Here is a 288,358-nt window from a genome sequence, read left to right as displayed (position 1 = left end):
CTTTTTTTCTCTTTAATGCCATTTCTATTTCCCCTATAAGCACATCTGGGACCATGAGGTCTAAGTATGGTAGCTTTACTGTCCTTGATAATAAAAAATGGTTTGTTACAATATTCTTTGTAGATAATTTCCATTTTTCTTCTATTTTTTATCTTCCATTTTTATACTTAAGTGACTTTAAGATGATTTGCTTAGTTGGATCTTTTGCCAAGCTTGCTTTAAGTTAGTCCTGCCTTCTTCTGAGTTTCTTTGCTGTATGAATTTAAATTCCTGATCATCATCTTTCTTTATTAGACTTTATAAGCAAGTTTATATTCTAAATCCACATTATCTTTGGCCATCATCTCTGTCCACTTAGCAAGTAAGTCAATTGTATTCAGACTGAGGTGAATTTTTTGCTTCCTATTGTCACAATTGACTTACAACAGTTAAATTTCTGTATAAAACTATGGTAATCAATGTTGATGTAATTTCTTTTGTCCATTTCCCATTTTCATTATCAGTTCCTTACTTAAATAGGTCAAAATAGAGTAGCTTAATTACATCTGTTTATTTTTCATTCTTATCATTTTTAATTTTTTCCTAATTTAAGCTTTTTGCTTTGACAAATCAGTGATCTGCCTGTACACACACATACATATATACTTGCATACATGAGACTATATATATATATATATATATATACATACATACATACATACATAGTGCACATAGATATGTGGGCATATTTATACATATATACATCTATATTAAAACTGACCTCACCACTCTTCTTCCAGCATGTATTGTATTACAAAGCATTGAGACTTCCCATGTACCTCAGGCTTAGGGACTGCTGAAAGTGAGCCATGCATGACTGTTGACAAAAGCCACCTTTTCCATACCTTTCAGCTTCTGATACCAAGCACAATGCTTGGATCAGAAACAGCACCTCATACAGGGTACAATTCTACCTCAGCTGGAGAATATACCTGGTGATTTGTTTTTGGGGGAGGAGGAGGAAGAGCAGGGAAAGAAGAGTAGACATGGTCATAGAAGACGGAAGCCTAACATTGGCTCCTATTAATATAGCAGAAATACCATGCTATTTTTTAGCTTTTACTCAGAAATATTTATTTCAGAAAGTATGATCACAAATATATAAACTTACTCTCCAAACACATGGGAGGCATAGTTCTCTTCCCCACCCTGTACTACCTCAGTCTCTGGGGAGGGAAAAGAGACTAGGTTGATAACTTAACCAAGTTCTGCTTGGAGTACTGTTTCAGATCCAAGTCCAAAGTCCTACTTGGGCTTCAGTCTCAGGTACCTGGTTTTGCAAGGCTTCCATGCCAACCTGGTTGGCTATACCATCCTATCTGCAATCCTGGCTCTAAGGTCTCCATGACTCAAACTCCCAATACCCTGTTGATCATACCATGATGTTTTCTTTGCAGGGCAATGAAGGTTAAGTGACTTGCCCAGGATCACACAGGTAGTAAGTGTCAAGTGTCTGAGGCCGAATTTGAACTCAGATTCTCCTAAATCCAGGGCCGGTGCTTTATCTGCTATCCCACTTAGCTGCCCCCTACCATGACATTTCTAAGGAGATCTGATGCTTTTCCCAGTTCTCCATTTCTTAGTGTTCCTGATCATTCTCCCAATTACTATTTCTTTTTGTTTTCTTTTTTTTTTCATTTTACTTCTCTGAATCTCTGTTTTCCCCTAGTAGAAGGCAAGCTCCTTGAAGGTATCCCCAGTACCTAACACTGTGACTGACCTAGTAAGCACTTAAAGGCTATTCACATAGTCATATAATTAATATTAAGTACTTAATAAATGAGTATGGACTTTGAATTGACTCTTTCTAAAAGATCAAGCACCAGTTCAGTATTACTCATGATGGAAATATTAACTCCATCCTGGGAACTCTAGTTAGGTCATTATAATTTTTTTTTTTTGCAGGGCAATGGGGGTTAAGTGACTTTCCTAGGGTCACAAAGCTGGTAAGTGTCAAGTGTTTGAGGCCGGATTTGAATTCAGGTACTCCTGAATCCAGGGCCGGTGCTTTATCCACTGCGCCACCTAGCCGCCCCAGGTCATTATACTTTTAACAAAAGCACATTGCAGACCAGTAGAACCAGCACTCATGAAATTGCACTCCTTCTATATAATTCTACTTCTATTCCATCCCATTTCCATCCCTTAGCATCAATATGATTATTCCAACAGCTAGCTGTACTTCTCTGGGGGCACATTCAATAGATTTTTGATGGTAAAGCATATGAACAAAAAAGAATAACTCCAATATGCATCACTCCAAATAAAGGACTCCCTACAGGGCATGTGGCATGTGTTGCTTATGTGACTGGCCTCTGATCAAACACACAACACTTATCGAAAATTAAACCAATGTCTTCAGTAGCAAATGCTGCCATAGTACAAAAATATACATTGTATGAATATTTTAGTGACTAGGGTTACTAAGCTTCAGACAAAGTATGCCTCAGTTATGCATAAAAGAAAACACACCTGGACCCCAAAAGGGGTGCCTAGTTTTATAATCCAACAAACTTTAGAGATCATTTAATCCCATTCCCAGACTCTCAGAGGCTAGACTGCTTCTGTAATTTTAAATAGGTGATTATCTAGTCAGATCTCAGAAATCACCAGGAATAATAGATGTTATTTCACAATCTCCTTTGGGCAATCTGCCTCAGTATAAGTTCTCCTTTATATCAAATCATAATATTCCTTGATATTCTTTAAGTCCACAATATTTAATCTTGAGCCCAATGGGGACTGAAAAACAGGTGGTCAGCAGCTTTTCAAGTATAAAACTTCAAGTAAGGGGGGCATCTTGGTGGCACAGTGGATAAAGCACCGGCCCTAGATTCAGGAAGACCTGAGTTCAAGTCCGGCCTCAGATACTTGGCACTTACTAGCTGTATGACCCTGGACAAGTCACTTAACACTCATTGCCCTGCTAAATAAATAGATAAATGAATAAATAGATTTAGAAAAATGGTAGAAAACAATTTACAGATATAGGAAATTGATCGATTTTTAAAAATTCAAGTAGGGTCATACAATCTAGAGCTATAAAAGATGCAAGAGATCATCATGTGAAATTTTAGAAATGAGGAATTTGAGAGAGATTGAATGACTTGCCCAATGACATGTGGATAGAAGTTAGTGGACCCAATATTGTTCTGAATCAAAGTATGATATACAAACTAGAAATGTAGCAAGCATTTAATCGATATTTGTATATTTAACATATACATACATAATATGGGAATAAATGAAGTAAAAAAGATTTATGTGAGGTCTCAGCAAAGAAAGGGCATTAGTGACTAGGGACCAGGGAAAGGTCTGCTCAAAAGGTAGGTTTTGAGTTAGGCTTTAAAATGTAAACAGGATGTCAGCAAATTGGAGAGATAGGTATAGAGGTAGAAGGGCATTACAGGTAAGCAGAGAGTTGGGAAGATTGTGGGCAAAGGCATGTAAGTAGGGAAAAATAGGTTGTATATAGGAGATTTTAAATAGAATAGTTGGAAGATTTTAAAGAGTTAGAAGATTAACACAGTACAAAGAAGGAGAAATTATGAAGCTCCAGGCTGAAAAAGGTAGGAAACTTTCCATTAATGCCTCCTAAGATTGTACTTACAAAGGTAGATTGGTTTAGTAGATAGAGAAATGATCTTTGAGTCAAATCAAGTCAAATGAATGAGCATTTATTAAGTGCCTTCTAGGTGCCAAGCATTGTACTTGACACCCAGGTTAAAAAGAAAGGCAAAACATATGAAAAAATGCTCTAAACCACTATTGATTAGAGAGATGCAAATTAAAACAACTCTGAAGTACCACATGACAACTATCAGATTGGCTAATATGACAAAAAAGGAAAATAATAAATGTTGGAGAAGATGTGGAAAAATTGGAACACTAATGCATTGTTGGTAGAACTGTGAACTGATCCAACCATTCTGGAGAGCAATTTGGAACTATGCCCAAAGGGCTATAAAGCTGTGCATATCCTTTGACCCAGCAATACCACTTTTGGGTCTTTTTTCCCAAAGAGATCATAAAAAAGGGAAAAGAACCCACATGTACAAAAATATTTATAGCTTGCTCTTGGTGGCAAGGAATTGGAAATTGAGGGGATGCCCATCAATTGGGGAATAGCTGAACAAGTTGTGGTATATGAATGTAATGGAATACTATTGTGCTGTAAGAAACGATGAGCAGGCAGATTTCAGAGAAACCTGGAAGGACTTACATGAACTGATGCTGAGTGAGATGAGAAGAACCAGGAGAACATTGTATACAGCATGAACAACACTGTGTTTTGATCAACTGTAATAGATTTGACTCTTCTCAACAATACAATAATCCAAGATAGTTCCAAAGGACTCATGATGGAAAATGCCCTCCAAATCCAGAAAAAAAAAGAACTATGGAATCTGGATGTAGATTGTACCATATTGTTTCTACTTTTTTTTTCAGGTTTTTCCCTTTTGTTCTGATTCTTCTTTCACAGCATGACTAATGCAGAAATATGTTTAATGTGATTGTACATATATAACCTATATCAGATTGCTTGCTGTCTTGGGAGAGGAGGGAGAAAATTTTGAAACTAGAAATCTTATAAAATCTTATAAAAACAAATATTGAAAACAATGTCTACATGTAACTGAAAAATAATAAAATACTTTTATGGGAAAAAAGGCAAAAGCAAACCCTGCCTTGAGAGCTTATAATTTAATGTAAACCTACAAACAATGATGCATCAATAAGATAGGTCCAGGGTAAATTGTAGATCATCTCAGAGAGAAAGAACTAACATTAAGGAGGACCTGGAAATGCTTTTTTGTGGAAACTGGGATTTTAATTGGAACTTGAAAGAAGCCAGAGAACCAGGATATAAAAATTTCTAGGCATAAGGGACAGCCAGGGGAAATGGACAGTCTTCAAATGGAGCACCAAGTACAATGAACAGCAAGGAAGCTGGCATCACTGCAAAGAAAACGCAGAAAAGAGTTATGTATAGGAAGACTGGAGAGCTAGGAAGGGCCCTAGTGGTGAAGGGCTCTAAAAGTACAACAGAGGCTTTTATAATTGTTCCTGGAAGCAATAGGGAGCCAGAGGAGGTTATTGCTTTGGGTGAAAGCAGAGAAATGGTTAGACCTGTGCTTTTGGAATATCACTTTGATATCTGAGTGGAGGATGACCTGGAGTACAGAAGGACTAGAGGTAGGAAAATCAACCAGAAGACTATGACAATAGTATAGGCATGAGGGAGATGAGGGCCTGAACCAGGGTGGCAGCATTTTCAGAAGGGACTTTGTGGAGGAATATTCCTGAGGAAGTAGGTCACAGGGATGGTACATTGTGTCAAGGCAAAAATAAAAGCCAAAAAATCAAAAAATAAACCAAGTGCTAAGGAAAATGCCAGGATGAACCAGCAGTCAAGTGGGCATGTTTTTAAAGTCCAGAAAGTTAAAAATAGGCTCAAGGAGAAATGTGATAAGCATATATGTCATATATACCATCTTCTAAGTTAATGAGAAGAAATGTCAAAGAGCATAGATCAAGGTGAATCCTTTAGAGCTTACACTGAAATGGAGACAAGGTAAGTTCTAATGTACTCACAGCTAACAGGTTTTAAAAATAGGTGTGGGAAGAAGAGACTTAGGAGAGCTCCCACACCTTATGGGGAGGAGGATGGGCACACAGTCAGTGAAAACATTTACCAATCACTTGCTGTGGAAATGTACTCTAGTTGATTCAATGTGAACTTTGCAAAGGATACAGAAAGCCAACCTTCTGTTATATCCTTAGCCTCCTCTTTCCTCTTTAGGTTAGTTCTTCCTTAGCAACCCCACTTACTCCTCTGGCTTCCACTCCATCTCCACCCAGGTGATTCCTTCTTAATCCATAGCTCCAACCTCAGCCTCTTTTCTGAGCTCCAAGCCCTCACCTCTAGCTCTCTATAGGAGACCTCTACATGGTTGTCTAGCTAGGAGCTCATACCGACCATATCCAGAAATGAGCTCATTATTCCTTCCTCCAAACCTAATGCCTCTTCCACCTTGTTTTTTGCAGGGGCAGTGAGTGCTAAGTGCCTTGCCCAGAGTCACACAGCTAGGAAGTGTCAAGTGTCTGAGACTGGATTTGAACTCAAGTCCTCCTGAATCCAGGGTCAGTGCTTAATCCATTGCACCACCTAGCTGCTCCATCTTCCACGTTTGATATTTCTGATGGTGGCACCACCATTCATCAGCCTCTCCTATTTGGATTTATCTTGGGATTTTATTGAGGTTAACCTTGATTCTTCTTTCATTCACTTCTCATATGCAATCAGTTATCTGGTGATGCTGATTGCATCTCTACATGTTTTCTCCTCTCTCTCTCTCTCTCAACTGCCATCCCTCTATTATATGACCCCACCCCATTGCTACCCACCAGTGCGATTTCCATAGTCTTCTTTTTCCTTCTACTCTTTCCCCCTCTCCAATCCATCCTTCATACCACTGACAGGGTCATTTTTTAAATGGAAAGATCTAACTATTACACACACACACACACAAACACACCAAAACAAAACAAAACAAAAAACTAGTAGCTCCCTGTTACATCCTAAATAAACTTCAAACTCCTTTGCCTGACATTCAGGGCCCCCAAATCTGGTGTCTGGACAACGTTTCAGCTTTATTCCATATTAAACCTCTCTGTGCATTGTATGTGCCAGCCAAACTAGCCAAAGAACTTTCTCCAGTATATATTCTGGTTTTTCCTGCCTCTATTGTTCTCCTCTTCACCCTTTAATTTCTATCCTTCTCCATTAAACTTTTCCTTATGCCTTCCTATTGATAACAACCTGCCCCTTCACATATAGTCTTTTGTTTTGCAAAAAAACCAAACAGCTAGAGACCATACCCAGAGGGAGCCAAACAACTGGGTTGTGACCAACCTGACACCATACTTTTTCACCTCAGTCATTTTCTTCCCTGCTGCTATAAACATACCCTCAAGTCTCCTTCCACCTTTTTTGTTCTGAGAACTGTAATCTAGTCAAGTCCAATCAAATCAATAAGCATTTATTAAGTGCCCACTATGTGACAGGCAATGTGCTAAGTCACACAGATACAAAGAAAAAGTCTGCCTCTGTAAAAGGCATGTCAGTTGAATGCACTATTGTCTCCCTCATAATTGTTGACTTTCCAAAGCAAAATATTCATCCCAGTCCACCAAGCTCCTATATAAATATTTTTGCTTCCCTATTAAAATAAAAGCTCCCTGAGGGCAGGAACTTTCTTCTTATTGTATTTGCATCCCTAACACAATACACTGTTTGGCACCTAGTATGCCCTTAAATGCTTTTGCATTTATGCATTTTACAAAATTTTAATCTATGTAGTATATAATAATAAAGATATAAGGAAGATTTAATTACCTACAACTATTTGATAACATTAGGTGATACTTCTTGAATGAAAATTCTGGCTGGATGAGAGCATTTGCACCAAGCCTGGTAGGATGCTGCACAAGATTTCTCAAAAGAAAGAATATGGAAAGATTCAAGTGAAAGAAATGGGACAAGCTGTCCTTGGACTTCCACATTCTGTTTAAATCTTGATTATGATGGTGAGAAGCCACCTGTTTGATAGCTACTGTATTAAGAAGTCAAGCTCTCCAAGCTGCCACCATACCCAGAAGCTAATATTCCCTGGGCACCCTATGCTTCTGTTGCTGTTGCTGCTACTGATTAGAAATGTCAGTTTTCTTCCAAAATTCTTCTTGCTGTGCAGAAGTAAAGATAGAGAGATGACTACACAGAAATACTACTCAAAATGTTGATTTTTACTAGCTAGCAATTAATGGTTACATGCAATTCCTGCTACATGGTAGACAAATTCCTTTGGGAAAAGATAGACAAGGTTATTTTCTACTTTTTAAATTCTTTTTTCATTTTATTTTAAGGAAATTTATCTTACTATATTTTATCTTACTATAGTGTCTATGTACCTCTGTATAGTGAGGATTCAGTTGGAAAATGGGGGCTCATGAGCAATAGAATATAGAGCCAAACAAGTTCTAAATGATTGCAAGCATTTAGGAATACCACATATAATCTAGTTACCTATGGTTTTTGTCTAATTTCACCTATAAAACTTTAACTCTCATATAAGGTAGAGACTGTATCTTATCTAATCTCTTCCCTCACCCTGAACACAGTGTTGTAAATATAATAGGCACTTATATATTTGTCAAATTAATGTACCTTTGCCTCCTAGGAGCTTATTTCAACTTAATACTGTGAAAAACCCTTAAGAAATATAATAATACTAATTTTGTTCCATAAAGCTCAAAAGACTAATATCTTATTCTTGCATCATCTCTGGAAGCATAAAGGGCAGATACTGTCAATCATATTTAACAGGCAAAGGAACAGAAAAGCACATGTGTTGAATGGCCTGTCCAAAGTCACTTATGTGGTAGAAAATTCCAGGTCTTCTGACCAGTGTATTGCATCTGAATCATCAGGATCTTCTTGCCTCCAGACTTTCATTGAGGCCATGGAAATTAGAGACAGTAAAGTCTTAAGATGCTGGTTAGAACATCACCTTGCTATACAGGGTCTCTTCCCTCCAAGACATTTTCCGCTGCACTACAAATGCACATTATTACCCCTAATAAACTCACCACTACTTGCCAACTTTTATGAAGTGATAAAGCCTTTATCTGAAACACCTCCCTTGCTTTTTAGTTAGGAGCAAAAGAAAACATGCTTACTCTAGTAAACATATCTCCTATAACTTGGCAAGTGAAAAATTGTCCCTTTTTCCCTTCCCCCCACCCATTTTCCCATGCAGCTTTTAGAGAACTCTGTCCAAGAATATTACTATAAAAAAACACCATCATCTAAAAATTATTAAAATCTCTGTGGGAATTCATGATTAATTTTAAGGCCTGGCAGATTAAAATACATTATTATGTACACTCTAGTGCATCCTTTCAGATATTTTCAGAATCTGATTTTGCTCTCTTGATACACACCAATGATTCTACATGTATCTAGTAGATTGCAAGGAATAGATTAGCATTAAAGAGGCAGTATTGTGTTGTTAGGTTGTTATGTGTAACTTGTGCTCATACATTAAGAAAAATGTACCTGGCATTCCCTTGGACATGACCAGGCCCCTTCAAAGAAGAGAATTGTTAATACTTGATAATAATACAATTGTGGAAACATTTCTGAAATCCTGACCTTTAGTGTGTTTGCTGATGTTTTTATCCACTTGCCTGACAAACCCCAGCAGCCTGCTAGCAAATGGAATATAGGCATTTATTTCCAGAAGCTGTCAAACTTCCAACTTCCTAATCATGAAAGAATTGTCCTTTTAGCATTTTCCAGGGCGGCTACCACTGCAGCTCCAGAGAGATGTATGTAGTTACCTACATCTTCCATCTGTTAAGGGCAGGCAGTCAAATAAAATCAAATAAAGAAAGAAAAACATGCACCCATCAGGTTTTGCTCCTGGGCCATGCCAAATATACCAGGATTAAAATGTCATAGGGAGCCAGGGTGCTGACTTGTAGTTCACTAAGGACTGGCCTGTTCTTCTCTCAACGACCTTGGACAAGACACATGATGGTCTGTCTCAGCTCAAATCTCTGTTGAGCAAGGATCACATTGCTTATCTCTGCCATTCACAATAGTGGGATTTCAATAATTCATAAATAAACTATGTTAATACAATGAAATTTAAAATTTCCCCCTTCCCAGCCCATCCTTATTCCCAAAGGGCTCATTTTCAGATTCCTACACTGTGCCTTGCCTAGAATAAATGCTCAACAAATACTTGTTAAGTTTTTCCTTAATAGTATTGTGCTTTTAAAAGTAGCAATGAGAGATTGAGTAAGGAGGTCTGGGAAGGTGTGTGTGTATGGGGGTGGGCGGATATTGGGTGTGTTCCAGTAAAGGAGATTCTATTCCTACAGTAGCTAATGTAGAAGATTTAATTCAACACCATAGATTGTCCAAAAAAACCCCACAAAACAAACTCTAAAGATATTTTACTATTTAAAATGAGTCAGTTTCTCTTACAAAATGGTAGATGTTTGTCTTTAATAGAACATCCCAACTCCAACGCACATACATTCCCCGAGTCTTTATCATAACCTGCCTTTCCACTACTATTTTTTGAAGAGCAATATTTGATTCCTTTTCTATTCTCCTCTCTTTCTAACCCTATCTTTTTCTCTTGATGACTTCCCTCTGTCCTCCAATTCTTTCTCCTGAGATTGAGAAGAGGGAGGATACCTAGGAAAGAGAGAGGCAGCAGCAATATATATGGGAGAGTGGTTGATATGAGGTACAGTTGTTTTGGTTTTTATTCTACTTACATTGTAATACCCATTAAACCATCTAAATAAGCTTCTTCAGTGCTAGAGAAAAAAGAAAAGATATTCCACTTGTAAGGAATTACATCATTTTAGAAAAGTAAAGTCAGGTCTTCTTGATTCCAGGCCCATTGCTCTTTTCACTGCACTACCTGGAAAATAGAGCCTTTCTTTGTATTCCTGGTGTTTAGACAATGTCAGAAATATAGGAAGTGTTTAATAAATTATTGGTTTGAAGTACAGTTATTCTGTCAGAGATAAAACCTTATTTTTTCGTCTTTCTGAATATTCATTGTGTATGTCACAGTCAAGGAAGGACTAAAGAAACATGGCTACAATGTAAAGAGCCCTGGATTAAAAATCAAAAGACCTGGGTTTGAAAACCAGTTCTATTACCAAGTAGTTGACAGTGCTCAAATCCATTTAAGTTTCTGAGCCTCACTTTCCTCTATTGTAAAATGAAGGGGTTGAACTAGATAATTTCTTATATCCCTTTTAGGTCTAAAGGGCATGATTCTTCAAACTGGGAAAGAAACCTCATGAGCTGCTGATTCTCCAAGTGATTGCAATATATTCAATTATTAGCATTCTTTGTGGAGTTGGGGAAAAGGAAAGAAAGAAGGCTGGGTGAAGATGGAAAGTGGGGGGGTGAATGTAATAGCCACTTTACAAATCATAGGCTTGTTCAGGTGTTATACCTTTTCTTATCGTAATCTGGGTTTCTAGTCAAACCTGGAACATTTTTATGAAACTCTGTAACTGGTGGAAAGAATGCTGATGCAATGCTGCCTGACACTGTAACAGAGCGTGAGAGGTTTGAAGAAGAGCAACATTCTTCGAACCTTTGGGAGAGAAGACATTCATGATTCCAGACTCACTTTGAAATCAATACCAGGGAGTATAAAGAGAAAGCCTCTCTTGCAGACATGTGAGACAACTTCTCAACATATCCCTTAGTTTTAGTTTGCCTCACTAGGGACTTCAGGGAGTGTCGCATTAAGTCAGATCAGGGCTTGAATGAACATTGCTCTCTTAAATAGTTTATTCACTCATGTATTTTCTGGCATATTTTAATCTGTATAACATCTCCAATTCAATTTTAGCAAATTTAGCTTGGAAATATGGATCTCTCTGTTATTAACTATTGGTAATGGTCTTTTGTGTAACCAGCATTTGACTGGAAGAGCAAACTGAGTTGGTATTAGCTTAGCCTACCCTTGCCATTTAAGGGATAATGATCAAAAGAGCTAGCAGCTTTAAAATCTTGTCATTTTTAAGTGTAGACAAAGTTATTTTATCCCTCTTAGTTCATGTAAAATTCTATATACCTGAATGAAATAAGCATATATGAAGAAAGCTTGCAGGGGCAGCTAGGTGGCATAGTTGATAAAGCACCAGCCCTGGATTCAGAAGGACCCGAGTTCAAATCTGGTCTCAGACACTTGACACTTACTAGATGTGTGACCCTGGGCAAGTCACTTAACCCTCATTGGCCTCACCAAAATTAAAAAACAAAAAAGCTAGCAGCTTTCTGTTCCAAATTCATCATTCTCCTAGGTCAGCAATATTTCAGGGGGAATATTGAACCAGACATATATTTGTTTTTAAAGGTAAGAGAAGACCTGGCTTTTCAATGGAGAAAAACTTATAAAAGTAATCTTTAGCCACCAGGACTGAGAAGAAATTTAAAAAGATGGAAGAATAAGACACTGATCATGACCTAAGGGACTGAAGCAGCAAAGGCTTCTGTTGGAATGGAAGGCAACTGGAAAAGAAGAGAGAAAAAGATATAACTAGAACAAGGGAAACAAGACTTCCTTTACTCCATGTGTCAATGCCCTTTTTGTCATTTCCATTACAAGGATGATCTCCAGATAAATTATATGAAAATGGGTAGAATAAGGAATGAAAATTTTGCAAAGAGAAATTTCTCTGTCTTGGGCAGATGGACATCTGGGGACGATATGTTCAATTCTGTCAGGATGGCAGGTGCTAAAGTCATACAAAGTAGGGCACAGGGTGGGGATTTTCCCCTTTTTTGAGAGCAGGTGCATGAATTCAGTCATTTCCCCCAGTGTGTAATCGTACCCTTCTAAACACACAACCAAAGGGATCTGCAGAATGGAAGGGTGTCATCATATGCAGTTCTCTCGGTCCTCATCATAGTTCCTTTTTTATTAATTTTAGTTTTTTTCAATTAGCAAGTATTTATTCTCTCTCCCCCCGCCCCATCCTTTAAAAAGGGGAAAACCATTGTAGCAAATGTGTGGTCAACGAAAACAAAGCTCCACAGTGTCCATGTCCATGTTGTATATCTCATTCTACAAAATTTAGTCCATTGTCTCTATTTGGAATTATAGCCCCTCCAAAGTCATTAAACTGGTAATCCCCTTTGAGACAGAAATCTTGAGCCTATAATCCAGAGATCGAAGAAAGAAGAAAAGAACCACAATTGCTTATTAAATGAGAATTGTTGTAACTAATAATAGTTGAACCACAGAATAGACACCCATGCTTCTGAGATAAGAAAGGGTGATTTTCTTAGGTTACCACATGCTGTTTCCCCAACAAGCTTCACTTTGAACAAATGGCAGCATGATGCAGCACAATGATGGACTTAGAAGCACAGGACCTGCGTTCAAATCTGAACTCTGCCATTTTTTACTTGTGTGACCTTGAGCAAGTAACAACCTCTGTATCTCAGTTCCTCATCAAGTTTGGCTTACATGACATCTGTAATCTGAATCCATGATCATGTTATCCTAAGAAGTCCTTGTGCAGATAGTGCATTTACACATTTTGAAGGAGTTGATGTACTTTGTCTACAAAACACCTTGTCTACAAAAGGAAAACTGTCATGCTAGCATTCAAGTACTGATCAACTTCCCCTCTATCTACGATCACTAATACATGGTAAGAACAAGCTTTCAATCCATTTTTTTTTTAATAGAGGGAGTGTTCTTGTATCCACAGCTGTAACTCATGGTTTCATTAGACTTTTTGTTCTCCCTTCCACCCTCAGAATCTGAGAACTTTGTGGTTTGGTTTCTGCAGGTGCTCCTTTTATCCATGCCTGGGTGGATTTGTAGTCATGGGCAAAACTACCAATTCCTCTCATCTGTGTCCAGTAGCCATCCACCTCCATGCCCTGAAGAAAGGTGTTATATCACGTGAACTGATGACATTATGGAGAGACCTGACACCCAAACCTAGTCCATCTAGTACTAGAAGGTCCTTTGAATAAGTTCATGTTGCCTCAATACCACTCCCCCATCCTCATCTCTATACCTTGCTAGTTTCATTTCTTCTCTGATATTGTTGCTTCCTTCTTGACTCAGTTCCTTCTTTTCTTAGGAAGAAAAATTTATTATTTCTAGAAATTGAAGTAAATATCCAAAGAAAGATAACCCCTTGTCCAAACTCACCTCCTCAACTCTCTCATATTTGGTAAGGAGTACAGTAACTAGCATTTATAAAGTTCTTTAAGATTTGCAAAGCACTTTACAAAATATTATCTCATTTAATACTCACAACAAGTATGAGATGTAGGTGCTATTATTATCTTAGAGTTACAGATGAGGAAATTGAGACAGAAAGTTATTAGGTGTAAGTGTCTAAAGCTGGATTTGAATTCAGGTCTTCCTGACTCCACCACTCTGCTACCTAACAATTTGATTTTTCTGAGAACCACCTCTCAAAATAGGGCTGTCCCTGGAGTACATTTGGAAATGATTACAGCTGAAAGGGCGGACTAGAGTTGCACTTGGAAAGAGCCAGGTGTAATATCTGTGAGACAGCCTAGAATTAGTGTTTTCAGCATTTTTCCCATGAGACGTGTAGGACTCTAGAACTCACAATTTCCTTGCTTCCCCTTTGTGTAAATGGTCAGGTTTTTCCCCCTAAAAAGCACTGTTATTTTTCTTGTTTCTATTCTTTCCCAAGTTGTGCTTCTGACCTCTTATATTACTCTTAAGAGGATACTTTCCAGATGGATCTTACCATATAGAGAAAAAGATTCTAACTCCCCAACATTTAAGACTTAGATGTGGCTCCCAATTTGCAATACAGACATAAAGTGGGTTTGATTTTTTGCCCTGACATGGGGATTGGAGGGTTCTTCATGGCAAAGTATAGCACCCAGGATATGGACTACAAGCCCATTGCCCGATCTTGATGAAAGGCACCATAGCTTGTCCACTCTCAGAGGTGATAAACCCAAGGGCAAGAGAGAACAAGTAATAAGGTGTTCTTGTCATGCAGCTCAAGATTTTTAAAACACATTAACTGTAATTTTTAGATAGTCAGAATTTAGTGAACCATTAAAAGTGACCCAGTTCACTGAACCAAACTGAACTGAACAGATGGAATTCCACCCTCCCTATGCTTGAGTGAATCGATGAACAATACAGTCTTCTTTTTAAATTCCCTCCTCTGGGCTGCTTACCTCACTTATGCAAACATGTGGGAGATCTATGGTTACTCTTCTATAGAGCTATTCTGTTTTTGTAACTAGAAGCTTGGAGGCTTAAACCCAGACTTTGTGGCAATTCACACTTTGTCAGATGTGTGCAATTTGCCATTTATTTTTCTGTCATTTTAATTGGAACCAATTGTGTTATTGGGTTGGAGGCCAGTCCAATTCTTCTCCTACTTCAACTCCAGGCCAGACTACTATTCCCTGTATGGATCCCTTGCCTTCTCATCATTCTCTCTCTTTGTATAGTGATAAAAATATTTACTGTAGATGATTCTTCCCCCACCCCCATTCCTGGCACATTCAATTAGAGATATGTGGGCAAATATCACTTCTGCTCCCTATCCATTCTGGTTAAATGCTGAATGTTTCTAATAAATCAAATGAAAGGCTTCCTCCATATTAGGATACTGATAGTATAGAAATATGTTGGTGTGTCTTAGGTTTTTAGAAATCCTAAGTACTGCATGAAGACCAAGAAGAAACAATAGCAGAAATATGAAAATGCAGTGACTCTCCTCAGCCTCTAGGCATTGAGAATACAGAGAGAATATCTCACAGAAAGAGATGCATAAAAGGTTAAAAATGTGGCAAAATGAGAATAAAACCCAGAGACCAAAACAGAGCCATCTGTATCTACACAGACTTTAGAAAAATAGAGATTAGAGAGGTTTCATTATGCTGGCTGTCATGTGACTGGGGAAGCTGTAAAACAAACTGTGTTACGGTCTCCGGATGAGGTCTTAGAAGTGGAACCACAATGGGTGCATTTGTTTATTTTAATCTGTATCAGCTTTAAGTGTTAATTAACAGAGTGCACAGTATTATTGCTGTGTCTAGTGATCAGGGGAGGACCAAAAATATCATATCACCCCCCCATACATCCTATGGGGCACCACCCTGAATGGCACTCAGGACCCAGTACCAGGCCCAGAAATGCAAACTTTATTGTCTAACTGGGGCATGGTCCTGAATTTGGAATGACCAGTCAATTAACCTCTGTGAGTCTCAGCTCACTCATCTGCAGGATGGGAATGCTAATACTATTCATAATAACCCCAAGGTAGATCAGTGCTCAGCATATACTAGAAACTAGGTCACTAACAGCCCAAGTGAAAGTGTTCGTTCAAGCTTCCTTCTTATCTTCCCTATCTTTCTCCCCTCAGCCAATCCCAGGCTTCCAAACCTCTCTGAACTGCCTTAATACCCCCTCTATGTTAAAAGGTGGTCTAGCAACAGGACAAAGAAGTAGGCTGGTATATTCTCATTCTAACTTGTATCTGCCTTGGATTTTGACCCTACTGGAAGCAGAGTACTCCCTCATTGGATAAATCTCATTAACCCTCTGTATAGGAACAAAATGCCATTCTCCTATCAATAGATATACAGTTGGTAGTAACTTAGTCCCAGTGCAGGGAAGGGCAAAAAATATCCTCGTTAGTTATGTTTTTCAATATTCATTTTAATGATTCAATAAAAAGAAGAATTTTTTAAAACAACCACATCTCCAACAAGGCCTAGATTTGTTGTCTTTGCCCCTTACAAAAGTTTGGAAAGAAGATGTGTTTTTAGTACACATAGCATTCAATGTGTCAAGGCATAATTTGATAATATTCATGCTTAGAGAGCTGTTTTTTCTTTGTTTTGTTTTGGGTTTTTTTGGTATAATCCATTTATTTATTCTTCTCCCGCCCGCCCAAGTTGATAAACAAGCAGATAGAGTTAGGGGGATACTCAAGAAAAACATCATGAGAGACAGAGAGGGGAAAAAAGCAACACTAACCTCATTTTCATAATTTCTCTGGTCCTACCATTTTTAAATTATCATGATTGCAGCATCCCAAATATCATCTGGAATTTCTTCATCATTCTCTAGCTTCAAGATGAGAGCATGGAGCCATAGTGTGAATTCCTCTCCACCCGACTTGAAGATTTCAGCAGGGATTCCATCGACTCCAGATGCCTTGTTGTTTTTCATCTGCTTGATGGCTTTCCTCACCTCATAAAAGAGTTGGAGGGATTCTGAGCTTGCCTCTGCCTAAGAGTTTTAAGATGGAGTTGAAAATACTCTCACTGATAAAAGAGACACCACTGAAACTGAGGTCTTTGAAATGTTCTTGCCAGTGTAGGTGTTGGCATCTTCTCTCTGTGTTTCTATTCCTCTCTGTCATTCTCTCTTTGTGTCTCTGTCTCACTCAAGCAATGTCCTAAAAGCCTTAGCTGCTGGCGCCATTGAGGCAGCTTTGAGAAGGCTTTGATAGCCCTAAAACAATCTATGCAGATTATGGATGTTTAGGGTTGCTTTACCTGGACATTCTGCCATATGGACTGCAAATAGAAAGTCCTTGGTAAAAGCCCTTTTTCTGGCATACAGATGCTTCTCTTTCCATCACCTGGTTGATATCATTCCCCCAAATTCCAGAAGCTAAAGAGCACCAGAATATCTTGAAGGACATGGCCAAGGTTGCTGTCAAGTCCCTGCATTATGTCATTAGCAGGATGTAATAGAGTCAGTGCCCATGGGGTAATAAAAGAGTCTATAGTTTGCAGGGTAATTGGATGCTAAGAGTCATAAGGTATTTATTAATTTGAAGAGGAATTCACTGCTCTAGCTTAGGAGTTTGTTCTTTAAAGCAAAACTAGCTTCATGATGCCAATGTTCTAGTCTCCTTCTACTGTTCCAGAAGATGGTTCTGAAGAATGCATCCTTTTTGTTCTTTGGAATGCCCCAATCCAACCAGCAGGTTCATTTATAGCAATGACTGTGAATTCTTCATTCTTTCCACCATCATTTATTAAGGACCTACTATGTGCCAGGCACTAAAGTAGTCACTGGGATATAAAGACCAAAAAATGAAACCATTTCTGTTCTCAAGAAGCACATGTTCTATTGAGGGAAACAACACACACACATACATATATATATATATATATATATATATATATATATATATATATATATATATATATATATATATGTATGTATGTATATATGTATGTATGTATATATATGTATGTATATATATGTATATATATACACACACATATATATATACACACACACATATATATATACACATATATATACATACACATATGCATATGCATATAAAAATATATATACATACACATATGCATAGAAATACACATTCTCATACACATATACATATATATAGTACACAATAATTTCAGAGGAGAAAATGAAGGATACTTAACTAGGAGAATCTAGAAAGACTTCTTATAGAAGGTGGCAATTGAACTGAGCCTTGAAGGGAACTAGAGATTTTGAGAGTTAGAAGTGAGAAGGAAGAATATTTCAGGCTTGCATAAGGGCAAGGAGGCAAGATACCAGACTGGTGTGTAGGGGAAGAGCAAGAAATCCACTTTAACTAAAAGGTAGTGTGAGATAGAGGCTTAAGGAACAAGTCTGCAAGATCTGTTGGAGCCAGTATACAAAAGGAGCTAAATGCCAAATAAAAGGATTTGTATTTATTGAAGATACAATGGGGAATAAGGAGGCCCTGAAGCTTCTTGAGAAGAAGAGACAGGCTAAGACCTACACTTTAGGAATATCAGTTGGATATTTGGGTAAAGGATGAATTAAATACAAAGAGTCTTGAGATCAATTGGGTGGCTATGGCAATAGACCAGATGAAATGAGTGGAAGGCCTGAATGAGGCTGGTGACTAGTGAAGAAAAGGGAATGGATTATCAAGATGATGTCCTAAACAAATCTGGAAAGACCTGGCAATTGATTGGATATGAAGGAGGGAGGGAAAGAGGAGATTCAAGAAGAACTCAGTTTGAGAAATCTGAGTTTTTGGAAAGATATTGGTGGTGCCATCAACAGAAATAGAGAAGTGAAGAAGTAGTTTATGAATTTCTCATCACTAAAGCTCCCTCTACTTTTCTGATTCTGTTGCCATATAAGACTGGGGTCTTCTGCTGTTTGGGTTATCCATAAGGAATCCAATTTTCCAGAACTCAAAATTGATAGCTTATGTTGATTTTTAAGTTCCAGAGGAGATGCCATAGGCCACAATTATGCAGTTAAGAAAATATGAGATAAACTATACTTAATAAACATATTAAAATTAAAGAGAATTAGCATTTACATATCAAAGTTTGCAATGCACTTTACAAATACGACCTCTTTTATCCTCAAAATCACCCTGGGAGGTGGACTGTTGAATCTGGGAGTGAAAAGACCCAAGTCCAAATCCAGCCTCAGGCACTTAGTAGCTGGGTGGCTCTGGGCAAGTCATTTAACTCTGTTTGCCTCAGTTTCCTCATCTGTAAAACAGGAATAATGACAACATCTATCTTCCAAGGTTGTTGTATAAAATGAGAAGATAACTTAGAGTACTATAAAATGCTAGGTTGTGGTAGATCCCTATAACTTTCTAAACCAAAATGCCACTCTCTGGCCACATCATCTGGCCCTATGTTCAGTGTCTATCCCAATTAGAATGTAAATTCATTAAGAGCCTGCACTTGCCTTTGTTTTTGGTTTTTTATCTCTAGCACTTAGCACAGTGCTTGGCACATAGCCAACAAACACTTATGAAATGCTTCTTTATGCATGTTTTTTTCCTTCATTATTTAAAAGCAGGGAGAATGAAGGAAACCTACTGTAATAGTCATGGTAAAAGTGATAAGGACCAGAATGAAGGAGGTGACAGGGTGAATAAATATATGCAAGAGATGTAGTGAAGGTAGAATGGCTAGACCTTGGCAACTAATTAGATCTGAGGTTGGGAGAATGAATGAAAAGAAAAAGGCAAAATTGATTCCTATGTTTTGAGCCTGGGTAAATCGGAAGATGATGAAACTGAAACTGAGAAGTGAGAGCAGAAACAGAGCCAGAGGGAAAGATAATGAATTTAGTTTGGGATGTGTTGAATTTTATGTGCCCAAAGAATATCCAGGAGAGATGATGAGCAGACAGCTGTCTGTTTCTCAAGATCATTGAAGCTGTGGGAAAATCACTGAGAAAGAAGGTAGCAAGAAAAAGGGAGGACCTAGAATAGACCCTTGATGGACCGTCCATGTTAAGAGAGTGAACCAGCAAAGAAAATGAGGAGTAGTCAGACAAGAAAAGAGAACTAGGAATGAACAGTGCTATGGAAACCAACAAGGGACAGCATATCCAAAAGAAGATGATCAACAAAGCTTAGAGATATGGAAAGGTCAAAGAGGACAGAGGCTGATTGTCTGCTGATTATATGAAAAAGGAAAGCATAGGCTGTTGTTGAGTGCTTGATACAGGAAATGTTTCAAACAACTGTTATAAGGAGCATGATAAAGAATAAAAGATGAAAGTCAGAATTGCTATAGAGCAGCTCCCATTTAAGTAAGATAATATTAATTTGCAATAAACATAGTCACTATTATTTTATTACTTTTTAAAGTATTTAAGAACAGGAATGGGAGCAAAGAAGGCAGATGATAAGAGTGAACGTAAAGCTGATGATTAATATGGATCAAACAACAGAAGAACAAGGTAGCAAGGGATTCAAATATATAGGACAGTGACTTGTTGAATTAGTCAAATACAGTGTTAATACTCTGAGGGAAAGGAAAGTGAGTATAGATTTGAGGAGAATGATATACTGGAAAACTGAGATCTGTTTGCTGCCTTCCTGATTGGCAATTTCTGACCTGAGTTTGGGTCTGAGCAACACAATTGTGGGCTTGCCCTTGGCTAAAGATAGCAGACTGTTGCTGGATTCAACTGCCATCAGTTATCTGGAAGGTTTAGTAGGCTCAGAGCCACAGATTTATAGACTCTCCTTTGGCCTGAGCTCCCTGCCCTTACAATTCTGTCATGTGTTTTGCTCTGACTTAGGGAACAGGATCTGAGAGGTTGGTCCACTCTTTTTTTTTTTTGCAGGGCAATGGGGGTTAAGTGACTTGCCCAGCGTCACACAGCTAGTAAGTGTCAAGTGTCTGAAGTCACATTTGAACTCAGGTCTTCCTGAATCCAGGGCTGGTGCTTTATCCACTGCACCACCTAGCTGCCCCCTGGTTGCTCCACTCTGACATCAGAATTACACTTGTACTGCTCACTTCTTTTCTGACTGGTTGTCTGGTACAGTCTTCAAGTACAAAAACCCCTTGTGTTGGACAGTCATCCCTCTGTGAAGGTTCTTTCCTTGATCTATACATTGATCTAGCTCTGGGGTATGAGTGACAAAGCTATCATTTGGCATGTATTCCTGTTCCCAGTACACCAAGCCACTCTGTACTCACTCAGAGACCTCTTCTTGTCCTACTGTATAGCTAACATACTCAGTTCAGTCCCCACACAATGAAAAATTCTGCACAGTGTTCTCCTGCTAGACCTCCCCCCGACCCCAGTGTCTAAAGACCTCACACTCTGCCACTTTATGCTGGCCTTGGCTGGAAAAAAAATAAATTGCTGTTGGTTGTTGTTTATTGTTGTTGTTGAATAGATTTCCTGAAATGTAGCCAATCTGGTACATTTCCGGGATATGGTGAAGTAGTTATCTAGAGGAGCTGGGCAGTACTGCTCCCTCCTACCATGTCATCTTGGCTGGTCTGTGTCCCCATTTCATTTTTACAAGAATCAGTCTTATCAAAAACTTCAGACCTAGACCAAAGAGAGTTCTTGTGATTATACTTAAAATCTGGGATTAATAATACAGATGGAGGTGATCATGCTGATCAACTGTATAAATGTTGTTCCCCAGGTTGGCTTGACAACAGCACAACCAATTGAAGCATTTTGGCTATGTCTCTTGAGGATTCATAAGAGCCACAAAAATAAACTAATATTCTTTGGTCATGGCAGAAGTTGATGTGGAGATACCTAGCATTTTACCCTCTGTTACAACCCAATGATAGTCTCACAGAATGTTGCCCTCATGTGATGCATGCTTAGTAGTGGGTGTGTGTGTGTTTATGTATTTAATTACTTCAGAGTACCTGCTAGTGTTTTGATACTTTTTAGCTACCACATCTATATGCTACAGTGACTTCCAGAGCAGGGTTATGACAGAATATTTGTGCAACAATAAAATACCCTCATGCTAAGAGATTGCTTTTTACTTGTGTGTTTTGCTAATACTGGCCTAACATCTCCAGCATTGAATCATGGGCAGGACACACAATCTCTGCCCCTCTCTATTCCATTCCTTTAGATGGCAGACTAATCCTTCCTTTGCTTTAGCTTGCAAAATTGTTAAGTCCATACCACCAATAACAATAATAATATCTAACATTTCATATAGCAATTTATGTCTATTTCTTCATTTGATCCTTACAACAACTCTGTCAAGTGGGTGTTATAATCCCCATTTTACAGATGGGGACATTGAGGCAGAGAGCATTTAAGTGATTTGCCCAAGATTACACAGCTAGTGAGGGTCTAAGGCAGAACTTGAACCTTGACCTTCCCAACAACCCATCCAGCACTATGGCTCCTGATCTGTAACCTAGCACTCAAATCTTCATAGAAAGGGGGAACTGGAAAGAGAAGGAGAAGGTGCAATTTTAAAAAGTGAAGGGATTTAGAACTGAAGGTACCTTAGATACCATCTATTCCAACCCCTACATTCTGCAAATTAGGAAACTAAAGTGCAGAAATATTAAGTGGCTTGCCCAAAGTCGTAGAGTTAAGGTCGTAGAGTAAGGATTCAAACTAAAGTTCCCCAGATCACTTTCCACTACATTTTCCACCATCACCACTTCTTCAATCCCACTGCCCTGGGCTGGGAGAGAGAGAGCTGACAATGAGAGGAAGAGCATGTAAAAATTGGAGAAGTGTTGCTAGACCCATCAGGCAACAAGCATTTATTAAGAATCTACTATTCCTTTCTGATGAAAAAATCAAAGCTATCTATTGCCATATGAAAAAATGTTCTAAATCACTATTGATTAGAGAAATGCAAATTAAAACAACTCTGAGGTACCACCTGACACCTATAAGATTGACTAACATGACATAAAACGAAAATAATAAATGTTGGAGAAATTTGTGAAAAAAATTGGAATGCTAATACATTGTTGGTGGAGCTGTGAACTGATCCAACCATTCTGGAGAGCAATTTGGAACTCTGCCCAAAGGGAGAAAAAGCTGTGCATACCCTTTGACCCAGCAATACCACTATTAATTAGGTCTTTTCCCCAAAGATATCATAAAAAAGGGAAAAGGACCTACATGTACAAAAATATTTATAGCTGCTCTTTTTGTGGTAGCAAGGAGGGGATGCCCATGAATTGGGGAATGGCCGAACAAGTTGTGGCATATGAATGTAACAGAATACTATTGTGCTGTAAGAAACGATGAGCAAGCAGATTTCATAGAAACCTGGAAGGACTTGCATGAACTAATGCTGAGTGAGATGAGAAGAACCAGGTGAACATTGTACACAGTATCAACAATATTGTGTGTTGATCAACTGTAATAGACTTGACTCTTTTCAGCAGTGCAATGGTCCAAGATAGTTCCAAAGGACTCATGATGGAAAATGCTCTCCAAATCCAGAAAAAAAGAACTATGGAATCTAGATGCAGATTGAACTGTACTATTTCTATTTTTTTGTTTTTCTTTTTTGGGTGTTTTCCTTTTTACTCTTATTCTTCTATCACAGTATGACTAATGCAGAAATATGTTTAATGTGATTGTACATATATAACCCATATCAGATTGCTTGCTGTCTTGGGGAGGGGGGAGGGAGGGGAGGGAGGGGAGGGAAGGAGAAAAATTTGAAACTAGAAATCTGATAAAAACAAATGTTGAAAACTATCTCTACATGCAACTGGAAAATAAAATATCTTTATGGAAAAAATAATCTGTTATTCCTTTAGATGGCAGATATCCTTTAGATAGTATGTATCAGGCACTATGTTAAGTTCTGGGGATACAAAGAGAGGCAAAAAACAGTCTTTCCTCTAAAGAAACTTAGTCTAATAGGGGAGACAGCATGCAAACACTTATGTAGAAACAAGCTATATACAGGAAAATTGGAAATACTCAACAAAAAAAAGCACTAGAATTAAGGGGGATTGGGAAAGGATTTCTGTAGAAAGTGGGACTTTGGCTGGTATTTTAGAGTAGAGAGAAGGAAAGGGAGAGGAAAAAACATCAGATAGATGAGATGACCATATGAGCATATATAGATGCATATTTATCTTCTATATTGTTAGTTTCTTTGTACACATTGAAAACCAATCTGGTTTATTTGGCAAAAGTCTGTAAATCAGTTATTTGGAACTTGGAACACATTTTCACATAGAATTAATGTTCTGAGATTCCCAAACTGGTTCACAAAAATCTCTTTACCCCATAATACAGCTGATCTATAATATACCTATTTACCTGGGGTCACATAAAAATTTCTCTGGTGAAAAGAGAGGATGTGAGTGGAAAAAGCATGAGAAGCCCTGGTATAGAGGATGGCATGTATGGATGTGGGTGTTATAAGTTTTATGTCCCCCCAAAATATAGAAAAATATATATAGTTTTATGTCCCTTTTTGGGTAGGCCATGATAAATATACTAGACTGTAAGGTCCGTGAAGGCACAAATCATCTCTCGATTAAGTTTTCTCTTGTCATACAACATATCATAATACCTTGCACACATATGTCATAAGATCACGGAATCACAGGATTTGAGTTAGAAGGGCTCCTTGTAGTTCTCTTAATAAATGTTTCCTAAACTTAATTGAAGCTCAGCTAGAGTATTAGATTCAACAAGTATTTTTTAAGTATCTGCTATTCACTAGACATGGTGTCATTCACTAGGTATACAAAGAAAGAAAAACATGAAACCACCCCTGCCCTTAATGAGCTTAGGAAAATAATATTTACCTGGAACACTAAATAGAAAATAGATACAAAGTAAATGAGAAAGTATATACAAACATATATATATATTCACAAATATGTGTTGTGGTTAACAGAGGCTTGGGGCTGAGGTACAGGCAGAAAGACAAGAAGGGGTCAACAGAGATAAAGGATTAATGTAAGTAGAAAATCATAGGGGAATAGATTTCCAATCTAGAAGGGATAGTAGGGACCATCTAATCAAACCTCATCTCCCTCTTACTTTAGAGATAATAAAATGAGACCTGGAGAGGTTAAATAACTTACCCAAAGTCACACTGCTTATTTGGTTCAGGACTACAAATAAGATCTACTGATTCTTAGGACAATGCTCTTTCCCCTAGACCACAAGAAAGCCTCTTCAGTCTTCTTCTTTCTTCATCTCTAGAAGAAGGTATAGAAGGTGAAAGTAGCTTGCCCCTTGATAACAATGTTGTCAGAAGACATAAGAAGCAGGGCTCTTGATTCTCCAATCATTATTTTGACTCTAATATAGTGTTTTACTTGTCTGCCCTAATTTCTTATCCAATGACACCAGGTATCCCCCTTATATGACTGTTAATGCCAGTCCATCAAAGGCATTACAGCATGAAACTAGAAAAATAACAGTCTTAGCCCCTTATCCCCCAGAGGTGGCCTCTCCAAGCCAAAAGCAAAATAGATCAAAGGGCCAGAGTGGAAAACTATGCACCATAATGACTGTTCTGAGTAAATAGAAGACACCAGGGGCTGTCAGAAATACTTCTTTCACCTGAGCTAAATTGGGCTTTAACAATTGTTTTCTAAGTACACCTGATGGTCGGTCGTTAACTGGGAGACTGACATATGTATCTTCCAGAACAAATACTGTGTTGGTACAAGTGTAGGCTCATGGGATAAATCATGGTGGTAAAATGGATTGCTGTTGTTGACAAGAGCCAAAAATTTTTCCATGCCACAGCTTTCATCAAACAACAATCAGTAAACTACAACAGCCAGTCTCTGGGCCCATCACTGTCAGAAGATGTATAACCTGGATGTAGGAAATCTCCTTCTCTAGAGGAACCTTCACTGGAGACAGGGAGGAGGAAGGAGACCTTAATCATTGTTAAAAAAAAGCTAGACGGGCAAAAACATGAGGAATGACCTTGGTTTACTGTTCACATATTGAATCAAAGTAATTATTATTCCTTGAGCACCTATTCTCTTCAATATACTATGGGGAAGACAAAGTATAACCCAGCATGCTTCTGGGCCTTTGGGAGTTTAGCCTCTAGTTTGCGCAGAAAAGATATAAACACCTGATAGTAACACAAAATCTAAATAAAAATTCAAGACAAAAGGAACTAAGTAACTGCCAAATGAATAATAATGCCAGGAACTGTTGTTAAGGTTGAGGGAGGAGGCAACCTGGTCATTGTGATCTGGCGTGGCAGGAGGAATGTTTTGACAGCCAGGTGTAATGGACAGACCAGGAGACTTGAAGTCAGTAAGACCTGGGTTCAAGGGCCACCTCAGACACTGACTAGCTGGGTGACCTTGGGCAAATCCCTTGGTTGCTTAACCTCTCTGTGCTTCAGTCTCCTCACCTGTGAAATTATGGTGTTGGACTTAATGGCCTTCAAAGTCCCTTTCAGCTCTAAATCTATGATCCTAGAAGCCATTTGAACTAGGCAGGTCTAAGAGGTGGAAGATAGAAGAGGTGGGGAATTTCAGCTGAAATACAGGACCAAAAGAACATCATAGGCATTGGTTAATAGGCCTATTTTCTCCATTAGCTCTGTACCTTCTCAAAGAGCCTCAACATCCTCGTATTGACCCCACTCTTCTTCTCTTTCACCTCCATCCAAGGAGATGCCTCTGAAATTGCATTCCTGCCATTTTTACCCTCTTCCCCATCTTATCTTTGTTTGTGTGCCACGTTTCACCTTCCAGAGCTTCCAGAACAAGGCCTGAGCATCTTCTGGCCTCACCGAGGGCTCTAGATGTCAGAGCACTGCATTAGAGGCACTATCCCCTTCAGAGTTCCCCCACCCCTCTGGTGCATCTCCGACTGTGTCATGCTCATGTCTTTTGTCCCCTTGAACATTGCTTTAGCATAAAAGATTTCTGTCCCTTTGTGATGTCTCTGAGTTCCCAGTACACTCAGCAGCAGCCTGCTGCTTCCCTAAACGGTGATCCATCCCTTGAATTTGTAATCCCTCTGTATTTTATCACTGATTGTGAAGTGTTTTGTGATGCAAAAGACACCATTGAAAATGATTTGGGGATGAATTTGGCTTATGTGCTCACAGGAGGGTTTCCTTTGCTTCTCTACCTTATGCAGAAGAGAAACTGAGACCCTCCAAGAAGCACCTCTCCCTTTCAGGTCTATTTTCACGTGAACACGGGGCCCAGCAAAAAGGAAACACACCTCTGGGGTGTGACCAAAGACAGCAAACTACTTTCCCCAAGGTTTGGGGTGTGACAAAAACCCAAAGTAGGTTTTGCAAAGGCAAGCACTTTTCTCCTCGTCTTCCACAACCATGTGCACAGCAAGGGGATTTTGGTCCATTATGTTTCTGATTCATTTGCACTTAACTCATCAAGATGTTGTTTTGTATGAGCTGTTTGATGTCCGAAGCACCTTATGAGCCTTTTTATAACCCTTTTATCTCAGAAGCTGCGAATCCTGCTTAGCCAAGAATAAACAGAACTGGAAGGTTCGAGCTCAGTTCAAAGCTAGAGCCCCTCAGGTTGGAATTGGCCAAATGGGCTGTCTCTTCAGAGCTGGTGTTGCTTTTAATTGGGAAGAAAAGCAGAGAAAACAAACTCAGTGCATCTGAGGAAAGCAGGACAGAGGAAGGAGAAAAAAAAAGAAAAGAAGAAAAGAAAACCTATCCCTGATTCATTAAAGCTTTCATGTAGGGCCTGGTAAATGTTTTAATGAGATGACATTAATTAGTCCTGGAAAAAGACTGTCACCTTTTCTATCAAGCCTGTTTATGAAAGGTACAAGGGTAGCAGATTGGGGAGGGGGCGGGTGAGAGAGAGGGATGTAGGGTGTGGGGAGAGGAAGAAGCGACCTTCCCTTTTTGTTGTTTTACTGGGAGGGGGCTACTCCTCAGATGAATGAACTCATCTGTACTAGCTAACTTTGCTGGAGTTTAGGAGTTGTATTTAAAACAGATTTTATCCTACAGTGATATTAATTTGATAGGATCCCTGATCTGTAAACCATTGGTTATCTTGGTCTCTCCTGATAAGAAAAAAAAAAGTGGCGAGGATTTCCAGTTGGTGAGCACATTTGGGCAGAATCTTTCACACGTCACAAATTGCAGATGGGAGGCAGTGATCTCGAACATGCAGTCACATTGCGTGACCATCTGACACCTTCCATTTAGAAAAATAATACTTTCCTCCCAGCATACGCTCCCTGCTGCAACCAGCACCAAAAATTATGCCTGGGAGAGCTGTTCCTCCTAGACCAGGGTCTTAAATATTTCTTAGGCTGCTTTTAAAAGATTCATACTGCAGCAGCACCTAGCCTACCACCCGACTCTCCCACAGAAAATCCTGAAACCGCCGCCAAGCCTTCCTCCAAGATGCTGCTGATAACAAAAACAGCCACAAAGAACAAAAGGGACTGGGGCTGGGGCTGGGGGTGGGGGAGTGGGAAGGAGACAGGAAAATTAAACCCGGCACGTTGGCTAGGTGATTTATCCCCGCCTCAGTGCGATGAGAGAATAACCATGTTCAATGCAGTGGACTTCTTTGTGGGTGCGTGTCTAACCTGTATCCCAGGGGGCAGGGAATTTCGCAGTCCCCTGGAGGGGGAACTGGAGTCCTGCGGATTGTTCAGCGCTCTCACTCCTCTGCCCACGTCCTCTACGCAACTCCCCCCCTCCAATTTTACTCATTTTCGTTTGTGTGTGTGTGTGTGTGTGTGTGTGTGTGTGTGTGTGTGTGTGTGTGTGTGTGTGTGTGTGTGTTGGGGGGGGGGGGCGGTGAGAGTGCCTAGATTCCTTGGCTATCCATTTAACGACCCCTGGCAATAGGCATAACAGCAGCTTCTCATAGCCATGTGCAGACCGAGATTTTTAACCAGCATCTTTGAAGCTCTTTCCCAAAGGTTTCAATAAATCCCACCTCAAAATAACATCCCCTCCAACCTTCCCACCCACCCCCATTCCCCACAACATTCTCTAATACACACATAGGACTTTCTTCCCGGTTCCTGAGATGTGCCACAGCCAATAAAAGTGTTCTCTTTTGGAAGGAAACAAGCCGGGCTGCTTACACCAGTTGGAAGAGCACCAGGGCTGGAGTTGAGCAGCTGCTGCCCCATGGGAGCCGCCCGAAAACAGCTTTCTTAAAGGCCGAAGGAGGGGGCCGATTTCCTCAGCGAGAGCAGAACAAAGGTGTCCTGGGGGCCAGAGCAGTGAAGAGCCACCTGCTTGGCAACAAAAAGAAAAGAACTTAGAACTTCTTCCAGTTTCACACTACCCAAGGTTTGTGGGGATTTCCCCAGAGTAGCAGATGAGTGGCTGAAGGCTGTAAATATCAGGATCTCCTCAAAATGGAGCAAAGTTGCTATTCAATTCCAAATAGAAAGTCTATGGGGTCAATTCCTCTCCCCACCCCGGACTCCCACTGCATTGTGCCCTTGGGGTTAGTATCAAGGACTAGGAATAAAAAAAAAAAATATCGTTGAGGCCGCTAACATTCCTAACACTAGTCTTTCCGTGAGGTGGAGGATGGTCACTGCTCAGATGAGCAGGAGTGCTTGTCTCCAGTATGATCCTGGTGCCAGTTTCATGGTGACATGAATTGTTGTTTCCCTGGGCCCTTTAAGGAGATGCAGTTTTAGACTTTGAGGTTCTTTACAGGTCATATGGTTCATCGTCATTTTACAGGTGAGGAAAATGAGGTCTAGAAAGGTGAATTCACTTGTGAAGGCTAAGATAATACACGTGACCTGAACCTCAAGTATAAGCATCAGATACCTTCTTTAAAGTGAAAAGAACAAAAGAAGGAGGCATCTATCCTTCCTACAATGTTCCCACGGGAACATTCCTACTGTTCTGATAGTGAAATGTTTGTGAAATTGGCATTTTTCCTTCCTATAACCTTTGGGACATCTGAATACCAGCCCCTTTGCCTCATCATATACCTCTGCCTCTGTCTTTGTCCTCTATTTCTGTCTCACTCATTCTCCGGATCTCTCTAGGGCATATGCACACAAACACATCTGATTAAGTATCCTATATGATATTACCCATTATAAATCCCTCTTTAATAACACTGGTCAATATAGCTTATACCCACCATTTGATTGACAACAGTTTTAGCCCTTGGTGTTACCAATGAAACTAATCAATACCCAAATTGACACTGCATGCTATTTGTGCTAGCCTAAGTACAAGGCAAGGAATGAAGGAAGACAAGGAAGAAGAAATGAAAAAGGAATGGGAGGAGAGAAGGTAGAAGGAAAATTAAATGGAAAGAAAGGCGATATCTATATCTATACCTATATCTATCTATCTGTCTGTCTGGGCTATCTATCTATCATCTATTTATTATCTATCTATCTATCATCTATGTATCTGTCTGTGTCTATCTATCTATCATCTATCTGTCTGTGTCTATCTATCTATCATCTATCTGTCTATCTATCTATCTATCATCTATCTATCTATCTACATTTGGGAATTGTAGAGTGCTACCTGTATTTTCCTCAGGCACTATTCATATTGACCATTACTTTTCCATAGGAATTGTACTATCTATTCACAAGACAACCAAGTGCACATTGTTATCTAGATATCCACAGCAAAACATACACATCCAGATATAAATTCAGAAAGTAATCAACTTTGCTCTGATTGTTCAAAATAACTAAGGAAGCAGAGCTTAGAACTTCTATTTCTTAGCCACACTGTCCAAATGTGCCAGATATTTACCAGGCTTCCAATTAATGGCTTTGCACATGGTTCTATCATGCCTGGAATGCTCTCCCCACCCATCCCCACCTCTCCAAATCCCCCTTCAAAGCTCAGTTCATGTGTTAGCTTTCATGTGATGCCTTTCCTGACCCCTCCCTGCTAGCTGCTGGTTCTCTCTCACCCATTATCTTTTACTTATTGTATGCATACATATGTGTGTATATATATATGTATATATATATACACACATAGATATATATTACATAGATATATTCATGTTGTCTCCTCAATACACTGCAAGTTTCTTGAGAATAGGAAGTTTTTCATTTTTGTCTTTGAATAACCAATACCTGGCATATAGGAGGTAATCAATGTAACAAATACTTGCTGATTGGTTGACTGTTTATTGAGATCTAATTTAGGAGGCAGGATGAGTGCAATTACTATTTCTATGTGTTCTCTTCAACTAGGATTAGAATGGTACCCTTTCCATTGAAAACCATACAGAAAAAGATGAAACATTTTGTATTTGTTTGAACCTTAGTTCTATTTCTTCATACAACAGAAAATAAATAAGCGGGACAGTTTTCTGTTTTCATCTTTCATGGAATCAAACACCCTCAATTTACAAATGTGGAAGGAGAGGAAATGTTAGGTGCCTGGCACATTGCAGTCAAGAACTCATATGATAGCATAATCTGGGAAAGCCACAAATTGAATTCAGTTTCAACAAGCTCCTTCTATGTGCAAGGTATTCTGCTTGGTACTGGGCATACAAAGACAAAAACAAATGACCAATCCTCCACTTCAAAGGATAGGAAAGAAGAAAAAAGAACATCTAGGCTGAGAAGTATTTTGCTAGTGAAAAATTAATGTTGCATCTGGAGTCAAAAAACCTGAATTCATATCTTGGCTTCACTGTTTACTCCCAGGTACACTTGAACAAATCAATTATACTCTTTTGATTGGACTAGATGACCAGTAAGCACTCTTCTATCTCTTTTTTTCTCTGAAACTAGGGGGATCTTTTGATAGTGATGAGTTAGAGATGGGGCCTGATTCAAGCAGTCTGATACTTGCAGTTCAAGATGAAATAAGAACTGGACCTAGAATTTTATTGGTATAGGGAGCTTCCATGTAAGGAAAATTCCTTTACCAATGCCAGTAAACACCTTCTCTGTGATTGATAGATGGGTGGATAGATAGATAGATAGATTGATAGATAGGATAGATATTAATATAGATCTCTATATAAAATATATGGATATGTTTACATGCATTTCTATGTATAGATAACCTAATATCTAGACATATATCTAGAAAAATATATTCTATATTATATAAATATCAATAAAATAAATCACAAATGCAAGTAAAATCTATTTAAATATAGTAATACATTTTGTTATGCATAATAAATATGTTTATCTTCAAGACATAAATATATTAATATGATATAAAATATAATACAAAATAAAACAAGCTTATAACTTGTGAATACAGTAACAAAATCAATTTTCTTAAAGAATTTCTAGAGATATAAGATGGGTCACAAAACCAGGACACATCAGCTAATTGATGAGCTTCCTCCAATATAATAGTTATAAAAGGAGAATTGCTTAGCCATAGCATGGAAAGAGTATTTAGCAAGATTATTGTACTTTTCAATTAAACACAGACTTCCCCTCCTCTCCATATTGATGTGTTTCTGGTCATTAGGACGTTGGTAACTAACATGGCAGTGGGACAACTGCCAAAACTGAAGGGTACTGACTTCTTGTGGGATGGTCTTTTATGTCCTAGGGTAGCAATGCCAATGGATAATGCCTTATCTTCTTGAACTAATCAAGTCCCTGAGTCAGTTCCTCTACTTTTCAGAGAAAACTAACAAAACAACAACAACAACAACAAAACCAAGCATACTTACCCACATGGAAGACATTGCTCCTGCCACAGAATCAATAGGCATATTTGAAAGTGTTATATCTGAGAAAGATAGAAACAGAGAGACAGAGACAGACATAGACTTCGACAGAGACAGAAACAGAAACAAAGGCAGAGAGACAGGAAAGAAAGAGACAGAGAGAAAGATTGAGATTTTAAGTTCTATGCACCAAACATTGTGTTAAGCATTGACCAAACAAACACAACAGTCCTATCCTCTGAACTTACATTCTTTAAAAAAAAAATAGTAATTAATTTATGGAATAAAACAAGCATTTCTATAACATAGCATAATAAAAATATGATTAAACATGAAACTGCAAATATATTATGTACAACTTGCTATTCTATATATACACACATATAAAATACTTATTCAATATATATGCAATATATTGTTATATTAGTTACCTAGTTATATTATTACATACATGTAATATTTATATACTATATACACAACAACTTGTTATACTAGTTAGCTATACAATATATACTATATGTGTGGAGATATACATACATATACACACATATATATATCATACATTCTAATAAAGGCAGACATCATGTGTATGTGTGTATATGTGTGTATGTATATGCTTGTATATATATAAAATGTTATATATACTATATATATTAATAATACACATATACATATACACATGTAATATATGTGTATGCACCTGAAAGAAGGGAGAGGGGAAAGGTACCTGCTGGGAGCAATTCAACAAGTAAAGAGAAGAGTCTAGAAACAGTTGAGAGGAAAAGGAAATCATACATGTCTAGGATTTTTCCAAAACTGGTACTCCTAGGGAAAGACAGTTGCCAATGAGGAAAGTAAGTCTCTGGGGCAAAAGTTTTCAAGGAAGGCAATTCAGCCAATGAAAAGAAAGTAGAGTCCAGAGAGGGTTGAGATGAGTTGAAATATTGACAAATTTGCAGTATTTTCCAAAAGTAATTAAATTATGTCCAGACTAATCATTCATCAATTTTATTTATTTTAAAAAAGGGAAGTCTTTTTGTATGAGTTTTATTGTAATAAACTTCCAGAACCAGCCACTGTTTATGGTACCCAGCTCAGCATTATGAATTCAGTCCTTTCCTTCAACATCTTGAAAGTCAACACAAAATTATTCAGATAAATATTGAAGGAATGTGATGGTTCACTCTATCATAACCTGTCTTTCTCCCTTAGAAGTAGTGTAGAGGGGGGCAGCTAGGCAGTGCAGTGGATAGAGCATGGGCCCTGGAGTCAGGAGGACCTGAGTTCAAATCCAGCCTCAGACACTTGACACTAGCTGTGTGACCCTGGGCAAGTCACTTAACCCCCATTGCCCTGAAAAAAAAAAAGTAGTGTAGAAGAAAAAGCAAAGGAGCCCCTATCTTTGCAAGACTTTCATGATGACAAATAGATGTTTAAAATAGACAAATTGATCAACTTTCTTTCCCTTGCCCAACACCCCCAAAATTTGTTTCTGCCAGTGTTTGGTTATTAAAGGTTGTGAGACTCAAAAGCCAATCACTCAGTTCAACAACAACAAAAAATTATCATCATTTAATGTCACTATTTCCAACAACCCAGACAAAAGCAGGATTCTGTTTCCCCAATGCCCAGATACACCTAGTAAATATAGGTGTACTATAAAAAAGAATGTTTAATTACTACTATGAACAGTATTATCATATCTGCATGGTGAATGCCCCCCACACCCAATGTGGTACTTATAGGAGGATATGGATTTGAGTCACATGGGACAGGCAGGTATCCATGGATTACAATCTTCATTGTTGGAGGAAATATGCGTGTTCATGAAATCACAAATCCATTGCAGTATTGGAGTCATAAGATTATGATTTAGATCTGGAAGGAATCTTTGAGGCCATCTATTCCAACTCCCTTTATTTTAAATGTAAGAAAACTGAAATCTAGAGAGGGTAAGCAACTTGCCAAAGGTTATAGGGAGTGAACAGCAGAGCCCTTATTTGAAACCGGGCCCCCTAAGATCTCAGGCTGCTTCCCACAGCATGATTCTGTGGAGCTTTCCTGGGTGGGGAAACAAAGACAGAGAGTGAGAGAGATGCTTTTAGGTCTTATTTCCTTTATGTTGGATTGAATAGCAACTATGACTACAGAGATAACTAGTTAGGTAGAACTGCCCTCTAAATCCATGCATAGATGTGCCCTTAGCCTCTACCTTGCTGCTCCCCAATTAAAATTCACTTTATTCAATCTAGAGACATTTGTTTTTGAAGTAGGGATGGTAGGTAGTCTCTTGATGGTAGGGAACATGTATTTTTCCCAGCCTTGTTGTTTGCTCTTCATTTCCAAAGGACCATGATATTGGGGTGATGTCATGACTTGCAGTGAATTGGGTATAAGTTAGGGAGGGATGTATAAGGTCACCAACCTCACTGTCTACTACAGAGCCATCTGGGTCCAGTGGCAAGATAGATGTAGATGATAGATATAGATATAGATATAGATATGGATATAGATATAGATATAGATATAGATATAGATATAGATATAGATATAGATATAGATATAGATATAGATATAGATATAGATATAGATATAGATATAGATATATCAGGATGATGTTTAAGGCAATCAGGGTTAAGTGACTTGCCCAGAGTGACACAATTAGTACATGTCTGAGGTGAGATTTGAACTCAGATCCTCACAATTTCAGGGGCCAGTGCTCTATCTACTGTGCCACCTAGCTGCCCTATATAATTGTCCATATCCACATGGAAGCACTGTTTCAGATGCTTTGAAATCCACCTACACAATGACCAAAATTCTTTCTTGAGAAAGAAACAATCTTTGTGTGGGACTCATGTAGGCACTGGAAATACTGAAGTGACTAGTTTAACCTTGTCAAGCTCTAAGAAAGTTATGAAAACTAGGGGAACAGTCAAGTATTCATAGCATATCTTGCTCTCAATCTCTGTCTTGCTATCACTCACAAGAGTTCCATTTTCATGTCCCAAATTCCTTTATTTGACCATAATCTTTTATTTTTCCATATTTCTCAATTCTTGTAGGCCATTGCACTATTCTTCATTATTTCTGTGACACTCCCCCCCACCCAGTTCATCTCCTCTTCATCTGTTTCCTAGGCCTTTATCCCTGTAATGGCTAGACTCTTCTTTTTATATCTCGACCACATGATGAATCTTCTACTCTTTATCCCCTTGCCTGATTGCAACATATCTTGTCAAGCCACAATCTTGGATTACACCTACTGTCTATCTCCTTCACTCCTATTTACCTACTGCTGAATAGTGCTGGAGAAAATCATGATACTATGAGGATTAAGTATATTGCAAATATATGTTATTGTGAAGGTGGAGTCTGAATCACCCTATTATGTATTAACAAGGTCTAGACACACGGAGGTGCTCAAGGAGCTCAAATTCTAATGGAAAAGACAAGATGGATGTATACTCAACACACACACACACACACACACACACACACACACACACGCACGCATGCACATTTTACAATATAATGTAAATTGGAGGTCATCTCAGAAGGAAGGTACTAGCATTGAGGGAGACCAAGAAAGGCATCACTGTTGCAAGTTCATTATTCTATCCCTCCCTAATCGATCTGTTATCCCACTTTCTACAAGGGTTGTCCCAAAGTTCTTTGTCTTTCCTCAGGTCTTCTATACCATCTCCTCCTCTACCCCCTCAGCTGAGAACTTTGTCTCACTCATCACGGAAAAAATGGAGGCCATTATCCAACCAAATTCCCCTTCTCTGATCCTTCTCATCTCACACTACTCAGGACATCTTCCTCCCATCTCCTCCACATGAAGAGATTGCTCTTCTCCTTGCCAAGACCAATCCTACATTCATTCTTGATGCATGTATTCTTTCTATCTTCCCCAACAGATTGCACCAACTATCATACCCATTCTCCCCTTTATCTTCTGAAAAAAAAAAAGGTTTCAAACTCTTCTTTATTATCTAACATTCCTCTTTTTTCCTCTGTGGAAAAGTTCAGATTTGTGGGTTGGATACCCTGAGCTGCATCCTGACATCCATTACTCTTCAGAACACATTATCCCATTACTTCCTCCTTTTTCTAGTGATTGTAGAATAGTCTTACATTATTTGAATGCCCTTTCCTTTGTATTCAAAGGTCTTTATCCTGATATCTTGCAGAACTTGTGGTTTCTGAATTGAACTTTTAAATTTTACCACTATGTGTTTTGGAGTTTGTAGCCTTGGCTTTTTTCTGGAAGTAATCTATGAATTCTTCCAATAGGAATTTAATTTTCTATATTCAGAAGTTCTGGGCTATTATTTTCTATTATTTCCTTCATTATTATGTTAAGATTTTTTTGACCTGTAGTAGTCTTCTGGGAGACATATGATCCTTAGATTGTCTCTATACATCAGTATGCTTTGCATGCACAGGGAACACATTTTCTTTTGATGTTATTATTTTTTACTTCTCATCTTCTCATCCTTCACTTCTGTGTATTTGCATTTACAATCTATTGTTCTCTTCTTTATTTCTTTGGTGAACCTTGCAGATTCAAGTTTTTTTTTTATTCTGCCCATTATTTTTGCTCTACAGGCCATAAATCCTGCTCTCATGATTCTCAATCCTTTTTTAAACCACTCAGAAACATCACAAGATGGTTTTACTCATAGATACCTGAATTTGTTTACCAGATCTAGAGGTCATGATTCCTACTGTTACTATTTTTTTCCTATTGATTTATCCATTTATGTTTAAGGTCTCTGAGCTTTCTTCTTTCTGAAACGTTTTGTAATATCAGTCTTTTTTTCCCCTTTATTTTGCCTGTTACTTTCTGACTCCTACTCCTCAGATTGCAGTTTCCTTTGTAATAATTGGAATGACGCCACCTGCTGGAGATTTACTGTAGAAAAGTGCCACCATGAGGTGAAGACCTCTGAGGGCAAACCATGTGGTCAAGGTCCTGAGTGTCAGGAAGTGACGTTTGCTCGTGGGTACTGTCTATCAAGGCTACCAGCCAATCAACTTGAGGAGCCTCCCATTTCTAGAAGGAGGACACAAAGTAGGAAGCAGACACTGGCAGAGGGGTTCTATCTCTTTTGGTTCCTGACCTCACCATGTGATAGGGTCTCTTAGAAATAGTTAGATTTTGACCTTTCTCTCTGATCCTAATGCTCTTTAATAAATACTTAAACATTTAAATACTCTTGCTAAAGCTTATAATTTATTGGCAACCACTCATTAGATTTTAGATAGTTTAGCTAGAATTTTAGCCCTTACACCTTGGTGGTTGAATCTCAAAGCATCTTAACCTCAGCCCACACTGGACAAGTCTCTGCCTATGTCTCTGCCCGCAACTGACTTTTAGGTACTCAGAACTGTCCCCCACACCCCACTCTGTGCTCTTTCCTTCAGAATTGGAGGAACGCTGCCCGGCCTTCACATATATACAGTGTCATGTCCTGTCTATTAGTCCCAGTCCCTCTGTTCCTCAGTTTTCTAACCTTGCACCAACAGTTCAGAGGTTTGCAGTACTATTTTCAGAGCTTTTCAAGCTGTTTTTCCTGGCACTAGCAGTTCAGAACTTTACAGCACTGGTGTTTCAGGATTGTAGCCTCCATCAGACTTTTGTTCCTGAAGAGCTGTGGCCAAGCTCTCTAGGCCTGAACAAAGTTTGGAAGCCTAGAGCCAGGGTCTCCATGGCACTAGAAAGAGGGAGGGGGATCAAGTTGTAGGGGTGGGGTTTTGCTGTAAATTTGTGCTGTGCCCTTGGGTCTCCTAATGCAACCTCAATGCCAGTGTCATGTGAGGTGGAGGAGCAGTACTGAGTGAGTTGAGGGTCTTCTTGTTGTCGGTCAGTGTCCAACTCTTTGTGACCCCATTTGGGATTTTCTTGGCAAAGATACTGAAGCGTTTTACCATTTTCTTCTCCAGCTCATTTTACAGATGAGGAAACCAAGGTAGACAGGGTTAAGTGACTTGCCCAAGGTCACACAGCTAAATTTGTGGCCAAATTTGAACTCAGAAAGATGTCTCCCCGACTCCAGGTGAGCTCGGGGTTAGTAAACATTCGTAAGCATCCATGGTTTGTTTTGTTTTGTTTTACCTTCTTTTTTTGTATTGGTATGTAGAACTCGTGGGAGAGGAAACTACCTCCATCAATGCAGGCTGGTACCTTACAGTCTTAGAGCAAGCTCTGATGGGTTTACTTGCTCAGGGTCAGTCACAGCTAGTATGGCTAGCAGAGGCCAGTACTGGAACCCAGATCATCCTGACACAGATTGTTTCTCTATTCATTATACTAATACTACCACTGGGATAAAAAAAATTAGATGCATGGCAGTTTTTGAGGGGGAATGCCCTGAAAATTGGGGGGGGGGGAAGGGGGAAGGAAAAGACTTAATGGAGTCGATGTGTGACCTGAGTCTAGAATAAAGCTAGAGGTTCTAAGAGGCAGAGCTGAGGAGGGAGTGCATTTTTGGCCATGGGGGACAGTAAAGTACAAAGGCATGGACGTGGTTAGTGTTGGAGGTTAAGTGTTGTAGATGAAGTGCAGCAAGAAACCCAGTAGAGCTGGACTGTAACATGCATGAAAAGAAATAATGCTTAATAGGTCTACGTTTGGGCAGGGGGAAAGCTTTGAATGCCAAATAGAGGAGTTTATATTTGATCCTAGGAGTGATTTTCAAAACATTTCGGAACTGTTGTGTAGACACAGAGTTTCAATAAGAGTAGAGTGATAAGGGCTTTACTCCAGGGTATCCAATTTCAGAGGGGCTCACTTCCACCCTCAGCATTTCTCTGTCTGCTTGCCAGTTATATCCCCTCTCCCCCACATCTGTGGTATAAACACTGCCACACTCCTTTGCCCAGGATGGACTGAAGTTGATAACTCACCATCTTCCCCACTGGTAGACCTTCTTTCCATCCTTTCTCCCAATGAGGAATACAGGCAGCAGTCAGTTTTCTAGAGTCTCACCCCCAAACCTTCACATTTTTCAATCTATCTTCAGTTAAAAGAATAGGTAGAGGTTGAAAATATTCCTAATTAGAATTCTATATAGGTACAACTGGGTGGCACAGTGAATGGAATGCCAGGCCTGGAGTCAGGAAAAAAGACCTAAATTCAAATCTGACCTCAGACACTTACTAGCTGTGTGACCCTGGGCTATTCACTTCACCCTGTTTGCCTCAGTTTCCTTAACTGTAAAATGAGCTGGAGAAGGAAATAGCCAACCGCTCCTGTATCTTTGCCAAGAAAACCCCAAAATGGGGTCATGGAGAGCTGGACATGACTGAAAATGACTAAACACAAACAAAGAGCCTTTCATCTTGGTTTGTATATCATTAAGCACCAGGCCATACATGTGTACATGTTTATCAAATATAGTGTTATCCTGCTGCAGAAGATGACAGCATAGAGAAGAAAGATCACAGATGCAGCTGCCTGATTTGGCACAGTTTGGCATTCTGTTGCCCCCAACATGACTTTTCCTCACTGAAGCCAAAAGGATTCTAACGCTTCCTAGAGCAGCCTCCCCCTTACTTGCTCATCGACCTTTCTCAGACTGCAAGTACTTTTGGCTCATAGCTAATTCACAGGTACGTGTCTTGCTGCTGGGCATGTTATTTTATACCATTTTGCATTTTTATATCACTTTGTTTTTGTGATTCTCTCCATAATCATCGAGAGGTAGAATGTTTGCACTGTATTTTGTGTCAGCGTCTTCCCTAGAGCATTAGGGATCATGAACATCGGGCCTGGAAAAGACTCATTTCATTACGGTCATTCTGCTGCTAAATAAGATGATGGGCTCTGCTCTTAAGTGGCCTATAGCATGGATGGGGCAGCATTTATTTGTGGGTTGCATGTTAAATGAAAGCTGTGCTGTCAGAATAAGAGAAATTCTCCTTGCGTGTTATTTTCTTTCCCTGTTACTGCCTTGTTTTTTACAAATTATGGGGTTTTGTTGTTGTTGTTTAGCAAAAACAATCATTTCACACTACTAATTTTGAGAGTCATTTTCTCCTTTTGGCTTGCTAACTATCAGCAAGTCAAAGGAAGAAAGTAACTATTCCAATAAGTGTGCAGATATTAGCAGGAGTAAAGGTGTTCTATTCCTATTTAGTGAACACAGAGTAAGTTTTCGGCATTCCCAAATGGGTAGGCCAACTGATCTTTCAGTGTCAATACATAACAAAGAAAGATTTTTATGTTTGACTACAAACAATGTAAACCAGCCCCACTTTTTGTGTTTATTTCATGTTTTGTTTTCTTTTCAAACTTACAGACAAATGATACCTCACATTCTTACTTGAAGTTTCACAGTGATCTCTAGAAAGTCATTTGCTGCCTTGCATATACTAGGTGCTTAATAAATGTAGAGAAAAAATAGAGAGGAGAGGAGAGGAGGGGAGGAGAGGGGAGGGCAAAGGAAATTTAAGGGGAAGGAAAGGAAGAAAAAGGAAGGAAAGGAAATGGCATACAAAACGAGGAAAGGGGAAGAGAAAGAAAGGGAAGGGATTTCTCTCTGAAGGTCTATTTTCTCTCTCTCTCTTTTTTGGTGAGGCAATTGGGGTTAAGTGACTTGCCCAGGGTCACACAGCTAGTAAGTGTCAAGTATATGAGGTCAGATTTGAACTCAGGTCCTCCTGACTCCAGGACCAGTGCTCTATCCATTGAGCCACCTAGCTGCCCCTTGAAGGTCTAGTCTCATTGGGGTTTCTCCAGGTTAAAATGGCCTTAGTAAAATCTTCTATTACAATTTTCTCTAAAGTAAAGAGGATCATTTTTCTTTCTCTCTAGTTGAGCATACAACTTTATAACATTTCAATCCATCACGCCATCAGTTAAAAAAAAGGCATTTACCTTCAATATATGTACATATAATTATTTATAAATTATGTGTGCCATTAGTTTAAAAAGTTAAGCCCATATCTTCTACATATGAATATGTATTTATAAATGATATGCATACTATCATATTAAAATATGAACAATATAAAACATGAATTTTAAATCACAAGATAGATGAAATAAATATCAAAATATTTTCAAATAATATTTATTAATGATACAAATTTTTTTTTGTGCCTTAGCCAAGAGATTTAGAGGGTATGTTTTTCTGCTGTGATGAGAGCAGGAGGAAAGAGGACACAGGACAGGAAAGTAGTTAGGGAATGGGCCTGGCAGGAAGTGATTACTTTGATTGCCTGTGTGCCTGCTGCTGCCACATTGGGGTTAGGAAAAGGGAGGAGAGGGGTGGGAAATTACCAACCTTCCTGCCTGCCTCCTAACCTGTTTCCCCTGGGGAATAGCATGTACAACTGACTGTCCCATGCAGGGGGAAGAAAGCATCAGATTCAGGCAGTGGCTATAAGTATGTTTGCATGGTTCTGCTCTCTCTTTGTTTCTAGCATTTTCTTCACATACACAAATGGATCAAGTTGCACACTACCTGGTCTGAGTGCACTCCATGTTGGAGACCACTGCTTTACACATGATGAATCTCTAAGTGCTCTTAGAGAACATTACCATGGCATGCCCAGAATGGATAACACCATGAACAACTTGCCTCAATAAGTTTTAGCTACTAGGGTATTAGGAATTACGGTAATTCTAAGTCCCATTCAAAGATGGTTTCCAATGCCCTGTTAATCCCTGGATGTTGTTTCCATGTCCAATAGGTGACCACTGAATTAGAAGGAGTGGAGAGAAACCCATGGGACTAGGAAGTATGGAAGTAAAGGAAATTTTATATTTTAAGCCTTAGATTGTGTTAGGCATAAATAGGTCAGAGTAACTACTGACTTCATAATTATTCTAAGATTGAACACGATGTGAGGAAAATATGCAATATGCCAAAACATTTTTTTATAAAAACTGGCTTTTCAAGTATTTTCCATCCTGGCATTGGGATTTAGTTTGAATTGTTTGAAAAAATAACTCCCAAAATAACTCTATTAAGATAGTACTATCTACACTGTACCATGCTAGGTCATGGGAATTATTCCTTTCATTTAATTCCCTTGAGGGACATTGAAAAATATAACAAATTTCTGAAACCAAACTCTAGGTATTCAAGTACAGCACTCCTTGTCTAACACTCAACTTATACTTTCAAGTTTGCACGTTGAGTTCTCAAGAGAGTGACTATTCCTAGGTTTAGGGGTTGGGGATACTATCTGGATCCAAATCCCCCTCAGTGAGCTAACCTTTGATGGTCAACCATTAAACACAGTTAACTCAAAGTGGAACCAATTACTAAATTCCCAACTTCTCCTTTTAATCTGCTATAGACTGTCTTTTTTGTGGCCAGAGTTCATTGGCCTTTGAAGCTACTGGCTCCCCTGAATGCTTCCTCTCTCTGTCTGTTTCTTCTGAGAGAGTGTGTCCCTCTTCTGGATACTGGGCATATACCTCTGCCATAAGATGCCATAGCTCTTGGCAGTAAAGGGGAGAAGAGAGAAATCTCTCCACATTTTGGTAGAAGTTTTGGAGTCATACTCCACAAAATCACTCTTTTCTTCAAAGGATTCCAGGAATGGCAGGTTTAGCATATTAAATGCTGTCAAGGACATGGCCAGTCTTCAGCCAGATAATACCAATTTCTCCTTCCAATTCAATCAGAAAACATTTTTCACATTTCTAGTGGGTTAACAGGACATTGATATTTTCGAACTTCTTTAGCATATTAATACCTAATTAACTCTGTTATCTGCCTCAACTTTCAGCAATTATAAAAACTGAGCTAAAGAGGAAGGGGGAAACAAATCCCCCCCCACTATAGAAATTATTCCAGATTTGCTTTTAAGTATGCCTCTAGAAAGAGTGGATCTTTTCATTTGTCCTGGGAGCTTTGACCTTGTATCATCTATTAATGTGACAGGGAGCTGCTGAGTTACAACAAATTGCTGGTGCTGATATGGTTCTCTGATGTTCTGTGACCAGGATCTATTTCGGTCAGCTCACTTAATGGTTACATCTAAAATAAAGGGGGAGTAAAGAAAGTTGGGAATGTGGCATCGTGTCTTAATATTATTGTGAAACTTTTTTCTATACTTCCTTACATGAACCCCTCTGAATTTTTCAAAATTTAAGATACTTTCTTCCACTTTGTAGAAGGTATTCAGAAAATCTGACTTTCAAACTGAAGATATCATTGGAAAGGCTCACATAACAAAAATTCTCCTTTATACACCTAAAACTCTAACTTAGAAGTGGAGCCAAAGAAGCCTCCTTTCTTTCCTCACTTTCCAATTTTATTCTCTCTCTCTCCATATATGTATGCATGTATGTATATATGCACATATATACACATGTATATATGAATATATGAGCACATAATATTTATAAACTATACAGTAATATATTATCTTTTAATACATAATAAACATGTTTGTATATATGTACATACCCAGATATGTATATGAAGATGTGCATATATACATGCATATATATATATAAACTCCTACTCCAGAAATCTCCAATATAATTTCCTTTTAGAAAATTTTGTGGTACCTTAACCAGGAAAAACGTTAAGTCTTAATAACCACAAAGACTTATAGTATGCCAAGAGTAAAAAATATCAAGAATTCCTATCGAAAGGAATATTTTTAGAGGGGAGGGGGGGGAGAGGGTGGAATCAAGAAAGTGAATTAGCAGGAAACAGAACATCCAAGTTCCCTCTGCAAAACTCCTCAAGCAGACCTAGAAAATGCACCAGAGCAAATCTTAGGGAAATCCAGAAAAATCATTTTTATTTGTGTATCACATTTCAGCATAAGGAAACCAACAGAGAGGTCTATGGATACTGGGGGTGAAGTTAGGGCAGGAATACATCACACTCTAATGCTCAAGGTAAGGCTGTGCATCATGTCAAGAGAAGATCCTAGACCCAGATGGGGCACCTCCAGACCAATGTGCAATCTGACAGCTTTGTTGTCCACTATCCAGTTCCAAATCATAAATGTAGGGTGTACTGACAAGGGGACATGTGTGCCCAAGGCTGTGTTACCTCTTCCTCCCATTTGGCTGGGATGGGGTTCCCACTGCTATGGTGGTGGCTGTAGTTGGTTCTATGTTAATTTAGTTGTCTGGGTGGAGAGATGTAGGGAGATAGGGGATTGTGTGGACACTTTAATGTTATGAAGGAGGAGGATTAGGGCATGTTTTGAATTCCAGTCCTAACTACTTCAGCAATAAAGGACCCATTTGCTTTAAACAATAAACAAAACAAAAAACCAAATTTCAAAGGGCATGAGTAATGTCCCATTGTATCAAGAAAGATGGAAATTCAGAGGCAAGAAGCAGCAGTGTGGCTTACACTCTAGGAGCAGAGTAGGGTCTCAGTTCCATCATCTAGTACAGCCTGCAGGAGAATAACCAGAGTACAAAAGTGAAAGCAAAGAATAGCCTAGAATTCTATCATTCTGAATCAACAGAACTTTCAGACTGGCTGATGAAGCAAAGTCTAAGAACATTGTAGTCTTACACATACCCAAACCTAGGTCAGGAACTTGCAGAGATCAGACCAAGGGAACAACAATCAGAATTCACCCTAGATCAAACTACTTTGGGTTCACTGAAAGCTTAAAGGCCTGTCACTGAGATTCTGGAATAACACAACACTCAATATCCTGTTGCTTTCTAGCAGCAACAAGACCAGTCCAGATATCATCAGAGCATCCCTCCAGGCATGTGACAGAAGCCAGTACTGACATCAAGTCTGAAGTCAGGAAGTAGGCTGGAAGGATGAGTAAAAAAAGAAAGAATCCTACCATAAAATGCTATTATGGTGACAAGGATGCTGAAGACACAAACTCAGAAGAGAAGGACTCTAAAACATCTATAAGAAAAACATCAAAGAAAAACACAGCTTGGGAGCAAACACAATTAGAATTCCTGGAAGAGATGGAGCAAGATTATAAAAGGAGAATTTTAAAAATTATCACTAAAATGAGAACCCTCAAAGGAAAAATTGGAAGAGGGAGAACTATGCAAGATAGAATTAATAAAGGGAATTAACAACTTGACACAAAAGGTACAAATCTTGACCAAAGAATCTCCCTAAAAATTCTAATGTACCAATGACTCCAAGAAACAAAAAGAAATATTAAAACAAAGTCAAATGGCTAAAATCATAATATATGAGCTTATGAATCATATTTCAATAAATCATAAAATAAAACTAGCCAGATCTGTTAGAACCAAAATGCAAAAAATAGAAAAAAAACCTATTGATCATCTCTTGAAAGAACTCCCCAAATGAGAACTCCTAGGAAAATCATTGCCAAAATCCAGAACTTCCAGGTCAAAGAAAAAATACTTCTAGCAGATAGAAAGAAAGTATTCAAGTATCAAGAAGCCACAGTCAGGATCACACATGATTTAACAGCCGCTACTATGACATGTGTCACCCTGACTGTGGCTTCTTGATACTTGAATACTTTCTATCTGCTATAAGTATTGATTGGACATGGCCAATGTGGAAATTCATTTTATTTGACTATGCATCTGGTAAAAGGTTTTGTTTTCTCTAGCTCTCAACTGGGTGGGGAAAAGTGGGGGAAAGAGTTAGAAGGTGGATTTTTGATGACTGAAAAAATAAATGTATATACATATATATTTTTTTAAAAAGAGAAATAGTTATATCATGTCCATAGTTTAATGGTCTTTTGTTTTGTTTTGTTTTTGCGGGGCAATGGCGGTTAAGTGACTTGCCCAGGGTCACACAGCTGGTAAGTGTCAAGTGTCTGAGGCCGGATTTGAACTCAGGTACTCCTGAATCCAGGGCCGGTGTTTTATCCACTGCGCCACCTAGCCGCCCCCTTAATGGTCTTTTAATGTAAGCTTTTAATGAAAGATTATTTTATAGGTATGTTTGTGATACATGTGTGTTATATGTGTATATGTATATGTACATTTATTTATATTTGTACCAGACTTTGATTTCAAGAGTGGAAGGAGTTCTTAATGAGTATGTACCAATTGGTACCTTGTACCAATGCAGATCGGCACTGATTACAGTTTTAGAGAGTTGTCTGAGGACACTGAGGGACTAAGTAACTTATTTAGGGTCATGTAGTAAGTATATGTTAGAGGTGAGACTTGAACTTGGGTCTTCCTGACACAGAGTCCAGCTCTCCATCCATCTTTCCAAATTGCCTTTCAACCTTCTTTTCCAATGGATGGCTCGATTTTCAGCTAGTATATATATATATATATATATATATATATATATATATATATATATGTGTGTGTGTGTGTGTGTGTGTGTGTGTGTGTGTGTGTATGTATATATAATGTATATGTATGTATGTATGTGTATATATATATATATACGTGTATATATATTTTTTTTTTTTCAGCTAGTATATATATAAAGACACTGCCTCAAAATGAGTCTAGATATCCAGGTGCACAGACCCTGGTGGATCCTGCTCTGGACTCCACACTCCACATCTGAATTCAGGAGGTTTCATGTGGAAGTTTAATTGATCAGCTTTGTTCTAATGCCCAAGATTCCAATAACACTGAGAGAAGGTTTGGTCTGCTTCGTCCATGAGTTGGGGGGTAGGATAATGGTTCCCAGGCTATATATCATTGAATTGAATTCCTGAGATAATTTTTACCCTTGATTTCCATCAAACAACTCTGTGAGGTATGCCAGTCAGACCCAGAGCCTCTCCCCCACTGCCCATCTTTAGCACTGCATGGCTCTGCATTGCTTAAGGATAAACAGGCTGGAGATGCATATGGTTAACATTTCTTGTTTGAACTGGTGCAGGGAGAGGTTGTTTAGCATCTGCAGGTCTCACATGGTGTCCCGGGCAGTAAAGGAATAAGTGAGGTTGCTTCAGACAGCATGGAGTCAACAGTTCTTGGATTTGCCTAAGAAATCATGGATAATTAAATTAACATGGATTTAATGCAAAGCATTAGAAAAGAGACATTAAAATAGGACCCCCCCATCTCAACCCAGGATCACCAAATTTACCTTTCTTGTAGGAGGCAATAAAAGCCAGAGGAGGAAGAAAAATCATACTAAAAATAACTTATATTTACGTGCTTCTTTTCTACCAATAGGATACCAAAGCACCAAAGAGAATACTTATTGGAAAATCTGTTTGCAAAAGGAACTGACATGATCAGTCGGTGTATAATTTAAGATTATGGCGTAGCCCAAAAGATTCAAAATGAAGTGAATTGGGAAGGTGCTGAGGTGAGGGAAGATGGGATCCCACTTCAAGTTTTCTAGTTCTTCCTCCTTCTGTATTTTTATACCTGAAAATCAGAAAGACTGGCTTCAAACACACTCATTGTAATTTCCATGTAATCATAATGGAGTGAACTATTAAAAGGGAACTGACTTGTTGAACCGAATCGACTTGGCAGGGTGGAATTCAGTCCCCTGCATGCTTGAATAGCTTGGGCAATACACACCTTCTTTTCCCTCCCATCTCTGGAGCTGCCCAGTGCCCTGAGTGAATTAATTTTATTCAACATGCCACTATGTGCTCTCACTGGGTAGCTTTTCATACAAATGAGCTCAGATTCAAACTGTGGTTATGAGATTAAACTTGTTTTGTTTTAACTTTGAAGGATTTTGAGTGCACAGATGTTGACTCCAGCTGTTTTTGTCAGTAATCTACAGGCAAAAATGGTCCTAAGTAGGTGGTGTCCTTACTTGATGGCATCACAGTGTGTCCTACTAAGACACATGCACAGATAATCCTAAGTAAAAAATGGTTTATGAATAGGAATTCTCTTGGAGCAGGAGGGGAATGCTATTTTTAAAGATAGACAAACTGTCATAAAAATGCCACTATCACAATAAAATTTGAGCCACTAAAATGTTTAAATTTGTTATTATTGCCCATTTGCAATTTAGGCTTTTAAATAGTGTTAAAGAATTCCACGTCGATTTACCAAATTCTAGGGTAGACAACTAACTCTCTATCCCTTTGGGAAAGTTGCTGGGTTTCCTTAGAGGACTTCAATAAATGTTTTCCAAGTTCACTTTTGACCCTACCATTCTATGATACCATGATGCTTGCAGGTTCCTTATAATTTTTGGTTTATCTTATCTCATACAACTGTGCTGAATTCATTTATTGTCTTGCTGAGTCTGACTAGTATTAAGGGTTAAAGTGTGGGGCAGGGGAGGGACAGTGGATAAAGCATCGGCCCTAGATTCAGGAGGACCTGAGTTCAAATCTGGTCTCAGACACTTGACATTTACTAGCTGTGTGACCTTGGTAAAGTCACTTAACCCTCATTGCCCCACCAAAAAAAAAAAAGTTAAAACCTTGCCTATAATCACCCATTACATATGTCTGGGTTAAATAGGAAGGAAAAACAATTAAAATTTCAGTGCTCAGCATAAGGAAGAGAGGAGGCAGCATATGAAAATATGAGAATAGCACCCTGAATGTAAATAAGCTTTATACTGAAAGAATTCACAACTGTACTAAGGAGGCCTAATGCAGATTTATGTTACTTAATCTCTAATAGATCCTCACTATTACATGGCAATCCTTTTACTCTTTTTCAAACAGATTATCACATTTCCCACACTGGCTGTTTCAAACTTTCTCTCTCCTCTTCAAACTTTCTCCCTTTCAGCAGAAACTCTCATCTCTTACTTTACCAGGAAAAGAGAGGTCTTTTTCTGAGCTCCCTCTTCTCCAATATTTCATACCACAAAACCTCTAAACATCAACCTTTCAATCCTCTTCTTAGGCCCAGGCTCCAGTCCTGATAAATAGATAGGCAGTCTCCCTAAATCTATCCCGTCTTACATTTTGTGGAAACTTGTTCCCTTGATCACCACCACCACTCCCACACTTTTATATTCATATTATATTCTCTCATTATCTATTTGCCACCTCTCTACTATTCACATATATGCCTTTCCAAGTCCCCTCTAATCTTTAAAATTTTTTCCATTTAATCCTGTCATTTCCTCAAGCTATTGTCCTATATTACAAGTCCCTTTCACAGCCAAGTTCCTAGAAAAAAATCCTCTCTACTTCTTGCTTCACTTTCCTTCTTCTTACTCATTTCTTAACCCCTTGTAGTCTGGCTTCTGATCTTGCCAAGGTTAGTCTTCATCCTTCTAGATAAATCTTCAGCATTAGACACTGTTGATCACCTGATCTACCTGGAAACTTTCTTTTCTCCAGGTTTTCACCTGGCTCTCCCACTACTTGTCTAAGCCATGTCACGGCCCTTTGCTGATTGATGACCCATAGATATCCTCCAGGTCTTTGATTTATGCTCTCTTCTCTTTTCTGCATTATCTACCTTCTCACTTTGTGAACTCATCATATTAAAGATATTCAGAGCTAATATCCAGTGCTAATCTCTCCAGTCCATTATTATCAGTCTCATATCATAATAAGGCCCAATCCCATAGCATTAACTACCTTTTGAATATTATAAGCATATTCAATGGGGGTAGCTAGGTGGCGCAGTGGATAGAGCACCGGCCCTGGATTCAGGAGTACCTGAGTTCAAATCCATCCTCAGACACTTAACACTTACTAGCTGTGTGACCCTGGGCAAGTCACTTAACCCCAATTGCCTCACTAAAAAAAAAAAAAAAAGTGATAAGCATACTCAACTCAATATGTCCAAAAATAAATGATCTTTTCCCCTTCATATAAGGAACTTATAGGTGAGAGAAAAATCACTATTCCAATTCAGGCTGGCAACTTATTTGAAAATTATAGTCTTAGAGATCTGCCTAGAACACTGAGAAATTGAGAGACTTTCTCAGGGTGTGTATCTGAGTTGGGACTTAAATCTAGATCTTCCTGGATAGTTTTCAAGCCTCTAAGGTAGGTCTAATTTTTATCCCCTTTCTCCCCGCCCCCCCCATGCCTATCCATCCAAATTATCCTGAGGGAGAGTCAGGAAATAGCATTTGCCAGATGAGTCAAATTATTACTATCACCTTAATCATTACCTCCCCTTAAACACTTATGGAAATAGTTCTGAACTCTGAATTTAGGAATACTGGGAATAGCCATACCCCTCAGGACAAAAGTCCTGCTTTTCTACCCTGGTTCACAAAGCCATCAATGAGGGAGTGATCTCTTTGGAGAAGAGGCTCAACTTCCTAGCTATTACCAACACCAACCATTGACCAACTGCTACTGATAGGTAAGTAAGCCCAAGAGCCCTAGGAATGACAATGCCCCCCCCCCCCAGATCACTGGTCCTTCTTCCATCCCAGCTTTACTTCCTCCTAGGCTTCATCCGAAAAGATGAGACCTGGGAAAGGTTTCTAAAGGTACTTGCACCACTTCCTCTTCAACAACTACAACCATGGAACACCTAGAAAAGAAAGTCTACCACCCTGAAATCATTGGCAGTATCAAATGCTTCAACATCAGAATAGGTGTGATTGGTGGAAACAGCATTAAAGAAGATGAATAACTACCTGTTTTGCTCCTATACCTTAAGGATCATGGGGCCTTTCCATCTGATTTGTACCTAAAACTTCTATATATTTTCTTTTTCATTAAACTATGAGCTCTTTGAGAATAGGGACTGTCACAGGTTTGGAGTTTGTATTTTCAGTGTTTTGTACATGGTAAACACCTAATAAATGCATTTTTTCATTCGTTTGTTTATTATCCAGATTTTCCATCTCTGTTGAGGACACCACCATCCTTCGAGTTGTCAAGGTTTGCTAGCTCAGTTCACTCTTCCTTTGCCTTCCACATCTGATCAATTAAGTTTTCCCGATTCTACCTTCTCAACATATGTCCTATCTGTCCCCATCTTTTCATTTACACAGTTCCTACTCTAGTTCCAGTCCTTATCACCTTGGGTATCAGGAGCACCTGGCCCTCAAACCCTTAGACTAAAGAGCTTCTGAGGTCCTTTCCAACTATAAAACTAGGATGTATATCTATAACCTCTCACTTGGTCTATTCCAATGATCTCTAAATTGAGTTCCTGGTTAAAGACTTTATCCTCTCCAATCTATCCTCCGCATAGCAAGAAAAATCCCGACTAGGTCACATCCCTATTCAAGAGACTTCAGTGGCTCCCTATTGTCTTCAGGATAAAGTACAAATTCCTCATTTTATTATTTAAATCCTTTCAGCATCTAGTTTCAGCTTAAGTTTCCAACATTTTTCAAACTACTCTTGTTCACACACTCAATTCCATCCAAACTGGCCAACTTGCTGTACCCTGAACTAGAATTCTACTAGTGCCTCTGTGTTCTTACATAAGCTATCCCCCATGCCCGGATTATATTCCCTTTTCACCAATACTTCTTAAAACACCAAACTTCCCTTAATAGAAGGGTTTTCCTTATACTCCCTTCCCTTCAAGGACACCATTATGCTCCCACTCACCCAGGCTCAAAAATCTAGATATCATCCTTGACTATTCACTCCCTCTCACCACCCATATCCAATCAATTTCCAAGTCTTATTGACTCTGCCTTTATAACATCACATGCCCTTCTCTCTTCTGACACTGCTACCAGTCTGGTCCAGGCCCTCATTGCCTTATCCTGTACTATTGCATTATGTAGACAATATGAAAATAATTGTCTTCTGGTTGGTCTCTGTGCCTCAAGTCTCTCCCCTATTTAGTCCATCCGCCATTCAAATATCAAAATGATATTCCTCCAGTTCATATCTAACTATGTCACACATTCAATAAATTTCAGTAGCTCCCTAGTACCTCCAGGATCAAATACAAAATTCTTGGTTTGGCTTTTATAGCCCCTTCCTACCTTCTTCTTACATCTTACTCCCCTCCATGTTCTCTGCAATCCAGTGACACTGGTGTCCTTGCTGTTCCTTGCACATAATACTCTCTCTTCTGACTCTGACCAGTTTCCCTGGCTGACCCTGCATTTCTTGAATGCTATTCCACCTCATCTCTATCCCCTGGACTCTTTTAAGACCCCTCCAAAATCCCACATATTACAAGAAGTCTTTCCTTATCTTCTTCAATACAAGTGCCTTCCCTCTTTTAATTCTCTCTACTTTATACTGTATATATCTTGTTTGTACACAATTATTTGCATGTTGTCTACATTTAGATTGTGAACCCCTTGAGATCAGGGATTGATTTTTATCCTTTATTTGTATCCTCAGTGCTTAGCACAGTGTCTGACACATAATAGGTACTTCATAAATGGTTGCTGACTTGGCTTGACACTCAATTGTTAGTGTCCTACCCTTCAAACAACTGTGTATAGACTTACCTGTATACGTGGTCAAACAGTTATCAAGAATTGTCATTCTGGGGCAGCTAGGTGGTGCAGTGGATAGATAAAGCACCGGCCCTGGATTCAGGAGTACCTGAGTTCAAATCCAGCCTCAGACACTTAACACTTACTAGCTGTGTGACCCTGGGCAAGTCATTTAACCCCAATTGCCCCACCCCCAAAAGAATTGTCATTCTATCTCATCTGTCTCCTCTTTTTTCATATCACAAACACCCTAATTTAGATCCCCAACATTCTATGCCTGGAGTATCACAACAACCCCCAAATTAGTAACCACACATCCAATTCCTCCTCTACAAACCTGTCAAATTGATGTCCCTAAAGTATAGTGATGACCATATTTCTATCCTAATCAATAAACTCTACTGGCTCTCTTTTGCATCAAGGATAAAATATAAACTCCTCTGTGTAGCATTTAAAACCCTTCAGAATCTGGTCCCAGTTTCCCTTTCCAGGATCATTCTAGACTTCTCCATCTCTGTGTTCCCTATGTTCTCTGTGTTCCAGTCAAACTGGACATCCCATATATTTGGATTCCATCTAACATCACCATACCTTTGTAGAGTTTGAATTTTTCTCTCTCCTTGCCTCTGACTTATTGAAATCTCTGTTTCCTTCAAGGTTCATTTTAAGTACCAGCTCACACAAGACACCTTTCTTGGTTCCCTCAGTGATTATTGCTTCCTCCATGAAATTATGTATTACATACTTTGTATTCACTTGTCTGTCAGCATGTTGAGTACCAGCAGTAGCAGCAGCAGCAGCAGCACACCCAGCAGAATGTAAGCTCTTTGAGGACAGGGACAATTTCAGAATTGTCTTTGTATTCGGCGGTGTAAGTTAAGAGAATGGGATGGTAGCTTGATGTGGTAGAAAGTGAAAAAGAGAGACTTTTCTAGCAAAACCTGAGCATGTTTTAAGCAGATGGGAAAGAGCCAGTGGTGAGGGAGAGATTGATGATGCATGAGAGAAAGGTAATAACTTCTGGAGCAGGTAGGAGGGAATGAGATCAAGGGCACAGGTAGAGGAATTAACCTTAAATAGAAATAATGAGGACTCACATTTATATTGTACTTGAAGGTTTATAAAATGCTTTTTCATATTAAATCTATTTGATAGGTATCTCAAATATTACCCTTCACATATTATCCTTTTTCAGATGGGGAACCAGGTAAACAGAAAGGAAGGAAGCAAGCATTTATTAAGAAACTACTATGTGCTAGGTACTATGCTAAGCACTTTACGGATATTATTTCATTTGATACTCATAACCATTCTGTGAGGTAAGTGCTATTTTCATTCCCTTTTTACAATTGAAGAGACTGAGGCAGCAGAGGTTAAGTGACTTGCTTAGGATCATACAACTAGGAAGTCTCTGAGGGTAGATTTGAACTCGGGTCTTTCTGACTCCAGACCCAACACTTCATCTACTGTGCCACCTAGCTGCCTAAAAGGTTAAGTACCTTGGCTAAAGAAACAACTGACATGTTAAATGTAAGATTCAAACTCAGATCTCTCTTGATTCCCAGTCCAATGATTATCTCTTTGTACCATGCTACTTGTTTTCCCAGAACTCGGGCCAGTGCTTGACACATACTAGGTACTTTAAATAAATGTTTGTTGTTGACTTCTGTGACTATAGAGAAGGCAGAAGGAGAGAATGACACAAAGGTTTGAGGAATAGAAGGGGATGATGAAAGGAGTTCATGCTGGTGGTTCTAATTTTCTGGTTATAACAGGTTGAAGATTTCTCTAAGTCTGTAAGCATGAGGGGAATTGGCTCTGAGAGGAGAAAAGAAAAGGTTTGGAACAGTGACTGTGGAAAATAATATTAAAAGTCATTAAAGTCAGAGAAGGATTATCAAGTAGCCTTAAGAGCTAAGAAAGATTATGTACCATGGATTTATAGTGGGTGAAATCAGCTCTATTTCCTTATTCCTCCCAGCAGCAGCATCCCTGAAGATAGAATGGGAAAAAAGCATGCAGTGCTTACTCAGGGATAAGAATTTGCAAGTAGGGGACATCCAGAGCTGAAGAGGACAAGGAACAGGTAAAATGGGATATTCTAGAGTAGTTATTGAGACATTCATGTGACAAACTACCAGAGCAGGGCTAGGTATGGAGGAACAGAATAGGACAAATGGACTGGAACATTAGGGATAATTCAAAGATTAAAGGTCAAGAAAAGGATAAAGAGCAAGTTAGCTGTGAGGACCCCCAGGAAAAGACTGAGTTTGCTCAAATCACGTGCATCTTGGACCCCAATAGCTTTGGTATAGTGACATTTCAGACCTCCATCAATTTCATGTCCTATGAAACAGCTCACACAAGACACAGAAGACCAAGCCACAGTATCCTTCAAGATCCTGTCTGAGAACGTAAACTACCTCACCTTGGATGAAATACATGGGGAGCTCACATCTAACCCATAAGAATATTGCATTGATCCAACAGCCTCCTACCCTGTCCTAGATGCCATGTCTGGTAGATTGGATGACATGTCCTTCCCTACAGTCCTCTGGTGAAAGTGACTTTTAATCTACTCCCATGCCCTGCCCTATCCTGTCCTCTGCCACCACCATACACTATACCTTCTCTTCTGGAGCAGCTGAAAGGATAGGATGTTGTAGTCAGTAAAATTTCAAAGTTCTGGATTTGGTTTTCAGAGTTGGTATAATTCTGGGAGATGGCAAGGTCTGGAGAAAGACCACATCAGTATATGGATAGAGTGGGGGGTTGAAAAGGTCTCTATAGTTGAGGAATTTGAAGAATTGAAAAGTCAGATTTCTAGAATATTAATCAATATGAATATTGAGGTTCCAAAAGATGCCATTAGACCATCACTTAAATGCTAAACTCATTGAAAATGGGGACTGAAGAATGATAGCAAGAGGTCTTAACCTGTGTGTGTGTGTGTGTGTGTGTGTGCGCGTGTGAAACCCTTCTCAGAATAATGTTTTTAAATTTATAAGGTAAGCATTTCTATTAATATGGTTATAAAATACAGTTCCAAAAATACTTTTTAAAATAAGCTGATAAGGTTAAGAACCCTTGGATGAGAGCAAACAAAAAAAACCTAAAACTAAATAAATAGGTAGAAGGCTAAACAAATAGAATGAATGGGCCTTGAAAGAAGAAAAATCATAGAGGGGAGGTGGTAGAAAAATGTTCTAGCAGGAGGAATAGGAAATAAGGAGTGTGCCTACCACTCATCCTGGAACTATCAGTCCAGGCAAGTGGGGAAAATTATCCCCATTAGAGAGGGTTATAAGCAATATAGAGTCCCCAGGAAGAACTCAGTTTACCTTAAAGCAGAGGTAGAAGGAATGAATGCTGGCTTAAAATCCCAATGTTGTAATGGAGTTCAGGGACCATATCTGAACTAGGGGTTCCAAAAGACATGGTAGAATGGCATAAGGAATGGGTGAGCATTGACCATGTACCAGGCACTATGCTAATTCATTGGGATATTGTGAGGAATATGTTGAACTGGGTAAGGTTTCCAGAGGAAGTTGTATGACTATAATGCTTGCACCTTTAATAGAGACACTGAAAACTAGAATTGTGATAAGTGCGGAATGCTAAGGGCAGAACTAAAAAGATAGAAGATTGGTAGAGTTCATCCTCCCAAACAACTTCAGAGTTAAGAGGTAGATAGAACGAGATAGAATTTAAAACCTCGGAGTTTTGCAGAGTGTGTTTGCCTGAAGAATCTCCTTCTCAGGTAGCTCAGGGAGGGGAAAGGGCCAACAATAGCTGTAATCTAGCCTCCAGACTTCCAGGCTCAGAGCAGGGGAGAGGTGAAGACCTTCTCAAGGAATGTCAAGGCTCTAGTTGGCCTCCTCTTGGACCTGGAGTCAGGAAGACCTGAGTTGAAATCTAGCCTCAGACACTTGCTAGCTGTGTGACCCTGATCAAGTCACTTAACCCTGCTTGCCCCAGTTTTCTTATCTGTGAAATGAGCTGGAGAGGAAACGGCAAACCACTCTAATATCTTTGCAAAGAAAACCCCAAATGGGGTCATAAAGAGTCAGAGAAAACTAAAACAATTAAACCATAAAAAAGCCTCTTCTCAAGGTGTGTTTTGTCGAGTTGAGGGATCAGGGCCTCAGATCTCTGCCCTCTGGACTTTGAATCTTCAGGTTGGGCTAGAGAAGAAAACAGCTCAATGTTCAGCCTCCTCTAGGTTTCTCATCCATTCAGCATCATAGCCATGGAAATATTCCAGGCCTTTACAAGTGTACTCATACCCTTTACAAATAATATTCTATGTCATCAACCTTAAAAAATTAACATAATGAATTTTTGCCACTGTTATAACCTTAGGTGGAATGGAAAGGGTTATGTATAAAACATTATGGATTATGGCAGGGGCTAATATCTAGACAACCCTTTATTGTATATTGTTCCTATATCGTATTCTTTAATTGCTAGCTAACTAACTGCTTCACGGGTGAAACACCAGTCATGCCAACACACTTGTAAGGGCCTGATTTGTAGGAATGATCATTGTAACATTTGTTGTTGTTATTGTTGTTGTTGCTTCAGTTATCCAACTCTTCAAGTCCCCATTTGGGTTCGGGTGTTTTTTTGATTTTTGTTTTGGGGAAGATACCGGAGCGGTTTGCCATTTCCTTCTCCAGCTCATTTTACAGATGAGGAAACTGAGGTAAACAGGGATAAGTAATTTGTCCAGGGTCATACAGCTCATAAGTGTCTGAGGCCAGATTTGAACTCAGGTCTTCCTGACTCTGGGCCCAGCATTATATCCACTGTTCCACCTGACTGCCCTTTCATTTAAAATAGTATTTCTTTTATAATATTCAATAATTGTGTTATATTCTTCCATACAGTCTAGTGCAAGGCTGGACTTAATAAATGAATGAAATGAATTCAATGAAATCATCAGTGTGGGGATGGAGATGCCCTAATGTAACCCTAACCCCCTCTCTCCAGCAGCCCCTTACCTCCTTACTTCACTCCTCGCAAGTCAAGCCAATGTTTTTTACCCTTTTTGCTACATTAGAAATGTACACAATGAATTCTCTTTATCTCATTGTGCCAATTGAAATGTTCTATTTGTCAATCAGAGGGAGAAAAGAATGAGTGAATTAATTCAATTTTTAATAATGTAATTTATTCTAAAACGGTCCCATATGATTACCTAACAGACATTAGAGATTAATGAATAAAAGCATGGTAACAGAATTTAAAAACACATAATACTTTCATAGCTTTTTCTTTGGTGGTGATCTGTTACCTCTCAATACCAATATACATATAATTATCTATTTTATTGATAAACAGACAATTTATTTCCATGCTTTTAAGGAAAGCATTGGTCTTATTCCATCGATCTATATCCAAAATCAGACAAAACAAAGTTTATATATATATATACACACACACACACACACACACACACACACACATATATTGGTTATAATACTACTAGGAGGAGGAAGGAACACTTGCTGAGAATGTGTAGAAAAGGTTACATATAACTTATACTTCCAAACTTATATATCTTCTATCTTATTTTTGTGATATCATCATGTTGCTTTCTACTGGGAATTGTGCCACTCTGCTCCATCACATCACCTCTGCCAGATTTCTCCACTGGTTTCATGTGTGCTCAGTTTACTTAGCCTCTTCAGAGGCATCTGCTACTCTCTACTTCCATGAGTCAGAGCATAGCAGGTAAAAAGCTTCTTCCTGGAAGAGACACGTATGGTTCTTTCAGTTCCCAGCTTTAAAGTTATGAGCCACCACACTCATCCAGGCATCTAGGTAAAGGAGATTGTCTCAGACTAAGATCATCTATTCTTTTTTTTTTTTTTTTAGTGAGGCAATTGGGGTTAAGTGACTTGCCCAGGGTCACACAGCTAGTAAGTGTTAAGTGTCTGAGGCCAGATTTGAACTCAGGTACTCCTGACTCCAGGGCTGGTGCTCTATCCACTGCGCCACCTAGCTGCCCCTCATCTATTCTTTTGACTGTACTTTTTATGATATTTACTCAAAGTCTTTGGTTCCAAACATTTATATGACATGGGATTTTTTTAAATTCTTAAGTTTGTTAATCTTTATTACCCTAAACCCATTTTAGAGACCCTTCCTCCTCCACAGTCCCCCCAATTCCTTCCTCAAAGAAGCTGAATAGAAGTTAAGGCAACAAGTTTCCCAAAATCTCTGATTGGCATACATAAAACTCAGGGAAAACACAAAAATCTAGGTGACCCAGGCAGGGCCATTAGCTTCTACTCAGGTTTCATAGTTTTGCATTCTTGCTTTCATTATTCATATCTACTACCAGCAACAAAAATCACTGATCTTTTATGCAGCATTCTATCTAGCACAAACCTCCTTGATCTCCCTACATATATTTATTGAGCACATGCCATATATATCGTATTTGGTTATGGGCAATACAAAAGAAGCCCTTTAGAAAAGCATGGCCTAAAATGGAAGAAAAGATAAGAATATATGAAATTGCTAGAAAACTTAAGAAAATGTATGATAATGTTGTGGAAAATGTACATGTATTAGCTAAAAAAACAAAATGAGGAAGGAATGATGACAAGGTACATTGGGCCAGAGGAGCAATAAAATAAGTAGAAAATGCAAAGTCCACAAGTGAGTATAATTATATTTTATTTCAGAAGAAATGGGTTCTGAGAATGAGGCAGAAGGTTGGCTTCAAAGATTTTAACTATGAGGACGCCTATACACATAAGCCTGAATAAGAGAATAAAAAGGATTAGAATGAGAGTCAAGGAAATAAAATCATAAGTCTGAAGTTCGAATCAGCTACAGAAGAGGTGACATAAAGATAAGGGGAAACGTACATCATTACAAAATATCAGAGATGAAAAGGACATCAGGGAGCATCCCCTTGATCAAATATACCATCTACAAAATACCGAAGAAGTCAGTCAGTCAACTAACATTTATTAAGTGTCTACAATGTGGTAAATACTAAAGATACAAAGATAGGCAGAAAGAAAACCAGAAAGAAAGTCAGGCATTCAGGCATGCAGGCAGGCAGGAAGGCAGGCAGGAATAAGTTCTGCTCTCAAAAAGTCACAATCTAATGGGAGAGACATGCAAACAACTATGTGCAAATAATTTATATACAGGATAAATTGGTAATAATCTCAGAAGGAAGGCACTAAGATTAAAGGGGATCAGGAAAGACTTTTTTTTTTTCAGAAGACAGAACTTTAGCTAAGACTTGACAGAAGCCAGGAGGTAGAGATAAGGAGGGAAAGATTCCAGGCATGGGTTCATCCAGGCTCTGCTTGAAGACTTCTAATAAAGGTATTCAGACATTAGCTCCTGAGCCAGTTCATTCCATTATCGGGTAGCTCTAATTATTTAAACATTTCCCCATATGTACATCAAGCCTAAGAACTTCCACACCATAGTTTATAATCATTGCTCCTAGTTCTACTCTCTGAGAACAAGCATCTCAAGTCTAATCCCTTTCAGCTAAGACAGGGTCTCTAATACTTGACAAGCCTTATCATGGTACCCTTGTCCCCTTAACCCCACTAGGTCATTTCTTCTTTAGACGAAAAATCTCCAGTTTCTTTCAAGAGCCTTCATAAACATGCTTATTGCCCTCCTCTGGATACTCTTCACCTCATCCGTGTCCTTCTGAAAATGTGGCTCCCAGATCTGAAAATATTATTACACAGGTGATCTAACCAGCACAGAGAATGGCAGCCCAGGGGAGACTACCACTTACTTTGTTATGGATGCTTCACCTCTTAGCTTTGCCTAAAAAGTGAAGGAGCTTAGTGGATAGAGCACTGGCCCTGGATTCAGGAAGACCTGAGTTCAAATCCGGCCTCAGACACTTGACACTTACTAGCTGTGTGATCCTGGGCAAGTCACTTAACCCCAAACTTAACCAAAAAAAAAAAAGTGAAGAAGCCTGAGTCTATCCAATAATCTGTGGTTTTAAATATCAAGCTGACCTAAAATGTTACAAATTATCCCCCTCTCCTTAAAAAATACAATTTTGAGCACTTTCATTGAATGAATGTGAGAATGGCCAAATTACTCCTTCCAAAAGGCGAACACCTTAAAGAGGAGCCAATAGAACACTAGAAGCAGTTAATTGATCTCCAGCATGACTGGGATTTTCAGGCTGGTGTTAAGTTTAACAATCTTGAAAGGTGTTTTGGAGTTCAAATGCAAAATAAGTCCCTCCCTCAGAGGGAATTCTGTGAATTAGTCAGAGGCATAGGCATTTACAGCTCACAGGTTTCCTCATTTGCTGGAGGGTATCGTTATCTTTATGGTTAAGAAAAAGGCAAGTGGCCCAGGTCATGCCTCTTCCCATGAAGAACTAATCATGGATGGGGGTGGGGGTGGGGGTGGGGGTGTGGAGAAGGGTCATGGAAGCTAAACCAACTAGATAGGAATGTGACAACACACAAGCACATACAAATGTACACACACTCACACGCACGCGCGCACACACACACATTGCCCATTTAGAAAATTGGAGACCTTTCCCCTAACACTGAAGACTAATTGATGAGAGGGGGGAAAATGTTCCTTCTAATGACAATCCATCTGCACAAAGTATCCCTTGTAGGTCATTTCATTCTTCCTTCATGAAGAATAAAATATGAGAAAGAGAGAGAGAGAGAGATCTATAACCAGAGCCTTCAAGTCCATTGGTATGGAGAGATCAATGTCCTGTACCTGAATCAAGGGCAAGATGGAATGGGAGAAAGGAGAAATCTCTTGAGCATCTTCTGGCTTCCAGCTTCAAGAAAAAGAGATGGATGGTGTAAAACCCACTTTAGGTTGCTAAATGGAGAATAAGATTCTGAGAAGCCAACATGAGAGCTGGTAGTCTTCATGATGTTTTTGTCCCCACTAGAGACTTCAGGGAATTTCTCCTTTGGTGAAAATTTCTGGGACATTTTCTCTCTCTCTTGGTTAAGTTACCTTGCTACCATTGGAAGAGTTCCTTCATCCTGTATCATCTAGCATATATTTTCATATGTATATATACTTTCTCTCATTCATGTTGTGCTCTCAACTTGGATAAATGAGTTTCTTTGCTATTTGCTATATGCATTCATTGTGAAACTGGTATTTGGTAGGAAAACAGTTAGACTCTGAATATGAAATTTGAGGTCTTCCTTTCCCCATTAAGAAATAGCAATGAGGAGTTAAGCTTGAACCTGAAAACTCCATCTCCTAGACTAATAATATTTAAGGGTGTAGATAGACATAATTCTAGCCTGGTACCCCCTCTCTCTGAGAAGAACTTGGGCCCCAACCTCCTGCTTCTCTTCCTGGCAAGAACCAGTATCTCTTGGAGAAAGGTGAGAGGAAGAGATGCTGGAACTGTATCTATTTTACTTTCCTTTGAGCCAAATAGAGACAATCTCACCACATATCTGTATAGATATAGGTCTCCCTATATCTTTATCTACATACATAAATATAAATATATGCCTATATCTATACACACATATATGTATATGTATATGTGTGCGTATATATATATATATATATAATTACAAAAGAAAATCTACTATAATATTGCTTGCCTCCCATGAGGATTACTGGACTCAGTCAATGAGAATTAAATTAATTTTATTATTACTGCATTAAAATCATAATTTTAAACCTGAAAATTTAAAGTTGAAATAATAGCTATTCTAGCTTCCTTATTTGATAGATGGGGGTACCAAGTCCAAAGAGGTGAAAGTAATTCACCAAAAGTGCTTATTTAGTTAATGTCAGAACTAGAAGCCCAGTTCTCTGTCCTATAATCTATTGTTTTTACCATTCTCTCCCACTGCCTCTCATTAGTCAATAGTTTGCTGGCTTTAATATTCAGCTTTTCATTCCAAAAACCCAAATCACTTCATAATAATGATAGTCCTTGAGGAGATGATTTTTTTCATGACTTCAGCATTTCAGATTCTAATTTATGTCATGCCAGAAGAATCATAAAATCCCAGAATTTGAAAGGTAAGAGGACTCCCCAATGAGCATTCAGTCCACTCCATACCTCAAAGGAACCCCGACTAGAACATATCTGACAAGTGTTCACCTTGCCTCTACTTAAAAACCTCAATCTTACTTTTGGACAGCTCTGTTAGGAAGGTTTTCCTTAAAGAACCAAAATAAGTCTCATTGAAATTTCTACTTATTGTTTCCGGTTCTTTCCTCCAGCAACAAACAGAACAAGTCTAATATTTCCTTTTTGTTCAGTCAATAAGCATTTATTAAGTGCCTACTATATTCCAGGAAATGTGCTAAATGCAGAAGGTTTTTAACATTCATAAGAGAATAGGAGTCCTAGTTTTGATACCACATCTGAGCAACATTACTCTGAGTTTTAAGGTATTTAGGCTCTCCTATGAATGGAATTTTTGCTATGCAATAAGAATGCATTAAGTAATTATCTAAAACAAGGCCATCTAATTATAGCAAAGGGGTTCCAATAACAGCACAAACCATAAAAGTGGAACTTAAGTGCTTTATTATCAGAATCATAAAACAGATATATAGTCTTTTATTGTATTACTGAAAATTCTTTATTTTGATAATACAGATTAGAGTGTGCTTCTCAGATTGTCATTTTTATGCTTGAAGATATGCCTACTCCTTTGTCATATTGATATTAACATTATTACATGATGTCATGCCATTGTTTCTAATGGACATTTTCATAAAATCTCCTGTAATTTATACACAAAGGGCAATGATATGGTTCCTGTTGTAATATTAATTGACCCATGTTATACACCAAGAAGATAAATTTCATGTTTTACAAATATATATGGGGTTGTAGGAAAATATTTCATACACTGTGCCCGGTGATCACCTCATAAAATGTTTTCCCACCATTGAAGAGCACGGACGCACACATATGTGTAACTTTCAAATAGATTGCCAGCAGAATGCCTTTGAAAAAAATCCCACTGCAGCTGAAGTATCATCAATTGCTGCGTTTTTTTTCTACTGTATACTTTATGAATTGCCTCATCATAATTAACTCCAACCACTGGAATTAATTACTCCAGATGATTTGGAAATTGGTCTTCTCAATTCCTCTGGTATTGGTTGAGATCATCCCTCAGGGTGGGGGAAGTGGTTGGAATTCAGCAAAAACTATCACTGAAAAAACTCAACATTTTCAGTTTTTTTGGGTGGGGAGTGGGAGTGATGATGCCGAGAGATAATTCAGGCAAATTTTATCCCTTTTATAAATTATAGAATGTTAAAGCTGTAAGGGAAATTTGCAGGTCACAACCTCCTCATTTTTTCAGATGAGAAAACTGAAACTCAAAGAAGTTAAGAAATTTACCTAAGATTGATCAGAGAAATGCAAATTAAAACAACTCTGAGGTATCACCTCACATCTATCAGAGTGGCAATTATAACAAAAAAGGAACATATTGGATGTTGGATGGTATGTGGGAAAACTGGGGTGCTAATCCATTGTTGGTGGAGTTGTGAATGGATCCAATCATTCTGGAGAACAATTTGGAAACATGTCCAAAGGGCTATAAACTGTGCATAACCTTTGATCCAGAAATACCACTGCTAGTTTTATATCCCAAAGACATACCCAAAAAGAGAAAAAGACCTATTTGTACAAGAATATTTCTAGTAGCTCTTTTTGTGGTGGCTAAGAATTGGAAATCAAAGGAATACCCATCAATTTGGGAATGGCTAAACAAGCTGTGGTATATGATGGTGATGGAATATTATTGTGCTATAAGAAATGACAAACAGCATGATTTCAGAAAAGCCTGGAAAGATTTACATGAACTGATGGATAGTGAAGTGAGCAGAGCCAAGAGAATATTGTGCACGGTGACAGCAATATTGTTCGATGAAGAACTGTGAATGACTTAGCTATTTTCAGCAATAAAATGATCCAAGGCAATCCTATAGGACTAATGATGAAACATACTACCCACCTCCAAAGAAAGAACTGATATCGATTGAACACAGACTAAAGCATTCTATTTTTCAGTTTCTTTAATTTTTTTCTTTTATTCAAGTTTTGTTATACAAAATGACTAATATGATAATGTTTTATATAATTGCACATGGATGACCTATATCTCATTGCTTACTACCTCAGGGAGGGGGGAAGGGAGAGAGGGATAGAATTTGGAACTCTAAATTTTAAATAAAAATATTTATTATTTTAAAAAAAAAGAAATTTGCCTAAAGTCATGTGGTAGAAGAGGCTGACCTAGGACCCAGGTCTCCTATCTCTCAGCCCAATGATTTTTCCCCCACGCTAAACTGTACTGCTTCCTTGGAAAAGTTGCTCTTGGAAATTTTAAAAAGCAAAATCCTAGGGCAGGAGTTCAGCCATTGTTTGAGAAAGTCTGCAAATTTTCTAAACTCATTTCAACCTTATCCTAAATCTCTTCAGACTTAGCATTATGGTTCTTTCCCCCTAAAGCTACAAGTGACATGAAATTATTGGGTGTTCAACATAAGAACCCATAGAAAGTACATTGAATACTTACCCTTTCTGTATTAGGAGCCCAATATAGATAACCAGGTTGGCAGCAATAAAACCCAGAAAAGCATTGCTTTTCTTCCATTTTGAGGGAAGTATAGTGGCTGGGGAAAGAAAAGTAAAGTGTTCACCTCTAGGACATTTTAGAATGGGGGTTTTTAACCTCTTCTGTGATGTGGACCCCTTTGATAGTGTAGTGTAGCCTATGCATCCCTTTTCAGAATTATGAATTTAAATAATTGGAGGAAATGTTGAATTTTACTTAGTGGTTGGACAAAATAAAGATGTAATTTTTGTTCCCATTCAAGTTCAAACACCCACTAAAACATATTCATGTGTCTCTTTCCACATACCTTGGTTTAAGGATCACTGGGTTTTTTAGACTTAAAGATTTGGAACTTCCTCTCAAAAACTATCTTGTATTTTATTTCTTTTATCTACTTATAAATAGGCATGTCTCTAAGGATAAGCTTCTTGAGGGCAGGCACTGTTTTTCTCTTGTTTTTGTATCTCCGGAGCCTAGCACATAGTCTGGTGCAAAGTAAGTGTCTAATAAATGCTTCTTGATTTACTGATTACATTGTTGAAAGAAGAACCCTATTATTAATTTTTCTGAGAAGTTTTCTATCTTCCCAGAAAATAAATTTTCAAAAAGCCTATAGCCTGAGTGAAGTCAAGGGTGACCTAACCAGCATAATGTTTGAAAACCAGTACTGAGTGTCAGATCTAGGAAGGGCCCAAAGTATGTCACATGTTTACAAGAAGAAAAAAAACATGTAAAATGAGAATAAAAATAAAAATAAGACAAGAACTTTCTTTGTCTTTTTTTCTGTTGTTTCCTACTATGGGTCAACTGATGTGATGAAGAGTAGCTCAAGTACAGATTACTGCTTCACATCATTCTGTTGCATAAAATCTGGAAAATCCATATGAGTTACTATATCAGAATTATCTCTTTCATAACTGTATTGAACAGATTCTACTGTAACACAACTAATCTTGTTTACCCAGAGGCCTTTATAAAGCAATTTCTGACCATTGAGACTTTGATGGCATCCTAAAGGTCTCACCTCATCAAATCCAAAAATCACCTTTGTGATTCTTTAAGACTTTGAAGCCTCTCTAGATATATACCCTCCCTTTGAGAAAACCATGTAATCAAAACTTCCTTGTTTATATCATAGAGCTCAGCTAATTCTAAAGAATCTACTTCTTATTCTGGAAAATGTGTTTCCTCCCTTGAAGACATTAGAACATTTTCCATTAAAACATTTCCCTTAGAATATTTTTCCAGCCACATTCCTTCACATCAGTTTCCTTTCCTGTCCAAACAGCAAGTCCATTTTTGGCCCTGCTGATTTGCTTTAATCGAATTACTCAATGATAGAAAATACAAATTGAAGGAAGATGAGTTTTGCCCATTCCCTCTGGATATTTTCCAGACTACTTTTTGGTCTCTGGTGCCCTAGTCCCTCATGCCAGCTCTTGGTGACATAGCATTGATTGCTGATGATAACTCCATTCCCTTTGCAACAAAAGACTACTGGATTGAGCAAGAAACTAGTATTGCTCTCATGTTCCTGCCTCCTAAGTACAGTGTGACAGCTGGTCTTGATCAAGGCAACACTGATCAGCAAAACATACACTTTGCCTTATACTTAGAAAAAAATCCACCCCCCAATCAATGTTCTTTAATCTATGTAAGCTATATAACTCTCATAAGTGAATAAAATATCAAGTTATTCCTCAGATATATAGAGTTAAAATATGTGATAATCGCTCATTTTTATAGCACTTTATTCACAACCTTCCTTTGAGGTGAGTATGGCAGAAATATTACCCTCATTTTAAAGAAAGACAAACAGACCAAGTCCAGTGTTCTTTCCATTATGCCCTTCAATACAGAAATAAATATGAGTGGTTAAGACCTCTTAAGGCCTTGATAGTCTGTCATAAGTAGAATTCTTCAGAATTATTTAGAAATTGTTCAGCTATGTCCTCCTTTAACCTAAATTAAATAATTTTGTGATTTCATTTCAATCATGAGACACAAATATCCCATGTCAATGTAAATTGTCTGTACATGCAGATTGTAGGAAGTGCTTTTTAAGAGGTCACGATCAGAGATATTTGCTTTGTTATTTTATTGTTGTTTTTAGTTATGAACTAGAAACTCATCATGAACATGTATGCATAAAAGGAAAGGAAGGAAATGTATATGAAACTGTATACCTTTTATATACTCTTTGTTTTTAAACATATTTGAAATTTAACATGATGGTGCCCACATTGTCTCATTGATGTATTTTTTCTTTCTTTTCTTTTTTTTTTCCATAACTATCCCTTCTACTTTCCCTCAAACCCCATCCCTCCCAAACAAAGGCTTCCCTTATAACAAGTACAATAAACAAAATAAACATGCATTTTATTGGTCATATTACTTTCTGCACCTATTACCCATCACCTCCCAACCAAGAAGGAAAAGCATACACCATCATTTTTCTAAAGTTGTGATTAGACATTGCCTTGATAAGAGTTTTTAAATCTTTAAAAGTTGTTTTCCTTAAGAATATTGTGGTGGGGGTGGGGGCAGCTAGGTGGTGCAGTGGATAAAGCACTGGCCCTGGATTCAGGAATACCTGAGTTCAAATCCAACCTCAGACACTTGACACTTACTAGTTGTGTGACCCTGGGCAAGTCATTTAACCCCAATTGCCTCACCAAAAATAAAAAGAATATTGTGGTCACTGTATAAATAGTTCTTCTAAATATGTTTAATGTGATAGTACATATATAAGCTATATTAAATTTCTTTCTGTCTTCGGAAGGGCAGAGGGAAGGAAAGGAAGGAAAAAATTTGGAACTCAAAATCTCATGAAAACATGTTGAAAACTATCTTTACATGTAACTGAAAAAAATAAAATACTAACATTGAAAAAAAAAGTTCTGTTCTACTTACTTTTCTCTGTCAATCCAAACAAGTCTTCACAGTTTTCTCTGAATCTGCCCTGTTCACTATTTCTTTTTTTTCACTTTCTTTCATTTTTTTTCTTTCATTCAAGTTTTCTTGTACAAAATGACTAAAATGGTAATTTTTTATTTTTATTTTAAATTTATTTATTTGGAATTTCCCCCAAGTTACAAGTAAACAAAAATTTTTTTCACATTGATTTTTTTTAACTTTGTGTTCCAAATTTTCTTCCTCCCTCCCTCCTCACTCCTCCCTAAGAAATCAAGCAATTCAATATAAGTTACACATGTGCAGTCATGCAAAATATCTTCACATTAGTCAGGTTGTGAAAGAAAACAGACAAAATAACTTTAGAAGTAGGAACTAACAAAATTATACTTCAATCTGTATTCAGATACCATCAGTTCTTTCTCTGTTGCTGGTTTACATTTTTTATATGTCCTTCTTATAGTATCCTGCTCATCATTTCTTTCACAATTACTATTGCTAACTGTATTACTCTCGATCCTATTCCCTCCCCTCAATATTTACTCTATTTTCTATCTTCTTTCACTCCATCCCTCCTCAAAAGTATTTTGCTTTTATTGCCCCCACCCCCAATCTGCCCTCCCTTCCTTAGCCTCTCCCCCCTTCTCCCCTTCCCCTCCCACTTTCCCTCAGGGCAAATATATATTACTATACCCACTTGAGTGTGCATGTTATTCCTTCTTTGAGCCAATTTTGATAAGAATAAGGCTCACTCACTCCCCTGCTCCTTCCCCATCTTCCCCTCCACTCTATAAGCTTTTTCTTGTTACTTTTATGTGAGCTATTTTACCACATTCCACTTCTCCCTTTCCCTTTCTTCCAGTGCATTCCTCTTACCCCTTAATTTTATTTTAAAGATGTCATCATGGGTCAGCTAAGTGACACAGTGGACAAAGCACCAGCCCTGCACCCAGGAGGCCTCAAGCCCAAATCCAGTCCCAGACATAAGCCACCCCACCCTGACTGCCCCACAAAAAACAAGGATAAAACAAAAAATAAATGCTTTAAAGCTATCCCTTCATAATCAATTCACAACTGTGCCTCCTGTCTAAATATATTCCTGTCAGTTGCCCTGAAAAATCTTATGAATTAGAAGTATTATCTTCCCATGTAGGAATGTAAACAGTTTAACCTTTTAATATCCCTCATGATTTCTTTTTCCTGTTTACCTTTTTGTGCTTCTCTAGGGTATTATGTTTGAAAATAAAATTTTCCATTCAGTTTAGATCTTTTTAGCATGAATGCCTGAAAGTCCTCTTTTTCATTGAAGTCCCGTTTTTCCCCTGAAAGATTATAATCAGTTTTGCTGGGAAGGTGATTTTTGGTTGTAATTCCAGTTCCTTTGCCCTCTGGAATATCATATTCCATGCCCTCTGGGTCCTTTAATGTAGATGCTGCTAGATATTGTGTTATCCTGACTGAAGCTCCACAGTATTTGAATTTCTTTTTTCTATCTGCTTGCAATATTTTCTCCATGACCTTTTCCATTAGTCCAATTTGGCTTTTCAAGCTGCTGACTTTTTTTTCATGACCCTTCTGCATCACTCTAATTTCTCTCTTTTTTTTTCCTCTATCTCTCTTACTTTTTCTTCTACCTCTCTTACTTTATCTTCAAAGTTCTTTTGTGAGCACTTCCATGGTCTGAAACCGATTCATATTTTTCTTGGAAGCTTTATTATCTTCTTCTGAAGGTGTATTTTGATCTACCTTGCTGCCAAAGAAACTTTTGATGGTCTGCTGCTTTCTCTGCCTGCTCATCTTGCCTGCCTATTTCATGACTTTTAACTCATTCTTAAAGTGGAGCCCTGCTTCCAAGATACACTGTCCCAAACTACAGGGTGCCCCAGGTGGTACAATTTAGGCTCATTCTCTGACTACCTGGCCTATAGGTAACAACAGGCCTGCTTTCTCTTTAACTGGGAAGCAGAAATTGGATTGAAATCTGATTCTCTAGGGTTGAAAGCTTGGTGTGCCTGTGCCCCTCCTCCACTGGGCCTCTACCACTCTGCCTCTGCTTCTGCAGAGACTCCCACTATTTCCCCCAGGCAACTGCTGGACCCTCTCACCTGTCTATGAGCCGAGTTTCAGAAGAAGCTGCTGATGCTGAGGATTATGAGGCTCCACAGGAACGGCCTGCCTGGGGCTGGATCTGCATTGTGTGCTGAGCTACCTTCTCACCCCATACAGCAGATGATCCCTGTCACCTATTTAAGCCATCTGTGGCTGGAAAATAGTCTCACTCTGTTCTTTTGTGGGGTTTGCTGCTTCAGGAGTTGTCTTATGGCAATTTTTTAGAGGTATGTGGAAGGATTTGTCAGACGTTTGGCGAGTTACAGCCTTTCCTCCACCATCTTGGCTCTACCCCCCCCCCTTATTTCTAACAGTCTAATAATATTCCATTATATTCATGTACCATATTTTGTTCATGGAGCTATTCATTTAGTAAAAAGACAATTTTCTTTGTGTTTTTTCCCTGACCATACACTGAAGAGAGTTCTAGAAGTTTGGTAGTTTTATGAGACTTCACTGCTTCCTAGAATCAAGAGTCCCTCAGTATCTGAGGTCCCTATTAGTTCTCAAATTCTGTAATGTTGTGGGTGAGATTTACTTATTCAAAAATGAAGGGTTAGGGGGCAGCTAGGTGGCACAGTGGATAAAGCACTGGCCCTGGATTCAAGAGGACCTAAGTTCAAATTTGGCCTCAGACACTTGACACATACTAGCTGTGTGACCCTGGGCAAGTCACTTAACCCCCATTGCCTCACAAAAAACCCCCAAATGGTTAATTTTACACATTTTGTTCCCATATACTCGACTAGCAGTGCTCATCAGAACTGCAGGCTAGCCATGGACACACAGACCATCTGGACAAGGAGGTTTGGGATAGCTGAGATTACACACCTTCATCCCTCCTGAAGAGGAAGAGAATTCAGTATGCTTTATTTTACAGAAGCCAATGTACTGAAATCCTAAAACCCAAATTTCATGGGGCATACTAGATTCCCAAAATAACCTAATAAGAGGTGACTTTTACTGACATAGCACTTTATACACATTACTTCATTTGATGTTCACTCATACTAATGATATACTTTGTGATAGTAAGTCATTTTACCTGAATTTTGAAGAGGAATTGGGAGTTCAGAGTATAGTAGTTAAATGACTTGCCTAAGGTCCCCAGTATTTCTGATCCCATGTATAGGGTGTGCTTGTCCACTAAACCATTCACTCACTATGACTCTGGGACTCAGGCTGATAGTGAATGAAATGAGAATTAGCTTTCTTCATTTGGCTATCTTTTCTTTCTCATTTACTTAAAATTCCTTCCTCTTGCCCCATTTTTTTCTCTTCCTCTCAATATCTCTTCCTCTCTTCCCCTCTCCTCATTTTTCCTCTCTATCCTTATCCCTCCTCTCTCCTCCTTTCTCCTTCTCCTTTTTCTTCTCCTCTTTTTCCTCCTCTTCCACCTCTTTCTTTTCCTCCTCCTACTTTTCTTTCATTTCCTCCTTCTCTTCCTCCTCTCTCTCACATACACACAATTTTCTCTTTTCTGTTAAATGATACAGGCATACCTCTGCTATAATCCTTAATTGGTTCTGTGAAAATACAACATTAATCGAAATGTTACAAGGGAGGGTTAGTTCCATAGGAACAATATTTAGGCACACACAATATGTGGTATAATGACAGGAAGCAGACTGCCACTCAGGGGGTTAACATCACTAGGGTTCAATTACTAGCTCAAAACATTGTTAGCTATGTGATTTTTGTCTTATACTGAATGGGGTTTTTAAAGGTTTTTAATACATTATAGTCACATTGTGTGATCATTTTTAGCAGGGGTAGTAAAATTGTACACTCTTTGCATGTTCTTGCTCCCCAACTCTGAGTCCCATCTACCTGCCTTGCATGTCATGCACAGGAGGAAGTCCAGGGTAATTTGAATAACCTTAAATAGTTGGCCCCCATGGGAGCCACAGATCTTGTGTGAAGGTAAGGAAAAGGGGATAAATGAGTGAAACTATTTCTCAGGGAGAGAGAGAACCAAGGGGTCTCTATCATGTCTAGAGAACCCTTAGGAAATGTTGATATGATAATATGAAGTAGCATTAATATAGTACATTAAGGTTTACAAGTACTTTGCACATGTTATTTCATTGTTCCTCACAACAACACTTTTGAGGCAAGTGCCATCAATATCCTTCCTTTACAGAGGAAGAAACCAAGTCTGAATAGTTAAGTGACTTTCCCAGGATCACATAGCAAGTAAGTTTCTAAGGTAAGATTTGAACTCAGGTTTTCCTGTTTCCCAATCCATTACTCTATCTACTGTGCCTCAACAGACAATCCAAGTACTGGATAAGAGAGGATGGAGACTTATATAGACACCCCAACCCAACCTGGTTTAGAAAATGAAGATCCATTTGGAATTTGGAAGGGGAAACATGTTAATGACTACTCGGCATGCTTTACTAAGGCCAGTAGTTAGCAAAACTGTAACACAAGGAAGAAAGGTAGAGTAGCACTTCCCCCACCCTCTTGATTGACACTTCTTTCAAACTGGTGCAAAGAGGACAAATGTTCTTGGCTAGGACAAGGGGGTTTTGAAATGTCATTGCTATCTAGAGGACTGTCAGGGGAGGGTCAAACAGGTGATTTTGTTATTTTCTATGAGCTATGATGAACACTACTGATTTTCTGTGACACTAAATCATTCTTTGAGCCTTGTAAACTGAAGCCATTATGTTAGCACTTTATACAAAGAGATGACAAGAGAAGTTGGTGACAATACAATGAGAAATATTGTGGAATGAGGTTCCCATAATATCTGGGTGGGGCAGCTGTTGTTGCTGTTCATCCTTGTTCTAGAAGAGGACCAATGAGATCAGAAGGGTGATGTCTTGACTTGTAAATGCTTTAGATTTAAGTGAGGCAGAGCTGTGCAAAGTCATCAGCCTCACTCTCTTCTCCAGAAACATCTGAGTCTAGTGGCAAGATAGAGGTAGGAGGACTTGTGATGACCCCAGATACAACTATACACCAGAGAAGTGGGGCATCATTGTATTCTCATCACTGTATCCAGAACTTTTGTGTAATGTGATAGCCTCTGATAAAAGGATTGCAAATGTATTAACACATTTGTCATAAAACAACATGTTGTATGGTATGCCAATAATGAGAAATCATCAAGCTCTAGAAAGTTTAATAAAGGAGTGAGCTTCCATTTTTATTTAATATATATGGGAGAATTAGTTTCTTGACCTTAGCTTTGGCCTCATTGGGTATTCATCTTGACCCTAAATCTAGTCTGGTTTTTCTCAAATTGTATTTTGCAAAGTTCTAGGACTCTACAAAGCACTATAAAATGTCTCATCAACTCAATTCAATTGTACAAATATTCATCTGGCAGCTACTATGACAAGGCACTCTTCTGTAAGCCAGACATACAAAGAAAAAATAAAATAGCCCCTGACCTCAAGGTGCTTATATTCTACTGGGAAAGAAAACACTCCTATAACTCTGGGGTTACAGCAATTCCTACTAATAATGCAGATTATAGTACATGTGTAGCTGTCCAGCCTGGTGAGAGTTTTGTTCTCTCAAAAGTTCACCATGGGAGGATCAGGGAGAAGTCTTCCAATGTTCTAGGACACCTCCTTAATTTCTTCCAACATGGTGAGTATACCAGTGGAGCACCCTGGTATTCTTCTGTCTTTCCATGCAATAATCATATCTTCTACTCCTATCTTACAATTCTTGTTCTTTCAGTTATATGTTGTAACCTGCTCTTATCATCATGTGCCTTTCCATTGGTCTCTGTGTCATTTTTACTCGTATTCATATAAAAATGCTGAATGTCAAAGATTAGGAAAGATTAAATTCTAGGCAAAAAACATGGTGGTCAAGCATTCACAGCAAACCCATCTGCATTGCTCCCTGTGTCTGTGGTATACAATGGTATACAGTGGGTACATTCAGCCTATGCAGAAATCACCAAATTGGTCAAAATCAATTGTGCTAAAAAAAAAAGCTGCTCCTTATTGGACTTGAATTAATTATTAACTATACCCAATAATTTATGTCACATGATTCATTCCTAGTCTATTTCAAGGGAGTGCCTGTATAAATATCAGTTACTGTTATTTTCTTAAGGGCAGTTTATTTTGTTATCTTTTCTACAATTTTTGATACCAAAATGTATTATGTATTGGAAAAACATTGAGAAAATAAAATATAAATACATTTTTAAAAGACTAGAGATGAAATAAACATCCATGGACCCAATTTGAGTACCAAATTCTAAATATGGAAAAAATACAAATATAATAGTAACGATCTCCGATTTGTTTCCTTTTAATGATTTTACTAAATAATTTTAAAATAACTTCATGGTTCTGGAAAATTTTCCAAGGCATTTACAAATAACAAGTCTCCACAGGACTCTACTAGATACTTTTTGAACTGATATTGACACATTCATGACAATACTGCTTGCAAGCATGTTCATATCTAGCCCATTATGACAATTACATCCTTGGTTTAGGGTAAGCCACTTTTAAAAAAAATCTGTCCAGTGCTCACTTCAGCAGCACATATACTAAAAAAAATTGGAATGATAAAAAATCTGTCCACTTTTTAAAAAATGTGTTTACCTCAATGTCCTCATCTGTGAAATTCAGATAATAATATCACCTACCTCACAGAGTTATTTGGTTGGGTGCATAACAAAAGAGAAGAGGAAAATAACTAAGACCATATATTCAAGATTCTGGAATCTTGAAACAGCTGTCTCATCTGGAGGTCTGCTGCTTCTGGATCTATACTAGATGAACCTTTGAGGTCCCTAGAGGTTTCCACCATCCATTCCGGAGCAGGGACTTTCTTCAGATGATTCAGGTGTACACACCCACAAGTTTGGCAGCTGTGGGAGTAGTCAGAAGTACCTGGTAGGAGCCCTTAGAAACAATGATTGATTTCAAGTAGAGATGGTCCAGTTTCCTAGCCATGCAGGGGTAGGTTCAAACAACGCAATAAGGTTTTTCATAAATTCATAATCATAGTTATATTAACATCAGATTACAGATCAAACTATTTTGAGGGTTCACAATGGATTAGTTTTGAGAAGGGAAATTTACATATCAACAAGGTACCCAAGAAAACTTAAACATAAAACATCTTGAAACAATTCACCAAAGCAATACTGGTTCTTCAACCAGTTCCAACTCTATCTATTTGTACTTAATCTATATCTCTCCATGACATTCACTAACATAGCATAAAGACCACATAGACTCTCTGACTACTTCTCATCATTTCAGATACTAAATCATCATTCATATTTGCCCCTAAATGTGTCTGTTCCTCAGGGATATGTCGTGGACCCTCTTCTCTTTTTTTCCTTATATGCCTCTCTTGGAGATCTGACCAGCTTACACCAGTTTGATCAGTCAACCTCATGAAGATGAATCCCAGAACTAGATATTAAACTGTAATCATTCTCCCAACCTTTTGTCATGCACCATCAACTCCTCCTGCATATTCTATAAACATCTAAAATTCAACATGTCCAATGTAAAACTCATTATTTTCCTCCAAAACACATGCCCACCGCTTCTCCAAACTGCTCTGGTTTTTGAGGAGAGATCTATATACTTCCAGTCACTTGGGTTTGTAATTTCAGTCTTCCTTGTCTCTTCCCTATCCTCCTCTCTACTTGTGATCGTTTGCCAAGTCTTGCCAATTCTATCTCCACTTTTCCTATAATTTGCCCCTTCTTCTACACAGTCACATCCCTGGTTCAGGGCAAGTCACTTTTGTAATTAATTTTTTTTTTGGTGAGGCAATGGGGGTTAAGTGACTTTCCTAGGGTCACACAGCTAGGAAGTGTCAAGTGTCTGAGGTCAGATTTGAACTCAGGTCCTCCTGAATCCAGGGCCGGTGCTTTATCCACTGCGCCACCTAGCTGCCCCCAGCAAGTCACTTTTAAAAAATCTATTTGCCTCAGTGTCCTCATCTGTGAAACTGGCATAATGATATCACCTACCTCACAGAATGATCATAAGAATCAAGTGAAATAATGCTTATAAAGTACTTAGCACAGTGCCTAGCACATAGCAGGTGTTACATAAATGATAGTTATAGTTGTTATTAAGGAAGTAGAGGAAATAGGTTAGATGACTTTTCTAGGAGCTTGACTAAGAAAGGGGAGAGAGAGATAGGACAAGAGCTGGAAGGGTAAAGTAATTTTTTGTTTGTTTTGCTGTTTTTATAATGAATGGGCTAGATGTAGACATGCTTGTAAGCAGCAAAGAAGGAGCTAATAGAAAGAAAGAAATTGAAAAACTAGAGAAAAGGCATAATTTTGAGTCAAATCACTAGAAGAAATAAGAAAAGTCTCAAAGTGGCAAAGTTTCAAAGTCTTTGAAATGACAAAGCTGAGAAGTGAACCCAAGTCCTCTGATGCTGAATTCAGTGTTCTTCCTATACTATGCTGACTCTCTGGTGATGGACTGGAATGATCCTGAATACTGACACACGTGTGCACATACACACATACATGCAAACACGCAGAAAATGACAACTGTTGGGAAGCATCTTATAAGATGAGCTGTCATATGATTCCCAATATTGTTCCCAATTATCAAGTATTTGTAGTGAGTGAACAATCTTATCCTTTCATTAACAGCTATTCATAATAATGTTAGTTGCTGAATAAAATTGTTTTAAATATACAGCCTTATGCTATTTGTTTTTGTCGTCATCATCACTGTCGAGTTGTTTCAGTAGTGTCCAAGCCTGCATGATCCCATTTAGAGGTTTTTTGGCAAAGATACTGCAGTGGTTTGCCATTTGGTACCATTCAAAACTATATTTATGAAAGTTTATAGTGGAATGTAATTTAAAATATACTGGTTCCAGAGTCAGTAGCTCCCTATTGTCTCTATGATCAAATAGGAGTTACTCTTTTTTCTTCTTCATCATCTTCATGTTCACTCATATTGTGCTTTAACATTTGCAAAAAGATTTACTCACTTGATCCTCACAATAGTTAGGATGACTGCTAGGTTGGTATCAGTCAGCAGTATGACTAATGAATAAAAGTTTAGGCTGCAAAAAGAAGCACAATATCTAAGACCTAGAAGGTCAGAGATAGTCCCATTGTTCTCTGCCCTAGTAAGAGCACATATGATGTATTGTGTTCATTTCTGGCACCACATTTTAGGAATACCAAGAATGTGGGGAGTCTATCCAGTGGAAGGTAACCAGGCATGTGGAGAGCCCTGAGATAACTGAATTCAATTTTCTTTTTTAAAAAATGCATACGCCCATACTATGAACAAGGCATTGTGACATAATGGGTAGAGAATTGGCCTTAAATTCAAGAAGACTCAGGGCAAAGTCTCATCTATGACACATACTGGTTTTCTGACTCTAAGCAAGCCATCTTTCCAGTCTTCTTACACCATTTTGTTCTTGCTGATCAGTTATTCAGTCTTGTTCAACCATTCATGACCCCAGGAAGTATACTGTCCATTGAATTTTCTTGGCAAAGATACTGGAGTGGTTTGCCATTTCCTTCTTTAACAGCTCAAGGCAAACAGAGGTTACATGACTTCCCCAGGGTCACACAACTAATAAGTGTCTGAGGCTGAATTTGAACTCAGGTCTTCCTGATTCAAGGTCCAGCTATCTAGTAAGTCATCTAGCCACCCCTCTCATAACCTATGGCCTACCATGTATTCTGTGATCCAGGGACTCTGGCCTTTTTGCTGTTCTTCAAACAAGACATTGCATCTCCCAACTCTGGGCATTTTCACTATGTCCCATGCCTGGAATTCTCTTCCTTCTCTTCTCAGCTTCCTGGCCTCCCTGGCTTACTTCATGTCCAAATTAAAATGTTACCTTCTACACAAAGCCTCTATTAATCCTCCCCTTAATACAGTGTCTTCTCTCTTTCTTGATTATCTCTGATTATGCTGTATATACCTCAACTGTACACAACTGTCTGCTGGTTGGCTCTCACATTGGATTATGACTTCTTTGAGAACAGGGACTATCTTTTACCTTTCTTTGTATCCCCAGTGCTTAACTCAATGACCGGCACAAAAGAAGGTGTTCAATAGATGTTGTTAACTACCTGTAAACCTCCCAGTTCCTCAGCAAACTCTAAAAAAGAAAATGCAGATCAGTTGCCAATCTGCACTGATAAGAGAAGGCTTCCCTCTGAGGATTCTCCACACCTGTGGTTTCCAAACTTTTTGGTCTCAGGACCCTTTTACACACTTAATTATTGAGGATCACATCCAAAAAGATATTGTTTACATAGTTTGTATCTATTGATATTTACTGCACTAATAATTAAAATGTCTTTTATTTTAAAAGTGATTTTGATCCTGGGAATCCTGTGAAAGAGTTTCAGAGAATCCCAGAGATCTCTAGACCACACTTAGAGAACCATTACTATACACACCAGAAGTGTCAAACTTATGGCAGCATCAAATTAAAATGTAATTGGGAAATGTTTAACAAGATAAATAAAATACAATAAAATATAATAATGTTAATATGTAGATTTCTAGATCAATATGTAGCCTGTAGAGATCAGTTTCTATATCAATATGACACTACTGCTTTACACTAATGAAATTATAGGGTGGGGGGAGTGACACAATTTAGAAGTCAGGGATATAAAGACACAATTACAATAAAATAGTTCCTGCTTTCAAGAAGCTACATTCTGAGCAGCTAGGTGGCACAGTGGATAAAGCACCAGCCCTGGATTCAGGAGTACCTGAGTTCAAATTCGGCCTCAGACACTTGACACTTCCTAGCTGTGTGACCCTGGGCAAATCACTTAACCCTCATTGCCCCTCAAAAAAAAAAAGCTACATTCTGCTGCTGGGGCTGGAGAGGGGTAAGAATAGACTATGTAAGGATAATTGTGTCCTAAAAAGAGTAAGAAAAGTCTAAGATGAAGCAATGTTTGTAAATAATAGAAGAGGATTCCAGAGGGTCTTAATGGAAGGAGGAGCAGAAAAGTACACGGACTCAAGATGGGTAAGGGTGAGGTGAAAGAAAAGCAACATTGTCAAAGCTATATATTAGGAAGATCAATCTGGATGGATTGTAATAGGTCATAGATTGAACAAGAGGCCATTTAGGAGACTATTAAAATAGGTTGGATGTGAGAAAATAAATGCCAAACTATGGTGGTGATGGTAGAAATGGAGAGGAAGATACAGAAAAATGAAATGGACAAGATGTTGTTGCTAACTGGAAATTTGGGTGTTAATAGAGAGGCAGAACTTCAAGATGAGCGAGGTTTCAAGCTAAGTGACTAGAAGAGTAGTGATACCATTAAAAGAAATAGTAAGTCCAGAGGAGGAGGAAATAGTTTGGAGAAAGACAAGGCATCAGGTTTTAATATGTGGAGGTATCGGTCAGATAAGCCAGTGTAAATATCTAGCCAGCAGTTGGATAGAGTGCCAGGCTTGGAAACAGAAAGACTCATCTTTCTAAATTCAAATATGGTGTCAGACACTAGCTGTGTGACCTTGGGCAAATCATTTAGCCCTGTTTGTCTCAGTTTCCTCATCTGTAAAATTATCTGGAGAAGGAAATAGCAAACCACTCCAGTATCTTTGCAAAGAAAACCCCAAATGGGGTCAGGAAGAGTTAGCAGGATTGAAAAATGATCAAAGGACAACAAAGAGAGACTTGGGTAAGTGGGAAATAAAGATCTAAGACCCATCCACTTAGAGGTAACAGATAATAGGGATTAACAAGGTCACTATTGTAGGCAAAGAGGAGCAGCGACAAGAAACAGAGATAGAACCTTGGAGAGCACCTACATTTTAAGAATGGGTCTAAATTAATACCCACAAAAATTGATAATTCCTCAATTAACATCCACCCACACAGATGTTTTGAGGATAGAGAGGAAACAAAAATAATTTGAGGCAATACAGGAAAGGTTAGGGGGGGGGGATTCTGAGTGGGGAGTGTAGGGGAAAGGTTGGTGGCATTTCATTTTCCTCTAGAAGTGAAATGGACTTAGTGACATTTAGACACTAGTCTGTTTAACTTCATCATCAAGAACTCTAGAAAAAAATATGGAATTTGTCTTTTTTTTTCTCCTGAGCCTTCTGACATGCTTTGGGTAACTAGTTTATTTGATTTGACACCCACCACACAGGAAGGTTGCCCCTTCTGCTCTGCCTATCATGGCTGGTATCAGGAACAGAGAAAGAAAAATTGTGCAGCTGGTAGTACAGTGAACCCAAAAATATACAAAGATGTACCAGAGGGAATAGTCATCAACATAAAGTGAACAAGCACCCAGACTATTGATTACATGCTGCTCACAGAACACCAGGCATTTCTGCCAACTCCTTCCCTCCTCATACACTGAGCTGCAGACAGCATGTTGTACTTTGCATCATCAGTTTTGATGAATAATGCACTGATAAACACTGGAGCCAATATTCTGGAGGAGCTGAGAAGCCAGATGTCATCTGGACCTCCAATAGTTTTAACCCTGGGTCTGACAGGCACTGATGCAAACCCTAGGCATGTACTGGGATGGGCAATTGCTAAGCACAAGATCACTTTGAATAGGATTCCATTGTGAACAATGAATGGGAGAATCGGCTGTGTCACAAACAAATAAATACAGGGATGGTGGAATGTTGTGGTGGCATTTATTACTTCCTGGTAGCTGTCGCTAAGTTAACTTTAATGCTGGGAAGACTAGGGAATTCAAAAGCAAAGAGGCTTGGAAATGATGGAAAAATTGACAATAACCCAAATCCAGATGACTATAAATGGACTCCAGTGGTAGGCAGATGGAATGAGGTCTCTCCACACTGGAGTTTTGGGAGGGGGCTGGTTATGACGGATTTGAATGTTACCTACATGGGAGGGCACATGAGATCCCTGCACACTTGAAGCATTCCAGCAGGGGTGCTTCACAGATCATGTTTTAATTCTACCATTAAAGGTAAATGTTCAAAAGGATCAATTAGACACAAGGTTTCCTCCACTCGCTAACCACAGACCTACCCCACGTTGTTTTATGAGTGGAACCTGGAGTAGGAGCAACAATTGTCTTTGCTCTATTTAATTCTTCACCTAGACTCTAACAGATTTTTCTGACCCTAAATCCAACAATAGTTTCTGATTCTGTCCCCAAGCATAACCTCATTTCCCTCCAACCAATCTGATCCAGCTTCTTTCTCCTCTCAGTCTCCCCAGACCTAGCTCTCCCTAGTTTTAGCTTTTTCCTGTTCTCTTCAGTGGTATTCCCTAGCTACTCAAACCTACACTGTCAGGATCAATACCCCACATCTAGCAATAAAAAGCATCTTGGTTTCTAGCACCATCTTCCTAATTCTCTAATATCATTTGTAAAGACACTGAAAAATAAAGACCTGATAGAAAAACCAAATGAACAAATGAAGAAGTAGATTAATTGATATAGAGCCCAGTTGATTTAATGCAAATTGTTGTCTTTAGTTTGATGTTTGTTTATGCTTAAAGAAAATTTCAAAGAATCCTTCACCTTTGGGTATTTTTTTATTGTAATCCCATATACTCAGTAGGAAAAGCATTCTTCCCATTGAAATTATTTTTGTCCAAGTGAGAGACATCACCCTAACTTATAATGACTAGTAAGTACATTTCCCAAATCTTTATCTCTCATGTTGGTCCATGAAAATGATTGGATGTGGAAAAGGTAAATGGGCAAACTATGTCTCATTGTCTCTGCTGTGGTTAAACTAGTTTGTTGGCCTTTTCCTGTGTAAAGTATCTACTCAACCTCCCCCACCCCTTTCCCACCAATCTTTTTTACAAAGTGCAAATGAGCCTACTCAGTTTTATATTCTTCATAAGATTTAAAATGACCTACTCAATTGTGAAAGGGATTTACCCTTTACAAGGGGCAAAAGCAATCTGAGCAGAATATGCCCTTTCAATCTGCAAGGCAAAAAGTCATGATAAAACTTAGACCTTCTGATCCTAAGCTCTAGGGTTCTTTCCTTTTTGCACACACCCTCTATTAAAAATAAGAAGAGAACAGGGAGGCTTTCATAAATGATTTCTACAACAGATCACATCTTCACAGTCATACATCTGACTGAGATGTGTATAGACTATAAAAACCCCACAGTGTATATTGTTTATTGAATTTTTAAAAGCATTTGAAGTAACAGGGTAAAATGTAGCCTTCAAGCTTCCACACAAACAAGGTATTTCCCATGCATATGGCATAATTACATGAGACTCTCTGACATGTGCCTGTGGCAATAACTTTGTTCAATAATCTACTGAATACTGATAAAACAAGATATATATATATATATGTGTGTGTGTGTGTGTGTGTGTATGTGTGTATGCATATATAGTTATATATATTTTATGTATGTATACACATATATATATGTTATAGATATAGATATAAGACACATACTCAATGAAAGTATTCGCCAGCACCATGAAAAATGTCCTATTCCAAGTTTAAACAAAGAGATTCCCTATTACTGGAAGTTTCTTTAAATGATCATCATGTTATACTATTAGCATGAATCCCTAGAACACCAAAAAGCTCTCCCAATGAGATAGATCCAACAATATACTCTAGAAAAACAAACTGTATAAAAACAATAACTACTAGATTAGCAAACTATCAAGTGGACAGGTTCTAAGGAGGAATAATAAACCAAGAAAAGAGGTAAGTAAAAGGAAGAAACAGGACTATGTGACATTTTGAAAACTGTGGAATACTTTGAAACATCCCAGACTGCTTCCTGCCTCAAAAGTCACTAGTATTTTAAAGACCCCCACCTTTTCCCCCCCAAGTAATCTGTAAATTATGGAACACCAAAAACTCAAACAAGCAGATAATTCAAAAGATCAAGGAAAGACATGGATATGCTATGCATAAATAGGCTGCAGTATATGTTCCCAATCATACATGTACATGAAAAGTTGTACAAAAAATATTACCAAGGGAGTATGAATAGTAAAGAGGTAGTTTCTTTAAAAGACATCTCTGCTGCTTCTGCTGCTTTGTGGTGATGAAAGTGAAGAGGGCCTAGGGTCAAGCAAGTTAAAAAATATTCACATTTACACTTCTCACCTTTCTCTGGAGGACATTAGTGGGCTCACAACTATTCAATAGGAAATTTTGTCCAAGTATACAGAAACCTACTTATTTACCTTTACATTCCCCTCCCAGATGTACCTCTGACTTTCTGAACTTCAATACCATGTCTCTGCCACAGTATAACTCTAGGCATCAATAGGTAGAAAGCTGGATCTAGACCTGAGTTCATATCTGTCCTCAGACAAGTTACTTTACCTCTGTTTGCCTCATTTTCCTTAATTGTAAAATTGGGATAATAATAGCACCTATCTTGCAGAATTTTTATAAGAATCAAATGAGATAATATTTGTAAAACACTTAGCACAGTATGTGACACTTTGTAGGTACTATATAAATGCTTATTCCCTTCACTCACCCTTTACCCTGTAACTTCCTTCATATCCTGGGGCCTTCTCACCCTAGAACATTATTCCGCCATGCCAACCTTTTCTCTCATTGGTGAGTTCCTCATGGAGCTTTTATTTTGGAGTGGGGACCAGGCCAACCAATCTTCATTCTCCTTCTGTCTGTGTTTCTGAGTTTATGGAGCTCAGCATAATATCCTTGATGTTGAAAAGCACATGTCCCACCTCAAGGGACTAAAGCACATGACCAGTTCCATGGGAAGTGTCTAGTAGATAGAAGGTTCTTCTCATCACACCCATAACATATACATTACTGCAGGCAACAAGGTTGCTGATTTCTCTACAAAACAAAAATGCAAGGTATGACACAATAAATGTCTTATACAGAGTAAATGTTTAATAAATCCTTGATGACTGACTAAAAGAAAAGAAATATTCTTATGAGGAAAAGGTGAGAGTGAATTATTGGTCAAACATGAGAATGACCGATGCAAAGACAAAGAAACGGAAGACAGAGTATCATGAGTGAGAAAGAAAAATAAGTCTAGTTTGTCTGGATCACAGAGGGTAGAAAGAGGAGTAATGTTCAATGAAGCTTGGAAGGTAGGATGGGGATAGGCTGTGAAGGACTTTAAAAGTTAAACAGGGGCAGCTAGGTGGCGCAGTGTATAGAGCACTGGCCCTGGATTCAGGAGGACCTGAGTTCAAATCCAGCCTCAGACACTTTACACTTACTAGCTATGTGACGCTAGGCAAGTCACTTAACCCCAATTGCCTCACCAAAACAAAAATCAAAAAAACAAACAAACAAACAAAGTTAAACAGAGTAGTATCCATTTTATCCTATACTAGCTTCTTATGATTAGTGAATGGTTTATGAACAAGGTCTCATATTTGTTTTTAAAGTTCCTTTTGTTATTAAAAGCAATTTTACTTTTATAAATTTAGATTGATTTTATGTGGCAGAATGTCTTGGTCACCTTAATTCACTACCTGATTTTAGCATTGAATTTACATGCATCAGTGTTCATGCATAGCTAAAAAAGCTGGACATGTGTAGCTGGGAGAGTTGGGCAGAATCAGTTTTGGGCAGACTCCACATTGTGATGAAGCTTCTGGTCACACCAAGTAGATGTCCTTTTTTATTGCTGACACCAGTGCAATTTCACTCTGTGGGGAGGCTAGAGAGTTTTTCATTTACTCTGAAAGATGATATAGACAGAGATTCAATGTGAAGAAACAAGCAACTCTGTAACTCACAAGGAGGGCAAAAAAAAGGTAGTGGTGGGGTACTCTTTGAGACTATAGTAACTATTACTGGAATGGGGGGAAATATATAACTGCATTTGGGCATGTGAAAACAGGCAAAAGGGCAGAGATATAAACGTCTTCTTCACTAATCATTCTTTTAAAGTGACATTCTAGAATTTGCGACAATGAGAAATAATGTTAAGAATATTTTCAGAGGGGGCAGCTAGGTGGCACAGTGGATAAAGCACTGGCCCTGGATTCAGGAGTACGTGAGTTCAAATCCGGCCTCAGACACTTGACACTTACTAGCTGTGTGACCCTGGGCAAGTCACTTAATTCTCATTGCCCTGCAAAAAAAAGAGTATTATCAGAGAGATGGTTGACCAGAAAAAGAGGCAGGTCAATTGTAGTGAAACCAAGGGGAAATAGTAGAGAGTATGTATTTTCCATTGGTCTATTCACACAATGCCAAGAGATCTAAAGGCCAAGTCCCTAGTATTTTGAGTTAATTGACTGTCAAGAATGTAGAGGAAGGGGGGCAGCTAGGTGGCACAGTGGATAAAGCACCAGCCCTGGATTCAGGAGGACCTGAGTTCAAATCCGGCCTCAGACACTTAACACTTACTAGCTGTGTGACCTTGGGCAAGTCACTTAACCCTCATTGCCCTACCAAAAAAGAAAATATGATTTCAAGAATGTAGAGGAAGATATAGATAAAAGTTGCACAAGATCACAAGGCTTACATGGATGGATAAATGGATGGATGAATGGATGAATGAATGAATGAAGAATGAATGAATGAATGAAAAGACATGTATTAAGTGGTTGAATATAGCAGACACTGTTAAGCACTGATGATACAAATATAAAAGAAAAATAGTGCCCACCCTTAAGGTATTTATGGAGAGAAGACTTTGTATATCTATCTACCTACCTATCAATCACCTACCATCTACAAATACCTACAGATACAGATATGCAGGTAGATAATATAGGTAACTATAAAGATAAATGATATAAATTATAGCTATAGATAGACATGGGCATAGGTATGAATACAGATATATAGAGGTATCCTGGGAGAGGACATCTATGGGTTTAGATCTTGACTCAACAACTTTTAACTTGTGTGACAATAGGTAAGATGTTTAAACTCTCTGGGTCTCACTTTCTTCTGCTATAAAATGAATTTTGTGGGCCCTTCTCACTCTATAGTTATAATCCTATAAATCAACCTGCTATTCTCTATGGCATCCTGCATAATGTACATACACTAGTCTTTCTATAGTACTGCTTTTAGCCTGCCACATCCTTGTTCAATAGCCTTCAATGGTTCCATTATGCCTAATTCATTAACTAATTCCATATCACTTAGCCTAATGTTGAAGACCTTCAACAGACTAACCCCAACTTGTGTTTCCAGGTCAACCTCCTATTTATTACTCTATAGCACTCTACTCTCCAAAATTAGGTGCTTTGTTATTCCTGAATAAATATGAAGTCTCTCTTCCTTCCCTTCTTTCTTGCTGTCCCCTTTACCCAGAGTGTTCCCTCTTATCTCCTATCTCCATAGGTTTAAATTCTATTTACCTTTTATGGGCCAACTCAGATACTCAAATACCAACATTTCCATGAAGAATTCTCTGATTACCCCCCCCAATTAGAAGTGATCTCTTCTTTTTCTAAACTTTATTACTATTTTATTTGTACTGTTCTTATGTTTGTTATCATATATGCATTTAAATCAGTTATTGGACAGTATCATTTTCTTGTCTACTAGACTGTAAGCTCTCAGAAGTCAGGAACTGTGTCTTATTCACCTTTATATCCACTACAGTACCTTGTGTGTAGAATCTACTCAATAAATAAATGGATAAATGCATGAATAATGTGCAACAGCCTCAAGTTAAACATTAGAGTGAAGTGCTAGCTAATGTTCAATGCAAATGGAAATATAAGGAAATTCACCCTTTCCTTGAGGGCTGAATAATTTAATTTAATAAATCTATCTGGAAAGATAAACAAAGGTACAGACATACCTCAAGCATTTTCTTGGGGAATTTTTGTTTGCTTGCTTGTATTCAGCATTAAATAGTCCTCAAACTAACATTGGAGATTAGTCTATTGACCAACATTGGCTGTAATTAACCCTCTCAACCTAATTAGTCGTGTACAAAACATGATGTGTTAATCATGCACAAAAACAATTTAAATCAAATCGCCAAAAATTTTTGTTGAGAACATATGTTAGTTTGAAGACAACAGAAAAATTAAGGGACACTAGAAAAGAAAACTGACTCAATCTCGATTGGACTTCTTTTTTCCTATATAAAGAAGTGTGATGTTCAGATTAGGAAGGGTAGAATGATGACAACTGGCATTTAATTGAAATCATATATAAGGAAGTATAAGTAAGGAGATGATAAGAATGCATATAACTGACTCACATGAAGAAATGAAGTTGCGAAGCCCAGATAAAATATGTATCAGGTAGTGAAAAAGAAGACAGATAGGATTGTTAAATCATTGTTACTGATCTTTGAATGATAGTGAGAGAACTTCAAGACTGGAGAGAGACAAACACTATCACTCAATAGAAAGAAGAAAGTGAAGGACCAGAGAGACAATGTGACATACTACTTGACCACTGTAAACTGAAAGTCTCAAGGTGAGAGAGGAACAAGAATAAAATTGTGTCAAGTTCTCATTGCCAGGTCTCATTTGTTAAGTTTTCTCCCTTTGCTCTAAGAATAGCGAACTCACAGCAATACAATGATCCAAGACAATGATGAAGCATACTATCCACCTCCAAAGAAAGAACTGATATTGATTGAACACAGACTGAAGCATGCTATTTTCCACTTTCTTTGATTTTTTCTTTTATTCTTTTTTAAAATACAAAATTATTAATATGGCAATATTTTACATAATTGTACATGTATAACCTATATCTGATTGCTTACCACCTCAGGGAGGGGGAGGAGAAGGAAGAAAGAAAGGATAGAATTTGGAATTCAAAACTTTAAATAAAAATGTTTGCTATTATTTAAAAAAAAAAAAAAAAGAATAGTGAGATCAGAACTGAGTTGAGCTGCTGTCAAAGATTCCTACATCACCAGATGGAAAAGCACTGGATCCCAAACCCATGCCTTATACCATGAGGAGGAAGAACTAAATCATAGGTGTAGGGGTTTTGAGTCTTGAATGAATGGATGAGTGAATTAATAAAAAAGCATTTATTAAGTTCTCACTATGTCTTAAGCACAGGAAGGTTAAGGATAAATGCTTTTTTATTAATTCACTCATCCATTCATTCAATAAGGATAAACAGAAAGCAGCTAGGTGGTACAGTGGATAGAGCACTGGCCCTGAATTCAGGAGGACCTGAGTTCAAATCTGGCTTCAGACCCTTGACACTTACTAGCTGTGTGACCCTGGGCAAGTCACTTAACCCCAATTGCTTCACCAAAAAAAGAAAAAAAAAGGATAAATATAAGGTTGGGGTAGGAAGGGGGAGGACACTCCTACTTCACATCAGCTCCCATAAGCCCTAGAATAGGATTTAGGTCATTCTCCCAGTAGCCAGGTGGGCAAAGCACTCAGCTTTGCCAAAGGACAGTGTCTAAGTGGCCATCCTCCAGTGATGGAGACAGAAGTCAGATCCCACTTGACACCAATTCTAGCACAGGTGGAGTAAATCAAACATCAGCATATATACAAATGTATACCAGGATTAAATATCCTTATTTTCCTATTCATGCAGTTCCTAAATGCACTTTTCTAAGAATTGCAGTATTTCAATTAGCATGTGCCTTCCTGAGGAATTTCCTGGTTCTGAAAAAAAACAACATAAACAAACATACAGTTTTACAGCTATATAGTAGATGTTGAATTTTGTTGTTGTTTAGTCTGACTCTTTGTCATCCCTTTTAGGGTTTTCTTGGCAAAGATACTGGAGTTTTTGTCATTTCCTTCTTCAGGTCAATTTGCAAATGAGGAAATTGAAGCAAACAGGGTTAAGTGACTTGCTCAGGGTCATATTTGAACTTGGGAAGATGAGTCTTCTTGACTCCAGGGTGGCACTCTATCCATTGTGCTACCTAGCTGCCCAGATATTGTATTATATATTTTATCTATGACAAATACAATAATTGTATATACTTGAGCATGTTCTCTTTGTCCTGTGGAGAGTCACTCCATTATGTCCAAGTCATGTGACTAAACTTTGTGAAATATAGTATTCAGGAATGAAACAGAATTTCCAGGTCAAAGCTAATTCTGATTGGTTATGCCTCAAACTAACAAAATGGCAGGCATACTCAGAAAGAGCCAGAACTTGGAAATGGAAGGTTGCTCACCATCTGAATTTGATACTCCTCATAGGAGTCCACTTCCTTCATTCTATAGATGAAGAAACTAAAGGCAGCAGAGGCAAAAGTGCAAAGTTACAGAAGTGGTAAGTGTGGGAAAGCCAGATCCTTTTTTTTTTCTAAATGGGATCAGGTTCATGTAAAAAAGCTAATGTAATCTTATTTCAATTCTAGAATCTATGATTTTTCTGGCACTGAGTACACTTTCCATCCATATAGATTCCAATCCCTCTATGACCTAATGGATGGCCTTTGTTGCCAAGGCCAAAAATGTAACACCGTACATCTAACCTGTTAATATTCTTCTACATTTGGATAGGCTGGTAGTTAGTCACTTTGCCCATAACTAAAATCTCTCCAACTTGGCAAAAACTTCCAGAACTTGCAAATCCTTGGCCTGTCCTTCAAGAGCCCAGGGTCTCCTTCACCTTATGATTAGTGGAGGAATGGGATCTCAGGTTGCATTAGCAGAAACATCATGTCTAGACATGATGCTCTCTATCATGCCTGGAGAAGAGAAGCTTTAGTGGGGACATGATAATTTCCAAATATTTTAAGAGATGCCATTTGGAAAAAGGAAGAGACTTTTTTTCTGCTTAGTCTCATGGGGTAGAATGAAGAACAAGAAGTGGAAATAGGAGAATAATAGATTTCAGCTTAAAATAAAGAAAATTAATAATAATAATAATAATAATAATAATAATAAACACTTATGTAGCATCTGCTATGTGCCAAGCACTGTGCTAGGCAACTGTGCCTAGGAAACTAAAGTGCTTCCATTTGATTGTCTTAGGAAAATTCTGAAGATAACATGGCAGAATAAGATGCTAGACACTGAGGTCCTTTCTCAAGCCAAGCATTCTAACTCTACTGCAGAAAGCACAACTCCGATTGGCTGGCCCCATTGTTTGAATGCCAAAAGTACACTTGCCTAAAAGACTATTTTATGGAAAACTCACAGAAGGCAAATGCTCACATGTTGGTCAGAAAAAGAAATATAATGATACTCTCAAGGTCTCTCTTAAGAACTTTGGAATCGATTGCATGACATGGGAGACACTGGCACAGTATGGCCCAGCATGGCCTGCCCTCATTGGAGAAGGTGCTGTGCTCTATCAACAAAGCAGAATTGAAGTAGCTCAAAACAAATGTGAGATGCACAAATTTAGAGAATCCAACCCAAATGTTCACATGGACCATTTATGCCCGACCTGTGGTAGAGCATTCTAAGCTTATATTGTTCTGATCAGTCACAGACACATTGTAGCTTGACTCATAGTGATATCATTTTGGTCCTCTTTGAGAATGAAGGACAATAACCAATCTGAGATGGAATTTGAACTTGTCTTTCTGACTTTAGGCTCAATGCTCTATCCACTGCACCACCTAGCTGCCCCAAATTATTCATAACAATCAGAGATTTTCAATGGATTCCCTGTAAATGGAGGTCTTTAAGAAAGTAGGTAGTCACTTGTCAGAGATGTTGCAAATAGGATTTGTACTTGGGGCATGAGGTTGGTCTAGAACAAAGTTTCTTAAACTGTGGGTCATATGAGGTCTCATAACTCAGTGTGGGGGTTGTGAAAAATTTGGTAACAGTAAAAGGTTATGTATACTTATTTTATATATCTATATACTCAAGGCTGCATAAAAATTTCTTGGGCAAAAAGGAGTTATGAGTGGGCAAAGTTTGAGAAGCCCTTGTCTAGAACAAGAGTTCTCAACTAAAGAGTTATGAATATTTTAAAAAATATATTTTGAAAACTGTATTTCAATATAATTAGCTTACTCTGTATTCCTATGTGTTTTATCTTATGCATTAAAAAAACATTATCCTGAGAAGAGATCCACTGACTTTGCCATACATACACAAACACAAATACACACACTCACACAACACAACACAAAAAAGGTTAAAATCCCTTGATCTAGAGAGACTGTCCAACACTGAGAGTCTATGATTCTATGATTTAAATGTCTAAAAAAATGAAATCCAAATAAGAGGCTTAAATATCCATTCAAACCAAAGAATTTATTATTAAATTGTATATGATTATTTTCCAAAATAATTATATAGACAGTCATTGACATAGATGTTCAGAGGAGGGAGAGAGTGTGGTCTGACAAGGATGTATCAAGTAAGGCCTTATGGGAGAGGTGACATTTAAGCTGAATCTTGAAGGATAAATATGTTTTTAATAGTCAGAGATGAGGAGGAAGGGTATTCTAAGTGAGTGAGATAGCAAAAGTGCAGAGATAAGAAAGTACAAGATATGTACCAAATCCAGTAAGAAGTAAGCAAGTTTGGCTGAAATAGAACATTCAGGAATTCAGGAATTGTTTTACTTAAGGCTACAAAGACAAGTCAGAGGCTAGTAAAAGTGCCTTGAGCTTGGAATTTATTCTGTTGTCAGTAAGGAACCATTGACAGTTGAGAAGAGGAGTGATGTTATTTTAGGAAGACTACAAGGGGAAGGAGTGCAGTGAGGGAGTGGGGAGTGTGGAACATGGAGAAACAGAGGTCAGTAAAGAGAGTATTGCAGCAATTCCTGCTTGAGGTGATAAGGGCCTAAATTCTCTTGGTGACAAAGAAGGAAGACTTGGCTACTGATTCGATATGGGAATAAACAAGTAGAAGCCAAATGTGGCTCTAAAATTTCAACTCTGCGAGATGGGTAATTCTGATTACACAAATAGTATGTTAAAAATTTGTCAAGGCATTGTTTTCTTTTTTCTTTTTTTTAGGGACAATGAGGGTTAACTGACTTGCCCAGAGTCACACAGCTAGTAAGTGTCAAGAGTCTGAGGTCTGATTTGAACTCAGGTCCTCCTTAATCTAGGGCCAGTGCCTTATCCACTGCACCACCTAGCTGCCACCAAGGCATTGTTTTCTTTTCTTTTTTTTTAAAGGCTATTTTATTCTAATTGGATTGTTTACAAGAGTTGGAATTCTTTAGTAATATATCTTTTGGGGGGGGGTGAGGCAATTGGGGTTAAGTGACTTGCCTAGGGTCACACAGCTAGTAAGTGTTAAGTGTCTGAAGTCGGTCGGTCGGATTTAAAGTCAGGTCCTCCTGACTCCAGAGCCGGTGCTCTATCCACTGTGTAATGCATTGTTTTCTTAAATGAGTTAAATATCGCCATTCAAATTTTGTTATTCCCTTGCTTGATAAACCTTTTTTCTTTTCATAAAGAAAGTAAAAATGAAGATGAGCCTTGAATAACTGTTATATAATTCTGATTTAACAAAGTATTAATTCATACATTTTTCCTTTGACTTCAACTTGCCTACCAAAGTCCAAGCTATTTGATGCCCACATAGCACATTAAGGTTTCCAAAGTAATACACACACACACACACACACACACACACACACACACACACACACACACACAAAACCGCATTTGGTCTTCACAGCCTCGGGAGGTAAATGCTTCAGATATTATTAACCCCATTCTACCGGAGAAGAAACCGAAGCTCAAAAATCTTAAATTACTTGCCCATCACCATACAATTAATAAATGCCAGAGAAGGGACATAAACATAGGCATCTCCTGACTCCAAGTCTAACATGCTCCCCAGAATACAGGAGTATCTTTACAAAATGCAGACCATTTTCCTGAAAACGAATGCATCTTTAAAATATGTTTAATCCAAAATAGATGGCCAGAATAGACCCTGGAAGATAGACATTAGGCAAACAATGACTGCTGCATTTCAATCACCCTGACACCAGCTGATATAATGAATAGAATCTGAAGGATGTCTGCCTAGGAATGTAGGACTGGAATGTTTCTTCACACAGTTTGTGAAGCAATCAACAAGACCAGGGGCTATTCTGGACTTAGGCCAAGGAAAGAAGAGTAGGTAAAATGAATACAGTAACACAGAAACAAGGAAACCCCTAGGGGAAAGTTATCATAATATCACCAGATTGGAACACACTTCCGAGGATATTTGTGAATGGTAATGGAAGTATAAAAATACTGGGAATGTGGAATGAGTTGAAGAAAGTTTATTGGAATCAACCGTTGTGCTTTATATTAATAGGACATGGAGAGAGAGAGAGAGAGAGAGAGAGAGAGAGAGAGAGAGAGAGAGATGTAGTCTCCTGAAAACCAATTCTAATAACAAGTGAATGCAATCTCTTAAAAATTCAGAACTCTGAAAAAATTTCCTTGGATAAAAATATCACTAATTTTGATAAGATATTTAATTATAGAGATTAGAAGGAATGAGGGGAAAAGTTTAAAGCAACACTCAAAAATGCATTTAAAATTTAGCTATCTATGCCGGTTGTTAGCTAGATGTCACCTCCATTTCTCTTTTCCTAGCTTTAGTGACAATGCCATTATGGACCCAAGTCCACTGCTAGCCTTACTGTCTAATGCCTAGGTAGTGAAAAACATGGAGGCATGGAAGATGGAGGTTTGTACTCTTGGGAAACTTGGAGGATAGAGACAAGAAAGTGAATAATGTCGCTTTATAGTTAGCTAGAAAGCATGCATCCAAGCTTAGAGACACTGAGATAGAACAGGAATTAAGTATGTAATGTCCAAATGAGGGTTGGCTTCTTTGCTGGAAATGTTAGAGGGGAGATAGGATAGAATCCTTCCTCAAACTTTTCTAAATCAAACCACAATTGCCTCCTTTCCTCCTACATAGAAGGAAACAAACCAAGTGAAGGCACTCTTACAAATGTGTTGTTGGTTAGTGTTGCTATCAGCATAATGGACCAGAAATGACAAAGAATCCAGCAAAGTTACAAATAAAGGTAGACACCACCACCACATTTATCTACATTAAGATCTATACTAATTCCCAGACTTACAACAAATTTGAGAATTAGCCAAAGGAACTATAATTCCATTTTAAGGTAAGCCTTTTTTTAAAAAATTATCTGTGTTTTCATCTAAAAATAAAATGTGAAATTAGGAAGAGCATTACTGAATTTTCCCTGTAGCATGGTGGTATTATTGGTAAGAATAACCAAGTGACTTAGGTTTGATTTCCAGCCAAAGCACTTCTACAGTCTTTAACAATGGACATAGTATGGTTTGATAGAAAGAACACTGGCCTGAAGCTTGGAAGAGCTGGATCAATTCATCTCAAAATGTAGCCCTTTCAAGAGCCCTACCATATTGAGGCTTTCCACTGTACCCATATTGAGACTCTCCTCTCAATAAACCCATGTCATTGTCTTTCACATTTTCACTTTCCAAATGTCATCACCTCATTATATGAAATTTTCCCCATCTCACTTAACAGATTTGAACTAGGATGACTATTTATAGTTTAAATGACTTTTCTATAGCACTTCTAGGTTTACAGAAGACTTTCCTTATAACAGTGGTATGCAGTACAATTATTTTATCCCCACTTTAGAGAAGAAGAAACTAAGACACAGGAGGGGAGTGCTATATTCAGGTTGTTTTAGGATATTATACTCTTTTCTGGGATCCTTAGATAGGACATTGACAAGAAGAATAATGTCAGAAAAAGAACAACCAAGATGATGAGTACCCTGAAAACCATAACATATGAGGGCTGATTGAAGGAAACAGAAATATTTGGCATAAAGAAGTAAAAAAGTATTTAGGAACCAAGATGGCAGCAGAGTAGCAGCCTAGCTCTCTCCTACTACTTTTCCGCAAAGATCTAGAAAATGCACTGTTATGGATCCTATACTGTGTATTGAGTGAGTATGAGAAGCAAGGATCACCTATGTAACTCTGATCCCAGGATCAAAACAGAGCAAAGATCTCAATTCCAGACTTCTCTGCTACAAGCTTTAGACTGTAGCAGAAAAATTGAGGCAGAAAACTCAAACCAAAGAGAAGGCTGAAGTTCTGTTACTCTGAACCAATAGAGCTCTCTATCTGCATGATAATAGCTACATTCAGCCATAGTCAGCTGGAGTTCTAAACAAGATCAGGTCCATAAATGAACTACTCAGACCCAAACCCAGGTCAGGCCAGGAGAGTAGCAACCTGGCTTTGCCCCAGTTCAGGCTGTTTTGGGAGTACTGAAAGCTTACAGGTCTCCAACTCAAGCTGGCCCTGGCATCCTGAAATAATACAATACTCAAAACCTTATCCCAATGAAGCAGCAATAGGTCTGAAAAGAATACAAATTCAACTCAGACATTTCTTCCAGAAGTACACAGAACCTGACCCTAACATTAAGTCCAAAGTTAAGGAGTAGGTTGGAAGTATGAGCAAAAAAAAAAAAAAAAGAAACAACAAAAAAGAAAGAAACCCACTATAAAGAGCTATTTTGGCAACAGGGACACTCAAGACACAAATCTAGAAGAAAAGGTGGATTCCAACATATTTACAAGCAAAGCCTTAAAATAGATCTTGGGCGCAAATTCAACTAGATTTACTAGAATATATTAAGCATGATTTTTTAAAAACAAGTTCTTTTTACAAATAAAATGAAAGAGGTTGAAAAATGGAAAAGAGACAAGAATTATGGAAGAAAGATCAGAAATGGAATTAGCATCTAGGTATAAAATAAATAAAAAAAAAAACCTCACCCGAGCAACAAACTCTCTAAAGATTAGAATGTTTGAAATAGAAGTTAAGGAATTCAAGAGACAATAAGAAATGTTAAACAAAGTTAAAATACTGAAAATATAGGAGAAAATGTAAGATATCTCATATCAAAAACAACTAATCTAGAAAACAGAGATAACTTAAGAATCACTAACTTGAGCACCAAGACCAAGAAAAAAGAACCTATACATCGTATTTCAAGAAATCATAAAAGAAAGCTGACCAGATCTCTTAGAACTAGAGGGCAAAGTGAAAATAGAAAGAATGTACTGGAACACATCCTGATAAAAACAAAATGAAAACTCCCAGCAACATTATAGTCAAAATTCAGACCTTCTACCTTAGAGGAAAAAAATACTATAATCCACTAAAAAAAAAAAGTTCAAGTATTGATGAGCCATAGGCAAAAATCACGCAAGATTTAGCAGCCACCACAAAAAGAGAGAGCTTGGAATACAGTCTTCTAGAAGGCAAAAGATGTAGGCTTATGTCCAGGAAAAATTTACTCAGTAAACCTGAGTTTAATTCTATAGGGTGAGGGGAAAAAAATGGATGTTTAATAAAAAAGAGGATTTTCAAGCCATCCTAATAAAAAGGCCAGAGCCAAATAGAAAATTTGAAATATAAACACAGGAGTCAAGAAAAACATAAAAAGGTAAACATGAGTCAGCAATCATAAGGGACTAAATATGAATAAACTGTTTTCCTTCTAGTTTGGAGAGGTGGTACATGGGTCTCCTAGGAACCCTATCATCATCAGGGGTCACAGAGAGAATCTAATGAAACATAGGGCCTAAGAGTGGTTCTGTTATGTTTTGATGATCATAAAAATAAGACTGGAAAGGGAAGGGGGAAAGAACATACTAGCAGGAAAAAGGGAGAGGAAAGGTATTAGGAATAATCTTACATAATCTATATATGCAAGTGGAAGGCTATTCAAACAAAGAGGAAGGGGTTGTGGTAAGAGTTAATACTTGAATTTCACAATCATCTGAACTGGTCGAAGAAGGAAAGACCAAAAACACAGTTGGGTATAGAAATCCATTTCACTCAACAGGGAAACAAATGGGAAAGGGGGAAAGAGAAACCATTGAGAGGGTGGATTAAGTAATGGATCAATCCTAAATGAAACTAATTAAGGAGGATGGGTCTTGAAGAGAAGTTTAAAAGAAAAGAAAGGTTAAAAACTGACAATTGTGCTTTTGGGTGAGAAAAAAAAGGGGGTAGAACAGAAGTTTGCACCGAACATAGACCACTAGTACTGATGAATCTTTCACTATCTACCCTTTCTTTATTGACAGGGTAAAAGAGGCCATTCCCTCAGAATAATTGTTTTAAGAGCATAAAATAAAATATATGATTATTTTTAAAAGATAATTACATTAGGGGACAGCTAGGTGGTACAGTGGATAAAGCACCAGCCCTGGATTCAGGAGGACCTGAGTTCAAATCTGACCTCAGATACTTGACACTTATTAGCTGTGTGACTCTGGGCAAGTCACTTAACCCTCATTGTCCCCTAAAAAAATTTTTAAAGACAATTACATTGAAATGATAATATTTCCAAAAGTCTTGAAAATACAGTTATTCCTTCCACATTGCTATTTTCCCCATCATGGTTTTGATTTATCACTAGTCAGCATAAGAAATTAAATGGGAATTTGGGGCAGGGGTTTACAGAAGCTGCAAACAACATTCAAAGGACAGGAGACTAACACAGAAAAAGTTCAGAAACTCAGAAATGCATAAAATATATGTATAATATTAATCAATGACCAAATTGATCTATGACCAAATACTTGACCCAAATTTTACAATAAGGTACTGTAAACACCCTGTAAATGAAAAAGGGAAAGGAAAAGAAATTCAGATTTCTTCTCTGGTAAAAAGGGAGGACCTAACAATTTTACATGGATTTTCCAGATAGTGTGCCCCTAAACCTAGTGATGTGGAAGGGATATCTATAGTAGTGTCCTCCAGATCACTGAACCTGCTTCTAGCCCCTCAGCCATCAGTGAGGGGAGGTTATCATTGAGAAGGGGTCAGTCATTCTCCACAACTGCGAACCAACTGCAACTAACATGGTAAATGAGCCAGCCTGGCTGAAATAGCAAGGCACACCGAGGAATAGACAGGAGGCAGTATTTACTAGGAATGTCAAACTATCACCACCACATTGAACATCATCGCACCTCGGACCCTGATGGCCCAGGTCCCTGAACTAAAGAGCTCTTGGAATAGCAATGCTTATAGTCCAAGGTCTATAGCCATTTTCCTGGAAAGCAACCCCTGAAGAAATGAAGTCCCTCAACTGCCCCAGAAAGTGATGAAGTCACTTTTCTTGAAGACCCAGAAAAGAAATTTCTTGCCCCCAAAGTCCTTGACATTATCCAATGGCCCAACATCAGAAACCAATAAGATTTTATCAGTGGAAACAAAATAAAGGAAGGGGCATCATCATTTGCTTTGCCTCTGTATCCTAAGGACCACAAACCCTTCCATCCGACTTGTATCTTGTGAGGGGCTAAAATTCTAGCTATACTACCTAAAATCTAATGAGAGGTCGCCAATAAATTATAAGCTTTAGCAAGAGTATTTAAGTGTTTAAGTATTTATGAAAGAGCATTAGGATCAGAGAGAAAGGTAAAAATCTAACTATTTCTAAGAGACCCCCATCATCTGACCCACCATGGTGAGGTCAGGAACAAAAAGGATCCAACCCTTCCCCCCTTCCTCCCAGAAGCCTCCTGTGAAACTGGGAACATCCCACACACACAGATCCAAGGTAATTGACTGGTAGCCTTGATTGACAGTACCCATGAGCAAACGTCATTTCCTGACACCAAAGAAAGCTGCATGGCTTGCCCTCAGACGCCTTCTCCTCATGGCAGAGCTTTCCTAAAGTAGCTCTCCAGCAGTTGGTGTCGTTCCAGTCGTTACAATCTAAAACCTTCATATTTGTTATCTCCTTGCTACCATGACCATGTGAATTCCTTGAAAGTGGGGACTATCTTATTTATACCCCCAGAATTTAACTATAATGCTTTGCACATCATAAGTACTTAATAAATGTTTTATTCATTCATTCATAAAGGTGTAACATTTTTTCCTCTTCAACTCCACAGAGCCCCTGAAATCAAATGTCAAGTTAGGAAGCTCTTCTTTAAGGGAAGACTTAATCACTTACTGCAGATATTTAAGAGGAAATTTCTGGTCAGGTACAGGTTGAACCAGATGACCTCCTAGATGCCTTCCAACTCTGAGATTCTTTGATTTTATAACTTTCCCAAGGTCATACACCTACTTTGTGACAGAACCAGGATTCAGACCCAGGTTTTCTACTTCCAAATCCAATTCTACCACAGCACTTATTATTATTAAGTTATTATTAAGTAAATGTATACATAAAGCAGCACGTTCTGGTTATATAAGATATATGAGATGAGATTATTACCGGAAATCCTTGCCAAGGTCTTGTGTCATTGAAACCTGAAAGTTCACATAATGAGAAGTACTTCTTGGGAGAGCAACATGGGTCAGTAGGTTAAGCAATAGCCTGGAAAGGACTCTGGGCCTATGAATTTTAATTTGTGTCCTGCCACTAATTTTGTGACCTTGAACAAGTCATTTAATGTCTCTTTGTCTCAGTTTCCCCTCTGTAAAAAGGGACAGTATATTATGAAATGATAGATTAGGGATCTCTTTACTCCACATGATTTGACACTTTTTCCTCATACCTCAGAGAGATAGATTGATGTTACTATTCCTATTTTGTGAAACAGGGCACAGATGCAAAAAGGGAGACCCAAGAGATCCTCCTATACTTGTACACCAAATCTATAACCTTCCTAAGATTAAAATTGAGGGTCACCAACTCCTCAGCCTGCTACCTGGATCCATCAGATTCTTTGTGTACTTTGAAGCAATGAGGAAGTAACTGTAAAACATCAAGACAAGTAGTCAGTTCAATTCTTATCATCTATATAAAAATTTTAAAAAGACACTCTCCTCTCTTCTCCCCTAGATGATGCTGTTTAAAGAAAACTGCACCCAGATAATGCCTCAGCCTCCACTAGAAGTTCTATTCCCTGTCATGTAGACCAGATAGCTGCCAAATAAATGGGATCTTACTCATACAAAAGTTTTGATTAGGACAAATTTTGATTCAAGGCATAAGACTTCTCCCTGAAGACTCCTGAAGGAATGTGCTCATTAGCTTTTGTCCCATTCTTCCTCTTATCACAGCTCCTCCACGTTTTCATAGAGAAATTCTACCACGTTCACAGTGTGTGGTAGGGACATAATCCCCTCACCCCATTCCTCCAGTTTCAAGGCTATCTCTCTCCCTTCTGAGGGGGGGAGGATAGGGCAGAAAATGTTTTATTAGAGTGTTCATTTTGTACATTTTTATTATGGTTGTTTATTTTCCTGTTTTTTCTCACCTCCTAGAATATAAACTGTCTAAGGGCAGCAACAAGTTAACAAACATTTATTATGCGATTATGATAACCTGGGCACCATGCAGGTGCTGAGAATACAAAGAAATGAAAAATCATACTTTCTGCCTTATTCACTTTGTGTCCTCCTCCACCTTGCATAATACTCTGCACAGACTGAACACTTGACACAGGTCCTACAATTGGGGGGAAACAGAAAACCTCTAATTTAATAATATCCTGTCAGGGGAAGCTAGGTGGTGCAGTGGATAGAGCACTGACCCTGGAGTCAGGAGGACCTGAATTCAAATCTACCCTCAGACACTTGACACTTACTAGCTGTGTAACCCTGGGCAAGTCACTTAAACCCAATTGCCTCACCAAATAAACAAATGAATGAATGAATGAATGAATAATATCCTTTTACAAATGAGGTAAGTGAAGCCCAGAGAGGGCAGGTGATCAATTGAATTAATTAATTTAGAATTGCTGTTGTTAATAATTTTTTATTAAGTAATAAACTTATACCTTAAATAATTGCAGACAGATGAGAATTGAACCCATAAGAGTTTATGAGATCAACAAGAAAAAGAATAAAGAAGAGGGTTCAGGAAAGAGCCTCGGCTATACTTACTCAAAGGAGATAGGACATAATGATCTAGCAAAAGAGATTAAAGAGGAACAGTCAGACAAGTATGAGTTTCACGTAATAATAGTTTTAGCATTAGAAGGTAAGCCTTGCAGGCTCTCTAGTCCAGCCCTCTCATTTTCACAAATAAAGAAACTAAAGCCCAGAGAGTTTAATGGCTTCACCCAAGGTTATGTAAGTATCGAAGTCAGGTCTTCTGACTTCAAATCCACTGCACTTTTCATTGTATCACTCTGAGAAGAACCAGGGAGGAGAACTGAGAGTAAAATGGATCCAGGAGGAAGGGATGATCAGTAAACACTGCAGAGGGGTCAAGAAGCATGAGGTCTGAGAAAAGCTATTTAGTAATTTGGGGGTCTTGCAAACCTTAACATTTTCTATATGTCAGTTATTATTATTGATCTCCACATCACATCAAAACTTGCATTCTTTTTATTCTTTGTAGCAATGTAAAATTCTCCCTTCATCGCGAATCAGTATCAGAATTGATAGATGAGTCTCAAAGAAGGGAAATCACTTGCTCAAGGCTGCCCAAAGTGAGTAGCAGTTCTGGAACTGGAATAAATAATTATAGCCATCTCAAAGTAGATTGTGCTGTTTTGGAAAGTAGTGGGATCTCCAGACTAGAGGTCTTCAAACTAGAAGACCATTCATTAGCCATAGAGTAGAGGAGATCCTTTTTAAGGTAGGACTTGGACTAAATAGCTTTAGACAGGTCCCTTTTGGGCAGCTAAGTAAAGAATTATACATGTGAGGGGCAGCTAGGTGGCGCAGTGGATAAAGCACCGGCCCTGGAGTCAGGAGTACCTGAGTTCAAATTCGGCCTCAGACACTTGACACTTACTAGCTGTGTGACCCTGGGCAAGTCACTTAACCCCAATTGCCTCACTAAAAAGGTCCCTTTCAACTCTCAGGTTCTGTTTCAGGGAAGAAAAGCATTATTGCACAAAATTCTTAAATCCAAAGCCCAGGTTTGTTTTATGTTGTAGTGCAGACAGCTACTTTAGAACTCTATATACCAGGAGATTAAGACTTTTTGGTTTGAGCTTCTGGTCCCATGTTGTTTGGTGTTATTAGCAGTCACCCTTCTTGACTCTCTGTTGTTGTTGTTGTTGGTGATGATGATGAACTTTTTTTTTTCAGTTGCATCCAATTCATCTTGATGCCATTTGGTGTTTTCTTGGCAAAGATACTGGAGTGGTTTGCCATTTCCTTTTCCGGCTCATTTTACAGATAAGGAAACTGAGGCAAATAAAGACAAGTAACTTACCCAGAGTCAAACAGCTAGCAAGTATCTGAGGCCAGATTTGAATTCAGGAAGTTGAGTCATCTTAACTTCAGACCCAGCTCTTTATCCACTGGGCCATCTAGCTGCCCCTGACTCTCCCTGGGAATAGTATAATTATTCATGGGCTAGTTCCAAATCTTTTGAATGGGGGATAAAATAGTGGGTTTCTCCCCATGATATCGGTAGATGGAACAAAGCAGGATGGAACAAAGGGTCACATAACTGGGTTCAGGAGACATCTTCATGAATTAGAGGACAATACTACTCATGACCTTTGAGATCCAGTAACAAACCCTCAGAGGATGCTGAAGAGCACAGTCTCTACAGGTTTCAGTAAAAGGTAGTGAAACATGACCTTACTAAGAACAAGTCAGAAGGACAGAAATATTCCTAAGACTTCCACTCAGTCCTTCAGTTCCTGAACATTCCTTCTGGCAGTCAAGGCAGCAGCTGACAACAGCACTCATCCACTCTTCCTATCAGCTTTTTTATGTTTGCTCTTTGATAAGAGGAGAAGTAAACAGCAATATTTCTATCTTTGCTTTGTTTGTATTGGATCTGGAAGGCACATATGGACTCATGATGGCCTGATGTCAGAAGGAAAAAAACAATTCCATTCTATTTGCAGAAATTCTGTTTTGTCTAGGGTTAGCATTATAAATTCTAGTTTCAGTTTCTAGACACTACCAATGGTGGATTCACGTATTTGCACTGAACTAGAATTTTCCTTAAAATCCATATGCTTGTAGTTCCCTCACAATCTCTATCCCTCTCACTCCAGCAATTTTCTTATTTTGTTTATTCAGCAAACCCAGTGTCCTATTGTGCCTTAAAGATACTAAGAGTTACTAATAGAGAAGAGGTTGTCAGTTGTACCTCCCCCTCTCCCCAAATCCCATTCTATTGCAGTGTTGTTAACAACATCTTTTCTTCTGTAAGGGAATGGACATTTCTGCCCCACTTCAGTTAATGTAACCGCAGAAGATGTAGACATCAATGAAGGGAGTCACAGAATCAATAGATCAATCAGTGGACATTATTAAGTTTTAAATGTGAAAACAATATGGTTTATGTCCTGTGATACCTTTATGAGGTACAACCTCTTTGACTGGGTCAAGAAAAGAATCCATTGATTGACTAACCAAATAAGCTAATTATACCTATGGGAGCTTTGAAGTAAATTTAGCAGTTATTCAGTCAAATGGTAGTCTATTGGGAATAGATTCCAAGTTTGGAATTTGAGCATCCCAGAGTTAGAGCCAGATCCCTGAGTAAATATATCTTGTAGAAGTATATAGTGTTTCTCTTTCTCTCACTGAACAGGTAAATCAGAGAAACTGCATTGGTAGAATACAATGCATTCATCTGGGTGCTGAGAAAAGCATTCTAAGAACAAATACAGAAACACATAGATACGGAAAAATAACCACTCTAGAAAAAAACAGCTTCAAGAAATGTAACCCCTCACACAAGGGAAGCATACTGGCTATAAAAAGAACTACTCATAATGAGGAGTTCTGAATTACTCCTTTATCATACATGTTCCCAACTTATATACCTCTTTACAATTGTACTTTAAATTTGAGCCCACTTTTTCCATGAACTTGTATATTTTTGGAAAAGTATGTCCCATGCTTTTGGGAGGAGACTTGGTAACAATTACTCCTACTATACCACCTTAGTAAAATGCCTTTGCTAAAAGCTATTTGAGTCTACTAGCTGGTTGCTAGTTTAAAGCACACTGGTAGGGGCCTGTAAGCTATAGCACTAGATATCAAAGCCTTCAGGGTTACAGCTAGGTCTCTGTAAATAGTAGGCAACCACTGCTCAATGAAAACCCCAAACTATGAGTTTGAGCACAAGTTGGGAGAGTGACTTCAGAGGGAGTGTTTCAATTGCTGAAACTTTATTCCCCAAATTTCTAACAGATCATTGATCCTTACTGACTGATCTCCCTGTATCCTTACTAGGTCTACTTTTTTATGCCATACTTTCCCTCTCTGAACTTGGCCATTAGTCCATGTGAGTTTTTCTTCCTGCTGGTCAAATTCTTAGTCCTGCTCCTCACATATGGCCTACCCTGTCCTGTATTAATACAAATCCCAGGGTGCTCTATAATAGCAGGAGTTAATCTGATCTGAAACATAGCAATACTGGATTTGGCTTTTAGATGGTGTGTATCATGACAACAGCTAGGTGGTGCAATGGGTGGAGCACCAGGCCTAGAGTCAGGAAGACTCAGCTTCCTGAGTTCAAATCTGACCTCAGGCACTTACTAGCTGTGTGATCCTGGGCAAGTCACTTAACCCCATTTGCTTTAGTTTCCTCATCTGTAAAATGAGCTGGAGAAGGAAATGGCAAACCACTCCAGTATCTTTGCCAAGAAAACCCCAAATGGGGTCATGAAGAGTCAGACACAACTACTTAACAACAACAACAACACCATGACAACAAACATCCACAAAACAAGACAGGGTGTTGTTAATTCTTTCCAAGGAAGGTGCAGTTGGAGAAAGGAGCAGCATATGGGGGCAGGGAAGTTGTAGCAATCTAAAGATCAAAGAACCATTTGCATCAATTGGCTGTAAACAGCTCTTTGATCTCCAAATCTTTCCAGGACCCCAGTAGGCTGATAGGTAATTAGCAACCCTAACTCACTGTATCTACCTGTTCTGTCTGACCACTAGAAATCTAAAAGGCAGAGGAGTTTCAATGTTTGGTTTGCCTGGTTGCTGAAGGTTATCAAAAACTGAGTCTGAAGAAAAAAAAAATAACAAGTGAAAATAAATGGGCAAAGAGCAATGGGAACACAAAACCTTGGACCAATAGAGTCAGTGTGAATCAGCCTGTTTTGAAGAAAAGAGATGCTGGAAGAATCTGGTGAAAGTAAAAGTGAATTAGGTCACTGAATGAAGAAGGAAACATAACTTTCAACTTTCATTATGTTTTTGAGGATGAGAGGAGAAAGTGACTCTGGTACTTTGAAAATTATGAGGGTGGTACCCAGGATGTCAAAATGGACTGACCATTTTTATTTCTATAGACCCTAACACCCACGAACAAAGGACTGGGTAGCCACATGTGTGACTTGAGAGTCCCCTTCATGTGAGCATGAGGTAAGCAGCTCAGAGGAGGGGATTTCAAAGAAGACTTTGTATTGTTCACAGAGGCTGTCAAGCATAGGGAGGGTGGAATTCCATCTGTTCAGTGCAATTCGGTTCAGTGAACTGGTTCATTTTTAATGGTTCACTGAATTGTGACACCTAGTTGAAATTACAACAAATGTTTTAAAAAAACTTATATATGACCATTTAAGAAATTGCAAAACAAGATTACTCCTTCCCCCCACACACACACCCAAGGAAAAACCTTTAAACTATTATCTCCATGTGTCCCTGAACTCCATATTTGGGAGTTTTCTCCCCTTGATCATTAGACAATTAGTTCCAAGAATACCGTCAAGAATGAGGTATTTATTCAGTGTGTTCTGTTTTGCATACAGTCTTAATCTGTGCATGTTTGCAGACAGAGGGGTAGAAAGCATGCAATCAAGAGTTTACGGTCACCTTTGCCTTCACTAGCCTTGATATAGGGAATGTTATAAATGCCTAACAGCCTTTGAGGTAGCTTAACAGATACCCTACCTTCAGGACCAGGTAGAATTGCACTCTATTTGCTTGAATGGCTCTTTGAACAATACCAAGTTATTAAGTTTTTCAGTGATCCAGGGTAGGGGGGAGGGGGGAGGGAGCTCTATCTGATATCTGCTCAGTGGCGTCTTACAGAAAGTCAGTGTGCTTGCATGGACCTTCGCAGGAGGCCAAGTACTGAACAGCATAGATTATGATCTCAAGCAGATCTTCACTTTCATTTGCCTAGAGGTGAGGGGGGAAGAAGGGGGAGGGATGCAGAAGGGGTGGGGAGTATTGAGACGCCAGGACCATGTAGAGTTAGGGATGCTGGGGCAAATAGTAACATTAATCATGATGAAGATGATCTGAGGATGAAGTTCTCACAAGGCATTGAAAGAGTTTCTTGCCACAGTTTGAGCGTCTATCAAAAGGCCCATACTGGTTTCTCTCTCATCAGGTGATGCTCCAAAGGCAATATATTAGAAACCAAGTCTTTTTTATGGTGAGGATGCTTAATGAAGATTTCCATCATATGCATTCTGAGAGGACTGAGAGAAAGGGGAAAGAATCTTTAGGGTAGTCATTGAAGCTAGACAGAAGTTCATAGAAATTTGACCTCTGGGGACACCCCTAGAGCTGGTTAAACTCTCACCTGGATATGGTCACTACTACCTCAGATGGTTCCAGCCACTCTGAACGGTGATTCTGGGACTGACTCCAGACTTCATCTACTCAGGTAACAGAAGAGTGAGTACAAGTCACCTGCCATCCCTGTCTCAGCAGTAAATGGACTACCTCGGGAAAGGTCAGTTGAGTCGTGGCCGCTTCATTTGCAAGGAAAGGAAAAAAAGATTGGAGCTTGTTTATGTGTTGTTGCCTCTGACATTTGCCCTATACTAGGATTACAATATTTATCCTGAAGAGCTGTTCAGTTTTCCTGGGGTTCTACTCCTGATGCTGCTTTTAGACTTGTTCTCCTAACTTCCCTTAGTCATCCGTGAAGGGACATTACTGCCAGCCTCAAGCAGGTAGGGACAGATATATTCACTTGAAAAGCATGGAGGTACGACGTGCAATGAACATGCTGGGGTTTTTTAATTCTATATCTTTTTTGTTTCCTTAACTATTGTTTTTCTCAAATATTGCTAACTTTCACCTCTTCACTCTGAAACTGGTTTGTTCCTGTTCTCCCCTTTTCTTTACGACTAGTTCTGTTTGCTTTTGATGTTTCAGATGTCATCCTACTTGACTATCTTTGGCTTCTCTCAAAAATGGTCTGGGTAGCTAATTTTGAATGGGTGGAGAGACGGGTCAACTTTGTGATCTGTTAATATTTAGAGCATTTGATTTTTGTTCTGACTCCTTTTATCTGATTTTCTGCTTTTCTAACCCTTTTCCTTTGCCAAAGCTTCTCAGGGCAACGAGCTCTGTTGATCAAGTAAGTTTTTACTAGAGGAAATCCAGGTGACCTGAGAATATCTCAAAGCCAAACTCCACCCCCTCGTCCCCCCACCTTTGCATGGCCTGCTTCCATCTTTTTAAGAAAATATAAGAAAATCGATTGTGACATGTGATCCCAGTTATAAGAAAAAAACAAATCTCCTGTGTTCTCTGTGATTAGGCCTTACTACTAAATTAAAAATAAATAAATCAACAAACAAACCCAACTCATACTTAATCTTAAAAGGAAACTTTGCTCTCCAAGACTCCAAAAACCAGAGCAAGGAGAAAACCAATAAGAAAATCAGAGCAATCAGACAGCTGAGGACTATCTGAAAATCGTAGGCCCCCATCATTTCTGTGTCTGAAGGAAAAGGCTTTGTTTGAAACTGTTTCAGGAGCTAACCTGGGTGGCATTTAGAAAATCACAGTATGATTAAAGAGAGCTGGCAAACTTTGCAAAAAAAAAAGAAGGTCAGGCCTCACTAACTTCCTGGAATTTTTGGAAGATACAACTGACCGTGAAGACCAAGAGGATATAATGAACAAACTATTCTTTGAGTTAGTTTTTTTTTTTGGTTGTTTGTTTTTGTTTTTAAAGAAAGCTTATTAGGTATTATTGAAAGTTTTTGAGTAGGTTAAGTTATGAACAGGGCCTAAATGTAGGATGGGGAAGAGTAAGCATTTTTAGTTGAACCCTAAAAATTTAACAATCGATCCTTTCAGAAAGTCCATAAATATTACATTTGGAGTGATAGGACCTCTTCTTCTCCACCCAAGATGATGATTGCCTTCACTTTTGTACTTTTATACAGATTGCTAAATTCAGTGATATAATATACTATAAGCATTTGATAAATATGTCCCTTGCCTCGCCTCCCCTCCCTACTTCTCCCCTCTCCTTCCCCTCCTATCACCTTTCTCCCCTCTCTTCTCTTTTCTTCCCTTTTCTTCTCTTCTCTCCTCTCCCCCTCCCCTACCTTCCTCTCCCTTCTGCTCCTCTCTTCTCTCTTCCCCTCCTCTCCTCTCTCCCATATTTTTTTCTTCTTCATCACATTAATGAATCAAACTGAATTCAACATCCAGCAAGCTAGCTGGACAGTTTGGTACTTAATAAGACTAGGCAAAAGCTTGGGTGTGAGTTGGGTGGGGGGGTTAATTTCAGAATAAGCACGTAGGCCAAACCTATCTGACAAAGGAAAGAAAAAGGAGAGAAGTTGTACCCTCAGAATTCTTCCAGCTCACATAGTGAGCATGATTAGTTAATATTGAAAGTTTCTGATTCTAAATAAATATTTCTGAAATAACTGCTTGTTGATACTGGGCATGATTTCTGAACCGCTTAGGGTTTGTTCCCATGCTAAAAGTGCCTTGAGGGCATAACTAATGCTGCATAAAACTCCCTGTGTTTTTATCTGCCCAACTGTGGACGGTAGGCAGCAGGACAAGGTATATCCAAAGTTAGATTCGAAGAAGGAGGCTAGCTACAGCTTATATCGAAGCTCCTCTGATAGTGATTCTGAACCTATGTGGCCTTGGGACATTTGACCATTATTGATCATTATCAATATCATATTATTATTAGTTGGACTGAGCCGTACATAGACCCTCTTCATTTAAAAAATGTCAAGTACCGGGGGCAGCTATGTGGTGCAGTGGATAAAGCACTGGCCCTGGATTAAGAAGGACCTGAGTTCAACTCTGGTCTCAGACACTTGACACTTACTTTCTGTGTGACCCTGAGCAAGTCACTTAACCCTCACTGCCTCCGCCCCCCAAAAAAAATCAGGGGCAGCTAGGTGGTGCAGTGAATAAAGCACCAGCCCTGGATTCAGGAGGACCTGAGGTCAAATCCGGGCTCAGACACTTGACACTTACTAGCTGTGTGACCCTGGGCAAGTCACTTAACCCTCATTGCCCCACAAAACAAACAAAATAAAATGCCAAGTACCTTTTTATTTCTTTTTAAAATTAAAATTAATTAAAATTAATTTTGCTGGGGCAGCTAGGTGGCGCAGTGGATGGAGCACCGGCCCTGAATTCAGGAGGACCTGAGTTCAAATCTGACCTCAGACACTTAACACTAGCTGTGTGACCCTTGGCAAGTCACTTAACCCCAATTGCCCCACAAAAAAAAATAATAAAATTAATTTTGCTTAGAGAATTTTTAGAGCTCCCTTAAGATAATTTGAGTTTCGGGGCAGCTAGGTGGCGCAGTGGATAGAGCACCGGCCCTGGAGTCAGGAGGACCTGGGTTCAAATCCGACCTCAGACACTTAACACTTACTAGCTGTGTGACCCTGGGCAAGTCACTTAACCCCAATTGCCTCACTAAAAAATAATAATAATAATAATAATTTGAGTTACTCTGGGGTTTCATAAAACCGAGATGGGAAATCATTTGCCTTGTGTCCTTCAGATAAAAAGAAGGCTTCTGAGGGGCGTCCATATAGGTATTGTAGCTTTAAGCCATGTCTATTTACTTAGCTTCCTGCCTTCACAGCACAGTACCCTCAGGACTCCAGAAATATTTGGGTAGAAGGGAAACCCTCTGCTCTCTCTAGGATACCCACTTAAGTACGCGAGCTTGGTGACAGTATTCCTACCAGGGCACCCCTCCCCTCCAAATTGGGTTAGGAAAAAACAACAAAGCCAAGATTTAATTGTCCAGGGGGTAATGTAAGGCTCAAGCTGTGTCTCCCTTAATGCAGCTTCCTCATGGCCTCGGTGGTTTTCTGGTTAAGTAAGGACTTAAAAGGTACCATTTATTGGAATCAGGAAGACCCATATTCCTGAGTTCAAATCCACTTTCTAGCTATGTGACCCTGGGCAAGTCACTTCACCCTGTTTGCCTCAGTTTTCTCATCTGTCAAATGAGATGGAGAAGGAAATGGCAAACCACTCCAGTAGCTTTGCCAAGAAAACCCCATATGGGGTCATGAAGAGTCAGACATGACTGAATAATAACAAACATGAGGGTGGGGCTATCTGACTTGGTGGATGTTTGAAGACTATAAAAGTTATCACATTCTGCCCTGCTGATGAGATATATTTCCCTATCTATGGTATCAGGGAAGTGTATACTTTATTTTTTTTTGAGGGGCAATGAGGGTTAAGTGACTTGCCCAAGGTCACACAGCTAGTAAGTGTCAAGTGTCTGAGGCCGGATTTGAACTCAGGTCCTCCTGAATCCAGGGCTGGTGCTTTATCTACTGTGCCACCTAGCTGCCCCCAGAAGTGTATACATTAAAACAAACATTATACTTTTTAGTGGTCAAAAGATTCAACAACTCATTTCTAACTCAGGGAAGACAATTGCATAAACAAAAATGTGTTTGGGGATGGCGGGCAGTGTAGATGGCACTGTCATGTATCATAGTGCTTTTTACATATCCTTTTTGGTAGGGCTAAGTAAACCTCCTTTTGTTAACTGTTCAATTACTTAGGAGGGCTTCATTTCATCTCAACATCAAAACTACGTTAACAGGATACTATCCTCAGGTTCATGGCTAAAAGGTCTAGAGCCAGCAATCACCCTGGAAGTCATACTGTCCAACCCTTTCATTTAATAGATAAGGAAGTGGGGCCCAGGGAAGTTCAGTGACTTACCCAAGATATATGTCAGAGGTAGGATTTGAACCAGCATCCTTTGACTCCAGAGCCAGAGTCCCTTCCCCTGTAACATCATGCCTCCACTTCCTAACCTATATTTCCACAGTGTAGAGCCAGGTTCCTCAGAATTGTTAAGGATGCAACCTCACACTTAAAGACAGCCTCTTGTTGAGAGCCCATGAGTACAAGGCCTCATGAGCTAATCTAGCTCCAGAGATAAATAAGACAGCCACCTTTCCTACCCCATTTATAAGTAACTCTGTTCCTTGGTTTCTTCCAGTAGCCACTACAATATTTGAAGGGTGTATTATTTTTAGTAGCTCTGACCCTTTGCAGTGAGCCAGCCTCTTCTTCACTGCCTCACTCTGGGTTGGTCTGTCTGCTCAGCTATTTCAATATTAGACATCATCCTCTATGTGGTTTTTCTTCTGGTAATTCTCTTTAAACGACTACCAATTCAACTCTTTTCACAGCAGTAATATGAGCCATAGTTCTATTTTTTCTAATTAACTTTTTGGGGGACTTGTAGGGGAAGAATTTTGTAATCCTTCCTCCATAAATATCTTGTCTAGCAGAATCATATTGTTATGTATAAACCTTTAAGCTGCAAATTCACAGCCACCTACATCTTCACCTGGATGTCTCCCTAGCAGTTCTAACATCATGTTCAGAGCCAAGATTTTTCTTCCAAACCTGCTCTTCCTTCTGAGTTCACTACTCCTGTAGATGTTGCCACCATTCACCCAATCTCCCATGCTCAGAACTTTGCTATTATCTCTAACTCTTCCAGGCCTTCATCTCTCTCACTCCATCCAGTATTGGTTGATTTTACCTCTAAAGCATCTTTTTAAAAATGTCTTCCTTTCTTTCTCTGCCCTCTGCCTCCACCCCAGTACAGGTCTTGATTGCCACCTGCCTAGATTATTACAACAGTCTCCTAACAGGTCTTCCTACCTTTTCTTCTGCCCTTATCCAAACCACTGTTTGCAAACTACCAGACTAATCTTCTTTATGCACAAATCAGATCCTATCACTTCTCTACCTTCAAGAATTCCCTATAGAATACCAAACAAGGTTCAATCTCCATTGCCTGCCATTCAAAGCCATTCACAATTTGACATGCCCTTCCCCTCAAACCTTATCTTCTCCTTCTTTGCCTAGTTGGAGACAATGTAGTCATTGGTATTGTCCTTTTTGTCAGGAGGACTTGGGTTTGAATCTCAACTTTACTGTATACTGTTTGTGTGACCACAGGCAGAATGATTTTGCCTCTCTAAGCCTCATTTACCTCATCTATAAAATGGGGGTCAGAGTACCTGCCTCACAAGGATGTTGTGATGCTCAAATGAGATAATGAATATAAAGTACTTTATAGATTTTAAATTATTAAATAAATGGTAGCAAGTATTCTCTGTCCCAGCCAGCTTGAACTACTGGTTATCCCTTGTACATACATGATTCTTTCCTGCCTTCATGTCTTTGCTTAGAATGCCTTTCACCTGTCTGCTGAATTCCTAACCCTTATAGCCACACTTAAATGCCACCTGTTCCAGCAGACCTTCCCTGACCCTGGCAATATAAAATGACCTTTTCCTTCCAGACTTGACATAGTATTTTGCTTGTACCTGTCTTATGCACTCATTATTTATCATTTTGTGTGTGAACATTTCATCTTACTGTTAGATTGTGTGGCTAGGTTTCATTCCACCATTTTAGCTGTGTACTAGTAGTCCCTTATCAAACATTCATTGAAATTGAATTGTTGTTCAGTGCTAATGGATTGTATGTGTTATTGATGTTGAGACAATTCAATTCAATAAACATTTATTAAGCACTAAGTACCAGGGACAATGCTAAGTAATGACAATACAAATAAGAAAAACAGTCCCTTCACTCAAAGAGCTTACAATCTAATGGTGGAATACAACACAACCAAAGAAGTTGGAAGTTGTGGGGAGGGGGCACGGAGGCATGAGAGGATACCTGGTTCAGAGATGTCATGTTCCTTGATATTTGAACTAAATAGAGTTGCTGATAGAAAGCAGAAAGTGAGCTGCAAAGTCCAGATCCTGGCCATCTCTAAAGGAAAGCTTTTGGAGGGGAGAAGAGGCTGCTGAGGTGTTAAGTATCCAGAGCTGAAATAATCACCTTTTTGTGGTTGGGGCATCACAGTTCCGGAAGTCCAAAGCAAGCAGAGTTGTGGATGGAAAACATGGTTTCAGAGGGGTAGAATGCTGGACTTGGGGGTGAGAAGACCCTGAATTCAAATCTCAACTAAGATATTTATGTACATGTCCCTGGACAAGTCACTTAACCTCTTTCAACCTGTTTGTTCAATCATTTTTCAATCCTGTCATACTCTTCATGACCCCATTTGGGGTTTTCTTGGCAAAAATAATAAAGTAGTTTGACATTTCCTTCTCCACCTCATTTTGCAGATGAGGAACTGAGGCAAAAAGGGTTAAGTGACTTGTCCAGTGACACAGCTAGTGTCTGAGGCCAGATTTGAACTCATGAAGATGAGTCTTCCTGATTCCAGACCCAGCACTGAGCCACCACCTACCTGTCCCAATCATAGTTTAATCATCTGTAAAGTGAGGATTATATGAGTACATATTTGACAGGGTTGTTATGAGGATCCAGTGACATAACACATAAAGTCCTATGTGTGAGCCTTAAAAAACTCAATATAAATGCTATCTTGTTATTGTTTCTGTTGGTATCCTAATATTCACTGTTTAGCATCAATTTATCATCAACAAGCATTTATTAAGCACCAGTTACATCCCAGACATTATGCTTTTGTTGTTTTTCTTGTTATTGTTTAGTTGTTTCAGTTGTTTCTAACTCTTTGTGACTCCATTTGGGGGTTTTCTTGGCAAAGATATTGCAGTAGTTTGCCACTTCCTTTTCTAGCTCATTTTATAAATGAGAAACTGAGGTAAACAGGGTTAAGTGACTTGCCCATGGTCACCCGGCTAGTAACTGTCTGAGGTCAGATTTGAACTCAGGAAGATGAGTCTTTCTGACTCCAAGCCCAGCATTCTATCCATTGAGCAACCTAGCTGACAAATAAAAAGAGTGAAACATAAAAGGTATGGCAGATAGTCTAGACTAGACACTCATGAAGTGATTTTTTTTAACCTAAATTTGTACCTATTCCCCAGTATCTGGCACAGGGTCCTAAATAAAGTTGGGGCTTACTAAGCAGTTGTTGAATTCTTGTGGGGTGTTAACAATGACCCCAAAACCCTAGTGTGGCATCTATGATATGTTTGAGCCTCTAGAGGTACTCTTCATTTTGTCATCTTTAGTTTCCTTTTGAAACTCAATACCAAGGGGCAGCTAGGTGGCACAGTGGATAAAGCACTGGTTCGGGAGGACCTGATTTCAAATCTGACCTCAGACACTTGACAGTTAATAGCTGTGTAACCCTGAGCGAGTCACTTAACCCTCATTGCCCCACAAAAAAAAAAGAAGAGAAGAGAAGAGAAGAGAAGAGAAGAGAAGAGAAGAGAAGAGAAGAGAAGAGAAGAGAAGAGAAGAGAAGAGAAGAGAAGAGAAGAGAAGAGAAGAGAAGAGAAGAGAAGAGAAGAGAAGAGAAGAGAAGAGAAGAGAAGAGAAAAAGAAAGAAAGAAACTCAACACCATACTCATGTTATCTGGCTCCCTTAAGAATGGGTTGGCCTTTTTGGTTTGATCTGCTTTTTTATGTGTCTCAGCTAACAAATGGTTAGCCTCTGGACTTCATGTACATTTAACCCTCTAACTACTGATGATCATTTGAGACTATGTATCATATTCCTCTGCTACAGGTTGCTATAGGTCCTTAGTATTCTCCCCCCCCCCTCAGTTTTTCATGAGTCCACAATGTAGCACTGATTCTTTACAATGATCCAGTTCCTCCTCCATATATTTCTGTGTTGCTCTTTCAGGGCAGGAGGGGCACAGGGAGGCTGATACTCTCTGATGGCATTTTTTGAAAATCACTGCCCCTGTATCTTTCAATGAAGTTGACAGGATTCTTGGGGATAGATGTCTGGCAAGGGAACAGTCACATTTCTACTACAAAATTCAGAGAAATAGGAGGATTGTGAGGCATAGGGAATGTCAGTTACCCTTAGCACCCTGGGACAAAGCCCTGTCAGCCCTGACCTAGTTATAGCTGTGCATTTGATAGTCTCTCCTTCCTGAAACTAGACCCTCATTTTGCTTCCTCAACATTGTCCCCAACTTGGTTCTTCTTTTATGTCTCTGATTGTTCTTTCTTTGTCTCTTTTACTCATCTATCTCCTCCCTCTTATCTTTGTACTTTAACAACAGCACTTTTCAAATTTTGTTTTCTTCAAAAAAGTCAAGAATTCTTCTAATCCTTTTGCAATTTGTATAATAATAATAAATAATAATAATATTTTGATATGATTAGTTTTCCTCTGAGAATAAATTATACTGATGAAAAAAACATGTGACATTCATGTAAAAGGCCTTTATAGCCATGAACTTATGCTAGCTTACATAATATTACAGATCTATAAATGGATGACCTTATAGGTCATCAAATCAAAATCTGGAGCAGTAAGGGATTCTATTTTTTTTTATTTTTTTAGTGAGGCAATTGGGTTTAAGTGACTTGCCCAGGGTCACACAGCTAGTAAGTGTTAAGTGTCTGAGGTCGGATTTGAACTCAGGTACTCCTGACTCCAGGGCCGGTGCTCTATCCACTGCGCCACCTAGCTGCCCCCAGTAAGGGATTCTAAAAGCAATTTAATCCAATTTCTTCATTTTACCTATAGTATACAACCACCTTCTCTCTCCCTATTTGCCTCAAGTTAATTTCCAGATTCCCACTTGAATTGGTAGGCTAGGTCCCCTTTTAGCAATTAGTACTCATCCTCTCAGGATTCTATCATTGAGTAACCCCCAGGGGGAGTGGGGTTTTCTAGTAGTCATTCATGAGCTCTTACTGGTGTGTTTCCCTTTGATATTCAAGAAGACAGCTTTTAGAAAGGGTATTTATAAAGCAGATCCAGCAGAAACAGTTGGTATAAAAACAATTCCCCTGGAAGTTCAAGGTACACTCTCTCACAAATACATAACAGATCTGTGGGTAGAGTGGATACAAACTTAAAGTACAATGATGATGAGGCATATATGAAGATAACAAGTACGGCCAAAGGATAAACTCACAACTCTTGGTTACTGAAAGTCCTTTCTTGAGGATATAGCCAATATTTTTTTTTTCTGGTGCAAAGAAAACATGGTTCTTGAAGCTGCTTCCTTCCATTGGTGATCATCTTTCTGCATCTATATTTATCATCTTCGAGTCTCTCTCTGCCCTTCACTAGATACATTGTTTGTTATTGGTAGAGTCTCTGATCATACAGTTAATGATGATAGTTGCGGGGAAAGGGACAGGGAAACGAAACACTCCATCTGGGTTAATTATGCCCACCCTTGCTTCCTCCTCAAGATATTCTCAAGCCTGGAAGTTTCCAAAGCTTAACCATTTCACTTCTGGATGCAAGCTTCTGAATTTTCTTACTTTGATGTAGCTCCAGTCATAGGTGATTCTCTCTAACCAACCACAAAATATTTCCCTTGTATCATAATCTATTTTTATCTGTTGATCAAAGCACTTTACTCTTCCCCAACTGATTAACCATTTGTTCTCACTTAATTTACATCCTTGATCAATTGATTTAATTGAGGAATCTAGGCCTTTCATGTTTTTCCTTAATTGAAGAGTTGCTGTAGAAGCCTTTACCCTTTTACACAGATCAGGAAACTGAGACCCAGGACTATTCAGTGACTTGGCCAAGGTCACACAGGTTATATATACACATACATATACATATATATGTATGTGTGTATGTATATAAGTATGTATGTATATATATGTGTATGTGTATGTATGTATGTGTGTATATATAAGAGGCTGATCCTAAGACTCCAGAAACAACGTTCTTTTCACTGTACTATGAGGAAACTGAGGCCCAGAAAGGGGGAAGCAACATCTAAAGTCACACATGAAGAAGAGAAGGTAGTCTAACTCAGATCATGTGACCTCAAGTTCACTACCTTGACCAGTACACCAGGTTGATGAAGAGGTAGTAAATGATCTCTGGAATGAAAGGGGCTCATAGTAGTGAATTACTCACCCACCCTAACACCAAAAGAACAGCAGGCTATTTGATAATAAATGGAGTGGCAATGGTTGGCAGCTTGTTCCTGGTAGCTATGACAGAACATTTCAAGAGTACTGTATGAAATAGCCCCAACAGACATTATATTCCATTGGCATAGACCTGAGCCATCAGTAGTCAAGTGGAGGTCTCCAATTCCCATGCTACAGCAATATTGGGGTGTCATAGGTCCCTGTTTTCAATCAGGGTTGGGGGACAGGCATTTAGCTGACTGATAATTTTATCATACTAGCCTCAGTGGAAAAACTGGTTGTCACCCATACCACAGATTGAATATAGATGGGGTAAAGATAAGATGCCCCCTAAAGTTTCTTTTTAATAATATGAGAAATAGGTCAGGACAATCAGAGGGTAAATATTATTCATGCCCAAGAATATAGAGGGGAAATTCAGTAGCATACTGGCTCCAAGGGAAAGAAGATCATAGAGGCAAATACTTCAAAATATATGCAGGTAGCCTAGAAGAAATTAAGATGAGAGAGGTCACCAATGCAAACTTGGGACTACTTGTCAGTAATACATAGCTCCCAGGAAGAAAGGCAGTCCATAGGAACAAAGGCTAGAGAGTTGAAGATAAGTTATCTGAAGTAGGATTTGAACTCAGTTTTTTCCTGATTTCAATTCCAATATTCTACCCATTATGTCACCTAGCCATCTCCAGTAATAAAAGAGAATTGGAGGATGAAGGGAGAGGATTATGTAAACAAAACTGGAGCTGAGTCATGTTGTATGACTATGTTTATGGAGTCTGTGTTTTTTAAGGTCCCTTACAATTCTATAAACTTATGATTTTTCAATTTAGCTAATACTTATGTTATATGTATGAGTAAGTAAAAAAAGCCTCTATCACCTAACTATATTCACAATCACATTCAAGTTCAATAAACATTTATTAACCTCAAGGAGTTTACGTTCTATATTATGTTAGACACTGTGCTGGACTCAAAAGCAGCTAGAAAGATGAATAAAACAATCACATCAGTAAAGAATCAAATGATACATTATATTTGAAAGTGCTTTTACAATGATATAATATATCATTGTATCAATAATATATAAAATATATTCCATATAAATATATAATAATAAATTATATGATAATATAGTGTGTAATTATTAATATATAATACAAATATGAAAACATGTCAATATTTCAAAAGATCCATGATTAAATTCCAGTGGGTATTCTACCCAGTGACAGTTTTGGGAACTTCTCCACACCCTTAAGCTAGTCTTCAGACAATAAACATGGTCTGCTGCCAGACCCATACTTGGAGCATTTCCCATTTGAGAACACCTATCAGAACTTTCAGTCCACTGGCAAGAGCCTTTGAGTTCCCAGGGAGGTTTTATATGAGGTACCAGAGTACATCTTTAATAACATACGAAAACCCCTTTACAAAAACAAAACAGTACTTCCTCTATAACTTAAAGACTTAGAGGGTAGTCTGAGGCAATGAGAGGATCACACGGTCAGTATGTATCAGAGGAACAACTTGAACTCAGATCTTCTTGATTTTGAGGTCTGCTACACAGACTCAGGTAAGGGTAGGAAGGGGAGGGGGAGGGGAGATGTTACATCTATAATTAATAATCACCATTTGAACCTCCCATTTTCTGGCCAATCATCCAAGTACTTCTCTGCAAAGTAGGCAGCATAGTTGGATAAGGTCTAATTAAGTAGCCAAGAGTTAACAAATCATGTTGTCTGAAGTTTATATCATGTGGAAACCCTGGGACATATGGGCCCAGAAGATTCAAGGTGAGCTCTTTAGAAGAGAATACCAAATCAAGAATGTCAATGTCAGAGAGAGAAGCTCCAGAATAACTATTTCAACCCTAGCAGCAGAACCATGAGATTTAATAACAGTGTATTTGTGTAAGTGATATGGCAGTCATTTCATTAATTAATGTACCAGGAAAGGTAATCAAGTTAAAGGTTGTTACTGCATTTATAGAGGAACTGAAGAGAAAGGAGGGAGAGGGAAAAAGCATTGATTAATCACTCTAAACTGAATAAATGAGAGAGACAGACACAGAGAGAGACAGACAGAGGGGGCAAGGAGGGAGAAGAGTAGGGAGAAGAAAGGAGAGAGGGGGGAGAAACAGGGGAGAGAGAGAGAGAGAGAGAGAGAGAGAGAGAGAGAGAGAGAGAGAGAGAGAGAGAGAGAGAGAGAGAAAGAATCTTAAGGCATTCACTCTACTTTAATGTCAACTTGGCTTGAGCTTTGTGGCCTGAAGTTTTAAATATTCCTTAAGTATTAAGATGACTCAGTAGCATCTTGTTTCCTACCGGGGAAGAGCAAAACTATTAATGTAGGATAAGAAATAAAATACAGCTCATATATACTTTTCCATCCCAATAAGCAAGGGCCTTCTAAATTTTCCACAGAATTCTTTAGGACACTGTGACTCATGGAGCCCCGTACATGTGCATAAATGCCTTTATGTGGATCATCAACTATGTGAAGACCACCCCTGACATCTTGATTACTCATCAAGCATATATATTTTTTTTTCTTTTTATTTATTCTGCATATACTTATAGAGGGTATGTAAAAAGTCTTGCGTATTTTTAAGCTATTAAAGCTCGTTGTCTCCCTTGTTAGAATGTAAGTTTCTTGAGTTCGGGAAATGTCATTCATTGTATTTGCATTTCTAGTTTCTAGCACATAGTAAGTGTTTACTAAATACTTGATATTTCATTGATTGATTGATTTAACACTTACATGTACCAGGCACCTTGTATCCTCTGAGGATTCAAAGACCGAAATCACCCCAAGGAGCTCACATTCCATTTGATGTCATAAGATCAATAGGGAATAACAAAGGTTTTTTTTAACACTTCTGTGGTCAGACGTCCAAGTCCTTCCACTACCCCTCTACTGTAGATAGTGGATATTGATATGGTCTTTCCTCTGTGGTCAGCAGCCACAAATCCTTCTCCAAGTCTATCTGGGATGCAAATTGGAAAAGGGAAGAACGCTGCACCAGTCTTCTCCCTAATAATCATCGGTCGTTGTTCAGTTGTTTTCAGTCATGTCCAACTCTTCATGACCCTGTTGGGGATTTTCTTAGCAAAGTTATTGGAGTGGTTTGCTATTTCTTCTCTAGCTTATTTTACATATGAGGAAAATGAGGCAAACAGAGTTAAGTGTCTTCCCTTGGTGTTGTAAGCACCAATACTCTATGAGTTCGCTTCACTCCAAACAGCTATCATAAAGATTTGGGGATATATAAATAATTATTCTTCAGGAAAATGTCAATCATCCTTGGAGTATGAGGATACGTGAAGCAAGATTTTTATACAAAGCCAACTAAAAGTTTATATCTTTTATTTATTCAAGATCAATTCAACAAATATTTATTATGCTTCTACTATGTACAGAGCATTGTACTAAGCCTTGAGGAGAAACAAGGGTGAGACAGGACATGGGCTTTGCAATCATAGAATTTACAGTTTAGTAGGAAGCTAAGATACAAATGCAGAGGGAATTAGCAGGCAACAGGGCAAGCGAAAAGAAGATTGGTTCTGAAACCAAAGGACATGGATTCAAATCCTCCCTCTGAATGTAATTATAATACACAGAAGAGCACATGATAATTCCATTATAGAAATGGAAAGTGAAATGGTGTGTGTGGGATAAGAATATTATTACTTTTGAGGGCAGCTAGGTGGAGCAGTAGATAAAGCGCCAGCCCTGGATTCAGGAGGACCTGAGTTCAAATCCAGCCTCAGACACTTGACACTTACTAGCTGTGTGACCCTGAGCAAGTCCCTTAATCCTCACTGTCCCACAAAAAAGAAAATTATTATTATTATTATTATTATTATTATTATTATTATTATTATTATTATTATTATTATATGGAATGGGAGCAGTGAGGTAGGGGAAATCAGTAAAGGCTTCCTATATGGCATCCTAGTTCCTGAAATATTTTTGGTGTAGGATGGGGGTAGAAATGGGATATGCCTAGACATAAAACAGCTTCTTTGCCATTTGTCTACCCATAACCAAACTGGCTTTCTCTCTGTTCCTCATATATGATACGCCATCCTCTAGCTACGTGTATAATCACTACTTCCCATGCCTGAATTATACACTTTTTTCACCTCTGTCTCACAGGATTTTTCCATTCCTTCAAGATTCTTTATATTATTCTATATATAATTATGTATCCCTTGCCATCTCCCCTATTAGGATATACAAAAGCAGTCAACAAGCATTTATTAAGCACTTGCTATATGCCAGACTCTCTGCTAAGCACTGAGGATGCCAATACCAGCAGAAAAGAAAGAAGTCTTCAAGGAGATCATATTCTAATGGAGAAAGGCAACAGATGAAAAGGAGCTGAAAAGCTGGGGGAAAGGAGCAACATGATATGATAGAGAAATCCAGAGAGTCAGGAGCCCAGCCAGGAGGGAAATGAAACACAACTAGCCTTGACCTATCCCCAAAATGGAGGCACCAGAGAGAACACACCAAAGGGAAAAGGCACCACCACAGCAGAGCGGGTGAGAAGATCTCTGAGTCATGGCAACAGAGTCTGGAGGGCCAGAAACAGCTGGGAGGAGAACAAGCAAGCTCCTCATGAGTAGGGATTGCTTCCTTCATTGTAGTTGATGAATGCCCAGCACTGTGCCTAGCACATGGTAACCACCTAATGAAAACTTGTTCATTGATTGATATCATTAACAACATTATAAGTCTTATATTGAGAGCTAGAAGACCTTAGAGATCAAAGTTGGAATTGAGAGACAAATCCTTTGACTTCATAGATGAAGAAACCTGAAGCTAAGTGACTTGTCCATTATTTACATTTTGTAAATGATGGATTAAGTCACTTCATATCTTTGAATGCTACCATATTCTTCCAAAGTTCCTTCACTCTCCAGAAAGAATTATCATCATCAGAATGATGATACTTTCCAAATGTGGTTCTTAGAAATGCCTTAAATGATGGGGAGCCCAGAATTGTTAATTAGTTATGAAATGAAACCCTTAACTGAAAGGGCCACCAGTGGAATTCCAACCCTGGATTCACAATAGAGAACCAAGCACTTGCCTTCTTTCTGTTATTCTTCAAGTTCCAAGCAGGCTGGGCAAGCTCGGCAGTCAGTCTAATGAGTGATTAATAGCTGAGCTGAGTCTCTGGCACTTTATTTCCTATTCCCTGCTCTGCCTCCTCTTTAACACTCAGGTAACTGTCAAAAATGGACCTAGGGATTATAGCTGACAAGGGGTAAATGCCTTCCTGTTGTCCTCCAAAGGTTAAGGTTTACCAGCCTCAGTTGGAAGCCGTGATCTCCAATAACCATTAATCCACTAACCTCCGGTAGGAGTGAGCATATTTATGACAGCAGTCACTAAAGGGTGAAATAAAGATTAGTTTTTAGTTAGGAACGCAAAGCTTTCGAGATCAATACAAACCCACTGCTGAAATCAATCTAAAGTTTGGAATTTTTAAGTAAAGATTTACTAGGCTTCCTTGTACAGTTTGTTTTCTGAAGGGAGAGAGAGTGGGCTAAGGTATGTAACAGTAATCAGATTGAGCAAATGGGAGTCAGTTTGCAAACTGACCCCTGTATTGTGCATGACAAATGGGTTTAAAGCAATAAAAAACACCCATAATGTGGATTGTAAACTTGCCAATTAATAGGTAAAACTAAAACATACATAGAGACTTAACACAATAAAATATTAGTAGCTACGTTGGCCTATTTGAAAACATAAATAATCAATAGACATTAATAATGAAGCTGTTCGAGCGTTTCCCTATTACTGTGCATATTAAGTGTTTCAATTATTTCTACTTAGTTTGATAGATAAATGTATACCCACATTTTATACAAGCCTTCAAAAATAATATAGAATTGCTCTTGAAAACAAAAGCCACTGTTTAGATTTAAAAAAAAAAAGCAAGTGGGCTGGAAATGCATAGCTTGTTATACCCCTCTGCCGTTCAAGTTTGATGCATGTATACAATTTATTATGCAATTTCTTGAGATTTGACAAAGTAATTGTCTTGCAAACCATAGCTTTAATGATTTGTTTTTTCTCCTTCCTACAAAAAGTCCCTAGGTAAGATAGGAAAATGACTGAATAGATCAGTGTCTGTGACGTCCATTAATGTTCATTATGTATGCATGTTTTCCTATGTGCAAGTGGTGACCCAAGTATTATTCTGGGTTCTGAAATCCCATGTGTTAAATTCACTTTATTCAAAAGGGTAGATGTACAAAACCCCACAGTCAAAGCTATAACTTCAGAAACCACTGTAGTTACATGGTGCTTCAGAAAAGAGTCCCTTACTTGGAGACTGAGTGAGGTTCAATTTTTGCCTCTACTGCTTATTTTGATAGATAAATGCACACTCATATTTACGCAATGACCTTGAGGAAGTCATTTTACTTTTTTGGGAATTTGTTTCTTCATCCAAAGAATAAGATTAGTCACAGAAGGCCCTTTCTAGTTCTCAATCTATGATCCTACTGGTTACAGGTATTGACCATTTGGTGGCACCAGGAGACAATTAGATTGTCCTAATACAATTCCTTCCATTAGAATGTAAGAGACCTGAGGTACGGATTGTTCTGCTTCTCTTTGTATCCACAGTGCCTAAATAGTAAGCATTTAATAAATATTTTATCTATCTACATGTACCCCATAACTATTTCTTCAGTCCCTCTCACAGAAAATTCTTGTGATAGACCCTGCTATTGATTCCTCAAAGTGAACCTATATATACATATTGGTGTTCCCTTCTTACTCTCTGCAGAAGTACCCATAAAGGGTACTGACCCTGGATTCAGGAGGACTTGAGTTCAAATTCTACCTCAGACACTTGACACTTACTTGCTGTGTGATCCTGGGCAAGTCACTTAACTCTCATTGCCCTGCAAGAAATTTTAAAAAATAAAAAGAAAGAAAGAGAGTACCTATAAAGACCTTTCCAGGTATAGGAGTATGAGAGTCCTATCAGATCTAATGCCTAGATGAAGGGCTAGCTACATGAGAGAGCATTTATAGCTTCCTTTATGTTTTCAACAACTATAGAAAAGTTGCTTATTGTCTCCTGAGCAATGAGCAAGCAATATTTCAGTAGCTGGAGGAAAGGGAGTATTGGATCTGGGATCAGAAGACCTAGGTTCAAATCCCAGATCTGCTACTTATTAGGGTAGCTAGGTGGTGTAGTGGATAGAATGCTGGGCCTAGAGTCAGGAAGACATGAGTACCAAGGTAGCCTCAAACACTTACTGGCCATGTGACCCTGGGCAAGTCAATTAACTTTGTTTACCTCAGTTTTTCCATCTGTAAAATGAGCTGGAGAAGGAAATGGCAAAGTATTCCAGTATTTTTTTTTGGGGGGGGGGGGGGCAATGAGAGTTAAGTGACTTGCCCAGGGTCACATAGCTAGTGAGTGTCAAGTGTCTGAGGCCAGATTTGAATTCATTCAGGTCCTCCTGAATCCAAGGCCAGTGCTTTATCCACTGTGCTATCTAGCTGCCCCTTCCAGCATCTTTTTTTTTTTGGGGGGGGGGGTGAGGCAATTTGTGTTAAGTGCAGTGTCTTTTTACCAAGAAAATTCCAAATGGGATCACTAAGAGTTGGACATGATATGATCAACAAAACAACAACAATATGACATTGAGCAGGTAATTTCCCTTCTTTCTTTGGCCTCAGTTTTGTTCAAGTGTAAAAGAAAGGATTTGGGTTGGATATGCTCTAAGGTCTTTCCCATCTCTATATCTTGTGACTGTGAATTATCACGGCTATTCTGTGACTAACCATATCTTCAGCTTCCAACTCCCACGAAACCTCAACTTCTTTTCTGCACAATCTGCAGCCTGGCATTAGGAAGTGATCTGCTACACCCACAGGCAGGGCGAATCCCCAGGATTCGTCACTGTTAGGTAGTTTCCAGGAATTGATTCACTGTACATCAGTGATGTCCCATATGTAGTTATGATGACAAGAGGCAAACTTCCCCCTGGACAGTTTGCTTCTAGGAAAAGAGCAAAATGCTAAAATTATCACAGAGGCCACTGGGAAAATATATGAATACCTTCTTAGGTGGTCCAAAACACAAGTGACATTAGTACATCCATTTGCCCCTGAAAACAGGAGTAACTGTCTTCCCACCAGGTAAAGTCATTTAAAGATACGTTGGGGACAAGGGGAATGCTGCAACCAGTTTGGAGCCACTCACATACTGATTGCTTAAGTTTTCATTGTGAGCATTTACAACTCAGAAATTGGGAAATGCTACAAATTGTGCTTGATTTAAACACTCTGAATCTCATTTCTTCTTATGTAAGATGGAAGTAATAATACCTCTATGACTTATATCACATGGTTATTATCAGACTTAAATGAGACAGTGTACGGTGAAGTACTTTATAAGCTTTAAATGTCAATTATTACTAATGTAGGTACTTTTTAACATCTCTTTTCTTTGTACTTGTATCCTTAGTACCTAGCACACAAGAGGCACTTAATAAATATACACTGAAGGATATCCCTCAGAATACATACATAGCCAAAGGTTCATACATTTCCTTACTACTATGAAGATTCATGGTGGCTCAGTGGACACAGTGCTAGGCCTGGAGTCAGGAAGTCTCATCTTTCTGAATTCAAATCTGGCCTCAGACACTAGCTGTGTGACCATGGGCAAGTCACTTAACCCTGTTTGCCTCAGTTTCTTCATATGTAAAGTGAGCAGGAGAAAGAAATGGAAAACCACTTCAGTATCTTTGCCCTGAAAAACCTAAATGGGGTCACATAGTCAGATTAAACAACAAAATGCAAATTTAATGTGTCAGCAATTTCTACCCAGCTTTTCCTTAGTACATACCCTGTACAAGCATAAGATGCTTATTATATAGATTCCAAAAAATCTTCCAGTCTCCTCTCTGCCCTCTATTTTCATAGAAAGGATAATTATCTAATGAAAAGAAACATCAGCAACCTGAGGAGATTACATTACTGATGCTGCTGGTTACATTTGCTATTTTAATTTAAAAACTTCCTCACTGCTTGCCTTATTTCTTTTAGGCTAAGGCTCATGTTTATGAGGCCTTGTGGCTCTGAACTCATGCTAGCTTACACAGTTAGCTTTATATCTAGTGCTTGGAGGCAGTGGACTGGACTAAATGACCCCTGAGGTCTCTTCCAGCTCAGTAAATCTTTGAGTTTCTAATTAAGCAAATGCTAATTTCTGTGATGTCTATAGATGAATTAATATGTGTCTTTATAACATAGCTATATTCATAGTCATCTATGGTCTTCAATCAATTATGCTAACAGGATTTTCTCACATGCACCAAGGGCAGTATGTAGCCCTAAGCATCATAGCATTTATACTGAAATGGACTGTTTCCATTATTAACCTTGCTTTCAAGGTTTGTCCCTCAATAGTCACGACTAGAGGCACAATGTGTTTTTATTTCTTTTTTAAACCAGATTTCATTGTGCTCTCTTTTAAAGCCTAGAACTCAACAGAGGGAAATAGAAGCTTATTATTTGAAGTGATTAAGAGAACAACTTCTTTAATACATTAAAAGATCCTTGAGTCCATCCATATGAATACTACTTCCCCTGCCAGCTTGCAACCCATATGCAACTTTGTAGACTATTTCCGTGAGTCACTGTGGCCAAAAATGGTTCTTCACTAGGTGGGTCTTCACTAGGTGGCTGCACCCTCTGTGCAGCTCTCTATGAGCCTTAACCAGGTTAACCATAGACAGTAGAAATATATAGTCTACTATGTGTCCCATACTCAAAGTCTTTCCAGTTTCTTCCATGTAGACAGATGATAGACAGACAGACAAACAGATAGATAGATAGATAGATAGATAGATAGATAGATAGATAGATAGATAGATAGATAGATAGATAGATAGATAGATAGATAGATAGATAGATAGATAGATAGATAGATAGATAGATAGATAGATGGATGGATGGATAGATAGCCCTATATATACACATACATATGTGCATACATAAACATACATACATACATATTGCTCTACAGTTTCAGGATTTAACCTCCATGCCACTTTAATAAAGCTAGCAATTGCAACCTACTGGCATGAATAGTTAGCCTTTATATAGTGCTTAACAGTTTACACAGCATTTCACATATGTTGTCTCATTTGATCTGCATATTGACACTGTGAGGTAGTAGCTATTATTATACTCATTTTTCAGATGAGAAAACAGAGGCTGAGAGAGAGAAAGTGACTTGCCCAAGGTCACACAGCAGGCAAATGTCTGAGGCTGGATTTTAACTGCAAACTCCCTGTCTTCAAGTTCAGTAGTGTGTCTATTATGCCATCTAGTTGCCCTCTGTGAATCTCTCTGGCTCCATGCTTGGCAGCAACCTCAGAGTACCAGTTCTGCTGTGTTAAGAGAGCAATAGTGCTTCTAGGTTTTGGTGGAATTACAGAGGACTCTGTAGATTCACAGCAGAAGACCACAATGCCCATATCTTTCAGTTACTCTAGTTTCATTGCTATATACAAAGCTGCAACAAAGATGAGGGAAGAGAGACACTTGCCTTGGGAATGCAGAGCTGAGGCATGCAGAAACAGATTTAAAATATGCATCTGCTATCCCAAGCACAGAGCACACCATGCCAGTAGGACAGAGGGTACACAGTTTGATGTCTTTCCCTCAGGGGCAAAATGGTGCAGGTTCCATGTATAGATCTATTCTGAGGCAAAAACCTACGTGTCCAAAGAGTCATAGAAGCCTATGACTAAGGAGCGATCTCGGAGCCTATCCAGTCCCTCCTATATCCAAACAGAAGTCTCAGGGGCAGCTAGGTGGCACAGTGGGATAAAGCACCGGTCCTGGATTAAGGAAGACCTGAGTTCAAATTTGGCCTCAAATACTTTACACTTACTAGCTGTGTGACCCTGGGCAAGTCACTTAATCCTCACTGCCCCACCAAAAAACAACACAAACAAACAGAAGTTTTATCTACAATGTTCTCCAGAAACAACTAGTCAATATCCCCTTGATCTGGGATTCACTAGCACCAACCAAACTCATTGCATTTTTAGATGGTTCTATTTGTTAGGAGATTTTTCTTTCTATCAAGTCTAATTCTGCCTCTATGAAATTTCCACCCATTTGTTTTGTCCTCTGAGGTCAAATCTGGTTCACCTGAAATACCTTCAGATACAATGAGACCCATAGCATGTCCCCCTTCAGTCTTCTGTTTTCTAGGATAAATATCTCTAGTTCCTTAAATCATTGTTTCCAGTCTTTCTGACATCTTGTTCACCTGCCACTGAATCTGCTTCAGTTTATTTTGTCCTTACTGTAATGTGGTACCCACACATAAGCACGAAACTCCAGATGTGGTCTGACCATCTGGATACTCGGCTCTATTCATGTAGCTTGGGTTTGTATCAGGTTTTGGGGAGGGGGAGCTTCCATGTTACTCTGTTGACTCACATGGATTCATTTTTTTCAAAGATCTTTTTCATGCAACTGTTGTCTAGCTACAAGTGTGACAGTAAACTTTAATAACTACCATGACTTTCAGTTGAACTAATTTGTCATGGTCCATCCACATAGCAGTACGGCTAAAGCAACCTTTAGGTCTCAGACACTTACAAGACAAGCTGACTCTGCTCCTTCTACATAAGCACTAAGATTACAGAATGGCTTACAGAACTGTGATAGCTCTCTTATCTTACAGTTTAAACTTGGGGTCTATAGTTGGGATCATTCCCTTAGGCTAGGAATGGATCCAAGATGTGGGGCTCATATAACTTGGTGGCTACAATCCAAAGGATTGGGGAAGGGCCTCAAGCTCATCTCATAGGAGCATTGGTTAATAGAACTTAGAATGTTAGGTTGGAGAGGAGAAGATTTGGAGGAGATATAATTATTGTCTTCAAATACTAGAAGTATTGGCATGTAGAAGAGGTCTTGCACTTGTTCTTCTTCACCCCATAAAATAGAACAAAGAGGAATGGGTGGATGTTGCAAAGAGGTCAATTTAGGCTCAGTTAAACTTCCTAACAATTAGGGCTACCCCAAAGTGGCATGGGCTGTCTTAGAAGGTAGTGCCAACTCCTCCATCCACAACAACCCCTGGTACTGAAGATCTAGCAAAGACAACCACTTTGAGAGTTTGTTTCATTGGGTATTATTTTTCAGGATTGTGTTGGACTTCTAAGGTCCCTTCCAACACTCATATTCTGTCATTCACTCATCCCTTTGGTGTCCAATAACTTTGTTTTGATTTTTTGTTTTAATTTTCTTTGCATTGGTATCTTTCATTTTTATATTGACTCATTTTATGTCACCTTCATTTACAAATGTGTCCCTCTTCCCATCCCTACCCAGTAACCCATCCCTATAACAAAGATTAAAAAAGAGAAGCAGCAATTCAGCAAAACTAACCAACATCTCAGGTGTGTCTTACAGTACATGCAATGTTCCACACACAGAATCCCCCACCAATATGGAGATGTAATTAAGTTTCAGTTTCTTAGCTCTTCTTTGGGGCCAAACTTTGTCATTATATTTAAACAGTGTTCACTTTTACGTCTTTTTATTCTCTGTGTTTATTTATATCATTGAAGTCATTGTGCATAGTGTTTTCCTTGTTCTACATACTTCACTTTATCTTTTGTCTTCCAATGCTTCTCTGAGGTCCTCATACCAATAATTCAGAAGAAATGCTATTTGTGGATGAGGAAGGCCTATTTAATAATTTGATTATCATTCTGCATAATTCAGGTAGAATTGATTCATCTGAACCTTGTTTCCTCTCCTGCCCCTCACCAGTGACTAAAAATTAGGAAGATTATGAAATCAAAGGGACATGATAAAGTACCTTACCCTAATTGAGATGGACATAAGCACCATCATACACTGATACTGTACAATGTCTAGATATTAGAGTAAGCATCCTTAGATTTTTTTAGGAATTGAAATCCTGAAATCATAGGATCACAGATAAGCAAGAATGGTATTATTTAAATAACACCTGCTACATGGCAGAGACTATGCTTAGTGCTTTACAAAGATTATCATGGTTGATCCTCAGAATAACCCCTGCTGTTATTATGTTATTTTACAATTAAGAGAACTGAAGCAGGAACAGCTAGATGGTACAGTGGATAAAGGACCGGCCTTGGATTCAGGAGGACCTGAGTTCAAATCCAGCCTTGACACTTACTAGCTGTGTGACCCTAGGCAAGTCACTTAACCCTCATTGCCCCCACCAAAAAAAAAGAGAGAACTGAAGCAAACAGAGGTGAAGTGACGTGTCTGAGGTCACTCAGCTAATAAGTGTCTGAGGCTGCATTTGAACTTAGGTCTTCCTGACTCCAGCTCAGTGATCTCTCCACTGCACTACCTGGAAGCCTTTTCATAGTACTGCTTCCTTTGCATGCTTGCAAGATCAAACAAAATCCCAATAAGTGTTGTATAAGCTGACCAGAAATATTGTCATTATATACTTTAGTGAGAGGTAGCTATAGTGTAGTGAATAGTACTGGCTTTGGAGTTAGAAAGACCTGAGTTCAAATTCTGCCTCATGCCCTTTCTGTCACTGAACAAATTATTTAAGTTTGTCAGCCTCAGGGTTCTCATCTGTACATTGAAGATAATTGTAGCACTTACATCATAGGCTACTCCTGAAGTCCAAAGAACTGAACCTGTCTTCCAGCTGTGTGAACCTAGATGAGTGGATGAACTTTTCTGTGCCTCAACTTACTTATTATTTTTTTTGTTTTGTTTTTTGTGGGGCAATGGGGGTTGAGTGACTTGCCCAGGGTCACACAGCTAGTAAGTGTCAAGTGTCTGAGGCCGGATTTGAACTCAGGTACTCCTGAATTCAGGGCCAGTGCTTTATCCACTGTGCCACCTAGCTGCCCCATTCAGTTTACTTATCTATAAAATGGGAATAATAATGCTTCTACTACCTACCTCAAAGGGCTTTTGTGAAGAAAGAATTTTGTAAATTATAAAACTTAGTATGAATGTGAGTGACTATTATACTTTGAAGGTTTCTTCTAGAAGCAAGTTTTTATAAATTGTAGAGAAACTATGACATTTATATTCCACCAAACATCCTGAATTGGTTTGGCAAAAACACTGAAAACACTATTGCAGTCTAATTGATTCCATAGGAATAATGAAACACTAATATGGAATCCTGGGAAGGATGTTACAATGGGATGGGTTATGGAAACATACAAAGAAACCCAAAGTTTTAAAACCAGGTAACTCGAATCATCCAAGATACCTCTAAGGGGTCTAGATTGTAGATAGCAATGATGAATGAACCCATGATATCATCAGGATGGAAATTCACCAGGGAAAAAAGGAGAGAGACCAAATGACCTATAAATATGTGAGGAACTGACCAATATGAACAGATAATTTGAAGAAAATTAGTACTTCACTGACCTGGATTGAGGCAAACACTTTCAGATTGAGTGGAAGAATTTAAGAATCAATGATATACTAGAAGAGGATGGGGGAAAGGATAACTGTACCTTAAAAATACCCTAACCTTCTATTTTAGCTAAAGATGACGCCTCTCAGATGAGTCTAGATACTTTTGAAAGCTCTCATCCATATCTTGGCAAGGAATAATCCATCTCCCAGCATGATGGAGCAATGCAAAAGTGCTGAGCCCTAGTATCACTTATAGAAGGGAAGAGTGATTATAGATGGAGACAGAGATTATAGAGTTTAGAATTTCCAATTTTCTCTAAGAGAATGTGAGAGTAGGACTATGAGTGGGACAATGACTTTGACTTGGCTCACCTGAGGGTGCAGAAAGATACTTTAAACTATGCCTGGAGTTAAAGAAAAAGAATAAAGACCTGGTCTGGGTTCTGGGACTATGCTGGTGGGAACTGGCCCAACTACTTTCCAACAAGTTTCCAGACTGACGGGCTTTTTTTTGTATTTAGAGATTAGAGACTGAATCTCAGATTGCATGTGTGGGAACTCCTAATGATGAAATTCTTTAGGTCATCTCCTTCTCTGAATTTTAGAGAGTTGACTAGGACATGGAAAAATAAGGAATTTGTCTTTGAACATATAGCCAATATATATCATAGACAGGACTTTGAGCCAAGGTCTTCCTGACTCTGAGGCCAACTCCCAAGCCCATACTCCAGCCATGCTATTACATATTCAGCTTAATCATAACAATTTTATTCCACTTTAATTCTCACAGGCCACCCAGTGGCCAATGGATAGCAGTGACTACTAAAACAAGGTCAGATTAGACTAGCATACTTTGGCCTGCTTTTTTCCCTCTATTGTGAGTCTGATTAAGGTTTCTCACTGTGGTTTCAGGAGTTCATCAAAGGAACCCCTTTGGCTATATTAATATTAGTCTCTAAAATCCTCTTTCTCCTGGGCAGAACAGGGGAATGAGTGCATAGTTATAAAGAATTCACTGTAATCAAATGACAATATGAGGGCATGAAGTCCTTAGTTAAGACAACATCCTCTTGGTGAGCTACATGTGTACTGGGTACTGGTTCCCCAAGGAATCACCCAGAAATTGGGACATCCTATTTGTTGATTGGGTGCTAAGAAGATAATAGTTCACTATCACAGCTAATAGAACCCTATTTGCCAACAAGACAAAACTAAAGTTTAAGGGGAGCCCTCTTAAACAGCATTTCTGAAAATTGCTACTGAAGGCTGCATTTTATGCCTCTTTTGTATTGCTTGCTTCTGTCCTGTGAAAGAGGTCAGTGTGTTCCACAGCCTTTTGCAATTTATAGCCATATAAGTCATTATTGTGCACTTGTGTACTTTTCCTTATATTTTTCAAGAACGTACTCCTACCTCCAAATGCTTTTAAAAAAATTAAGTCAAGTACAATGTATGAGTTCTTAATCCATTCTATGAAATATTGCCTTTGGGCAATCATTAGAAATATAAACATTTCAAATTTGTTGCTTTCAAAATTAAATAATGCATATGTTAATTAAAACCATTATCATTTGATTTGATTTGATTATGAAAACTATAGGATCTATCCACTATTGGAATTTTGAAATGTACATATACCTATACATATAAATATATAATTTATGTGTATTTACATATATGCATAGAATTCATGTGTATATATACACAGTATGTGATTATATATAATGCATGTACATATTCATATGTAGATAGATAGATAGATTAGATTAGATTAGATTAGATTAGATTAGATTAGATTAGATTAGATTAGATTAGATTAGATTAGATTAGATTAGATTAGATTAGATTAGATAGATGATCCTTATAGAAATTTGCTCCCTCACAGATATATAATTAAACATCAATAGTACACATATAACAGGTCTGTAATGGCACTGATAACACTTCTAGGAGATTGGACCCTTTATGATCGTCACCATTAATGATCTGTGCATCATACAGTAGGAGTCTTTTATACACTTCCTTTGGGAGCTTTTGGATTCTTTTAACTACTGTTAGAAAGACAAGGAAATTAATACATATAAAACCGTGCCAAAGTATTCTTACAGGTGTGATTTAAGCCCCCCAAGGAAATGTAAGCTTAGAGATTCAATCAGGCTTTAACTTGACCCATGTGTCACTATATTGGTACAAAGATACTTTAAATCTTGCTGATCTCAATACGACATGTTCAGAAATCATAGAATTTTTAGAACCGGAAGTGACAACTCCAGAGATCATTTAGTTCACTCCCTACCTATAGCATGAATCCTCTTCAAGTATGACTCACAACTTCATTCAATCATTACTTGAAGACCACCAACTGATAGGGAAGTCACTTCCTCCTGGAGTTGATTGAATATGTAGCCAGCTTTAATTGTTAGGAGGTTGCCCTTATTGTTTTGGTTTGACCTTCCAGCCTTGTATTTTACAAATATTCAAGTTCTCTAACGCTTAAAATTCTTAGCTCAGATTTTCCCTATCTAGTATATCCTTATTTTCAACAATGGCTTTTAATTTTCAACAAAGACAGTACTTGGGTTTTCATTCTCACATTTATTTTTTAGTAAATACAACTCTGTGAGCAGCTCACTTTCAGAAAACAACAGGAACAATTCATATCTATGAACTCTTATGCACAAATTAGTTCTTTCTCTCTTTTCCCAGTTAAAGAATACCTAAGATTTCTCAAAATTCAGAAACTGTCCCTTTTGAGTAGTTATACTCCTCAAAATTAAAAAATATATAAAAATATCATAAAATATAAAATTATAAACTATTGTAATAACAGTAGCAGAAAAGGGAGACATAACAGGGAAGAAAGAGGAGGTAAGGAAAAAGGGGAAAGGAAAAGGAAATAAGTAGAACAGAAACATTGTTCAAGAGGACAGAGAGTGAGGAAATTATGATATGTACTTAACATCAATAAACCTGGGGGTAATAATAATAATAATAATAAAAGCAATCCACTATAGAAGTAAGGGTCAAGAAAGCAGGTAAAGAATGGGAAATTTTTCAAAAATTTTAGCCCTAATAGAGTAAAAGCTTTTGTATATGCTGGTGCCCTGGAGCTGAACAAACAGATATACAGACAATTTGATGATTAAGAAACTTAACTCAAGCATTCTAGTAACCATAAAAAAACCTGATACTATAAGAAAAAGCAGCATTTGTAATTTTGAGGTACAATATGATTTTTAAAAATCATGGACAACTAGTTTTACTGAAGAGAAAATATTGAAGGCAAGAAAAATTATCTTGCTCTTGAAAATTTGAAATATATAGGAAATACTCTTAGTGATAATTCAGGTTAGAAGACATAATTCTTATTGCAAAATTGATACCTACCCTTGGCCTCCAAATCTGAGAAATTTTGATGTATCTAAAAATAAGGCATATATCCACATTTGCCTCATTACATTTTTTAACCACAGCAACTCTTAAAACCCATCAACTGAACCACAGAAGAAAGTAGTGACTAGTGTCAGCTGAGACAATGCTTCCATGATGGAAACATGAATTCTCGAAGCATATATGGATATTCTGATGTACTATATTCCAAGGAACTCAAATCTCCAAATACTTTTACATTTATTGGCTTGCTTCTAGGACCTTCACAAGATAGGCTTTATTTTTATTTATTTATTTATTTTTGCAGGGCAGTGAGGGTTAAGTGACTTGCCCAGGGTCACACAGCTAGTAAGTGCCAAGTGTCTGGGGCCAGATTTGAACTCAGGTCCTCCTGAATCCAGGGCTGGTGCTTTATCCACTGAGCCACCTAGCTGCCCCCACAAGACAGGCTTTATAAACAGCTGTCATGTTCTTTCCCTTCTTTGCAAAAGCAGGGTACTATAGGTGTGGAACACTGATTACATGAGGAGACTTGGTTGACATAGTGGATCATTTAGCTGTACTGCTTTTCCTCCCTCCTCTTTATTCTGAGTAATAAGGGCTGGTTCTCTGCTTGGAGGTGGAAGAATATTGGGAAAACGGATTTTTTTTTCTTTCTCCATTCTCTAAAATTTAACCTTGGCACAACTACTTAGGAAATACACAAATGCTCTTTGGAGATGCCTTCTGCTTTCTAATCCTCACAATAACCCTAGTAGGAATTGCTATTTCCATTTCATTGATGATAAAAGTGAATCCCAGAGAATCTTAGTAACATATCCCAAGTCATCAAATATTCACAGTGCCTGATATATAATGTTTAATATTCTATCTATCTATCTATCTAAGACCAGAATTTGCGTGAGGATTTCCTCATCCTCAGCTCAAGAATTTAAAAATGGTTGCTTTGTATTTGTGGATCTGAAGGTCAATTTTCAAGATGCCATTGTTTTAAGTTAGAAAGGTATTTCTGGACAATTGGACCTAATGTTAAACTTTTTGCTATATGTTTATCTCATTTGAATACTCATAATCTTTGGTAATAAATCCAATAGAACTTCACAGGAGACATCATATTTCAAAAGCAATAAGTTTCTGCTCAGCCATTTTTTAATTCCTGGCATAAGGCCCAATGATATGGAACAGAGAAGATCTAAAGATGAAAGTCACTGATGTTGAATGGAATAGACTTATCTAGAAGCAAACCCACTAAACACCAACTTGTACTTTGGAAAGTGCGACCTATAGTTTAATAGCCACTGTAAAACTGAGGGTTAAGTCACTAAATTTAGAGAAAAGAAAAAGAAAGTCATAATCAGGGAAAACACAGTGGGAGAATCCTGCAGCTTCATTTCTGAAGAGTTTAATTATAGGTTCCAGGGGGAAGCTAGGTGGTTCATTGGATAAAGCACCAGTTCTGAATTCAGGAGGACCTGAGTTCAAATCTGATTTCAGACACTTGACACTTACTAGCTGTGTGACCCTGGACAAGTCACTTTAACCCTCATTGCTCCACAAAAAAAAAAAAAAAGTATAGGTTTGAAAACCTAACTTGCACCAACCATGAAAGTCCCAAGGACTCCAAAAAAGCCTGGATAGTACTTATATTGGTGCAATAAATTGTTATAATTTTCAAAAGTGTGAATGTTTCATTCACTTTTCCTCTTCATAAAATTAAAATTTGCTCTAGTACCTTTGTTTTTGTTAATCTTGCTGCCCAGAACAATGAATACTATTTGCCAACTAGCTATTTTTGAGTGCAATGCCAAAGCACTGCTCCTGTTTATGGAACAAACCTTTGATCAACACATTCATCTTCATGCTAGTATTACATACTAATAGTCATGCAATCAAAGATATTCATGCAGCATACCCCTGGAGGTATGAATGAGTACAATGGGAATGGAGGTACAATGGGAGGATGAAAAGAAGTATAAGATACTATTTGACTTGCCAGGAATTAACAATATATTTGGTAGTATAAAATATATTCATGTGAAAAGAATTATTTTATGTTGCTAATTATAGCAACATAAGACAGGAAATGTGAAGTATTAAATGAGTGGTATATATATATGTGTCTGTGTCTGTATGTATATATGTATAATAACATATATACACATGCATACACTCATGATATACTTTTAAGTTTGATCTACATTATTAACATTTTATAAATCTTTTCCTTCAGTTTAGAAAATTAACAAAACAGTAACTCTAGCCTTGATTTATATTGTTTGCTGAGTTCTGAGATGTAAATACTCACAGTGAAAATTTAACAATGGACTCTGCAACCAGTATGAGCTGGCTCCAGCACAACCCTAGAGGTGGAAAATATAAGTAGAGACATGAAAGAGGGAAAGTTTTGCTTATGAAAGTGAAGCCAGACAATAAAAGAACATGCAGGTTAAAGAATTTGGGCAAGGGGAATATAGACTCTTTGAGAACAGGGACTATTTCTTTTTTTTTTTTTTGGTCTTTGTGTCCTTTGTAACACGTGACATACATAGTAGGCACTCAATAAGTGTCTGTGGAATTGAATTGAGTCATCAATTTAATTTAAGCTGGAAAAGTGAAAGGGGGTGGGGGAAGATATCCGCTATTTTCAGGAATATAAAGGGCTATCAAAGGGGAAAAAACATGAATGTTTTTTTGACACCAGAGAATGAAAAGAGGAAAGATGAGTAAGAATTGAAAAGAGGTATTTAGGCTTGGTGAATAAAAAGCCTTACTAACAGGGGCAGCTAGGTGATGCAGTGGATAGAGTACTGGCCCTTGAGTCAGGAGTACCTGAGTTCAAATCTGGCCTCAGACATTTAACACTTGCTAGCAGTGTGACCCTGGGCAAGTCACTTAACCTCAATTGCCTCACTAAAAAAAAAAAAAAAGCCTTACTAACCATTAATGCCATCTGAAAGTGGAATGTATTGCCTTAAGGGGACAGTAGGTTCCCCATCACTTAAGGTCTTCTTTCAAGGGCTAGATGACAATTTAGAAGTTGTGTTATAGAGATGATTTTTTTTGAAGTAGAGGTTGGACTAGATTGCCACTAAGGGTTTTCCTAATACTGAAATTCAAGGATTCTGGGACCCTCTAGGCCAGTGGTCTACAAACCTTTTTCATCATGTATCACTCTACTTGGCATTTCTGGATATGAATGTGACTTACTGGATGGAAGTCACAGCCAATAATAACAGTTGGCTTTAATATATTGCTTTAAGCTTCACAAAGTACTTTGCATACATTATTTAATTGGCTTAGTGTGAATTTTGTTGCTTATTGGTTTTGAAGAAATCACTTAATCCTTATTTGCCTCAGTGTCTCAATATATAAATATGAACTAATTGCTACTTCTGTCTGTTGGAGAGAACATAGTATAGTGGAAAGAAAAATGAATGTGCATTTAAAGAAGATGGGTTTAGGGGGAAGCTAGGTGGTACAGTGGATTAAGCACCAGCCCTGGATTCAGGAGGACCTGGATTCAAATCCTGATCAGATACTTGACAGGATTTAGCTGTGTGACCCTGGGCAAGTCACTTAACCCTCATTGCCCTGGAAGACAAACAAACAAACAAACAAAACAAAACAAACAAAGAAGATGGGTTCAAATCTTACTTCTAATACACATTATTTGTGTGACTTTGGGTCACTTAACCTCTTTGGATTTTAATGTGTTCATCTTTCAAATGTTCTGTTCAGTTCTCAGTATGCCATACTATAATTCACCTCAAAATGGCAGCATTGTGAAGATTTATGCATTCTCCTAAATTGTTTCTTCTTAGGTGTGATGCTTTAATATTTCAAAATATCTGTGACTTCATTTTATACAAATGTGTATATAATATATACATATATATATATATTTTATATATACATATATATTCCTGTGTGTATGGAGAGAGAGAGAGATACTGGTTGCCAACCTTCTGATAATGAAGTCAGGTGAGAAGGAAGTGATGACTCATAGGATGGATTTCTCTGTCTCACATATATTCCCATGTCCTCACTCATACTTTTTACTGGATGAATCACTACCCATGCTTTAAAGTCCAGCTCAAATACTACCTATTTGAAGCTTTTCTTGATACTTTTGGGTCTAAAACACTATATACTATTTTGTGTCAGTTATCTATGTATGCATTGTCCCCACATAGTAGATCCTATGAGAGCAAGACTGTAAATTACCTAAATGTTGTAGTTCCTCTGATGTCTGTAACACTGATCTACATATAGTAGGTACTGAAAAAAAATGTTGTTTAATTTATTTTTTAATGTGAAAAATTATTTTTCCAATTTGGGGATAAATTCAAATTCCAGATTTTTAAGACACCAGTAAAAACTTTAAAGTTTCTCTGTGACTGTCAACCTGTTTGGCAGCAAGATCTTTTAAGAACTATTCTGAATATGATTTATAATACAACTGATCATCTATACTCCTTCCAATAAATTTGGGTCCTGGCTCTCTGCCAATCACACCACCATGTAATGTAGACTGATGGTGGTTGATCAGTGCAAGTGATAGTCATAGAGAGAACACCTTTGAGGTGAAGGAGATTGTAGATAGCCTTAATTAATTATCATTTTTAGAATTTTTCCATGGTAAGCATAGTGTGTGACTATAGTTAAATACCTAAAAACAAACAAACAAAAATTATTTTCTTTCTAGTCACATAATATGGGAAGTCCAACCTGCTAAGTGTACATTCCTACCTACTCACATCCTGCCATTTTACAAATGGTAGATAGAGGTACAAGCTGTTGATCTTGCTCAGCAGGGTACATCAAACACACAGATGCATTTTCTGTATGATGAATAATGAAACAGCATAAAATTCAAATACTTATGACAATCTTTGCAGCTGGAATATGGTTGCTACTATATTCTATGTTACTGTTACCATTTTACCTTGTTTATTATGGATGTTTAGAACAGGATCATAGATTTAAAGTTGGAAGGGAATTTAGAGGTCATATAGTCCAATTTCAATTTACAGATGAGGTAACTGAGGCTGGAAAGATTAATTGACTTATCTAACATCACAAATGTAGGAAACAGCACAGCCAGTACTTGAATCCAGTTACTCTGGCTCCAGATGTAGTCCATTACAATACAGGAATTGCATAAACAAGTTTGGTCACTTGTTAGTTCTGAAATAATTTATGTCATGTCAAATAAATGAGCCAAAAATGAAATTTAAGGTACTGAGCATATGTTATTTACATGACGCATATGCATAGTCCTCAAATTCAAATTCAAAGGTTTATTTTTAAATTTCCAACTTTATAGTAAGGCTAAATTTGATGTATTAGATAATGGTGATTATTTCTTCTCTAAGATTTCAAATTTAAGCAGGAAAAGTAATAGTAAATGAAGGCCACAGAAGTAATATAACTTACCTGATTATATTTTTCTCACCATTGTTCACCAGTAATTATAATGTGTAAATTATTTAGGAAAAACAAATTTCACATGTCACTCTTGATATTTGGAAGTTGTCAATTTCCCTGACTGTGATGCTATTTCCCACTGATGCAGAATGAACATTTCAAAGTAAATATGAGGCCTACCAAATATGCTATTCCTTCTTCATGAGAAAATATGAAGGTGGCACATACTAGTTTTAAATGAAAGGTATTCAAAATTGACCTTGGATTAGTTAAATGCTATACTGATAGTCTATAAAAGTTCAACATCCAAATTCACCTATAAATTTATTTTACCTTTTCCATAAACACTCTGTATGCTGGATAACATTAATTGTTAAGAGAGTTAAACTGAAATGGAGCTATCTTGTATCCTGCCTTTCTAATATTCTAAGGATGAGAACTGAGAATGAACCCCCCCCAAAAAAAAAAAACCCAGCAGGACAGGAAACTTTGTAACTGCTTTGATATTCATCCCTTTTCTATAAATAGGCCTCTTCCAGCTCTACGTCTAGGATCCTACATGTCCAATTATAGTTTGATCATATAAGTAGTAAAATGAGATGGCAGTGAATTGAGGATTTGGGAGACTGCTATCAAGATAAAAGATGTCTACTTGTTAGAGAAGGGGGAGTATTTGATAAACATGATGAGTTTTCTGTGAAGGATAAACATATCTTTATCCATTTACTTGAAAGTAAAGAACCAGAATAAGAACTGCTTTGTCTTTTTTAAGTTGGGAATTCCCAGTCTCTGAAACTTCAATGTATCATTGTTACTTCCTTCTTCAGGTCCCCCCCCCCCCACACACACACACACTTCTGCAAATTAAAAAGTAAGCTAAGAAGACAGGTTTTCAAAGACATACTCCTGGTATGGATTATAATGATGTATGTTATTCAGACCAGGCATAAGTTGGAATGAGCCATGTTCCCAAATTTATCAGGGACCAAAACTTTATTTAACTGCTGCCCAGTCTTTCATCTGTATTTCATTCAAGGGCATGCCTTCCTTTTCCTTTCTCTCCCTTGACAACAGAAGTACAGGGCTATAAATGCAAGGGTGCAATACATCATGAGATAAAGTCTGGAGAACATGCCCTCTACTAAAATGCACCTTAGTCCATGGCAGAACCAAAGTGACAGAAACCTCCAAGCTTCAGTTGTCAATGCTTGGAGTCATAATTGTTAGCTGGACATGGCTGCCTTTCCAATCAGATGTGCCCAGAAGTTGAAAGGTTATGCTTATGGAACAGCAGCTGCTTTTCCTGTGGTTTGATTCTCACTCCTACAAAGCAAAGAAAGGTTCCCTGACTGAAAGACAAATCTGACAATATGCTAATCTTCCAATAAAAAAAAAATGTGACTTCTGAACCCTTATCTGTTGAAGAGCTGACAGTGAAGTTCAGAGACGGTTGTCTAACCAGACAAAACGATAGAGAAAATATGCCTTCAAACAAGATCATAAATCTTGAATAGTGCAAGGGAGCAAATGTAAAAGGAAGGGCTTCTCACTTATGCCAGCCCTACTCTTACCCACCCCCATTTCACACACCAGCCACCCACCTCTAAAGCCAGGACTAGTGTGTTCCATACTAAAGCCAACCTCTAAATAGAAAGACAATATAAAGTAATATTATATCATATGTGGAAATCAGACATTGTTTCCATCTCATGGGGGGAAGGGAAAGAGCAGAAAGCAAATGGAGTGAAATCTGAAAACAACAGCATGTACAATATACACACACACAAAAAGTTTGCATATTGCACAGAAGATCATAAATCTATGCATGAGAAAGATGTAGTGGAAATTTTGGGGGGGATTAGAGTTTATTTTTGTCATCTCTGTGAGACAGCTACTCATTCATCCAGATCACAGCTAAGAAAAAAGCTGGTCACAGAAATTAGCAGTTTCAGCTCAGCAGCAAAGTCGCCAGCCTGTGAAGGCAGAGAGAAATTGACTAATTAGCAATGCGCACTAAAACTTGACGGTTCTTTATAGAGAGAGAGAAGAGAGAGGGAGAGAGAGGGAGAGGGAGGGGGGGGGCTCGCTTTTTCCCCTTCTTTCTTCCAAAGATGTTTGAAATCGCAGTCATTTACGCTCGACAATTTTTACAATAGCCTTGAGCCATAATTTTGCGAGTCTCTCCAGCATCCATCCCCCTGTATGGTCTCTCTCCACTGGCCATGCACGACCGTTTCTCTCCCCAACCGTGGATTTCCTATTACTCTCGTTACGACTCACTGAGCCCCAGGCCCAAGGATAATGATGTGTTGTTTCTTGGTAGCATAATTTGTCACACGTACATTTTTTCTTCTTCTTCTCTTGCAGAAAGCTCTGCTCCCTCTCTCTCTCCCTCTCTCTCCTTCTCTCTCTCTTCCTCTCTCCCCCTCTCTTTCTCTCTTTTCTCCCTCTCCTACATTTTCTTGCTGTTGCTAATTCATGGTGATCAAATGATGTACGACAAAATAAATTGTAAAGAGTGACTGCCTGGAGTTGGGAACCAGAAGGTGTTTTTCCCCCTCCCAAGGAGCGAGGAAACCTTTAAAAAGGAAGGACAATTGATTTTTGGGGGGGAGCTGAAGTGAGCCTTTACTTTAGCAGCTGATTGAGACCAGGTAAGTTTCTGGCCTTCTGTATACCATGTATGTGTTTTGTTTTGTCTTTCGGATTGTTTGCTGAGGGGGCAGTGAGGGAGTCTTTCAGAGGGGTCGTGGGGTACTTGTGTGACAAACGCCTTGAAAGAATAAACTCCCATTGCAAGAACTGGGCAGACCAGGGAGAGGCAGGGGAGGGAGAGAGAGAGAAGGAAGAAGGGGGGGGCAGGAAAAGGTGGGGAGGGGAGACAGGGGAGGCGGGGAGAGGGGGGGAGGAATTGACCGGGTCCACTTAAAGCGAGAGACTCTATGAGCTGTTCCAGGAAAGCCAGAGCGGGGGTGGGGGTGGGGAAGTGAAAAGGGGGAGAGAGTAAAAAGGAGGTTGGGGTTCACCTGGAACTGGGCATTAAAAGTGGCTTGGAGAATTACCAGTCTCTAGTCAAAGGAAGGAGCTGAAGAGCCGGTGCCAGGACAGAGTGATCTGCAATGGAAGGAGCAGGTCTCTGTGGGATCCCTCTGACGGGGAGCGGCAGTGGCGGCGGCGGCGGCAGCGGCGGCAGCAGCAGCAGCAGCAGCAGCAACAGCAGTAGCAGCAGCGCTCTTCGGAGCGGGATGTGGGCACAGAGGGTCTCTTTCTCCTCAGCCCTGGAAGGTGCAATTACAGGTTAAGAAAAAGGGCGTATCGGTTGTTCCTTGGTCCCCTTCTTCCCCACCCCCACCCCCTCCCTCATCTGACCCTCCACCTTTGTAGGGCCAAAGAACCGGACGCATCTGACTTTTTTTAAAAAAACAAAACACAGTAGTTGGAGGCAAGGGAAGGTGGGCTAGACCGCAGGGCGCCTGAGTGCTGGTTTGTATGGGGCTGTTGAGAAGGGAACCAGGTTGAAACTACCGGCTGCCAGTGAAAGATCAGATCGTAGGATAGGGCAGGAGGGCGCACCAGTTCCCCACCTGCTTACCCCCCACCCCCTCCCCAGCTAGCTAGCTTCCAACTTGAACTTCACGTAGTTACCGGAGTTAAAGCGACAGCGCCTTCTGCCCAGGAGAAAGAAACGCCAGGACAAGGGAGCCCTCCCCCCCGCCACCCCCAACCTAGAACAGCTCAGGTGCTAACTGTGTTCCAAGTGGAGAGCGCTAAACTTCAGGGCTTGGAAATTCAAGGGGGCGGGAGGTAACCTCCGCCAGGTTTCAGAGCATCTTTGCAAGATTAGCAAAACCGAGTGGCGGAAGGAGCAGCCAACAGTTTGAGAACCAGGAGAGCGGGCAGGGCCAGGGTGGGGGAAATGAGCTCGAATTGATAAGGACAGCTCCCCGCCTCTCGGGAGTGCACTGAGCTAGTCACCATCGCGCTCCACTGCACTTTTCCAGAAGAAGAAAAGCCTTTATTTCCTCCATCAGACTGCTATTAGCATAGCCGTTCCTAGGGACACCACGGATAATCGAAGATTCCCCCGATCTGATTTGATTTTTCAAAGGCCAAGAGTAGCCCACTTTACAGGCTGCTCCCGTCCCGACCTGCCAGAGCACAGCTTCTTTCCCCTTACCCCTCCAAACAAACAGAACTACGAGGAGCCCAGCGGAGGAGGGGACGCACAAGTTGGACTGGAACCTGCCACAGTCGCCTTTCTCCTAGAGCGCCCCCAGCTCGGTCCTTCCTGGGCTCTTCCTTTCCTCCGGTTTTGGGCATGGACAAGAGCCCACGAGTTTACTCGGCCTTAACAGCCCCATGCACCACTTTGCCGTCGCCGCCGCTGCTGTTGCTGCCTAGCGCAGTCAGGGTTGTTTTAGGAAAGTGAGGGGGTCGTGTGTGAGTGGGGGGTTGGGGAGGGGGAAGTCGCTGGGAGAAGAGCAGGGACCCAGATCTGTTTGGCTTCAAGAAATAAAGCCCGTTCTGGTACTGCTCACGAAGACCAGTACTCTCTGAATCATTCTCCATATATCAGTGGCAAGAGGGAGTGCTGGACCAGGGGGCAAACTGTGTATTTATTGTTGTTCTCCGCCCTCCCCCTCCCCTCCACACCCTTCCCCACCCCAACCACACCCCATCCCCTCCACCACCTTATTTCCCCCCCATTGCCCCCTCCCCATCCCCCACCCCTGTTTGCCAGGTTGGAGGAGGGTTTAAAGCCAGGTGCGCTGAGGCAGCTCGCCATGTCCAGATCCGGGGATAGGACCTCCACCTTCGACCCCAGCCACAGCGACAACTTGCTGCACGGCCTCAACCTGCTGTGGAGGAAGCAGCTGTTTTGCGACGTGACCCTCACGGCCCAGGGCCAGCAGTTTCACTGCCACAAGGCCGTTCTGGCCTCCTGCTCGCAGTACTTCCGATCCCTTTTTTCCAGTCACCCCCCTCTCGGGGGAGGGGTCGGCGGCCAGGACGGCCTGGGGGCCCCCAAGGACCCGCAGCAGCAGCAGCAGCAGCAACAGCAGCAACAGCAGCAGCAACAGCAGCAGCAGCAACAGCAGCAGCAGCAGCAGGAGGAGCCGGGAACTCCTTCCTCCTCCCCCGACGACAAGCTGCTGGCCAGCCCACGGGCCATCAACAATCTGGTGCTGCAGGGCTGTTCGTCCATCGGGCTACGCCTGGTGCTGGAGTACCTGTACACGGCCAATGTGACCCTCTCCCTGGACACGGTGGAGGAGGTGCTTTCAGTCAGCAAAATCCTGCACATTCCCCAGGTCACCAAGCTGTGCGTGCAATTCCTCAACGACCAAATCTCGGTCCAGAACTACAAACAGGTGTGCAAGATCGCCGCGCTGCACGGCCTGGAGGAGACCAAGAAGCTGGCCAACAAGTACCTGGTGGAGGACGTGCTGCTGCTCAACTTTGAGGAGATGCGCGCCCTGCTGGACTCGCTGCCGCCCCCCGTGGAGTCGGAGCTGGCGCTCTTCCAGATGTCCGTGCTTTGGCTGGAGCACGACCGGGAGACCCGCATGCAGTACGCGCCCGACCTCATGAAGCGCCTCCGCTTCGCCCTCATCCCAGCCCCAGAGCTGGTGGAGCGGGTCCAGTCAGTGGATTTCATGCGCACCGACCCGGTCTGCCAGAAGCTGCTTCTGGACGCCATGAACTACCACCTGATGCCCTTCAGGCAGCATTGCAGGCAGAGCCTGGCCAGCAGGTAAGAGACAACAAAGAGGATGGGAGATTGGCGGGGGGGTGGGGGGGCGTAGGAGGGAGACTGAGAGAACCCTGGAAAGAGGGGAGGGGTGCCTTTGAGGAGGGAAGGGGGTGGGGTGGGGGTGATTCTTGGATAGGCTTAAAATGCAAACAATTAAGACATTTCTTCTGAAAGTTAATTTCAGTATCCCCGAAGGGTCAATAGAGATTTGGATGACTTGAAGCCCAGTATAACCTAAATTCCCATTTCCTAATAAAATTAGGCATGGTGGGCTCATAGGCTGACTATGGCACAGGCAGATGTGGGGGGGTGCTGGGGATGGGGCAGTTAAAAATGATGCATGTGCAAAGCTCCTTGGTAGCCCCTATAGTTAGTACCCCCTCCAAGTCCAATTATAAGCTGCCTGCTTCCTCGAGGGAAGGGCTTCAGTAATGAGATGTCCCCCCCTTCCTCTTGCAGTCTTAGTTGGGTGATCAGAAGCGCTAGAGTGTTGCTGGAATTCAAGGAGAGCACCGCTGTTCTCTCTGTCAGACCCTCAAGTTTGGTTTTTGTTGTGATTTTTTTTTGGTAGTTGATGTTTGTTCCTTTTCAAGGTTATAATTACTGAGGTGCTTTGTCTGTTGGTGATGCTGCTGGAAACCCTGTCATTCATCTGCCCAGGAAAACTTTTCCATCTTATGGAAATCCTTTCTTTTCGCTTTCAAAGGTGGCGCACACCAAACAGATGTGTTAACCCGAAGGGGTTAATGGTTCCCTGTGACGGGCACTGTCCAGCTTATTTTGGGGGGGAGGGTGGATAAATGGGACAAAATTATGAGGCATAGACTATATTTGTTGGGCAAGAGTTTAATGTATGTTTGATCTGGAGTCACAAAGCTTTTGGCGAGTGGGTTGCTCTCGTTTATAAAGGTGTTGTATGTTGCCAACAGGATTACATTGAAAGGGCCAGGTAGGGAGAAATAATGCCTCTTAAGAACACAGTTGTGGATAAGGGATTCTAAGGATGGGCAGCCATCACTTGCTAGTTTCAATTTTTAAAACCTTATTATGAGCCTTGGCAGAAGGGTTTTGTTCTTGACTTTAAAGAAAAATAGTGCTTCGTATTTACATGCTAAGCCACTAATGATTTAAAACGCCAGACCAGGCTAGTATAGGTCCGCCAAAATGTTAAATTAACTGAAAGTATTTAAAATCCATCCTCACATTCTTTTACCAGGTTGAGCTCTAAAAAGGTGGCATCTACTTGGTACAGCCATGTGGGCTTACATGTTTGTGTTTTAACCATAGTGCCTTTATATACTCTTCATAACTAAGGTTTCTAACACGTCATTTTTTCAGTTTTCTGGACAGCTCTGATAGTAAGGTGAGAACTGTGGCATGGGCATACTTAGACTGGGAAGTATGTATAGTTACAAATCCTGGAAGACTGTAGGTAATGAATTAATGGATTGGGAGGTCAGAGTATGAAAAGTAAAATAAGAATCAAAGGAACAAGGCTGCATCTAGACCTATGATTGAATAATGAACGAGTAAAGTACAAATTCAAAGAGAACATGCTTGTTTTTATTTTGTAAATTTCTCTTTTGTCTAAAACCCAGAATGCTAAAGATTCACTGTGGTGGCCTAGCATTTCAATATCAAAAATTTTTGTGAGTTTTCAGTCCACATTTTAACTTTTATCACAACTAAAAGGGCATTGTACTTAAAATAAATACATAGAACCTGTTCATATTCAAAACTTGGACAACACTGCCCTTCAGTCTAAGTCACAAACCAAAACACCAACATATAATATAACCTTTACAAATTTAGTATGCACTCATATAACCAAATTGATACAGATAATCCCTTCTAGAATTTCACCTCTTCCTATGAGTGTCTTTGAATAATGTGCTTTCTTTTTTTAAAAATCATGTATAAAAAGAAATTTTGAGAACCTTGTGTGGACTTTAAATCACTAAATACTACCTAGAATTCAATATTCAGAACAGTTGACTTTCAAAATGCAAAGTCCACTACCTATTTTAGTTGAGATTCTGCACACCACCTGGGGCATGCTGGGGCTTGAGTCCTGGTGGATTGCTAAGATACCAGGCTGTCTGGTTCAGTGAAGATACCTTCCAGCTTCACTGGTCCGTATCATTTGAAGGATATGTAGTGGTGTTCTGACCACTGAATGCTTACAAGTGTCATGGATGCTGTAAGAATCTGATACTCTTGCCGTAGGAAGGAAACTGTATTTTCCTTTAAAGGAAGAAGATTCAGGGGGAAAAAAATCTTTCATGTCAACCCACACTGTTGATTCTATAACAATGTAATGTTGTTACTTCGTGGCAATTATTGAAAACTAATATTTTAATTTTTTCAGTGAACTAAATATTTAATAATATATTTTATTCACAATAATGAAAAGAGAATTAACAGTGAAGTTTTCAACATTAATATAGGCTGAGTTGCAGCTTTCGGTATTTTATCTTCCCTGTTTCTTCATCTGTAGCATATTAACTTACATTGTCAGGTTCTCTATTCAGATTTACAAGAAAAATGGTTTTTTATTATCATATTTGAAATGAAATTATTTTTATTTAAAGACATTCTTAAAAAAATTAAAAAGCACCTTAGTCATGATTTGAATATTTATGTGACATTCCAAATGTGGAATATGGAAGTTTCTGAAATCCAGAAATTGAAGTAGAAAATTAAATCTGACTGGTCTGTTGGGCTAAATGCACGATGTGAATAAATAATATCACTTAAAAAGTAAATTGACTTAAAAATTACATGCATTCTCTATATAAAGTATAATGTAATAATACCTTGCTAATACAGTAGTAAAGACATTCTAAGTATTCTTTTCAAGATATTTGTATTATATTTTTAATGAAAATACCTACAAAGAAAAAACAATTTATAAATATCGAGGCTCATTATTGCCTTACTTATATTGCTTTACTGAGTTTATGGCTCTTGGTTAGGTTAATAATGTCAAAAATTAATAAAGGACTATGCAAAATTTAGTATATTTACCAAATCAGAGTCAAATAAATAGACATTACTAAAGATATATGAATGGAAATCCACAAAAAATGTTTTAAAGTTTTCCATCAAAGGTCTATTTCCCTAGAAGAAACACTGAATTAAGAAAATGAAAACCTCTTGAAAAGTTTCTGAAAATATCAAGTACTGATGTTTAGACCTGTATGTGATATTTTTATTATTAGGCAAATGGTAAGGAAGTACTATGGAGAACCATATAGTACACGAAAATTAAAAAGTTTTTTATTCTAAATACACCTTGAACTTAACTGAAAAGTTCTTTACTAATAATTTGCTTTAGGGGAGGAAGGGAAGCCAGTATTTTCCCCCAATACTAACTTTAAAAATAATAGCACAAAATCATTTTTATGGGTTTGCAATAGTTAATGTTTTAACTTCAGCTAAAGGAAAGTATGTTAGAAAACATAATGCGCTATCCCCAAAGTAACATTTCATGTTGACTTGTTTTTATATATTATGGTACAACTTAGGTAAACCATCTAGGATTTTCTCTTCAAATTTTAAGGCATGAAGCAATAATAGTCATGTTTTTGAAGGCCACCTGTCACCATTACTATTTTCTAAGGAATGCAGGCTGTTTCCCTACAAAGATTTCCCTTCATACAGAGTATATTCTATGTGAATACATGCGAGAGGAAATATTGCCCAAGTTGCTGGGATAACCTCTGTATAAACATCAGGGGTGCTGATAATCTAGCTGCTAGAGTGATGCTTCAGTGGCTTAAGATGTCACCAGATAGTATCCTGAGATCCCTGCCTAGCTCAGTTCAGAGTTGCTGAGTTTGGTGTGTTTAAAGGACGATAGGCTTAAACAAGAAAAGGGCTCATTTAAAATTCAGGCACAGCATTTTCCATTGATCCTGGCCTTACCAACCCATTCTATATTTTAACAATGCAAACTAAATGTCCTGTTTATAGCTCCTCCAAACTGTTAATCCTCTACATTAGTTCTATCATCTCAGATATTAGATTAATAACTAGTGAGATATTTATATCCAAAGTGACTCAGCCATTCACATAAATATTCTATTACTTGAAATAACATTGATCACAAAATTGTATCACAGGTGTGGGATAGCAATATTTTAAATAGTCTTCCAAAGTGACTGAAATGAAAAGGACATCAGAACCAACAGTTATCATAATTTTATATTTGGAAAATGACTTGCAGGCAAAATTCAAGATTAGGATTAAGATTATATATATATATACATATATATATATATACTTTTCTTTTATGTTAAAATGATACTCACTCATGATCTCATAGTTCCATCACTAATCAAGCAATTTTCTACTTTTTTAAAAAAGCTAATACTATCTCATCTTCCTCAGCTCTCCTATCTCTCCAAAAAGAGGTTATAAGAATTAACTAGCTAAGCAACCAACTCACTACAGGAGGCTTTGTTTGATCATCTTGCAGCTGGAAGGATAACTGAAGCCATCTATAGTCAATCCAAGTGGTAGATAAAAATTGGTTTCACCCTTCAATGATAGAAGAGGAAAATAGGATTTAAAATTATTTTATTTGGAACAAATTGGGGGGATTAGTACTTGAGGTGTCTCATGTTTAAAAGAATCTCTACTAATATTCTCATTATTATTTTTTACAGAGAAGTTTTTTAAAAGCCTGAGATAATACCCTCAGTGTATTTTTCAAATGTAAAGTTATGGTTTCAAGGTAAAAGGTTGATAGCAAAAACTTCAGGTCAAGATTTAGCTAATTTTTGTTTTCATTATTATTGTCAAACTGAAATAGGTAAGAGGTCAATCACGTTTTCAAGTGTATGACTGTTCTATACCCCACATTTCCTGGATAAGCAGTTCACAGTGTTCCATTTGGGAAACCTGGCAAGTGTGCTGAAACAGTTGGAGATTTATGTCAAGGGAGGTGATATGTATTGTGGGGAGGAGGGCAATGGTGAGGAATCTGGTGATTTCTTAGTCATTGGTCTTGTATTTCATCGATCACTAAAGTTCCAATGCTTTTATTACCAATCAACTAAGTCAATCATCTAAATGAAAAGGTCAGAGATAGCCGTGAAGTCCCAGCCTGTATCCTCAACTTCTTGCTTACTTAAATTGTCAAGGATCCCTAATTCCTGATTCAATCCATTTGCTTGCATGAATGGGAACATTCATTCTTTTCCTGTCACCATGCAATATTAGGAACAAGTATGATTAGGATCAAAACTTATGATTCTATTCAGTTCATTGTAAAAACCATTCCAGAAAAGAAGAATTAGAAATGAGACAATGTTTCTACGTATTTTAACAGCTACATGGATATTGATGGTGGAGTTGGGGTTGTTTTTGGTTTTTGTGCATGTTGCTTTGTTTTGTTGTGGGTTTTTTTTTTTAAGTGAGGCAATTGGGGTTAAGTGACTTGCCCAGGGTCACACAGCTAATAAGTGTTAAGTGTCTGAGGCCGGATTTGAACTCAGGTACTCCTGACTCCAGGAGCTAGCTGCCCCTGTGCATTTTTTTTTTTGTGGGAAGAAATCCTAATATATTTTTATAATTGCCTTGGCTCTTTTACATTGGATGTATAGACAAAATATCTTTAAAAGACATAACAATATATTATTTTCTTGCCTGCCTCCAATTTTTATTTTATTATATTGACAATAGTAGTCAATAATCAATAAATATTTATTAAGCACTTTGTGCCAGGCACTGTGCTAAATGCTAGGGATAAAAAAGGAAATATAATACAACCTTTGCCTTCAAGAAGCTCACAATCTAATGGGGGGGGTGCTGCTAAGTGCTAGGGACAAAAAGGGAAATATAATACAGCCTTTGCCTTCAAGGAGCTCACAATCTAATGGGGTGGGGGGAGAGGACCAATACAGGTGGTTGGAGGCTACCCAAGTTCAGAGCATGATGAAGTCCTGCCTCATTGATGAGAAATGAATGACCTGAGGAAGGGAAAGTTTCAGAGTTGATTTCATCTTGAAGAACAATGAGTTTCTGGAGATTATGAAGTTCAGGAAAGCACATTTTGCAGATTTCAATAAGTCTAAAAACATTATCACCCAATTGGATATTGTATTAGGCCATAGAACCTCCTTCCTAACTTTTCTTCAGGCTATAAAGTGTTAAAAGCGCACTTAAGGAATGAATTTTCCAGGTACTTTCCACCATTCTCAACCATTCATTGCCACTGAGGACTCAGATAAGTGGATGCTAAGATTAGCCACATTTGTACTGGCTTTGTTGAAAACAAAATGAATCAATGTTTACAGGACTTAGAGAAATCAGTTGAATATTCAAAAAGCATTTATTCTGTACCTGCCAGGGAGCAGAACATTATGCTAAATGCTGGGGAGACAACAACAAAATGAAAAAATAAAATAACCTCTACCCTCAAGGAACTTACATTTTATGGGGAAAGTCTTTCTGATGATGAAGAAAAAAACAAAAACTTTTGGTTTGGGTCTATGAGGGAAACTTTCAAAGACTTGAAGCTTGAATTTTGACTAAGGATGCCAGTCATCTAGGTTCTTAAAGGATGGGGTGTTACAGTGGTATTAGTTGCATTTCTTGGAGAACAGTAAAAAGGAGACAACTAAATAGTTGGCTACCTGTTCATGCTTCTAATATGCCCTTACCTTCAGGAGATAAGTCCAACAGCTAGAAATAGTGATTATGAAAGTAGTCATAGGGACTGGATTGAGAAATAGAAATTAAAAGCTATAGGCTGAGCTTGCCTTAAATTCACTAGTTATATTATCAGAATTTTAAAATGACATTTCATTCAGATACCATTTTGCATATTCATAGGTTTTAATAGTATAAAGTAAGATTGTATCTAATTGAAAGGCATTCCATTTATAAGTCCATCTCCTAAGAAAATTATGTTAGCAATTACATGTTGTGTCAACTAAAAATAAGACATTTTCTGTATTCTGCCACTCTTGGGATTCTCAGAAAACAAGTAACTTGTCCCTGAAACTCCAATGTGCTGTTTAGAAAACTCACAATCCTTATGACATTGAGGATGGCTTTTTTTTAAAGACTGCATATTATACTTTTGCAGTGTTGACAAGGAAATCCTCCATGCTCTAAGATAATAAATAAAAATAATAATGAAAGCTAATATTTATATAGTGTGATAAAAATTATTTGTGGTAAAGATTAATATTGGAAGTTTTAGCTGAATCATTTGAGAGATTGCGCATGCTACTGAAGCAGCTTTTGAAGGACCTCCCCTTTTGGGGAGGAACATTCAAGAACACAAGAAACTTCTGGAACGCCAACTTAAAATCGAGGGTGGAATGGAAGTTCAAGTTCTCTGGCTGTTAAACTTAGCCATGGTGGTGCACTGGTGAGGGGAGTTCAGAAACATGTGGTTGGTGTTCGGCCTTGGGTGTGCTGGTTCACGGCCTGGTGGGGCAGTTTGGGATTCAGTGAGTTTTATAAAGGAAAATCTTAAATTTCTATAAACCAGCTTAATCTCTGGGATCAAAGAGATTAATCTTAGATCTACTTCCCTATTTCCTTATTTCCCTAATTGATTTCACCTTTTGTTGTGTAATTAATTCCCAAGCAATAAAAACTAATCCCTCTCTGATTAAATCTTAGAGGCTCCTTTTTCGTATTGATCTGGGAGATATATATATAAAGGAAAAGTTAAAGGAGATTAATGCTCTGTATATCCAATTTTAAATCTCACAATAGTCTTTACTATGTGCCCAGCACTATGCTAAGTGCTTTACAATTGTTATCTATTTTGATCCTCACAGCAATCCTGGAAGGTTGGGGCTTACTGTTATCTTCATTTTATAGATGAGGAAACTGAGGTCAATAGAAAAAATAATTTTTAAATCTTCTCTTTACCATTTCCCTTTCATACAAAAGACTTCTCAGTGAAAATAATGAAACAATGGTAACAACAGGAAGGTGAAATAATAAAGAACTAAGGAGAATCTGAAACAGCAGGAAAACAAAAGGTATTGTGAGAGTTCAAGAAAAAGACCATTATTAGTAAGTGAAAAAAATTGAGAAGAATGAGAAGCAGAGGAGACAGCAATCAATCAATCTCCAAACACTTATTAAGGCTTACTATGGACCAGTCACAGTGCTAGGTGCTAAGGATACAAAGAAAAAAATGCAAACTATCTTTGGTCTTGTGAGACTTATATTCTAAAAGAGGAGATAACATGTTCTTCTATAGGAGGCTTTGTGTAAGACTACTTTGGTAGAATTTATATCTTCTTTGTAGATCTTACATGTAAAATATATACAGAATGGATATAAGGTAATTGTAGAATGGAAGGCACCAGCACCTGGGGGCCAGGGCAGGTCTTAGGTTATGCTTAACCTAAGTCTTAAAGAACGCAAGAGACATAGGTGAAGAGGACAGAGCATTGCAGGCATGAGAAACTAGATAGATGATAGATGATTAGATAGATAGATAGATAGATAGATAGATAGATAGATAGATAGATAGAAGTATGGATGGATGGATGATAGATAAATGGGTGGATGGAAGATGGATTGATGGACAGATGAATAGATAGATAGATAGATATGGATCTGAGATGGAGCATCTTGTGTGATAAATAGCAAGTAGGACAGTAAGGATGGAATGTAAAGTATGTGAAGGGGAGTAGTGTGTAAGATTAGAAGTGTAGGAAGGGGCCAGATTGTGGAGTTATAAATGCTAGATAAAATAATCATAATTGATCCTGGAGATCATAGAGTCACTGGAATTTATTGATTAGGAGTTAAAATTGTCAGATTTGCACATCAGGAAAAGTCTTTGGCAGCTACATAGGGGGATAGGGGATAGTGAAAAAGACTTCAAGTAGAGAAAGCACCAATTGTCATGAGAGCCTGTGGTGAAGTGTTAGAGGGGAGAGACAGGCAGATGACAGACAGAAAGAAACAGAGTCACAGAGACAAAGAGCCAAAGGGAGAGAAAGAGAGAAAAAGAAAGAGAAAAGACAGAGATGAAAAAATTTGAAAATTGGTTGGAAATAGGTGGTGAGTGAAGAGCGAGGAGTTGAGAGAGAAACTAAAGGGTTAAGGGAATGCAAATCACAAAAAAGAAGAAAAATTAGAAACAAGGGAGGGTTAGATGAGGATATACATAGAAGTAATTTAATTCTATATATTTATCCATTATTTGACTAGTCTATTAGTCATAGATAAGAAGTAGTATTTATTTGGGGAAAACCTTTGTGTTAAAACCTTTGAAAACCTTTGGAGAAACACTCCCTGCAGGAAGAAAATTTCAACAGTGACCTCTAAGTCAATCAAAATATTTCACAAAAATCATAATGTAAGGAAGCAGTTTCAGAAGTGCCAGAGGTCAGAGTTAGAAGTGAGTAGAAAGCAAGGCTGCTTTTATGCCACCTCAATGTCTTATAAGGTTGATAAAAGAACTGAGAGTTGGAGGAAAGCTACAAAACCTTTCTTAACAATACACGTAATGCAGGGCCTTGCCTACAAGGGGAGCTTGTGATGATCATCATAGTGATGATCATAATATGCTCTATTATCCCAATTGACTGATTAGGAAATTGTAGTCTTGCAGAAATTATTGGGAAAAGAGAGGTTAAGATTGTCTTACAGTTTAATTCAGGGGCAACAAAATTGATGTGTGAAATCGGGTGTGCTGAGAGGAGGCAAGTTAGGAGGGACTTACTATACTGATACCTAGTAAAGAGTTGTTAAATCTGTTCTTTGCATATGTATATGAACAGTCATGGCTGTCCTAGTTCTTAAAGTGAGGTGGAGGATATCCTTAGAATGAAACCCAGAGTGCCAATGGAAAGTGGACAAAGGAAATGGAAGCTGTCCTTCTATTACACTCAGAGTTGACCCGAAGTTTCTTCCTCTAAAGACCAATTTTTAAGCAATACAACACAGGATAAGAAAATGATTAATTTATAAAGTTTTAAATACTTTATCCCCTATGTTTTTATTTTTTTATTTTTGATTTTTCAACTAATAAGCGTTTATTTTGTACCCTGTTACTTTTTCTTCCCCATTTAAAAAGGAAGAAAAACAAAACTTATTTAACACATGTTCATAGTCCAACAAAGCACACATCCATATTAGCCATGTCCAAAAACATGTCTTATTATACACCTTGAGTCCATCATCTCTTTCAGAAGGTGGGATAGCATTCATCATCATGAGTGCCCTGGAATCATGGTTATTGCAGTGATCGGCATTCTCAAGCCTTGTATTTTTTTTTCCAAAGGATTAGCAGGAAGGGTACTTCTTTACTCACTTAATCTCATAAACTCAACTTTGAGATTTTATTTACTGATACTTTCCAATTCTTGATTTTGGCACGTAGGTCCCCACTGTACCCAAAAGAGTGTTAGCAAATTGCACCTGCATGAGGACTCACTGAATTCAGTCAGAACTCAGCTGAACCACCACTGTATGGAGACTGACACACTGGAGGCTGCAGAGAAGTGAACGGAAGAATTTACAGTCATTTTCACTTCCTTGCTTCATTTGCCTTCAGGTGCCACCGAAGATAGGCTGGGATGAGACAAACAGAATGAAAGTGAGGAAAGAATAGTGTGAATATCAGAGTAGAAAGGAACATCTGAAAACATGAAGACATTCATGAAGGATATGTGGGGGGAGTATACACCTGTGCATGTGGTTTGTGATCCAAAATCTGAGGATTGGAGGAAACTGGATTTTTCATGGAATGCATTTGCAGTGCTTACTACATCTATCTATCATCTGTCTATCTATTATCTATCTACCCATCTATCTATCTAAATGCATATATATATATATGTGTGTGTGTGTGTGTAGTGACATATACATGTATATATCTACATAGCTGTACAATATACATATACACATAAATGTACACACTTTGCCCCCAACAAAGCTCTCTTTCTCTTTCTCCCTCCCCTGTGTGTTTGTGTGTGTGTGTGTGTGTGTGTGAGAGAGAGAGAGAGAGAGAGAGAGAGAGAGAGAGAGAGAGAGAGAGAGATGCTTGGTTGATAAGTAACTTGTAGTCTTCTACCCAATGAGAAATTATTGGGAAGAGAGAGAGAGAGAAAAGAAATTGTCTTGGAAAAGAAAATCAAATAGTCACATTAGTAAATCTTGCTTTGGAACTGAACAATTTTCTATGGTTTCCAGACAGTTTTATCTACTCCAAACTGACAAAGTAACATAACTGACCTCCACGGAGAATTCTGTGTACAAGAAAACAATTATGAGGTAGTCGGGGATAATGAAGGTGGTGGAACTTAGAAGGAGAGAAATTTTAGATGAACCTTGGAATTTTGACAATTGATACTTCAAATGCAGGATAAGTGGTCTGATAATAATATAATGAATCTTGGCCAGTACTGTTCCATTGTAGAAAACAGATTTTATATTGCTAGTAACACAGGGAAATTTAGTATCACTGGTTGCTTGGGCAACTGGACCATATATCTAAGTGACAACTTCTGCCATAATCCTAACTGGATAGAGCTATCCTAATTGGAAGGGTATCAGTTATTTAACCTAAGATAATATCATAACATCTGTGGATAGGAGAAGAAAAACACAAATTATATTGGTCAAGGAATAACCAACTCCCAGAAGTGAGTGAGTACAAGGGAGAAGGAGAGACAGAGACAAATACAGAAAGAAAGATGGATGGAAGGAAAGAAGGGAGGAAGGAAGGAAGGAAGGAAGGAAGGAAGGAAGGAAGGAAGGAAGGAAGGAAGGAAGGAAGGAAGGAAGGAAGGAAGGAAGGAAGGAAGGAAGGGAGGGAGGGAGGCAGGAAGGGAGAAAGGGAATAATTGTATTTGAAAGCAGAGGACCTAGATTAAAATATCAGATCTGCTACTTAATATATGTATGATCCTGAATGAGCCTCATTTCCTTCAACAGCAAAATTAAGTTCAACTAAATTGTCACTAAGGTCCCTTTCAGCTCTAAATTTATGATCCCATGGCCCACAGAATCTTTAGGTATTAATGCAGATATAATAAAAACTCTCAAAGACTTATTTCAATATACCTGTGATTTCATTAACTATACCGTCCTTTACCAGTTCAGATAGCAAGCTCTCTTAGTTGGGGCCTAGAAGTTTTTCACCTTAAAGTCAAGCACACTGCAGTAGGTACTTAGTAGTAAAAGCTTGTTGGATTGCGTTGAATTTGGCAATGGCCTCTCCAAACAAAGTTAGGCTGGTCTTTAACGTCAGATGTACAGTCCATCATGAGAAGCATACCCAGAGCCTTTCTAACCTGGTAAGACCCACCAGAGCTTCCATTTTACTAGCAGAGCCTTCAAGTACCCAGATGCACCCCCAACCCCATTGCAATGAGGTATCAGAGCAGGAGTTCTGTGAATAAACAATTGAACACAGTACAAAACAATTCATGAGTACTGTCCTAACAACATCCAGCTTTACCTTTCATCCAGACTGACTCAAGGACCTGTGGGCCTTCCTGATTTTCCAGAGTGTATCCATTTCAGTTAATATTTGTATAAGATTGATCCCTGGGAATGCTTTTTTTTAAAAGATGCTGATTCCACTTTTCAGATAATCATTCCTCACCTCCAGCTTTCAGTGAATCAGAGTCTGTCATTTAGTCCTGTCAAGGTATTCCATTCATTTTCTAATCAGTCTACATGTCCATTTATCCAAGGAAGTTAAGAGAGCCAGAGTTATTTCATAAGGTACTTTGGGCGTACATGATGCTACCTGGACAGACCACAACATCTACTCTCCTTTTTTTCTGGATTTCTTACTGATGTCCTTGAGTTTGTCTCACTTAAGAGTTTATCTATATATGTTATCTATATGAGTACGCAGAAACAAAGTACTGAGTATGAAGTAAGACCATACAGTTAGGACTTTTAAACATTAATGCGAGGGCACTAGTGAACCTTGCGCCTCTCTCTGGAAAATTTTTCTTTAGTCAGTCAATCAAGAAGCATTTATTAAGTATTTACTATATGCCAGGCACTTATCTAAGCAGTGAAAATACAGAGAGGAGGATACACAATCCATGTCCTTAAGAAGCTCACATTCTAATAGAAGAGATAACATACAAAGAACTGTGTACATTTAAGATATACGCAGAGTACATACAAGGCACTAGCAGAGACAGTAGGCAATGGCAAGGAGAAACAGCAGCAAAAGCCTCCTTCAGAAAGTGAGGTTTGAGCTAAGTTTTAAAGGAAGTCATGGAAACCAGGAGGGAGAAATGATGAGGGAACACACTCTAAGCTCAGGGAAAGGGCAGTTAAAATGGAAGAACAGTAAGAAGGCAAGTGCCACTGGATGATAGAGAAGATTAAAATTTAAGACTTGAGAGGTAGGAAGAGTCCAGGTTATGAAGAGCTTTAAAAACCCAAGAGACAATTTTATATTTGAGTATCAAATATAGGTAGCCATGGTGGGGGGGGGGGAGTGTTGGGTAATGAAGCGATATGGTGGAAGTGTGACACAATCAGACCTGCGATTTAGGAAAATCAAGTTAGCAGTTGAGTGGAGGACAGCTTGGAGTGGGGAGATACTTAAGACAGGGAGACTGACCAGGGTATTGTAAGAGTCCAAGCATGACATGATAAGAGCATGCACCACAGTGGTGGCTGTATAGATGAAGAGAAGGGGACATAAGAGAGATGGCATGAAGGCACAAATGGAAAGACTGATTGAATGTGTGGAGTGAGTGCACAAGAGAAATTGAAGAAGAGCCCGAGGTTAGAAACCTGGATAACTGTTAGCATAGTTGTACCCTCAGTAGTAATAGTGAAGCTTGTAAGAGAGAAGGATTTCAGAAGAAAGATAATGAATTCTGTTTGGGGCATGTTGGTTTTTTAATTTTTATTTTACTTTTTTGTGGGGCAATTGGGGTTAAGTGACTTGCCCAGGGTCACACAGCTAGTAAGTGTCAAGTGTCTGAGACTGGATTTGAACTCAGGTCCTCCTGAATCCAGGGCTGGTGCTCTATCCACTGTGCCACCTAGCTGCCTCTGGGGCATGTTGTTTTAGATACCTACAGGACAACCAGTTTGAGAAGTCCCCAAAGTTGGTGATTTGGGACTATAGAGAAGAGAGAAACTAGGGCTGGGTATACAGATGTGGTAATCATATGTATAGAGATGATAATTTGAGGGGATGATGAGATCTTTGGGAGATGATAAGATCCTTGGTAGCTACATGCCCCATATGGCAGTTTCTATTGACTTCTGGGAGTTAAGCTTTATTCAGAAGATGTGCTCAGATAGTGATTGAACTATTAATTACTTAGCTGAATAATTCTTTTAGTCATTTGGCTTTTTGTAGATATTTAAAATTACAAATATTCTTATTGTTTCGTTGTGTCAGACTCTTTAGAATCCATTTGGGGTTTTCTTGGCAGAGATACTGGAGTGGTTTGCCATTTCTTTCTTCAGCTCATTTTACTGAGGAGGAAACCAAGGCAAACAAGGTTAAGTGATTTATCCAAGGTCATATAGCTAGTAAATGTTTGAGGCCTGATTTAAACTCAGGCCTTCCTGATTCCAGGCACAGCCCTCTATTCAGTAAGCCAACTAGCTACCCCTAAAATTTATTAATCTCAGTGTTATCCACTGTAATCAAAATGTATCTAAAATAGGTATATAGTTATATGCATATATGTATATATATATATATATATGTATATATATATATATATTGAGGAAGGTAGAGTGGAATGGAATGGTTAAGAGATGAATATATCTTTAAGAACATCCCAGAAGAAGAATTGCATAGAAAACAAAACGAAAGTGAACAAGCATTCTTGGTGGATGGTTTGGCATAGCCAGTCCTCATGGGATCAGCAAGACTTACTGCCTTGCTGTTCAGGGTCTTCAGTCATGCTGAAGACTCAGCTGAGGGCCCTATTACATGTACCATCAGAGCAGCCCTTGCCAGGGAAGCTAAAACTAAAGCCATCCTTGATTGGAATCAGTTGTCCAGTCTCCTCATTTTGCTCCACAACCACTGCATGGTTTGCTTCAAGAAACATGGGATCAAAAGATGAGACCAATTCTTGTAGGGACAGTTGTTTTCTGGGTATGTGTACACAGGGATAACAATAACCATTATCTCAATTGATCGCTTGGATATGGAGACAAAAATGAAACAGTCTCTAGCATCAAGAAACATAAGTTCCACAGGGGAACGTAACATGAACACATATACGGATATGCAAAAGAAATGCAAGATCATTTAGGGGGAAGGCATTAGCTGTTGGGATGGGGAGAAACAGGAAAGTGCTGTTATGGGAAGTAGCATTTCAGCTTAGCTTTGAAAGAAAGTAGGTGGTGCTGAATCTGAAGTCAGGAAGACTCATTTTCCTGAGTTCAAATCTGGCCTCAGACACTTACTAGCTGTGTGACCTTAGGCAAGTCACTTTACCCTGTTTGCCTCCGTTCCTCAACTGTAAAATGAGCTGGAGAAGGAATTGGCAAACCACTCCAGTATCTTTGCCAAGAAAACCCCAAATGGGTTCATGAAGGATCAGACATGATTTGAATAACTGAAGAACAACAAAAGGAATTCTAAGAGATAGGGAGAAAAGAGGGGAGTGCATTCCAAGCTTGGGAGACAGACTGTGCAGAGGGAAGGAGTGTCTTGTTGAAGAAGAGCAAGAAGACCAATTTGGCTGAACCAGAGTAATGCATAATAAGCCTAAAAAGGTGGATTGGAGCCAAGTTGTGAAGGACTTTACATGCCCAACAAAGGAGTTTGTATTTAATTCTGGAGGTCATAGCAGGCCCCTTGATTATGCTGTATGGTGATATTTTTTGACCTGTATATTGTCAGACTTTATCCTCACAATAATCCCATTAGGTAGGCTAAGCAGGTATTAACATCAGACCCATTTTACAGATGAGGACGCTGAAATTCAAAGAATGAACTTGTTCCCAGTCACAGAGCTAGTTACTGACTGAGGAATAACTCAGATCTGCATCTATTACTGTCAAATCTAATATTATTTCTGTTACATTATGTTTCTTAGAAAAAACATGAAGGAATTCCCAGTGAGTGTGAGCCTGTTTCATTTGGGCTCTGTGTGAGTCTGGGACTTCTCAAAATCACGATCATCTACTTTTGCCAGATTTAGTCCACTTGCCTCAGTAAATAGTCCTGGGCAAGTAGAAAACAAATTCTACACCAGCATTGACTTACAGATTATTTTCAGAACCCTCAGATTCCTGATAAACTTCAAATGCAAGTTGGGAATTGTTAGAACTGAACTTTGATCAGAGATCCTCCACCCTGAATTACTTTGAATCTCGATCTTGAATTGAGATTAAGATTCAGAACAGATTGGTGGTCATAGACCTCTGGTTCTGCTCAGCTTCTCATCTACGTCCTCAACATAGAAAAACAGAGAAACTTTCTGAAGCATACCAGAAAGGAAAACGAACCCTGGAAAATGAACACTTGACAGTGATAGTACTTTTACACTTTTTGTTATGTCCTAAGCTGTAGTCAAAACTGCCCACTGAAGGTAGCAGTATTTTAAACCTCTTAAGAAAGATATTTTACTCAGGGATAGCAAGAAAAAAAACTCATGCCCTTCTTGTAGTTGAATGCTTTGTTTATCTTCCATTGACCAGGCTCATAAAACAAACTTCAGGCAGCCAATGTGAAATTACAAAAGAGAACTCTAGGCAGATCATAGATATTATAGACAGCCTGATAGAGTTGAATGAGTCCTGTACGTTAGGTAACCCAGGGCCAGAGGAACTTAGATATACCAGTAGAAAGCTCATTTTGTTCTTCCATTCTCAAACTTTATGGTCACAGGACCCCTTTACACCCTTAAAAATTTTGAGAACCCTAAAGACCTTTTGTTAACGTAGTTTATATCTATCAATATTTACTGCAATAGAAATTAAATCTGATAATTTTAAAATGTGTTTAATAATTCATTTTAAAAATCAATAATAAACTCATTATGACATGTTTATGTAAATGAAAAATTACCATATTTTAAAAAATTAATGAGAAGATTGTTATTGCTTTTACATATTTTTGCAAATCTCCTTAATGTCTAGTTGAATAGAATATAGATGAATTCCAATATCTGTTTCTGTATTCAATCTTTTATAATATGTTGTTTTAGTTGAAGTGTTATCAAGAATATCTGGTCCCCCACAGATACACAGTTGGGAAAAGGAAGAGTATTATTTTAATAGGCATACAACATCAAAATCATTATGAAAATAATTTTGGCATCATAGAATCAATGAAGGAGGCTCAGAGAAACTCATGGGTCCAACATGAAAACCATACTTTGAAAACTACTGATCTAGTCAAACCCTGTCATTTGATAAATGAGGAAACTGAGGCCCAGAGAGGCTTAGTGACCTAATGAGTGTCATTGTAGCAAGTGACAGAGGCAGCATTCAAATCTAGGTCCCCTGACTTCAAATTCGGCACTTTTCATCACTCTGTGCTCTTCCTTGAACTTTTAGTGTTAGCTATGCCACTGGCTAGTTGTAAGACCCTGTACAGGTCTCTCAATAGGAGACCTCATGGATTTCAGTTCTCTAATTTATGAAGTGAGGGAATTGGAAAGGATGCTCTCCCAAAGATGTCTTCCAGTTCTAGCATTAAATGATTCCATGTTCCTAGAGAAACCAAGAAAGTGAAATAAATACTATCCATCATCAATAAATCCCATGCCCAGGATTTCTCCAGTTCAGGGAGAAGTAAAGTACACTGGCAGTAATCCCAGAGAAACAGGCCATAATTTGGTTGTTGGTATTTTTGTTTGTTTGTTTGTTGTTGTTGTTGTTGTTTTCTTGGGGGGGGGGGGAATGAGGGTTAAGTGACTTCCCCAGGGTCACACAACTAGTAAGTGTCAAGTGTCTGAGGTCAAATTTGAACTCAGGTTTTCCTGAATCCAGGGCCAGTGTTTTATCCACTGCGCCACCTAGCTGCCCCCTCTTCTTTCTTTCTTGAAACAGACCATACTTTGTGAATGAAATGCTCCTTTAATATGGTTATTCAAACAGATATTTCAAGTTTCAGAAAACAGACTTTTGATGTGAGAGAAAGAAAACAACATACATTAGACTCAGGGATATTCTTAGGAAGATGTTTAGCTTCTTTATGACAAAGGGATGTTGTGGTCTTAGGTAAAGTAAAAAAGATTTCATGTATTAATGAGAGAAAGAAAAAATATAAGAGGTTCCTTAAAATCTCAGACAGAATAGCAATTTATATTTACAGAATGTATACAACATACTAGGCAGTGTGCAATAATAGTAACATGCCTTGCCATCTACCAAGCAATCATTAAACATTTATTAAGCACCGGTATAGTGCTAAGCCCTGGAGATACAAAAAAAGAAATACATACAAACAAGGTATATAGAGGATAAATAGGAAATAATTAACAGAGGGAGGGCATAGAATTAAGAGGCATTGGGGAAGACTTCCTGTAGAGAAAAGGATTTTAGTTGAGACTTGAAAGAAGCCAGAGAAGTCAGGAGGTTGGGATGAGTGGAGAGAACATTCCAGGCAGGAGGGACAGCCAGATAAAATGCCTGGAGCTGAGAGATGGAGTGTCTTGTTTGTGGAAAAGCCAAGAGGACAGTGTCACTGGATCGATGAATATGTGGAGGAAGTGGGGAAGAAGATGAGAGAAGACTGGAAAAGAAGAAGAGGCTATGAAGGGCTCTGAATATCAGACAAAGCATTTTGTGTTTGGATCTTGGAGGTGATAGGAAGCCACTGGAGTTTACTGAGTAGGGTTGATGTGATCATGACCCAATTCATGACTTGGCAAAGATACTAGAGTGGTTTGCCATTTCCTTCTCCAGCTCATTTCACAGATGAGGAAACTGAGGCAAAAAAGGGTTAAGTGATTTCCTTCGAGTCACACAGCTAGTGTCTGAGGCCAGATTTAAACTCAGGAAGATGAGTCTTCCTGACTCCAGGCCTAGGTGCCCCATTTGAACAAAATTGGTATTATCAGGGCAGCTAGGTGGCATAGTAGATAAAGCACCAGCCCTGGATTCAGGAGGACCTGAGTTCAAATCCAGCCCCAGACACTTAACACTTACTAGCTGTGTGACCCTGGGCAAGTCACTTAACCCTCATTGCCCTGGGGGGAAAAAGGTTTTGTCAAGAGTAAGAATGATTCAAGAAAAGCAGCTAAGACATGAAAACTGGGACTCATCCTCTCAAGAGGCAGAGCCAAGATTTCATACATTAGTGTAACTCCAGGGAGAGATTCTTTATGGGGATATTACAGAGTCTCCATCCAAAGGACTGGAGCCAAACTCCAACCAGTAACCACTTTCCAGTTGAAGAGACATTACCAGAGTGACTATGCAGGGAAGATAATGAGAAAAGTTAGTTAGTTGAATATGTTACTACATATTTCCCCTATCATTAGCCACTTGGCATCAGTCTTCAAATAATAGAACTAAGATTTTTTTTTGGTGAGGCAGTTGGGTTAAGTGACTTGCCCAGGGTCACACAGCTAGTAAGTGTTAAGTGTCTGGGGCTGGATTTGAACTCAGGTCCTCCTGAATCCAGGATTGGTGCTTTATGCACTGCGCCACCTAGCTGCCTCAGAACTAAGATTTTCAATCAATGCCTTTTGATAGCCCAAAGAATCAGATTTCCAGGCAATGATGTTCTATGAAATCATTTTGGTGTTAACATATGGGTACTATAATTCTAACTTTTGGTGGGATGAAATGGGAAATGACTATAAGATTTCTCCAAAGTCTGGTTAGTGCATGTAAAGGAATGAAAACTAAAGAAAAGTATAATGGAAGATAGCACTTAAGAGTTATACATATTATTCTGTATCTATTGTCTCATGTAATCTTCAGGCCAACCCCCAGTTTACAGATAGTTGTCACCCAGAGAAGGGGAGTCATGAGCCCAAGGTTAACTGTTAAGTGGCAGAGGCCACATTTAGGAACCCTAGCAGTGGTGGACCCAGAAACTGTCTCTGTGGGATTTAGGAGGCTCTCAAATATCTATAATGTCACCCTATTGGCAGGAGGGCATCTTTGTTTCATTAAGTCATTTGGTGCTTTCTCAAATGTAGTGGAAGCTCCAATTCATGATATTGTTTCTAAAATGGCAACACAAATTCATCTCTGGGTTTCATCAACTGTCTAAAAGCTTGGGTTCTAATCTTGAGCACTGAGTGTTGTGTACTCTCTTCCTGTCTCAAATTAGTCAGTGGTATTTACAGAGTTGGTTCCACAGATGAAGCTGATATAAAACCTTATTCATGAATTCTCTTCTGGCCCTGGCTACATAGCACCTCTTGTCTTACACAGGGAAAAATGATCCTCTCCCACCCCTAAAGAGCTGCCCATCCTACTAGCATGCATAGATGCTAGAAAGTCTGCATTCTGGCCTGCTTCCCATCATGCAAGCAGCAGGATTTAACTACTAAGTAAATCTTGACACCCAGTTTCCTCTGTGGGATATGGTGAGGATTAATGAGATGTCATTTCCATGGTACTTTATGCTCTTCAGAAGAAAGGAATTCATTCCCAATATTAGAATTAGGGATTATATAGGTAATCAAGCACAGAAGAGACTCAACTGTTTCCAGTTACTAGAGGCAACTTTAATTTTCTAGGGGCAGGAGAAAGCAGTGAGTATAAATCTGCCTGGAAACCACTGCTCATCACCATGTAAAGTGCTGATAATGAAGTGTGAAGTGTTGTACATAAAATAACAATAGACCCCCATCCAGTCCCTAAACTAAAAGTTCATAAGCCTAGTTGGACCTAGATTTAATGGATAAAATAGAGGATAATGAAGGCTGATAATATATTTATTCCTATGTCTGCCATTGCTGTGATTAGTTTGATGTTCACACATTCAGTTCCTGCAAGAAGATTACAGAGGCTCCAGCAAGACAAAAACCGCTTTCCCTTCCAACCTTCCCCTTCCCACCCCAATGGCCCTGAAACTTGACAAAGACCAAGGACCCTGGTCATCCAGGACATATATTGGGTAATGGGAGAATCAATGAGTATGCTAATTTTATATTTACTCTGGGCATAGTCTATGCCTCAGATAGATTGCCATCTCTATGAGGACAGGAGCTGTTCTTGTTCATCTTTCCATCCTAGGCAGAGTCAAGCATAGTGCCTCACACTCATTAGGAATGCAGCAATTGTTTATTGAATCATGCAGTGAGCATTGTATAGCACTGAAAAGGGCACCTACGCTTCTTTTCCTCTATTCATCTGTAAAATGGGGATAATGATACTTGGTATTTACCTACCTCGGAGAGGCATTATAAGGTCTATTTAAAGGGTTCTTCCAATGAAAACCGCTGTGTAATTAGCAAGAACAGCTATGATAAAGAAACCTAAATACAATAGCAAATCAGCTGGAATGCATGATAAAGGGAGTTTCCTCCTCAGGAAAATTTTAAGGGACAGCGACTTTCTGGGAAGGTTTGATTGCAGCTCTGCCATTATCAATCAGCTTGAAAAACCTCTCAAGGTCTGTTCTAGACCAGTTATACAGTGGGTCTACGTTTTTGCTTGTAGTATTTTCCCCAGAATTTAAGTAGAGGCTCAATCTAGAAGTCTCCATTCAAGTTTTTCCAGATCTTCATTTCATAAACTATTCTATCCTCAGCATGAAACCAAGTATCTACCTTTTTAAAAAGACACTAATGAAATGGGACTATTCTTTGGGCTCCTCTGCTACCATTTTGCTTAAGGACAGACAGTGGGGAAGGGAAATGCGGATGCAGATGCCCTTTGCATAATGGCAAACTGGTCCTTGTCTTCAAGCGTGATTAAAAATTATGCCATCTTTATTCTCCACAGTCATAAGGGGGCAAGGAAGGAGATAAGCATGCGCCAAGCACTGTGCTAAAAATAAATATTGCCTCATTTGATATTTACCACAACACTAAGAGGTATGTACTGTTATGCTCATTTTGCACTTGAGGAGACTAAGGCAAACAGAGGTCAAGTGACTTATGCTGTGTCACACAGCTGATGTATTTGAGGATGGATTTGAACACAGGTCTTTCTGACTCCAGCCCAATACTCTATCCTCTATGCCACCTAACTACCTCATAACCATAAGCACAACATTAAGTTAAATGTGTAGCTATCTAATTTATATCTTCTACCCTCGAGTTTTGTTTGTGTTTATCAGATGATGTATAGAATAAAATAGTTTATTTGGGGGTATTTGTCATCAATTCATTAATGTTCTAATGTTAACCAGAAGATGGTTCATGTTTTATAGAATGAGCTCATTGAAATTGGGGTATAAATAAGAAGCATGTTTTCAAATTATCCATCAGAGTCCATATAAGGTGATAAAAAAATCATCCAATGAACCTAGAGGAAAGCAGTCTCCAAGGAATGTGATTTCGTATCTTCCACCTTGCCTTTTAGTTCACTTTCTGTTGATTTCTTGGGACAGGGGCAGGTCAGTAATGCTTTGAGTTATATTAGCAGTAGAACTGTGTTTTGCCTCTTATTGATAAAAATAGGAATGCAAACAAATGGTGATAGCTAGAAGAGTGGGTAAGTACTTTTCATAAATGTGGATTGGACCAGTACGAATACTAGTGCTATAATTGTCTTTTAAACTCTCCTTAAGATTGGCTTTTGCAATGAAATACTTGGGTGTTATATCTCCTAGTTTCTGGAAGTCTTCAGAAAGTTGAGATTAGAATGGAGGAAAGAAAATTCAAGGATTCCAGAGACTGACTCCCAAACAGGTACTTAGTAAAGGCTCAGAGGGCTCAGTTAATTCCAGATTAGCTGCTACAGTTAGCTTTGCCATGTAGAGATTCAAAGCTAGCTAGGATCTTTGGGCTAATCTTGATGCCTTTGATAGTGTTCTATTCCCCCGAAGAAAAGAAAGCAATTGGGGAATAACAGAATTAGCTATCTCTAATTTGGACAAATTCAAGGGAAGGTTAGTTTCAATTAATGACTTATAGGAATATGATTCCAAGACTATTTTCATAGAAAGGAAGCTTTATTAGTTCTAAGAAATGAAACTTGAATAAAACATACAAAGCAAAATTAAAAACTTTTCAGATTTCATAAAGCTAAGTATATCTGATACTATTGTTAAAGAGTTAAAGTTTAAAATTATCTCAGATTATTAAAATGCTGGCACCAATAAGACTACATCTAATATAGATAAAGGTGAAGTTCTCCATCAAAAGTTAAAAACAATCAATTAAGGGGCAGATAGGTGGCACAGTTGATAAAGCACCAGCCCTGGATTCAGGAGGACCTGAGTTCAAATCCAACCTCAGACACTTCACACTTACTAGCTGTGTGACCCTGGGCAAGTCACTTAACCCTCATTGCCCTGCAAAAAAAAAAGAAAAGAAAAGAAAAAAATGATTATGCAAATATTAGATAGGGGGTGGGGACAGGGGAAGAGAGAGAACCTGATTGACATGAATTCTGGTGAAAAAGACCATGGAGTTTTAATTGATCGTAAACTTAATTATAAATCAAAGGCATGACAGTTACCAAAAGCACTCCCAAAATCTTTGGTTACCTCAATAGAAGTCTGGCATGCAGATCATAGGAAGAGATGATCCCACTGTGCTCTGTTGCTAGTAAGATCACATCAGGAGTATTGTATTCAGTTCTGAAATCATATTTTAAGTGGAATATTGATGTATCCAGAAGAGATCTACTATGGTGAAAAGATTTGATATCATGTTTTGTGAAGCACAGGTGAAAGAAATGGGCATGTTCAGCTTTGAGAAGATCAGGAGAGACATGATAGCTGGCTTAAATATGTGAAATATTGTCCTGTCCTATTTTCCTATAGTAGGCCAAACTAGGACAAATAAGAGACATAAATGGGGGAAGGGAAAGAGGGAATAAGTATTTATTAAGCACCTACCATGTTCTCACTTTGAGTCCCACAACAACCCTACAAGGTTAGGTGCTATTATTATTCTCAGATTACAGTTGAGGAAGATGAGGCAGAGGTTAAGTGACTTGCCCAAGGTCACACAGCAAGTATCTGAAGTCAGATTTTAACTAAGACCTTCATAACTCTAGGACCAATGTTTTATCCATTATGCCAGAAAGAGAGACAGAGAGAGAGAGAGAGAGAGAGAGAGAGAGAGAGAGAGAGAGAGAGAGAGAGAGAGAGAGAGAGAGAAGAGGACAGGGACAGGACATTTATCTATTTAAGATAAAAGTTACCCATCAGTGAGGTTTTAGCAAACAATGGATGAACATCTGACAGAAATGTTATAAAAATCATTTCTGCATTGGGTGCATTAAAGTTGTGAGCTCTGTATATGGCAAGATTAGTCAAAATAGCTATGGCAGGCATATCCAAATCAAGTAGACCTACACAGCATGGGTCAAATGATCTCAGCAGAATGCTAACTCCCTTAGGGTGAAGACTTTCTATCTTTTTCCTTTATATCTCCAGCACCTAGCATAGTGCTTAATAAGATGCTTAATAAATGTTTGTTGAATGGAATTAAACCTAATCAAAGCATGTTTTAGCAGCAAGCAACACAAGGAAATCCAGGCAGACAGACCTCAGGGAAGTTTATGATAGATAACAAATAGATGTTCCAACATGCACAAAGCATTGGACAAGGTAGGCAACATATAATAGACACACAGCCACAAGGACTAGGGTTTAGCAAGATTATATTCCCCAGGAAGACTGGAGGCAATGAAGCAGAACCCCAGTACTAGAGGTCCTTGAACACAATGAAATAGATCATGGAATAACTAACTGAAATATATGAGTTCTGTATTTTCCCCATATCTCAGGCCAGATGGATCCTAGAGCCAAACAAAAATTGTGATTCTTTTAATTGCTAGGCTAAATTGTTCCTGGGCCAACTGAAGGTAGAAATTGTGTCTCTAGTAATGGATACTAGAGTGAATTGAGAATCAGAGAGTAGGGCTGTCATTCATTCATTCAGCAAGCATTCATTAAGTCCCTTCAATGTGCTAGAAATTGTCCTGGGTGCCGGGAATACAAATACAAAAAAGAAAAAAAAGAAACAGTTGCTATCTTCAAGGAACTTGCATTCTATTAGGGGAGGAAGGAACACAGATAAACACCAAATATATATGAAGTAATAGTAATAAGGCAGTGTAGACTAATGACTGAAATAATTAGTTCTTCAATTATAGGTAGGAGTTTGAGTTTCTGAGTTTCTTTCCAACTCTAAGTCTGTGATTCTAACTACATAATATAATACTAGCTTTAATGAATATATAAAATAGTTATAATTTGTGAATTGGTTATTTATATGTAAATGGGTGCTACTGAAGTGCTTAAAACATTGCATTAAGAGGCTGGGTGGCTATATTCCTCTTGAAATATTTTTTCACACATTGTACTTCACATTGGCCCTTTCCCAATGATCACTTTCTGTACCAGTAAAATCTAAATCAATAAAATGTTTTTTTGTTGTACTTAAAAGGTAAACATGGTGAAGAATTTTTTCATGCTCAAAACTTTTGGTTTATCATTCTGTCTTTTATCCTCTGAACCAAAGCATACATAAAAGAGAATGTAACACATATTAAATGTGAAGATGTCACTAAGATTCAACAAGACACCTTTCAATTCTATCACCTTTATAAATAAAAGAAGTAAAGGCATTTAAATCAAAATTATCCAAATGGTGTAGTAGAAAGGGCATTAGATTTGGAATTAGTGGACCAGAGTTCAAATCCTGTTTCTACTACTTCAAAGGTTCTTAACCTGGAGTCTGCGGTCCATAGACAACCCCTCAGTGATCTATGGATAGACTTCAGGGGGGTCCATGAACTTGGAAAGAAAATGTGTATCTTCATTTTTCCCATCTCTGACTAAAATTGATTATTTTCTATAATTATTTTAAAAACATTATTCAGGGAAGGGATTTGTTCTTAGGCTTCATCAAACTGCACAAAGGGGTCCATCTCACACACACACACACACACACACACACAAAATTAAAACCCCCTAAACTACTTGCTATCCATATGCAAACTATTTTAACTACTTGATCTCAATTTCCATATTTGTAAACATGAGGGATATGACCTAGATGATTTCTAAGGACCCTTCTATGATCCCATTAACACTGACTATGACATAAGCCCCACATTGCTTAAGTTTTTTCAACCACTTGCCATCTCCTCTTCTTAGGCTGGGGAATTATGGGTTTAGTAGAACTGGAGTGGTGAGTCCCTCTACTACTATTCACTGGGGGCCAAATTCACCTCTTATGTAAATAGTTGGAATCTGCAACTCTTGAGAACTATTTGAGAAGGTGGAAACTCTATTAGGAGCCAAAACCCCTAAATCTTTTTAGCATTCAATACTAAAGGTGCAACTTCTACTTTAGCTCACAGTCTTAGCTCAGGCTGTAGGACCAACCTGGCTCAAGGTATTAGAGGAAATGCAGAGGTTAGAGGCTATAATTTATCTAAACCCAGAACCTATCATAGTACACAGTAGAATGTTGAATTGAATAAAATCCTGTAACACCATAGTAAAATTCTAATTTCACAGTTTCATTATATAGATATCACTCTTCCAAAGATTTTTTCATTCACAACTATGTCAAAATTTCTTTAGGATGTGTCAGTTATTGCCTGTTTTTACATAGCAAGTCAGTTGAGAGAGAGTTTTTGGACTGAACTCTACTTTTTAAATTTACATGTGACTCTTTTCATGGGCTTTCCGATATAAACGTATTCACCAAGTAAACAACATGACAATCAGGGATTCAGTATCGTATATACAATTATTATGATTTGTCATTAGTGCAATTATCATTATTGTAATTGCACATTATAAAACTAATGGGATCCTGTTTATAGGGTTTATTCACATATGACTTCTAAGGAATAACTGAATAATAAGGTATATGAGAAGCCTATTCATATTAAATTACAAAATATTCATATAACATTATATATTCATATTAAATTACAAAAAGTAATTTGTTTTTCTTAAGGTATTCCAAAAAAAAAAGGGACTGTTGAATATAATCCATTTGAGCCATATATTTATCGCAAAGATCAGAGAATCACTTACATTCCTTTCTAGTGAGCCCATGGGCTTAAATTTACTATCCAAATGTATATTTCTCCGTTAGAAGAAAGCTCTAAAGGCAAAGAGCTTTTGTGTTTGTTTTTCTTTAGAACTGACTAAAATAGTAAATACTTCAGATCTGATAATTCAATATATTGGATATAATTTCATATGTTAGAGATATCCTTTTAATTTAAGATATTTTATATATATATATATTTATATGTGAAAGTCTTTTAAAATTTTGGAAAGTACAGCAATCTCCTGTTTTTAACCTTGTCATCTTTTCTCAACATTATGGTGTAGAAATGAAAGCCAGGAAGCTTTTGGTAAACAGTAAGTTGTTAGAAATTGAGTTGTGTTAGATCAACAGTTCTTAATATTTTGGGTCATGTCCCCCTTCTGGTGAAGCCAAGATCTTTTCTCAGAATAATATTTTAAATCCATAAAATAAAATACATAGGATTACAAAGGAAACAAATCATATTGAAATCACTATAAAAATATTTTTTACAACCAAGTTCAAATTCAAAAGACTCCAAGTTAAGAAACCCTCTTAAGTCCAGCTTTGCATTTTTGCTTTTGGTTACTAAGTGATTTCAAGTATTTTTTTTTCCCACAAAGTTTTATTGTGAACTTAAAGTTAAATGTGCAAGTTGTTGATACTTGAGAAAAATTTCATATTCACCTTCTTAAAAAACTAACCCATGAGGAGCCGCTAGATGGCGCAGTGGATAGAGCATCGGCCCTGGAGTCAGGAGGACCTGAGTTCAAATCTGGCCTCAGACATTTAACACTTACTAGCTGTGTGACCCTGGGCAAGTCACTTAACCCCAATTGCCTCACTAAAAAAAATAAAAAATAAAAAACAAAAACAAAAACCTAACCCATGAGAGTAAAGTTAAATGTTCACCTGAGTAAGTGGTAAGACTGCAGTACAAAAGACTTGGAGTTAATAACATTTCCATTCCCTAAGGATAACCATATATAACAGACATATAGTTTCATTTTGCATGACCACTTGGTAGATATAATCCTCCTTAACAAGAAAAAACCATTATTGCTTTTACATACATGTTGTATAAGTTTTGTGTCCCCTTTCTTCATTACAGAGCTGACTGTAGAAACCAGAATGCTTCAGGGGATTGGTGATAGGAATATGAAGTCTTTCATTGCTATCTTAGCTGTTTGAATCCTGTCCTTGTTGGCAGTGACTGGGAGTTGGTACCATTTGCCAGATGTTCAGTGACTTATGTGAAATGAGTTGGTGGTCTCAGTCCAGTTCTTAGAGGACAGATGGCAATAATTGGCTGTTTCAGCAGAGAGGCCAAGGATCAAATGGACACAAAGACTAGATCCTTTCCCCTAATCCTTACAAATGATTTCAAAATTGCAAAATATTTAGAGCTGGATGGCCATCTAGGCCAAAGCAAAGTCTCAAGGAATAGCCACTCTAATACACCTGACAAGTGCTCATGTTTGCAGACCTCCAAGGAAGTGGAAACCACCTCTTCTTATGGCAGCTCATCTTACTCTTCAATAGTTAAAAATGTTCAGGAGTTTTTCTTTTTTTAAGCTTTTTTTTTTTTTGAGGGAGCAGGGCAATAAGGGTTAAGTGATTTGCCCTGGGTCAAGTGTCTGAGGCTGCATTTGAACTCAGGTCCTCCTGAATCCAGGGCTGGTGCTTTGTTCACTGCACCACCTAGCTGCCCCAGGAGCTTTTTCTAACATAATGACTAAATCTGTCTCTTTGCAGCTTCCATCCACTGCTCCTGGTTTTAACTTTTGAAATGAAACAAAACAAATCTAATCCTTCTTCCACGAGACAACTAAGCTAATATTTGAAGACAGTTATCGTGTCTCTTCTGATTATTTCTATTATTTAGCACCCTAAAAAGCACCAGGCCTTTTCATCTGTCTTATTATGTACCCACCTATACACGCTGTTTTTCACAAATAGAAAGTGAACTCCTCAAGAACAAAGACTATTTTGAGTTTTTATTTCTCTCCAGCATGTAACAAATGCTTTTTCATTCATTCATTCATTCATTCATGGACTCAGGGTCCTTCACCATTGTGGTTATCCTTATTTGGACATTGTCTAGCTTATCAATGTCCTTCTTAAATGATGCAACACAATATTTCAGATATATTCTGATCAGGGCATAGTACAGAGGTGTTGTCAATTCCTTATTCCTGGAAGCTAATCACTTCTTTCTGTAGGCCAAGACTCCACATTAGCTTTTTTAAAAATTTCCATCTCATATTGTTGATTAATACTGAACTTGTAAAATGCTAAACTACCAAAACTCTTTCAAAGGACTTTCTAACCATATCCCTATAATTTTTTATTTTTTAAATATATTTTTTCCTTTCATTTCTGATCTACTTTTACAGATGCTATCTCTTGATTGACTGGTTAATCTAATAACATCCCTATGAGGTAGACTTGGATAGGCATATTATCCCCATTATGCAGATGAGAAGACTGAAGCACAAAGATCTTAAGTGACTCACTGGAAGTAATAAAGTTAGGACAAAAATTGGACATATAACTCCAGTGACTTGACTGGTCTAATGGTCTTTCCATCAGACTATGCAATATCACTATTAAATAATACCTAAATACAGGGAAATACACAAAATCAGGAAAGTATCTAACATCATAACATACATAATAGTCACCTAATTATTCAATTGATTTTTTAACTTAAACGTAATACTTCACTTTTATTCCTGCTGAAGTCCATCTTATAGATTTAACCCAGTGTTCTAGCCTTCCATGTTCTTTTTGGTTTTAGATTCTGTCATCCAGTGTCCTAACTATTCCAGCATTATGTCAGCTTTAAATTCTTTGAGGTTATGGTTGATAAAAGTACTGGTTGTAGTATAGGGGAAGTGGGCCTTGCAACTGCTTTACTTACTTTTCCATATCTTAAAACCATGAATCTACCTTCCCCTGTTACCCATTTAGTGCCTTTCAAGAATATAATATATGGCCTATACTCATTTGTTTCCTAATGCTTCATTAGGGTATGGGAATAACCTTGGATTCTCTAGGCCAAATGAAAGAAGGAAATGCTCATATCAATAGAGTGATAGCTCCATTCGGGGGTTGGGTAGGAATCAGACCTGTGACTTCATCCATGTAGAAAATTCCTATTGTGGAAAGTCATTCTGCCAATGCAGATTGGCAACTCATTTATACTTTAGAGAGTTAGATCTTCCTGCTTCCCAGACTGACCTTCTATCTACTATACAATGCTAACTCTCAATGAAATCATGGTATAGTGGAAAGAGCACTGAATTTGTAATCATGTGACCTGAGTGGGTCCTTGGGTAAGTCACTCACTGTCTATAGGCCTTAGTTCTCTCATATGTAAAATGAGGGCATTGGATTAGATGATCTCAAAATCTTGGAAGTCTTTTCCAGCTCTGGTTTGATGACTGGATGAATATATGTGTGTATACATATAGGGATATAAACACATATGTATAATATGACAAACTATTAAGTCTATTATATATCATATATGTCACATTTATACATGTATCAATGACTAATACTGTTACTGCTTTGACCATTTTCATATGTATAACTTTCCTCAAAGTGTGATGAGTAGATATTGTCTTTATCCTCAACTCTGGCTATGTCTCTCTGAATGACACAAAACTATACTAAACTGTAATGTTCAGTTGAACTTATCTCTCTATATAATGATGCAGTTGAAAGCAATCCCAAAGAATTAGTTGATGTGATCACGGTCCTCTGTACACATAACTACCTAGCATGACCAAAAATATGCAGAATATTTGGTAATAAATCTGTTGCCATCCAGAAAATCCTTGTAGGCCAGGAGCCACTAATAAAAGTGTTGCAAATAAAAAGGTTATGATTCATTGATGCATTTCATAAGACCTCCCTAGACATCTTACTAGGGTATGAATCATCACACAAAATGCATCCTTCCTAAGTACCTATCTTCTATTGTCACGGCACTGTTGGGATATACAATATTTTAGAGCAAAGACCATTTTGTTGCTGTTATTGCCTCTGATCCCCAGTGCCAGGTGTGGTATCTTGCACGTAGTAGGCAATTTGTAAATGCATTTTTAGTTGGCCTCCATCTAACGACAGTTACAAATTCATTACTCAAATATTTATAAAGAATTCCTGGAAGATTCTTTTGCCCAATTTCACCAATTAGGTGTCAAAAACTAACCTCAGCACAGTCCATTGGAGAGCCAGTGTAGCCTTCTTGGGCATTAGCCTGTTTTAGAAAGAGGACAATGTCTGTACATGAATGGTAAAGCTACTTCTCTGGAGATGCATCACTATCCATATAGATTCTGCAGGGAGATTTTTTTTCCTGCTGAGGAGTACATGCTGCCTTCAATGACACTGAAGCCTCATTAAAGGAGTCTTGCTTCCTTCCTTCCCAGGGAATTTTCATTAACTGTGTTAAGTTGGCTTCCCAAATGTTAAGTTCTTAACCAACAAAGGGTGGCTATCTGGTAGGGGCATATTCCACCCAAATGTCCTTGAAATGGAAGAATGGGACTGAAAAATAGAAATGAAGATGCTGAGCTGAGTGTAGGATCACCATCAGACTTATGAGTGAATCTTTTTTTCATGGTTCTCTCCCCTTAGATTTGATCACTTTTAGGCTTTAGTGGAACTGAAAAGTTCAATTATATGTAAAGTGACTGTTAAATCAGCAGGACCCTTGTGGGGGTCTGAGCCTACCCTCCCTTCTTCAATTGCAAGTGTGCTAAATCCATTAATGTTACAAAGGAATGTACATCCATCAGGTAGAGTGGTGGAGGCCAGGGTGCATATTATAGCTTTTACTGCATATGAGACATTGCAGTCCTGTTCTTAGGAACTGCCAGGCAGATTGGGAATCACAGTCACGGTTAATAGCAGCGAATTGCCAGCTCTTGATGGGTGGGTAGTCACTCCTTTCAGTGGTTGCCCCCTGGGGGAGAAGGTAGAAAAACAGAGGGAGGGAATTAGAGTGACTTTGCACAGCTGAGCAGGTTCATGCCGCCGGATCCGTGGCAAGCATTGGCAGGGCTCCACTCTGGGGAGGCTCACAACAACATCACAGTCTCATTTTTACCAATTGGTGTTGCTATATAGCCAGTGGTGCACAGGGGGAGAGCAAGAAGAGAAGGGGGGTGGTGTGGGCTGGGGAGCAGGATGGAAAGTGGGGAGAGAGGAAGGAAGGCGGGAGTCTGGGCTAAATTAAACAAACAAACCAACTACATGTTAAAAGTGTTTCACCCAGAACCATTAGCATGGTGCTACTAATTGTTCTCAACTAGTATTTTAAGTTCAGTGTGTGATTAAAGAGTTGGCTCACAAACTCTCTGCATAACCTTAATTTTTTCAAGGTTCTTTGAGTGTAGAATGGCTTATAATAATGATTTTGACTAATACGATTTTTGACATGCGACTTTAATGCTTAACCTTAGTACAACTCCAGAGCATTTCATGTGTATTCAGCTGTAAAGAGTGATGATTTAAAGGGATAATATAAGAAAAAGGTCGTTCTAGAATGAACCTCTAACAAATTGCATAAAGGGAGCTTATTATTCCATGAGTAGAGGGATATGCAGCTTTCTTGATCATTTTTCTGCTTGGTTCAAAAAATTGTTGAGACATGATTGGGGAAAGAAACAGGAAAAAATGAAATAGAATTCTGCAAGCAAGGAACATTCTTTTGATGGTTATGATTTTGTTGCCACTAAAAATATTCTACGATAATGTGGTTATTCATCTCCTCTCTTGTTTTGGGTGAAGAATTCGCTCCAACAAGAAAATGCTGTTATTGGTTGGAGGACTGCCTCCTGGACCGGACCGGCTGCCCAGTAACTTGGTTCAGTACTATGACGATGAAAAGAAGACATGGAAAATACTGACAAGTGAGTGGTTTGGTTGATTCATTTACTTATCCATTTATTTATTTTGGGTTAGCTTTGTCTTGATGAATTTGAAAACACAGTTAATCAAATTAGACATTTTATTGATTTGTTATCCTTCAGAGATGTGTTTATGTATCACAGGGGACTTCTCAGTGAGAGAATAAATTAAGATTCCTGAAGTTGCCAATTTGATCATAGAATAGGCCTAAATTAAATCTGGCCAAAAATCACTGGCCTGAGTTTTTGTTCAAAGCAAACTTTCGAGGCATTTTACAATTCAGAAAGAATAAAATCATTTAATTATTTTAGGAAAGGATTTCTTTGTGAAATTTCTCCAATTAAAACAACCATCTAACCTATGGTCTCTGTAGGCTTCTGTCATTTTGTGTTTAACTTTGTTTTATCTCTTTGGGTCATAATCTGTAGAATCTATTCATCAGTGGTATTACCCTACAATTTAGGTAGACAAATGTATTCCAGGCACTTCCCAACTTCAATAAATTGTGCTTACAAACTTCACCCAAGATTTACACACACACACACACACACACACACACACACACACACACACACACACACACTCTTCTTTACTTCTTTTCTTAAAGGGTGACTGTGTTTTGCAGCAAGCCTTTTGCCTTGGGCATTGAGATTTGGAACTTATCGTTATATTGGTTACAATTCCCAATCTGTTTCAGTCATGGAATCAAAATCATCGTTTCTTGAGTGCAGTAGGCTGTGTGCACTAGTCCCCTTGTGGGTAAAGTGGCAGCACTGGTCAATAAAACTAAATTTTAACTGTCAAAATTGCCCAGAGCTACATAGATAAAATAATAAATGAGCAATTTTGATCCATAAATCAAAGCCATACTTTTAGAACCGGACAACTGGTAGAAGTTAGATTTTCTTATAATATGCATTTTTAATGAGTGAGATATCTTATAAGAAATATTGGTTTCCTTTTCATTTTCCAAAAGTATTTTAAGGAAACATAAATGGGAAAGGATTTTGTCCTCAGAACAGAAGTGGAGCAAAGACTATTGTGGTATGGTGCTCGAAATAATACATTTCTGAGCTGGTTTACTACCCCAGTGAAGCTGATAGTAGCATCGGCCAAGAACTGCAGTGAGAAGACTCCCTGGGTACCCATATGCTATGGAAGGAGTAGATGATGTGGTGTAACAGCAGCAAGATTAAGGACAAGAAACAAAGAACAATAATTTAGAGAAATCTTAGAATCATCTTCATTCTGGTTATAGTAGTGTTAATCACAGCTTGAACAACTAGATTCATGGCAAATCCATATTTTTAAAGAGTTTTCAGGCATATAAAGAAAATTAGCCTATTTTTCCTGATTCTTGATCAAAAGAGAGAAGTAAACAGACCTGGAGATAGCAAGCAAGAGAGACAAAGAAAGAGACCAGGAAAAATAGAAATGGAGGATCAGTGACCAAGATACAGGAATTCAATTCAACCCACCTCTGAGGTCTTATTAACCTAAGTCCAACTGTATACCCATCTGCACTAGGCAGGATCCTGTTTGCCCTTTTTTAGGAGCCTGCCATTTTAATTGTTCCCAGATTTAATAAGGATATATTTCCTTTGATTCCACTAAAACCCTCATCCAGTGCCCCATTTTGATTTAGATATGTTTCCTAACTTCTTGAAGATACACTAGCAGAGCTCAACCTTGGGCTGGCTCTACAAAGTGGGAAAGGTTTCAAGTATGAACTCGGCAATGGGCTTTACGCCTGTGATCCAAGGACCAGACTAGTTCAATTCAGAGATGCTAATTACCACCTTCACTTCATGGTGCTGACTTTTCTGCTGGCAGTAATCTTCAAAAGACTGTCTATGATGTCATTCAGGGAGAATCCACATAGATACAACCATTTGTATGTAAGAAGCATTTGTATGTAAGAAGCCATTCCTTTTCTCCTCTTAAACCCCTGGCTAGGCTACATTCCACATGTGTTGGAGAATCAAACACTTTGGGCAGCAAATACAATTTCTGTCCCTTATGGTTCTATAAACAGAACATCCTTTACCTAGGGTTGTACATATTTCTTCTGGCATTAGCCAAGAATCAAGAAGTTTTTTAAGAAGGGAAAAAAAAAGGAAAACCGCTTTTTTTTGGAATGAATTTGCTATAGTTGAAATGCCAGGAAAATAAATGTGTTAATGAATAAAATATGGAAAAGAACTTATGATAGTGAGATATTCAGAGATCTTTTTTTTTGCTTATCTAAAGCAGTGCCATAGCTTTGGAAGAAAGGAGAAATCTGCCTATACTGTTGAATTCTAGCCCCTCAGTCGTGTTTATGTAGTCCAAAGTGACAGGAGATTTCATAGTCATTCATTTTCCCCTTCGACAAACATTTACTAAGCACCTCCTATATGAAGAACATTCTCCTAGGTGTTAGGAAAAATAAAAATTTGAGATATGACAATGTCCCTGCCTTTATGGAGTTTCCAGTCAAATAAAAGCATATAATCCAGTCAAGGGGAAGGATGAGCAAGCACTATATAATCCACAATAATGCATTTTAAGTGCATCAGAGAGTTATAGACATAGTGGTATTTAAAGTCCAAAGGGGAAGGTCATTAGGGACCTTATTATATTTGCTTGATTAGAAAACCAATCTGGCTAATTCATACTGCAAATTGGAAGGGGCGTCACTTGTGGGGAAGGGGTATTGTGGAAATCAGTTTATCTGATCTGACTGTCTTTGCTAATTAACCAGGTAACTGCTAAATTTCTATTTCACTTTGGGCCATACAGAACTGAATGAAGAATGTGTAGCTCAATAGAGTTCTTTAAGTTGGATCCTAGATTCAGAGGGAGTATCAGTGATTGAAGAAATTGTACTCACTGGAACTGTACTGGAATGACAAACCCATGTGAGATTTACCCGAGTCTGAAAGTAGTCAGGGAGTTCTTTGAAAGGGCACTGAGGGTAGCTGTGAATACAGGGAGACAGACCTGTGGACTTGGCTCTGTTCAGGCATGTACTAGCTGAGCAATGAAACTGGGCCCCAGGCCAGCTGTGACCTTGGAGTTTGAGTAAGAAAATAATAACCTAGAGGGTATGAAGTAACCCTTAGTCTCTGCCACAGCTTCTGGTCATGTTTCCTTTCAAAGCTTGTCAAAACTTGGAAACCTAGGTGAATACTGTATATATAAGATATCTGATTCATCCGCATCCACATATATCCACACATATGTTTGTATACATACATACATGCATATATATATATATATATATATATATATATACAGAGAGACAGATAAAATGAGTGCTTTGAAAACTAAAGTATAATATGTCAGTTATTATCATTGTAATGATTACTGAAGTAGGGGAGATGCACCTAATGTTTTAATTGGGAGAATATTGGATGATTTTTTTGAGTATAGTGGTGACAAAGACTTCATACTTCTTATGCTCTAGAAGCATCATTATACCCAGGGAAGTATGATATCTTGGTAAGAATGTTAGACTTGGGATCAAGAAAGACCTACCTAGGTGTGAATCTTGCTTCGGATATTACTAATTTTGAGATCCTGGACAAATAAACCCCCTAGCTCTCTTGGATTACTCTTCTGAAAAAAGATAATAATGCCTTTAGTACCTATCTCACAGAGTGATGATGAAGATCAAATGTGATAATGTTCTTTTAAAAAGTTTGAGATCCTCAACGTACTATATACTTTAGCTATTGTCACTGTAGCAAAATTCATTAAAAGGTGCAATTACTGAGAAAAGACTTTTGGAACACAATGGCTGGATGAGCAAAACTTTAGTCAGTCATCTAGTTCTTTGGGGTCTACAAAATAACCAGCTAAGGTATCTCGCCCCATGCCTGGCCCCCAAATTGCCTGGCATATTTAGCAACATAGAGTCAAAGTTTTTTTTTTTTTTTTCTGGTCCTACTGCAACTTCACTATATGACCTTGGACAAAATCATTCAACCTGACAGTATAGAATAGAGATGCACAGTGCTAGTTTATCTTGCCAAAGTCTATCAGAATGGCAGTGATGAATAATAAGTAAAAAACACTACAAAATCTCTTTTGCAACTACAAAGTGCTCAGTATTAATAATAAACAAGGCATTGTGGTCTCCTTGCTGGGATAATAACCTATGAGAGAAGTTGCAGTGGTCTTTTACTCTGTCAAATAAACTGGGGGTTTTTTTGTTTGTTTTTGTTTCCTTTCTCACTCTTGCATGTACTTTCCCATGTTCACCCCCAAATTATTAGAAAGTAGAACAGGAGATATGAGTACTAATATGACCAGGATACAACATGATTTCTACTCATTCCAGCAAAATAGGCCACAGTGCAGTTATACCAAACCTTACACAGGTTACCCAGTAACTTGGGAATGAATCCTTGCAACGTGTTCATGCTACCCACATGGGAAATAGGCAGGTTGCACTTTGGCATGGCCTATAGTCAGAGATCATAGGACCATGCTAAGTATTGGATTCTTCTTTTTGCTCCATTCTTGCCCCCTTTGCCTTCCATGTACTTCATTAGAATGAGGAAATGTGTTGCCTCCTCTTTCTAGAGGGAAGGAAAAATATATTTCAAGTATAATTTTTCTTTCTTCTGTGGGTAGAATAGGAAATAAGAATATAAGATGTTTATTTGATAACATACACATTTTTCAAAATATTACATGTGTATTTTTGTCACCTCATGCTAATTTCTCAAGTTTATATTTCACATCGCTAAGAATTCCAATGGTGCTATTAATTCAATTTTATTCAGTAAATACTTATAGGTATCTACTATATAGAAGGCGCTGTATTAGGCATTGGGGAGGTAAAGACAAGAAAAAAACCCTAAAAACAATTCCTGCCCTTAAGAAGCCTATACTCCAAGCAAGATCTCATATTCAAAAGATATTTTCCCTCTGGGTCTCAATTTCCTTTTTAGCAGCAAAAGAGAGGATTGACCTAAAAGACAGGCAACATGGTATTATGGAAAGAGTAGGGGATTTTGAAGCACAGGACCTGGGTTTGAATTCTGGCTCGACTTACTCATTAGGCAAGTAAGTTAGTTGTTCTCACTTTCCTCATCCCAAAGGTGCCCTTGAGCTTGAATATTCTCTGATATTCTTAACACTCCTATGGGGGCAGCTAGATAATGCAGTGGATAAAGCACCAACCCTAGATTCAGGAGGACCTGAGTTCAAATCCAGCCTCAGACACTTGATACTTACTAGCTGTGTGACCCTGGGCAAGTCACTTAACCCTCATTGCCCTACAAAATAAAAATCATTAAAAACAATCCTAAATCTGGCTTTTTGAGAAATCAGAAAGAGTGTCACTTTTTCTTCCTCACTCCTGATTTTAAGTTTTCATTTCCCCTCTAGTTCAAGTGCCTAGTGCCTCTTTTTCCTTTTTCTTTTTTTAGTGTGGGTTGAGGAGGTAGCAAATGTACACACAAGAGATTCTCCACATCCCACGAGCTATCTGGAATCTTCTAACACTTTGCCTCTATCAGAGACTATAAGTCTTATTCTTGAGTTCTGTTCATTATTTTATCAAGAGACATAAAGAAGGCAATACTCACCAGACCTACTCTTGTGGGTATAGTATTGATTAATCAAATACTGTATGAAATATTAAGATATGACATCACAGAGGGATCATAAGTTATCATCACTATAAAGAGCGGCAATGTGACAGTGGATAAAGGACCAGTCTTGGAACTGGGAGAATATGGGTTCAAGCCCCATCTCTATACTTGTTGTATGACCTTGAGCAAGTCATTTAATCTTTTAATGCTCTAGGCCATTCTCTAAGGGTATAAAAAAGTGCTGACTTTGGTGAGTATTTCCAACAGAGTTTCCTCACCTGGCCGTTCTCTATAACAATGAAAATCAGAGGTCCAGTCCCTATCCCCATAACATAATGGAAAGGTGTCAGACATGGGGTAGCAGAACTCCCAAATGGAGCCAGAAAAAGACCAAACAGTAATTAGGGAATGTTTAACAAAGTAAATAAAAGTAAAATGTGACGCAGATAATATTAATTTGTGGTGTCAATATGTATAGACCCTGCAAGGAGGCATTTCTATTTCAGTTTGACACCATTGGTATGATAGGAAAGCTTGGCAACATGAAAATTTCAGCTTTAACATGGCATCGGAACTCAGTAAATGTTGAAGTTTCGTGTTTTGAAGATATGATGCTAAGAACTGCAGAAAAAAGAACTGCAGAAAATATCAGGATAAACAAGTCATGATGCTTGCCTTTGAGGAATTAATAGTCTAGCAGAGAATGTTAGATATTGGAAGAAAACATACTATAAACTATGTCCCAAGAAAGGTGCAGAAAAAGAACTTTAAAAATAGAACTCTTAGGGTTTCTTCTCATTACTGAATAAACCAAAAAGCAAAAGAAGAATATGGTGCAAAGAAGAATTAGAGTCATTATTCTTGACCTTGTACTATGACCTTTACCTCATAGGACTCACCAGTGTGCAGTGTGGTTGGGTCACATATGGTCATCATAAGTATTGATTATTCAGGGACTAATAATCCAGTTTCTAAATTATGCTGACTGATTTTCCTTTTTGATCCTTTGATTGCCCTTTTTGGTTATTTTCTTTATTAGTATTTCCAACAGAGCACAGGTCAGGAAAGGGTGAGCTGTTGAAACTCAAATTAGTCAACTGCTGTTACTTGTTAGCAGCTGTTGTGATAATTTGTTAATGGTTGGGACTGTAAACAAATGAATCTACATAGGATTGGAGGTTTTCTTTATCTGTAACATTTCCCTAAGATAAAATATTTTAATTGAATTTAACTGGATTCACAAGGATAGTAAAGAGTAGCCTATAGATATTATTATTCTTGACAGGCAACTCAGAAAGACACTTGAATCCACAAGAGTAAAACTTGATGTCCAAAGAGTAAAAAAGATGTCCAAAAAATAATCATATTTGTTCTCAGAATTGGGCAATGAGAGAAAAGATACCCTCTATTTTGAGTGTCTAGATGAAAATGCTATGCAAGGGATAAAAAGATTTAGTACAATAGCATCACATCAGGCCTCTTTGCTTAGGTTAAACTGTTGGTTTGACTTGCATAGTTATTGTTTTCTGGTCCATAGGCAAAGAAGAGACGAAGAAGAAGGAGGGAAGAGGAGACAGACAGACAAAGAGAAACAGAGAGAGAGAGAGAGAGAGAGAGAGAGAGAGAGAGAGAGAGAGAGAACATTGTATTTGGATTTCTTTTTAATATGCTCGTATCTAATTTTACCTTCAATGAGCTCAATTCTAATTTGAGATACATGGCTGCACAGTGCTATATATCTTGAAATACATGCTACTGCGCATTCATGCACCAGTGCATTAGTGGATTCTTCATAGATTTTTTTTCAAAATGTGTGTGGTGGTCTTTTAAAATACTGCATTTCAAGTAAGTAGGAAGTCTATAAAACATAACTAGGTTTATTTGACCAGCCCACTTTTATCTCTAGTCTATACCCTCTTTGAATTTATTGTTCTTTCTCAAAAGAGAACACTGGCCTCCCAGAAATGGTAATGGCTGTTTCATAATCCTTTGAGAACTAGATGGCAGGTGCATAGTCATTTCAGCTGCTGCAAACTTCATTTTCTACATAGAGTGAGACTCTGGACTCATTCTTCCAGAGCAAGGCCAGTAGCTTCTCTTCCTCAGGGCACTAGGGACACCCAAGAGGGTTGGGGTGTATTTTTCTCTAATGCCACCATTCTGGTGTTTTCTTTTCACTGTTAACCACCAGCAATTATTGACCTGGGTCCATTTGCCCTAACATCAATTAGCTTTTACAAAGGGATATTTACTGTAAATTGTAATTATTCCCCTACTCAAGACCTAGATGCAAATGTCATCTATGCTGCCTTGATCCCTGGAGAGAGTGGGCTCAAACTCTTCAAGGCCACTATTGAACATTTGTCCCACCTAAACCACCTCCTAATGCAATGTAAACCCTGGATGAGTCCCAATCTCGGCCACTATTGTACAGGGTCCCTCAAGTTGTCCTCCAGAGGCTTGCAATAGCTTGCTAGCTACAAAATCCAGCCTGGACTTCAATTCTGAGACCTCTGGCTCCTCACCTTTCTGCCCTTCAGAAGCTCACAAAGGCATAGCTATTGGCTCTACTCCTTCATTTAAAATCAGGAAGAATCTATATGATAGGAACAAAAACAGCAGCAGAGTTATTTGATCACAGTCTGTATGACAGTGGCCCTAGGGGAGAAAGATGAAGGCCTAAGACCTCTGTCTCCACTAAGAAGTTTATAGCAGTCCAAGTCTTGCTCACAACCAGGCAGGAAAGAGCCAAAGTGAGGAGACTCACTTTGGCTCATTACTGTCTTTTGAATGAACCCAAGTTCTAACTCCACAGCCAATCAACAATCTTTCTCTTCACCAAGTGGTTAGCAGACTGGAACTAATTACAGAATGTCTGTGCATATTCCAAATTGGGGAGCCAGGACTTTACATTATATGTCATCATGCCTTTCTGGAAGCAGATTCTTCAACCTCTGACATGATTTGCCTTAGCTGAAAATACTAGGCATGTGTATATATACCTGCCAGCCCTAGTTGCATACTGAGGATAGGAATTGCTATTTGTCATGTTTCTAATGATGTGTATGTCATGAAAGATGGTCATAGATTTATAAACTATTAGAGTTAGGAAGGACGCAGTCCAAAGGAGATAATCTAGACTGCTCATTTTATACATGAGGAAACTGAGGCCTAGAGAGATTAAATTTATTTGCCTGAAGTTAAGTAGCCAGGTAATAGTGGAGCCAGGATGCAAACCCATGTCCTTAATTGAAAGCCCTGGGCTTCTACTATGCCAACTTTTGACTATACTAACTGGTACTCCTTAGTTTTGCAGCATTCCATTGCAGCCTTCACTCTATCTATCTCGCCCAAGTGGTTCATTGGTCAAAAGCAGGAAAAGCAAGTTGGCATAAATGAATAAATGTAAATGCTTGAAAAATATCACTCAAAAGTGCATGCCCTGCTGAGAGTGTGCTAGTGATGTAATCTTTGTTTATGGATGGCATGGAGTCTGAATTATCCATAGGCAAATTATCTGATTTTCATTTTGATGGTGACCATCCATGTTTTTTAAGATTATTGGCATGACATAATCTGCCACTGGGAGAACTTTGTTGATGTTTCAATCCCCCCTATTTGATTTGAGTTTAGAAAAGCTCTTTGAAATCCAAGCAATTAACCATCTCTCTTGCTCAAGAAAAGTTTAAGAAGGGGAAGAATTTGAAGAATGAAAGAGAGGTCTGCTGCCAGCAGGCAGTGTGTTATAAGATGTATGGAGTAGAAAGGAAAAGACAGAATTGAGAAATTAGCCTCTAACCCCTACTGTGTCAGTATAGCTTTATTAGAGTAAATTCCCAGAACTTAAACTGCATCTCTATTCAAATTTAAGTATAAAAATAGATTCTATTTATTTGTTTTTGGTTTTTGTTTTTTGCACAGGGCAATGAGGGTTAAGTGACTTGCCCAGTGTCACACAGCTAGTAAATGTCAAGTGTCTGAGGTCGGATTTGAACTCAGGTCCTCCTGATCCAGAGCCAGTGCTTTATCTACTGTGCCACTTAGCTGCCCCCTTAAAAATAGATTCTAAAGACATTTATACTGGTCTACCATTCAGGGTCAACCATGCCTCAGCTTCCCATCTTTGGTGTAACTAATGAGTAGTTCATTATGTCTTTGACTACAATGGAACAAATTTGGGAGAATACATACACACATATACACATGTATATTTGTAAATACATGTACATATATACATTGATTTACTGCCTTTCTTCTGGAAAGCAGAAAGGACTTTTATATATATTATTCCATTTATTGCCATAAGGTAACATAGAAATTACATGTAATTATATTCATCATGTTAATAATAGATTATGACAAATTAGTAATTTGGGGAGTTCCAAAGTTTGCATAGCGGACCTAGGTTTAGAACCCATATTTTGTGACTCTGAGTTGAATCCAACGGCAGTTAGGTGACACAGTGACCAGGCATGGAGTCAGGAGGACCTGAGTTCAAATCCAGACTCAGACATTTACTAGTTATGTGACCCTGGGCAAGTCACTTAACCCTGTTTGCCTCAGTTTCCTAATCTGTAAAATAAGTTGGACAAGGAAATGAAAAATCACTCCAGTATCTCTGACAAGAAAACCCCAAGTAGGATCACAGAGCCAGACACCACTGAAATAACTGAACAACACATTGAACCCAATGTGCAGTAGGCCAAACATTATAGCTCGGGTTATGAAATATGCAAGAGCTTAACTACACTATCAAAGACCCAGGTGCAAGTGACCCAGGTACATGTTTAAATAGTTTTTCAACAGCATTTCTTAACCACCAGTCACCATTACTGGGAGTAAAGATATGCATAATGTATCCTGTAATTATTGCTAACCAATCTTTTGTCAATACTTTTTAATCACTAAGCACTGACATTTTGAAAAAAACTAATATTTAATTCTGAAATAAAAACAATGGTTAAAATGGAAAATTTAGTTATTCAGATAAAACTATTATTTTTACAAGTTTCAAAAACCAGAATCTTCAAATATTTTTATGTTGAGAACTGCATAGCACTTTCAAAAACCCTACTGCTAAGGAAATGATGTATCACTTTCACTTTCATTATATGTTTTTAATCAGAGCGTGACTTCACACTAGACAAAGCGATGCTTTATGCATGGTCTCACTTGTTTTTGCTAAAATCTTTTGACATGATTAATTTTACTTTAATGCTTTTGTCTTGTTGTAATGGTGAGGATGATGGGTATAAACCAGGGCAAAAATACATGCTTTTATATTATAATACCTCTGAGCATTAAAAAAAATATATTAAATGAAAGCAAAAAAAATCACAGGAGACTGGTCCGACTGGAATTAAATTTCTTGCTACCTGAACACAGAATACATGAGATTCAAAAAAATGATTCAGCCATTGTTTTTAGTTTTATTTTTGGTATTTCTTTTATAGCAGTTTATTCATCTGTATGATTGGAAGTGACGAGGAGGAGGAAGATTTTATCTTATAGCTTTCTGGATATGCAGTGAATCCCTAGTTCTATTGCAGGATTTTCCTTCACAACATCCAAACCAAACTCTTAATTAATCCTCTGAAGGCTTACAGGGCAGATCCCTAACTATATTTACATGATGACACCTTTGGTTAATCGTGAACTAATTGTAACTTGTGCCGGCCTCTTAAAACAGGCTCCTAACACACATATGAAAGCAAGCAGGGGAGAGAGATGAACAGCAGAGGAGGAAATGATGGGGATTCATCTACTGGAAGCAAAGCTCTCAGCTTGGTGTTGTACCAGTTTCCAGTAAAAAAGAATCTAATACAATGTCCTTTGTCCAAATGACAAAAAGCAGTTATGTAGGTGGCATATGAGAATGATGATAATGCTACGTTCAACAAGTGGGAGACACTATGAATAGTGGTAAAAAGCATTGATTCTGCAAAGGCAGACAGTGTTCCTTTTTCATTGTTATCTTTATAAATTCTAAAGTTTGATATTCTCTGTATGTTTCTGTTTCTCTTACATACCTGTTTGCTTACTATAATTGCTTTACTAGAGTAGATTCCATTAGAACAAATAGTATTACAACGAAAATCGCTATATAACAAAAAACATTTCCTGATCGCTGGCCAAATGGCCCATTTATTTCACATAATTATCAAAATAACAAAAGCCCACAGAGCCAATGGATTTGAATTCTCCTGTGGAATTTGGAGTAATAGGATTTGACTTTCAATATGCCCTTTGGTGAAAGGAAATTGAGATGTTTAGCCTAGATGAGAGATAATATAATAGTCTTCAACTCTCTGTCATGTGTATTTATTCTACTTGGCTCATGGTGGCATAAGGAGCAGCAGTTCACATGTATATAGTACTTTATAGTTACAAAGAAATGTATATGCATACATACCTGCACAACATGAATTCTTTAAAACTGAAGTAGAGCATATAATTAATATCCCTTTAAAGATGTGGAAACAGTTGTAAGAATCAGGATTTGAACTCAAGACTTCTGATTCACAGTCTATTATGTTCATTGTGCTGCCTCCTCAGGCCATTTTAGGGGAATGAATAGATTTCGGCTCTATTGGAAAAAATGTTTTTCAAATAAATAACATTCTTAGAGATTAGATTGGGCTGTCTTGGTAGCTACTGAGTTCCTTATCATCATAGGTATATAAAGAAAGGTTGTCTTGCTGTGATTATTGTTGTTTGAAGTCGTTTACAGATAGAATCCATTATTTCATTTGAGCTAGGACCAGATAACTTCTCTGGTGCCTCCTAGCTCTGAGATCATATTATTAAGAAGGCCCTCTTAAAGACAGACATATGTCACTTGAAGAATCATACCATCAGTGTAGCCACCAACACTCTTTATTTCATTTTAGAAATATTGATCCAAATAGTATCTTAATATAAAGCAACTTCACCTGTTCAAGTTATTATGAATTTAATCATCTTCAATACAGGCAGCTAGGTAGCACAGTAGATAGAGTGCCAGTCCTAGAGTCAGGAAGATCTGAGTTCAAATTTGGCCTCAGACACTTACTAGCTTGTATGGCCCTGGGCAAGTTACTTAATCCTGTTTGCCTCAGTTTCCTCAACTGTAAAATGGGCTGGAGAAGGAAATGGCAAATCACTCCAGTATCTTTGCCAAGAAAATCCCAAATGGGGTTGTGAAGAGTTGGACATGACTGAACAACAACAAGGTGTAGCAGTGAATGGAGTTCAATGAGTTCAAATCTATCCTCAGACACTCATTATCTATATGACCTTGGGAAAGCCACTTAACCCTTGCCTGCCTCGGTTTCCCCAATTGTAAAATTGGGGTAATAATAACACCTACATCCTTCCAGGGTTATCATAAGGATCAAATTGGAGATAATACTTGTAAAGTGCTTAGCATAGGGCTTAACACATCATTGGTGCTTAATAAATGCTTGTTTCTTTCCTTCCCTCAACAAAAACAAACATTTCATTATTATAAAGAATGAGGATTAAATAATAAATAATAATAGTATAAAATAAAAGAGGGTTGAATAAGAAACTGAAATTGTTATATGGTTTATTTTAAAGAAATGTGTGTCTGTCTACTCACCAACACAATTTAACAAGACAGTAACTGCTATATTTGCACAGTCATATCTTTGGAGCATTCAGTGATTTTAATGAGCTGGGCACATTTAGTTTTTGAGTGAGATAATACTAGGAAGATAGTGAAAAAGAGAAAGTCATTGTACAAATACATGATGGTTTCTGCTTTCTTATACCATCCAGTTAGGCCCTGGTAGTCATGAGGTTGCTTACTTTCTTCCTTCTGGGATCTTTCCTATTTCCTCACTTTTCAAATAATGTCTTCTATGAGCATCATCTATTCAGTTGATTCACCTCTTCTTCTTATGCTCCAGATTAGCCCTAATAGGAAAGTATGGCTTTCTTTGCCAGAATTAATAAGATTTAGAACCCAGAAACAAGTCTACTGGCTATCTCACACGTAAATTTCATTCAGCTACGTAATTCCATTTCCCTGTCCAGTTTACAGGATTCCGTCAAACATTAGTTCAGACCATTATTCCCTTGTTATTATATATCATGAAGCTCTATCCTCTTCCATTTTCTGTCAGCACATAAATACTCATTAAAATATTCCATCCATTCAATCTTCTATGTTAATTATTTTTTAACCTAATACACAATGTTCTAATTCCCTTGGCAATCCTCCTTGGCACGAAGGGGAAGTATCCCTTCATGCTCCTTCCATATTATCTAAAGTTTTCTGGCTTATTCCAGATAATGTCAATGAATGTCTGAGTCTTAGTTTTCAGACATGTTTCTACTTACTCAGTTCTTGGAAGAAAAAGAATCTTGACATGTTTTGAGTATGTGTAACTATACTTCCCAAAGGAAGGATCATGATATCACTGGTAAGCATATATACTATGAAAATATAGGGGCAAAGTTTGATGATTCTATCCCAATTTAACCTTCCCTGCCTTGGATCTATACTCTCGGGGGAATTAATGAATAAATGAAAAATTTATTCATTTATTCAGAATGTATTTTGTTAAATATACTAAGAACTAGGAATACAAATAGAAAGGTGGGATAGTCTTCTTTACTCTCAAGGAACTCAAAATTCTAATTAGAAAACACATATATGAGGGTTCAAGTGCCAGGTGGAAAAAAAAGGACCCAGTAGTCTTAAAGGTATAGGCCTAGGGACACATAGAGTATATGAGCAGGTCAGATATCAATGACTGAGGATCTGAAGGGTATAGATGCAGTGTAGATAGTAAAGGCTTTTTGGTCCTCCATCTTACAGAAAAGACTGTATTTGGTAACTTCCTGATTTGTGTGAGTAGTGTTCTGAGAGAGATGAAAGGAGGAGACTGGGGGAAGAGAGTAGTTCACCGCCACTAGAAAGGGTTGTGGACTTAAAGGATGGAGTAGGATGATATCTCTGAGTTTTCTCCCACAGGGGTTGGGAATGGAATTAAGCTTGTATCCAAGAGGAAATAAAAGAGAAAGGATGCACTGACAGCAAGTTTGGAGGGAGAGGAAAACATTGTCATGTTCCATGGTGCATGCTCTTGCTGAGCACTCTGGGTGGGATCTGGGGATGTAATCTAGATTGGGCAAGTAGTTAGGACTCCTCCTACATGCTAGTCAAGCCCCAACTTGATATGAGGAAAACAAGTGCCTATAGAGCTGTTTAGCCTATGCAGGAAGACAGTTATTTCTCCTTATTTGCAATGCATACGATGTACACTAAGAACAATCCTACCTATATTTGTTTACCCAATATATTTTCCCCTATTTGTCAGAGAGAACTGGGGTTAGGGGGCAGCTAGGTGGCACAGTGGATAAAAGCACCGGCCCTGGATTCAGGAGTACCTGAGTTCCCACAAAAAAAAAAAAAAAGAGAGAACTGGGGTTGGTTGGGATAGAGAGGGAAATTGACCAATAGAAGACATGTAACTTTATGGGTATCTTGGCCAAGGCTAAACCCTCCATACTTCATGCCATCCTTTCCCACCTCCTCCAGATGCTTACATCATGGATTATTACCATTGCTCTCTTTCTCCATAGGCTCTTTGCCCTTGACTTTGTAACTCTGTTCACTTTTTCCTATGCCTTCCCTCTCTACAGCTCTATTTCTCTTCTTTCTTTTGCCACCAAACTCCACAAAACAACAAACTACAACATTTCTTTTTCCTCACCACTCAGTCAATTTTAAACCTTTAGGACTTCCTTTTCCTTCCTAATATTCCACTAAAAGGACTTTCAGTCATCAGTGACTTCCTAATTCCAATGATCTTCTTGGCAGTCCTCACCCTTCTTGACTTGTGTTACATTTGATACTATTGATGACTCCCTCTGTTTTCAAACTCCTTCCTTAGCTTTTCTGACTCCAAACATTCTCTGTTCATCTCCTATCTCTGGCCCCTCCCTCTCTCTCATTTATTGACTCTTTTTCTTTTTCCTTTTTACCTCCCGAAAGCTGTTGTTTCTTCAATATGCATGCATTAAACTCCTATGGTGGGGCAAGGCACTGTGTTAGGCAATGGGAATGGAGAGACAAATACTAAACAGTACCTACTCTCAAGGAGTTTACATTTAACTGGAAAGATACAAAATAAACAAAATAGGCAAATACAAAAATAAATACAGTAAATAAAAAGGAATTGGGTTGGATGTTAAAAAATGTGGGTCAAGGGAAAAACACATGTGACTCATGAACTAAGTACTGAAGAGCAGAGGTAGGGAGGAATAGTATTCCAGACATAGTTTCCAGGCAGTGAAAAAACACAGAGATGGAAAATAGAATGGCTTGTGTGGAGAAGAGCAAATGGCTGATGCATCTGGAATGCATGAGTGGGAGTAAAGTGAAATATGTTGGGAAGGATAGACTTGAGGCATTCGGGAGCCAATGGAATTTCTTGAAGAGATAAGTAACATGGACAAGATTTAGGGATATTGATGTGTCAGCCATGTGGAGAAGAGTAAGATTGAAGAGAGGAGGAACTGGAAGCAGAGAGACTGAATAGGATCCTTCTGCAATAATCCAGGAGAGAAGTGAAGACAAGGACCTCCACTAGAGTAGTGTCCATGTGAGTAGAGATAAGGGATGGACATGAGAAATATTGTAGGTGGAGAATTGACTAGGTTTGGTAATTGTTTGATCAAGGGGGTAAGGGAGGAGGAAGAATTGAGGATGATTCCAATATTGTGAACCTGAATAATTGAAAGTATGGTAGTATCCTTGATGATGATAGGGAAAGTTAGGAAATAGGTTTAGCAATTTACCCAATGGGGGAAAATATATGCATGTTATATTTTCAGGTTTAATGTGCATTAGTAACATTTTCTCTATAATTTTCTTAGGTCTCAAAAATCAACAAAACAATAAATCAAGCCCTGATTTGTAGTATTTGCCAATTTCTAAGGTATAAATGCTCACACTAAAAATTTAGCAGTTGGTTTTGGGGCGTCAGCTGGAGATGTCTCCACCATACTCCCATCTGTAAAGTATTGTTTATACTTCTCTTATCCTTCTTTGACATGCTCTCTAGTATTATAAATAAGAGTTATCATGGGAAACATGCTTTATTTCCCTCATTAGACTGCAATTGTGATAAGGACAGGGACCACATTTTGTTTTTCTTTTTATTACCCACAGTGTGAGTAGTTGTGCCATTCCAGGCCATTCCTAAGCTCTCCAAACCCTGGATTGGGTTTGAGGCCTCTTCCCACAAGAATCCTAATATCCTGAACTCTAAGGTTACTTTGTCCCAATTCACTGAAGCAAAACTACAGTCCTCCACTACAACACAACTGGGTCCTGGGGCAGAGATGTGATTTCTTGATTAGTAAGAGTACGTCCCCCTTGGGGCAGCTAGGTGGCACAGTGGATAGAGCACCGGCCCTGGAGTCAGGAGTACCTGGGTTCGAATCCGGCCTCAGATACTTAACACTTACTAGCTGTGTGACCCTGGCAAGTCACTTAACCCCAATTGCCTCACTAAAAAAAAAAAAAAAAAGTAGGTTCCCCCAACCCTAGCCCTACTTAGGGAGATTTGGAGGCCCCTTCTCTACCATGGGAACCTCTTACCCTGGAATTTACTGTTACTCTTGTCCAAAGTACTGAATCAACATTAGAGCAAGAGGCAGTGTGGTATGGTGGAATAACTGCTGAATCTAGATTCAATGTGGGCTTCATATCAAATTCTGGCTCTGCCACTTACTCTCTGTGTGGTCTCAGACAGATCGCTTAACATCTCTGATACTGTTTTATAACATGAAAAATTTGGACTAGGTGACCTAGGAAGTCCTTTCAAATTCTAAATAAAGAACTCAAAACTTTCAATTCAAATGTTTATTATCCAAAAAAAATCTAAAATATATTTTACAAACCCTGAGCAACCATGAAGGTGGGGACCCCTGCTAATGCCAAGAATCTACCATGTCCCCAGTACCTGCTCTTATTTGGAATCTCCATCACTCAACCCAGGAATTTCAAGCTCCTGCCCTGTTCTTGCTCCCCAAAAAGGTTTGGTACCTTCTTTGCCCTTAAACTATTGCTTAGAACTTGCTGCCTTGGGGGCAGCTAGGTGGCACAGTGGATCAAGCACCGGTCCTGGATTCAGGAGGACCTGAGTTCAAATCCGGCCCTAGACATTTGACACTTACTAGCTGTGTGACCCTGGGCAAGTCATTTAACCTTCATTGCCCTGCAAAAAAAAAAAAAGAACTTGCTGCCTTGCATAAAGGCTGCTTCTACTCTGCCAGTTGTCACCAGAGTAATGCCAAGCTGTTCATTTGATAATCTCATATGAATGTCTGTGTAGTTCTAGATGCATGTGGCTTTTACAAGATAAGTGATGTCCTGGCCCAATCTGATCTCTCATTTCATTCATTAATTCAATCGAGTAGTTCAAGAAATATTTATTAAGTGCTTATTCTGTGAAAGGAACATACCAGATGATAGGATTACAAAGATAAAATGAAAGACAGTCCCTGCATTCAAGAAGTTTACAGAGATATATAGATATAATATATGTGTATATATACATGATAGAAATAGAGACAGAAAGACAGAGCACACACTGGACTACAAATCATATATATGTATGTATATAAATAGGATGTGTGTATGTGTATGTGTATGTATGGGTGTGTGTATAGCAAGTAAGTGGCACAGTGAATAAGGCTCCAGGTCTGGAATCAGGAAGAATCATCATCCTGAATTCAAATCTGGCTTCAGACACTTATTAGTTGTGTGACCCTGGGTAAGTCACTTAACCCTATTTGCCTTAGTTGCCCGTCTATAAAATGAGCTGGAGGAGGAAATGACAAACCACTCCAGTCTCTTTGCCAAGAAAACCCCAAATGGGGTCACAAGGAGTTGGGCATGACTGAAACAAACTGAATAACAACAGCTATATGTGTGTATACATGTCAGAAGATCTCATATCAAGCATTAAATCTTCCTTTACCAGCTGTATGACTATAGGAAAACTACTTCCCCTCTATCTGCTTCAACATCCTCACCTATGAAATGAGGTAATCACACTTCCACCATCTACTTCAAAAGATTATTGTGAGAAAAGGACTTTGTAAATTTTAAAGCAGTAAATAAATGACTGTTTCTATTATTATTACAAATATGCCTATGTACAATGCATGTGATACCTTTATTCATATAATATATAAGCTTAGTCTTTGGAGATAAAGGGTTCACACTGAAAGAAGAAGTAAAAACAACCCTAGATAAAAAAATTAATAGAGGAAAAGGAATTATGGGAGAAGCATAAGAGGGGAAGACATAGAGATTAGAAAGTTAAGTAGCCACTTGTGCAGACTCATTTGTTGAATTTATGATTTTCATCTATCTTATATCTAGTTGAAGATTCAAGAAAGGCCTTTATGCTAGGTTTAGAAATTGTTTTAGCTCGCAGAATACCTTTACTGCCAATAGACTTGTTATACACTCTGTCAGAGCCTCCTCTGTGCTTCTTCTCTCCTGAGCTTGATAATTGTGGTGGTCTGTGTGCCCATACATATTCATATACAGAGGGAGAGGCTTTGGATTAAAGTCCTCAGATTGTTTCATCTTGAGCTAGGGATGCCAAGGCATTCCTTGGCCTGTGGAATATTGGCAAGCCTTAGGTCTCTTGTTCCCTACCCATTCATCAGTTGGTGTAAAGTTCATCATTACAGTAATCATTCACTTTACCAAACATAATGCAAGTGGTCCCTTTTATGCCTGTATAAAAATTTCTTGAGATTAAATTAATTCTATTATTTTATAGCTTTAACTTTTTAAAAAGTGATAAAGCATCCCTCTGGTCTTTATTCTTGTCAAAACCAAAGGCATTTTCCCCACCTGAATGATAATCAGAAGATGTATGTGGAGATGAGTTGAAGGGAGATTTAATCTTTATTTCTTTCAATTTTATCATTAAATTTGTTGAGGTTTGACATCCTGTGTTGTTATTTGTCGCATATGTATGTAAATGTGTTCGTAGATTTAATTCAGGGAACAATTCATGGTGTGTCTCATAATTTATATGTATCTCTAATATCCAATTCATTGGATAATCTCAGCATCAGGGTTTCATCTTCCGTGCCCTCCTCAAGCTGGTTTCAGCACTGCATTGAAAAGCTTGAGCAAGCATAGGCACGATATTAAAGGGAAAACCACAGCACTCTCTACCAGCTACTGTTGATGGACTGAATAAACTTTTTGAATCTGTGGGGGAATGATTAACTTCCCCATGTGCCTTAAGAAAGATAGGTAAGAAAACAAATAAGCCTCTTCTCTTGTAAAGACTTGTTTTCTTTTGAAGGAGATTTTATTTAAATATTTCCATGAGAGCCAGTGTGGTATATTGAGTAGATAGAAAGAGTGGGCCTCTAAGTTAAGAAAACTTGGGTTCAAATTGGGTTCAAGCACTACCTCTGATAGATGCTGACTGTGTGACTCTGGCTAGTCACTTACCATAGGCAACTCTTTGAGGCTACGTCACAAGAGAAGATGCTAATTTTCATTGATAGAAGGAGTCTTCTTACAATTATTCTGACACTGAAAGAGTTTGTGATTGGTTCTATCTTCTTTAATGAACAAGGTACAATCACTTAGAAATCCAGAAGTCTCTACTTGCTAATTCAGGAGGTTAACAAGATGTCAGTGGGGCCAACAGTGGGAGTTTCAATGTCTCAACAAGCCATCTAGCTTCACAGAGAAGAAAATTTTGTTTCAAATTCAATTCAGTTCAACAAGTATTTGTTACACATCCACTTTGTACAAAAAAAGGTAGATACTGAGGATGCAAAGAAAGAAAGAAAGAGAAAAACAGCTCCTGCCCTCAGTGAGCTCAACATCTTACTTGGGTCTTTAAAGCTACATACTGCAGGCTGGCTAGATATCTTACAAAGGTATATTACTAGTAATAAGCGGATGAGAAAGAAATAAAACAGTGCAAGTCTTTGAAAGTTATCAAAAACATTTCAAAGCAATTATTCTGCCTATGGTCATTAGCATCAATCACCCTTATCCCGATATTCGCTGGCATTTATAGGATATTTTAGGCTTATAAAATGCTTTTTATATGATTTTTCCTTCTAGCCTCATAACAACACTGTGAGATAAATACTAAAGGTATTATAATCCCTATTTTATGGATGAGGAAACTGAGGGTCGGGGTATTTACATGAATTGCCTATGGTGACAGAGCTAGCAAGTCTTATAGCTGGGATTTAGGTCAAGATCTTCCTGAGTCCTAGCACTCTATCCATCAAACTACGCTCTCTCTCTTATTTGTGCTACTGTGTTGGAAATTTGGGATGGGGGGAGTAGGGAAGGGAAAAGAAGGAGCCATCAAATATAGCACATGGCTTTTCAAAGGCAGCCCTTCAATCTCATTTGTATATGGCAGACAGAATATTGCTTAGCAGAATACAAATGAATAAATATAGCTAAGTATTCCATACCTAAGCAGATCATTTCCATTCTCACCATTGACTCTGACAGAAGAAAACATAATTTAGTAGTGACAATAGAATACTGGGAAAGATCTGACTGGGGCAGTAGTTCTCACACTTTTCATAGTGCTGGAATCCTTCCCTTAAAAAATTATATTAATGATCTTTTGGGTTTTTTTTTTACCAGCCTACATTTCCCAACCCATTCCTTTCCTCTTCCCCACCCAGAAAACCTCTCCTTATTACAAACAATAAAAAGGTAGAAAGATAAACAATTCAGCATACCAATACATCAAAAAAGTCTCACCTGAGATTGTGTTCCATAACCACAATTCTTTATTTTGTGAATAGGGATGGTCTTGTTACTTGTATTCCTGTTCCCAGCACTTAGCACGGTACCTAGTACAGGTAGTAAGCAATTTGTTTGGGGTGCCTTCTCACATCTCTTCTTTGGCACCAAATTTGTCCATTATAACATCGGAACATTCAATTTCAAATGTTTAATTCTTTCCATTTATGTTGTAGTCATTGTGTATATTGTTTTCCTGGTTCTCCTTTTTACATTTTTTATTGATTCTATTTTCATCATACTCAAAATTTCTTACAGCACAATAATATCTCATTAATTCATGTAACACAACTTATTTAGTCATTCCCAAATCAATGGGTATCTCCAACTCTTATGCCACAAAAACTGCTGCTGCCTTTGTATAAACATGAAAAGAAAACTATTGATATATGTAGGGACTTTCTATCATTGACTTCCTTGGGTCATGTACCTATCGGTAAGACCTCTGAGTAAAAGGGTACAGACATTTTGTTTAATCTTCACATAATTCTAAATTGCTTCCAGAATGGTTGGACTCATTAATAACCATCAACACCAAAGTTATTAAGCCTTTATATAACCCTTCTGATGCTAATTATTCCTAGATTTTGTCAACTTTAACAAGTTATTGACTGTGAGATGAAATCTCAGAGTTGTTTGATTTCTGTTTCTTACCATCAGTGACTTGGGGCATTCTTTCATGTGGCTGTTAATACTTGGCAATTCTATTTTTAGGGGCATCTGGAACCCTTTCCTTTAAACAAACCTTTGGCAGAACATTTGTTGTAAATTTTTTTCCCTTTGTTTTAAATAAAAGTATTTTATTATTTTTCAGTTACATGTAGAGATAGTTTTCAACATTTGTTTATATAAGATTTCCAATTTCAAATTTTTCTTAAATGACTTTTTTAAAAGGTCAGATCCTAATGCTCCAATATAAGGTTCCTTTTATTTAATCTTGTGCATTCTGATTAATTCTATTCCACATTTAACAATGTTCCAAACAACCTATTCAGTGAGTAGGGCATGATTTTTTGTATCCGTAAGTGTTTTGTTGTTGTTAAATCATTTGTCAATTTTGTCTGACTCTCTGTGACCCCATTTGGGATTTTCTTGGCAAAGATACTGGAGTGGTTTGCTATTTCCTACTCTAGTTCATTTTACATATGAAGAAACTGAGGCAAACAGGGTTAAGTGACTTGCCTGGGCTCACATAGCTAGTAAGTGTTTGAGACCATATTTGAATCTATGGAGATAAGTCTTCCTTACTCCATGCCTGGCACTCTATCCACTATGCCACCCCAGATGTTTTGTAAGAAGAAACAACATTAAATATGGTCACTTGGTTTTTAAGTTGCTTGACTTTTCAGGGCCTGTTTTCCCATCTATTAGAAAGAGGTGCTGTGTGACCCTGGGCAAGTCACTTAACCCCCATTGCCCAGCAAAAAAAAAACAAAAACAAAAAACAAAGAAAGAGGTGATTGGATGGCACTGGTCATTCTAGACGCTACATAGTTGTTATTTTCCCTTTACCAGTATTTAGCCAGTATTTAGAGGAATTATTTCAAATCATCACATTTTCACATAGAAAATTAAAGAGTTTTGTTTTGAAATTTTCTTTGCTTTGTAAATGTCTTTGTAATTTTCCTGGAACATTAGAACTACTTTAAAATGTTGATAATAGGGGATGGCAAGGTGGTGCAGTGGATAAAGCACCAGCCCTGGATTCAAGAGTACCTGAGTTCGGGGGGCAGCTAGGTGGTGCAGTGGATAGAGCACCGGCCCTGGAGTCAGGAGTACCTAAGTTCAAATCCGGCCTCAGACACATAACACTTACTAGCTGTGTGACCCTGGGCAAGTCACTTAACCCCAATTGCCTCACTAAAAAAAAAAAAAAAAAAGAGTACCTGAGTTCAAATTCAGACTCAGACACTTGACACTAGCGGTGTGACCCTGGGCAAGTCACTTAACCCCCATTGTCCCGCCAAAAAAATGTTGATAATAAAGCATACAATGTGAATCAGGACTACTGAAAGTAAGTTGAGATAATATACAGTGCTTTGTAAACAGTGAAGTGCCAGATATGTGTTAGAGATTATTTTTATTGTCAGCATCTAGTATATTAGAAAAGGAAAAGGAGAGAGAACCCGCTTGTAAAACTAATGTATCCAAATGAGATGTAAGGAAGGATGTTCATTAGAGCCAACTAAATTCTAAATATGACTGGGGATGGGGGATGCTACACATCTCCAAATCATGTCAACAAACTGGGGGCAGACAACAGCCCTCCAATTTTTTTGAATCTATCCCCTTTTGCAAAGAAAAGGTTCCATCCCTTCCCTGAGTTAGCTTGTCTCCCTTTCCAGGGATTCTAAGACAGTGAATGGTAGGGAAGTAAGCTGTACTTTGTTGCCTTCACTCCCAGGATTGCACTTGAGGATTTTTTTGTGTTATAGGTTATAATTAGTTAAATGGGATAAGTGAGAAGGACTGGAATGTTCATTTACCCTAAGTTTTCATTCAAGGTCCTGTAACAAATATTATCTACAATCCCCCATGGTATGGGGCCATTTGTACCCAAGTGGACACACAGTCATAATTTTTGGAGACGAGGGGATTCAGTTACTTTAAGGATATAAGGTAAAAAACAAACAACTTGAAACCATTAAAACTATATGGATATGGGCAGCTAGATGGAGTAGTGGATAGAGCACCGGCCCTGGAGTCAGGAGTACCTGAGTTCAAATCTGGCCTCAGACGCTTAACACTTACTAGCTGTGTGACCCTGGGCAAGTCACTTAACCCCAATTGCCTCACTAAACAAAACAAAACAAAAAACTATATGGATATGCAGTATAATAAACAATTGCTACATATGAAATTATCCAATGGAGTTCTTTCTACCAGTGAATTGTTTGGCTGTCATCAAAATGACTTCAGAATGTCTTATTGTCAAATGAGAGGGCAAAGACCATTTGAATGAAATGTTTATAGCCTCTCCTTTAGATTCTCCGGATGAATTTTAGCCTAGAAAAACTTTTGATACACAAGGATTATAAAATTAGGGGAAAGGGCCTCAACTATCAATATAATTATATATATATATATATATATATATATATATACATACATACATATTTATGCACGTATACATTGTCTGGCAAACAAGATTAGTTAATTTACATTAATAAAAGAAGGATGGTATTTGCAAACAGCAAATAAAGGAAGGATGATGTTTGCAAATAGCAAAGGTATCCTTATAAATATTATAAGGAAGGGTTCAAATCCTGTCTCTGCCACTACCTCATCTGTAAAGTGCAGGGGAAGACAGAGAGAAGTTGGATTAGATGACCCCTAATTTCCTGACAGTCCTAATTGATTCAGAAATAGTAGGCTGTCCACAGCCAAATTCATATGTTTCTCTTACAAAGTTTTACACAGGCCTTTTCTTTTATCAGTTTATTTCCATATATGACAGTTCTTGTCCTCTTTCTGTTGTTGTTATTTATCCTTTGCTCTCAAAGATGACCAGTGACATCAAGAGAGTGGTGTCTTGACTTGCAAGTGGATTAGATTTAAATGAAGCAGAAGTGCAAAGTCATCAGCCTCACTCCCTCCTCCGGAGTCATCTGAGACCAGGGCAAGACAGAGGTCAAAACGACTGGAGATGGGCCTCTCTTGTCTGTTTGGCATTGCTATGCATCTCAAATAAAGGTGTTGATCTTCTCATTAGAAGGATTGGTACTATTATTACATACTGCTACTACATTCATCTATTATGAGAGCAGTAGTATAGGCATTCAAAGAGGTCTGCAAATAAGATCCCAAGGAGAATCTTTACATCTTTGCTGATGGAATCCACTTTTATTTCCTGTATGCTTGATACAGTATTATAGTTTTATCAATGATGACTTTTGTTTATGAAACATTATTAAAAGTTCTTAGATCAGCAGGTGATAACCTGAAAAGGATCTCTCTCTGATGAGATTTTTGTTCACTAAATTGTTCAGAAAAGCAAATGTATGTCAATATCCTTCAATTCACAACCTCTAGCCCTTTTAAACTGAAATGTACTCCTGCAAGGCATATGGTAGTAAGAGATTAGAAGAGATTATGGAATAGGAAATCTTTAAACTCTGGCCCATTTGACTCCAAAGTCTATAAATTTCCTCTAATTTGGAGTAAAAAAAATCTAGCAAATAGAAATAACCCAAACTAATTTTTTTTTACAAAACCTCCTTCAAGTTTGTCCAAATGATCTTTGAACCTGAGCTGCATAGTAGTTGTTGTTTTGGGTGGGTTTTTTTAAAAAAAATTTTATAGAAATCCAATGCCAAGAAGATTTTAATGACTTTGGGATCATATTACCAAATATATGATGTCTTATTATTCAATAGCAGTGAATCATATATGTACACAGGAAAATTAGACAGTATAGCACTTTTAAAGCTTGCAGATGCATTACAAATATCATTTAGCATCACAGTCATAAGCACTATTATTGTCCTGAGGTAGACAGAGGACAGATTTGAACATATCTTCCTGACAGAGACTCAGTATTCTATTCATTATACCACCTAACCGCCTCTAAAAAACATTTTATTGTGGGGGAAAAAAAAACAATAAAAAATTAGCCATAGCTCTTTCCATGACTGATGGTCAACAGTACTATTTCAAAACTGTGATACTTCAGCAGATCCTTGGTCTTCCTAGCATGGGTATGCCTGTTACCAGTACAGATTGCAACCCATCCACAGCTACCCTATGTGATTCTCACCAGTGTCTTTCCATAAATTTCTCACTTTGAACCCAATCAATGTGTAGAGGCCTTCCTCCAGACCTTAGACACCAGTGCAACACTCTTACCACCCATCTGTAATCCCCTGGTCTCACTACATGACTGTCCTATCACCATTTACAGACATATATAGTCTTGATTATTTTTATACCATTTCTTGACTGACATGGAATCTTTGGTAACATGTTCACCAAATGTAATTCCATTGCCCTTTGGATCACTCACCCTTTATATTCTTTGAGATAGTGGTATGTCATGATTCACAGTCAAAGAGCATCACAGAGTTGACAAGGCAGGCTTCCAAGGCAGCAAGAAGCTTAGGATCATTGATGACTACAACAAAAATTGTGGTTTTTTTTTTCTTTTTCCTTTGATTTTCTTTGCCAAAATATAAGGCAGTTTCCTCCATGGGAAAGTTTTTTTTTTTCCCAGATTCTAATGCTGAAAAAGTGAAAATTTGTATCTTGTCTCCACTTTACTAGAAACACAAGTGGTGTTTGTGGAGAGAGGCACACAGTTCTGATCCTTAACTACTGTTGTCTTCATCACTTTACATCCTCCCTGGACTCTGGAGGGTCTTTATTTGCAGATCATAGCTCTGTTCATTTCCTAGTTTCTGTTTCCCAGGTTCCTTTTGATTACATTTCTTTTTAATTTCTGTTTAGGTCTAGATGGAAACATTAACAAATGTGGACTTCATAGTTTGTTTCTAACAAAAACCAAGGAAAAACCCAGAAATCTGAAAAACAGCTTAAATGAGAGGTATTTTTACATGTGTTGAATGAGTAGGGGTCTCTTAATTTAGACTATATAACTGCATGTAGCACACAAAGCTCCATTTAGGAGAATTCTCATTACTTTTTTTTTTCAGATGCATGCTTTTGTAAATTCTGGGATGTGATGGAAAGCAGATGTCTTCAGTTTGATTGAAGGCAGTAAGAGAGTGCTTCTAAATATAAAGAAAATTCCATATGTCAAGAACAGTGATGTAGTGTCCAGAGAGTGAAATTTGGAGTCAAAAAACCTGGGTTCAAATCCCAGATCTAATACTTCTGTGTCACATAGGTGAAATAGTTCACTTCTTTGAGCCTTAGTTACTTCTCTAAAATAAGAAATTTATACCATGCCAAAGCACTTTCTGTCTCTAAATCCAATGACTCGTTTACTCGCTGTACATGGATAGGTATGGATAAGGATAAATATAGATGTAGTTACAAATATATCTATATGAATATGTGTTTGTACAAATTATAAAACAAAATTTAATTGAACAGCCCCAAATGCATGCCTCAATGGGTGTGGTATAAATAATAATCATGTTGTTAGAAAAGTGCCTTATAAAATCTAAATTGCTGTAGAAATGAACTATTATTACTTCAAGTAAGTTTGGTGTACATAAAAGATATAATATTACCCTTTGGGTTTACATATACTCAAAGTAGAATGACAAAATTCTCATGATACCAAATGAACAGGCAACATTTTCTAAGGGTAGTAGGCCTTGCTCTCTATCCCAGGATTTCTAAAGGTGTGACAAAGATTACCCTGAGATAACAAGGGTAAATGTTGAGCTGCCTTCTGGTAGATCAAGTAGGGGTTTTGCCATAATAATATAGTAAGCATAATGAGTATTAATGGTATAACCTTTGTGTTGGAGACTCTCTTATACCAAGATGCCAGATCTACCATGGGAGATTGTCTAACTCTCCTGTTTTATAGCCAGGGATGTGCTCTGGAGAAGGCTCATATTAACTAAATTGTTAGTGTGAACATTTACACCTCAGAAATCAGTAAATGCTACAATTCAAGGCTTAATTTATTGTTTTGTTGATTTTCTAGACCTAAGAAAATGATGGAGAAAATGTTAATTGTACATATTAAGCTTAAAAGTGTAAAGCTTATACTTTTGGGGATGGGAGCTAATTGTTAAATATTTACCAACACAACCCAATTTTTAGCACCCACCAAAAATGTGTGACAATGTATAGATAGTACCTCCCAGTATACTGAGGTCCAACCCATATTTACAGATGTATAATTCATAATATTACAAAATAAAATAATATTTAAGAAAACTGGTTAAAAATTATGGAATTTGCAGAACTATTTGTCCCAAAGATTTGTATAAATCCTAATAATTACTTAAAGTTCAATGAGTGAAGACTTCTTTTGTAAAGGCCTGTTTCCTTAAAGTCCTGGATGGGCTCCCTGTCACCTGAAATGGAGACGTATAATAGTGTTGATTGTTGTTTCTCCTTTTTCCTGATATTCCTGGTTCCACAGCCCATCCATGCATTTCTCAGGCCTGGATAGATAATCTTTTGTACCAGAAGACTCCAAAATTTTTTGCTGTGGCACCCAGTAGATTAAAAAAAATTAGCATGAAACCCTAACAAGTGTATGTTTTTTGTGGGTCTTACATACCTATACCACTATACTATTATATACATAATAAATTATAAACAAAATAGAAATTTAAAAGATGAGATGAAGAAATAAACAGAATTTTAAATAGGTTTTATTTTTATTAATGATACAAAAATAAGGTTGCTTTCAATAAAGGATTATTATATAATAGTTAACAATAATAAAACATCATTTAATTATAGGTCTGTTAATTTCACCTCTGCAATATCTCTCATATAACACCTCTTTTTCTCCTCTGACACTCTCATGATCCTGTTACATGCCTTCATCACCTTAGGCCAGGACTATTGCAATAGCCTGCTGGTGGGTCTACCTGCCTTAAGTCTCTCCTCACACTAGTTCTTCCATTTAACCATCAAAGTGATTTTCCTAAAGTGTAGGTCTGACCATATCACTCCCCTATTCAATGAGTGGCTTCTAATCTCCTCCAGGATCAAAAACAAAACACCCTTTTTGTCATCCAAAGCTTTTCATTACCTAGCCCTCTCCTATTTTTCCAGTCTTCTCATACCTTACTCCCTACCACCTACTCTTTGATCCAGTGACACTGGCCTCCTGGCTGATTCATGAACAATCACTCCACTCCCAGAATTTTCACTGGCTGTCCCCAATGCCCGGAATTCTCTCTCACCTCCACTTCCTAGCTTGCTTTCAGTCCCAGCTAGAATTCCATCCTTTATAGGAAAGCTTTCCCAGCTCCTCTCAATTCTTGTGCCTCCCCCTCTGTTGATTGTCTCCCATTTATCTGGTATACAACTTGTTTTCTATATATTTCTTTGCATCTTGTTTCCCCAATTGGACTGTGAGCTCCTGGGGGGCAGACACTATCTTTTGCCTCTGTTTGCATTCCTATAACTTAACACAGTGTCCGGCACATAATAGGTACTTAATGAAAGTAATGTTACTTAATGTGTGTTTTTTTTTTTTACTTTTGAAAACCTTAGTGTAAAACTATGTGATGTGAAGTTTCCATTATGTCAATATTTGGCTTTTATGACTGCTGTTTCTTTATTTAAAAAAAATACTTCACAAAGATATGCATATCAAATGAATGGATTATATGTTGACTGCATTATGAAATCATGCTGCTAATTTTTCAATCTCATTCACCAATAACACAAAATCTTTTCTTGAATATCGTTTAGAAAACTTCCATCTTCCTTGATGTCATTTAGTGTTTTGGGGGTTTTTTTTGCAAATTTAGTTGGAAGGTGTTATATATACTCTTAGCTTTAACAATTAGCTTCAAAATCCATGGAAACTCTTTGTAACATTTTAAACAGGTTAGAAAATTATTTCTAAATTCTTTAGATGAACCCATATGAAAGTCTGTATTTATAGATGATAAACTTTCATCTTTTTGTCAAAAAAGCTTAGTTTTTTAAATGTCATGTTAAATATAACCACTGTATGTTATTTATTAAAGCACAATATACACTTATTGTGAGTTTCATTGTTAACAATAAAGGATATAAATGCAGATTTCAAATAATCTCTTGACAATTTTTCATTTTATTTTGGCTAACTTCTTGTCAGATTTGATTAGATCATCCTTGTTTTTAACCTGGTAACATGGCCAACAAAGAACTTGTACAAGGAGCAAAAGAAATATCACTTCTGCCATTTTCTTGTCATTCAATTGTGCTCACTTTATTAGTGTTTTTCAACCTGTGATTTCTTTCCAAGATACTTTTTCCATTTTGTGAAGGTGTGTTTAGTTCAAACTTGAGAACATGAAACCCCTTAACTAGGCATAGGTAAACTGTGATACATCAAATAGTACCACAGCATGATGATTTACAACAGACCTTTCTAAATAAATAGGTAGCAATAATAAAACATGTTAGGTAACATAAATTTAGCATTCATACACATACATAATCAATATTTATTGACATATAATATATAGTATATAATCAATAGCTATTATGTCTATGTCAATATAATAAATATTATAATCATCATAATACACAACTGAATGTGGGCACTCTTTTCAATTTCTCTGTGTTGTGGAATTGCTATCCTTCTCACAGGATACCCTGCAAACTATATGTGACACATGGTCTTGTGACATGCAAACTGAGTGAAGATGTCAACATCAATCTGTATATTAAATATTAATAAAGCTGAATTTCTTTTTTAATCTAAAAGAGAAATTCTTACATTTTCTGACAGTGCCCTAGTATGTATATCATCTTGAGCATGCCTCTGTGTGTGTGTGTGTGTAAAACACTCTGTAGACCAGTGCTGTATATAGTTCTCCAGTGGGTTCCCTTCTTTTCTAAACTGTAAAACTAGCTTCCCACCATTCCCTTTCTTTTCCTCTTTCGTTTTTGCTCTTGTCAGACTCACTCATCATTCTTTTTTTTTTTTTTGATGAGGCAATTGGGGTTAAGTGACTTGCCTAGGGTCACACAGCTAGTAAGTGTTAAGTATCTGAGGCCAGATTTGAACTCAGGACCTCCTGACTCCAGGGCCAGTGCTCTATCCACTGCTCCACCTAGCTGCCCCCAGACTCACTCTTAACTGTACATATTTCTTATTTGCAGACACTTTATTTTTCTCAGTTAATCTAATGTAGCACAGTATCTGGGGTCATTCCCCAACCCAAACAGGGACTAGCAGATCAGATTATCAGAGGGTACCTACTACTTCTTCCCTTTGGGTTCTTGAATTAACTCTGAGGGATTATGGCTTTTATGGTACAAAAACCCACATCTGGTATGTTCTCAGGTTAACATCTCCCCATTATCAATTAATCAATTAACATCAATTAATACTTTACAAAAGAATATTTACTGGAAAGGTGAAGCAAGGACCGAAGCACATCTCCCCAAATAAAGAGGCACTCACTCATTCTTTGGAGAGAATAGAGTCCAATGAAAGTAGTTGATAAAAACACCACACACTCACACATATACACACACACACCCCTTGGAGAGGTGGAACTTTCTAGCTTTGGGAGTCCTTTTCTCTCTTGATGAATGTGACACAGACAATGAATAATAGATTAGTCACTTTCTGGCTCAGCTGGGCTGACTCTTTGTGAGCTGGATAAAGCTTCTCAGGTGTCGGGAAAATTTTTTAAGTCCGACGGAAGAACGAAAATAACAAAGTTTCCAGGCTGAAGCAAATAGGTTTATTGAGAGAGGGTTAGTCCCCCAACAAAACCAATAGGTTTATTGAGAGGGTTTTAGCCTCCCAATAAATCCAGTCATCCAGGCATTGGGCCTAAAAGACCCAGAGTTACAAAATTCATGGGTTTATATACCCTTCCAAAGTTACACTTGTACAGTATTATATCATTAGTTACACTTCTAAAATTAAAACATATTCTTAGGAAATATAAGGAACTACCTAAATGACTATAAATGACAGCATTATGATAACAATAGGGTGGGTCATTGTTAGGCCACTGGTCAGCAGCGTGAACTCTCTATAGGAAAGTATGTCACTCATGATTATTAAAATATAGCCTTGCTGACTACTAGATCTTGTGATATTACCTAATGCTTGACATTGGAAAATTAGGAAATATGAGAAAAGACTTAACCTTTTAACCTTATGCAATCTATATTAAATAGAATAAATCACGATTTTTTAGTTAATATATTGATTATTATCTTAATCAAATCACTTATAACTATGGTAAATCTCTTATAACTAAGGGATGAGGAAAATCTCACTCACATTATCCCTCCTTTGATCCAAAGACAAATACTAAAATTTGAACTTTGGATCATTAACAATCTAAAAGATGGATACAATTCAATGCATAGAGGGCAGTCCTCTATGGGTGACGCAAAATTCCAGAGGGGGCACTCCCCTACTGAGGCGCAAAATTTACAAACATAATAATGTGAATGAGTATAAGTTATGTTAATAAGGGAACATTGATTTAAGTTAATCTAAAGTTACAAGAAAATTAAAAATTCTAAAATTCATTCAGCATCAAAGAGAACAACAAGGAGAATTAATAGTTCCATAGAATGAAGGACTAAAACACTTTCTACATGGAGGACAATACTAACAGTATCAATCCAGTTAGAAGTATAGAAGTCCAAAGATATTTAGAAAAATATACAGAGTACCTTGAGTCCTGATTTAACAGGGTAACAAGATCTTTAAAAGTAACAGCATCAGTGAAATTTGTAGCCATTTTCAGGAGGAGAAAGGAGCAGGCTTAACATGAGAGCAATGAATCCACGAGTCCTTCTGATCAACCTTGATTACAGTAGGAGTAGTTAGAAGAACTTGAAAAGGTCCTTCCCAAGGTGGTTGAAGTCTACTAGAACGGGTAAAAATCTTAATATATACATAATCACCAGGTTGAAAAGCATGTATAGAGAAATCAATAGGACCAGATTGAATCACAGCTCCAACTGATTGCAACTCCTTAAGCCTACTCTGTAATTCTCTTATATAGTTAACTATTGATAAATCCCCTCCCAACATAGAGATATACAGGCACAAATGGTCTTGCCTTCAAGAGGGGATGTCCAAACAACATCTCATAAGGAGAAATATGACAATCTCCTCTAGGCCTACTCTTCAAATGAAACAAAGCTAGAGGAAGTACATCAGGCCATTTCAAATGAGTTTCTTGGCATAATTTTCCAATTAAGAGCTTTTTTAAAAATAGATGTTTTTGTTACTAATCTCACCTCATTCTCAGCTTTATCACTCCAGACATTATTTTTACAGAACTATGCTTTGATATTCATTTCCCATTACCTGCTCTTGATTTCATCTTCTGCACATGTTATTTTTCAAACCTAAGTTGATCAACATGTATCCAAATCAACCTCTTTAGACACTTTATTTTTTCTTCTCATTAGAATTCTCTTTGTGTTAATTTGTTTTTGGTTTTGATGAGGCAATTGGGGTTAAGTGACTTGCCCAGGGTCACACAGCCAGTAAGTGTTAAGTATCTGAGGCTCTATCCATTGTGCCTCCTAGCTACCCCTCTTTGTGTTAATTAATCCACAAACATTTATCAAGTTCCTACTTTGTGCCAAGCATTGTGCTAGCTGAGGATCTTCGGAATTTCATTTTTTAAAGTTTCTCATCTCTCCTAATATGACTGTACATGCTCTCCCGACATCTCGGGTCTATGTCAGAGTATCAAATGTCTTCATTTCTATTACATTCTAAGATGGAAGTCACTTTCTTCCATTGTTGTTTTTTGTTTGTTCTTTTTTGGGGGTTTCTAGGGCAATGGGGGTTAAGTGACTTGCCCAGGGTCACACAGCTAGTAAGTATCAAATGTCTGAGGCTGGATTTGAACTCAGGTCCTCCTGAATCCAGGGCCGGTGCTTTATCTACTGTGCCACCTAGCTGCCCTTCTTCCATTGTTTTTACTCAAGAAATCAGATCTTTTGGTGATAATCAGGCCCAGAACATATATCCTTCTTCAGTGTCTCTACCTATAAAGGCATGAAATTATCATTAGGCCAAAGGAAAAAATATATGTATGTATATAAATATAAATTTAAAACATTATGTAAATGTTAGCTATTATTATCTTTCTACTGCACTATACTGAAACAATAATAATTAATAATACGAGTAGTGTTAACTAACTTTATATAGCACTTACTATGTACAAGGTAGTATGCTAAGCACTTTATAATTATTATCTCATTTCATCCTCATAAACCCTGGAAGTTAGATGGCATCATTAGCCCCATTTTACGGATGGAGAAACTGAGGCAATCGGGGATTAAGTGACTTGCCCAAGGTCACACAGGTAGTAAGTGTCTAAAATCAAATCTGAACTCAGGTCTTCTGACTCAAGGCCCAGTGCCGTCTTTACTGTGCCACTAAGCTGTACATCTCAAGGAATAATTCTGTCTCTTGGGTAGCTCTATTATTGATAAAGAATAATGTTGATGTTGAATGCTTGAAAAAGGTAGAGTACATTGTTCTGTAATGGATTCAGATTCAAAGCATTTTCATGTTTCTTACACTTCTAGTAGCAAAACACACTTATATAAAGCTCACAAGAAACCACATTGTTTATAACTTATTACTGACAATTTGATGAGTGTCCATCAAGAAAGTCAAACCTTGCTTTTGACTAATGGGCTTACACTGAAAACACAAATATATTTCTTTTTATTTCAAGCTGTGAAATTACATGCAGGTCCTTTCAGGAATTTACATATTTTCAAAATGTATTTTATATGGACTATGTAATGCATTTCAGTGAAAGCTTATCACATTCTTTTGTTAAGTCTAGATGAACATAAAATGTTTTCCTTTTATAAAACATAGCAATCCCAAAGGTACGTATATGTAGATATAGAGGACACAAAAATTGAATGGTAGTATAGAACTTATAACACAGGCTTCAGCACAATGGAATTGCTTAAAAACAAGGTTATTCATATAACCCCCCCCCCAAAAAAAAGCCCAAAGGATATTCAAAATCCATTTCTCTATGTAAAGCCAACCTCCAAATAAAAATAATGGCCCCAATTGTTTGTAAAAACTCAAATTCTAAATTCCTCTTACTCAGTAAAATGTTGCTATCATTTTGAACAACAAAGGTGGGGCAGCTAGATGGCGCAGTGGATAGAGCACAGGCCCTGGAGTCAGGAGTACCTGAGTTCAAATCTGGCCTCAGACATTTAACACTTACTAGCTGTGTGACCCTGGGCAAGTCACTTAACCCCAATTGCCTCACTAAAAAAACAAAAAAAACAAAAACAAAACAAAAACAGAACAACAAAGGTATTAACTCCAATCAACCTTCACCCTGAAATGGTCAGAAACTATCACTCCTACATTCACCCTCTGAGAATCTCACTTGGTGGCGTTGGTCCCTTAGCTAATTCAACAATCATGTATCAGCTTCAAAAATAGCACTTAAATTGCTGCTGAGTTGTTGGGGATTTTGTTATGCTATAGATATGACTTTTGGGGGGGGGTGAGGCAATTGGGGTTAAATAACTTGCCCAGGGTCACACAGCTAGTAAGTGTTAAGTGTCTGAGGTCGGATTTGAACTCAGGTCCTCCTGAATCCAGGACCGGTGCTCTATCCACTGCGCCACCTAGCTGCCCCTAAATATGACTTTTTAAAGAAGACAGTATAGAGAGGAGAGCCCACTCCTAGAGCCCTCCTGGGCATACTTGGTGACTTCAAGTTTAGAATTCTAGTTAATGAAACATTTATCAATGTGTCTGCCTGGTAGATGCTATTTAATTCAGCAAACATTTATTTATATTTATCTCTATTATTATATTATATATTATTAATATTATATTATAATGTATATTTATATTATTATATTACTTATATACTAGGTGCTGGTGATTCTTGGCTTCAGTATGGGTACTTCTCGTTTGGAAATATAGTGTCTCTCAGAAGTAGCAGTTTATGTCAGATTTAATGGTGTAGATTATGTATGTAGCATACATACATGTAGCACTTAAGATCTACTTAATGCAAATAATTTGAAACAAACCAATAGCACAGAAACACTGAGATTAGTTGGATACATTCCGTATTACCAAAGGTACTTATATTGGGTCAGAAATGTTTTTTCCAACTTCATCTAGAGTATCTGTCCTAATTGTCACAGGATAATTAATAATCCAGTATCTGATCCCTAGCAGATGCAGCAACATGGGCAGTGGGATCAAAATATCAGGCAATCCAGGAAGGATTTCTTCACCTTATGATTAGGAGAGGCCACTGGCCTCTCTGGTGTCAAAGGGAAAAAGGGATGAAAGTATTTGCTTCATTCTACCATGAAAATAAAGGAGTAACAGGTTTTTGATCCCTTGAGACAACTCAGAGGAAGACCAAAGGTCAATAATTCATTCATTTTTATATACACATATATGCATCTCCATACATATCTCTATCTTGGACAGGATGAAAATAGTCTATGCTTTTGCTGTGCAATGCCTATGAAACCATGAAGAATAGCAGATGTTTGTAAACTTTGATCTGAATGTTCACTCACCATTAAGAAGATCCTGGAAAAATCAGATATACTAAATGTTTTACTCCCAATACCATCCCTACATTGACCTAGCCAGGTTGACGGGCAAGGGCAGCCAACTCCAATTAGGATTACTAGTGATAAGAAAATATATCCCGTATATTATATACGTTTATTTCTAAGGAAACTACTATTTAAAGGGAAAACAAAACAAAATTTTAATGCTTCTTTGAGGATAATGTGAGAGACTTCATAATTGTCCATTAATATAAGAACATAGATTTAGAGCTAGAACAGATTTCAGAGACAATTTAGTCCAACCTCTTCATTTACAGATGAGGAGACTGAGGCTCAGGGAGAGTAAGTGACTTTCTTAAGGTCACACAGGGAGTAAAAATCAGTCAGGATTTAAATCCAAGTCTATTGATAACTGCAACCCAAAGAAAATTCTCAAAACTCAATGTATCTAATAGTTAACAACCCCCATCAATAAATCAATAAATATTTGTTTAGCAACTACTATATGCTAGGTTCTGTGTCAGAATTGCTATAAAAACAAAACAAAAGAGAAGGAAAGAGAAAAGAAAAGAAAAAGATTTATTCCCGTTGGTTATTCTCATCTACCCTCTAAACTACCAAAGACTGATAGTGGGAGGGTACAGGTGAAACAAGAGACCTGAAATCATACCCAAATTAAATAATTAGCTTTCAAATCATTGTTGATATATGTGTGTGCATACATACATGTATACATATATGTTTATGTAATATACATATATATTAATTGCATCAAGTTAATTTTTGTTAATTATTTTGCTCAAAATCACTTCTCAAGTATCAAAGACTGAAATTTTAAAAGTGAAGATAAAGTAAGAATATCTAATCATTGCTTCTATTTCCCACCTTCCCATAACTACCATTTCTAAAATAGGATTTTCTATTTAAAGGAATATGTAGAAATATTTTTACATTATTATTTTATAATGGAAATGAACTTCTAGTACCAGCAAAACAGCTAAAAGGATTGAATTCAGCTATATTATATTTATCCAGTGAAAAGGGGATCATACTGATTTGCTGCAGTCATTCCTAGAAATTAAGGATTCAGAGAGTTGAGTGCTGCTTGAGTTGAGAGGCTGTAATTAATTCATAAAGTAAAGTGTGTGTTAGGGTGGCAAGAATGAAGAGTAGAGGCGATCATGTGAAAGCTCCCTAATAGAAAAAAAAAATCGGTGATCATGAAATCCCCGTGATTTGTGAAAATCTGAGCATAGCTACTCCTTTGAGACCAAAGATAGTGAAGTGGCTGCAAAGTAGCTGACAATTTCATCAACTTCTCTAAAACATTTGCTTATTAAAATTTAAGCATTTTATTATGAAAGCAAACAACTAAATAAAGAGTTGATTTGGGGATAAAATCTGAATGAAGTCAGGATAACCACAGTGTCTTCCAAACCAAAATGCTTAAACCATGCCATATTTTGAAAACTCAAAAGCAAGTTAATGGTCTTTACACAGGACAAAGGCCTTCTTAAATGAGAACATAGCAGTGAATTCTGGTTGTCTATGGATTTCCTCCATATAATACCACAGAGCTTGTTTTATAAATCCTTAAAAATAGAGAAGAAATCTCTACTGCATTTTGTATCTTTTGACCTATTAGCTTAGAGTATTCTCAAGATGGCCTAGTAAAAACAAAATGCTTACTGCTTTAAGTATGTCTCTAGGAGTGAAGGAGATTTTACGGAGTAGCTGGGGAATCTTTCTTTTATGGATCCCACTATAGCTCTGGTCTTGGGAAGGAAAAACAGGCAAGGAAGGAATCATTGATATTTGACCTCATATCAGTCAAAAGCCTGTACTGGTGTTCCATTACTAAGGAGAAACTTGAGTAAGAGAAGGAGCCAAGGCCTAGGGTAACCAGTCCAAATCAAATTGTTTTTCTACTGTAGTTCTTCCCTTTTTTGTTTTTGTTGACTAGATCCCCATGTCTTAAGTATTGTCGTTTCTAAATGATTTTCCAGGGTAAAGAGCCAAGAACAAAGTGCACCATCTAGTGGCCCCACTTGAAATAACAGGGTTTTTAGGAAAGCTAGTTTGAAAAGAATGCGACACCAGGCTACTGCAGCCAAGGCAATTAACTCAGCTGACTTAGTTCTTCCTTCAGCATTTATTTATTCAGGTGTCTGAGAAATGTCGAAATGGTTGCAATGAATTCCAGGATGGGGGGAAAACTCACAGAGCATGTAAGAGAGTTCAATCTGGGAAACTCATTCAAATAGACCACACTTAAAAACCTGTTTTATTCCATCTATGCATCTATAATTATTATGTTTTTGTGGGAAGCTTTTACTTGCCTGTTTAGTACGGAAGTGAACATTTTTACTGCAACACCTTGTTATTCATGAAGTGGCAGCTTGGTTGTAAGAGTCAATAGGTTCCATATATTAGCATAAGCTAAAGGAGTTGCTACTTTAAATCACATTCATCATCTATTCATTCATTCATTCAACATTCAACAAATAAGCACCTGCCATATTCTAGGCACTCTTTAACTATTTAAAGAATGCATTTAGATGCACATGTTGGTGCTTTACTAGTTGCTTCACAGCCTGAATTAAGAAAACACAGCCCATGGGGCAGCTAAGTGGCGCAATGGATAGAGCACCGGCCCTGGAGTCAGGAGGACCTGAGTTCAAATCCAGCCTCAGACACTTAACACTTACTAGCTGTGTGACCCTGGGCAAGTCACTTAACCCCAATTGCCTCACTCAGAAGGAAGAAAGAAAGAAAGAAAGAAAGAAAGAAAGAAAGAAAGAAAGAAAGAAAGAAAGAAAGAAAGAAAGAAAGAAAGAAAGAAAGAAAGAAAGAAAGAAAGAAAGAAAGAAAGAAAGAAAGAAAGAAAGAAAACACGACCCTTGCCCTCTAGGGTAAACTCTAAAAGAGACAGACAAATGAGAAAACATTACAAGAGGAGATAAATTGAATAAGTGCTTATATCCAACCATAGGTAAGTTGTACACGTGGGCTACTTCCTAAACGAACAAGATTTTTGGTAACAATTCGCACAACGCATTTTTGGAAATCGATCCAGTCACAATGCTATTGTCTAGAGAATCAGGTATCTTCGACAAAATGACCATTATATTAATTATTTTTTGTTTACCTGAAGACAAGTAGACAAGTTAAACAATGACACATGCCTTGGGATTGAGATGAACAATAAGAAAAATAAGTTTCAGTTAGTAAATTGAAGGACTTTCTTCTCTGTAAACATTAATAATTTTTTTGAATTGATGAGATACTTATGTTGAATGGCTTTGCAAACTTTAAAGCTCTATATAAATGTAAATTACTATTAATATCTCAAAATGAGGGCAGGAAAGGGGAAGATGAGGCAAAGGCAATGTTTAAATAAGTCTTTGTCCCAGAAGAAATTTTACTCAGAAAGATTTGTCTATTGGGTGTGGGGGGGCAGCATGAAAGGTTATTGAGTAAATGAAGTAGAACTATGATAGAGAGACAGTCACACATCAAGACAGGGAAAGAGACAGACAAACAGAGGAGAAGGCAAAAAGAGAGACAAAAAGAAAGAGAAAGACAGGGATACGGATAGATGGAGGATCAGAGAGGCAGAGAGAGGAGTGTTTAACAGCTAAATTCATATTAAGTGGCTGTTTTGGTGCTTATAGTGAGTTGTTTTTCTCCTTCATTCTTGAAGAGGACCTTGACACCAGGGTGATATTATGACTTGCAGTGAATTGGATTTACCTGAGGGAGGGCTGTGCAAGGTCACCAACCTCACTCTCTTCTTCAGAACCATATGGGTCCAGTGGAGAGATATATAACAAGATGATTGGAGATGGCCCCAGGTTTTTTAAGGCAATTGCAGTTAAGTTACTTGCCCAGGGTCACACAGCTACTAAGTGTCTAAGGTGAAATTTGAACTCCTTGTCCTCCCAGCTTCAGGGCCAGTGCTCTAGCCACTGCACCACCTAAGGAAGGGCATTGAGTATGAATCCTCAAAGCAGATCTAGGGGCCAGGTAGAAGTACTGCCTGGACCCCAGCCCTGATCCTCGCACACTGTTATTTGGGGGAAGATTGAGGGAAGCTATGGTGACCAAACCCGGGTTAATCAAATATCTACATATTTGTTTGGTACACTGTAAGACCTCAAAAGGTTCCCCACGAAGATAAAATAACACTTGGGGAAAAACAAACTTGCCTAAAGTAGGAAATTGATGAAGTACTTGTGAATGTATGTTTGGGTCCACATCAGTTTTATCCCCCTTCTGCTTTAAGACAGAAGCATTTCTTCTGCTCTAGCATAGTCGGCCCATCCTGAAGTCAAATGCATCAATATAGAGAAAGTAAATTTTGATAAGCTTAATTTAAAGCAGCTAAATATAAAATTTGTGAATAATTTTTTCTCTGTCAGATAAAATGAGAAAATATGAAACACCCTTAGGGATAGAAATTAAGTTTTTGACTGAAATAAGGAAGGAAAATAACTTTTTAAATTTAAGTGAGGAGCGGCTAGGTGGCACAGTAGATAGAGGACTGGCCCTGGAGTCAAGAGGACATGAGTTCAAATCTGGCCTCAGACACTTAACACTTACTAGCTGTGTGACCCTGGGAAAGTCACTTAACCCCAATTGCCTCACTAAAAAAAATTAAGTGAAAACATTATGTATTTGGGGGTATATTTCAGAGTATTTGTGATTTCATCACAATCAAAGACTCCCCACAGTGGTACCACCAAACACCAATCTTCTATACCTTCTCAGCCTCCATGCTTCTTATCAACATCCTTGTATAATTATTTTATTGGGGTTCCCTAGTATGCAGGGGCTTTCCTAATAGGCTTCATAACATCAATTATACAATTACTGGTACAGGGTGCAAACTGTCTACTGGTTATCCCATCACTCTCCCTACCTGACTGACTCACATCCTGTGGTCACACATCTCTATGATGATACATTCCCTGCCACTTTGATTCATAATGTGCTCTAGCCAATTTATAGCTTCTTTATTTTTTCTCAATTGCCCTTTGAATGACCCACAATTTGATCTTTTGCAATCCGTGATTTGCAGCCATATAGTATCACCAGAAGAATACTGGTATTAAAAAGATAATATTTTCTTTCAGGGAGATTCTGAGGGTCATTGAAAGAACTGTTCATTTTCTCACATGCAATCTAGCCCTCTCTCTTCCTTGAATTCAGCTGTGGGCCCAGTTCATTGTCCATCTGTACTATCTTTGCAAGAGACTTGGAGTTACGGACCTTAGCCATGGGGTGTTCATCTAACTACATTTCACAATCTGGATAACAAATAATCTTTATCTACATAGTTTTTCTTATGTGGGTAGTTGGGCCTAATTCTTCTGAGTGATCATGGATCTTATTTAGGGGACTGCAATGGTTAGGGGGCAATCAATGACTTAATACAGTCAGCACAGTGGAGTCTGTAAGCATCTGAAGGACCTCACCATCTCTATGGAATCCTTTTTCTATTTGGATTCTGCACTAGACAGTCTCCTTGACAGCACCAAACTCTTTTGGCTAACATGCATTGTTTGTTAAATGTCTTATTCGATAATAACAACGAGATGACCATCAAATTAAGTTATCTCTGCTATTACATCCATCAGGGAATCTTTTATCATCATAATGTTTACATGAGAATTATTTTAAGGGAGCATCTTACTCTAGCAGAACAAAGTTTTTTTCTTACATAGTCAACAAACAATAAACATATAGTAGGATCTTGTATTTTAGATTACTTTCAATCAAAAGGAAAAGTATAAAGGTGCAGAATATTGTCTATAAAAATCTCCTTGTCTCCTGCTCATATTTCCATCCAAAGTATCCTAAACACAAGTCTAAAAATTCTCATACAGATTTTGTAAACATGAGAGAATAGGTATACCTGAGCTGGAAGCTGTTGGTATCTCCTTGATTTCCTTTTGAAAATAGTAGTAGTGTTGATATTTTTTCCAAACATTTGGGATCTTCCTTCTTTTATCTCTGGGCAGATTTCCTTTGGTCTTTTATTGTCTTTGTTTTCTTTAGTGCCATTTCCTGTTCCTTATAAAACACTTCATGAATTGTGATGATGAGCCTAAAGGTTGTCATTGACAGAATGTCATTTGTTGTAGAAATCTTGATAGACCTCTTCTACTTTTCTGAAAATTATTTGACTAAATTGGGTCTCATGCCAATCTCTCCCTACACTTGCTACTTTCTCATCACTTTCTTTTGTATTATGAAGCAATACTGCTCATGTCTTCCATCATCATCTGTATAATATTGTAAAAAGGGAAATAAATTGTTTATTCTAGGGGTTTTTTTTAATTTCATAATGATTGCTTTGGACTGGAGAAAATTTTGTAGGAAATTATGATAGTCCATGTCAATATCTATTCTTTTTATCCATTTCCATTTTAAGTATGGTTGAAGCTATTTTGATGGCATAACATTTTTTTATTTGTTCTTCTACTTATTTTGTGTTCTATTATGTGTTGTTTCTGATTTCTGTTCTAACAAGTCAATAGTCTAACTGTTCACAGAGGTGATTCAAATATAACTCTGACAATGGAAACCAACCTCTTCCTCTTTTAGAATATGGTCAATATGTACAGAAATATCTATAGCAACTCTTCATAGTAACCAAAAACTGGAAACCAAGGAAATGCCCACCTTTTGAGAAATACCTAAACAAATCATAGTATATGAATATGATGAAATATTATTGTGCCATAAGAAATCATGAAATAGTTTAAGAGGAAACTGGGAAGATTTCTATGCTCAGGTGCAGAACAAAGTAAACAAGACTAGGAAAACAGTCTATATGATTACGACATTATAGAGAAGAGTAACTTTGAAAGGCTTTAAGAACTCTGATTGATACAATGATAAACTGTGTCAAGAGGACTGAAGAAGAATCATGTGATCCAACTCTGCTGAGAGACTTAACAGATTTAAAACCCTGGTTTAGATATAACTATTTGGACATGGCCAATGTGGGAATTTGTTTTGCTTATAAAAAGAAATATGAATGAATTTTAAAAGAATATGGTCTACTAGCTGTGTGACCCTGGGCAAGTCACTTAACCCCATTGCCCCGTTAAATTAAAAAATTAAAAAAAAAATAATATGGTCAATTTCATTTGTTGTTTGCCTATATCATCTACATCTACATTCATTTTCTCTTTTTATAATTTTGTTTAATTATGAACTTAACAGACATCAAATATAATAAGCATTTCCATATATTCAGTAAAACATGAAACTTCAGATTTCTATTATATGTAGCTTTATTTTCCTTTAAAATACATAATAATTCAATATATAACTTTCAAAAATGTCCTGCTTGTCTGTGTACACTCAGCCTTCCTTCTGTTCTCTTTTGTATCTTTTAAAGTGCTTCAATGACTTGTCTTTTTTCTTTTTTTTCTTTTGACAAACCTATCCCTATCCCCTCCTGCCTTCCCCCTCCCCTTATTCAAAAAGAAGAAAAACAAAACCTGTGTAACAAATATACAAGTAAAACAAATTCTCCCACTGTCTGTGTTCCAAAATGCAATTATTTCATTCTGCATTGAGTCCATCATTTTCTCTGTCATGAGGTGGGTAGTATGTTTCATTATTGGTCCTCTGAAAGTATCATTGGTCACTGATTTGATCAGTTTTTAAGTCTTTCAAAAGTTGTTTGTCTTGTGATGTTGCTATGGTATAAATTGTATTCCTGCCTCAGAACTCCTCATCAACTGAGGTATTTATAAAGCTCTTAGCACAGTATCTGGCACATGGTAGGCACTATATAAATGTTTATTCCCTTCTCTCTGCATCCCAGTCTTTCCTGGTTTGGCTTACTTTCTTCTTCAACAGTTCATGCAATCTTCTCAGGTATCCCTGAAACAATCCCTTTTGTCATTTATTATGGTGCAATAATATCACATTACATTTATATGCCATGATTTATTTTTCCTTTCTCCAATTATGGCCACCTCCTTAGTTTTTAGGTTTTTGACCGAACAAAAAATGAAGGTATAAACATGTTGGTACATATAGGTCCTTTCCCTCTTCCTTTGTTCTCTTGGGGTATTGACCAAATGTTATTGCTCTTTAGTGACTTTGTAGGCATAGTTTCAAATTGCTTTCTAGAATGGCTAGACCAATTCACAGCTCAACCAAGAGCTGTTATTGTGCCTGTTTTCCCACAGCCTATTCAATATCTGTTATATTCCATTGTTTTGGGCCCTATTTTCCAATCCAATAAATGTGAATTCGGAGTTGTATGAATTTGCATTTCTCTAATTATTATTGATTTGGAGATTTTTATATGTCTTTTAACAGTTTTGATTTTTTCCTTTGAGAACTGCCTATTTTGTTTTTTGGCAGGGCAATGGGGGTTAAGTGAATTGCCCAGGGTCACACAGCTAGTAAGTGTCAAGTGTCTGAGGCCGGATTTGAACTCAGGTACTCCTGATTCCAGGGCCGGTGCTTTGACCACTGCGCCATCTAGCTGCCCCTTCTGTTTCACTTCTAATGTGATGTAAGAAGGGACAAGTTCAGGCAATAAGCCTGAAATTATACATCTATATAGAATTCCTCAAGGGCATATTCTTCACATAGTATAAGACTTAACATGTTCTCAGAACAGGTATCCTTGCAATGACAAAAATGGTAAATGGATTTGAAACTGTCTCTTGTGGGGATTAATTGAAGGGACTGGGTATGTTATCACAGAGCAGGAAGCTACGTAGTCCCATGGTACTCTGTCCTGAGCAGACTACATGTGAAGTGCTTTATTCAGTTCTAGGTGCTACCTTTTAAAAAAAGGAAGGATATCGGGGCAGCTAGGTAGCACAGTGGATAAAGCACTGGCCTTGGATTCAGGAGGACCTGAGTTCAAATCCAGCCTCAGACACTTGACACTTACTAGCTGTGTGACCCTGGGCAATTCACTTAACCCTCATTGCCCTGCAAAAAATTTTTTTAAAAAAGGAAGGATATCAATTATCTAGTGAGTGTGCAAAGGAAGGAGGATGATCAAGATGACTCTGAGTCTCAGGATCATGCAATATTGGAATGACATTGAAACTTTTTGGGATATAATCTTGAGAAGATACAGTTTGGCAGGGAATATGATAGATAGCTTCATGTTTCCAAAGTACTGTTAAGAGGAAAGAGGTATAACCTGTTGTGCTTGGCCATAACGATCAGAGAATCATCAATTCAGAGCTGTAAGGGACCTTAGAGGCCATTTGATCTAATAGCCTCATTTTGTAGATAAGGAAATAAGGGCCTTGAGAAATGAAATTACCCAGGATCACAGAGCTAACAACTGACAGGGGTGGCTTCTGAACCCAGGACTTCTAACTCCAGATCTAGCTTTCTTGTCCACTCTGCCACACTGCCTCAAGTACAAAAAAATGGATGACAATTATAAAGAGGCAAATTTAGACTGGTTGTGATGAAAAAAAATTCCCAACCATTAGAGGTGCCTTTAAGTGGGATGATTTCCCTAATAGGTGGTAGATTCCCTCTCCTTGGATGTTTTTGTGCACAGGATGGATGACAACTTTTCAAGAATTTTATAGTGGGGAATACTATGTTGTGTTGGTTGAACTAGATGGCTGCTGAAATTTCTAAATCAAATTCTTTGAGTTTCCTTTTTCAGTATTTCCTTCTTATTGACTACAAACATGTTGATATTAGGGAAAAAATTCCTAAAAATTAAAGCTGGTGGGGCAGCTAGGTGGCGCAGTGGATAGAGCACCGGCCCTGGATTCAGGAGTAACTGAGTTCAAATCCAGCCTCAGACACTTGACACTTACTAGCTGTGTGACCCTGGGCAAGTCACTTAACCCCCATTGCCTAGCAAAAAAAAAAAAAATTAAAGCTGCCGCAAAATGCAGAGTACTCCTTCAGGAGATAGTGTATTCACCCTAATTGGAGGTCTTTGGGTAAAGGCTGAATGACCCCATATCTGACAAGTTATATAGAAAATTCTTCTTCATACATGGCTTGGGTTACATGCTTTTCAAGAACCCTTCCAGATCTAGGATACTCCAATCCTGAAGAAGAAAATATTTACATGGGGGAATAATAACTGTCTTAAAATACCTGAAGGTTGGTCAGAAGATTTAGCATTTAAAGAAATAGAACCATTGGAGAGAAGTGATAGGAAAGCAGATATTGGCACAATGTTATAAAAAATATGAATAACTGTGGATATCTGAAAATGTAAAATAGAATGGCTGGTTTATTACATAGTAAGGTCATAATCATGTAGGACCTACATTGTACATTTATAATAAGGTTGTGGATGATCACTTGTTTGGATATTGTAAAAGTACTTAATATTTCATGTTGGAATTGAACCAAATGATTTCAGATGTCCCTTAAAGTAGAAGTGTCAAAATCCAGGCCCTAGTGCAGCCAGAACAAGATAAAAATATAATAGGAAAATGTTTAATAAAAGAAATAAAAATACAATGCAGCATATGTAATGTTAATTTGTGGTTTTCCGGGTCAATATACAGGCAACAGAGATTGGTTTCTATTTGCATTTGACACCACTATCTACTGTAGTTCTGTGAATGAAGGGACAGAGGAGATAGCCCAAACAGTCTAGTATAGTCTATTACATATTTCTGTGGAGAGAATAATTACAAGCATATGTATATTTCAATTCTAAACTGTTTTCAGATGGTTTCTCCTTGTGGAACTAGAGACTAACCTAATATTCAGGCATGTGTTTGGGTTCAAAGCCTCTTACATCTGGAAATTGAGCTTATAGGATTATAAGGATCAGAACGTACTCTTAAGAGATCCTAAGAGAGGTCTTGTACTGAACAACCTTAAAAGACAAACTCCTGCAAGGTTTCCTGTCTTTAATTCAATCACCAGAGTTGGAGCCTTAGTTAATGACCATATGATCTTGGCTGAATCACTGTGATGGTATGATAGAGCAGGTAGTATTAGAAAGTAGTTGGGGACTGTGTTGCTTATGTTTTCTGGAGGGCACCCAGTATACTGTGTATTTAAATGAACTGAGCAACAAGATCCCTTCTTCCTCTCCCTTCTTTTTATTTTACATCACTCAGACATCTTCACTCACTATCTCCTTCTTCACTCCAATTGGACAAAGAGATCTTCCTTCCTTGCCAAAACAAACCCCAGTATATGTGCCCTTAATCTCTTTTCCTGTCTTCTCCAGCAAATTGCCTTCATTATCATCTTCACTCTCACTTTGTCTATAATCTCTCCCTATCTATAATCTTATTTTATCTCTAATCTCCCTACTGGCTCCTCCTGCTTTCAACAAATGTGTCCATATTAGTTCAATCCTTTAAAAACCCACACTTGATCTAACTACCCCTGCTTGCTATGATTCAATGTCTCTCTGCCCCTACTCTGCTAAACTCCTTGAGAATAGCATCTATATTGTGTGTCTCTACTTCCTGTCCTTTCCACTTGCTTCAAAACCTTCTGCAATTGGAAGTCAAGATGGAGGACTAGAGACAGTGTAGCTGAACCCTTTCCATATGTCCTTCCAAATAACTTAAAATAACACCCCAGGACAAGTTTTGGAGTAGCAGAGCCAACAAAAGGTCAGGGTCAGACATTTTTCTGGCCTAAGGAAATGAAGGAGGTTGGATAGAAAAGTTTATGACACTGGGGTGGAAGCCTATCTGGAGCCCCTAGTGGCAGCAACAGCTACTGCAGCAGCAGCTGCAGGAACTCTCAGCCCAGAGACAATAAAGGGGTATGACAACAGGTCAGAAAGATTACCGGGAATTCTTTGCTGGCACTGAATACAGCTGGCACAGAGTGGCAACTCTATTGCCCATATGCAATTCTAGGTCACAGTTCCAGAATGGAGAAGAGTGCTGGGGGTAGGTCACGAGGGAACAGGGACGCTGGTCACATTTCCAAGGCAAAGAAAGCCCTAGCACTTTTGGCTCCAGGGGAGCAGGAGCCGTTCCTGGGTAAAGACAGAACAGGAGAGCAATAACAAACTTCTAGAATCATACCACCTTAAAATCACCAAGAACTTGCAGAACCCCAGCACTAGCTCTAAAAACAGCCACACACACACAAAAAAAATCTGCAGCTTGGGACAGTGCCTCTTTAACCCCATGTGCGCAAAGGTCAACTTTAACATAAAATTCAAAGTCACTATAGGTTGGAAAATGAGCAAACAACAACAAAGAATTTGACCATAAAAAACTACTACGATAATAGAGAAGACCGAGACATAAACTCAGAAGAATATAGCCACAAACAAAGTCTCAAAGGAAAATTCTAACCTGGAAGACTTAAAGAAAGAGATAAGGATGGCAGAAGAAAAGTTAATGAAATAAATGAGAGTGATGGAAGAAAAAATATGAAAATAGAGTTAACAACTTGGTAAAAGAGGCACACAAAATACTGGAAAAATAACACCTTTAAAAAAAGAATTGGCCTAATGAGGAAAAAAGGCACAAAAATTCACTAAAGAAAAGAACTCCTTAAAAAATAGAATTGGACAAACTGAAAAAAGGTACAAAATCTCACTAAAAAAAATAATTCCCTAAAAATTAAAATTGAGTAAGTGGAAGCTAATGGCTCTATGAGATATCAAGAAACAATAAAACAAAGTCAAAAGACTGAAAAAAAATTTTTTTTTAATGTGAAATATCTCATCAGAAAAACTGACCTGAAAAATAGATCAAGGAGAGAGAATTTAAGAATTATTGGACTACCTAAAAACCATGATCAAAGAAAGAGTCTAGGCATCATATTTGAAGAAATTATCAAGGAAAACTGCCTCAATATTTTAGATGCAGAGGATAAAATAGAAATTAAAAGAATCTACCGGTCACCTCCTAAAAAAGAGATCACAAAATGAAAACTCCCAGGAATATTATAGCCAAATTTCAGACCTCCCAGGTCAAAGAGAAAAAAATATTTCCAGTATCCAGAAAGAAGCCATTCGAATATTTTGGAACTACAGTCAGAATCATACGAAATTTAGAGGCTTCCAAGTTAAAAGAGTAGAGGGCTTAGAATATGATATTTCAGAGGGCAAAGCAGTTTGTATTCCAGCCAATAATAGCCTGCCAAGCAAAACTTCATGGGAACAGGGTGGGGGGAGGGAAGAATAATCATAAGGGTCTCAATAAAGTAAAACTTAACATAATTATGTGGGAAGATGATACATGTAACTCCTAAAAACTTTATCATTATTAGGGCAGTTAGAAGGATTCTACATAGAAAGAGGGTGTGGATGTGAGTCAATCATGTTGGAATGATCTTCCCAAAAATGAAGGGGTGAGAAAGAGGGGTGCACAGGAAAAGGGAGAAGGCAGAGGTAGAATGGGAAAATTTTTTCACATGAAAGAGATGTGCAGGAACTTTTATAGGAGACACAAAAATGGGGGAATGGTAGGCAATGTTTGAACCTCACTCATCAGAATTGGTTCAAAGAGGAAAGAATACTCATTCAGTTGTAAATAGAAATGTAACTTACCCAATAGAGAAATAAGAGGGGAAGGGGATAAGAGAAAGGTGGTAGTATGATAAAAAGGAGGAAAGATTAAGGGAAGCAGTGGCAGTGGTTAGAAGGAAAATAGGCATTTGAGGAGAGACAGGATAAAAAGGAGAGAAGAAACAGAAGAAAATGGAATGGAAGGGAATAATACATCATTAGTAATCATAACCATGAAGTGAATGGGATGAGCTCAGCTGTAAAACAGAAGTGGATCACAGATGGATTAGAAACCAGAATCCAACAGTGTTGTTTATGAAAAACACACTTGAAATAGAAAGAAACACACAGAGTTAAAATAAAGGGCTGGAGCAAAATCTAATATGCTTCAGCTGAACTAAAAAAAAAAAGCAGAGGTAAGTAATCATGAACTCATATAAAACAAAACCAAAATTGTATCTAATTAAAATGGATAATCAGGGAAACTACATTTTGCTTCAAAAAAAATACCATAGACAATGAAATTATATCAAAAATATTTACAGCAAGTTTCTCTGATAAAGACCACATTTGTCAAATATATATTGAGTATAAAACTGAGTCAAATTTATAAAAATAAGAGTCATTCCCCAACTGATAAATAGTCAAAGAATATAAACAGGCAGTTTTCAGAAGAAGAAATCAAAGCTATGAAAAAATTCTCTAAATCACTATATTGATTAAAGAAAGTCAAATTAAAATAATTCTGAGGTACCAGGGACTGAGGGGGAAAACAGGTACACTAATGAACTGCTGGTGGCATAGTGAATTAGTCCAACCATAAAACTGTACATACCCTTTCATCCAGAAATACTACCACACACTCTGTATCACAAAGAGATAAAAGGAGAGGACCTGTATGTACAAAAACATTTACAGCAGTTCTTTTTGTGGTGACAAAGAATTGGAAATTGAGGGGGGAGTGCTCATCACTTAGGGAATAGCTGAAAAAGTTGTGGCATATGATTATGATGAAGTACAATTGTGCTATGAGAAATCAGGAGCAGGATGGCTTCAGAAAAAAACATGGCAAGACCGAGAGGAACTGATGCCAAGTGAAGTGAGAAGAATTGGGAGATCATTGTGCATAGTAACAGTGATATTGTAATGATGATCAACTGTGAAAGACTTGGCTACTCTGATCAATACAATGATCCAAGACAATTCCAAAGGACCCATGATCAAAAAATGCCATCTACTTCCAGAGAAAGAACTGGTGAACTCTTAAGTGCAAATTAAAGTCTAATTTTCTCACTGTCTTTATTTTTCTTGCTTTTTTTGAAATATGGCTAATATGAAAATGTTTTGGATTATTTCACATGTATAATTGATACTATATTACTTGTTTTTTCAGTGAGTGGGGTGGGGATGGAGGGAGGAGATAATTTGGAACTCAAAATTTAAAAAGAATGTTAAAAATAAATAAAACTAATGTTTAAAACCCTAAAAATACCTTTTTTAAATAAAAAAAACCCTCTTTAATTGAGACAGCTGGTAGTATAGTGGGTTGAGCACTGGGCTTAGAGTCAGGAAGACCTGAGTTAAAATCCAGCCTTACACACGTGGCCCTGGGTAAGTCACTTCATCTCTGTCTTCCTCAGTTTCCTCAGTTGTAAAATGGGAATTATAGTAGCACCTACCAAATGAGTTAATGTTTGAAAAAATAAAGAGCTTAACAGTGGCAAGCACATAATAGATACTTTATAAATCATTATTCCTTCCCTTCTCCTAGTCTAGCTTCTGACATCTTTCAACTGAAACTGTCCTCTCCAATGTTACAATCTATTTTTTTTATCTTTTTGTTTTATTTTGTTTTGTTTTTTGGCAGGGCAATGGGGGTTAAGTGACTTGCCCAGGGTCACACAGCTAGTAAGTGTCAAGTGTCTGAGGCTGGCTTTGAACTCCTGAATCCAGGGCCAGTGCTTTATCCACTGCGCCACCTAGCTGCCCCCTTACAGACAATCTATTTTTAAAAGTACTTTATTGTTTCCACAAACATTAGAAATTTCACTGATGGACCATAGAAAAATATTATTTTCATACATCTTTTTTTCATAATCTTGCTTAGCTTGGGAATCTTGGTTCTTATAGACCCATCAACCTATTTCCCTCCCATATGAACAATCATTCCTCCAGTGATTGAAAGATTAATCAGTCTTAACCTCTAATTTCTAGGCTTGGCCTTTACTTAGGAAACTGTTCGTTATTTTTAATTCTGAAAAAAATTGCTTTGTCTAAGGCAGATGCAGGAGTAACCAAATATTATATTTCTCCACAAGGTATGCTCATCACAATATATACTCATCAGGATAGAAAATACCTAATTGACTCCCAGGGTGGTCTTTAAATGTCCATTTTCAGCACACAAATTAATGAAGGTGGTTGTGGTAGAGAAAACCTCTCTTTTGCTATAATTTAAGATTTTAATCTCAAAAATATGTTTTATATTTGGGATTCAGAATAGAAGCAACAATTTTGGGTTCTTTCAAAAGTCTTGCTACCCTGTTGAATTCCTTTTCTACCAATTCCAGTTTATTCTGCTTAGATACTGAATAACAAAGGGCAGTGGAATGGCTACTTCCATACCAGTGGTGTCAAACAAACAGAAACAGGGTCACTAATCCATATATAAGGATCCCTGTGGGTTGCATATTGACTTAGTTTTAAAATGTTATGTTATGGGGCAGCTAGGTGGCACAGTGGATAGAGCACCGGCCCTGGATTCAGGAGTACCTGAGTTCAAATCTGGCCTCAGACACTTGACACTTACTAGCTGTATGACCCTGGGCAAGTCATTTAACCCCTATTGCCCTGCCCCCCCCCGCAAATGTAATGTTATCTGTGTTTTGTTTCCCTTTTATTGTTTTGTGAAATATTTCCCAATTACAATTTGATCTGGTTCAGATCACACTTGGGAATATTGCTATGAGACTGAGTGTGTGACCCCTGTGTTCCATTCCATACACTTGAATTGGAGTCCTGGTAAATTTGGCAAATGGTCTGACAGTGGAAGTGGTGAAGCTATGCACCAGTTATGTGACTCTGGGCAAATAATGTAACCTAACTAGGTCTGTGCTCTCATCTGAAAAATGAGAAGAATGGACTTAGTGATCTCAAAAGTTTCTTCTAATTTATGATTCTATTACTATTGGGCCATCCTGGAAATTTGCCAACTGCTATCATCTCCTAAGACTGTTCTAAGTTGCCAAAGATTTCTGACTTGCCAGATTGAATGGCCTTTTTGAAAATACTCATCCTTTCCATTATAAGCCTTTTGGGGGCAGGGTCTGTTTGTTTTATTTCTTCATGTTTGTACCCTGAACACAGCCCAGTGCCTGGCATGTAGTAGACACTTAATATTTATTGACTGGCTGACTTTTTGAATTCTCTTCAATATTTGAAACTGTTGACTGTTTTTTCCTGGATCCTCTTTTCTCTCTGGATTTTCTGACACTACTCTCTCCTGACTCTCCTCCTATCTGACTACTTCTCTGTCTCCTTTGCTGCTGGTTCATTTATGTCATGTTTAATAACCATGGGTGACCTCTTAAACCCTGTAGTCTCTCCTGACTATGGTCCTTTATCAACTAAAATTTGTACATCTTAAATTGGATTTTCTCTAGTAATCTTAAACTCAGTATGACCGAACAGAATTTATTCTCTTGCCCACCTAAAACCATTCCATCTTCTAAATTTCTTTATTGCTGAAGATAATTCTCCTAGTCAAGCAAGTTCATAATCCTTATTAATAAGTGTCTGATGCAGGATTCAAACCTATGTCTTCCTTACTACAAGTCTAGCACTCTATCCATTATACCTTGGCTTCTTAAACTGCGGGTCACAACCCCATATGGGGTCATGTACCTGAATGTAGAGGTTGTGAAAAATTTGACAAGAATAGAAGGTAATATATACTTATTTTATATACCTATATAAAGAGTTGCATAAAAATTTCTCAGGCAAAAAGGGGTCATGAGTGGAAAAAGTTTAAGAAACCCTGCATTATACCACCTAGTTGCCTTATCTAGTGCCATAATTTGCACATGGTTATACATGGCAATTAATAAAAACGGTTTGAGTATCATAATTATCATCATCCTTATCTTTATTAAGTTGGGATCTGTGATTGGGATCTCATGTGTCTAGAGCATTTCCTGGTTTAGAAACTTCTACCAATACAGATCTTCTACAATTTATCATCTCAGAGATTTAGATCAATTTGTTTTTTAAAATTTGCTACTTCCTGAATGCAAGCACATGGTGGAATCATCCTGGTCATTCATTTCCCATTGAGCTAGAAGCATTACTTTTCATTCTACTCCTCAAATGAATAATTATTAAACTAAAATAAAGCATTTTAATGAATTCAGTGGAGTGTAACAACTAGGATGATTAAAAGTATGAAAAATAAGACCTATGAGGAAAAGTTAAGGGAATTGGTATTATTTAGCCTGGGGAAGGGAAATCTACAGGGTGACAATAATGCTCTTTCAGGATCAAAGGGATGTTTCATGGAAGATGGATTCTGGCTATTTTCTAATTTCACTAAATATAAAACTTAGTTCAATGTGTATAGGCAGCAAAATATGAGATTGTGGTAAGATCTACCACTCAACTGCCAAAATGATTTATCTAAATTTATAGGCCTGCTAATGTCACCCCTGTTCAATAAACTCCTGTTATTAATCCTTTTCCCTTACATTGCAATTACAAAACAGACCCAGAGAAATTAAATGATTTGTCCAAGGTTACACAGATAGTATGGGCAGAGCTAGGATTTGATCTGAGGTCCACTATGACTCCAGGTGCAACATGTATTCCACTAAACCACACTGCCTCTTGCTACATTATTAATTCAGCAGTTTGGGCAAGAGTAGCAGAAGATTTCAAGGAAGTAGGTTTCTGTGGTAGGGAAGGGGCCTCTCAGCTCAGGCCCTGAGTGGGAGTAGGGTCAGGGGACTTACTTTTACCAATCCAGAAATTTCATCTCTGCCTCAGGTGAGTCACTCAGGCAGTCAGTAAATATTTATTAAACACCTACTATGTGCCAGGTACTGCGCTAAATGCTGTGGATTTTTTTAAAAAAGGTAAAAGACAGTTTCTGGCCTCAAGGAGCTTAAGAAGAAAACTAGAATTGTGTCTTGATTTCTCATAAAGTCATTAGCTTCTATTTTCACCGTCCTAATTTTTAAGCAATGATTTTCTTCAGAGAGCTTTTGTACCTCCTTTTCCATTTGGCCAATTTGGCTTTTCAAGCTGTTGACTTTTTTTTCATGACCCTCCGTCATCAATTTCATTTATCTTTCTATTTTTTCCTCTACCTCTCTTACTTTATCTTCAAAGTCTTTTTTGAGTGCCTGTATGGCCTGAGACCAATTCATATTTTTCTTGGAAGCTTTGGATGTAGGAGCCCTAACATTGCTATCTTCTTCTGAGGATGCACCTCGATCTTCCTTGTCATTAAACAAACTTTCTATGGTCCTCACCTTTCTCTGTCTGCTCATCTTGCCTGTCTTTTACTTGACTTTTAACTCTTTAAAGTGGGGCACTGTTTCCAGGCTGCACTGTCCCAAGCTTCAGGGGGTTCCCGTTGGTATGATTTAAGGAGGGGCAAGTTCTTCACTTGCCTGGCCTGTTCCCTGGTATGTAGATAACCCCAGACCAACTTGCTAATTAATCAGAGAACAAAACTTTCTGTGCTGTGGTTCTTAGCTTCAAGGAGCCTTTTCCCCTCCCCGACCTGGGCCACTGCCACTCAAGCCTACCTCAGGGGTGAAAAACCCAAGTTCTGCCTCAGCACCAGCATCGATCCCTGCCCAGGGCTCAGCCCTCTCACCAGACTGTGAGCTTAGTTCCAGACAATACTGATGCTGCAGCTGATTCAGAGGTCCTGAGGGTCTCTTTCCCTGGCTTGGCCTGCCTGGGCCTGGAAAAGGCAACTAGAAGTATTAGGAGAGACTTTCTGTAGAAGGTGAGATTGTCTGTGACTTGAAGAAACCAGAAATCAGAGATGAAGAGGAAGATCATTCTATGCAAAAGAGTTAGAAAGTTAAAAGGTCCAGTTAGGAGATGGAGTATCTTGTTCAAGGAACAGTAAGAAGATCAGTGTCACTGGAACAAAGAGTATTTGGGAAATCGTAACATTTAATACTGAAAAGATGATGGGGAAGGTGGAGGCAGGTTATGAAAGCCTTTCAATGTTAAACAGGATTTTATATTTTATCCTGGAGGTGATAGGGAACAATTAGAGTTTACTGAATGGGGGAGAGAGGGTTGATATGGTCAGATCTGTGCTTTATGATGGTTACTTTAATGGACTGAATAAAGGATGAACTGAAGTGGGAAGAGACTTGAGGCAGGCAAACCAACCACCAGCCTATGGAGATAATCCATGTATGAGGTGATGAGGATCTGGATTAAATTAATAGAAGTGTCACATAAGAGAAGAGAGAATATGAAAGAGATGTTGCAGAAGTGAAATTGTCAGGCCTTGCCCCTCTGCATCTCTAGCTGAGAAATGTGATCACACTCCCTAATACATCTAAATTGGAAGGTAATAAGATAGAAGAGGTCCAAACAATAATACTAAAGATAGATGGATGTCACTTCTAGCTAGGGGTATAAAGGATCAGGGAAGTTTTTATATTTGTATCTAAAATATCTATATATTATCTATACATGCATGGATATTTCTATATATATGCCTGTGGATATTGACATTTAGATATCTATATACAGATATGCAAATAAAGTCATATATTAATTTTTACATATATATGTACAGATATAGATAGATATATCTTCTCTTTCATAAACACATCCATTAAAATACCTGGAAGAAATCAACACAGTTTCATGAACAGGAAGATTAATTTTATATTGAAATTGATTTCCACTTCTCCTTCCTAAGGATTCCTTAGTTTCCAGAAGTGAAAATAATTTGATTTTAAAGTGCTAACTAATACCACTAGGGAATTCCCATCACTACAAGATGAAAGTTAAATGCCCCTTAAAGGGTTGAGATTGTAGTGACTGAATTATAATCCAGGAAAAAAAAAACATAAAATGAAAATTTTCTAATAAAAATGAATATAAGACTATGATTTATTAAATTTATAATGAGAAATGAGCTACTAGTTTAATGAGCTACTAGAAACCCCATTTTAGGATAGCACTATACATTTGGATATCAACCTGTATTGAAGAAAATTACCTAGGGATTAAACAATAAATCAGCAAGTATTATCGAGTACTTAGCAAGCACTGTGCATTTGGGGGAGATGCAAGAAAAATCATAAAACAGGGTTCCAGCCCTGGAGAAGCTAAAGCTTGTCTTAAATCTTATCTCTTGCTCAGGATTAATAGCTTGGTGGGTTACAATGGTACTGTATACCATAGAGTACTGGAGCTAGAAGGGCCCTTTGAAAGATCATTTTGCACATCACTCTATTTCCCATTTCTTCACTTACTGATCATAATTTTTGAAAAATAATAAAAATTTTTATTTAAAGTTTTGAGTTCCAAAGTCTATCCCTCCTTCCCTTTCTCCCTTCCCCCCTCCCTGAGGCAGTAAGCAATCAGATATAGGTAATACATGTGCAATTATGTAAAACATTACCATATTAGTCATTTCGCATAAGAAAACAAATTTTTAAAATGAAAGAAAGTGAAAAGTATCATGCTTCAATCTGTGTTCAATCAATATGACTTCTTTCTTTGGAGGTGGATAATATGCTTCATCATTAGTTCTTTGGGATTGTCTTGGTTGATCATAATTTTTAAAAGGATCCACAGGCCATACCAACACTTTACTTAGCAATCTTTATCCTATAAAATTTTCATTATTGAGGAATAAAATAGCCAAAAATTTTTAGTAGTCATTAGGTTGAATTGTGAAGAGTAGCTGCTCACTTGATTCTGTCATAGCCTCAGACACACAGGACACATTAACCTCTTTCAAGACTGAAGTGCTTTATATATTTAATTATGTGAGTTTTCTTCAGTTTTCTAGGATAAGACTGAGTTGGGCCAATGTTATGAAAAGTGAAGGGGGATGTTGGCGATTGGCAGGTTACTTTCATCTGCAAGACAGTATAAATAAGGCCAAAGAAATCAACTTACAGCCTACATTTTTCATCACATTTTTAAAAAAATATTGATTGAATTTTTACCAGAAAAACTTTTTAAATTTCCCCTTTGGAGTTTTGTAGGAAGAGATTAAATATACATCTGAACAAAAGATGTTTTCATCTACCTTGTTTTTGCTTGCTTTTTCTTTTCTATTTCTTTTTTGGTTTATGTTTGGAGGGGGGTTATAAACACTATGGAACAGGAAAATGTTATTAAATGAAGAATCTTACAGCTTTTGAAATCTTTTTTGTTTTTGTTTTTTGAACTCTTTACAGTTTGTATTGGGGGTGGGGGGGAAGAGGACTGACCAATAGGGAATTTTGAAATTCAAAAGAAGTGAACAGATGGAAGAGAATACTTAACGTATTTTAAGGAATAGAAGTGATCTGCCCTGGATGAGCTATATCACAAGGTACTGAAAAAATTCCTGATGGATGATTATTTATTTTTTAATTTTATTTTATTTTTTGGTGAGGCAATTGGGGTTAAGTGACTTGCCCAGGGTCACACAGCTAGTAAGTGTCAAGTGTCCGAGGCCAGATTTGAACTCAGGTCCTCCTGAATCCGGGGCCAGTGCTCTATCCACTGCGCCACCTAGCTGCCCCTGGATGATTGTTTAGCAGTGATCCTGAAAAATATTTTTTAAAAACTGAATATCCATAGGACTGAAGGTGAAATGCTGTTCTTATTTCTAAAAATAAAAGCAAAAAATAGTGGAATTCTCAAACTACATGTCAATACCTGACAAAGTTTTGGTAAGCATTTAGAAAGGGAATCAGTAATCACCAACAGCCATCAAGAACAGATTGTAACCAATTCACTCCACTTCCTCTTTTCACAAGGTGGCAAGGTCAACTGATCAGGAGAATGCTTTAGACAAAGAATACATCATTTTTCGGCAATGCATGTGATAGTATTTTGTGATATGCTGTGGGCAAGTTGGAGAGGTATAGATTAGATGATACTACAGACAAATGGATTTACAATTGGTCAAATGATCAGGCCCAAAGAGTAATCACTAATAGATTGATGTCAGTCATAAGGGAGGTCTCTAGAATATATACCTCCAGGAATCCATGACCTGGTGCTACTCAGCATTCTTTTTGTCAGTGACTTGGACAAAGGCACAGAAGGAAAGTCTATTAGGTTTCCCTATGATTGAAAAAGTGGAAGAGATTACTAACACATTGGATAGCAAAATGAAGATTTTTAAAGTTCTTTACAAGTTAGAATGATGGACTGAGTCTAATGTAATTAGATTTAATTGGGATGAACTGCACACAGCTTCAAAAATTCACTACATAAATATGAAATGGAATGCACATGACTAAACGTGGAAAATATCTGGGGATTTTAGTGCACTACCAATTCAATGTGAATCAATAGTATAAAAGGTAACTGTGATGGCCAGGATGATTTTAGGCTGCATCAAGAAAGAGGCAAGTGATTGATTGCTCCATTGTACTCTCTGCTCTGCTAATATCAAAACTGGAATATTTTATTGAATTCTGGGTGCCATATTTTAGAAGGATAGAGGAGACCCACCATCCTGTACAATGAGGAACAGTAAAGGGAAGGGCATCATAGACGTGCAAAAAGCACAAGCCAGCCATATGCTAGGCATACCAGTGCATATTTATATATATATATGTGTGTGTGTGTGTGTGTGTAAATATACATATACATACATGTATACATACATACATATGTATGTGCATGTGTGTGTATGTGTGTAGCCTGAAAAGGATAAAACTTAGGGAGACATGGTAACTATTTTAAGACATTTGAGTGTCTCATGTGGAAGAATATCTAAACTCTTCTGCTTGTTTCTAGAAACAACACTAGTCAAAATGGGTGGAAGTTGAGAGATTTTTTTTAATTATAAAGAAATTCTTACTAGCAATTACAACAAAAGTGGAATGGTATGTTACAGCCTTTCATGTTGAAGCTGAGTGATCATTTATTGGAGATAGTGGAGAGGTAATTCATATTTGGGTGTGGGATTGAACTCAGTGAGCTCTGAGGTCTGATCCAACTTAAAAATTCCATAAGTCTGCTTTACAGAATTAGAGAAGTCATAGTCTGGTTAACTAGGATACTGTCAGGATCATTTTGTTCCAGTCTCAGCCATGCTACTGAATTGGAAGTCTATTCATCCTGTACCTCAGTTTTTCTAATGGATATGGCCCCGAGACTCAAGCTTTGGTTTTCATGGAGCCAATCCATTATTATGAACTACTCCCACACAATCTCTATTGTCCTTCCCTGAGAATCCTCTAAGTAATCTCAAATTATAGATTTGTGACTGGGTCTCCAGAGAAGTAAGTAAAAAGATCTTGAGTTCCCATTCAAGTACTCAAGGTAACTATGCATATCAAGTACAGGACAGCCATTATTTTACCCCACAAAAAATTTAAAATAACACAGACTGAGGGGGCAGTTAGGTGGCTTAGTGGATAGAGCACTGACCCTGGATTCAGGAGGACCTGAGTCCAAATCCAGCCTCAGACACTTGACACTTACTAACTGTGTGACCCTGGGCAAGTCACTTAACCCTCATTGCCCCGCAAAAACAAACAAACAAACCACAGACTATTAGCAGCACATAAGTAAGTGATTTTCTTTGCCTGAGACCTTCCACAGGTTCTTCTATAAGTCTCCAGGCAAACAATACTATCCTAGGGTTCTAGACTCCCCTTGGAAGGGAAACTCACTTGGGGTTGCTAGAGAAAGCTCCTACTTGACATACTGATAAGTCCCACTTTTACCCAAAGGACTCATGAAAGCCTTCAACCTTATTATAGATTTTTTTTTAAATGGTTCCCCCCCCCAATAAAATGAACTAAATGTTGCTGGAAAATCAACTCCCTTCCCATCAGACCTGAATCATTCAAATAATTCATAGTAATTACAAAGGACAAATTCTGGGTTTTCTTATTGTGGTTCATTCTCTTGCTGTGTCCTCCAGTTCCAGGGCCTCATATTAAGTAATGAGTCGAAGAAGCTTTGAGATTCTTCGATAACATTAGAGCTTTGGGGACTTTCAATACTCCTTCAAAAGCCTAGGGTTCAGTAATCACTAGGACTTAGCTATGAGTCACCTCTCCATAGCTGCAGTCTCAGGCTTTTGAGGTGACATTGCTGCCTCTTCAGGACTAAAGAAAGGAATATAGGGTCTGAGGGTTCTCTTAACTGTCAATCAGTCAGCAATGCTTTGCCATTGTTGTTCAGTCATTCAGTCGTGTCCAACTTGTTCATGACCCTGTAGTTTCCAGGATGCTAATAGTGTTTATGGTGTTTTCTTGTCAGAGATACTTGAGTGCTTTGCCATTTCCTTCTCTAGTAAATTATGGCAAACAGAGGTTAAGTGACTTGCCCAGGTTCCTACAGCTAGTAAGTGTATGAAGCTGGATTTGAACTCAGGTCTTCCTGACTCCAGAGCCAACACTCTATCCACTGAGCACCTAGCTGCCCCCAACCACACCTACTGTGTGTTAAATGTTGATAATGTTATAGAAGGCCAAAAAAAAAATCAGTTCATGCCCTCAAGGAACTCACATGCTAATGGAGAAGGAAGGGTGGGGAAGTAACAAAGAACATATGGAAATACCTAGGTATACAGCATATATACAGAGTAGATGAAAGGCTATCTTTAGGAAAGAAGCCTACAGCAGCTGGGGGCATGAGGGTATGTGTTGTAAGAGCATGTGTGACTGCAACATGTCCCTGCTCCAGGACAGCCATTAGTGGTTCTTGGGTAGGTAGATGGAGGCTATGGGTGTGATGCTACTCTCTGATCTGGGCTCAACTCTTTCATAATCTCTCCAAAGGTCTGTTAAGTTCCCTTTCCTAGGCTCAGCACAAAGGGATGACACCAACCCACAATGGCTGATATCACCCCATAATGAGACTCAAATCATTGCATGGACTAGCCAGGACTGGTGGGCATGTCTATACCCTTTATAGGGAGTGCCAACCAACCAAAAATGGCTCTGTGCTTTGTAAACTCATGAAGTTGAAGATCAAGAACGGTGATATCACCTGTTACAGAAAATGTAAAAACATATAAATTAAATATAAATAAAAACCATATAAAAAACCCCAGATGCTATTTTTTTAATTATGGGGGGGGGGTGCAGGTAGGTGGCACAGCGGATAAAGCACTAGCCCTGGATTCAGGAGGACCTGAGTTCAAATCCAGCCTCAGTCACTTGACACTTACTAGCTGTGTGACCACGGGCAAGTCACTTAACCCTCACTGCCCCACAAAAAAAAAATGGGGAGAAAAAGCTACTTTTTTACAGTATGTTTATACTAGCACTCTAATAGTATAATTTTATTCAATTCAAGATATGTAGTAATAATAATAATAATAGCTAGCATTTCTATGTTGCCTAACGTCACTTTGCAAAGCACTTCACAAATATTATGTCATAAAATCCTCACATCAGCTGTGGGAAGTAGGTACTGTTATCCCCAGTTTACATAGGAGGAAACTAAGGTCAAATGACTTGCCTAAGGTCACACAGCAAGTAAGTATCTGAGGCAAGATTTGAATTCAAGTGTTCTAGACTCCAAGGTAAGCTCTCTATCCAGGGTACCACTTAATAATTAAATTTTTAGGCCTTATATAAACATAGCAGTGTTATCCCCAATAATCCAGTTTGCCAAAGTGTAGACATAGCCTCTAATAAAAAATCCTATAAAACAAGAAATCACACTGACCCACAAGCCTCAAATCAGAGAATAAGATCTCTCTGTGAATTGTTCATTTGTATTTATCTGAGGATATATGGCTTAATAAGTCATGTTCTTATCTATTCTCTCTATCCTGGGCTTTCATGATGGTGTGTAGTTTTTTGTTTTGTTTTGATTTTGTTTTGGATTTTTAATTTTTTTTGGGGGGGGGTTGTTGTTTTTTATAAATTCCATATCCTTTTCAAGTGGAACTGTGTGTGTTAGGCATGTAGTATCTGATCACTAGTAGCAATAAATGGTGTATATGCAGGTCCAGGATGTAATCAACACAAGTTTAGGTCCCTGGTTTATTGAGAATTTCCCCTTTTTGAGGAATAGTTGTAACCCCCTCACAATTTGGATTAAATAGGATACTCAAGGCTAGTACAAGGTATACATGTGTTGGGGCAAGTAAGCATGTATACCTAGACAGCTTAAGGGTATCATAGTCCTGGGCAAGTGATTTCACCTCAAAGATCTGTTTCCTCTTCTATAAAATTAGGGGATTATATTAGGATTTCTTAGACTTTTTTGTGTCATGGACCCTTTTGGGAAACCTAAGGACCCCTTCTCAAAATAATGTTTTTAAAGGCATAAAATAAAATAGACAGGATTGCAAAGGAAACCAATTGTATTGGACTCTAGTTATCAATTTTTTTTTAAATTCATGGACTCCAGATTTATTACCCCCAAATTAGATAGCTATTTCCAATTCAAAATCCTATGTTGATTTCTACATTCTTTTACTGTATAATCATAGGAGATTGAATTCCAAGCAAAAATGTCTAGTAAGAAAAAAAATGTGAACCACTGAAAAATGGAACCGATAGACTAATGAAAGGAACTGTGCACTCACAGATATTTTGAATTCATCTATAAGGTTGGATTAGGTCCTAATCTCGGATAGACTGCCGCATTTAGTAATGTGACAGCTATATCCCAACTCTTTTCTTTTTCAAGTGTATCTCAATTTAAACAAACCCAAAACATGAACATTGCATTTATAGAGCAAATCAATTGTGCTGGATTTTATTTCTTTCATACGAAGCTCCTCTAAGCATGTTTAAAAAGTGATTAGGTTTATAGCCATTTCAATAGACAATTTTTATCAATGCCTGGCAAAGCTGAAAACCTATAGGTGCTCAATAATTGCACACTGAAGAATTAACCCCACCTATTGTGTAAAGTCAGGTTTACCTGTACTCTCATTTGACTTTCACTTTCTGTTTACATATAGAGGATAATTTTGTTTGAAAGACCATTTCCTCATAATAACATATTTATCTGAGTCTTTGTGGTTACAAGGCATTTTACAGATATCTCATTTAATGTTCCTAATCACCCTATGAGGTGGGTCTTACATGTATTATTATGAAGAAACTGAGCCACCAGTGAGGTTTGGACTTGCCAGAATTCACACAGCTATAAACAGAGCCAGGTTTTCTGACCCCTTTTGTCCTGTCTACCACACCACATCTCTGTGGGTTATACTGCACATAATCCAGAAAGAAGCAGAAGATAAACCAGTACAATTTTTGCAGCTTCAAAGCTATAGAAAAGCAATTAACAACTGGAGAAGTTAATTGTGACAGAGCTACCTCTTGTAACAATTGCTAACGCCCCTTGAGTGGGTGATGATTAATGTTATTCTGCGGGGTAAATACTGTGAATTAATATCCTCCCCTGTTGCGTGTGTATGTGTGTGTATGTATGTGTGTGTGTTTTAACAGTATTGCTTACTATTCAGTTTTTTGTTTTTTAATTTAAATATTGAATAGAGAGATTTTGACTAATTTTTGAAGACCATGATGAGAGTTCCCAGTGCTTGTAGCAGCAAAGATGTTAGGTACAAATCATGTTGAATTTTAGAACTAAATGAACATGTCAACTCAGATGACCAAAGCCCTTCCTCTTTTGGGGAGTTAATGGCTTTTTCCTCTTCCTTTTAGCTCAATGAGTTTGTTTAATAAAGTTGAGAATTCGTGCACAGAGCCTTATAAACATGTGTTATTAGATTTTAAATCTGTTTTGAAAGTGCCTCTCTCCTACTCCCTCCTAGTAAAGTGACCTTTTTAAATGGAGGGAAGTGGGTTTAGATGACAGTCGTGATAAATGCGGTCATGTTCACTCAATAAAATAAGGCCCAGTGCATTTGAGGATAAATCAGTGAAATGTACAGCCCCACCTGTCTGTCTCCATCATTCATTTCCACTGTCACTTTCCCAGTGGCTGATGGATCACAGTTGCTGTAAAATTAGACAGCCTTTAATCTCATTTCATCCTGATTAGCTTCTCTTTACCCTTTCCCTCTAACTCACTGACTGACACGCTAAAAACTCACACTGGGCTGTATTTGAGCGTGGAGTACAAACTTCTCCTCAAATACCTTTCTCAGAAGGGTGAGACAGGTGTTCACCTTTTTGGAAAGCTGCAGAGGTCCACGAGTAAAGTCAGTGTCATTTAAAGAGCAATCAATAAGCACAGGAACCAGGGCTAGATTAATCAGAGTGGTAGTTTTGGGGGTCATCCAACATATTTGAAACATTTTCCTATAGCTTTGAATCATAAGTAATGTAATTTGTTTTCATAAGACTAAAAATCAGAATCCCACATAAAATAATTTTTCAACAAATTTGAGAATTGTTTTTCCCTTTCCAAACGATTTCTAAGAACTATCAAGTCATCCTACATATACAGAAATATATATACAGAATCATACATATACAGAAATAAAATTTGAATATTCTCATTAGAAAATGTAAGTTTCACAATTTTAAAACAATAGTATTAATTTGTCTGTACACGAAGGTGACAGCAAATAACCTTGAGACTTGTTCCCCTTTCCCTTACTTTGAAGGGTTCAGGAGTCCTTGTCTGTGTAGGTGGTCTCATTTGGTTGCGTGAAGCTTAACAATAGGTATATTTGAATGAGAATAAAAATAAATTTTTTTATTATTTGCCTCAGTAAAATTCTGTATACCCAAATAGGAAAAAATAAAAACCACATGCTGAAGAAAAGGAGCAGTTATAGTTTTGTAGGGCACCGTGCTTTTTGATAAACTTCCCCTGAGGTTAAAAGAAGGGCAAAATGATTTTTTTCTTATGTAGAGGATTTCCTGTATTTAGTTAGCTAAAAGTTTTAAATAACATACATGTAGTGATGGGAATAAACTGAAGTGGTGATAGTTGATGGAATGTGGAAGATTTTCCTGAAATCTGATTATGTGGACATGCTCCATCTCTTAAGGGTAGACCCTGAGAGTACCTTCAGATTTTCTAGGCTGCTCCCCAAATATGATGAAAAGGAAAGAGAAAGGGAAGACAATGTGTACTGCACAGTTAAAACATGAATGAGACATTCAAGTTCTGATTCACCGTCCATCCACTTCTAGAGCTAAGAATTATGGGTAGACCAATGTTGAGCTAATATTAAAAGATACAAAATGGATCTAGCTCTGCAATTCTCAAATAATGATCCAATCCATTACATTTGTGTACAATTTCCAAAATACTTTCACAACCATTTTCCTTTCCTGAGCCACAGTGTCCACAGGGGAAGCAGTGTGGTTCCCTGGATCCCAAGGATCATTCTTGGAGTCAAGAATACCCAGAAACAAGTCCTATCTCTGAGATTAACTGGCTTTGTGCCGTCGGAAAAGTCACTTAACCTTGCCATGCCCCAGACAATTCTCTAAGAAGACATAGAAGAGTCCCCAGTCTACACCAGGGAAGCCAGAAAAAAAAAACAACAGTTTGATGAGGTAGAAAGGGAAGATATCACTATCCCTATTTTATAGAGAAGAAAGTGTTAGTAAAGGGACTTGTCCAAAGTAACAAAACACTAAAATCAGGATTCATATCCACGTGTCATAGTGCAAAGAGCACTGGTTCTGTAATCAGAGGTTTTTTGCTGTTTAGTTGTGTTTGACTCTTCATGACCTCATTTGGGGTTTTCTTAGCAAAGGTACTGGAGTGATTTGCCATTTCCTTCTCCAGTCCTTTTTACAGATGAGGAAACTGAAGCAAAGAGGGTTAAGTGACTTGCCCAGGGTCACACAGACAATGTCTGAGACCAGATTTGAACTCAGGTCTTCCCGACTTCAGGCTTCCTGCTCTATCCACTGAGAGACCTAATTGCCTCTGTAGTCAAAGAACTTGCATTCAAATGATGCCTCTGATACATATTGATGGAATATGATCTTGAGCAAATCACTTACTTTCTCCTGGCCTCAGTTTCCTCATGGGTAAAATGAAGAAGTTATAGTAGATGACCTCTGAAGCTTCTTTAAAATCCAAATCTTCCCCACATCCAGATCAATTCTCTATATACATCTGTTCTATGTTCTGATAACATTTTCCATATTTTCCTCATCATGGCCTTTGTGGAAATGTATTTCTGCCTCACACAAATGTTAAAGTGAGATCAGAGTGTTTATAGCCATTTTACAGATAAACTGAGGTTCAAAGGACTTGATCAAGTTGTCCCCTGAATACTGTGCCAGAATTACTTACTAAATAGATGTCACCATAACTCATAATTATCTGCTATAAGCTTAATCAGTACCTTCTCACAAAATCAAATGTACTTTACCCATCTAAGACCACAAACTGAAAATTTCGGTTAACTAAAAACATTCCTTGCTTGTTCATTGTTGCCAGGGGGACAAGGAGCCACAAAACCTATGGAAAGAAGCTTAACTAAACACATGGACCTACTCGATCCTTAGGATGCTGCAACCTTAGGAGCAAAGCAGATGCCTCTCCTTATTTTTATTTGCATTTTTATCCTGTATAACTGCATTTTGAGAAAAACTAAAAGATAATAAAGCAAAATGAAATGAGAGCTCTATAACAGAATAATCCAAGTGTGAGAAAGACTGCCTTTCTGTCTTTTTTTTTCTTTTCCTTCCCCCTCCCCTTTTTTCTTTTTTTTTTTCTTTTTGGCATTGGCAAAAGAGCACAAAGTAAGAGCTGGCCCTGAGTCATATTGATTTCCCACTGCACTGGTTTCCTAAGTGCTCTGTTGATCCGTGACAAACAATAAGTTCCCTGCCTGTACATCCACATCACCTCCCCATTTGTCCTCACCTAGATTTAAGGTGCCCATATGATGAGCTGAACAAGGACATCATTTTTCTACTGGTGTCACTGGGCCAAAGCCTCTGCATAGAGCATGACAACTAATGCTGAGCAAGTATACCTCGACCATAGGATACGATGGTAACAGAATAACAGAGTAACAACCATAGACATCACGACAGGGGCAAGTCTGTGTGTTGTTATCCCTGCATGGGAAAAAGCAGATGAAAATTAAATTTGGAAGAACTGGGTTTTGAGCAGTATCTTGAAGAGCCCATTCTTTCCCCAGCGAAAACCATCAGATTTTTTTAAAGAGGAGAAAACAGTGTATCTCTGTGACTTTGCTGCCACAGTTTTGATCTTTGTTACAGAAGAGTTCCTAAGTAGATAGATAGAAAATGTGTGATTGTGCTGCTAATGGCATTGTACAGGAAATTAAGCGTATACATTTGGAGAAGGCATTAAATCAGCAGGACCTTAATTTAAAAACTTCAAACTGTATGGAAATGCAGCTTGTTCATTGCTGTGGAATAGAAGCTACAAAGCACCCTGAGTCTGCTTATGGAAAGCGTGCCAGCAAAAAGCAGGCTAGGCTGAGTGTCTTAAGAGTTTTTAGTGTATATTCAAGGTTACAGGAACATAGCATTTCCCAGGAAATGCCACCCCTCTCTGACCATTGTGAGGCACCTGTCATCCTTCCCCCACACACACAAAATAGCACCTATGTATCAGGTAGTTAGGGGGTGTGAGTTAAATGAGCAAGTGACTAAATGAGTTCTTGAAAAAGTACAGTAGCAGAAGCTGGCTCTTCTGCAGCAATTTGTGGAATAACATTATGTAAAATTAATCAAAAGGGGCTGGATCTGAAACTGCTGTCAACACACCACTGATCCCCTGTGTACATAGCTCGGGATTGGCACGTACCCCGCTTTATTGCCTCCTGCTTCTTTCCGCTGTTTGTAGTCTCAGATTTTGCACGCCTTGATTAAGGCAAATGACGGGTGTGCCAAGCTATCGAGTTCTAAGATGGAAAATGATATACATCTTGGTGGTGGTTTATTTTTTCATCTTTTTCCCCCCACAGTTATGCCCTATAACAGCGCCCATCACTGTGTGGTAGAAGTGGAAAACTTCTTGTTCGTGTTGGGAGGAGAAGACCAATGGAATCCGAACGGTAACTATCCAACCCTTTAACACGCAACTATCCCCTTCCTTGCTCTGCTCTGCAAATGCGCCTCGGTGGAGCCCGGAGGAAGAGAGGAGTCAGATTTTGTGCTGGTACCTTGAGGGTCAATCACTGAGCTAGCTGAGGACACATCTACCATGGCGTTGATACTCTATCTGGGAATTTCACTTCTGCACGATGTTCCCGACCCCATTTTCTTTCCCTTTCCCTTGAGGAATGATGCTACCACCATCAGCAGCACATATTCTCTTGAGTAAAAGTATCAAACAGCAGCTGTTAAGAATTTGAACTATCTTTCCACCTCCCTCACATTCTTATTATAATAAAGCGGTGACAGGACGTGAACATTTTTTTTTATTTCCCTGCCTTGTTCCAAAGGGCTTCTTTCCAACATTAATCATAAGCTCATAGCTCTAGAGCTATCCGGGCCATCTAGCCTAATACTCTTACTTTACAGATGGAGAAACCGAGGCTCGGGAAGTCTAAATGACTCGCCCAAAGTCACCTAGAGAGTACCCATTGGAGATGGGATTTGAACCCAGAATTCTTGTCGTTTTCTGAACTGGTAGTCCTCATGCCTCTTATTTCCAGTCCTTGGCTTTTTGATATGTTTACTTCATAGATTAACTACCAAGAGAAATTCAGTAATTTTACATGCTTCTGAGCTAAACACATGGAGAACACTGTGCCTTGCAAAATACACAAAATTATCAAGATATTGTTTAAAAGCTCGCACATGAAGAAGAAGCTGCCTTTGTAGCAGCCTGTGTAACAGAGACAATTATGACTAAGAAACCATAAAACAGCTTGCAGGTACACATTTTTGCTTTAAAACCCCAGAACATCCAGATGAAATTACATATACTGCATATATTTTATTGTGAATGCGCCATTTCAGCATCTGCACCAAACCAAATTATAGAAAATTGTTACATCTGTTCACTTCCCAAAATCTTAAAGAAAACCAATCCCCGTTACCCTTTAGACCATTTCTTTTGAGAGAAAGGGAGAAAATGGGACAGCCTTTGGAGAAAAACCCTTCAGCCTTATTGTCAAATCTCTTCTGATGCTGGCAGGAGGTCGGGCTTGTACCCTCTGACTATCAGATACATTTCATGTGGGGCAGGTTGGATCTGAAGTAGGAGCATTTCGGATATTGATAGCCTCTCTGCTGAGTTATCCCATTAATGATGGATTTGATACATTACCAGCAAACTGACAGGATTGCCATCCACTATAAGCTCTCCACTTACTTACTGCACAAGTTATCCTGCCTTTGAACTGAATGGGGTATTTCATGACTGCACATATACACTCCAAGTCAGGGGTGTCTTCAAGTGAATCACGCTGGCTTTGCAGCCTGTTCTTTTTGTCACCTGGATTAAAAAAAATAAAGCATGATAACGAAACAGCATGGCCCATTAATGGGGACTTTTAAAAATCATATTTTAAAAGATAACTAATAAACCTGAATCCCACCAGTCATATCAGGACACATTTTTCAGGGAGAAAACTAAAACGTGGTCAATTTTACTTTAGTTTTCTTCTTCATAAAGGAGTACTTAGAACTCAAGAATATTCTTCCTCCCCACAGGATGGAACTTACTATTTTAACTGAGAGAAATGTTATAAATTTAAACAGTCCTAGGGGAGCAGCTAGGTGGTGCAGTGGATAAAGCACCAGTCCTGGATTCAGGAGGACCTGAGTTCAAATCCAGCCTCAATCACTTGACACTAGCTGTGTGACCCTGACCAAGTCACTTAACCCTCATTGCCCTGCCAAAAAAAAAATTAATAGTTCTGCTATGACCCCCTACCTACTTTACCCCAGGGGCTATAGCTAAGCTTAGAGGTCATCTGTATTATAAAGGGATAAGTATGAAGTCTGGTGTCAGAAGAGCTAGGTTTAAATCTCTGGCTCTGCAATTTAGTATTTCTGTGACCTTGGAAAATTCACTTCACCTTTTCTGGGACTTGATTTCCTCATCTGTTAAATTGGAAATGGCAAGGAGTGAGGGGAAAGGGACTATATCTTCTAAGCTCTAACCAACTTACCAACTGTATCAATTCATTATCCTATGAAAAATAACTAGCTTAACTTTCTAAGTATCCATATTCCCTAGCTCTCCCATGAAAGCCAACAGGGTGTGATGTCCAGGTCATTGGATTTGGAGTCTGGAACAACTGGATTCAACTCCCACCTCAGATACATAGGCAGCTAGGGAGTGCACAGAATAGAATGTTGGACTGAGAAAATCCTGAGTTAAAATACATCCTCAAATACTTACTAGCTATGTGACAGCAAAAGCATTTGACCACTCTGTGCCTTAGTTTCCTCATCTGTAAAATGGGGTTAATAATAACACCTGCCTCCCAAGATCATTGTGAAGATAAAATGAGATCATGTTTATAAAGTGCTATGTAAATGCTAGACATTATTAGAGATCATGACCCCGAGAAAGTCACTGAACTTTTCTATGCCTCATTTTTTTTTCATGCATAAAATGAGGTCATTGGAGCCGATGGCCATCTTCAGGTTCTTTCGAGATCTAAGTGTATCCTTCTCCGAGGGAGGCTGACCAGTCTAAGTCTATTTAGGGTAGCTGTGCTATTTCTTTGAGAAGTAAGATATTATAGCTGAGAAGTTTGAAAAAATATATCTGTAACCCTTATGTGAATTTGTCAGACTTCTAGCCCATCTACTCACTTTTACTTTGCCAATGTCTTACTCCCCTAATCAAGACAGAACTGGGGAGGGAAGCAGTGAACAAAACCAAAACTGCCAGGATTGTGAACATCTCTTAGTGAATATTAAATCAGTCCTGAATTATTGAATCTGGATGGAAGCCGTTTCCCTTCCTCTGACTGAGGACTTCTGATAGTCCTGGTGTCACTGATATAACTCCTCATTTAAATGGCTATTGGAGGGGCCAGTCATCTCCAAAAAGCGTCAGTCTGATTTTGAAATTTTATCTTTTGAGCCAATTCACAGTCTCTGTGTGACAAGTGGTGCGCACCTTCATACAGAACTGAGCTGAGCTAAATAGGGAGTGAGCTCTTTTAAACTTGAGTTATTTGAATAAATTGGAACTGTCTTTCAGAATCCCCAGGAAGGAGGCCCATCCGGAGCTCCAAATTCCACAATTTCATCTGATGCAATGAGAAACCGTAATTTTCAAAATAAAGCTTCCCCTGTGTTCCTTAGATGAGTATGGCAGTATCTCTGTTCTTGGAGTCAGTTAGTCAGTCAGCAAACATATAGTAAGCTCTTACTGTCCAACAGATAGTCTGGTAAGTACTGAGGATATAAAGATGGACTGGCAAAAGATCCTGTAATGGCAAACTATCAACAAAAGAGGGCTGAAGATGCTCCCATGACCATCAAGGCTTGTTGAAGGGTTCTGAAAAGACATTCAAGAAAAAAGACTTGAGAAAGCCTTGTTTTCTGATGTGAATTAAGACAGATCTACTTCTGTCCCTCTCTCATACTCACATGCACACACAAATACATATAAATACCTATTCAGACATAAATATGTGTGAATATGAAAAGCAACATGGCTTAGTAGACTGTGAGTAGTCTTTAGAATCGGGAAGACCTAGTTCCAAGGCCTGCTTCTGACATGCTCTCTGTATTGCTGTGGACAAGTCACTTAACCTCTCAGCATTCCCAGGCAACTCTGTTACAGGTCAGTTGGGTATCTGCATCCATAGTTGGGAATTCCTCATACTAATGAAAGAGGTCCAACCAAATACAAATGTATACTATACACACGTGTGTTTGTGACACACAAAAGGCAGCATGGCCTAATGGAGAGAAGACCTGAATTTAAGTTTTTCCTCCAACACGCACTGGCTGGGTGACTGTAGGCAAATGACTGAACTTCTCTGTATGACTTTTCCATCTTACTGTTTAAGACTATCAGTTGCAGAAAGGGTGTTGGTTTATACTGGAGGAGGAAATCCCTCAATGGCAATTATAAATCTTAGATCTGGTGAGAGAGAGAGAGGGAGAGGGAGAGGATAGATATATAGGTTTAACTATCAATAAACATTTATGAAGTGCCTACTGTGTTCCAGGAACTATGCTAAGTGCTTATCTATTTCATTTGATCCTCACAATACCCTTATGAGGTAGGTGTTATTGTCCCCATTTTATAATCTGAGATAAACAGAGGTAAAATCACTTTGCCCAGGCATATAGCTAATAAGTGTCTGAGGTCAAATTTGAACTCAGGTCTTCTTGACTTTGGGTATAGTGCTCTATCCACTGTGCCACCTAGCTGCCACTATTTACACATGCATACACCTAAACATATCTATATATTTTAGTCAGAATTCCTGATGCATGTGTTATAGGTGAAACCTTATCAACCTTTTATAAATACACATTTTATACATACAGTAAAAAATGCTGAAAATTGTGGACACATGATTATAAAAAATAACCACTTTTGCTACATGGTCTTATGCAAACCACACAAACAGAGTGTTTTATTATATCTAATAGCAGTATACTTGGTAGGTGTAATAGTCAAGCCCATATTTTGAAAATTTGGGATTTCTCATTGTACACCATAAAATAGCTAAATGCATGACTCCCTGAGGTCATGGTTTATATCTGTATGCCTATGTGTATAATACTGCTTTAAAACAAAACCTCAGGTGTTGTCATCTAAAATTTGTATACAAATGGACAATAAAAGGGTGGCAGTAAAAGTCCTTATTATTTCATTTAAATTTGGCATTTCCCACCCACCACTATGCCCTTATTACAGATCAGATGAGGCTGACATTTGTCATCAACAAATTTGGTCTCTTGAGAGCTTGCCCAAGATAGAGGAATGAGACCCCCTGTTTGTGGATACCTATTGGCCAAGGCTGAGTTCTATGAGGGCCATACCTTAGGAAACATGACTCTAGAACTAGAAGGGACCTCATAGGCAATCTAGTCCAACCCCTTCATTTTACAGATTAACAAACTGAGGCTCAGTGAGACTAAATGACTCATTAATTTGTTGAGTGACTGATTTCCAAGTTCACACAAGGAATAAGAGTTAGATGTGGGTTAACCCACATCCTCTAATACCCAAGCCAATGTTCTTTTCACTATATCAAAATCTAGTCTAACCCCATTATTAGCTCAATGCAGCCACCTAGAGACTAGATTTCCAAAAGCAGAATTGATCTTTGCTGTTCAGTTGTGTCCAACTCTTTATAGTTTCATTTGGGGTTTTCTTAGCAAAGAGACTAGAGTGGTTTGTCATTTCCTTCTCCAGCTCATTTTACAGATGAGAAAACTGAGTCAAACAGGGTGAAGTGACTTGCCCAGGGTCATACAGCCAGTAAGTGTCTGAGGCTGGTTTTAAACTCAGATCTTCCTGATTTCAGGTCCAACACTCTATTCCTTGTCACTAGCTGTAAAGAAGCTACCAAGACATGTAAGGAAGAGAAAACTGACCTTGGTAAGAAAAAATGAGCAGGTTAAAGCTTCTGCACTGATCAGTATTGGGTTTGGGCCCATAAGTAGGAATTGTACTTCCAGTCTGGGTGAGATAGGAAATCCCAGTCTCTCCCCTTTTTTTTTCTCCTTCAAAAAAGTAAGGGATTAGTAGAAGAAAAAATGTATCAAGCTTCCAAATCAACCAGGAAGAACTGAAGCAGGAATCCCTGGGCACATTACCAGAGACAGAGAATAGAGCACTACAGGCATTAGTAAAGTTCATCCTTGATGTGTTTTCCTGAATCCAGAGTCACATCCATTTAGGACAGTGATGTGGGAGCCTTAGGAAGCTATGATGTCCAGAGTGAAGTAGGAAAATAGAAGATACTTCTCCAGGGGAAAACCGCTACTGAATGAATGTGTAGTTATAGAGGAGAGATGACCTCTGGTAAGGGAAGTTAGTGTGATAAAAGACAGATCTATTAACTTCATAAGGGAGGAGCCCTTTAGGCAAGGTTTGTATGGGGTTTGTGTTCTTGTTGCAGTAGGTGAGGCTGCAAATCTCCTCCTAAATTGAAGCTTAGGCTGATGTCTCCTCCTGATGCACAGGTTTCCTAGGTAACCCAGATAACCAAGGTAGCTCTTGATTGCCCCAACCAGCTACCCACCAAGATTCTACCCTGGCAGAAATAACTTCACTCCGGTGTTATCAAAGCAAATCACGCCACCAAATAGTGAGAGGTGCAAGGCATCTCACCTAAAATGCAGCCAATCAGTTCCCCAAACTGCGTGACTACCAGATCAAACTTTTTCCAGGAAGCTCTTCCCCTAAGGTTAGATAGAATTGAAAGTCTAGGTTGTTGTGGGCACACATAAAAGACAGTTCCTAAAAGGTATTTTTGGTAGACTTTATGATCATAGACTAAGATGTCACCTTTTGCATAAATTATTATGTACTAAATGAGACTGGCGTCTATGAGTACTTCCTACTGTCTTTAATTTCAGACATTCTGGGATAAATCCAAGGAGAGAGATGTCTACTAAACTGGGCTTGTTTAGAGTTCATAGAATCATAATATTTCAGAGTTAGAAGGAACTTTGATGGCTATCTGGTTCAACTAATATAAAAAATAATAATAATCCAGCCTTTGTCTGAAGAGTTCCAATGACGAGAACTGATTCTCCAATGGATCTCATTGTCACACAACCTAGATCATTCCACATTTGAACAGCTCTGATTGTTGGGAATCTTCTTCCTGACCCAAAGCCTAAAGTAGCCTCTTTGAAACTTCCATTCACTGTTCCCAGTTCTGTCCCCCTTGGTCAAGTACAAGTTGAATCCTTCTTCCATGTGACAGTTCTTTAAAAATTAGGGTTGATCAATGTACCATTGTCATACCAGAAATTAATTAATTGAAGACTGGAAGAATTCCTGGATTGGTCCATTGCTCCAGAACTAGATGACATCCTTATCCTATTCCATTATAAGCAAGATGGCATTAAATACCTGTGAGGTCTTGCTTTGGCCCCTTTATCACATGAGATAATTATATCATCAGATCTCATTCGAATTTGAAGGCTTTTCGTGGGCTGTGATGGTTCCAAAGGGATTCACTTTAGTTCAAGGTGATTGAGATGTGGATCCTCCCACCTTGAGCAGAGGCATTGCACTGGTCTAGAGGCAGAGCCAACTAATATTGACCATTCATCCCCATGTAGTCAGAGCTAGTCAACCTTCATGACTGAAGAAAGAGGTCATCTTCCAATGAAGTATGAAATAGGAAGATTTCCAGGCACAGAAAGAGACATTAGTGGTAGCAACATCCTGATCCTGCATTAACCCTTTTTTGTAAAAAAAAAAAAATAGATAGATAGATAGATAGATAGATAGATAGATAGATAAAATGCCTTCAGGGTTACCATGAGCTAGAGCAGTCTTTTTTTCTTTTTTTTGCGGGGCAATGGGGGTTAAGTGCCTTTCCCAGAGTCACACAGCTAATAAGTGTCAAGTGTCTGAGGTCGGATTTGAACTCAGGTACTCCTGAGTCCAGGGCCAGTGCTTTACCACTGCACCACCTAGCTGCTCTCTAGAGCAGTCTTAACATAGAATTTATGCTAAAGAAGAAAGAACTATTCCAGGAGACTGTTTGTCTACCGGTAGCATACTCTTCTCGTCAACTAACAGCGGGAACTATACTGTGATGAACAAGGAATTGGAAAGTTAGGTTGGGGGCAGATTTTAAAGGACTTCAAAATCAACAGAGGAATTTTTATTTTATCTTAGAAGCAAAAAGTAGCATCTAGGTGGTTCAGTGAATAGAGCACCAAGCTTGGCATCAAGAAAATTCATTTAAATGAGTTCAAATCTGGTTTCAGACACTTACTAGCCATGAGATCTTGGGCAAGTCACTTAACCCTATTTGCCTCAGTTTCCTCATCTGTAAAATGAGTTGGAGAAGGAAATGGCAAACCACTCCAGTATCTTTGCCAAGAAAGCCCCAAACAGCGTCACAAAGAGTAGGATACAACTAAAAAAACAACAGAAGAGGCAATAGGGAGCCATTGAAATTTATTGAGTAGGGGATGTGACATGGTCACATCAAGGAGAATCACTTTGGCATCCAGTATAGCGACTAGATTGGAGTAGGGAAAAATTAGAGGCAAGGAGACCAGATGGAAGGAAATCCCAGAGAGTTATAAAAACTTTCTCTCAAGGACAGAGAAAGATGGAATCCAAGACTACTATTAATGTGGGAGCTCACCTGGATCTGTGACCGTGTCCCTGTTTACTGAACCATAAACCCACTGCTGTGGTATAAAATAATCACTCTGGCTTCCCTGGAACTCCGTGGTCTAGTATAATGAACATCAGGCCCTTTCTTTGACCCTGCCTTAAATATCTCTGCTCCTAATGAGTGAGACAGAGGAATGATCAGGAGCAGCTGCTCCCAGTGACTGGCCAGCTGCTGCCGCACCTGCATTTTGGCATCCTGCCTCTCCATGTGTTTTCAATTCCATGGAGATGGTGTATCCTTGATTCCTACATTGGCCCACATCGCGGAACTTTAGTCTTTACATTATGCTTTTCAAAGTCTGTTCCTTATGTACTAACCCACCCTCATCCTCTACCCTCTTCACTGTTGGCTCCTGCCGTCATAGGCCCTGTCCTTTACACCACTACTTGGCAGCTCCTTCCCCTTCTCTTTTTGAAAATGTTCCTTCCATTCCTCCCATCATGGTGAACATCCTGCTCTTGTCGCCAAGTTAAAAATGGAAGCCCTAGGCTGCTGCCCGCTAGAGCTTCCTTCCCACAATTGCTGATGGAGCATTCCTTTTAGCTGAACACATGAGGAGCCAAAGTCCAGGGAATCTTGTACTTCAAATTAAAGAGAATGCAACAATATTGCCTAATGGAACGTAAGCTCCTTCAGGTCAGGAATCAGTTGTTTTATTTTTGTCTTTGTATCTTTAGTACCTAGTGTAATGCCTGGTCCTTAGACTAGAAAGGATATGGTCTCATGTAGTGTTCTCCAAACTCTTTTGTTCACAATCCTCTATCAATTAGGAGCTCTTAAGCACACATTTCCAATACCTGTTTGCTTATTTATAAATTATATATATGCAAATGTATAATATGCTACTTTACTGATAATGTTACTACAATTATGCGTTGGGACAGCTAGGTGGCACAAGTAGCTAAAGTGCTGGACCTAGAGTCAAGAAGACTCATCTTCCTGAGTTCAAATCTGGCCTCAAACTGTGTGACCTTGGGCAAGTCATTTAACCCTGTTTTCCTCAGTTTCTTCATCTGTAAATTGAGCTGGAAAAGGAAATGGCAGACCATTCCAGTATCTTTGCCAAGAAAACCCCACATGGAGTCATGAAGAATTGGACACGACTGAAATGACTGACTGAACAACAACAAACAACAAATAATAATGCATCATAAAATTTGGGCAAAAATAGAAATCTTAAAAGGATAAGATAAAGATGAAATAGCATTTAATCCCAAAGTAAATAGGGAGTTGTTGTATTTGACTGATTCGAGTGACATGGTCAGAGCTGCATAAATATCGCTTTGCTAGCTAGCTGCGTGGAGGATGAATTACAGTGGGGAAACATTTGACTCAGGGAGACCAATTAGCAGGCTATTACAATAGTCCAGGTGATGGGTAATGAGGACCTGAAGTAATATAGTGGCTATGCCAATAGAGAGAATAGGATGGTATGGGAAATGTTAGAGCCAGAACCTGGAGTCAGAAGAACCTTGTATACACATCCTACCTCAGACACTTACTAGCCCTGCCTTTGATAGTAACAGAAGAGGGAGGGGTTTGAAGTGAAAGATAATATAATGAGATCTTCTGTGCAACTTACAGTCTGTCCATGCCTGTCATCCTGGGCAATTCGATGTCCCACCCAAAATGAAAAAGGTGAGGAAGGCTCTTATAAGACACTGCCCTGGCGCAAAGAGCCAGCAAAGAGCCCCAAGCTGCAGCCAAGAAGTGATCTGGGGGAGCAGGATAGATGTATTCTGGAGACTAGAGGGGATTTCCTGAATGGCACTGGCGAGACAGGTACCCTGGTAGAGGTTAGGTTCTCATCACCCTGAGGGGCCCTTGTCAAGGCAGAAAGTTAGCATAGATAAGGGAAGGAGAGGGAGGAAATGTGATTGTTTTGGAAGATGAGCCATTAAGGTGATGCCAAAGACCCTGCAGGGAGCTGGAACCCACTTTGAAGCCCACTGGCTAAGGGGACCTGGCATAAGAATGGATAGCAAATATCTTAGCCCTGGTGCTGATCTGCCCTTTCATCAGAATCCCTCAGAGATCTGCCCTGCGACCTGTACTGAGAATGAAGAGGAGAAGAGCCCTAAGGGAGGATGTTGTCATGAGATGGGAAGAGAACTGACCCCAGGAGCTGGAGCAAAGGGCAGATAGATGCACAGCAGCTGCTTTAGACAGTGCACCTGCCTTCCTGTGCTTGGGGAGAAGGGGAGAAGGAGATGGGAGAAGCGTGATTAACTGGCCTGTTGAAGGTGGAAAGGAGTAGAGTAGTCTAGTCCTGCCTTTCCAGAAATGCAGATAAAATGATTAAGAGAAGTAACGAGGATCAGAGATCTAGAGTGGAGAGCAACCTGAGGCCATCACTTCCAACTGCCTCATTTTACACTTGAAGATCCTAAGGGCTGGGAAAGTTAAGCAGCTTTCCCAAGGTCACATGGGAATTAAGTGTGAGAGGGAGGACTTGAACTTAAGTCCTCTGACTCCGCCAGGGATTGTTCCACAGTACCATGCTATCTCCATCCTGGAGCCAAAATGATCCCAGTGGTTCAGGATTCCATGCCGGCTTTTATTTGCATCTCTATCCTCTCGTCTGGCTGGGCTGCCTCTCCTCTGGGGAAGGGGTCTTGGAAGGTGGCCTCGTGTGTGTTCCCGTTCAGATCTTATCTGTATTTGCTGGGGCTTGGTGAGCCGCTCAGGGCTTTGGGCAGGCGTACGGCCAAGATAGAATTGGGACAAAGATGAGCTCAGTGCCGATGGGCACAGCCTCCTGGCACTATACTGCCCCCGAAGGTAAATTCTTGTCCTTGCAGAGTGTGTCCAGAGTAGGGAGCAGAGCTTCAGACACCACTACCAGAGAAAGCCACTGCCCCACCCTGCCCCGGTACCAGTGTTGTGGACAGCTGTGTACATCACTTCTCTTCAGACCCTCAGCCCCCTTCTTACTCTCTAACATCCATCTTGTTTTTCTCACCCATCCAACCTCCCTCTCAGTTCCTCACCACCCTCTCTCCCACCCCATCCCAATCCATTTGAAGCCCTCCCAGACCCTGTCCCAGGACCCAGGAGATGTCCAAAGGGATTCTCCAATGCCTTCAGGAGTATGTAGATGAGAGGAAGACATTGCAACAGGGGGATCGGGAGACCTCAGCATTCCAAGTTGGAATTTTGTCCTCAAAATTTTGTCCTGGGGGCAGCTAGATGGCGCAGTGGATCAAGCACCAGCCCTGGATTCAGGAGGACCTGAGTTCAAATCCAGCCTCAGACACTTGACACGTACTAGCTGTGTGACCCTGGGCAAGTCACTTAACCCTTATTGTTCTGCAAAAAACCAAAACAAAACAAAATTTTTTTTTTAATTGTCCCCATTTTCTCCCTCAAATACTACTGTCATGAAACCCAGAGAAACACACAACCAATTTGTATGTTAGGGGCTGTGTCTGCCTATCTATAAACTGAGTAGAATTTGGAGTCCCTGTTACTGAATTTAGTTACCAATACATTAACAGAGATTTTGTCATATCAAGAGCACTTGGGGTTGAATTCTTCTTAGTTGCTTCATGGAAATCACTGCACGCTATCTTGCTTCAGTCTTCCTGATTTGCTGTCAATCTGTATGTAAACTAAGGTGCATTTTAATATCAAGGAAGCATTAATATGCTTCTGGGGCTTGACAGAAGGGATAAGCTAGTTAACCGGCTTAGGTCGTTCATGTTTCCCATTCTGACAAACACACTCAGAATATGACACAGGAGAAGATTCTTTCTCAATGCACACCTATAATTCCCCCTAACCTGCATGACAAGGCTCTCTCTCTCTTTCTCTTTTTTTTTTTTTAACAGTTCTCTCTTAGCTCCTATCACTCATTATAGTAGCTCTCTTCATCATTTTTACCAAAACAAAAAAGGTTTTTCTTCTCATTTCTGTTGTGAAAAGGCAGGTTAGACCATTCGGGTTCAGTTGGTGGAGACATGGGAAAGACAGCCCAGCAGAAAGAGGGCTGGATTTGGGGTCAGTGGCCTGAGTTTAGATCCCAGATCTGTCACAGTGAGTAATTTGCTAAACCTTTCAGGGCCTCAATTTCCTCATATGTAAAATGAAGGAGTCAAAATAATAATTAATAATATAATAATAATTCTAGCATTTATATAGCACTTTAAGGTTTGCAAAGCTTTTCTCATTTTAGCCTTGTGACAACCCAGGGAAGCATTATTGATTGTTTTTTTTTTAATTTTTTTTTTTGAGGACAATGAGGGTTAAGTGACTTGCCCAGGGTCACACAGCTAGTTAAGTGTCAAGTGTCTGAGGCTGGATTTGAACTCAGGTCCTCCTGAATCCAAGGCCAGTGCTTTATCCACTGCGCCACCTAGCTGCCCCCATTATTGATTGTTATCATCCCATTTTACAATTGAGGAACATGAAATACATTAGGTTAAGTGACTTGACCAAGGTCACAAAGGTATAAGTATCTGAGACTGGATTTGAACTCAGGTCTTCCTGCGAACTGACCCAATGCTCCCCACAGTATCACCTGGTTCCAAAGTCCCTTTTACTTCTAAGTCTATGACCTTAATAAAATTTTATAGGCAAAGAAATAGCATTCAGTAGGAAAAAATAGGGGAGAAGGGGAAAAAATATTAATTAAGGTCTATTACATGCTGGACACTGTGCTAAGTGCTTTTTTTCTGACTGAATCCTCTCAACAATCCTGGGACATAGGTGCTATTATTATCTTTATTTTACAGATGAGAAAACTGAGGTAAATAAAGGTTAAGTGACTTATCTAGAGTCACACAGCCAGAAAGAGTCTGAGTCAGGATTCAAACCCAACACTTCCTGACTCCAAGATCAACATTCCATCCATCATGCTCCCCCTAGCTACCAAAGTAAGCAATGTAACATGGGCTAAAGAATATCTAGTGTCTTCCAGCCAGATAATTTAAATTAATTAGCATTTCCAAAATGGAGAGCCAAAAGAGAGTCATTGCATGTTTTTACACTTGTTTTGAGTGTCGTTAACTTCAAGTATTATTAAATGCAATTCTTTGGTTGAACATGTATCAGCTCTTCTTGCTTCCCTGATGAACAGTATCCCTTTTTATAAAAGCGGTTGAATTGTATAATATAGTCATTTTCATCCAAGTGTACTGTGTCTTAAGTGCCACATGAATGTCTTTTTACAGGAAAACACAGTACAAACTTTGTCAGCCGATACGACCCGAGATTTAACAGCTGGATCCAGCTCCCACCCATGCAAGAAAGGTAAGAGAATTCTTTGTGTTATCTGTGCTATCTCTGCCATCCCATAAACAATATTCCCACTTTGTGGTTTTCAAAAATAAAGCAATTAAGGGCATCTAGGTGGTGCAATGGACAGTTCGCTGGCCTTGGAGTCAGGAGATCCCGAGTTCAAATATGGCCTCAGATGTTTACTAGCAGTGTGATCCTGGGCAAGTCATTTAATCCTGCTTGCCTCAGTTTCCTCATCTGTAAAATGAGCTGGAGAAGGAAAGGGCAAACCACTTCAGTATCTTTGCTAAGAAAACTCCAAATGGGGTCACAGAGAGTCAGACACGACTGACCAAAAAGAAGACAAATTACTAGGGGAAAAAAAAGCTCTAAGAAACCTGTCTTTATCTTTTAGGGGGTGGTACTTGAGATGAGCTTAGGAAAAAACTGGGGATACATTAGTTTATCAGTTCCTATTTCCATAGGAAGACAAGGGAAGAGATACCAAAAGCTAAGGAAAGGATCATAGAATCAGAGCTAGAAACAATGTTAGACTCTAATCTCTCCATTTTATGTATGAGAACACTGAGGTACAGAGAATTGAAGTGATTTGCTGAAGATCAAAAAGGTACTAAGTAACAGCTGTGACTAGAAGGCAAGGCCACTTGTGTTATCCTTGAATAAATCCAACCAAACTCTCACAGGAAACTCTAGAAATTCCAATGACATGATTCAAACAGCAACAACAAAGGAAGCTTAAAATTTAATTCCATATTCTGTCGCAGCTATACTATGTAGAGGGGCAGCAAGGCAGCACTTCTAGCTAGAACTCTGGGCCTAAAGTCAGGAAGGTCTGAGTTCAAATTGAGCCTCAGATACTTATTAGCTGTGTGACCCTGGGCAAGCCACTTAACCTTGTTTACCTCAGTTTCCTCATATGCAAAATGAGCTGGAGAAGGAAATGGCAAAACCACTCCAGAATCTTTGCCAAGAAAAGCCCAAAGGAGGTCACAAAGAGTTTAACACAACTGAAACAAGTGAATAACAAATATTGTACAGAAAGCCCTATAGTAAGTAGTGAGGATACAAAATCAAAACCAAAGCTCTCAAGGAGCTTACATCTTGCAGTATACACAATTCTTGCTCACCTATCTACTTCCAAGCTATAACCTAGCCTGGCATGGAACCCACAGAAACAATGTTTGGGTTTCTTTTATATTTTTTCATTTTACACATTAAACTGCTGCCTCAAATATCCACCTTCCCAAGTTCACCTTAATGCAACTCAAATCCCAGAGTCAGAAAGTAACAAAAATACCAAATGTAAAGTACACACTTGCTCTATTAAGAAGACACAGAAGAGGGGCAGCTAGGTGGCGCAATGGATAAGGCACAAGCCTTGGATTCAGGAGGACCTGAGTTCAAACCCAGCCTCAGACACTTACTAGCTGTGTGACCCTGGGCAAGTCACTTAAACCCCATTGCCCTGCAAATAAAATAAAATAAAATAAAATAAAAAGACACAGAAGATACATTGCTTCCTTTCTCTGCCAAAATTTCATGGCTACCTCCTAGGCATGACGCAATCTTGGTCTCCTAAGTAAGGGACAGTTGCGGGCAACAACATGACTGGGGCAATGACAGTAGCTTCCAGAATCATGACATTCTTAAACATAATCATCATCACAGCATAAAAATCTTTAGCATACGAGTCTTTCATTTGTTATAAGATGCTTATGTCAGACACTGGAATTAGAAAAACTCTAAAGTGCGATGATGGTCACAGCATCAAGATTTCATCATCTCAGTTTTTTCCCCTCGAGTTTGACTCCAACAAAGACTTACTTCTATCAATTTCTTAGGAGCTCTTCACAAGAAGGTCTTCCCTCAGTATATGCTATATGGCCTTCTCCATGGGCTTTATGATCACCATTAATGTTATTCTCTCATTCTGCCCTATAATCACAACTATTTAAAAAAAAGGTTTAAAAAAATACAACGAAAATAAAAGAAATTTAATCTGTTTTGAAATGTCATCTTCTCATCACAATAGTCCCCTTTGCTGGGGGCTTTAGACCAAGATAATTAACCTTCATGCCTTCAGCTTGGGATGCATAACTCACGTCGCGGTCAATTATCTCACTGTAGAGCCCCTAAGGATGGGAAGTATTGCTGCAAAACCTAATTAGTAATTTTTTTTAAAAATGTGTATTGTTTACTTGATAGTCCATAATGACTTCCTCTGAGGCATTATGGCCGATCATGGCAGGGTCCTACTTAGACAATTTTTAGCAGATCATTGACCTGATAAAAGGAGCTGCCATGGTCGGCCGGCACCCGGCAGCCACCATTGACAGGATGGACTGTTTAACGTTTCTTTCTAAGTCATTATGGTCTATCATGTCAGGTCCCTACTAAGAGAATTTCTTTTAGATTCAGAACAATCAACTCGATAGACCAAATAAAGAGCTTCACATAGCACTGAGTGGGAAAAGGCAGGTCTCACAGAAGCCCAGCCAATCTTCAAGTCTCAAATCTCCTATGGGTCACTTTACTTGGGCAGTAAAATGAAATTTTGCTGTCATCAAAACACTTCTACTCAAAATAACGAACAAGAGCAGTAATCACTGGGGATTAAGCAACAAACAAAAAAGAAAAAAAGAGAGAAAGGGAGGCAGAGAGGAAGGAAGGAAGGAAAGAAGGAAGGAAGGAAGGAAGGAAGGAAGGAAGGAAGGAAGGAAGGAAGGAAGGAAGGAAGGAAGGAAGGAAGGAAGGAAGGAAGGAAGGAAGGAAGGAAGGAAGGAAGGAGAGAAAGGTTAATTACCATTTTTTCCAGTCAGCAATATTTGCTTTAAATACTTCATTGGTTTATTTCAAGACTATGAAGGTCAAGAAGAAAAATATAAGAGAAAGATCATTAGGACCTGAAAACCTCTGTTCAAATCTCAGTTCTGCTTACTATAGTATTTTGACTTTAGGCAGGTCATACTTTCTCTGGGCTTTAGTTCTTAAGCTATAAAATGAAAAGGTGGGCTTAAATGGCTTTTAGTGTTCCTTATGGTCCTAGACCCTATCATCCTATATGACTACTATATCTTCCACTTTAGAAAAATGCTAAACACATAGGTTATCTACCCTACAGACCACTTCAGGAATGTCTTGGCCATTCACAATTCATAGCCTGTAGGTTTCATTGAGTAGAAGGTTTGGAAGGCTAAGAAAAAAAGTTTAACTTAAAGAAACCCTATCAAATAATTTGGTCCCAAAGTTAGGGTTTGAGTCTTTAGAAAAGTGAAAATTAATTTAACAAGCATCAATTAAACACTTACCATGTGCCAAGGCACTGACTGTACTATGTACTAGAGATAAAAAACAAAACAGCCCCTTCCCTTGAAAAGTTTATATTCTATGATGGGGAGGAAGGGAAGAAAGAAAAATAACATACACCCAACTAAATAAATATAAACAATTTGCAAATTAATTATCATTTCAGAGAAGAGAGAAACCCTAGCAACTGGGCAGATGTATTATAAGGAGGTAGCCCCTGAGATGGACCTTGAAAGAAGACAAGGATTCTAGGGAGAGAAGGGGAGATGTGGAGCATGCCAGAGACTGAAAGTGAACATTGATTGACGTGTTTTAGTATTTTTTAAAAGATTAAGTTCTCTAAAAACAGACTTTTTGAACACCATATCCATGTAAACTTTGCCCTGAAACTAGTCTAAAAGAATGAGGAAATAACCTTCACTAGATCAAGAACCTGGTTCATTTCACTCTATTAGGTTGAGTTTGAAATTAAAATCTCTAATTTTCAGAAGTTTGATAAGTACCACAGATAAGAAAAATCCAATTTTCCCCTAATAGTTTCCCTTTTAAAAGAGGAGGGAGTAAATTATTTTATGATCAGTTTATAACAATTATTGCTCTTCAAACTGGGACATTGGTATGCATAATGGGTTAGAAATAAATTGTCCCCACCCCCTAGACCCTACTACACTACTCAACTATATTCATTAGATTTTTGTTTGTGATTTTCTTCAAAAACTTCCTTCTGAAGGATCAAGCATTGCTTCAAGCCAGGGATATAATATGCAACCAGATACCAGCATGTCCTCATCTCATATAGTATTTCTTGGATGTCTTCTGGCCTTTTTTTAAGCAGTAAAATAATCCAAGTCAGGGAAGCCTTTTTTCCAGTTTTGCAACAAATATATTCCCAAGATGAAATCTTGTATGGTAAGTGTTGAACCCATAGCAGATTTATAGTCACTGACAGACCATAAACTCTATCTCTTATACATGGTGAACTCCTCGAAGGGAGGCACTGTATTTCTTCTTTCTTTGTATTCCCATTGCTCATCACAGTGTCTGGCACATAGTAGGCATTTAATAAATGTTCATTGACTACCTGGTAGTTCTTTAGTGTAGTTCATGGATGTTTTCACTTTGGAGTATCCAAGATTTAATTTAGATTGACTCAAAATGTTTTATGTTGGATTTCCTATGTAAAATTGAACAGTTAGTCTTGGCAAGTGAAACAAATCTGCTGATTTTTTTTTTCATTTCACTCCTAACAGTGACACTCTGTGGATGAAGTTAGGAATACATGTAAAGGATCAAATTAAGAAAATATATACTAAAAATAGCAAGTTCTAAAAAGTTCTCTTTTTGTAACGGACAGAGAAAGAGCTAAGATAAAAATGTTAGGAATTCTTCATAGGGAAGAACAAAAGAAAAAATGGTTCTCATGCTATTAAATAGAAATCTACTTCAAATACCACAGTATCTATAATTTATCAAAATATCTTGGTTAAAAAGTTATAATATCTAATATCTTTTGTTAGATTAGATAGAGTTTGGCCACTTTGGGAGAAACCCCAACTATTATTCCATACATGCACATGTGCACTTACAAACACACACACACACACACACACACACACACCCCAAATTGTTTTTTGTATAAAGTGAAAAATAAGAAAACAGATGATTTTGGAAGCTTGTAATGGCATTATTGACTCAAGTTAGTGTCATGATGAAAAACCTGTGTGCTCTACACATTTTGAGTAGTTTTTCAGTCATGTCCAACTCTTCATGGCCCCATTTGGGGTTTTCTTAGCAAAGATACTGGAGTGGTTTGTCATTTCTTCCTCCAGGTCTACATGTATTTAATAAATGTTTGACCAATCAATACCCTATGCTTGGTATTCTTAGCTATTGGTCAATGTCTAGTTTCATTAAAAAAAATGTGAGAAGGAAAAGCTTTAGTGAGTACTGGTTAAAATATTTCTCCAAGGAAACTTTACAGCTTTCAGAGAGAAAGAATAAATGCATGCTTTGTGAGGGCAAGTACTCTTTTCATTTTTGTCTTTGGATCCCCAGCATCTAGCTGAATAGCTGGCAAATAGTAAGCACTTAAGAAATACATACTGGGGGCAGCTAGGTGGCGCAGTGGATAGAGTACCGGCCCTGGAGTCAGGAGTACCTGAGTTCAAATCCGGCCTCAGACACTTAACACTTACTAGTTGTGTGACCCTGGGCAAGTCACTTAACCCCAATTGCCTCATTAAAAAAAAAAAAAAGAAAGAAATACATACTGAATTTATTTGAATACTGCACCCCAGTTGGAAAAACCAGGTATCCTGTTCTATAACCCATTGGTCAACACAGAATTCATTTGATTGTTCAACCTGTTTCACCTGGTATCATATTTATATAGTTTTATCCCAATAAAAACATTCTTCCTTTTTTTCCTTACTTTTACCTTTTATCTTAACCCATGTTCTTCCTTCTGACTTTTTCATAGCCTAGATTTCTTTCTTTCTTTCTTTTCTTATGGGACAATGAGGGTTAAGTGACTTTCCCAGAGTCACACAGCTAGTAAGTGTCCAGTGTCTGAGGCTGGATTTGAACTCAGGTCCTCCTGAATCCAGAGCCGGTGCTTTATCTACCGCACCACCCAGATTTCTTTTAAAAGCAAAATAAATATATTCAACAGTTATTTCATGAATCCCTAAGAAGTGCTATAGGAGACACAGAAGTAAATGAGACAGAGCCCCTTCCCTCTAGAATCTTCCAATCTTGCAAAGTAGATAAGGTGTATTCAAAGAGCCAAATTATGAAACTGATATGTAACATTTAAGAAACACCGTCACATAGGATACAGAAGAGGAAACGTTCCTCTTTAGTTTCAGAGTACTGATTTTTTTCCCCTATTCACATATTATACTCAAACAGGGACAGCACTAAGATCTGTGTAGTTCCTATTTTAGTTAGCATGTGAACTGCTAACACTACAAAAAAATAAATCTAGGAAGGATAGCAAAACAGCTGCCCCCCATAGGATAGGAAAGGTCCAAAATATGGAACTAAGCTTCCCTTGTATGAAATGCCATGTTGTAGTTAACAAGAATTATTTTTTTAATCATTGTCATCACTATGAATCAATGAATGAATCAGTCAGCAAGTATTGTTAAGCACTTCCTATGTGCCAGATCTTTTTGCAAGAAGCTGGGGATAGAGAGACCAAAGTAAAACAGTACCTGCCCTGAAGAACTTTGCATTCTATCAGGAAAGATAGAATTCAGTCAAATACCAATGAAGCCATAATTTTTTTAAGACAGTGAAGCCCCAAAACACACACACACACACACACACACACACACTTTCCAGAATGACAGGAAAAGACCTTATAAATGATTACTATATATAGAAAATCATGACCCAATAGTTGGTACATAGGATTTAAAGCTGAAAACGACCTAAGAGGTTAGCCAGACAAGCCCACTCAATGTCACACAGGTAGTTAGCAGCAGGTCCAGAACTCAAATCAACATTCCCTGACTTCTCTACTTACCTCTGTGAAAAATTACCCCTTAAAATTTTCATGTCAGCAATGAATAAGAAATTCATAGTTCCAATCAGAATATAATTGCCCTTCTTTAAAAAAAAAAAAGAACAAGGCTATCTATGTAAGATGGTAAAATATCTGGAAGAAGAGTAAAAATTCAGTCTAAGTATTCTCTATAAACATCTGAATATGTACCTATATAATATATCTGCATGACTTTTTTTTTTATTTTTCATACAGAAGTTTTGAATTTATATAGATACCACTTAGGAGAATCCTAAATCTTAAAGTTCTATGTGGTAAAAGAGGGTCATTAATAGAGGGAGGGAAACTTTTATTTTTTTCTTTTTAGGTCAAGACTCGTGTCCTTGCTACTACCATTGCTCAAGTGTATTGGTTGGTTGGTGGTTTTGTTTTTTTTTTTTTTTTCCCCTGCAAACTGAATTTGTTCTCTATGTCTTCATTCCTTAAGGAAACAAAGATAGGTTTCTATGGGAAGTGAAAATGTGTGTGATGATGAGTAGGGCTTTTATTTTACTCCATGTCCTTCTGAAGCTGAGATTGTTTATAAATTACTAAGCAGTGTCGCCATTCATTAGAGTCCACAGATGTATAAATCTTCCTTTATGTGGAGGTGTTAAAGAAGTTATAATAATTCCTCAAACTTGACCTGCAATGACTTTGCTCCCTTGAGAAATGAAGTTTTCTTTGTTAGAAAATTGTTCTTAATCATACTCCAACAATCTCCAAAAAGGGGGAGATGTTGTTGCTATTTCTAGCAGGCATAGGACTTTGAACTGATGCTATACATATATTCATTAGAAAATCAGAAAACATGGGACCCTTTAAAGGTGTGTCACACCCTCAGTTTGTCCTCAGATATAAAGGGGAAATCAACTTGCTCAAAGCCACAGTACAAAAACAGGGAGTTTGTCACACCCATGATTGTCTAAAAACCCCTTCTTCAAAGTACCTGTCATCCAACCTTTGCTTGGAGACTTCCCTACCTCCTGAAACATCCTTTCCATGTGGATAAGATGATATCTCAAAAGCTGAAAGGAGGGGCGGCTAGGTGGCGCAGTGGATAAAGCACCGGCCCTGGATTCAGGAGTTCCTGAGTTCAAATCTGGCCTCAGACACTTGACACTTACTAGCTGTGTGACCTTGGACAAGTCACTTAAGCCCCATTGCCCTGCAAAAAAAAAAAAAAGAAAAAGAAAAGAAAAGCTGAAAGGACTCTTTTTGGATAGCTTTAAATGGCAGCATTAGTATCCATTTAGTAAGCACCTACTATGTACCAAGCACTGTACTAAGTGCTCAGGATGCAAAGAAAGGTCTCTCCTCTCCAGGATCGATCTCATGGAGAAGACAATAAGCAGAGAGCAGTGGGCAAACATACAGGATCAATTGGGAAAAAATCAGCAGAGGGAAGGACTAGAATTAAGAGATTTAAGGAAAGGATTCCTGTAGAAGATGGGATTTTAGCTGGAACTTAAAGGAAGCCACAAGGCAGAGGTAAGAAGGGAGAGCATTCTAGGAACGGAGGAGGAGAAGAGCCAATTACAGTGCTCGGAGCCAGGACTTTTCTTCTCACATTAGGCCTAAATCTGCAACTTCTGCCCATCGTTCCTAGTTCTGCTCCTTGAGGACAAGAACGAGTCAATACCTCTTCCATGTGACAGTCTTTCAAATTACTTGAAGACAGTTTGGAAATATGCTCCCTCACCATGCCTTCTCTCCAGCAGGCTGCCTATTCCCAGTTCCTTCAAACTGTCTTCCTTTGACCCGGGCCTGGAGCAGCTTCAGCGTCCTGGGTATTCTTCAGATTATCAGTAGCTTTCCATATTTAAGGCCCTATACTTGGAAGAGTACTCCAGTTGGCACCTGGTGGGGGGTAGAGAGAGAAGAGGGGGAAAATACAAGGAAAATATCATCTTCCAAGGCCAAAATACTATGCCTTCATTAGAGCAGATTATTATAATATTATAATATTAGCCTTTTGCAGGGCTATTGTATCATAGTGTTTGCTGACTTGCATTGACTTTATTTTGTTTTTATAATTCCAAGTTACATCCTCTTCTCCCTTAACATAAGGCCAACCAAACTTTTCCAGACAGCTAAAATATATAAGAGTCATGGATTCAGCAACTTCTTTCTCTTGTATTCTAAGTTCTGTCTTAGTTCTAAATCTAGAGGCTATATATCCTGCTCCCAAGAGGGACAAGCTATGTGTTAGAAATCAGGAGTGGGTTAAGGGATCCATCTTACAGTTTACATCTTAAAAACATAAGGTCCCAGGGACAGCTAGGTGGTACTGTGGATAAAGCACCAGCCCTGGATTCAGGAGGACCTGAGTTCAAATCCAGCCTCAGAGACTTGACCCTTACTAGCTGTGTGACCCTGGGCACTTGCCCACTTAACCCTCATTTCCCCGCCAAAAAAAAAAAAAGAAAAGAAAAAGAAAAAGGAAAGGAAAGAAAGACAAAAAAAAACATTAGGTACTATTCAAGCTAACCCTGTTCTCTGTTTCCCATGAATTGATTCTTCCTGGGACAGAAGGTAATTCACATGGCTATGGCTTCTGCCACCTGTGTGCTTGCCTTTCATCAGTAGCCCAGATACAGTCTTAAATTAAGTTGGGATACTCATGGTCAAACGGCCTCAATAAGTCTGATGGTTATACACACACACACACACACACACACACACACACACACACACACACACACACACGCACACACACATACACACACACACACACACACACACACACACACACACACACCTCTCTTCAGGAACAAATGTTATCCTTAGGCAAGAGGGATGGCCCCAAAAGCAATAGTCTATGAAGAGTGGAAGTAACTGTCTAGGTAACATTGAGTCAAAAGCCCCACCATAAAAGAAAAAAGAAGAATTTGGTGAAGAGTGGATTATTTAGTTTGCCTTGATATCATCCAGAGAATTAATCAACCCTTGATTTCACCTTGCCTTTGAAAACACAAGGCACTAAGTCTAGTAAATAGCAGATCTTAAGAGAGACCCTGATGTTAGTTCTGAGTCACTTGTGAAAACGGGCCCTTGGATTAAATGCCTTTGGAGCAAAGGGGCTGAATTTAAGAATTCGGTTCACTTAAGAGAACAAGTTAAGAGAAGTTCTTCTATTTGCAATACTGCACAGGGGAAAAAAATAAGAAAATGATAATTGAAGAAAAATTTTGATGATGTGGTTCTCCTAGTAAATTGGGAACAATGACCCTTGAAGGACCGTAAAGAAAGTGAATGTCAAGATAATTTATTATTGTTACATTATCTACCTCATTTTTCACTTTATCTTCCTGAGCTCTGAAATTCATGCAAGGTACCAAATGCCCCAAACATTAATGAACACCTTTTTCTCCTTCCAGAGCGTAAAAATAGCTGAAACCAACAGCATGTGGATTTCTCTTTAGGTGAACAGAGATAGAAATTGGATTTATGATTTCATTGGTAGAGGGAACTCCTGGGTGAGAAAATCCCTTCTAACAATGCAGGTCAGCACCTTCTTCTGAAAACTTAGAGTCAGCCAGTCAATGAGCTGTGTACTAAGAAAGAAGGGGATATAAAGAAAGGCAAAAACAATGCCTTGCCCTCAAGGTGTCCATATCCTAATGAAGGAGATGCATGACAAAGACCATATTTTTAAAAGTATATATACAGAGTACATGGAAGGTAATTTCTAAGGGAGGGTCCTCTGGAGATGGGTAGAAGGGGTGAGGAACCTGGAAAGGCCCAGAACACTGAGAGGTGAAGTAATTACCCAGGATCACACAACCAGAATGTGTAAGAGGACGGACTTGAACCCAGGACTTGGTAGCTTTGAGATCAGCTTTCTATCCCTTGCACCATTCTGCTTCCCTTTAGATGTTTACGATTAGAATCAGGAATTTTAAATTACATTTAGAATATACATATGATGACTACAAAAGTCATGGTACTTAATACATGTACATATGGATATTCTCCAAAAGTTTGGGGCCCACTCTGAAGGAGCATCCCTCATCTACTTTAGCTGCTTTTCAAAGAAGAACATTTCTCCATTGTACTAATAACTTTCTGTGAATTGTTCCTTTTGCCACAGGAGAGCCAGTTTCTATGCATGTCGCCTGGATAAACACTTATATGTTATTGGTGGAAGGAACGAAACCGGATACTTGTCCAGCGTGGAATGCTATAACTTAGAAACCAATGAGTGGCGCTACGTTTCCTCTTTACCCCAACCTTTGGCAGCTCATGCAGGAGCCGTGCACAATGGGAAGATATACATTTCAGGCAAGTCCCTGATCCATTTCCTGCTAGTGACAATGGCTGCCAGCCTCTCTCCTCATCTTCACTTCTGTTTATTTCACAGGGGGTGTTCACAATGGAGAGTACGTCCCGTGGCTGTACTGCTATGACCCCGTTATGGATGTCTGGGCCCGAAAACAAGATATGAACACAAAACGAGCAATCCACACTTTGGCTGTAATGAATGATCGGCTCTATGCAATTGGAGGAAATCATTTGAAAGGTCATATTTTTAATCACAATAATATTTGAGGTCATGCTTCTTGCTAAGGGGATGCTTATTAGCTAATCATAGTCAACCAAGTAAAAAACATGTTGACCAAATAAAATCTGCTTTGTGCAAATTAGCAGTACCCTTGAGCAGGCCTTTATTGGATCTTTTATGCAGACAGGATTATTTTAAATTTAGGATAATACTGCACACATTAAAGAAATGAATAATGAAGTCCAAAGATAATAAAATGGGAGCTCTCATAACTCAAGAGCAAGAACAATTTCTTATAACCCTGAAATCAGTGAAATAAATTATTCCTTAGCTCCAAACTACTAGTGATGCTTTCTTCTATAAATTGTTTTCTAGGAAATGTAGTCAAGAGGAACTTTAAGCATAGCCTCACAGAGAAGCTAACTCCTGGTTTGGATTTTTAAAAAATAAATCTATTACAGTTTGGGTATTAAAAATTAAAATAGGGGCAGCTAGATGGCACAGTGGATAGAGCACCGGCCCTGGAGTCAGGAGTACCTGAGTTCAAATCCAGCCTCAGACACTTAACACTTACTAGCTGTGTGACCCTGGGCAAGTCACTTAACCCCAATTGCCTCACTAAAAAAAAAAAAAATTAAAATATTTTTCTAAACATTGAGCATATTTTGCTCTCTGTGATTCTCAAACTTATTTTAGAGACTCCTAAATCTTTGCTTTTGTTCATGGTATAAATCTAACTTAAGAAACTAAGAGGCTTAGTGATTTACCCGGGGGTCACACACAACCAGGGTGTGTCAGAGAATGCACTTGAACCCACAGCTTCCTGACTCCAAGGCCAGCTCTTCCTCTGCCCAATAAGCCTCATTGTGTGTATGTATGTATATTTTATACACACACACACACACATACATATGTATGTATCTCTATGTATATCTATGTTATATAATTCTATCAGTCATGGGATATATAAATATATTTATATAATATAAATGATATATCTTCTATATTATATAATTGTATGATTTATATAATGTTGCATTAATTGTATAATTATATTACACATTATATGTCTATTATTTATTAGACCTACATATCCATATATAATTGCTATTGCTGTTATAAAATCTTTATGTCCAGCTCACCTTGCATAAAAAGGAAGTAGTCACAAATATCCTGGTTGCACATCTTTAAGAATGTGCATTAGGTTTACAAAACTCTATTGAGGTCCTTTTGCTCAATCATGTTGGGGGAAGCAAGCATATTTCTATTCGTTTGTCATATTTGTTGTAAATGTCAAATACTAATAGCCTTAGCTTCCATTAAACGTTAATTCTTTGCCCTCAAAAATTTAAGTCTATTAGATGACATTGACCATGCCTGTGGTTGTGGATAGGGAGCCAACCTCAGAGTTGAGAAGCCCTGAGTTCAAGTCCCTCCTCTGACTTAAACTGTCCATGTTATACTTTCCAAGTTCTTTAACCTCTTAGTATCTCCAGTAAACTCTAAGGCTATGAGTTGTAGAACAACTGCTAATATCTACTGGTGGCTTCCTTGTTGGAATTTCCCATACCAATGAAATCATATGCCCAGATCTAAAAATAATAATAATAATAGTGACAATTCATCATCCACCAGAAGTTACTGACTGTCTAACTTGAGAAACAGAAGCCCTTAACAAATTTTAAGAGCCAGGTTGTAGGATATGTCACAATTTCAGTAGGATCCCCCTCTTCCATGGGCCTCACAGAACTGTTAGTAACAGTCCTAAAATTTGACAACCCTCAGAAAATGGGCCCGAGAATCCCCTAGCAGTCACCAGTCTCCACGGGCTTCCTCCAGCTGAACAAATTGTTTGGAAAATGTTGAGCTTTATTCTGGATATGGAAGCTAAACACTGAGGAATGGAGAGAGGAGGGAGGTAGTAAGAATGGATTTACTTTTACTTCTTATCCTCTTCAGTAACTAAGAATAGAATGCTCATTTGTGGAACTAAAATCCTTACTCTAGTGTCTCTGGTACCTTTTTCTTATCCAACTCCATTATATAGATGCTAGAGTTTATTAGAAAGGCTTTTGACAGATTCTGAGAATGTTATGATGGTCTTTCTATACCCCTCCCCCCAAAAATGCTTTCCTAATCTATAAATTCATTTAAATCAATCACTAACATTTATTGAGTACTTATCATGTGTCAGACACTATGGCAAGCATTCTTCATGGCAATACAATTCTGACAGCAGTTCATGACTCTAGAGGCCTACTCACTCCTTTCAAGAGGTCTTCTCCAAGGCCACATCCACCATTTCATTGGTGTGGGATCACAAACCCGCCATGCTTCATAGGCAATTTTGTGAGTTTCTATAGCTGAAAAAAAGTCATTACTTGGTGGACAACTTTATGGTGTTGAGCAACACTGAGCTACCTAAGCTAATTTTTAGAAAACAAACATATTGACCAAGCCATACTCAAAGTCTGGTAGGATATTCCTGAGCTTTTACTCCATTAACGGTATTTCCAAGAGCTCAGCATGACCTCTGCAACCTGAGGTTTTATAAAAGTGAAATTTGAATGGGAAGTTCTAATATATTATATCACAAAACATGAGCATAATAACTAGAAAATTATCTCTGGTTATATACAGATGTATATTTGTTTTACTCAGTATCAAAACCAAGGGCTGACTCTTCCCTGGGAATCCTTTTTCCCTCTAGTGACTTCAGTATTTGTGATTGTTCATATAAAGAGTTTTGGGATTCACATGTATAATTCTTTTTTTTGTTTTTTGTCTTTTGGTGAGGCAGTTGGGGTTAAGTCACTTGCCCAAGGTCACACAGCTAGGAAATGTCAAGTATCTGAGACTGGATTTGAACTCAGGTCCTCCTGACTCCAGGGCCAGTACTCTATCCACTGTGCCACCTAGGTGCCCCTCACATGTGTAATTCTTTACTTTCAAGTTATATTGAGCATTAGGTTTATTCTTATGGAGGAATACATTTATTCCAGAGTTTTTCATTCATTCTACCAATTTCTTGTATTGTTCTACATGATCTTGACTACAAGTGATCTTTCTGACTATGTCAGATAAGTATAAAATTGGAGCAGCATTCTTTTCAAAAAGATTTCTGGCTTTTCTTTTACAAGCTGCAATTGGTCAAAGGATCTGAACAAATAATTTGCAAAAGAAATGCAAGATATCAATAACCATATGGAAATTATCAAATTCACCAGTGATAAGAAAAATAGAAATGAAAACAGTGCTCAGGTTAACACCTCACACCTATCAAAAAGATGAAAACAATGAAAGATAGAAATTGCCAATTTTTGAAGGATCAGTTGTGGGGAAAAAAGAACACAATTAACAGTTTAATGGACAAATTAATTAGTCCAATTATTCTGGGAAAGAAATCGTAAGTGAGAAAATTCACTAAAATGTTTAGCTATTTTAATCCATCATTCCCACTTCTTGGTATATAATCCATACAAATTAAAGAAATAAAAGGTTCTATTTCTAAACAGAATCCCTTTCTATAATAAGAAAAATTAAAAATGGATCCCCATGAACAAATTGTAATATATATATATAATAGAATATGATTGTTTTATAAGAAACAATGTGAGGAATTTAAATTGTTTAAATTCATTTTAACAGTTACTATGAGGGAACAGTTCTATGGACTGATGCAGAGCAAAAAGCATACAATATATACAAGGGCCAAGGATGTTCCTGAGATTCCTGCTACTAAGGGGTTGACTCTGATGGATCCCTTCAGTTCTGAGCTACAGCAGGCTAAGACCAATACCAACATGGCAGACCCTCAGGAGAGGAGGGGCCTATAGGCTGCCAACAGTGGAACAGACCAGCCTAGATCAAAACCAGAGCTGGTCAAAGCTCTTGTGCCCATTGTTATTAAGATCAAGCCCATGAGTGGCCTCTGCACTTTCAGCCTAAGCAAGATAGGAAGACCAAGTCTGGCAAAGACAAAACAAAATATTCTAATTTGTATACAAAAAGTCCAATAATGGAAACAAAACAAAACAGAAAAGCATTAAAAAGTAGGCAAATTCAGTTAATTTTAGTGATCAATCTTGATTTCGAAGAGCCATGATGAAGTACCCTTCCCTCGCCTAGTATAAAGGTGAGGGACTTTGGGAACAGAATGCTCTGTGTGCTAACATATAAAGGTCATCTTGTCATTTGATTTAACTTAATTGTTTTGCTTTATTAAAAGGGGGAATGATATCAGAAAATGACTAATAGAAATCATAAGAACATAAGTGAATGTTTTATTCGAAAGAGAGGCTGGACTTTAAATTTGGTTCCCATTATGTCACTCAGGTTTCTCCCACCTTGATGTCATGCTTGTGGAATGCTACGATCCCAAGGGTGACCAATGGAATATTCTACAGACTCCCATTTTGGAAGGCCGAAGCGGTCCTGGTTGTGCAGTCCTTGATGACAGCATTTATCTTGTAGGTGGTTACAGCTGGAGTATGGTATGTATCTACTTCTTGCCATGGACTTCACTGCCTTCCCTTACAACCAGAATGAGTGCTTATTTTCTGCTTGCTTTCCCAGATGTTGGCGTTCTAGCCTGAAGCATCTCATGCCTTTATTATTTTTTTTTTGGTTGCTTTACTTATATTTACAGGTTCGTTTTTGCAAAGTTGCTGCTAGTTTTTGTCTCTTAGGTTGTATCTGTTTTGGTTTTCACTTCTTTTTTGTACTGTAAGGGGCTAAAATTCTAGCTAGTCTGTCTAAAATATCTAATGAGTGGTTGCCAATAAATTGTAAACTTTAGCAAGAGTTTAGTCTTTTAAGCATTTATTAAGGAGAATAAGAATTTGGTGAAGAGAGAGAAAGAGGCCTAGATTCAGCTGTCTAACTCAGGAAGCTAGCATGTCCAGCTCCTCTCCCCGCTGAGGTCCTCATGAAAGAGAACGAGAGCAAGGCTCGCCCCTTCTTCGTCCCACAAGCCTCCTATGAAACCGGGAACATCCCATACACACACACACACACACACACACACACACACACACATCTCCAAGCTAATTGGCTGGTAGCCTTGATTGACAGCACCCACGAGCAAATGTCACTTCCTGACACCAAGGAAAGGCCCCATGGCTTGCCCTCAGATGCCTTCTCCTCATGGCAGAACTTTCCTACAGTAATTCTCCAGCAGGTGGCATCACTCCAATCATTACAGTATGATGAGAATATGATCTGAGAGGGAACTTTTTGTTGGGTGTGTACATTATTTTTTAATTACATTAGCTATGCCAAGGCAAATGAACCAATCTTATATAGAACTGGATATTTATATTGCCCAACTCTGGAGGTATACATAACTGTTTACAACAGGGCAGAGACAAACTGGACAAAACTTAGGGGTGTGTTTTCATCAAATAAGTGCCCACTTCCCATCACTATCACATCAGTAAGCAAGAAGGTTCTGTATTGAGGAAGGGAAATTTTGTAGTCTGACTCCTAAGATTGTTAAGGCAAATAAGGCTAGTAATATTGTTTACTAGCTTAGATGGCTCCTTTAGACTATGTGAAGATTGGGAGATTTGTTAAATCCTGTAAGAATTTAATATTGATGGGGGCTGAGAAGGTTATAAAACACACAAAAAATATAAATAACCCAGCAGGGAGGAGAACCTTCACTTCCAGCTTATCTCTCCCTCCCCACCCCCAATGCCCTCGCCTCTGTGGGGTTAAGGCATTTTCAGGATATAGGAGCAAAATCCAGTGGAGAACTGAGGCAAGTATTCAGATAATTCAAGATCCAAAGCAGCTTTCAGTATAACCATTTGACTATTTAAAGAAAAAAAGCCTTTTTTTTTTTTTGGCCTTTGTCTATCTGGATAATTATTTCAGTATTTGAGCAGTTCATTTAAACAAGCTTTTCTTAAACACCAGGGGTAAATCAGAACACTGTGATAGGTAGTGAAGTCCATGGAGTCTTCCTACCCTTCACTCCCCATTCTGTTTCTCTGTGACCCAGCCATACTGGCCTATTTGCTGGTCTCCTCACAACCCTACAATCTCCTGCCTCCAAGTGTTTCCCTGGCTTTGCCCTCAGATCTGGAAGGCACTTTAGAAACTCTAGATTCCTTCAGGACTCATCTTAAATGTTGCTTTCCAAATGAAGCTTTTCCCCATCTGCTACTGAATTCCTTTCCCAAACTGTCTTGTGTGTATGTATGTATGTATGTATGTATGTATGTATGTATGTATGTATGTATATAGAGCATGTATATGCACAATATGTAATTATAGTGTGTCTATAGTTTTTATAGTATGTGTGAGTATAGAACATGTGTGTATTGTATACACATATGCACATATGTATTTCTATATTTGTATATTATATGTCCATATACATATACATAGTGTTCATTTATGTAGATTGGTGTGTGTATAGGACCATACTTTGCATATATGCATGTGTGTGCATATACGTATGTGCCTGTATGTGTGTGCACACGTACAGGTGTGATCATAGTATTTGTGTATATATTTGTTCATGTACATGTATATCTCTGTGTTTATATATACCATAGGTATCTTGTGTGCATCTGTGTAATGCATGCATGTATACTGTATATATGCATGTATACAAAAGTGTGCACATATAAATGTGTGTTGTACTTACCTTATATACATGACCTGTTATACAATACACACAGATATAAATGTGTGTCTGTATTTGCACATTTGTATATCTATGTGTTTATACCCACACATATATTATCTACATCATTAGAACAAATGGTTATTAATGATAGGAGGGACTGTTTTTACTTGTGCAACGATTAGAATGATGCCACCTGCTGGAGGACTTACTGTAGGAGGGCTCCACCATGAGGAGAAGGCCTCTGAGGGCAAGGCCATGCGGATTTCTTTGGCGTCAGGAAGTGATGTTGGCTTGGGGGAGGAAGAGGGGGCAAAGCTGGGGCTCTCACTCTTTCTTGTCAGGACTCTGGTGGAGAGTGGAATGAGAAATGTGCTCTCCCTTTAATAGATAGATGAATCTAGGCCCTTTCTCTTCGCCAAATTCTATTCTCCTTAATAAATGCTTAAAAGTCTAACTCTTGCTAAAGCTTATAATTTATTGGTGACCACTCAATAGATATTTTAGACAGACTAGCTAGAATTTAGCCCCTTACACTTGGCATGGACATCACTTAACCCAGTGCCTGTCACATAGTAGGAACTTATTAAATACTTGACTAATAGATTGAGAGATTTTTTAAAAAAAAGTTTCGGTGACACAATGCTGCCCTCCTGATGCTTACAGTCTAGTGGGGATATGACACATAGACAGATAACAATAACAAAATAGTCTATTGGTGCATAAAAAGAAATGCAAAGTCCTATGTGAGGCCAGGGCAGCAGAATAGATAAATCAAGTCAATAGTCATTTATCGTGCCCATACTGTAGGAAGCAGAGAAGTATAAATTGTTGTTTTTCCCCCTAAGGGACAATCAGATCGATTTTCCACTTCTCAGTTCCTATAGGACTAACTTTAGTGGCAGTCACCAAAATAGATTTTGATATCTTTGGGGTAAGTTTTCCCTTTAAATAAAAATGGTCTAAAAATCCCTTCCTTCCATAAAAGCATTTTTGGGATGAAAGACAGAATAAATTCTCTAGAATTCGCAGAAATAAATAGCCCTGGATTCGTGCCTTTCTCCAGCCATGCTTCAGTAAAGTCTTCTTATTGTTTTCCAGGGAGCCTACAAGTCATCAACCATTTGCTATTGCCCGGAGAAAGGAACTGGACAGAGTTAGAAGGAGACGTAGCTGAACCGCTTGCTGCCCTGCTTGTGCCACAGTTATCCTACCAGCCTGTGTACCTACAACAAATAACATACAGGACACATTGAATCAAACAAGTACCCCAATCTGGGAAGCGATGACAGGTGGCACAAATATTTTGGTAGGGAAAATTATGTTCTACAGACACAACTTCCCAAAACCCACCTTTGGGTTTAGATTGATGCTTTTAAAGGCAAACTACAAAAGAAAAAAATCCCCATTCTTGGACATATACCAGTCTTGTGAAGCAAGTAGCTAAAGACACACCACACCTCCCATGTTGACAGACTGCCATCTCAGGCTGGTTTTCACTAACTTGGCCCAACTTCACAGAAACTCCTCGCATTGTTCTTAACTTTGAAAAGGAGAAAGATAAATATCTGAAGACTGCCCCAGAGAGATCTAAAAGCAGCACTGTGCATTGTAGTCCTACCTGCATGTGATCCGTGTTGACGTTCTGGAGATGTTGTGTTCTCTGAATGCTTCAAAAATGCACCCAGAATCACAGAACATGGCCTCTTGGTCTGATAATCCTGAACTCTGATGATTACACAGGCTCTTGAGGCCAATACTTTTAGAAAAAAGTACCCCAAGCTAACTTCTCTTCATCTACCCCTCTGTCTTCCCAGTCGCACAAAGGACCTACGCAAAGAGAAGGAGATGGCAAGGGACTCTGCTAGAAACCCAGTGGTTATTGCCCTTTGTTGTCACAAACTAGGCAGAGTCCCTATTTTTGCAGCCCTCATCTAGAGCTATTTGTCTAAAAGATTTGAATTGATCATAGGCTGCTGCTGCAGGCAATTCCCTAAGAATTGTACTCTCCCATTTTCAGGACCAAATAAGTAGTGAACACACCTGTTATTGGCTTCAAAAGCCAGGGCCAGTACATTCAGTTATCATGGCTTCAGATAATATCTGACTCAAATTTCGATCCATGGAAAATCAGCCCAGATTGTCCTCTGCAACCCAGAGCCCAGGAACTAGACTATTACTGTAAAGTACAATCTTACTTGTTTTTCTGTCACTGAGAAACATGAAATTTAAATGATTTAAGAGAATCACAGCAACTTCCATTTATGTTATTTTAGTTCTCAATAAGGCTTTGGCCTCTCCCTCCCTCAGTTGGCTGTGGGACAGCACAGGATTTACCATCATTATTTGCCAAACTGGGCACATCTTATTGCTCTCGTTGGTAATGCTTACACACAGAGACAAAAATTAAATTGTTCTCTGGCAGTCACAACAGCAGCAGGAATTGTCAAGGGGAGGGAGCAGGAGTGAGAGGGTTTACATTTGTCAAATCAGAAGGGGCAAAATTGGCAAGAAGAGAAATTTTATTTTCAAGCTTTTAGGAGTCTAATAAAACACCAGTAAAAAGTAAAGCAAAGAAATAAAAGATAATGAAATGGTTGGATCTTTTGATAAATGGATCTTTTAAAAGCAGTGTGAGGCCACAATTGGGAATGCCTTGGTGAGACTCTCTCATTGAGGAACATGGAAAGATGAAATGAAGATGCTCAAATCTGAAGCTGTTCCCACAGTAAAGTGCAATCGTAATTGTTTTTGTATTTATTTGTATGTTCAGATCCAAAGGATCCCTTGTAAAGAGATATCCAGTGCAATCAACTTTCATTTTTTTCCCTGAAAGCATATATATATATATAGAAAGAGAAAGAAAGAGAGAGAGAGTAACCAGTTACAGTGCTCCATACAAGAACCTCAGCTGATACTCTGATGGGAAGAAGGGTTGGCCTTGGGGTCTTTTATGGTTAGCTGTCACCTGTTCCCTCTGAAATGTACAACTAGGCTTTTAAAAGGGATCCTTGTTGTCCTTTGACTGGTTCTTTGGTCTTATTTTTCTTTTCAATCGAGGTAAATTTTAGCATTTATGAGAACTGTATGTAAAACTTTCTGTCTTTCAGGAAGGCATGACCAAGGAAAAAGTGATATATCTGAGTAAGTCACAGAGAATGTAAATTTTGTACAGTATTAGAATGTGTAAATGACGCTTGCTTGTAAGGGGAAAACTTTAAATAAAACTTTATGTACTAATCAACCGTCTGCATATTGCTACTTATAAAGCATATGTATAAAATATCTCCATTAAATTCTTTGGAAGTTTTGTATCATGTAAATGTGTATTTTTTTTAATTCTGTGGCAGTGTTTAAATATGTTCCTTGTCTAGGCAGATGTATCCAATAACAAGAGGCTTCTGATTTAGGGCTCTTGATGTTTCCTAGAAAAGTGACTGGGAGATAAAAAATCTGAGAGTCAAATACATGCTTCCAAAGGGACATAATAAATGTTATGTTATAGTAAAATCAACATGTATTAAGGACCTCCCGTGTGTAGAACACTGTAAACTGGAAGCCGAAGAGGCTGAAATGATCAAGGGCCCACTTGTCCAACTTTTAATAAAAATCAACATAAATGATATACCACTACATCCTACTGCCATAAAGTTTGTTCTAATACGTATACAAATCAATTAAGCAGAGCAATATGGTAAAGAATTGTACACAGTTTAAGGCCACTGATCTAAGAAATCCCTAGAAAGGGCCTATGTGGATCATGGGGAAGGTATGGAGGGTCATTAGGAAATAATCAGAGGATTCCCTGTAGAAGGAGATATGCAGGGCAAAGAGAAGACACTGGAGGTCTTGAGCTAAGGTCTTAGGTACCAGAGAATCTCATGAAACAAACTGACTGTGTAACCCATTTTGTGCCCTGCCTTATATATGTGCAATAATTAATAATATTGGTGGTAATTAGCAGATTTGCATTAAATTGAATTTCTGATTCTCCAGTACTTCCCACATTTTTCCCCATTCGTGCATATATTTTTAAAATATTGTGGGGCAGCTAGGTGGCACAGTGGATAGAGCACCGGCCCTGGATTCAGGAGGACCTGAGTTCAAATCCGGCCTCAGACACTTGACACATACTAGCTGTGTGACCCTGGGCAAGTCACTTAACCCCTCATTGCCCAACAACAACAAAAAATATTTACTATATATATTATGTTCAGGTACTGAGATGGGGTACAAAATTGTTTTGAATGTGGATTGTATTTCTGTCCTAATGTTGAGATAAAGTCAGTGAACACCAAACGTCACCTACATTTGAGTCATACTAGGTAGGACATATTCACATCCAGAACTGGGAACAGGGCATTTGTGCTCCAGACATGAAATTTGAAAGGTATGTCCCCAGTATGTTACCATGTGAACGGACCTATTAGAAAATTACCTATGTCCATTGGAGAGCAAAAAAAAAAGACATTAAAACTTGTACATTTGTAATAAATAATATTAAAAATAATAAAAATGTCCCTCATGGACTGAGCCTTTGTCCCAGGGTACCAACATCGGTAGGGACCTCACTTCTTTTTTGTTTGTTTTTGTTTTTGTTTTTCTGTGGGGCAATGAGGGTTTAAGTGACTTACCCAGGGTCACACAGCTAGTAAGTGTCAAGTGTCTGCGGCTGGATTTGAAACTCAGGTCCTCCTGAATCCAGGGCCAAGTCCTCTATTTACTGCGCCACCTAGCTGCCCCGTGGGACCTCACTTCTGCTCAGAGCAACTACTGTCCCTTTTCTTCTACCAGCTTCAAATGCTATCGCTTATATAAGCCTCCACGGAAGACCCCCACAAACTCTAAGTGAAGTTTAGCAGACCTGCTCAAGGAATCACCCTAGCAGCATGGGTGCCTTTGCAGTCAGATGGTCCCTTTGCACTGCTGCTCTCACATCCCTGGGCCTCTTCTCAAATGAATTGCCCCACATGAAAAGTTAGGACCTTGTCATTGTACTTCTCCAAATATTGGACCATAGGCAACTGTTTTTCTTACCTATCCTTAGTTTTGACTCTCTTCACACCTGCCTTCCCCCACCCCATTCATTAGTACTGGCTGAGGGCTTTCTTGTTTTTAACACCTTCCTTCAAAATTAATAAATCTTAATCTGCAGTACATAGTAGGGGACTCACTAGATATTGGAAATGAATTGAGTAACTGACATTGACACTCAAAATCCTTCAACAGCCCTCGTCATAACAGGACATTGTGGTGGAGAGGCAATCCTGGGTTCTCAAAGGGCCCCCGAAAAATCATAAAACAATTAAATGCAGAGGTATGACTTTCATCAGTGACTGAGGATTCAGAGAAGTTGCATGTCTATGGTCAACACAACCAGAAAGTGTGGATCCAAAATTTTCTCTCCAAATCCCCTGATGAATGTCTAGAATCACTCCCCTGCTCAGACGTACAAGGAGCCAAAGGAGTTTGCAATCATACAGGTTAACTCCCTATTTATTATTACATGTCTTCTGTGGCCCATGCCACCCACTCCGTGGAATATCATAGAAACACAGCATCAAATGATTCACCAGTAATCTTAGCAATCTTGGATTTTGTATCATGCAATTATGTCTGCCTATGAGGGCCAGCAATGTACTAAACACTGTACAGAAAGAGCACTACAAGAACTAACTTCCTAATTGTCTAGCAATGTCTCAGAGAAATCAAGAAGAAATTTTATTGTTGTGTTGTTTTGTGTTGTTTTTTTTTTCCAGAGCAATGAGGGTTAAGTGACTTGCCCAGGGTCACACAGCTAGTAAATGTCAAGTGGTCTGAGGTCAGATTTGAACTCAGGTCCTCCTGAATCCAGGGCCGATGGTGCTTTATCCACTGCCCCACCTAGCTGCCCCCAAGAAGAACTTTAAAAAAAGTGGTTGTATGTATTTACTCTCTTTTTTTCAACTGAATTGATTGAATTCCAACACCTCATCTGAAGGAGTCGCCCTATTGTTTTGTTCTATACACCCTACATTTTGAAAGGTTTTGTTTTGGACTTTTATTTCTGAGGCATTGGACTTTTCTCCATTCCTATCAAATTCCATACCCATAAGTTGGCTTGAGGGCAATTCTACCTTATATTCCACTAAATAATGAGGGCTTCTGCCTTGGATGAATATTTTTGGAAGGAGTTGTGATATTGAAGCTGAGTTACTGTTGATGACCTGTGGGTAAGGTACAAGGAGATACATGGGAGAAGTGGAAACAAATATCAGTGTCGACTTAGAAAAGAAATGGTAGCACGGCCCTGGAGTCAGGAGGACCTAAGTTCAAATCCTGGCCTCAGACACTTAACACTTATAGCTGTGTGACCCTGGGCAAGTCACTTAACCCCAATTGCCCTCACTAAAAAAAAAAGAAAAGAAAAAAAAAAGAAAGAAAGAAAAGAAATGGTAAAGGAAATTATGACTTAGTGAATCCTGAACTCTTTTCCTATTACTATTTATAGATTCCCCAGATTCATCTTTTTTTTAAAGCACGGCTCTGACCATAGAACTTCTGGCCATCAAAACTTCCTGTACCTCAGTTTCCTCAACTGTAACCTTCATCATCCAATGATAATAAAGGTCCAAACACCTTAGCTTGGGATCCAGGGATCACCACATAATCTAAGCTAAATTCAAATTGATTGCTAGCTTCATTCCTAACATAATCTATATTTCACCGAACTGGACTTCTCTTTGTTCCCCAAATATGCTTTGCAATTTCCTGCCTCAACATCTTTGCTCATGCTCTTCCCTTCTCCGAAATTTCCTCCTCACAATGAACACCTATTGAAATCCTCTCTGCTCTTGAAGAACCAGTTAAAAGCTCCTCTTAATCTTTATTGATTCTCTCTCCCCCAACAGTTAGAAGTGATCTCGCCTTTCTCTGGACTGCTATTTTCCTTGCACCTTTTTTTATGGTGTTTACCACATTGTACTTATGGAGTCCATGTCTGAGTTCCCCTCCTAACTTATAAACCTCATGTGACCAGAGGACCATGTCTTATGCAAATTTATATTGACTGTCGCAACTAGCATAGTGGTTTGCATTTAGAAGCTGGCTATTAAATCTTTGCTGAATAATTGAATGAATGGATATTAGGCTATCTATCTGTATACTTTGATACATACATCATGTATGTTTTTCATTATTCCCATCTGGAATTTATGCCACAATAGTTAAAGACAACTTCTCCCTTTCAATAATGGTTGGGTTGTTTTTAATCATAAGACTTCAGAGATTAAAGGCTCCAGATCTCCAGAAATTACTACTAATTTGGGTCATCTCAGGTCATGGGCCTCATGTACCATTTTCTTTTGGGAAGTACTAAAAAAATACCAGCCCTCTCTGTACTAGCAACAAATTGTACTTTGATTGTGAGTTGGGTCAGACCACAAAACATTCCTAACTTCAGGCTAGTTGGAATCCATGAAATTTGGCAAGAAGTCTAGTCCAGATTGGACAAATTTTTCCTTCATAGAGTAGAAACAATTATAAGACTATTGAAACCAGCTGGAATGGAAGGTATTCAATGTTCCTCTAGCAAGATTGACTTTGGTAACCTAATCCAAAGGCCAAGAAACACCACCACCACTCTCCCAAGACATATCTCTAATGGTTATTTTTGAGAAAAATCTCAGCCAGGCTCTTAAATCAGATTCCCACCACTCACCCCCAAGTTGTTCTCTTCTTTTGAACTGACAGCATTTATTATTTTTGTAATTCATGATATACTTTTTTGCATATTTACTTATATTGCTTGCTATTGTCTCCCTAACTAGTTTGTAATCAAATTCTAAGCAGTGACCATATGCTATAATTTTTTTTGATATAAGCTATATTTGTGTAGTCAGTGAAGTGAACAGAACAGAAGAATGGTGTACACAAGTAACAGCAATATTGTATGATGATCAACTGTGAATACTTGGCAATATAATAATCTAAGACAATTCCAAAGGATTTATGATGAAAAATACTATTCATATGCTATAATTTTAAGTGCCTAGGTGCTAAATATGTTAGCACTTTCATGGGGCTCATATTTAGATAAGTTTAATGATTTTTTATCACAAAAAATAATAAATGGTAGAATAAGAACTGGAATTAAAATCATTTAATTCTAAGCCTATAGATTCAGTCCAGTCTTTCTCTTGTGTTAGCATCATTTATTTCCAAGTGCCTTGGGACATATCAAACTGGAAGTCTCAAGAGTACCTCAAAATCAACATATCCAAAAAAGAACTTTCCCTAATATCATTGACTGATATAGTAATTAGCCTCACGGTATAATTTAACCAATTAACATCAATTAGCTTTTTACACAGAA

General features: G+C 38.3%; 1 protein-coding gene across 1 annotated transcript; it reads left to right on the top strand.

Annotated features, from left to right (window-relative positions):
- Window positions 1–145,321: 145,321 nt before the first annotated feature.
- Window positions 145,322–283,288, top strand: KLHL14 (kelch like family member 14). The gene is made up of 8 exons (XM_043975718.1): window positions 145,322–146,297; window positions 179,186–179,307; window positions 248,437–248,526; window positions 261,948–262,026; window positions 272,961–273,151; window positions 273,231–273,389; window positions 277,707–277,864; window positions 281,107–283,288. The coding sequence occupies exons 1-8, from the start codon at window positions 145,327–145,329 to the stop codon at window positions 281,164–281,166; spliced, it is 1,830 nt and encodes a 609-aa protein (XP_043831653.1). The 5' UTR covers window positions 145,322–145,326; the 3' UTR covers window positions 281,167–283,288.
- Window positions 283,289–288,358: the final 5,070 nt, after the last annotated feature.

Source organism: Dromiciops gliroides, chromosome 1 (genome assembly GCF_019393635.1).
Source record: "Dromiciops gliroides isolate mDroGli1 chromosome 1, mDroGli1.pri, whole genome shotgun sequence".
NCBI classification, from domain to species: domain Eukaryota; kingdom Metazoa; phylum Chordata; class Mammalia; order Microbiotheria; family Microbiotheriidae; genus Dromiciops; species Dromiciops gliroides.
The sequence above is the reverse complement of the archived record's forward strand: the minus strand, read 5'-3'. Positions and strand labels throughout refer to the sequence as shown.

Excerpts from the sequence above, each read along its gene's own strand:
- KLHL14 (XM_043975718.1), top strand. The coding sequence starts at position 145,327 with ATGTCCAGATCCGGGGATAGGACCTCCACCTTCGACCCCAGCCACAGC. Across the intron at positions 273,152-273,230 it reads TGGGAAGATATACATTTCAG|GGGGTGTTCACAATGGAGAG; the intron begins GCAAGTCCCTGA and ends TTTATTTCACAG. Across the intron at positions 273,390-277,706 it reads TGGAGGAAATCATTTGAAAG|GTTTCTCCCACCTTGATGTC; the intron begins GTCATATTTTTA and ends TATGTCACTCAG.